Source organism: Salmo salar, chromosome 13 (assembly GCF_965601325.2).
Source record: "Salmo salar chromosome 13, fSalSal1, whole genome shotgun sequence".
NCBI classification, from domain to species: Eukaryota; Metazoa; Chordata; class Actinopteri; order Salmoniformes; family Salmonidae; genus Salmo; species Salmo salar.
The window spans coordinates 44,110,427-44,398,784 of record NC_138303.1 but is presented as its reverse complement, the minus strand read 5'-3'; the positions used below and the strand labels follow the sequence as shown (position 1 = coordinate 44,398,784).

At 43.5% G+C, this 288,358-nt stretch overlaps 5 protein-coding genes across 10 annotated transcripts; 2 read left to right on the top strand and 3 right to left on the bottom strand.

Moving 5' to 3' along the window:
- Nucleotides 1-45,961: 45,961 nt before the first annotated feature.
- Nucleotides 45,962-49,740, top strand: LOC106567040 (uncharacterized). Its single transcript, XM_014135859.3, has 7 exons — nucleotides 45,962-46,369; nucleotides 46,939-47,082; nucleotides 47,347-47,446; nucleotides 47,981-48,013; nucleotides 48,155-48,208; nucleotides 48,825-48,903; nucleotides 49,396-49,740. The coding sequence occupies exons 2-7, from the start codon at nucleotides 46,969-46,971 to the stop codon at nucleotides 49,412-49,414; spliced, it is 399 nt and encodes a 132-aa protein (XP_013991334.1). The 5' UTR covers nucleotides 45,962-46,369; nucleotides 46,939-46,968; the 3' UTR covers nucleotides 49,415-49,740.
- On the bottom strand, nucleotides 49,504-69,439 carry LOC106567039 (glycoprotein-N-acetylgalactosamine 3-beta-galactosyltransferase 1-B). 2 transcript variants are annotated; one of them, XM_014135857.3, is made up of 6 exons: nucleotides 69,219-69,439; nucleotides 54,791-54,967; nucleotides 54,206-54,341; nucleotides 53,214-53,375; nucleotides 52,416-52,918; nucleotides 49,504-51,063 (listed from the first exon to the last, which is right to left on the bottom strand). In XM_014135857.3, the coding sequence occupies exons 2-6, from the start codon at nucleotides 54,872-54,874 to the stop codon at nucleotides 50,728-50,730; spliced, it is 1,221 nt and encodes a 406-aa protein (XP_013991332.3). In that variant the 5' UTR covers nucleotides 54,875-54,967; nucleotides 69,219-69,439; the 3' UTR covers nucleotides 49,504-50,727. The 2 variants fall into 2 exon arrangements, with proteins under 2 accessions (XP_013991332.3, XP_013991333.1); XM_014135858.3 differs by lacking the exon at nucleotides 69,219-69,439 and adding an exon at nucleotides 56,908-62,874.
- A 15,092-nt stretch (nucleotides 69,440-84,531) lies between these two features.
- On the bottom strand, nucleotides 84,532-103,934 carry slc26a10 (solute carrier family 26 member 10). Its single transcript, XM_014135860.3, has 18 exons — nucleotides 103,379-103,934; nucleotides 102,347-102,457; nucleotides 96,164-96,321; nucleotides 95,722-95,886; nucleotides 95,198-95,350; nucleotides 94,990-95,072; nucleotides 94,711-94,858; nucleotides 94,283-94,396; nucleotides 94,036-94,113; nucleotides 93,756-93,851; nucleotides 93,388-93,494; nucleotides 89,002-89,071; nucleotides 87,854-88,033; nucleotides 87,700-87,754; nucleotides 86,141-86,229; nucleotides 85,956-86,010; nucleotides 85,503-85,609; nucleotides 84,532-85,347 (listed from the first exon to the last, which is right to left on the bottom strand). The coding sequence occupies exons 1-18, from the start codon at nucleotides 103,644-103,646 to the stop codon at nucleotides 85,309-85,311; spliced, it is 2,076 nt and encodes a 691-aa protein (XP_013991335.2). The 5' UTR covers nucleotides 103,647-103,934; the 3' UTR covers nucleotides 84,532-85,308.
- Nucleotides 103,935-141,161: 37,227 nt separating this feature from the next.
- Nucleotides 141,162-144,569, top strand: sp5l (Sp5 transcription factor-like). Its single transcript, XM_014135861.3, has 2 exons — nucleotides 141,162-141,737; nucleotides 142,288-144,569. The coding sequence occupies exons 1-2, from the start codon at nucleotides 141,684-141,686 to the stop codon at nucleotides 143,416-143,418; spliced, it is 1,185 nt and encodes a 394-aa protein (XP_013991336.1). The 5' UTR covers nucleotides 141,162-141,683; the 3' UTR covers nucleotides 143,419-144,569.
- Nucleotides 144,570-147,813: 3,244 nt separating this feature from the next.
- Nucleotides 147,814-287,139, bottom strand: arhgef25a (Rho guanine nucleotide exchange factor (GEF) 25a). Of its 5 annotated transcripts, none has more exons than XM_045693292.2 (17): nucleotides 285,737-287,139; nucleotides 271,303-271,465; nucleotides 191,475-191,842; nucleotides 190,371-190,481; nucleotides 179,641-179,762; nucleotides 179,341-179,407; nucleotides 177,271-177,374; nucleotides 177,125-177,194; nucleotides 161,370-161,459; nucleotides 158,423-158,515; nucleotides 158,078-158,128; nucleotides 157,780-157,857; nucleotides 157,230-157,421; nucleotides 153,690-153,870; nucleotides 152,848-153,098; nucleotides 152,229-152,378; nucleotides 147,814-150,399 (listed from the first exon to the last, which is right to left on the bottom strand). In XM_045693292.2, exons 1-17 carry the CDS (start codon nucleotides 285,830-285,832, stop codon nucleotides 150,268-150,270), a joined length of 2,319 nt encoding a protein of 772 aa, XP_045549248.1. In that variant the 5' UTR covers nucleotides 285,833-287,139; the 3' UTR covers nucleotides 147,814-150,267. The 5 variants fall into 5 exon arrangements, with proteins under 5 accessions (XP_045549248.1, XP_045549249.1, XP_045549252.1 ...); XM_045693293.2 differs by having other exon boundaries at nucleotides 147,814-150,396; XM_045693296.2 differs by having other exon boundaries at nucleotides 152,229-152,282.
- Nucleotides 287,140-288,358: the final 1,219 nt, after the last annotated feature.

Here is a 288,358-nt window from a genome sequence, read left to right as displayed (position 1 = left end):
TCCAGATATAACAGACTGACCCTATGATGACAGTTCCTCTATCTTTTATCAGACCAATAAAAGGGTATGAGTAATATCACATTTTCCATTCTTCCTCTAATCTAGTGCCAATCCATCTGGTGCATCCATTTATCTGACCTCTTCCATTTATCCGCCCCCTCTCAGCGTTGAATCCCCAAGCTGACAAGGCAAAAATCTGTCGTTCTGCCCCTGTGCAAGGCAGTTAACCCACTGTTCCCCGGGCGCCGTGGATGTCGATTAAGGAAGCCCCCCGCACCTCTCTGATTCAGAGGGGTTGGGTTAAATGCGGAAGACACATTTCAGTTGAATGCATTCAGTTATACAACTGACTAGGTATCTCCTTGTTCTCCTCTTTGTACTCCTCCTACTCCCTCCTCTCTCTCCTCCCTCTCTTTTTTTTCTCATGGCGTCAGGCAGTTCTCTCAGTATGCCCATTGCTGTCAATAACGGCCACGAGATGGGCACCTACTGTATGCCAGCTTCCAAGTCATGAGACTGTTTAATGTCCCCACTACTTGGAATTGTCCCAGAATAGCTCCATCCTTAGCACACCCATTGCTTGAGTACCCACATTGTGTACCAGGTGCCAGCCCGTTAAAATACATGTAACCATTGCCATCAGACCCAGCAGTATTAAACACTTCTCTTTATTTTGTATTTATTTATTTACATTTGGGAGGTAGATCAGCTTTAATATTGCAGATATATTGTAGCTTCCATCGATGTAATGTCTGAATCATTACCAATCCCCCATATTTATTTTTGTCAATATACTGTATATATTATATACACTAGCATTCAAAAGTTTGGGGTCACTATGAAATGTACTTTGTTGCTGGCCATTTTGAGAATGTAATCGAACACACAAATGCTGATGCTCCAGATACTCAACTAGTCTAAAGAAGGCCAGTTTGATTGTTTCTTTAATCAGGACAACAGTTTTCTGTGCTAACATAATTGCAAAAGGGATCAATTTACCTTTTAAAATTATAAACTTGGTTTAGCTAACACAACTTGCCATTGGAACACAGGAGTGATGGTTGCTGATAATTGGCCTATGTACGCCTATGTAGATATTCCATAACAAATCAGCCGTTTCCAGCTACAATAGTCATTTCCAACATTAACAATGTCGACACTGTATTTCTGATCAATTTGATGTTATTTTAATGGACAAAAAATGTGCCTATATTTCAAAAACAAGGACATTTCTAAGTGACCCCAAACTTTGGAACTGTAGTATATATATATATACATATCTTTGAAAAATATATTTTCCTTTAATATTTTCCGCTAACCCTACCACCCCTCCCCTAATTGTAGTAAACTAATGAACAACAACACTTAGGCTTCTACTTCCAACTTATACATACTATATACATTTTACGGACACAATCTAGTTTACAATAGTTATGTTTTGTTTGTTTTTAGTCCTGTCCTTCCACTGCCCTTAACCTCTCCCATCTATTTCTGATGTCCATCCAGTTTGATTTCTATTTACCATATATTTGTAACTGTGCTATTTCACAAAGTTCTGAACAGACACAGTATATTTTACATTTGTTAACTTGTTGTTATTAGTCCCATCCTTCAGCTCTTTTAACTCCTCCCATCTATCTCTTAACACCATCCATTTTGGATTTATTTTTGCCTGTGCTGTTATATTTTTCAACTGTGATGTCATGCTTCACAAAAGTTCTGAACCTTTCTATTCTCATACTTTCTACAGATTGTAAATTAAAGATAAACCATTTTTGCAAAAAGTATTATTATATTATTGATCGATTGACTATGACTTTTCAAATCACCCAGTATTGCTATCTGCAGCGTTAGCGCCAGGTAAATGTTGCAATTCTTCAGCCATTCCTGGACCTGTGACCAAAAACAAGCTACATATGGACAGTACCAAAATAAATTATCTAATGACTGTCTCTTCGCAGCAAAATCTGCAGAGCTGGGAAGGTTGTATCCCCCATATATATATAACATTCTATTGGTTGCAAGAATTTTGTATAATAATTTAAATAGAAAAGTTTTGAATCCAGCGCCGTTTTGCGTATTAGTTCATAAACCATGTGCCATGACATAGGTACATCGAAAATCTCTTCCCAACTATATTGCAAACTACATGGCACAGCTGTCAATATTTAAATTTAATTTTAAATTAAACTGGTAAAAAAAAAATATTTATCACAATTTTCTTTAACCCATTTTGGTCTTTAATGCAGTGCCGACAGACAAGTTCCTTACTTTTTCCCCCTTCCACTTGCCTCTTCCATTTATGCGGTAATGCTGCAATTAGTTGGTTGTAATTTTGGGCAGCGCACACATTTCCATATATTTTTGTAAGCTGCATGTGTGACATAACTCCACCAGTCCTATTCATCATATAATTTACAAAGATTATACCTTTTTTATACATTTTGTAAAAAAAATAATATTTTTATCGATTAGTATATTTGAGTTTAACCACAATATTTGTTGGAATATTTCTTATGTCTTTTCTGGTAGATTAAACTTAAATTGCAGCCAACTTTCTATTGCTTGTTTAAAAAATAATGCAATGTTAGAGATTATTTCATTTTCAAATGACCGAAAGTGAGAGGTAGTTAGTTATCTGAATAAATGAGTGAGACTTGAACATGGAGTGAACACTCTTACTAATTTGCTAGAGAAGCAGTTCGGATTTAAGTATAACTTTTGTATGAACGATGCCTTTAGTGAGAGGTCTAGTGATTTAATGCTTTTTATATAAATAGGCCCTTCTAATTTTGTCTGGCTTGCCATTCCAAATAAAATTGAATATTGTTTTACTAATACAATTTAAAAAACAGGTCGCTAGTTGTAGGCAAGACCATAATCAAATAGGTAAACTGGGATATAACTAAAGAGTTAATCAGGGTGATTTTTCCACAAATAGACATGTATTTTCCTTTCCGTGGTAGCAAGATCTTATCTACTGTATTTTTGCTAACTTTCTATTAAAATGTATTGGAGTGAGATCATTTATTTCTTTCCGGATATGTATACCGAGTATGTCCACTTCCCCTTCAGACCATTTTATTGGTAAACTACACAGTAATGTAAAAGGTTGCATTTTTTTGTGATTCAATACGTAATATAGTACATTTATCATAATTTGGTATTAACCCAGAGAGGTTAGAAAAAGTATCCAGATCCTCTATGAGGCTGTGGAGGGATTCAAATTGTGGATTTAAAAGAAAACATAAATCATAAGCGTACAATGACATCTTTGCTTTTAAGGCCTGGATTTCTAACCCCTTAAATATTATTGTTGGTTCAGATTTTAACAGACAATATTTCAATGGCAATAATAAACATATGCTGATAGTGGACAACTTTGTTTTCCTCCTCTTGACAGTTTAAAACTTTCTGAGAAGTAGCCATTATTTACTATTTCACACATAAGGTTAATATACATAACTTTAACCAATTTTATAAGAGGTTCTTCAAAATTGAAATATTCCAGGCACTTACATATAAACTCCAGTCTTACTTTATCAAAAGCCTTTTCAAAGTCAGATATGAATACCAGGCCTGGTTTCCTAGACTTTTCATAGTTTTCTATTGTTTCCAGTACTTGTCTTATATTATCTCCAATGTATCGTCCATGTAAAAAATTGGTCTGAATAGGATGAATAATATCCGACAATATCTTTTTAATTCCATGTGCTAAGCATTTTGCTAGAATTTCTGCATCAAATCACTGAAGTGTAAGAGGCCTCTAATTTTTTTTAAAGGACTGGATTTTTAGATATACCACAAATTCCCTGTCTTAGGTCAGTTAGGATCACCACAAGAATGTGAAATGTCAGAATAATAGTGGAGAGAATGATTTATTTCAGCTTTTATTTCTTTCATCACATTCCCAGTAGGTCAGAAGTTTACATATACTCAATTACCATTTGGTAGCATTGCCTTTAAATTGTTTAACTTTGGTCAAACATTTCGGGTAGCCTTCCACAAGCTTCCCACAATAAGTTGGGTGAATTTTGTTCCATTCCTCCTGACAGAGCTGGTGTAACTGAGTCAGGTTTGTAGGCCTCCTTGCTCGCTTTTTCAGTTCTGCCCATATATTTTCTATAGGTTTGAGGTCAGGGCTTTGTGATGGCCACTCCAATACCTTGACTTTGTTGTCCTTAATTAAAACTTCTTAGGGCTAGGCGTCCCGCCAGCGGGACACCTGTCGACAACTTCCGGTGAAATTGGAGGACGCACAATTCAAATAAATAATCATAAGAATTATGGATATTAAACATCTAGGTACATACAAGTGTCTTATATCAGTTTAAAGCTTACATTCTTGTTAATCTAACTGCATTGTCCAATTTACAATAGGCTTTACAGCGAAAGCATGCCATGCGATTGTTTGAGGACGGCGCCCCACATCAAAATATCTTTCAACCAGCACAGGCTTCGTAAAATCACAAATAGCAATTAAATATTCACTTTTTAAAAACAATCTTCCTCTGATTTGCAATCCCAAGGGTCCCAGCTACCACATGCATGGTCGTTTTGTTAGATAGAATCCTTCTTTATATCCCAAAAAGTCAGTTTAGTTGGCACCATCGATTTGAGTAATCCACTCGTTCAACATGCTGGGAAAGGAATCCAAAAAGCTATCGCTAAAGTTTGTTAAAACAAATCAAAATACGTTTTCATTTAATCCTGAGGTATCCTAAAATGTAATTAAACTATAATATTTCATAACGAAAGAATTATGTTCCATAGAAAAACAAAATTAGCCAGTGCGTGTCCTCCTCATCGCGCGTGCACAGTCTGATTTCCAACTCTGACTCCCAGTACTAAAACTCAAAATTCTTCCGCGTTTGGGAAGAAACAAGCCTGAAACCTTGAACAAAGACTGTTGACATCTAGTGGAAGCCATAGGAATTGCAATATGGGAGCTGGAATTGCATATGACCCATAGCTTTCCATTGTAAGAGCATGGGCTCTCTCCCCAAAAACATTCTACTTGGTTTTTCTTTGGATTTTCTCCTACAATATCAATTGTGTTATAGTCTCATACATTATTTTAACATTTCCACAAACTTCAAAGTGTTTTATATCCAATGGTACCAATTATATGCATATCCTGGCTTCTGGGCCTCAGTAACAGGCAGTTTACTTTGGGCACATCAGTCAGACAGGAAGTGGAGAAAAATAGACCCTACCCTGGAGAAGCCATTTTTCTTCTCCAGGCAAGTATGCTTTGGGGTCATTGTTCATTTGGAAAGACCCATTTTCAACCACTTTGGAAGTATCCTTGGGGTCATTATCCATTTGGAAGACCCGTTTTCAACCACTTTGGAAGTATGCTTGGGGTCATTGTCCATTTGGAAGAGTCCCCCCTGCAGCAAAGCACCCCTACAACATGTTCTTCGGCTTGCAAGCATCCCCTTTTTTCCTCCAAACATACTGATGGTCATTATGGCCAAACAGTTATTTTTTTGCAGACCAGAGGACATTTCTCCAAAAAGTATGATCTTTGTCCCCATGTACAGTTGCAAACCATAGTCTGTCTTTTTTATGGCGGTTTTGGAGCAGTGGCTTCTTCCTTGCTGAGCGTCTTTTCAGGTTATGTCAATAAAGGACTTGTTTTACTGTGGATATAGATACTTTTGTAGCTGTTTCCTCCAGCATCTTCACAAGGTCCATTGCTGTTGTTCTGGGATTGATTTCCACTTTTCGCACCAAAGTACGTTCATCTCTAGGAGACAGAACGCGACTCCTTCCTGAGTGGTACCTTCAGGCGTTTGGAAATTACTCCCAAATATGAACCAGACTTTTTTTTCTGAGGTCTTGGCTAATTTCTTTTGATTTTCCCATGATGTCAAGCAAAGAGGCACTGAGTTTGAAGGTAGACCTTGAAATACATCAGGTACACACTTCTAAAGCCATTACATAATTTTCGGGAATTTTCCAAGCTGTTTAAAGGCACAGTCAACTTAGTGTATGTAAACTTCTGACCCACTGTAATTGTGATACAATGAATTATAAGTGAAATAATCTGTCTGTAAACAATTGTTTGGAAAAATTACTTGTGTCATGCACAGAGTAAATGTCCTAACCGACTTGCCAAAACTATAGTTTGTTAACAAGAAATTTGTGGAGTGGTTGAAAAACGAGTTTTAATGACACCAACCTAAGTGTATGTAAACTTCCAACTTCAACTGTATATAGGAGTGGTTAAAACTTGATAATAACGGTCCTCTGAGTATATCAAAAAAGTTTTGGTATACCATCCAGCCGTAGAATTTTCCCGGACTTAAAGGAGTTCCTCCTCTGTAATTTATTTGACACTTCCCTTTACACCATGCCTCTTTCTTTTACCATAATAGAGTGAGGTGAGTGACATAGCACCTTGTAATGTATCAAGTGAAATACCGATGATTTTACACAGAATGCACAGAAGAAAAATGCACAAAGGAAAAATAAGTTAGATTCATGGATATAAATAAATTGTGCTGGTAGTGTAATGGAGGTGGTTCGGTGAACCACATTGCATGATGATTAATGTTGCCTGACATCTGAAGACTTACTTTATCTCCCATACCTAATGCCTAGGCTTTAGCTCATTGGGTCTCATTCGCAAATCAGACCGGGGTTGGAATCTGGTTAGTCAGTCACTCTTGTTGAGACAGGCTGTGGATGAGAGGAGAGAGTGACGGCACAATTAAATGATGCAGATTTCTCCTCAAAATAACGTCTAGACTTTAGCTCAGCGGACTAAGACAGTCTTGAGGCGAGCAGCTCCATGAGATGTGGGTTTAAAACCTGGTTGGCCACCACTATCCCAAAACATAGGCTAGATCAGAGTCGTGAGTGAGTGACAGCTCATTTGAATGATACAGATGGCTTGACGCACAGACTTCAAAGGAAGACAAACACCAGATAATTGGAGAGGGTGTAATTGCTCAAATCAAATAAATAATAGCACACATCACACATTTGATGTGCTTATTATATGAGAATCTATTCAGCTAAATACATGTAACCAACTCGAACTTGTGATTTGATACCTCGAGTGACTATTGTGTATTTGACGGAAACATAAAGAAGAACAGGAAGCTACCATGAGGCAGACAACCTCTTGTAGAACAGAGGAGTGTGATTAGGATGCTATATCCTGAGATCCCAGATGGTGATGTATTGCTGGCAGAGGAGGCTGGTGGGAGGAGCTATAGGAGGACGGGCTCATTCCAATGGCTGGAATGGAATTAATGGAAAGGTATCAAACACATCAAACATATGGAAACCACAGGTTTGACTCTGTTCCATTTAAGCCATTACAGCCATTACAATGAGCCCACCCTCCTATAGCTCCTCCCACCAGCATCCTCTGGTTGCTTGTGATCACAATAAAATGACACGAGGCGAAAAAAGACTTGGTGTTGTCTGGAAGGTTCCATATGACTAACACACACACTCACATGCAAGGACGCAGATACACAAGCACACGCAGGCACACACACAGGCACACACAGCCATACACCCGCACACACGGCACACCTCTCCTCCCAGACAATGGGTCTATGGAAGGTTCAGGTGTGTTCTCACTGAGAGGATGATTAGTCCAATCCCTGTAACCGCTCACTCTCCTACAAGCTGTTTAAAGGTCCAATGCAGCCGTTTTTTTTATCTAAATATTAAAGCATTTCTGGGTAACAATTACATTAACTTTGTATGATTGTTTTCAATCAAAATGGTCAAAACAAAAACAAAAAAAAGCTTCTTAGCAAAGAGCATTATCTCAAGCAAGAATTTTACTGGGACTGTCTGGGAGTGGTCTGAGTGGGGAGGGGAAAACTGAAAACTAGAGAGGCAGAGAGGTTTGGAACTCTCTTATTGGTCTATTAAAGACAGAACTTTGGCGATGACTAAGTCTTTTTTGAACTTCCTGCTTTGGAAGTGTCAATGTGTAGTTCATACATGCATAATCAATGAGCGGAATTACTGTCTTACCTCAAATAGCCAAAAAATACTTAGTTTGAAAGCAACTGTATTTCTGGAAAGTAGCGCTCACGAGCCAAAAGTGGTCACAGAAAATGGTGCACTACGTCATATATGTGCACCACATCATTGATCTCTCTCTCTCTCTCTCTCGCTCTGCTGTGTTTCCATGATGTGCCTCTTGCTAAATGTCACTCAAATGGCGAGAGGGTGAAGCTTATTGGCTTCAACTCAAATTGCCAGGGGGCTGGCCCACGTGGGCGAAAATGTAGGGAAAATGGTGAACAGCTGCAAAACAGGCTGAAAATGGTGCACAAATGGTGCACACCAAAACAGGCTGAAATGTCAGGCAGTCTTTTCAAACATCTCTTACACTAAAAGGGCATTATCATCATGTTCTCTATTTCACAGTATTATTGCAACCTTGTATTATATATAAATCATGTTATTGTCTGCACTGGGCCTTTAACAAACAGCTGCTCATCCTAACTCATTTTCTGAAACTAATGTACAGTAAATTGGTTTGTTACTGCCTGTTCAGTTTTCTCACAGGGCTTAAAGCACGTCTCTCTCTCTCTCTCTCTCTCACACACACACACACAACATTGTTATACATTCCCATATGTACCCAGCTGTGAATCTAACATTCGTTGACGCTTACAATTTCCACTAGCTTATGGTTGTACCTCTACTCAACAGGGTAGAATCAATCATCCTACTGATACCCTATGGGCTACATGGAAAACTGAACATAAAACCCACTCTGAGGAGTCTGTGCAATAACCATCTGTCGCCTACTCACAAATGGTCAGTGTAAGACATTCACAACACACAATGCGGTGTTCCTTCAGGTAGTCGGAGTGAACCATCCCGCTCATTGTTTGAGATGCTAAACAATGTGCAGTCAATTGCCAATATGTGTAGTACATGGCTGGTGTCTTTGGCAATCTCTTAAGTGACTTTCATCCATGGATACATTTCCTCATGGTAATAGTACAATATAAGTGTCCTGCGGGTCTTTCATCATGTGGAAAATGGAAAGATTGAATTGTGTCTTAATTTGAGCCAGTTTGTTACAACAGGAGTGGAAATTACAATCTTTGGAAGCCTTTTTAAACCTTGAACACACTACAAGTTTGCACGGGAACATTCTCAGCAACAAGAGCGATCAAATTAAGATCCTACACCCGCAGATCCACAGATGTGTATCATTAACCTGTCTAGATGGAGGGTCACCTTGACGTAGCTGGTAAATACCAACCCAACATACACGCCATGTCCTTGAAACACACAATTCTTTGATATCTCCCACATATCACTCATTCTTTTAGATCAATTGTTTTTTATCATTTAATCAAGCAAACAAGCATGAATAAACAATATAGGACAAATAATAGTTTCATTATCAGAGCACATCCAACACAAGGTATTCAATAAACACAGGAAATTCAATAAACACAACATCTCACATATAACTAAAGACTGCTCTCTGACTTGAATATAATGTTGAAACCAATATGTTGAGTGGTGATGGACCCCCAGTATACTACATTACAACCTCATCTCTACATTCTGTATGACCTTCTCATTGAAATCTTAATGAATCTGATATCAATCAACCTCTGATCATCTGTTAATCATAGTGACCCTTCCTCTGGGTTTGTCAACTCAGTTAGCCTACAGTATCACGTCATATTCAGATTTTCAGAAGCAGTAGACCCCACTCATCCTCCAACCACCGTGCCGAGTCGTGCTGGACCAGAGTAGATTACGCCTTAATCAATATAAAATGTTTATGAAACTCATATCTCTCATTCTGCGACGACCATCGGATCGTCATTGTGATCTTCCATCTTTTGGGTTTCCAAACTCAGTTAGCCTACAGTATCGTTAGATGTGTAGATACGTAGATAAGCAGTGGACCCTCATCATGCCCTGTGGACATGATTATCCCCCATGACAGTGACTCACAGTAGGTATCTCTCCTAGCTTCCTTGTTGACGTTCGGTGTTGAAGGAAACCCATGTATTCGTTTCTATTTAAATCTATCAATAAGTTAATAGGAGCCACAAAGCCCTGGGGATTACAGGAAGTGAGGTGACAGAATGGCTGCTGGTCTGGGCAGTCATACGTTAGTTAGACGTAATGCAACAGATAGGACGCCACATTTAATTATGCTGTGATGTTGATGATCTGACATCTTCAGGACGCACACAGAGACAAATGACGTTGCCATTCAACAGCGCTGGTGTCGTGACAACCTCTCTCTCATTATCGCCCTCTCCCTCACTCGCTTTTTCTCTAGCTCGCTCTAGGTCTCTCTCTCTCACTCTCATACAGACCTTCTCTCGTCAAATAGCATGTACAGTATCTCTTTCAAACCTCTTGTTTCTCCCTCGACCTACTTCAAGACCGTGTTGACTTTGATGTAAAATGTAATGACCTATAACGCTCATGTATTTTTAAGATCATAATTTGGCCAGACACGACGGTAAAGCCAAGAGATTCAGGTGCTTAAGGTTTTATTCTGTAAGAGGTAACCATAGCACCATGGGCACTGACATTCAGAGATAAAAGGTGCACACTCATTTGTGGTGATTAAGAAACCATAAGCATCTTATCAGCTCTTCAACCTCTTATCTACCTGTCTACTCTGTCTCTACCTAGACCTCTGGCACCTGGTACGCCTACTACAGGCGCGTGCACATAGAGATCCTATTTCTAATTCCTCATTCTATGCGTGTGCACCTGCTGGCCCAGACATGGCAACAGACCTGGGTTCAAATAGTATTCGTTGCCTTTAGTTTAGACATTTGATTGAGCCTCCCTGGAGTGGCAGATGGTCCAACAACTACAATTTGAACCCTGATCTGAACAGCAACTGTACTTCAGAAAGTGGATCTTACTATGGGTGTATTCACGTGAGACCCTCTTTCCTACATCTGAAACCGATGAGTAGTGTATTAAATTTGTCTTTCATATGTTAGAACCTTGTAAAAGATGAAACCATATGGAGAATGAGCAGTGTGTATTACATGAATCTTTGTGAGACCCCCCTACCTAAAATATAAAACCACATTTGTGGTGCTATCGCTTATGAAATACTATCTGCCATTTGTGTTTACTATGACATATCTGTTATGAACAATAATCAAATCACCAGAAGAAGGGTTGTCTTTCAGATGGCAGTTGTCATTTACAGAGGAGAGGCTTTGAGGAGAGCCCAGGGTCATCAATCTTATGTGTGTGTGTTTGTGATATGTGAGCAGCGTGACTGAGCCCATAGTTATCAATCTTGTGTGTGTGTGTGTGTGTGTGTGACGTGTACGCGTGCGTGCGTGCGTGTGTGTGTGTGTGTGTGTGTGTGTGTGTGTGTGTGTGTGTGTGTGTGTGTGTGTGTGTGTGTGTGTGTGTGTGTGTGTGTGTGTGTGTGTGTGTGTGTGTGTGTGGCATGTGCGTGTGCGTGTATGTGAGAAGTGGCTCTAAGGAGAGCGTTGGGTCATCAATCACAGTGTGGTGTAGTGTGTGTGGGTGTTTTATGTCCCGTCCCCTCTCTATCTACACTACACAAATATGATGGCATAATAATATGACAATCGACAGGATGTCATCTTCTCCTGGATAATCACACGCAGACAAAATAACTGTCCTGGAAATATGGATTGTAAACATAAATAAAGGGAAACACACGTAGGCAGACACGCATGCACAAAAGTAATACGCAAACAGGTGCACGCACACAGTTGATATCATGGGTGTACTGAACTAGGCAGTAGTAGTAGCTGGGTAGTAGCTCTAACTCAATCGTCTGCCACTGTCTGTATGTTGATCTTGACTTCATCGATCATTCTAACTCTTAGGAACACATTCAACAGCTCTGCTCTAGAGAATGGGGTTTATACTGTGGTCTGTCAGAATTCCTTATCCTTTGTGTCCTCACACCTGGAAAGCAATAAGCACAGCTCCTTCAACTAGATCTCATAGTTTCCTTTTGAAATTTGACGCGTTATGAATGAACGTCTGTCTATTTTTTTTTCCTCATTCATTCCATGTGGTTACAGGGTGAATTCCACATGGTTACAGGGTTAATTATGCGTGGTTGCAGGGTTAAAACAGAAACAACTCAAAGGTCGACAGTTTAGGCATTCATTCCGAGTGGTTAAGGTTAGGGCTATGGTTTGGGGAAGGCTTAAAAGAAAATTATTAAAAACGATTCTCTATTTAGATCAAGTATCATCAAGTTTTCTTGTGAACTGCGGTGGCGCAGTCTGAGCAGCCCAATTTGACATTTGAGAATCACGAGTTTGTGCCCAGTGCTGGGCAATCTTTTTTTAATTTTTACTGTGAGCACCAAGGAAGGCATATATCGATGTTCTCAGGACCTTGTCAAACGTCCAAAATCAAAGTCTATTTCTAATGATCAGATTGTGCTCCTTAGGCATCATTGCCTGAGCAATTAGCTGAACCACCGCATGAATAATCTGTTACATTAACCAGGTTTCCATCCAACCTTTTTATGCCAGTAAAGTGCTGTACATGTTGGATAAAAGGCCAGATTATTTTTAGGGTAAACTTTCCAAATGTTGACCAAAAAAATGTGTTAAACAAGAATTGGTATGTCCAGGTGTTGGTAAAATGTATTATGCGAGAAATGTCGGTGGACAAGCTTTATATGTGCAAATATTGATTTAATAACCATCATATGGAAGTAAACTTGGAGTCACGTGATGATATGTTGTGTGGTCCTCCCACCACGACTGGTCAGAAAGCATGCAGTTCATTAGGCTACAGATCAGTCCATGTGAACGGAGTTGAGCAGTCGGAAATCCTGCTCATTGCTCATGGAACAAAGCTTGCAGCTCCAAATTCGCTCTATTCATTAAAATCACAATTTAACCAAGACCCATCTATTTTTGTGACTACCTGGACCTACCAATTGTTTTTTTAAGTATTGAAATCAAACCATATGGATTTGAAATAAAAGTATTTGAAATTAAAATGAATAGATGAATGTAACAAGCAAACATCATTTCAAATAGGTCACGTCATATTAAACAGCACATTAACACTCTAAATATGTCAGGAACGAAAATGAGTTATTTAGACAATATTATTTAAATTATTCCAAGGCTATAGCCTACAAAGAAATAAAGCTGTTGTCTATTAGAGAGCACGTGCCAATACCAGAGGGGCACACTGGCTACATAACGCAATCATTTTTATGACAAAACCGTCAGTAGAGTTGAAAATGCAATTGAAACCCATTTAAAAATGTGTATTTTTTATTCGGTACATGGGACTTTAACTGCAAAAGGTATTTATGTGCATTATGTGATCATGCACAGGCTTTTATATGCAACAGGTCAATTTGATGGAAACACATCTCTGGTGGGAAAATAAGCATATTGTTTTTATGTGGATTTTTGAATGTTCGCATGAAAATCTGTCTCCGATTGGATGGAAACCTAGCGATTGACTTCCCTTTTCTTCTATTTTGTCTGCTTTGTACACACACAAACACAACACACACACACATACCATCACAACGTGTCAGCAAAAAGGGAACAAAGCCAAGAGATTTCCGGGTCCTGAGAAAGAGACAACCCTTATTGCCTCTGAAATTACTTTCACACTAAATTCACCATTGCTCCCCGCCATGCTAACATGTTGCCATGACGGATCCATACCATCAAAGGGGCTACTACAATGTCGGGTTGTTAAAGCAGTTTGTCCACCTATTTGTGTAAATGCAGTTTTTTTGCTTGTTTATGATGTTCGAGTGAATATCACACACACACACACACACACACACACACACACACACACACACACACACACACACACACACACACACACACACACACACACACACACACACACACACACACACACACACACACACGGTGAAAAAGACCAATCAATCAAATGTATTTATAAAGCCTTTTTTTTACATCAGCAGATGTCACAAAGGGCTGTACAGAAACCCAGCCTAAAACCCCAAACAGCAAGCAATGCAGATGGAGAAGCAGGAACCTAGGAAGAAACCTAGAGAGGAACCAGGCTATGAGGGGTGGCCAGTACTCTTCTGGCTGTGCCGGGTGGAGATTATACGAGTACATGGCCATTGAAGCCAGATTGTTTTTCAAGATGCTCAAACGTTCATAGATGACCAGCAGGGTCAAATAATAATCACAGTGGTTGTAGAGGGTGCAACAGGTCAGTACCTCAGGAGTAAATGTTAGTTGGCTTTTCACAGCTGTGCATTCAGAGGTTGAGACAGCAGGTGCAGTAGAGAGACAGCAGGTGCAGTAGAGAGACAGCAGGTGCAGTAGAGAGAGACAACAGGTGCAGTAGAGAGAGACAGCAGGTGCAGTAGAAAGAGACAGCAGGTGCAGATGAAAGAGACAGCAGGTGCAGTAGAGAGAGAGAGAGAGAGAGAGAGAGAGAGAGAGAGAGAGAGAGAGAGTTGAAAACAGCAGGAACGGGACAAGGTAGCACATCCGGTGAACAGGTTAGGGTTCCATAGCCGCAGACAGAACAGTTGAAACTGGAGCAGCAGCATGACCAGGTGAACTAGGGACAGCCAGGAGTCACCAGGACATGTAGTCCTGAGGCATGGTCCTAAGGCCCAGGTCCTCCGGGAGGGGAAGGAGAGAGAGAATTAGAGGGGGCATACTTAAATTCACACAGGACACCAGATAAGATAATTACACCAGATATAACAGACTGAACCTAGCCCCGCACATACAGTTGAAATCGGAAGTTTACATACACCTTAGCCAAATACGTTTATACTCAGTTTTTCACAATTCCTGACATTTAATCCTAGTAAAAATTCCCTGTCTTAGGTCAGTTAGGATCACCACTTTATTTTAAGAATGTGAAATGTCAGAATAATAGTAGAGAGAATGATTTATTTCAGCTTTTATTTCTTTCATCACATTCCCAGTGGGTCAGAAGTTTACATACACTCAATTAGTATTTGGTAGCATTGCCTTTAAATTGTTTAACTTTGGTCAAACGTTTCGGGTAGCCTTCCACAAGCTTCTCTTAATAAGTTGGGTGAATTTTGGCCAATTCCTCCAGACAGAGCTGGTGTAACCAAATCACATGTGTAGGCCTCCTTGCTCGCACACGCTTTTTCAGTTCTGCCCACAAATTTTCTATAGGTTTGAGGTCAGGGCTTTGTGATGGCCACTCCAATACCTTGACTTTGTTGTCCTTAAGCCATTTTGCTACAACTTTGGAAGTATGCTTGGGGTCATTGTCCATTTGGAAGACCCATTTTCGACAAGCTTTAACTTCCCGACTGATGTCTTGAGATGTTGCTTCAATATATCCACATAATTTTCCATCCTCATGATTCCATCTATTTTGTGAAGTGCACCAGTCCCTTCCGCAGCAAAGCACCCCCACAACATGATGCTTCCACCCCCGTGCTTCACGGTTGGGTTGGTGTTCTTCGGCTTGCAAGCCTCCCCCTTTTTCCTCCAAACATAACGATGGTCATTATGGCCAAACATTTCTATTTTTGTTTCATCAGACCAGAGGACATTTCTCCAAAAAGTACGATGTAGAGACTTTTATACCTGTTTCTTCCAGCATCGTCACAAGGTCCTTTGCTGTTGTTCTGGGATTGATTTGCACTTTTCACACCAAAGTAGGCCTTGAAATACATCCACAGGTTCACCTCCAATTGACTCAAATTAGGTCAATTAGCCTATCAGCAGCCTCTAAAACCATGACGTCATTTTCTGGAATTTTCCAAGCTGTTTAAAGGCACGGTGTCACAGGTGTAGCCATGTTGAATAGACCAAATCGCAGCGGGTATGTGGATACTCATATTCTTTTAATGAAAACACGCAAAGCATCCACAGGGAAAACAATAAACAGTACTCACGACAACAGGAACAGTTTTGCAGGCTCACAAAACGCAGTGCAAAAACAACTACCCACAACCCCAAAGAAAACACACACTACTATATCCTGTTAGGGCTAGGGGGCAGTATTGACACGGCTGGATAAAAAACATACCCGATTTAATCTGGTTACCACTCCTACCCAGTAACTAGAATATGCATATACTTATTACATATGGATAGAAAATACCCTAAAGTTTCTAAAACGGTTTGAATGGTGTCTGTGAGTATAACAGAACTCAAATGGCAGGTCAAAACCTGAGAGATTCCTTTACAGGAAGTGGCCTGTCTGACCATTTCTTGAACTTCTTTTCCATCTCTATCTTTTACTAAGGATCTCTGCTCTAACGTGACACTTCCCACGTCTTCCATAGGCGCTCAGAGCCCGGGAAAAAACAGAATGTCGTCATCCCAGCCCCAGGCTGAAACACATTATCCCCTTTCTCAAGTGGCCGATCAAGGGACTCTGGGCTTAGGCGCGTGACCCGACCGCCCCCGCCTTTGTGATTTTTTCCTCTGTTTGCCGAAAAGGAGATTCCCTGTCGGAATATTATCGCTTTTCTACGAGAAAAATTGCGTAAAAATGGATTTTAAACAGCGGTTGACATGCTTCGAAGTACGGTAATGGAATATTTAGAATTTTTTTGTCACGAATTCCGCCATGCGCGCGACCCTTCTTTACCATTTCGGATAGTGTCTGGGACGCACGAACAAAACGCCGCTATTCGGATATAACGATGGATTATTTTGGACCAAACCAACATTTGTTATTGAAGTAGCAGTCCTGGGAGTGCATTCTGACGAAGACAACAAAAGGTAATCAAACTTTTATAATAGTAAATATGATTATGGTGAGTGCTAAACTTGCCGGGTGTCTAAATAGCTAGCCCGTGATGCCTGGGCTATGTACTTAGAATATTGCAAAATGTGCTTTCACCAAAAAGCTATTTTAAAATCGGACATATCGAGTGCATAGAGGAGGTCTGTATCTATAATTCTTAAAATAATTGTTATGCTTTTTGTGAACGTTTATCGTGAGTAATTTAGTAAAATGTTAGCGAATTCCCCGGAAGTTTGCGGGGGGTATGCTACTTCTGAACGTCACATGCTAATGTAAAAAGCTGGTTTTTGATATAAATATGAACTTGATTGAACAAAACATGCATGTATTGTATAACATAATGTCCTAGGGTTGTCATCTGATGAAGATCATCAAAGGTGAGTGCTGCATTTAGCTGTCTTCTGGGTTTTGGTGACATTATATGCTGGCTTGAAAAATGGGTGTCTGATTATTTCTGGCTTGGTACTCTGCTGACATAATCTAATGTTTTGCTTTCGTTGTAAAGCCTTTTTGAAATCGGACAGTGTGGTTAGATTAACGAGAGTCTTGTCTTTAAATAGCTGTAAAATAGTCATATGTTTGAGAAATTGAAGTAATAGGATTTTGAAGGTTTTGAAAATCGCGCCACAGGCTTAAAGTGGCTGTTACGTAGGTGGGACGAATTCATCCCGCCTAGCCCAGAGAGGATATAGGACTCCCAATCAAAGGCAACTCAACACACCTGCCTTCAATTGGGAGTCCAATCACCAACACAACACTTAACACACAAAAACCCTGCCACGTCCTGACCAAAACTAATACAATTGCTCCCTCTGCTGGTCAGGACGTGACACACGGTCAACTTAGTGTATGTAAACTTCTGACCCACTGGAATTGTGATACAGTGAATTATAAGTTAAATAATCTGTCTGTAAACAATTGTTGGAAAATTAATTGTGTCATGCACAAAGTGGATGTCCTAACCGACTTGCCAAGACTATAATTTGTTAACAAGTCATTTGTGGAGTGGTTGAAAAACTTCAACTGTGTACTATTGCAGCATACAGGGGGGTCAGGGGACACTGAAACCCTCATATTAATAGAATACACTAGTATTATCAGCAAAGGGAGGGTATATTCCTTTCAAAGTTTACCGGTAAACTACCAGAATCTTTGGTAATCGATCACAAGACATCTAGTGGCCCTTTTGGGTACTTCATATTATCGCAGGTGTCTGTAATAGTCTCTGTCCCTCTTTGTGGCCTCAACACATGTTAATAAGATAATTTTTTAAATAAAAAATAAAGTGACAAAGCTGTAAAACATTATATTAAATATAAACCATCAACTTAGTAAATACCATTGGTGTTTAATATGAGGATTTCAGCATAAAATATCCTGAAATATTTTTTTTACAAACTTTTATTGATGTTACTATGTCAGTATGTATTTGTTGTCAAAGTTTTGGCGTCAAGCTGGTGGCAGTTGTATAAAAAGTCAATCGTTGGAAGAGTTCAATAGTTAATTGAAAATAATGCCATTGTTGATTAGATGCCTTTTTCATTAATTAGGCTATTTTCTCTTGAACCATATGGGCTTTTAGTAGAACTCATAACTGTATGGACACAAATATAATTTGTCGGGCTTCTACACCCCATCCGGCTTGTACCGCACCCATGACTGGGACGGCCCATCAGGCCCATGACTGGGGGTATAGGGGGTGTACTGTCAAGCCTGCTCCAGCTTTCCCTCCCTGGTGCTCGAGGGAGCCAGGCTGCCCAGCGCTACGCACTCCTGTTTCCCTCATCACGCACCTCAGCGATTCATTGAACTCACCTGGACTCAGTCACCTATGTTATTACCTCCCTATATCTGTCTGTTCCCCAGCTCTGTTCCCGACTTCAGCATTAATTGTCGAATGTCGTTGTGTTACCCGGTTCTGACGCTGCTCCTGTCTACTCCAGCGTCGGTTCTTGCAAGCAGCCTTCAACGTTGTTTTAGAGAATTCGGAGGTACATCCAACCAGCCTCACAACCGCAGAACACGTGTCACCATGCCAGCCAAAGATCTCCACATCTGGCTTCTTCACCTGCGGGATCGTCTGAGACCAGCCACCCAGACAGCTGATGAAACTGAGGAGTATTTCTGTCTGTATTAAAGGCATTTTGTGTGGAAAAACTAATTCTGATTGGCTGGGCCGGCTCCCCAGTGGGTGGGCCTGGCTCCCAAGTGGGTGGGCCTATGCCCTCACAGGCCCACCCATGGCTTCGCCCCTGCCCAGTCATGTGAAATTCCTAGATTAGGGCCTAATGAATTTATTTAAATTGACTGATTTCCTTACATTATATGAACAGTAACTCAGTAAAATCATTAAATTGTTGCATGTTGCATTTATATTTTTGTTCAGTACATACAGTATATGAATCTTCTTTTTTTACAGTTATTCAAGTATAAAAGACCAAAGTTACGATAGAATGCCATATAATTTCTGTTAATTACCTAAATTACTGAAAATGTATTGTAACTTTGGTAAATTACCGGTAGTTTTGCAACCCTGCACGTTACAGACCAATGGTGATTGCCTGATACTCATCATGTATTCAAGCTTATAATAACCTGTCTAACACAGTAGCTAACATCAGATGATTAATACATTACCTGATCAAGTCTCCAGATATTAGTCATATTCATTTATGCACAGTAGTAACATTTATATATACATATTACATTTTGGATAGATGTAATCAGACATCCATATAGTGTTTTCAGTAATAACTATTACCGATGATATTCTTCGACTATGCTGTGATGTCTTACATGACAGCATAGTTTGCACAGATCGTATGTTAAAGATGAACACTTTTCCTACAAGTAATATTCTATTATTGATTGATTGAATATGGCTTTCCAAATCTCCCAACACTGCTATTTGTACGGTTAATTTTAAATGAATGTTGTGATTTTTCAGCTATTCCTAAACCGTGGTAATTGCTTTGGAGAAGAGCCTGTCATGATGGACAGGTAAAGGATAAATTTGGCCTCCATACATCCTCTGTGTTGCTCTTCCTTTCTCTTATGGACATTGTATGGAGCATAGTGGTAGTCATCTTATGACGCCTGGCAACAAGGGCGCATCCGATGTATCTCGATTGTTTTCCTACTCCGAAACAAGCAAAGCATCGTACAATTTGTCTAAACTATGAAATAAGGTGCACATCATTTGAAAGATATGTTAATTATATGTTGAGGCAAAATTATGCTGATGCTTTCGAATGGCGGCTTCCTATACTACCGGAAAACAAGCGTTTCAATATGAGCGGTAGGGAGAGTGAATACAGATGAATTAATGTCTACAGTTATGCAACGATATCAATGAAAGCACAGATTTTGAGGCAATTGGATGTAACTGAGCTAATCGAGGGTCTCTGGAACGGAGGCATCTGTGTATGAGAGATGACTGTCGGTGTGTCTGTGTTCTCCTCAAAGCTAGAGGTATCTGTGTATGAGAGACGACTGCCGGTGTGTCTGTCCCATTGAATCCCCACAATGTCTCCATGAAGACTCCAAAACGTATTAGAACAGGTGTCCCTTCTCCCTGAGGTCATCTACTCGTCTACCTGCGGGCCATCCTGTCCTCCACTACCTCCCCTCCTCATATCTCTTCATTTTGCCTGTCTTGCTGCTAGCCTGGTCCATCAGGTGATATGAGACTTTAAATTAACCAATCCACTTGTCCAAGCTCCCTGTGCCATGGGCATGACGCCGTAACGACTCAGGAAGGCACGCACCTGAAGTTGGCGTCCACTTGAGACCCGGGAAATGGGTCTCTTGTTAATTGATGCTCCATCGCAAATGGGTTTGGTGAAAGGTTTCGAGGCAGCTGCGGTTGTTTCTACCTCTGGGTTTGAAACTGAGACTTCTGTAAGCTTTACTGCTCATTACCGCAGTAAGAGTTAAGAGTTGGTGATATGATATTGCTCAGCTCAGCTCAGCTCCCATCAACTTTCATTGGCATGATTTGTGTGTATCTCGTGGACTGGTACCCCACCCCACCCCATCCCTCTTCTGCTGCTTATTGCCTTCTCTCCTGCCTGCTCATCAGAAAGATTCAGGTGGAAATTGATGGGCATGACAGGGATCATGGTGGTTCAGGCAATAACAGAGACAGAGATTGGAAAATACAAAACACTTCCAGATTGCATTATGCACCTACTGATTGCATTGGAGTGGTTGTTATCGGGTCAGTCCGGTTGTTATGGGGTAATGTGCGTGTGTGCATGCTTGTATTCGTACATGCGTGCTTGTGTCTTTCATTGGAATGATTTGTGCCTCCTTACTCCATCCTTACTAGGCAAAGCAGTCCGTTAAAGAAGTTGGTGAAAATGATGCAATATCAGTATAATCACGACAATAAAAACAGATAGTTTATTTTCGTACCATCATGCATTGTGTTGTGTCCCCAAAAAAATCAAAAAGGAAACATTACAAGCTTGCAACACACGTCTGATTATTCATTATGAATAGGATTTATTACGTTTCTATTCTCAATTGTAACCGCAATGTCACAAATAACTGAACACATACATACAAACACACAAACACACAACATGAGCAGATTAACGTGGTCAAAACATTTCTTTATTAAAGACAATCAGAAATGTTGGTACTTTTGATCCAAAGCCACAATGAGTGAGTCACTCAGCTTTATGCTGACAAATACAGTTTTATGCTGCAAAATAGCCTACTAAATAGGCCACGCATAAACAAATATATTAAATTGCCAAAATAAACTAGTACATTTCCTAAATAAAAGTAATTCATGAAGTAGCTTAGGTCTTGACAATATGGGCAACCTTTTTTCCCTCCCTATCTTCGCTGGACTCTCTTCCATTCAGTTTCTACTTCACATCAGCAAAGAAGGACTCCGTGTTTCAGAAACTCACTTCATATAGAGGGGCCATCACTCTTTCACCCTGTGGTAAATGAAGCCAGTTTCTTATTTAGAATGATTTATGTCTGTTTTTAGAGGGAGAGAAACCAAAAGGCCACCGTGCCTTTTTTTCAAAAATCAGCAGTCCACATGTCAGGTGTAATTGCGCCATTGTATTTATCCAAGTTCTCTCTCAACTTTTTTTGTTGTTGCCTGATGCAGGACTCTAGTGCCAAAGGAGAGAGAATCTCAGACTGAAACATTCACACCTCCATTCATTTACAAAACGATAGTCTAATAGCTCAGCTAGTTGTGAAAAATCCCTAATTTGTGCCACAGTTCAGACTACCGATAGATCAGCGTTCCAACTCCCCCTTGTGATAGTGTAGTGCAATGATAGAATGACACAATTTACCACCATCTGCCACCATCTACCACAAACTGTTTTCGGCATAAGCTCAAAACTTTTAATTGAGGAACCACTCTACATACATTATGACAGGATTAACCTGGGTAGCGTTAGCATCATTAGCGTTAGCATCATTCGCATTTAGGTCTCATCCATGGCTCCAGAGGCTGAAGGCAGAACACCTGGCAGAGCAACACAGCTCTCAGTGGGCTCCTCTATCCTTGCCACAGCTGGCTAGCCCCCCCAAGCCACAGAGCCCAAACCCCTTTCCAGGAGCCACAGCGTGTAGCATGCACCTGCACATGTAGTTAATTTCTTGGTTAGTAAGACATCATATAATACCACTCATCTTGGTCATTGAGAGTAGGTCTAACAAACGTCACTGGGGAGAGATGTGCAACACATTAGCTTGGAGATGGCTTTCTGATCACACTCAAGTATGCTCACCAGATACATTTCAACTGTCCACAACACTCCACATATCCCTTCCTGAATGACATTATCTTTTTATGAATTTATGCTACCTTAACTGCTTTCTGAACATTGCCTATCTGCATCCTGACATCCTGTATTGGTCTGCAGAAGTGACCTGATCAGAACACATGTGGTCACGAGACAGAAAAGACTGGATTCAATCACAGATGTCCACCAGCATGTACAGTGGACAAATACATACAGACGCACGGCACCTACGCACGCGCACACACACACACATACCAGTGCATCAGTGGTTAGCTACAGATAAAAGCAACACTACAGATAGGGCCCCCTAACAGTTCACATTGCCATATGGGCACAAGCAAGGAAAATGGCATGCTGACAGGTTAACAGTCTGGGGACAGTCTACAAACACAGTCCATGTACAGAGCTGTGCTTTCTGTTAATTCAAATACTCTTAATCTAGAAAAAGGTTTGCCGTGTAGATTACTGTCAGAAAGTGACAGAATAAACATTGACACTTTATTTGTATAGTCCATCTGTAGATGCTCTACAGATTATCTCTACGTAACATTTCAATTCACCCTAACCCTAGTTCTAACCCTAACCTTAACCCTTATTCTAAACCTAACCCTAACCATGACCTTAGCAAATAGTTCCTTATCAACAGATAGTTTTTTGATAGTATCATCTGTAGAGCATCTACAGATGGACTATTCAGACTATCCATATAAATTGTGAGCGAATAAACATTTTAATATCTCACCGACATGCAGTATGAATGAGTACAAAACATCAGCCCATCACTTCCCAGTTACCAACGAAAAGAGGGCATAAAAATCTAAATTGTATACATGTACAGTGTAATGTGAGCATTTCATGTCTAAATCAAGACGACTACCTAAATAGGACTTAATAGAAAAGCATGTCAAAAGTGTGTTTTCATGGCAGATTTACAAATCCAATTTATCTGTAACAAATGTAAATAGTGTTTCTGACACTGTGCTCTGACATGTTGCATGTCTACTTAGAAAATCCAACACATCAACGTTCCTGATGTTCTCTTCTGGATAGAATGTAATCTTGTCCCAAGCCAGCTCTCTCTGTCGCATTTGAGCCTGAGTGCAAGGTTAGTTAGTTAGTTAGTTAAATGTAATATTGAATGTTTGGTTGGAAAGAGGGTCTGGAAACGAAATAATTTTCCAATGGTTTCGTTCTGAACAGAACCATATTTTTTGTTTTGTTCTGTTCCGCTGTTTCAACCAGGAAAATAAAGTTTTGAACCGGTTCGAACATTTCTGTTCCCTTTTAAACCTCAGATTTATTTATTTATTTTTTAACGTTAAATTACTTCACCAATCATGCAGTGCGGATAGAGCAGCTTGCTGTGGAGCGGGAAAGCTATAGTTCAGTGAGTTGTTTACATGTGCGATGGAAAGACAAGTGTAGGGTGAGAAATACAACTGAAATTTTGAAGGTGGGGAGAGAGCGCGAGAGGGTGGAGGAGGAGGATTGTGATGACATTAATTATCCGAATTAGGCCCACAGTATTATACCTATGGAGGAGTGGCTTCTGTGGAGGGTATTTTAATGTCTTTGAACTTCAGAGTTGGCTTAACATTGGACCAGAGAGGCTAGCTAGCTCACAAGCTTGTGTGTGCAGAGAGAAACCAGAATTAAAAACACGTCTTACCTTTTCGTAGTTAATAAATCCAAAGTGAAATTGGATAACCATAGTATCCCTAACTAGCATTGAAAAAGTTAATCCATTCTCTAATAAAAAATATTCTCTCTATCTTCTGAATCATGCTTGTGACTACAGTAGGCTACAACTATTCTTCGGGGGGAAGGGCAGGTAGCCTATACGCACACACACTCTGATTTTCAGCTGGCAGACAGACACTGGAAGAAGCTTCTCATTGACAGAGGGAGGGATTTGCATAGGCGCTTTGTTGCATTTTTGTAGGACTGGAAAAAAATGCCCGGAAGCATGGTTCCCATGCTTTTAAAATAATGGTTATGTTCTGGAAACAGTACAGATCACTTTCGTTCCTGGTTCTGATTCTGTTCCCTGAACATTTCTGTTCAGGTTTTCGATTCTGTTCACTAGTTGAAAACACATCTCAAGACTGCTGCAGTTGTAGACAATAATACAAATAACTGGATGTTTCCTGATGGAGCCAAACACACACACACGCACACACAAACACATACACACAGAAACACTGATTACCCCTGTGACAGGACACCAATGTCTTCTTCCTTGCTAAAACACTTTTCTTTCTTTATCAACTGAAAGACGAGCAGTAAATGGGCATCAACTCTACCAGAAGCACCAAAACTGTCCGCTGATTTCAAAAAAGTTTGAGGCTAAACAACATTGAAGTGTCTTGTTTTTTTCCGGTTTCTCTCGCATTCATCATCTGAATCCTATTCATTGTCATAAAGTGCAGGAACAGATTTTTGAAGAGAATACAAATCACTTTCAGGACCTAACTGGAGAACATTGAAACCAGACACACATGCACTCATACACTTACACACACACACACACCAGGCAGATCACTCAAGATTGACTTCGAAATTGGACGTCTGTCCATGTCCTGAGGATGTCGGGAAATGCCTTCAAAACCAGCAATTAGGGGCAACACTGAGCGCTATTACCATCAAGTATTCCCATGACTCCGGATCCGACGGTTGCGTGTTCAGTCCCAGTGGTACACACTAATTTAAAAATGTTTTAAGCCTATCCCAAACCTTAACTCTTAACTTAACCATTCGGCATTAACCATTTCAATTCATGTGAAATGTTACAAGTCCAGTTCGTGCAATATGTTACGAATTTGTTGTGCATAAGATCCCGGAGTGGATCTTTAATGTTTTAACCCTATCCAAAACCTCAACCCCTTAACTTCTACATTTTATGATTGGAGAAACATAACGATACTGAGCAGGAGTAAACCCAGGGTGTCATAATCACTTTGAAATTTGACGTTTGGAGGAACTTAGAAATTTGATGTTTAGAGAAACGTGGACAAACTTCAGAATCTAAAGTCAAATTGGTCAAACTGTGAGATCTTGTTGCACACACACCCCACAATGAAAGAGTATCTTGTTGCACACACACGTTTGAGATACACCACTAGACTTCCTCTGGTTGTGTTTATTTCTGGCGTTGCTGTGTCGCCGTTGGCCGTTTACGTATTTCCTGGTAGTGTGTTCACACCTTCTTCAAACACGCACACAGACAAGTACGCAAGCACGCACACACACACACGTATGCACGCACATACACACATACACACACAAACACACACCACATCGGTCCCTGAGATTCATTGACAATCGATCATCAGTTATGTCTCCTCTCATAGCCTGCAGATACAGCTGTTTTTACACCCACAAGCTCTACTCACAGCTCCATCCTCTGTCTCTCTCTCTCTCTCCCCCTTTTTCCGCTCTTCCATAACTCAGAACTCACATTATTCGTTACTGTTTTTATTGTGTTACTATTTCCTTTTTTATCTACTGTAGCAAATATTGGTCTTAATCTTTAATTCTGCATTGTTGGGAATGGGTTCGTAAGTAAGTGTTTCACTTTAAAGTCTACACCTGCTTTGTTTGATTTGATTTTCTAGTGACGTCACTCACACTCTCTACTCTTTTGACGAGTTGAAGACTTCAAAGCTAGAAGAAGTTGTATTTTTCCCTTTCAGTCCTTAAAAGCACAAATGGATGGTACATCAGCGAAGCAAAGTGGATGTTGATGTCCTCCACCAGAGACAAATTGAACTCGCTGTTACGGTGACTGTGTCTGGGCACAAGGAAAGTGAATGGCACTGAAGCCAGGGGGCATAGGGAAATGATTCATCGACGACCCGGCAGGCCTTTACCATTGACTGCAGTGTACAACATCTTAAACTAGCCACGGTGAAGGGCAGAGGAAAGTGCCCTACATGTTACCTACAACAGAAGAAATCGCTCTGAGTGGAGAGAGGTATAAAGATGGAGTTTGAATGGCTGAAAAGGACTTGGCCATAATAGAGTTTCATTTCCTGAGTTACACAAGGTCCACACTCTTCATAAACTGCTTCAGATTCCTTTCCTGCTGTATGATAGTACACTGCCAACTCCACGGTAAAGAGATTCCATTAACAAATGGGTAGTGCATAATTGGCCCGTAGAGTAATGCGACCCAATCAACAAACAAAAATACATTTTCGATGTCAACGGATTCAGTGCATCCCTAGGTTTTCAACTCTTCCAGAAGAGACCCACGCACACACTCACGTTGCACTCATCTCGTACGTCTGCTTTCTTGACATCTCAGTCAGCCAGACAGGTCCTACTGCCCAGTTGTGTGGTCAGGTGCGGCAAAGAAGGACATAGGCAAATTGCAGTTGGTGCAGAACAGAACAGCACGTAGCATGCATGTCAATCTCCCCTGGCTCAAAGTTGAGGAGAGATTGACAGCGTCACTACTGGTCACAATATGGTGATCACTGTATCCAATGGGTACGGATACAGCTTTAAAAACAAAGTTCTACAGTATTGTACTATGTAGTGTTATGTGACACGCGGTTGTCTCGCCTGGCTATCTTGAGATGAATGCACTAGCTGTGGGTCGCTCTGGATGGGAGCATCTACTAAATGACTCAATTGTAATGCAAATATATACCACATGTATTCCATTTGTTGTGTCTTGCTTCCTGTTTGGACCCCAGGAAGTGTAGTTGTTGCCTCGGCAGCAGCCTCACGTTTGTGTCGCCTGATTCAAATGGTTGTGAATCACAGCAGCCCCAGTGCTGTCTTTGTCTCTGTTTTTAATGGTGTTGTTTATTTACTGTATGATGCTGGTGTGGTCTAACCATGACGCCCTCCGCCTGCTGTGATTGAGTTGACCATGCGGAGCCCATGCAACCTGCTGTGTGTGTGTGTGATTCAGTGTGCTGTCAGACCCCATCATTTCATCATGTCATCTGTCACCTCTCAATCACTCACTATATTAACTCCGATTGGCAGTAGAGGGTGTGTCTGAAATGGCATCCTATTCCCTATATAGTGCACTACTTTTGACCAGGGCCCAATGGGCTCTGGTCAAAAGTGGTGCTCTCTGTTTGGTACAGGGTACGTTTTCGGATGCACTGTGGATGTGGTTGAGGTTTCAACCAATTGAGCAAGGTTCAGGGGGTCCCAAGCTCCAGACACGCAACTCTGATCCCCAGTGACTGTAGATGGCACCTCGCCACTCAAGGAAATCTAACTTAGGCTCTATTCAGTCTGTATCGCTGGAGCGTTACAGATTGGGGGATAGAAATGTAAAGGTAATTTCCGACTGAGCCGACATATGCAGAGTTTACCATGAATGCAGTTTCCGCTAACGTGGGAACATTGCTTCCGTGATAAAGATTGAACATAGCCCTTACTATCACGTTTCAGGGAAGACACAGATGCAGACGGTGTCGAAGTAACAAAAGTTTATTACTAGAGCAGGGGGCAGGCAAAACGACAGGTCAAGGGCAGGCAGAGGTTAGTAATCCAAATCAGAGTCCAAAGGGTACAGAACGGCAGGCAGTCTCAGGGTCAGGGCAGGCAGAGGTCAGTAATCCAGTGTGGTGTGACAAGGTACAGAACGGCAGACAGGCTCAGGGCAGGCAGAATGGTCAAAACTGGGAAAACAGGAACTAGAAACAGACAGGAGCAAGGGGGAAACCGCTGGTAGGCTTGATGAACAAAACAAACTGGCAACAGACAAACAGAGAGCACAGGTATAAATACACTGGGGATAATGGGGAAGATGGGCGACACCTGGAGGTGGGTGGAGACAAGCACAAAGACAGGTGAAACAGATCAGGGTGTGACACTTCATTCTCATCCCCATTGTTTTTGTTTATATTAATATCACATTTAGAGCTCTAAATGGGCAAGTTTTACATCAAATCAATGTGAATGTTTTGCCAAGTAGCACTTGCATGAGTTGCTTCCATCTTCAATTCAACTTTGAAAAGAACCAACTGTGAAACGTTCTTCATGACTCAGTGTAACTGGACCACAATGACAAATGCAAGAAGGCTCAAGGTAGATGTGATAACTGGCTAGCAGAATAAAATACACACATTTCCCTGTAGTACCCTGTCCTGAACCTTTACACTGTTACTACTGGTACTCTACCCTGCACCTTAGAGACTGTAGCCCTATGTAAATAGTCATTGAACACTGGCAGGTGTGTAAAGTACTTAAGTAAAAATACTTTAAAGTACTACTTAGGTCGTTTTATGGGTATCTGTACTTTACTTTTATTTCACTACATTCCTAAAGAAAATAATGTACTTTTTTAATCAATTTTTACTCCCTGACACTCAAAAGTACTCATTACATTTTGAATGTTTAGCAGGACAGGAAAATTGTCCAATTCACACATTTATCAAGAAAACATCCCTGATCATCCTTACTGACTCTGATCTGCCGGACTCACTAAACACACATGCTTCGCTTGTAAATTATGTCTGAGTGTTGGAGTGCGCCCCTGGCTATCCGTAAATTTCAAAACCAAGAAAATAGTGCCAACTGGTTTGCTTAATATAAGGAATTTTAAATTATGTATACTTTTACTTTTGATACTTAAGTATATTTTAGCAATCACATTTACTTTTGATACTTAAGTATATTTAAAACCAAATACTTTTAGACTTTTACTCAAGTAGTATTTTACTGGGTGACTTTCACTTTTACTTTTTTGTTATGCTTTTAAATTTTCTATGAATCTTTACTTTTACTCAAGTATGACAATTGACAAACTGATCACTTTAATAATGTATGAATACTGTTTAATCCACTTTATATGTATATACTGTATTTTAGTCATGCCTCATTCTATATAATTACTGCTGTACACACCATTTCCATTCATATACTGTCCATATTGTCTATACACACCAATCACATACATATATATTTATATTCTGGACTTTGGTCCGGGAAGCAAATTTCCTGCAACTTTATCCATGGTGTCATGGGGTTTTGTTCTGTGTCTTTAAATACTGTATTCTTGACATTGTCATATATTTACTAGAGTACATTACATTTTAATTACACTGTTTATACACACTGCATAATTATTTATATCCTGGATTCTTGACATAGCTCACTCTACTATATCTACTGCTGTATATATCATTCTTAGTATATCTGGTGCAAATTCATCTGGTGTATATACATATAGATTACTGTTACAGTGCTATTTGGGTTGTTAATCAGATTTGTTTCAAATTTGCTGATTTATATTTCTTAAATTATTATTATTTGTGTACTTTTTAAAAACATTTTACTGCATTGTCAGGAGCTAGTAACATAATAATTTCGCTGCACCCGCTATAACATCTGCTAAACCGTCGACACGACAATGTTCTTTTACTTGACATTCGCATGTATTATTTTGCTGCAGTATTGTTCCAAGAACAACAGACTGGTTTAAAACTATTGAATTAGAATGTGAGTGTTATTTCATTCCAATTCTATGTACACAGGGTAGCAAAACATTTCCCAAGAAAACGCCTCACCGGCAGCTAACTTCTATAGAAAAACCGTCATGTTTCTATGGAAACACCCACAGCCAAGTCACAACGGCCAAACTTATCCACCGCCTGTACAAGTGTTCCTCATGGTTATTACATGGTTCAACTTGAAATGATAGTCAACAATGAAATTGGGACAAGTAGTTCGGTACAAATTCCTTTTAAGTTTAAGTTTACGTCAATGTCATGAAAGTCAATATCATAAATGTCAACGTAACGAATCCCATCATTTTACAGGCGACTCAATATAGTTGAATCACCTGTAAAACAATAGCGTGTCATTATAAAGATCTGAGAATGATCCGCTGGTAACGAGTTCAAAATACAAACAGGTCCCTCTTTGAAAACATCTACACAGCTGTGCACCACTCCCACGAACTCACCGGACCTCACCCCACATCCCTGGTTCTCTAGGGCTGGGGAGGAGTGTGCTGGTTCATTTCTTTACTATCAAATGAGGAGAGACAAACTCATCACACAAGTCAGAGTTATACATAAACTAAATCTTTAATCACGTATTAATAATGGAGCAGGTCAATACAACGCACACATATAAAGTGAATCGATTCAGTTGCTCTAATGATGGCTGGTCATGGCTGGTCGACGATTCACGGTCAAATGATTCGTTGAGACCGCCGAGACAAAAGTACAAAGGTATTTTATAGTCAAGATACACCCCTTTCAACCTACATGACAAACAACAGATATATAGAATGGGTCACAAGGTTAAGATTTGAATGAAAGTACCTATAATACATAGAAGACAGTATCTGCTGTGTCAACAGTTTTCATTGTATAGACCAGTGTCTGGCCCTCCGACTCCAAACTGGAGCCATCTCTCCCTGGTACGGTATAGAACAGAAACATTAACTCATGCTCTGGAATGCTCTTTAGGTTTTATCACCCGAAAGGCATCGTAAATCTCCTCTGTCAGTGTTATCTCCCAGAGGTCCATCCTCAGTAGAACACACACACACAATAGTTAAGAATACTCTATTCTGTTGAATCAAACAACCATTTGATGCAATAAAAGTATTATAACATAATCTTGCAATTTTGCCACCATAGGAGAAAGGGAAGAGAGAGAGAAAGAGAGAGAGAGAGAGGGAGAGAGAGAGAGAGAGAGAGAGAGGGGGAGAGAGAGAGGGGTAAGGCAGGTGGAGCTGGAACAGGAGGTGAACACACTCCATCCAGTCAGCACAAAAAATTGTCCAGCTCAACAACACCCCCTCATCCAGACCCAGAGAGTTGGAGGTAGAGAGAGACATATCTGCACTCTGGACTCTGGTGAGACAACATCAACAGGAGAAAGCGCAGGAGCAGGAGAAGAACAGAGCACTAGAGGAGAGAATCAGACTGCTGGAGGAGAGGGTGAAGGGGATGGCGTGTGACAGAGAACAACCTACTAGAGAGGTGGCCAACCCCGAAGAGAAGCCAGCAGAACAGCCCACCTCAGCTCCCGACAAAAGTCTCGACACCACAGCAGAACAGTTCACCCCAGACCATAGCGTCGACATCACAACAGGACAGACAAATGAAGAACCCCAAGCCCAGGGGATCCCACCCCCTCTGAGCCCCCCCCATCAGCCACCCTGATAGTGACAACCCCACCACACCCACTGAGGACATACACAAGCCACAGATTGTACTACTTATGGACTCAAATGGGAAATATATAAACTTTTCCCAAACACAGTGTCTAAACTCTGGTGTCCAAACATCCAGCGCGCCCTAGACATTCTGTCTGAGGACCAACTAGGGACACCCAGCCACATAATAATACAGACAGGCACAAACAACCTGAGAGCACAGCAGGAAAGGGTGGCCACAGCACTCAAGGGAGAGATTGAAAAAGCTTCTTCTACTTTCCCCAACGCACAAGTGGTTATCTCCACCTTGCTACCACGAAAATACGTCCACCCTGCTACCATAAAGCAGGTAAACACAAGTATTTCCCGTAACTTTGCCTTAAAACCAAATGATTACCTGTCCCGCCACTCCACCCTGGACATGAACAGCCTTTACGACCAGGTCCACCTATACAAGGCAGCAATGCCCACCTTCACCTGGACCCTAAAGGACATCGCCCTTAAACGCAGTCCCAACACTTCACACAGAAGCAACAGATCAATAGACACCCCTACCAGTCCAGTAAGACACTCTCCCAGACCTGTGGGACTCCCCCTCGGACCTACACATAGAAGACACACGCCGAGAGGACCTACATTCAGACCACAGCACCACCAACCACATCCACACCCCCACCCCCTCCAAGCTAACCATGCCCACATCTCATTTAGGCTCCTCCGATTAGACCTATGCCCCTCCTGCCCACCCCATGTACCCCACTCCCGCAAGTAGGGCCTAAACATGGAAGTCACACATACGCCCAGGCCGTGAGCAGGAAAACAGGCCCAACCCCCACTCTCACACTAGCCCAAGCCAATGGCATGTACCTGATGCTCAGCAGGTACATGGCCAAACCACACAACCAACAACTTTGGACACTTTATGGAACACAATGGCTTCACTATCTCAACCTGGAATATCAAAGGCCTGAGGTCATCTGCCTTTGGCCTAAAGAGCAGGAACCTGGACTTCACCAAAGAAATAGGAAATACAGACATTGTCATCCTACAAGAAACATGGTATAGAGGAGATGGACCCACTAGTTGCCCTCTAGGTTACAGAGAGCTGGTAGTTCAATCCACTAAACTACCAGGTGTGAAACAGGGAAGGGACTCAGGGGGTCTGCTAATTTGCTGTAGAGCAGACCTAACTCAATCTATTAAATTAATCAAAACAAGAACATTTTACATTTGGCTAGAAATTCAAAAGGAAATGATCATAACAGAGAAAATGTCCTCCTGTGTACTACCTACAGTTGAAGTCGGAAGTTTACATACACTTAGGTTGGAGTCATTAAAACTCGTTTTTCAACCACTCCACAAATTTCTTGTTAACAAACTATAGTTTTGGCAAGTCGGTTAGGACATCTGCTGTGTGCATGACACAAGGAATTTTTCCAACAATTGTTATAATGCACTGTATCACAATTCCAGTGGGTCAGAGGTTTACATACACAAAGTTGACTGTGCCTTTAAACAGCTTGGAAAATTCCAGAAAATGATGTCATGGTTTTAGAAGCTTCTGATAGGCTAATTGAAATAATTTGAGTCAATTGGAGGTGTACCTATGTATGTATTTCAAGGCCCACCTTCAAACTCAGTGCCTCTTTGCTTGACATCATGGGAAAATCAAAAGATATCAGCCAAGACCTCAGAAAAAAAATTGTAGACCTCCACAAGTCTGGTTCATCCTTGGGAGCAATTTCCAAGTGCCTGAAGGTACCACGTTCATATGTACAAACAATAGTACGCAAGTATAAACACCATGGGACCACGCAGCCGTCATACTACTCAGGAAGGAGACACTTTCTGTCTCCTAGAGATGAATGTACTTTGGAGTGAAAAGTGCAAATCAATCTCAGAACAACAGCAAACGACCTTGTGAAGATGCTGGAGGAAACATGTACAAAAGTATCTATATCCACAGTAAAACAAGTCCTATATCGACATAACCTGAAAGGCCGCTCAGCAAGGGAGAAGCCACTGCTCCAAACCCGCCATAAAAAAGCCAGACTACGGTTTGCAGCTGCACATGGGGACAAAGATCGTACATTTTGGAGAAATGTCCTCTGGTCTGATGAAACAAAAATAGAACTGTTTGGCCATAATGACCATCAGTATGTTTGGAGGAAAAAGGGGGACACTTGCAAACCGAAGAACACCATCCCAACCGTGAAGCATGGGGGTGGTAGCATCATGTTGTGGGGGTGCTTTGCTGCAGGAGGGACTGGTGCACTTCACAAAATAGATGGCATCATGAGGATGGAAAATTATGTGAATATATTGAAGCAACATCTCAGGACATCAGTCAGGAAGTTAAAGCTTATTCGCAAATGGGTCTTCCAAATGGACAATGACCCCAAGCATACTTCCAAAGTTGTGGCAAAATGGCTTAAGGACAACAAAGTCAAGGTATTGGAATGGCCATCACAAAGCCCTGACCTCAATCCTATAGAACATTTGTGGGCAGAACTGAAAAAGCGTGTGCGAGAAAGGAGGCCTACAAACCTGACTCAGTTACACCAGCTCTGTCAGGAGGGCCAAAATTCACCCAACTTATTGTGGGAAGCTTATGGAAGGCTACCCGAAACGTTTGACCAAAGTTAAACAATTTAAAGACAATGCTACCAAATACTAATTGAGTGTATGCAAACTTCTGAGCCACGGGGAATGTGATGAAATAAATAAATCTGAAATAAATCATTCTCTCCACTATTATTCTGACATTTCACCTTCTTGTGGTGATCCTAACTGACCTAAGACAGGGAATTTTTACTAGGAATAAATGTCAGGAATTCTGAAAAACTGAGTATAAATGTATTTGGCTAAGGTGTATGTAAACTTCCGACTTCAACTGTATATCCCACCACTAGAATCCCCATACTTTAATGAAGCCAGCTTCTCCATCCTGGATGGGGAAATCATATAATTTCCAGGCCCAGGGACATGTACTAGTCTGTGGTGACCTAAATGCCAGAACTGGACAAGAACCTGACACCTTCAGCACACAGGGGGACAAACACCTGCCTGGAGGTGACAGCATTCCATCCCCTATATGCCCCACTAGGCACAACTACAACAACATAACCAACAAAAACGTGTCACAACTCCTGCAGCTCTGTCACACGCTGGGTATGTACATAGTCAATGGTAGGCTTCGAGGGGACTCCTATGGTAGGTACACCTATAGCTCATCTCTTGGCAGTAGTACTGTAGACTACTTTATTTCTGACCTCAACCGAGAATCTCTCAGAGCATTCACAGTAAGCCCACTGACACCCCTATCAGATCACAGCAAAATCACAGTCTACTTGAACAAAGCAATTCTCAATCATGAGGCATCAAAGCCAAAGGAACTGAATAATATTAAGAAATGTTAAAGATGGAAGGAACGTAGTGTGGAAACCTACCAAAAAACAATTAGGCGACAACAAATTCAATCCCTTTTAGACATCTTCCTGGACAAAACATTCCACTGTAATAGTGAAGGTGTAAACTTGGCAGTAGAAAACCTAAACAGTATATTTGACCTCTTAGCTTCCCTATCCAATCTAAAAATGTCAATCAGAAAGAAGAAAATGAACACCAAGACAATGGTTTGATGAAGATTGTATAAACCAAAGACAGAAATTGAGAAACCTATCCAACCAAAAACATAGAGACCCAGAAAACCTGAGTCTACGCCTTCACTATGGTGAATCACTAAAACAATGCAGAAATACACTACGGAAAAAGATGGAACAGCACATCAGAAATCAGCTCAATGTAATTGAAGAATCCATAGACTCTAACCACTTCTGGGAAAATTGGAAAACACTAAACCAACAACAACACGAAGAGTTATCTATCCAAAATGGAGATGTATGGATAAACCAATTATCCAATCTTTTAGGCCCTATAACAAAGAACAAACAGCAAAAACATATACATGATCAAAAACAAATCTTAGTCTACCAGAACCCACTGGATTCTCCAATTACATTGAATGAACTACAGGACAAAATACAAACCCTCCAACCCAAAAAGGCCTGTGGTGTTGATGGTATCGTCAATGAAATGATAAAATATACAGACAACAAATTCCAATTGGCTATACTTAAACTCTTTAACATCATCCTTAGCTCTGGCATCTTCCTAAGTATTTGGAACCAAGGCCTGATCACCCCAATCCACAAAAGTGGAGACAAATTTGTCCCCAATAACTACCGTGGGATATGCGTCAACAGCAACCTTGGGAAAATCCTCTCCATTATCATTAACAGCAGACTCTTACATTTCCTCAGTGAAAACAATGTACTGAGCAAATGTCAAATTGGCTTTTTACCAAATTACTGTACATGTCACAGGATCCAACGAAAGTGGCGCCCCTCCTCGGTCGGGCGGCGCTCGGCGGTCGTCGTCGCCGGCCTATTAGCTGCCACCGATCGTTGTTTCTGTGTCTTTTGGTTTTGTCTGTCTGTTCCGCACCTGTTTTGTGTCTGTCATTAGTGGGGGCTTATTTAGTGTGTGTTTTCAGTTGGGGTTTTGTGCGGGATTGTTTATTGTCCACTCAGGACGGTGGGACGTGATTTGTACATTTTCACTGACAGTTTTGTCAGAAGATTTACCGGGCTGCGCCCCTTGCTTTTTGTGCCGTGTGATAATATTTTTCGTGTTTTATGGGAATGTGTTTTTCCCAGGCAGACTGTATGTAGCGCCCTGTGCCTTACGGCCTTTTGTGTGTGTCGATTTATTAAAAGACACTCACCTCCAGCACCTCTGTCTCCTGCATCTGATTCCGCCTTTACACTAGTCCAAGTCAGTCGTGACAGAATCCCGCACCGTCACCTATGGAGTCAGCAGGAGCAGAAGCGCCATCCATGGCTGAGCAGGTCTCCCAACATGCCAGCCTCCTCCACCGCCTAGGCTCGGCCATGGATCAGGTGTTGGCCCGGTTGGAGAGCTGGGAGAGAGGTGCCTCCCCAGCCAGACCAGCTCCGGTCCCTCACCCTGCGCCCCTACCCACACCCACTGAAGCGGGTGCCGGCGCGATCCGGATTTCACCTCCCAGGGAGTTCGATGGGACGGCCGCTGGGTGCAAGGGGTTCCTGCTACAACTAGAACTGTACCTGGCGACCGTCCGCCCCCCTCCCTCCGACGAAGAGAGGGTGAGCGTCCTCGTCTCGTGTCTCACGGGTCGAGCCCTGGAATGGGCCAATGCGGTCTGGGATGGTCCAGACTCGGCCCGGGGTGACTACCCTGAGTTCACCCGCCGCTTCCTGGCGGTTTTCGATCATCCCCCGGAGGGCAGGGCGGCGGGTGAGCGACTATTCCATTTGAGACAGGAGACGAGGAGCGCTCAGGATTTCGCATTGGAATTCCGGACTCTCGCCGCTGGATCGGGGTGGAACGAGCGGGCCCTGATAGACCACTATAGGTGCAGCCTTCGCGAGGACGTCCGCCGGGAGCTGGCTTGTAGGGACAACACCTCCACTCTGGACCAACTGGTGGATTTGTCCATTAGATTGGACAACCTGCTGGCTGCCCGGGGACGTTCCAGTCGGGGCCTGTTCGTTCCGCCTCCCAGTCCTCCCGCTCCACAGCCCATGGAGAAAGGGGGGGGGCTGCATCGAGGAGGACCGGAGGGGGGGTCTCTCCTGCACCCGATGTGGGCGCAGAGGACACACTGTGGACCGGTGCTGGAGAGGTCCCTCCGGGAGTTCGGAGGGCAGGCAGAGCACTACTTCGACCCCCCAGGTGAGTCCGCACCAGCCACACCCAGAGCCCCCTGTCGACCACTTGTACACCTCCGTTTGTTTTCCTAATTTTTCCCCTCACTTCCAGTATAAGGCGCTAGTCGATTCAGGTGTAGCTGGGAGTTTTATGGACCGTGGGTTAGCTAAGAGGTTAGGGATTCCCCTGGTTCAGCTGGACCACCCCTTCCCCGTGCACGCCCTAGATAGTCGACCGCTAGGGTCAGGCCAAGTAGGGGAGGTCACCGTGCCACTGGTTATGCAGACGTGGGGGGGTCATGAGGAGCGTATCAGCCTGTTCCTCATTGACTCCCCAGCGTTTCCGGTGGTACTGGGAATCCCCTGGCTAGCCACACACAACCCCCAGATTTCGTGGGGGCAGAGGGCTCTGACGGGGTGGTCGAGGGAGTGCTCAGGTAGGTGCATAGGAGTTTCCATCGGTGCGACTACGGTGGAGAGTCCAGACCAAGTCTCCACCGTGCACATTCCCTCAGAGTATGCCGATTTGGCTATCGCTTTCAGTAAGACGAAGGCGACTCTATTACCCCCCCATCGACGAGGGGATTGTGCGATAAACCTCCAGGCCGACGCGGTTCTTCCTAGGAGTCACGTGTATCCTCTGTCTCAGGAGGAGACAGTGGCTATGGATACATACGTCACTGAGTCCTTGAGACAGGGATACATTCGGCCCTCTAAGTCCCCCGTCTCCTCAAGCTTCTTTTTTGTGAAGAAGAAGGAGGGAGGTCTGCGCCCGTGCATTGACTATAGAGGTCTAAATGCTATCACAGTGGGTTTCAGTTACCCGCTACCTCTCATTGCTACGGCAGTGGAGTCATTTCACGGGGCGCGCTTCTTCACGAAATTGGATCTCAGGAGTGCGTATAACCTGGTGCGTATCCGAGATGGAGACGAGTGGAAAACCGCATTTAGTACCACATCAGGCCATTATGAGTACCTCGTCATGCCGTATGGGTTAAAGAACGCTCCCGCTGTCTTCCAATCCTTTGTGGACGAGGTCCTTAGGGACATGCTCGGGCAGGGTGTGGTGGTGTACATCGATGACATCCTGATCTGCTCCGCCACACGCGCCGAGCATGTGTCCCTGGTGCGTAAAGTGCTTGGGCGGCTGCTGGAGCATAACCTATACGTCAAGGCTGAGAAATGTGAGTTCTTCAAACGAGCCGTCTCATTTCTAGGATATCGCATTTCCACCTCGGGGGTGGAGGTGGAGTGTGACCGCGTGACGGCTGTGCGTAATTGGCCAACCCCAACCACTGTGAAGGAGGTGCAGCGGTTCTTGGGGTTCGCTAATTATTATCGGAGGTTTATCCGGGGTTTTGGCCAGGTGGCAGCTCCCATTACCTCACTGATGAAGGGGGGGCCGGTGCGGCTACGATGGTCAGCAGAGGCAGACAGAGCCTTCCATCGTCTGAAGGTTCTGTTTACCAATGCACCTGTTCTGGCGCATCCGGACCCCTCTTTGCCATTCATAGTGGAGGTGGACGCGTCCAAGGCTGGGGTAGGAGCTGTGCTATCGCAGCGCTCGGGCGTTCCTCCGAAGCTCCGCCCATGTGCGTTCTTTTCTAAGAAGCTGAGCCCGGCGGAGCGCAACTATGATCTGGGGGACCGGGAGCTGTTAGCCGTGGTCAGGGCTTTGACGGTGTGGAGACATTGGCTTGAGGGGGCACGTCACCCTTTTCTCATCTGGACTGACCACCGTAACCTGGAGTATATTCGGGCAGCGAGGAGACTTAATCCCCGTCAGGCAAGGTGGGCCATGTTTTTTACGAGGTTTAACTTTACCCTCTCGTACATTCCAGGTTCCCGGAACCGGAAGGCTGACGCACTGTCGCGTCTCTACGACACCGAGGCGCGGACCATCGATCCTACTCCCATACTTCCCACCTCCTGTCTGGTGGCACCGGTGGTATGGGAGGTGGATGCGGACATCGAGAGGGCGGGTCGGTCAGAACCCACTCCACCGCAGTGTCCCGTGGGCCTGAAATACGTTCCGCTTGGTGTTCGCGATCGCCTGATCCGATGGTCCCATACTCTACCCTCCTCGGGTCATCCTGGGGTGGAACGGACACTGCGGGGCCTGAAGGGAAGGTACTGGTGGCCCACCTTGGCTGAGGATGTTCGGCGTTATGTCTCTTCCTGTTCGGTGTGCGCTCAGTGTAAGGCTCCTAGGCACCTACCTCGAGGGAAATTACAGCCCCTCCCCGTTCCACAACGGCCCTGGACTCACCTCTCGGTGGATTTCCTTACGGAAACACGGGGGAACACGGCGATCCTGGTCGTTGTGGACAGGTTCTCTAAGTCCTGCCGTCTGCTCCCTTTGCCCGGTCTTCCTACGGCCTTGCAGACCGCGGAGGCCCTGTTCACCCACGTCTTCCGGCACTATGGGGTGCCCGAGGACATCGTATCTGATCGGGGTCCCTAGTTTACGTCCAGGGTGTGGAAATCGTTTATGCAGAGGCTGGGGGTCTCGGTCAACCTGACCTCGGGGTTCCACCCCGAGAGTAATGGGCAGGTAGAGCGCATTAACCAGGATGTGGGCAGGTTCCTGCGGTCGTATTGCCGGGACCGGCCAGGGGAGTGGGCGCAGTTCGTGCCATGGGCCGAGATGGCCCAGAACTCTCAGCGCCACTCCTCCACTAACCTGTCACCCTTCCAGGTGGTGCTGGGGTATCAGCCAGTCCTGGTGCCATGGCAACAGAGCCAAACAGAGGCTCCTGTGGTGGAGGCATGGGTCAAGCGCTCTAAGGAGACCTGGAAGCGGTCCAGGAATGTTTAAGGAGGGCTAGCGAACGACACAAGGAAAGCGCTGACCGCCACCGCAGTGACGCCCCCGTGTTTAACCCGGGGGATAGAGTCTGGCTCTCGACCCGGAACCTGCCTCTCCGCCTGCCCTGCCAGAAGCTGGGTCCGCGGTTTGTGGGGCCGTTCAAAGTCCTGAGGAGGATAAACGAGGTGTGTTACAGGTTACAACTCCCTTCGTATTACCGCATTAACCCCTCGTTTCATGTCTCTCCTCAGGCCGGTGGTAGCTGGTCCGCTGTAGGACAATGAGGTGCTGGAGGTCCCCCCGCCCCCCCTGGACATCGGGGGGTCCCGGCGTACACAGTCCGAGCCATCCTGGACTCCCGACGTCGGGTAGGGGGCCTGCAGTACCTCGTGGACTGGGAGGGGTATGGTCCGGAGGAGAGGTGCTGGGTTCCGGCGGCGGACGTTCTGGACACCCCTATGCTGCTGGATTTCCACCGTCGCCGGCCCTCCCGGCCGTCCCCGAGGCCGGCGTCAGGGGAGGGGTACTGTCACAGGATCCAACGAAAGTGGCGCCCCTCCTCGGTCGGGCGGCGCTCGGCGGTCGTCGTCGCCGGCCTATTAGCTGCCACCGATCGTTGTTTCTGTGTCTTTTGGTTTTGTCTGTCTGTTCCGCACCTGTTTTGTGTCTGTCATTAGTGGGGGCTTATTTAGTGTGTGTTTTCAGTTGGGGTTTTGTGCGGGATTGTTTATTGTCCACTCAGGACGGTGGGACGTGATTTGTACATTTTCACTGACAGTTTTGTCAGAAGATTTACCGTGCTGCGCCCCTTGCTTTTTGTGCCGTGTGATAATATTTTTCGTGTTTTATGGGAATGTGTTTTTCCCAGGCAGACTGTATGTAGCGCCCTGTGCCTTACGGCCTTTTGTGTGTGTCGATTTATTAAAAGACACTCACCTCCAGCACCTCTGTCTCCTGCATCTGATTCCGCCTCTACACTAGTCCAAGTCAGTCGTGACAGTACAACAGACCACGTGTTCACCCTGCACACCCTAATTGACAAGCATACAAACAAAAACAAAGGAAAAGTCTTCTCATGCTTTGTTGATTTCAAAAAAGCCTTTGACTCAATTTGGCATGAGGGTCTGCTATAAAAACTGATGGAAAGGGGGGTTGGGGGAAAAACATATGACAATATAAAATCCATGTACACAAACATTGTCAAAAAACACACATTTCTTTCCACAGGGCCGTGGGGTGAGACAGGGATGCAGCTTAAGCCCCACCCTCTTTAACATATATCAACAAATTGGCAAGGGCACTAGAACAGTCTGTAGCACCCAGCCTCACCCTACTAGAATCTGAAGTCAAATGTCTACTGTTTGCTGATGATCTGGTGCTTCTGTCACCAACCAAGGAGGGCCTACAGCAGCACCTAGATCTTCTGCACAGATTCTGTCAGACCTGGGCCCTGACAGTAAATCTCAGTAAGACAAAAATAATATTGTTCCAAAAAAAGGTTGAGTCGCCAGGTCCACAAATACAAATTATACACCGTTGCCCTAGAGCACACAAAAAACTATACATACCTCGGCTTAAACATCAATGCCACAGGTAACTTCCACAAAGCTGTGAACGAGCTTATAGTCAAGGCAAGAAGGGCCTTCTATGCCATCAAAAGGAACATAACACTTGACATACCAATTAGGATCTGGCTAAAAATAGTTGAATCAGTTATAGAACCCATTGCTCTTTATGGTTGTGAGGTCTGTGGTCCGCTCACCAACCAAGAATTCATAAAATGGGACAAACACCAAATTGAGACTGCATGCAAAATTCTGCAAAAATATCCTCAGTGTACAATGTAAAACACAAAATAATGCGCACAGAGCAGAATTAGGCCAATACCAGCTAATTATCAAAATCCAGAAAAGAGCCGTTAAATTCTACAACCACCTAAAAGTAAGCGATTCCCAAACCTTCCATAACAAAGCCATCACCTACAGAGAGATGAACATGGAGAAGAGTCCCCTAAGCAAGCTGGTCCTGGGGCTCTGTTCATGAACACAAACAGACCCCGCTGTTAGGTTTTGATTATGAGGTACTGTAGGTGAAGGAGTCAAGCGCAGGAGAGCAGAGATGTCCAAGAAGCGTCTTTTAATAGGCAAGTCCACAACAAAAAGACAGGTACAATACCAATAACAACACTCACGACAAAAAGAGAATACAGTTACTCACGGAAGGAGGAAAAAGCAACACTGCGCAAACTTATACACCATCGGTATATACGTGAAATAAACTGATGCACAACCTCAACGAGCAACCTGAGACAAATAATCCCACACAAACCTAAGCAAGCAACAGGCGTAAAACATACACACAGAAATTAAAGCAAATGAAACCAGGTGTGAAAAAACCAAAGACAAAACAAACGGAAAAAGAAAAATGGATCGGTGACGGCTAGTAGGCCGGCGACGCCGACCGTAGGCTAGTAGGCTGGCGACGCCGACAGGGAGAGGAACCACCCTCGGTGGAAGTCGTGACACCCGCAGAGCCCCAGGACAGCAACACAATTAGATCCAACTAAATCATGAGAAAACTAAAATATAATTACTTGACACATTGGAAAGAATTAACAAAAAAACAAAGCAAATTAGAATGCTATTTGGCACTAAATAGAGAGTACATAGTGGCAGAATTCCTGACCACTGTGACTGACCCAAACTTAAGGAAAACTTTGACTATTGTTTGTACAGACTCAGTGAGCATAGCCTTGAGAAAGGCCGTCGTAGGCAGACTTGTCTCTCAAGAGAAGACAGGCTATGTGCACACTGTCCATAAAATGAGGTGAAAACTGAGCTGCACTTCTTAACCTCCTGTATGACCATATTAGAGACACATATTTCCCTCAGATTACACAGATCCACAAAGAATTTGAAAAGAAACCCAATTCTGAAAAACTCCCATATCTACTGGGTGAAATACCACAGCGTGACATCACAGCAGTAAGATGTGTGACCTGTTGCCACAACCAGTGAAGAACAAACCCCATTGTAAATACAACCCATATTTATGTTAATTTATTTTCCCTTTTGTACTTTAACTATTTGCACATCGTTACAACACTGAAGACAGACATACTATGACATTTGAAATGTCTTTATTCTTTTGGAACTTCTGTGAGTGTAATGTTTAGTGTTAATTTGCATTGTTTATTTCACTTTTGTTTATTACGTACTTCACTTGCTTTGGCAATGTTAACATATGTTTCCCATGGCAATAAAGCCCTTGAATTGAATTGAATTGAATTGAATTGAATTGAGAGAGAGAGAGCAAGAGCAATGGAGAGAGAGAGAGAGAGAGAGAGACATACAGAGATAGAGAGGGTTCCCTATCCCCAGCTAGGGACCAGTACCAGCAGGTAAACATCCCCTCTGGCACCCAGCCCCAGGGCTCACTTATAGCCCACTGTTAGTATTCAGAGTGAGGTCCTTTGATTAGAAGGAAGGGTAAAATCATCAATAAAAAATCATCAATTATGTAACAGATTAACGACTTCCTCGCCCCCACTTCTGTCAGATCTCTCCACCCCCGACCCCCGACCCCCGACCTGACACCTCCGCACACCAGCTTGGCCACCACACACACCAACACCCACTCTTTGGTCTACTTGTGTATCTAGAAAATACAGGAACAACCAAATATGGCCTGGAGTTCATTATTAAAGCGCTACACTGTTAACCTTTTGGAATATGCAACCATTGGAACATTTGCTTCCATGCCTGTCCTTTGTTGTTCTATGTATGTAGTCCCTCCTCTTTCTAATCACAGTACCTAGAGACTGAAGTCGTTCATATCTGTTATCTCCCAATGGTGTGTGTGTGTGTGTGTGTGTGTGTGTGTGTGTGTGTGTGTGTGTGTGTGTGTGTGTGTGTGTGTGTGTGTGTGTGTGTGTGTGTGTGTGTGTGTGTGTGTGTGTGTGGGAGGGGGGGGGGGGGGGGGGTGCTTGTGTGTGTGTGTGTGTGTGTGTGTGTGTGTGTGTGTGTGTTGTTCTCATCTGTTATATTCCCCACAGCCATCGTCCCCAGGCGCTACGATCTTTAAAGTTTATATAAATTTAAAATGAATGGCTTGTACAGATGTGGTATGCTGTGATTCACAAAACATCCATTGTAGTTTAATCTGATTGCCAGAATATGCTTTAATTGTGAGGCAAAATAGTTGCTGATTTATTTGCCTACTGCTGTTAAACACTGCTTTGAGTTGCGTTCAAGTGTTGGTAAGAGATTACTTTTTCATTTTTGAAAAATGAAGTGATAAAAATGTTTTATTTTGGTATAATAGTACATTTGCATATGAAGGAAACACCAAACTATCAAAAATCATTGTGGTTTTGACATTTCCCAGAAAACAGAGGCTTCAACAAATGACTGATACTATGCTTCACACACTTCAATCAATATTCTTCTTCCTGGTGAGGAAAAGAATTGTATCCTTTGGGTCTAATGTCATGCTTGAGGAAAGTTGCAGAATTGACATTTGTTGGCAATGGCTGTCAGAAGCGTTTAAGTAAAAATTTAGCAGCAGAGAAAGCAATTTAAAAAGACGTTTGGAAACACAGACACACAAACACACTCACACACACACACACACACACACACACACACACACACACACACACACACACACACACACACACACACACACACACACACACACACACACACACACACACAGAGAGAGAGAGAGAGACTGACTGCCAATCACTTTGGCATCTTTAGCCGATTGAATTGTGATGAAACAATACCAAATGTCTTCTTCTCTCTCGCTAGGCTGTGGACAACATGGCCTCCACAAATGGACACGGACACACACACTTATTTGAGTCATGGACTTATTTTATGGCTGCAGCAATCAACTCATGAGTCACGACAGACTCATTCACATTACTTTGCTGGGTTCAATTAGGTCAAACCTGCATATAAATCAGAAATTTACTTTGAATTTCAATTCCCTCACACAGTAAACAAATGTTCTAAAACTGGCCTCAGAGCAATTATGCTGGACATGCATTTACATTCGAATTTAGCGTTCATTTCATGTTTTTGTTTTTGAAGGGGGGGAGAGAATTTCAATTTCCTTAGGTATTATTTGAGTATACAAAAAGTGCAGGTATGTTCATCTGAATAATATAGTTTATTCATCTCCATACTTCTGTTCTTAGATCCATCCATCTCTCATCAGAGCGCATAGGCCACCGATGACTCCTCTCTCCCGCTCGCTCTTCCCTAATCAACTCCGCACGTAGGCAGGCGCTCAATTTGCTCTCTCCAAGACATCCATCCATGTAGTCTCATGTTGCTGTGGCAGCTCCTATCTCTGTCGCCTAATGACTTCCTAGATGGATTGGGCTCTCGTCAATGACCATTACAATTAAGCAATCAAGACGGCAGCGCACCACGAGGAGACAAACTATTTTGCAGTGAACTAGGGCAGAGCAAACAGTATTCAAGTCAGTCAACGAGAGAGATAATGAGCAATACAGTTCCACGTGGTACTGTCTTTGAAATGTTGGTCCCAACCTGTTGAAAAATGAAACCGTTGGGCCTAAATATGAATCAACTCCAACCGATGGATAGGCCTACAGTCCTTACCACAACCATTTGAAAATAAGAAAACCAACTGAAGTCATAAGACCAGCATCCGTTGAACTTCACAAGCCTACCAATCAGATTTGTGTAAATGTCGCCTATCAAAGAATAGGATCGTGGAACGTTTGGGGACACTGAATGGATCATGGTGTTCTTTTTTTCGGATGACAGCTAGGCGCCATTGGCTCCATTTTAACATCCTGATCATCATCATCATCATCAGTGGTATGACTATGAGGATACACGAGAATGTGATATAAGACGTCGAGACCCCTCCTACGTTTCTGAAGCTGATTGGACTCGCGCAGATACACAGCTATGATTTAATAAACAGATAAGTGTACACATCACTCTGTCCTCGTGGATCTCGTCGTTGCACTGCAGGAGCTTTCCGTATCATCGTTTCGCTCTCACCACTAAGCATCTGCACCCGGGCGCGCGCACGGTCTTCTCCAGCTGTCTCTAACATAATATTCCAATTCGAATATTACCACGTCGGAAAACAGGTAAATATATATATATTTTTTGATAGATGTGTACCGTATTTTTTTTTGTTATAGAGTCTATTTCAAGTTATTCAGAATGTATTTGTCCAGCAATTGGATGGCGGGCGTTTTGCAGGGACATTTGGAGACTCAACGAATCAACTTTGTCTGCAAGCTGAACAACAAAAACATTTCGGACTTTTTCTATAGGCCTATAGCCTACATGATAGCGTAATTGTTGTAGCCTATTCGGAAAACATATCTACAAATCAAATGACTGTCAAGGTTTAGTAATATAGCCTTTCATTTCATAATAAATGGCAAACATTCCGTGCGCATTACGCACAATTTAAAACCAGTTATCACTACATTTTAGAAGAGAAACGAATGTTTAGGCCTGCTGTTGCAGTCTTCTAGTCTATTATTCATTGTGGATTTTCAATGTGTCAAGTCCGTTTCATATTTGGTGCGCGTTTGCTGGTTTCAGCTGAGCTCTAATGAAGCATTTTGCAGTTTGGAAGTTGTTTATTGTAATGCGTCAAACAAATGTATCTCTAAATGTTGATATTATTGTCAACCCAACATCACAGCTTGTCTAGGCTACAGGTGGTGTTAAGAAGATGAAAAACGGATTGTTACTGGTGACTCTGTTCCTCGTCATGAAACTCCGCTCAAGCCAGTCCAGCTGCGAGGAGCCTGCTGCTGGGGCACACAGATCAACTGCTGACTCAGAGGTAAGGAAGTTTCTCATCCAACCGTATCTATTTAACCCTCATATGGTAACGTTAAAAAAAATGTTTTGAGTATAATGGTTTAAAACATAATTGTGAATTCAAAGCAAATTACTGTAGGGATCTGATCAAATTAAAGCCGCATCTGCGGAAAGATAACCTTGTTCACGTGTCATCCCTATTATTATTTTCTTGGGGACTGATTTCATGTCTACGAATGGAAGAAAAACGATGCTTATTAATGACATATCATCATTGTCTTTACAGGATACTCCAGGTCTTGAAAAGCTCAAGCGGTCCATTCTGAAGAGATATAACGACCTGGATTACGACAGCTTCGTTGGGCTGATGGGGAGAAGGGGCGCTGGTAAGCTTCAGCTCTGTCTCTGCATCTTACAATCAATCAATCAATCAATCAATCAATCAATCAATCAATCAATCAATCAAAGTTAAGACCCTCAGCAGACAACAGTTGTCTCGGTGCTTGACTTGGACTGAAATAGGTTCCTGTACTAATTTTGGGTGCCAGTACTGTTTATATTTAAGTGCAGGAGCGCCACTATAGTTTTGAGCTACTATTCTGTAAGAGGAATGGGAGATCAAGCCGTAGATAATTGGAGGTGCAGGTACTCAGCTCTGGTGAGCTCCTGCCCAATTCATGCACTGAGTAATCTGTGATGATGTATAGAGGGGGTTATACTGATACTGTGTCACTGAGACTTCTCTGTTTTGACTAAATTAACAATGTGTCCTAGTCTTTATCTACTCAAATATGTTCAGTGCTGAAGCAGGAGTTCACTGCAGGGAAATTACTTTATTCACAGGACTAATTTACTTTTTATTGAATAAACATTTTTATTGGGTTTTACGCATTTTTTACAATTGACTTGCTTTTTCACAGATATTTATGACCTACCTCCCTCTCCGCATAAAAGTAAGGAATAACCATTGATTTACTGTTTGTTTTACATATCAATAGAAATGTTATTAACTTTAATAGAACAATAACGACAAATTTAATTTCATATACTGCGAACACCGGCATTTGATAATGATTTAAACGTTTTTGTCACAGGAGAGATGGATGATGTCTTTGTTGGGCTTATGGGCAGAAGAAACTTGGAACAAGGTGAGTGTGGGTGGGTGGCTGGGCATGAGAATCTAATCTAATGGTCCTCTGCAGCTCAGCTTGTGTGGCTCAGTTGATAAGAGTGTGGTACTAGCAATAAACACCAAGGTCATGGGCTCATTCATACAGCGATCATATTTTAAGTTGCTTTGGATGAAAGCATCTGCTAAGTGGCATACATTACCTGCAGTCAAATGACCAAAACGCCCTCTAGTGGCCTCATGGTGGAATGTTATTCATATTTTTCATAATTTCATAATTAGTACCTGTTTTTTTACGCTGAAAATCCAGTGTTTCTATGTCAAGCGGTTTTGTTATAATTCAGTCTTCTGTGATGTATATAAAGAGTAGTATTGGGATGCAAACTCAAAATGTAATACATTTCAACTCTATATCTGACATGGTCCAGGTGTCTTCTTTTCTTAAGTCCATAACCATGTGTGTGAGGTGTATACTTTTGTTTTAATGTAGATGTGTTTAAGACTACCAAGAAACACTGTGTGACACTGATTTAGTCCACTGCAGTAAAAGGTTAATTCATCTATACCTCCATAATAATCCAATGTGCAGTGGAGATTTTTCAGCTCAGTGACTCAATGTGTGTTCTCTCTAACAGGTAACATGCGTCCTTTGAGAAAGGAGGCATACCCTGAGACAAGAAGAGGAGGCTTATTCTTCAATAAGTGCAGACTGAGGTGTGTGTGTGTGTGTGTGTGTGTGTGAGGCATTTTCTCTCCCATATCATTTAGTAGACTGCGTGCATTTTATGCTACGTAGGTTTCCATGTATGCCTTAAATACAGTAAATGTATCAGCGTTAGCTCATCTCTCTATGTAGTACGCTCTGAGACAAAAGGTGGTATCTCCAACTTTAAAGGGTTCTACGGCTGTCCCCATAGGAGAACCATTTGAAGAACTGTTTTTGGTTCCAGGTAGAACCCTTTCTACAGAAGGTTCTACATGGAACCCAAAAGGGTTCTCCTATTGGGACAGCAGAAGAACCATTTCGGAAGCCTTTTTTCCCCCTAAGAGTGTAGAATACATTGAATAACAATAAGTTATCAAGTGCTTCATATTTTCTCATGTTCTGCGATAATTAAACAATACTAGAAGCTTTAAAAACACATTCATGAAACTTTACTGATTGTAAATGTATAACTAAAAATCCACTGTTATTGTCTGATCCAGGTTTCGGCGTGGGCTGTAGACAAGACAGTCATCCAGAACCCATCCCTAACATCCAGCCAAGGCAAAACCCCTTTTCAGAAGATTGGAGTTATTATTATACAACACAGAAAAAGACAACTATTTATTTTACAAAACAAAAGTATTTTGCGAAAACATCTATGGAATTTAAACTGACCAAAATCAACCTGCTACTGTAACATGTGCCCTGATGGGTTGTCATAGTAACTAATTGCTATATAATGTATTATCTGAAAGATATCCGTAACAGTCCCATCTGATAAGATCTATTTCTTTACCATATGTTTGTGATTCAAATGAAATAAATAATAAAATGTGGCAACAATACTGACAATTAACTGAAAGATATTTGGTTACAACATTTTAAATCATAGCAACGAGAAAGATGCTTCCATCCGGCACTTTGAATATGTAACCAAAAATGAACATTAAGTAGTACTGTCCAAAAAATACTTTAGTACTGTAGTTATAGTAAGTGTAATCTACCCCACTTTAAGGCCATTCAACTGCTTAGCAGATTATCTAGAATATAGTGGATATTAAAAACATATGGGTATTACATTTGACATGAAACACACTCACACTTAGTTACACCACAGAGCAATGTAATACCATTCAAAAATGTGCTCTATCAGCTTGACCTGACGTCGAAAACCTCATATTCTGACGGAAATTCGACAACGTTAAGAAACGACCATTGTTCAGTGCACGCATATAAAGGTCCCTTCATATCTCTCGAAAAGTGCAATACCAATATAGAATTGAATAGTTATGGACGGTCAATAACGGAACGGAATACAGGAGCACTGTTAGTTGTGGAAATGATGATTTTTTCCGAATCAACTGTAAGACACAGAAATGCTTGATATCATGCTATCGGAAATGTCCAGGTCAGAATGTTTTTATGCAGCGTGGGCTACATGAAGTAAATGATCTAGAAGTTTATACAGATACATGGTCACTAACGGCATACCATTGGAATTCAAACAGAATCTCAGATAAAACAGCAATAGATATCGATAAAAAACAGTTAACACGTTCGAGTAAAAAGTTGTGCAGTATATGGATGAATAAATCCCCTCCAACCAATCAAACCTGAACTGTGGTGGAACTTGTGCACAATGTAGGAAATATCGAACCTGTTCCTGGCGTGACCATTTCACAAGTCCTGTTTCCACCACACACAACAACACACTCCCGTTACCACCTTAAAAACACATTCAAACGCTTCAAATCAAACAGACCCATTGACACCAACGCATGACCACGTTCACGTTCCACTTAAGTGGAAGTTAGGCTTCGGCCCAATGAGAATCACTGCTGTCTCTCCTGTGTGACTGCAGTCCTGTTGTTGTCCATGGGGATTTTACTTCCCCCCGCAGCCCCTTTATATGACACTGCCTCCATTTTGGACTGGTCTCCACCACCAACGACAAGAATACCAGCTGGGATTGTCCCTCTACCAGCTGCCCCCACAGTGGCCCTTTCCGGCTGGGCCAGCCGCTCCACCAGGCCCTGCGGTAGTGGAGGTCTGTAGCGGTATCTGTAGCCGTAGGCACGGAGGTGGTAGGTCCAGTACTCCAGCGTGTACATCAGCTCTGCGTCCACATAGTGGAAGGATACTGCCAGGTCTGAGCAGCACTGGGGACCCTGGGGGAAAATAGCAAACCGACCACTATAAAACATGCTATATGGCCTCCCACTGTATCTTTTGACAGAATCCCACCCGTAAAACATACACCTGTGACATATGCACACGCGTACACACACACACACACACACACACACACACACACACACACACACACACACACACACACACACACACACACACACACACACACACACACACACACACACACAGCAATACAGCTCAGAACACACACGCCTACTCCTCTGTAGCGTACATCAGATAGCTTAAACATCTGTTTAAAACGGACTTTTGGAGTGTTCACTGTCTATTTGACATGCCTGCAAGTATATTTGACTGGGAAAACCTAATAACACACTACCGACAGTCATTGTTAAGCAGAGGAAACACTGGTTATGTTTCCTCCACAAAGACTCCCAAATAACTTGTTTACCCCCAGGTGTATTGTCACGTGCCTTAGTGGTCCCTGCCTGATAGACTCATAATAAACTTGTCTCATTTGCATTGCAAAGCACAATGAATTAGCACAATTATCTGCAGAAAGAAAATGGCAAATGTTCCTACTGTGGACATTGCATTGTCTCCACTGCAATCATCCACTTTAGCAATCATCCACTTTAATGTAATTTCTTTCAATCTATGAAGGCTGTGGAAGGACAGACATCTAACGTTGTCATTTTCACTGTGATATATCCTTTACATAACATGTAGCCTATATTCAGGCTGCTCATCGAAAATAAATGTCAATATTCCATATATTATACCTAGTTTCAGAGACAGTGATGCCCTGGTCAAAAAATGCCCTAACTACACTTTAATAGACAAAAAACCCTTGAGCCACAAATATCCAATTGGTGCACAATAGTGTACAGATGGCCATTAATTGAATTAAAGGATTTTAAGAGAAAACATGTTCAAGCTCTTGGAAAACTGTCTTCCTGACCCAGTTTGACCACCAATTCAACGGTAATCTATTATCTGGGTTCATCTTAAACAGTCTTATACTAGTAAGATAGTGAGGTACTACAGAGAGACAGAGAGAGACTGGAAAGGAAGAAAGAGAGAGAGATGGCGAGAGAGAGAGAGAGAGAGAGAGAGAGAGAAAGAGAGAGAAAAAGAGAGAGAGACAGCAACAGAGAATGACAGAGACAATGACAGAGAGAAAGAGAGTGTGTGAGAGAGAGAGAGAGAGAGAGAGAGAGAGAGAGAGAGAGAGAGAGAGAGAGAGAGAGAGAGAGACTAAGAGCAAGGTGAGCTCTGGCTTGTATCTTATAAATCAGTGAAACTGAAAGCCAACAAAATGAAGGACAACAAGAGAAGGAGAAAGAGAGAGAGCTCAGCAGTGACTGACCTCTACGATGGGGTAGTAGCAGTAGTTCCAGTACCAGAAGCTCTTGGAAAACTTCCCAGTCAGGTGGTGTTCCGGCACGAATGGATGAAACGTCTCACGCTGCAACGTATCCCTCGAGTCCATGGCCAGAACCCCCATCTTCTCCAGACACTGTCCCAGAGCCAAGTCCTCCACAGAGGTGGTATGAGTACACACCTTGGTCTTGAATCCCTCCACGAACCTCCTGAGAGCCTCCTTACTCAACACATACCCCGCTCCGCCACTCATGTACCCCTGCTTGGCGTAGGGCTTGAAGCGCTTGCCGAAGTAGAGGGGCTCCTCGGGTGTGTGATTGGACAGTACCCAGCGGAGGTTGTCCACCACTACAAAGGTGTCGTCATCTGCCTTGAGGAACCAGTCGGCTTCGTTCCCATGATGCTCCAGGGCATAGTGGAAGGCCCGGATGGTCTTCCAGTAGAGCTGGTCGCGGCCCTCCCCTGTCCCCAGCCCTACGGTGGGGAAGTCTGGCGAAGAAGAAGAAGAAGAATGCGTTATTCTCCATTTTCCTACTGTCAGTCAGGCACAAAGCACAGTCAGTCAGGCACAAAGCACAGAGTCAGCCATTGTGCATCACAGCAGTTAGGGTTACGGGCCTTACTCAAGGGAAACAAGGCACGAGATAGCATCTATATAGGATACTTTCAACCAGGGAAACAAGGCACGAGATAGCATCTATATAGGACCAGATGTTTCCCGTTGGTCATGGGATTCAAAGCAGCCCGCCTCAATACTCTCTAGGCTACCTGGCTGGGTACCTACCTGGGTCATCGACAGAGCTCATGAAGACCACCACGTTGCAGTGGCGGCTCCAGGTGGCCTTGACATGGCGGGCCTTTGTCTGCAGGTTACTGGGACCTGTCATCACCCAGCACAGGATGCGCACCTTCTGGTACAACTCATCTGCCACGCGACTGTAGTCACCTGAAAATCATAGCCACACTAGAAACAACTTTAAAGCTGAAATCCTTAAAGCGGCAATCAGCAGTAGAAACAATAACAAAGCGTTGTCCCCACCACTGTTTCGGTAAAAAACTAAGGGTAAAGCTTAGCTAATTCATAGACAGAGCTATAGATGCGAGGAACATCCATGATATAAAAATTATAGTTTTAACCATGTTTTGAGGCTAGATATTGCTTTTTACATGTACTTTGTTTACAAACATTGGCGTAAAACAAGCTTATATTTCGTGTTCTGATGGGTTAACGACAGTTGAACTAAGCTCATAAGGCATTTACAATATATATTCTACAAGAATCAATGGGTACACATCATATAATTTCTAAGTCCAAAAATGAATGTAGGAACTGCTGTTTGCCCATCTAATTGGTAGAACCTCCATGATATTACAACAAACACTGTTTTTTTCCCCCACTGACATCATTGCACGAGCAATAGAAGAGCAGAATATGTACTGCAATTTGTTTTACCAAGCAGCCGGAGGCTCCACAAGTTGATTTTACCAACAAAACAATAACAAAGGCACTGGGTAAGAACAGTGGTGCAGTTTCCCCTTATGGAGGGACACTGTATATTATTCATATTTACATGGGTAGATGTATGTTTTGGAAAGAGTCTTTTTCATAATTAAGTGTCTTAATAATTGTGGCAGCCAAGAGGTTCATTTTCGATATTAAAATACAAAACGTTCACAACACACATCTTTCAAACTTCAACACAGATTTATGAGATCTTCAGAGGCACTCAATTTCCTTTCACTGGGATGGGTCCTGGCCTTATTGGGCCTGTGTACCTGTGTGGTGTGGGACGTTGAGGTTGATGAGGGCTGCTCTCGCCACACTGGCCTGCCTCTCCTCTGCCACCGCTGCTACTGAGCTGCCCTGGACCCCTCCCAGCACAGGGAGCTCCATGCTCCTCTCAAACCATAGCTGTATGTTCACATTATAAATATGGTGTGGTACAAGTTAAAAAAGTTTACTGACTGATAACATCATGACACCATAGCAGCAGTGGAGGCTGCCGAGGGGAAGACGGATCATAATAATGGCAGGAATAGAGTCAATAGAATGGCATCAACCATCAAACACGTGGTTTCCATGTGGTTGATATCATTCCATTGACTCCTATCCAGCCATTATTATGATCCGTCCTCCCCTCAGCAGCCTCTACTGCATAGCAAGCATCAAACATCAACACAGTCAACAGTAACGACAGATGCACTACGTAGGTGCACTAATGCAGGGAGAGAGTACCGTAATTACAGGTGTATACGGCTATCTGAATAATAATTACAGAAGTATATTATTGTAATAATATATGGCTACCTGAATAGTTGATATGGGTGTTTAAGGCCACTAGATTATAGATGGGTACACACCTGGCGCAGGAAGAGGTACAGGCTGAGGGTCCCCACTACAAAACCCAAGTAGAAGCAGAACCTGGAGGCACTCAGACCTTTCATGGTGATATCCTCCTCCTCCTCCCTCTCCTCCTCCTCCTCCTCCTCCTCCTCCTCTCGGTAGTTCCTGGTCCACTCCAATTACAGCATCTCTTTCTGAGATTGGAACGCAACAGGATTGAAAAGGCAGGAAACATATGTCGACCATTTGCTTCACCTATTGTTTTCGTCAGGCTCAAAATATTCAGAATATAGCTGATACTAATCCTCTACTTATCTTGCATGGAACATGATAGTTCTGTCCAACTGTCTGTATTATACACACTGAAGGCCGAGTCAGGGGCCTTGCTCTATTTCGTTTTATTTTCCCAGGTAAGTTGACTTGAGAACACATTCTCATTTACAGCAACTACCAGGGGAGTAGTTACAGGGGAGAGGAGGAGGGATGAATGAGCCAATTGAAAGGTGGCCATGATGTTATGAGGGCCAGATTGGGAATTTAACCAGGACACCGGGGTTAACGCCCCTACTCTTACGATAAGTGCCATGGGATCTTTAGTGACCACAGAGAATCAGGACACCCATTTAATGTCCCATCCAAAAGGCAACCGTCACAGGGCAATGTCCCCAATCACTGCCCTGGGGCATTTTTATTTAACCAGAGTATCTCTACGGATCAATATTTTTGGGGAACTCAGTCGGAGTTTCAACTTACTGTTGAGAGTTAGAATAGTAGAATACACAAGGTGCGATTTCAAAATTTGGTTGTGCATCAGCTAACCTTTTTGAGATTGGTAAATTAGTCTACAGGAATTCTATCTAAATTTGTAGTAATCATGGTGAAATTACCGACTGGGGGGCACCCATTAATTGTATTTGTGACTCTTCATATTAAAAACGACAAACATTTCTCTTCACCCTATGACAAAATGTGTAGAATTGCAGGAAATTAGCTGTAAAACTGCAAATTCTTCTCTCCGCCCCATGGAAAAATGAGTAGAATTGCATGAAATGAGATATAAAATAGCAAAATCAACTCTCTACCCCATTGCAAAATATGTAGATTTGCAGCTAAATGCTTTAAAAACTTAAATGTTTTCTATACGCCCCATGGCAAAATGTGTAGAGAATGTTTTGCTCTCAAGGTGTGGGAAACAAAATGTAGCTTAGGGCCCCCAAAATGGTAGAGCCAGCTCGGACTACATGTGTGGGTATGGATGTGTGTATGCAGACCCTTGAGCCAATGCAGCTTCCCATGATGAGTTCAGATTTTTTTGTGGCACCCATCCCCATCTAAATTGCCAATCTCTGTCCTAGTGAGATAAGGCTATCCTCTTGTTGTATAAATAACTTTTAAATGAGAGTGAAACTACTAGAGTGAAACAGCAAACAGGAGTGGCAAATGTCTCTGTAGTTCCATTGCACTTCTGAAATGTCTTTCTAAATGTCACTTCTGAAATTCTGCTGTAGCTCAATGGATTGCATTATAGCAAATTGGCCACTCCCGTTTGCTGTTTCACTCTAGTAGTGTTGAGGTTATATTGAGGTTAGAGACCGCTAATCGTGGACGAGGAAGTTAAAAATGTACACTAAGTAGGCCAAGCATATCCCCTTAACAGACAGACTGTGCTGCCTGCCTGCCTGCCTTAAAAGCACACAGGACGGAAAAACACGTCCAACACAGTGACAACACAATAATAACACAGGGGCAACATTGTATACAGTTTAGAGCTATCGTCATTTAACCACTATCTTCTGTCTATTATTGATGAGAGTTAAAAGCAGAGTTTAGATTCATTGCAGGATTCCTATTCTTCTGAATTTATATTCTTCAGAGATGAAATACAATTATATTCATAACATTGTCATTTGCCATTTTTACAACGGTAGCCAGTCTTGAATGGAGATTCATTGATACAATGTTACAGAGACCATCAAGACAACATAACCGTGACGCTAATTACGGCTATGATTTTATCACAGTCAATCATCACCGTCAATCATTTGGCTAAAACCATAGCTTTCCAATCAGACAAAAGACATTACATCTCTTTATCACCAGTTATTGTGTCCCAAAATATCAATATCATCATTACCTGTGTTTGTTGATCAGAGTCGCTTGTAGCCAACGTGAGAAGGAAAACCTCTACGTTGAGTGCATCTAGACTACAATGAATTCCAAAAGCCTATTGTTTTTCATACATTTCGAGACTAACCGACGGCATAGAACATTACACCATCAACAGAAAGAGTGGGTCAGTCCTATATTTAAGTTTGCAAAGGCCCCCCGTGTATTCAATCGCTCGGAAAATAAAAGACAACACGAGAAACCCTACTGTAAAATCCACATTCTTCAGCATCACGGGCTAATCTCTGAAACCGCAGCATTTGATTTGTTGAAATTGTACTGCGTGTGGCCTCCTTGCGGTTGAGAGGATCAGCCTGCGGGAGACGCTACACAGAATTAAAAGGATTTTTGAAGCCTGGGTAAAGATCACTTGAAAAAAAAGTGTAGGTTATTTCGCAATTCAAGATTATTTTTAGGTCAGTGAATCTGCGCATCACCTTGTTCAAACCAATAGTCAGAAAATGTACATAATCCATTGGATAATTTCTCAATGTTCACTTATTTTGGAGCTAGTCTGTATTAAATATATACATACAGCAATTAAATCACGAAATTATACCATTTATAAATGGTATAATTATGTGATATGATTGCGGTTGGCAACGCTGCTCTCTCCATCACCCCAAGATGAATTGTTTGACCACTATAGTCTTGCTTAATTAACTACACACTTTACTGCTTTGATTGGTGCAGCTAAACCACAAGTGTCTATCCTATAATGAACATGCACCTGCAAAAGAAAATTCAAGGAACAAAAATATAAATGCAACATGTAAAGTGTTGGTCCCAGGTTTCATGAGCTGAAATAAATGATCCCAGAAATGTTCCATACACACAAAAAGCTTATTTCTCTCAAATGTTGTGCACAAATTTGTTTACATTTCTGTTAGTGAGCATTCCCCCTGATCTCAGCTCGCTGGTCACCATTGCAGCACCCACCTGTAGCACGCGCTCCAGCAGGTGAATCTCTCTGGTCACCCCCAAAGCCAATTCCTCCTTCGGCCGCCTCTCCTTCCAGTTCTCTGCTGCCAGTGACTGGAACGAACTACAAAAATCTCTAAAACTGGAAACACTTATCTCCCTCTCCCAGCTATCAGAGCAGCTCACAGATTACTGCACCTGTACATAGCCCATCTATAATTTAGCCCAAACAGATACCTCTTCCCCTACTGCATTTATTTATTTATTTATTTTGGACCTTTGCACCCCATTATTTCTATTTCTACTTTGCACTTTCTTCCACTGCAAATCTACCATTCCAGTGTTTTACATGCTATATTGTATTTACTTCGCCACCATGGTGTCACATCCTGACCATAGTATGTTGTTATTTTCTATGGTAGAGTAGGTCAGGGCGTGACAGGGGGTGATGTCTATGTTTTGTATTTCTACATTCAGTTTCTAGTTTTGTATTTCTATGTTGGTCTTGTTTGGTATGATCTCCAATTAGAGGCAGCTGGACGTCGTTGTCTCTAATTGGAGGTCATATTTAAGCTGATGTTTGTCCCACCTGTTTTTGTGGGTGATTAGATTTTGTGAGTAGTGTTGGTTTCTCCTCTGCGTCACGGTTTGATGTTTTGTCCTTCAGTTTATTTTGTATTGCATAAAGTTTCACAGTCTAATAAATATTGGTCCGATCCTTTAGACAACTGTGACACATGGCCTTTTTTGTCTTTACCTCCCTTATCTGACCTCATTTGCTCACTTTGTATATAGACTTATTTTTCTACTATATTATTGACTGTATGTTTGTTTTACTCCATGTGTAACTCTGTGTTGTTGTATGTGTCAAACTGCTTTGCTTTATCTTGGCCAGGTCGCAATTGTAAATGAGAACTTGTTCTCAACTTGCCTACCTGGTTAAATAAAGGTGAAATAAAAAAAATACAATTTCTCATTTGCCAAGGTAATCCATTCACTTGACAGGTGTGGCATATCAAGAAGTGGATAAAACAGCATGATAATGACACAGGTGCACCTTGTGCTGGGGAAAATAAAAGGCCACTCTAAAATGTGCAGTTTTCTCACACAACACAATGCCACAGATGTCGCAAGTTTTGAGGGAGCATGCAATTGGCATGCTGACTGCAGTAATGTCCACCAGAGTTGATGGCAGATAATTTTATATTAATTTCTCTACCATAAGCCGCCTCCAACATTGTTTTAGAGAATTTGGCGGTATGTCCAACCAGCCTCACAACCGCAGACCACGTGTAAACATGCCAGCCCAAGACCTCTACATCCGTCTTCTTTAGCTGCGGGATTGTCTGAGATCAGCCACCTGGACAGCTGATGAAACTAAGGAGTATTTCTGTCTGTAATAAAGCCCCTTTGTGGGGAAAAACTGATCCTGATTGGCTGAGCCTGGCTCCACAGTGGGTGGGCCAATACCCTCCCAGGCCCACCAATGGCTGCAGTCCTGCCCAGTTATGTGAAATCCATAGCTCTGGGCCTAATGACTTTATTGCAATTGACTGATTTCCTTATATGATCTGTAACTAACTTACATTTTTGTTCACTATATATTGTTGTGCTGTTGTTGCATTTGTATTGGTGTTTCATGTCCGAATTTCTCAGGGTGTTGTTACATGTCATTTGTGACGTGCATCATGAGCAAAGTCATTGTAGCCTATCATTTCACTTCCCCTTTGAAAACCATGAGCACTGGCTGACTAGGCTTTGCTGTACCGCAGCCGAAGCCTGCCAGCAGCCTACCTACCGAAAGGTTGCATCGTGTCTATTACAATGTACCTGTAGAAAAAAACGCATGTTACTTATGGAAGATGCTAAAACTTTGGCGATAACAATAGATGGCGAAGTTAAATATACTGGTTTCCATCTGTAGCGAAGTTTTCCCTAAATGCTTATGACAAAACCAGCTCCAGAACCAGCCTAGCCAGCTGGCTAATCTTTTGAATACGGTGTAGTAAAAAAAACCCAGCAACAACAGAACATTAGCTAGCTCAATAAGGTTAGCAATATAGCTAGCTAAGGTTAGCATGTTAGCTAGCTAAACTGACAGCTGTCAATTCCTTATTTGTTGGTGTTTCTCCACTCCACATGGAAATCACCACAACATTCTTTCCCACCCCCAATTCGTAAACATGTGTAAGTATCTTGCGTCATTCTTCGGAGGTGAAATCGAAATAAGCATTTCTGCTCTAGAGTAGGAATTATGTTGAAATAGGGGCGGCTTTCTAGGCTAGCCTACTAATCTCAATCAAGTATTTAAAGGTCCATTTGATCACTCTGCCTGCCCTGAGCCTGCCCGCCGTTCTGTACCTTGTTACACCTCCCTGGATTACTGACCTCTGCCTGCCATGACCCTGAGTCTGCCTGCCGTTCTGTACCTTTCGGACTCTGCTCTGGATTAGTGAACTCTGCCTGTTGTTTGCCTGCCCTCCTGTTTTTGTAGTAAACTTTTGTTACGGTCTGCATCTGGGTCTTCTCCTGAGCCTTGACAACATCGTCATATTTAATCCAAGTTGCTATTTCCAAAGCACATCTCTGTTATTTCTTATTAAAAAAATGCAGCATAGCAAATCGAGAGATCCAATCCAACACGTTTTCTTTAAAGATGCAAACGTAGGCCTATCTTTGCTAAAAATGTATTTGACTTATTTAATAACCTCTACAGGATCAGTGTCCTCCCCACGGGACAGTCAAGCTAACGAAGGTTAATGTGGTTAGTATGAGGTTGTAAGTAACATGAACATTTCCCAGGACATAGACATATCTGATATGGGCAGAAAGCTTAAATTCTTGTTACTCTAACTGCACTGTCCAATTTACAGTAGCTATTACAGTGAAAGAATGCCCTGCTATTGTTTGAGGCGAGTGCACAATTATTAACTTGAAAATGTATTAATAAACCAATTAAGTACATTTGGGCAGTCTTGATACAACATTTTGAACAGATATGCAAGGGTTCATTGGATCAGTCTAAGCCTTTGCCCATACACTGCTGCCATCTAGTGGCCAAAATCTAAATGGCACCTGGGCTGGAATAATACATAATGTGTCACGGCTGTTTAAAGGATCGGACCAAGGCGCAGCGTGTTTGTAGTTCCACATCTTTATTAATCCGCGAAACGTAATGCAATACACCAAATACTTGAAATACCAAAACAACAAACCGTGACGCAGAGAGAAAACACACTACTCAAAATATTAACAACCCACAAAACCAAAAGGAAAAACCTCCTACATAAATATGATCTCCAATTAGAGACAACGAGAACCGGCTGCCTCTAATTGGAGATCATCCCAATAACCCCAACATAGAAATAGAAATCTAGAAAACCCACATAGAAACAGAAAACAAGAAAAACACCCCCTGTCACGCCTGACCACTCTACAATAGAAAATGACCTCTTACAAGGGTCAGGATGGGACATAATGGCCTTTCTCTTGCATTTCAAAGATGATGGTAAAAAAAGCATGTTTTTTTTCTTTGTATTATCTTTTACCAGATCTACTGTGTTATATTCTCCTACATTAATTTCACATTTCCAGAAACGTCAAAGTGTTTCATTTCAAATGATATCAAGAATATGCATCAGGGCTGAGGTCAGGGCTCTGTACAGTCCAATCAAGTTCTTCCACACCGATCTTGACAAACCATTTCTGTATGGGCCTCGCTTTGAGCATGGGGGCATTGTCATGCTGAAACAGGAAAGGGCTTCTCCAAACTGTTGCCACAAAGTTGAAAGCACAGAATTGTCTAGAATGTCCTTGTATGTTGTAGCATTAAGATTTCCCGTCACTGGAATTAAGGGGCTAGCCTGAACAATGGAAAACAGCCCCAGACCATTATTCCTCCTCCACCAAAGTGTACAGTTGTCACTATGCATTTGGGCTGGTAGCGTTCTCCTGCCAAGCCCAGATTTGTCCGTCGGACTGCCAGATGGTGAACCGTGATTCATCACACCAGAGAATGCGTTTCCACTGCTCCAGAGTCCAATGTTAGAGAGCTTTACACCACTCCAGCCAACGCTTGGCATTGCACATGGTGATCTTAAGCTTGTGTGCAGCTGCACCGTAATGGAAACCCATTTCATGAAGCTCCCGACGAACAATTCTTGTGCTGATGTTGCTTCCAGAGGCAGTTTGGAACTCGGTAGTGAGTGTTGCAACTGAGGACAGACGATTTTTACACGCTACGCGCTTCAGCACTCAGCGGTCCAGTTCTGTGAGCTTGTATGGTCTACCGGCTCAGTAGATAATTATCCTAGATAATTCCACTTCATTTCCTAGATAATCACGCAGTCTGCTCTGAACAGTGGATGTTGAGAAGTGTCTGCTACTTGAACTCTGTGAAGCATTTATTTGGGCTGCAATCTGAGGTGCAGTTAACTCTAATGAACTTATCCTCTGCAGCAGAGGTAACTCTGGGTCATCCTTTCCTGTGGAGGTCCTCATAAGAGAAAGTTTCATCATAGTGCTTGATGGTTTTAGCGACTGCACTTCAAGAAACTTTCAAAGTTCTTAAAGTAATGATGGACTGTCATTTCTCTTTGCTTATTTAAGCTGTTCTTGTCATAATATGGACTTGGTCTTTTACCAAATAGGGCTATCTTCTGTATACCACCCCTACCTTGTCACAACACAAGTAATTGGCTCAAACGCATTAAGAAGTAAAGAAATTCCACAAATTAACTTTTAAGAAGGCACACCTGTTAATTGAAATGCATTCCAGGTGACTATCTCATGAAGCTGGTTGAGAGAATGCCAAGAGTGTGCAAAGCTGTCATCAAGGCAAAGAGTGGCTACTTTGAAGAATATAAAATATATTTTGATTTGTTTAATGCTTTTTTTGGTTACTACATGATTCCATATGTGTTATATCATAGTTTTGATGTCTTCACTATTATTCTACAATGTAGAAAATAGTAAAAATTTAAAAAAAACCTTAGAATGAGTAGGTGTGTGCAAACTTTTAACTGGTACTGTACAGTAGCAAGAAAAAGTATGTGAACCCTTTGGAATTACCTGGATTTCTGCATAGATTTGTTCATAACATTTAGATCTGTTCTTCGTTTTAGTCACAACAATAGACAAACACAGTGTGTTTAAACTAATAACACACAAATTATTATATTTTTCTATATTGCATACATAATTTAAACATTCACAGTGTAGGTTGGTATGTGAACCCCAAGGCTAATAACTTTTCCAAAACCTAATTGGAGTCAGGAGTCAGCTAACCTGGAGTCCAATCAATGAGACGAGATTGGAGATGTTGGTTAGAGCTGCCCTGCCCCATAAAAAAACACTCACAAAATTAGAGTTTGCTATTCACAAGAACATTGCCTGATGTGAACCATGCATCGAACAAAAGAGATCTCAGAAGACATACGATTGAATTGTTGTTGACTTGCATAAAGCTGGAAAGGGTTACAAAAGTATGTCTAAAAGCCTTGATGTTCATCAGTCCATAGTAAGACAAATTGTCTATAAATGGAGAAAGTTCAGCACTGTTGCTACTCTCCCTAGGAGTGGCTGTCCTGCAAAGATGACTGCAAGAGCACAGTGCAAAATGCTCAATGAGGTTAAGAAGAATCCTAGAGTGTCAGCTAAAGACTATGATTTGTAAAACACTAAACAAGAATGGTGTTCATGGGAGGACACCACGGAAGAAGCCACTGCTGTCCAAAAACTTTATTGCTGCACGTCCGAAGTTCGCAAAAGAGCACCTGGATGTTCCACAGTGCTTCTGGCAAAATATTCTGTGGACAGATTAAACTAAAGTTGAGTTGTTTGGAAGGAACAGACAACACTATGTGTGGAGATAAAAAGGCACAGCACACCAATATCAAAACCTCATCCCAACTGTAAAGTATGGTGGAGGGAGCCTTATGGTTTGGGCTGCTTTGCTGCCTCAGGCCTGGATAGCTTGCTGTTATCAATGGAAAAATGAATTCCCAAGTTGATCAAGACATTTTGCAGGAGAATGTTAAGCTATCTGTCCATCAATTGAAGCTCAACAGAAGTTGGGTGATGCAGCAGGACAACGACCCAAAACACAGAAGTAAATCAACAACAGAATGGCTTCAACAGAAGAAAATACGCCTTCTGGGGTGGCCCAGTCAGTCCTGACCTCAACACGATTTAAAATGCTGTGGCATGACCTCGAGAGCGGTTCACACCAAACATCCCAAGAATATTGCTGAACTGAAACAGTTTTGTAAAGATGAATGGTCCAAAACTCCTCCTGACCATTGTGCAGGTCTGATCTGCAACTACAGAAAATGTTTGGTTGAGGTTATTGCTGCCAAAGGCGACCAGTTATTAAATCCAAGGGTTCACATACTTTTTCCACCCTACACTGTGAATGTTTACATGGTGTGTTCAATAAAGACATGAAAACGTATAATTGTTTGTGTGTTATTAGTTTAAGTAGACTGTGTTTGTCTATTTTGTTTTACTTAGATGAAGATCAGATCAAATTCTATGACCAATTTATGCAGAAATCCAGGTAATTCCAAAGGGTTCACATACTTTTTCTTGCCACTGTATATGTGTATAAATGGTTTGAATAGACTGTATGGACAGTATATATTGGATGAGCCTTGACTAGAATACAGTATATGCATATAAAATGGGTAAAACAATATGTAAACAGCAGTCTCAAAGGTGCAAGGTAGAGTACTGGGTGGCAGCCGGCTAGTGACAGTGTCTAAGATGCAGGGCAGGGTAACGGGCGGAGGCTGGCTAGTGTTGGCTGTTCAACAGTCTGATTGCCTGGAGATAGAATCTGTTTATCAGTCTCCTGATCCCAGATTTAATGTACCTATACTGTCTCCAACTTCTAGATGGTAGCAGGGTGAAAAGGTTATGGCTTGGGTGGCTGAGGTCCTTGATGATCTTCTTGGCCTTCCTATGGCACTGGGTGCTGTAGATGTCCTGGAGGAAAGGCAGTGTGCCCCCAATGATGCATTGGATTGACCGCACCACCCTCTGGAGAGCCCTGCGGTTGTGGGTGGTGCAGTTGCTGTACCAGGTGGCATTACAGCCCGACAGAATGCTCTCGATGGTACATCTGTACAAGTTTGTGACAATCTTGGGGGCCAAGCTGAATTTATTTAGCCTCCCCTGCAAACAATAATGAGTAGTTAGGACGTCCCCAGGATATCATGGTCGCTTAAAGTCGTCAGGACGTTGCGTCATGGTCCCCTGGAGGTTTTGTCTAGTTCCCGGTTGTTTTTAGGAAATTCTTGGCATGTTGTCTCATGGTCCCCTTGGAGTTGTTTGTCTAGTTCCCGGTTTGTCCCGGGGACGTCAGCTGATGGCTGCTAAGAAACGTTCTCCCCCCAATTTTTTTATTTTACCCAGGGCAAACACACCTTAGTTTCATCACACATCACCCCTTGTTACTGTTGCCAAGCCCATCAAGGCCCTGATTGGTGAACCACTGATCCAGGCACAGCTGTTTGTCTTTTGGCATTGCTAGGGACACCCACACACACAAACAGTGCTTTTAACATAGTGTTTTCAACTTACATATATTACACACTTTGACATACATGATTACAGTAACCAGGTTTCCATTCAACCTTTTTATGCGAGTAAAGTACATGTCAGATAAAAAATGTCACGACAGGGTTGATGCAAACAGGTAATATGTCAATAAACTTTCCAAATGTCAACAAAACTAAATACGCTAGACAAGGTGGGATCTTTTTGTGTCGGTAAAATTAATTATGCGCGAAATGGTGGTCGATACTCCTTTATGCGCAAATATTGACATAATAACAATCAAACTGGAAAAAAACTTGGAACCACGTGATGATATTGTGTCATCCTCCCACTGAGACTCGGGAAAGCATGCCATTTAATAGGCTACATATAAAATAAGTTGTGATGAATGTGCATGGTGATGAGGTTGATGCTCTTTTCCAATAAATATTATTCTTATTCTGATGACATGATCATCGATGCTTGGCTGCCGTTTGACAAATAATCTTGCTTTTTATCCCATAATAATCTCATCATGTAGGCTATACCCGCAATGTATCTGCAAGCTGTTGGCTAGAGCGCACGTGCCAAGGCCAGAGTTGGCACATTCGCTACATAACGCAACATGTTTTGTGACAAACCATCAGTAGAGTTGAAAATATGACGGAAACCCATTTAACTTGTATTTTTAATGGGAATTTCAACTGCAAAGGTTATTTTATGTGCACTACGTCATCACGCACAGCTCTTTAAGTCAATTTAATGAAGTAGCTTCTTTGGTGGGAAAATTAAGCTGTTTTGATGCACATTTTAGAATATTCACATGAAAATATGTTGCTAATTGGATTGAAACATTATTGAACATGTCCTCACCTGGGATTTGAACTCACAATTTCTTGGTTTATGATATTCCAATTTTCCTGCTAGGCCACCATGTCTGTATCAATGACTGATTTTACCTGTAGGCCTATTCTTACACTTTGCACTTCAAAGTAAATCTCATCTCTGTAAAAAAAATACTCTGAAGAAAAGGTATTATATTTATCATAGTGATTCAGGAGTAACATTAACGTTACACAAATAAAGCGAAGCCAGTTCAGAAAGGGAACTGGAGTGCCTGCCTCAGCTGACCCATCAGCTGATATTACACCAATTAGATGCTAGTAACAATCACGCCTACCTTATTTGGCGGTCCATTTAAGCTGACCACATCCTGCTACTGCTACAGTAGTATGCGTTTGCTTCTTTTGCTCCCACCACCACCCCAGTCTTCACCTGTTAGGTTCGGTTTTCCTTCTGGGGGATTGGCATAGCTTTGACAGCCTGTGAGAAGAGCCCTGTGGCTTCAGGCTATTCTGAGTAAATCTCAGCTCTGTTTAAAGTAGACTCAAGAAAAACTATTTTATTGATCATAGTGATTCGGGAGTAACATTAAAACAGGGTAAAATGCCCCACCAACATTAGACCACTATACAGAAATCCCCAAATTTGCTGAAATAAGTAAATCAAATCAATGACGATAGAATAGTCAGATTAATACCTCTAAATAAAAGCCTTTGGGGGGGTTCTACTAAGCTAACATATGGAGTTGTTTTAAGATGGTCATAGATTATCATTAAGCTAACTGATTTAGAATTGTAGGACCCCTTTATCCTGTTGGGGCTAGGGGGCAGTATTTGCATGGCCGGATAAAAAACGTACACGATTTAAACTGGTTACTACTCTTGCCCAGAAACGAGAATATGCATATAATTAGTCGATTTGGATAGAAAACACTCTAAAGTTTCTAAAACTGTTTGAATGGTGTCTGTGAGTATAACAGAACTCATATGGCAGGCCAAAACCTGAGAAGATTCCATACAGGAAGATCCCTGTCTGACAATTTGTTCTCCTTCTGTGGCATCTCTATCAAAAATACAGCATCTCTGCTGTAACGTGACATTTTCTAAGGCTTCCATTGGCTCTCAGAAGGCACCAGAAAGTGGAATGACGTCTCTGCAGTCTCTGGGCGAAAAACAGCAGGAGTTTTTGTGAGTGGTCAGGCAGGGAACAATGACACTGGAGATGCGCGTCCACGAGGCGACTCCATGTTTTTCTTTCAGTCTTTGAATGAATACAACGTCGCCCGGTTGGAATATTATCGCTATTTTATGAAAAAAATAGCATAAAAATTTATTTTAAACAGCGTTTGACATGCTTCGACGTACGGTAATGGAATATTTTGATTTTTTTTGTCACGAAATGCACTCGCGCATCACCCTTCGGATACTGACCTGAACGAACGAACAAAACGGAGCTATTTGAATATAACTATGGATTATTTGGAACCAAAACAACATTTGTTGTTGAAGTAGAAGTCCTGAGAGTGCATTCTGACGAAGAACAGCAAAGGTAATCCAATTTTTCTTATAGTAAATCTGAGTTTGGTGAGGGCCAAACTTGGTGGGTGTCAAATTAGCTAGCCGTGATGGCCGGGCTATCTACTCAGAATATTGCAAAATGTGCTTTCGCCGAAAAGCTATTTTAAAATCTGACACCGCGATTGCATAACGGAGTTCTGTATCTATAATTCTTTAAATAATTGTTATGTTTTTTGTGAACGTTTATCGTGAGTAATTTAGTAAATTCACCGGAAGTTTGCTAATTCTGAACATCACATGCTAATGTAAAATGCAGGTTTTTGATATAAATATGAACTTGATTGAACAAAACATGCATGTATTGTATAACATAATGTCCTAGGAGTGTCATCTGATGATCATCAAAGGTTAGTGCTGCATTTAGCTGTGGTTTTGGTTTTTGTGACATTATATGCTAGCTTGAAAAATGTGTGTCTTATTATTTTTGGCAGGGTACTCTCCTGACATAATCTAATGTTTTGCTGTCGTTGTAAAGCCTTTTTGAAATCGGACAATGTGGTTAGATAAAGGAGAGTCTTGTCTTTAAAATGGTGTAAAATAGTCATATGTTTGAAAAATGGACGTTTTTGGATTTTTGAGGAGTTTGTATTTCGCGCCACGCCCATCATTGGATATTGGAGCAGGTGTTCCGCTAGCGGAACGTCTAGATGTAAGAGGTTAACCTTTAATTCCTCCCTCTCGGAATAGTCAGACCTATTATTTTTTCCTCCCTTTGATCTCCACTATCCCTCTGTAACGTATTTTGATAGGCGATCTATATTCATACCATTACGTCTCTGACCTAGTTTAAACCTATCTATAGAGGTGATCTTTTATCGAATATTAGTCTCACACGTGAGCAAATTAATGTTTATGTGTCTGGATGATTAATATTTCTATCACTACTTATAGACAATAGAGTATTAGGTCTTACACACATACGATTTAACACTTCTTATGACTTTTGACTCAGTTAATATCTCATTTCACACACTCTATTTTTAGGTTACCCTCATATTTCCAATCGTTATTACTTTATATTTCGCCTTCTATATTACGTTTTCATAGTACTCCTTTGTCCCATAGGTTTTTGGTGTTAATACCTCTTTCTGAATCTCTTTCAACCCAGGGTAGTTTATTTTTAGTAATGGCCTCAACTAATACGAGTCATTACGGACCCGTCCGATTCCGTTACACTCCTTTCAATGATCTGCTACCCAATGCCGCCACCACTAACATATATACTTTTGTAATTAAACTTTCTCTATGTTAGATTCTATGGACAGTATACCAGATACCATTCACTCCAGTTTGGTTTAAGAATCAAGCATTTTCCCACTCTATTTTGACTAATGCAAAGTACATTTTTTAAGCGAGTTTGTTTTTAACTTAACCCCCAAACAAATGAATGAAGATTACTGACCTTTTCTTTGCATCTGAGGTATAATTTTGGTTAGCTCTCATCACCGTTTACTCTCATGTTCCAGTTCGCCACTGGCCTGAAATTAACCCTCAATATTAGAGGGTAGGACTTTGTTTTTTACGGATGTTTCATCCGCCTGTGCACAGTTTTCAGTGTCCCCTGGAACGACAGTCAACAGGTATATGAGATCCGCTCGAAGGACCAATTGTTACGGGGATTTCGAATCCCAATGCTAATAATTACCAATCAATAAGCCTTGACTAATCCCCAAGGTTTGTAAGACACTGGGTTAATAATAATTAGGCAAGGACTCAGCTTTCTGCAAAAGGTCTGTACAGTTTATTCAGAGAACGTTCTAAAGTCAAAAATTAGGACTCAGTCCTTTTATAATCCACACACATATTCCTATCTTTAGACCACTCCCTTCTCAAACAACCAGTACTTTTCCACTCACCACAAAGAACCATAAAGTTTACCACATTCTTCAAGGCTTTCACCTCCCCTCCCCCTTTATGACCCTCTTGGTTTGAAACCTCTCCAATGTTTCTCAAACCTATCACCCCCTATCCTACCATTTAAGAGTGGAACAATTTAGTCATTATTCTAACACATACAAATTATTCTAACAAGTGGGCAGATGCTCACGTTCGACGGCCACTGGCACTCTGGAGAAGTGTGCTCTTCAAGGATGAATCCCAGTTTCAACTGCACCAGGCAGATGGCAGACAGAGTGTATCGCATCATGTGGGCGGTTTGCTGATGTGAACATGGCCCCATGGTGGAGGTGATTTTGAGCTGAGAATGTTGTTAGCTCTCTAGACCAGGGTCATTCAAATCTTATTCTACAAGGTCCGGAGCCTGCTGGTTTTCTGTTGAGTGAATTGCACATACCTGGTGTCCCAGGTCTAAATCAGTCTGTGAAAAAATGCAGTGGAAAATGCAGTGGAGCTGGCATGAAATGGGAAATGCTTACTTAACCTACAGTGTAGTTCAAGAAATATAGATATTTACTAAATAACAATAAAAAGTAAGACAGTAGAATTACATTACAATCACGAGACTACAGAATATACAGGGGACCAGGTACAGAGTAAATGTGCAGGGGTACAGGTTAGTCGAGGTCATTTGTACATGTAGCTAGGGATAAAGTGACTATGCACAGATGATAAACAGCGAGTAGCATGGCCATTTGATTAATTGTTCAGCAGTCTTATAGCTTGGGGGTAGAAGCTGTTAAGGAGCCTTTTAGACCAACCTAGACTTGGCACTCCGGTACTGCTTGCCGTGTGGTAGCAGAGAGAACAGTCTATGACTTGGGTGACTGGAGTCTTTGCCAGTTTTTTGGGCCTTCCTCTGACACCGCCTGGTATATAGGTCCTGGATGGCAGGAAGCTTGGCCCCAGTGATGTATTGGGCCGTACGCACTACCCTCTGTAGCGACTTACGGTCAGATACCGAGCAGTTGCCATACCAGGAATGGGTCTAGGGTTTCTGGGAGGATGGTGTTGATGTGAGCCATGACCAGCCTTTCAAAGCACTTCATGGCTACCAACGTGAGTACTATGGGGAGGTAGTCATTTAGGCAGATTACCTTCGCATTCTTGGGCACAGGGACTATGGTGGTCTGCTTGAAACATGTGGTTATTACAGACTCGGTCAGGGAGAGGTTGAAAATGTCAGTGAAGACACTTGCCAGTTGGTCCGCGCATGTTCTGAGTACACGCCCTGGTAATCCGTCTGGCCCCACGGCCTTGTGAATGTTGACCTGTTTAAAGGTCTTGCTCACATTGGCTATTGAGAGCGTGATTACTCAGTCATCCAGAACAGCTGGTGCTCTCATGCATGCTACAGTGTTGCTTGCCTCGAAGTGAGCATAAAAGGCATGTAGCTCAACTGGTATGCTCGAGTCACCGGGCAGCTAGTGGCTGGGTTTCCCTTTGTAGTCCGTAACAGTTTGCAATTCATGCCACATCCGACAAATGTCAGAGTCAGTGTAGTAGGATTCAATTTTAGTCCTGTATTGACGCTTTGCCTGTTTGATGGTTCATCTGAGGGCATAGCGGGATTTCTTATAAGCGTCCGGATTAGTGTCCTGCTCCTTGAAAGCGGAAGCTCTAGCCTTTAGCTCAGTGTGGATGTTGCCTGGGATATGTATGTATGGTCACTGTGGGGACGACATCCTCAATGCACTTATTGATGATGCAGGTGACTGAGGTGGTATACTCCTCAATGCAATTGGATGAATCACGGAACATATTCCAGTCTGTGCTCGGAAAACAGTCCTGTAGCATAGCATCCGCGTCATCGGACCACTTACGTATTGAACGAGTCACTGGTACTTGCTCCTTTAGTTTTTGCTTGTAAGCAGGAATCAGGAGGATAGAGTTATGGTCAGATTTGCCAAATGGAGGGTGAGAGATAAAGCTTTGTATGCGTCTCTGTGTGTGGAGTAAAGGTGGTCTCAATTTTTTTTCCCGCTGGTTGCACATGTGACATGCTGGTAGAAATGAGGTAAAACGGATTTAAGTTTGCCTGCAGTCCTGCAGCCGCTTCTGGATGAGCATTTTCTTGTTTGCTTATGGCTTTATACAGCTCGTTGGGTGCGGTCTTAGTGCCAGCTTCGGTTTGTGATGGTATATAGATGGCTACGAATAATATAGATGAGAACCCTCTTGGTAGATTGTGTGGTCTACAGCTTTTCATGAGGTACTCTACCTCAGGCAGGCAATACCTCGAGACTTCTTTAATACATCTAGACGTTCCGCTAGCGGAACACCGCTCCAATATCCAATGATAGGGCGTGGCGCGAAATACAAACTCCTCGAAAATCCGAAAACTTCAATTTTTCAAACATATGACTATTTTACACCATTTTAAAGACAAGACTCTCCTTTATCTAACCACACTGTCCAATTTCAAAAAGGCTTTCCAACGAAAGCAAAACATTAGATTATGTCAGGAGAGTACCCTGCCAAAAATAATCAGACACCCATTTTTCAAGCTAGCATATAATGTCACAAAAACCAAAACCACAGCTAAATGCAGCACTAACCTTTGATGATCTTCATCAGATGACACTCCTAGGACATTATGTTATACAATACATGCATGTTTTGTTCAATCAAGTTCATATTTATATCAAAAACCAGCTTTTTACATTAGCATGTGATGTTCAGAACTAGCATTCCCACCGAACACTTCGGGTGAATTTACTAAATTACTCACGATAAACATGCACAAAAAACATAACAATTATTTTAAGAATTATAGATACAGAACTCCTTTATGCAATCGCGGTGTCCGATTTTAAAATAGCTTTTCGGTGAAAGCACATTTTGCAATATTCTGAGTAGATAGCCCGGCCATCACAGGCTAGCTATTTTGACACCCACCAAGTTTGGTCCTCACCAAACTCAGATTTACTATAAGAAAAATTGGATTACCTTTGCTGTTCTTCGTCAGAATGCACTCCCAGGACTTCTACTTCAACAACAAATGTTGGTTTGGTTCCAAATAATCCATAGTTATATCCAAATAGCGGCGTTTTGTTTGTGCGTTCAAGACACTATCCGAAGGGTAAAGAAGGGTGACGAGCGGACCCGTATTGTGACAAAAAAATTGAAAATATTCCATTACCGTACTTCGAAGCATGTCAAACGCTGTTTAAAATCAATTTTTATAAGATTTTTCTTGTAAAATAGCGTTCTGGCGTTGAATGATGTGCAGACTGCAGAGTCATCATTCAACGTTCTGGCGCCTTCTGAGAGCCTATTGGAGCCTTAGAAAGTGTCACGTTACAGCAGAGATCCTCTGTTTTGGATAGAGATGACAAAGAAGGCCAAGAAATGCTCAGACAGGGTACTTCCTGTACAGAATCTTCTCAGGTTTTGGCCTGCCATTTGAGTTCTGTTATACTCACAGACACCATTCAATCAGTTTTAGAAACTTTGGAGTGTTTTCTATTATATGCATATTCTAGTTTCTGGGCAGGAGTAATAACCAGATTAAATCGGGTACGTTTTTTATCCGGCCGTGAAAATACTGCCCCCTATCCATAACAAGTTAACATTAAACATCACGCACCAGCATTTATTGACAAATAGACCTACACCCCCCGCCCCTCGTCTTACCAGACGTCGCAACTCTGTCCTGGCAATACACAGAAAAACCAGCCAGCTCTATATTATCCGTGTTGTCGTTCAACCACGACTTGGTGAAACATAAGATATTACATTTTTTTATGTCCCGTTGGTAGGATAGTCTTGACCGTAGATCATCGAGTTTGTTTTCCAGTTATTGCACATTAGCCAATAGTACCGACGGCAATGGCGATTTACTCACTTGCCTACGAATCCTAAGAAGACATCCCAACCTTTTCCTGCGGTATCTCCACCTTTTCTTCAAGCAAATGACGGGGATTTGGACCTGTTCTCTGGAAAGCAGTATATCCTTTGTGTCGGACTCATTAAAGAAAACATCTTTGTCCAGTTCGAGGTGAGTAATCACTCTTTTCGGTCATAAGAGACGGTAGCAGCCACTTTATGTACATAATAAGATTCAAACAAAAAACAAAATAGCACAATTGGTTAGGAGCCCGTAAAACGGCAGCCTTGCCGTCAGGTGCCATTATTGATCGCGTGGGTGTCAATCTCATTCGATGGAGGGTCTAGTGTCTGTGGGTTTTTGGTTTTTCCTTCCACAGTCTGCCCTCTGTGGAATTAGTTTGACACATGACCTAGAGCAATAGTTGAGATGAAAGGAGAAAATAGAGAAGAGAGTTTTTAAACCTACTGAAACTGTCTTTACCTCTCCCCCTGCCCAGGGTGGTCGCCAAATAGAGCCTATATTATTTGTGCTTGTTGAAGGAAATTAGCTGAAGTATTAAAAAAACAAAAACATTTGGCCTGTAGCAGATGTAGGCAACTAGATTCAACTGCGAGACCTTTGTTGTCGGAGCGGATGGTTGGTGGGCCGGAAGATAAACAGTACATTACAAATTGACCACAACTAAAGACAAAAATTGATTATATTTTAAAATAACAATCATTTTATACCTTGATTACATTGAGACACAATCACATCTCTTTTGTTATTTGAAGGAATACTTGGGAACAGATTTCCTAAATAAAGAAAAAAATCCTGGTGATTTTACAGTCTTTGACCAAAAACCGTGGGCCTATAGACTATAGCATAGCCGTATATGTAAATATATTGCTCTGGGCTGAAATATTTCCTAGATTTTCTTATGATCTATTTTTAAAGATTAGAATTGTTCAGAGTAGAGTGACTTGGGTTTTGTTCCAACTTAAGTGACTTGTGTTTTGTCTGTTTTTGACAACTTGCCAGTTGTGGTTTTGTTTTCCACTGTGACATAGAAAGAGGGTTCGCTCTCAACTAATAGAGACAGTCACTGCACTTTTGAAATGCAAATCATCTGGATATTTTGGCGTTTTGAACTGGTTATACAAACCAAGAGTAGCGCTTGGTAAATCAGGTCAATGTTCAATAATGTGTACACAGACACCCTAAACTAGATGATTTTCCATTGTGAACTCTGAACTCTGGTCACTGAACATCAGCAGCGATAAAACAAGGCATTCATTTTGTGATCTAATTGAAAAGGCTTTTATTGCATCCTTCTAGAGTTCTTGATCGACGGGCTCGGGACCCTCCACATTGGTTCCTGTGATAACACCATCGTAAACCATGCGTCTAAGATCAAGTTGCCATGGGGCAAGTGTAATAGTGAGAAAGCTTACGCCAAGTTCCGCTACACCTCATCAGATGCTGTCCAAATTAAAAAGGGCTTTTTTTTACTTCAAGAACAGCTTCAAATGCATGTCTAGTAACTTGAACAGGTTCTACAAACTATCACTTGAGGTTTCTCAAATTAAGGATCCTCGCCCAGCTTGTGCTGTCAAAACATGGAGTGAAAAAACAAGCATGCTGTGGGAAAAAAATGGTGGCACAACAAGACTGTTTGTTGTGGAAACAAACAGTGAAAGTGAAGGAAGCCAATGAGTGAATTTCTACCTTTGTGTGAGCAGATCAGGGTTGGGTCAGGTTGTGTTTCTACAGACTGTGCCAAAGCTCGAGTCATGACTTATGCCATCATGCCAAATGTCACCTCCCACCTAATGACTTGACGTACCTGACTTAAACTCTTTTGCACCTTGAGGAGCATAGGGTATCCTCCCAATCATACTCAGGACAAACTAACTACTGTTCAATGTTTACCTGGCAAACCTGTCTATCATGGTCTGCATCTCAAATGACACCCTATTACCTATAAAGTGAACTATTGTTGACCAAGGAATAGGGTTACATTTGGGATGCACACATGGTCTGTGACCACAAACTGTATGGAGACTGACATTGTGAATGATATCCTATTCACGCCATTCAAACACAATTAATTTAGCTGAAACTCTTCCAACCAATCAAACACTTCCTTTGAAATGGTTTGTTTACCTATATGGAACCTGTTCTGGAGTATTTCTCCTGTCTTATCCTGTGTGAATTTAAGTATGCTCTCTCTAATTCTCTCTTTCTTTCTTTCTCTCTCTCGGAGGACCTGAGCCCTAGGACCATGCCTCAGGACTACCTGACACGATGACTCCTTGCTGTCCCCAGTCCACCTGGCCGTGCTGCTGCTCCAGTTTCAACTGTTCTGCCTGCGGCTATGGAACCCTGACCTGCTCACCGGATGTGCTACCTGTCCCAGACCTGCCGTTTTCAACTCTTTAGAGACAGCAGGAGCGGTAGAGATACTCTCAATGATTGGCTATGAAAAGCCAACTGACATATACTCTTGAGGTGCTGACTTGTTGCACCCTCGCCAACTACTGTGATTATTATTATTTGACCATGCTGGTCATTTATGAACATTTGAACATCTTGGCCATGTTCTGTTATAATCTCCACCCGGCACAACCAGAAGAGGACTGGCCACCCCTCATAGCCTGGTTCCTCTCTAGGTTTCTTCCTAGGTTTTGGCCTTTCATGGGAGTTTTTCCTAGCCACCGTGCTTCTACACCTGCATTGCTTGCTGTTTGGGGTTTTAGGCTGGGTTTCTGTACAGCACTTTGAGATATCAGCTGATGTAAGAAGGGCTATATAAATACGTTTGATTTGATTTGATTTGATGATATGTTTTTCTTTTTTTTACACTCTTCATGAAAAAGCATTTAGACTCTTTGCTTCTATCACCTGAGCTGCATGGCTCGATGGGTCAATTGAGAACAATGAGTTGGAGCTCCCGGGTTATAGCATTTATCTAAATGACAGCAACTGAAATGGTGGCAGTGGGTGTGCTTTTATTAGGAACAATGTGAATTTTAACCCTCGCTCAGATCTGCAGGTCGCATCATAGACATACTCCTCCCTGAATGTCGTCCTATACTTGTTGGTGTGTGCTATCGGCCTCCTGAGAAGGGTTAGGGTTAGGGATTTTTATGATTTACTCGAATCCACTTGCTGTGATCACAATGGATTTACTGACAGGCAATGTATTGTGCTTGGCGATTTCAATTCAAATGTGCAGTTACCACCCAGGAAAAGTGCACTTGCAATGCCCTGAACACCTTTAATCAGTTATTTGGCCTGAAACAACTGAAACAACTGATTGCTAAGCCAATCACAGTGTGTATTGACAGTAAATCAACTTTGGATTTGATTATGACTAAAATATAATTATTGTATCAGACCAAGAAAAAAAAACATGTCAGTCAGGATTCTTAAATATTTGTTTTAGTGATCATATGGAAACCTACTGTACCAGTAAGAAATAAAAAAATACCAGGTAATTGTCACGCTCTGACCTAAGAGAGCTGGTTTTTCTCTGTTTAGGTAGGTCAGGGTGTGATAGGGGGTGGGCATTCTATGTTGGTATTTCTATGTTTTGGCCGGGTATGGTTTCCAATCAGAGGCAGCTGTCTATCGTTGTCTCTGATTGGAAGCCATACTTAGGAGGCGCACTGGAGGGAGACTGTTGGCTGTCATTTTGTTTATTTTGTCTAGTGTTCGTTTTCATAAAAAAATAACGATGAGCAATCAACACGCTGCGCCTTGGTCTCCTCTATATGACGCCCGTTACAGAACTACCCACCACGACAGGATCAAGCGGCGTGCCCGGGCAGAGATGGACACCTGGTCGATGAAGGAGTGGACCAAAAGGAGAAACTGGACTTGGGGCCAGGTAATAGACAGGTATCGTAGCCTACTGGGGAAGAACGAGAGGCAGCCCCAAACATTTCTTTTTGGGGGGGGGGGGCACACGGGTAGTTTGGCTGGGCCAGGGGTGAGACCTGAGCCAACTCCCTGTGCTTATTGTGGTGAGCATGTGCCTGCCTCTCGCACTCTCCCTCCAGTGCGCCTCCATAGCCCAGTACGTCCTGTGCCTGCTCCTCACACTCTCCCTCCAGTGCGCCTCCATAGCCCAGTACGGCCGGTGCCTGCTCTGAGCACCTCAGTGCATCTCTCCATTCCGGTGAGACCTGTTCCAGCTCCACGAGAAAAGCCTCCAGTGATAATCTATGGTCCGAAGCCTGTAGAGATGATCCATGGCCCGGAGCCTGTAGAGATGATCCATGGCACGAAGCCTCCAGTGATGATCCATGGAGCGGAACCTGTATTGATGATCCATGGCATGGAGCTTGCAGCAATGGTCCCTAGTCCGGAACCTACAACGACGCTCTCCAGTTCGGAGCCTCCGGCGATGCTCCTCAGTCCGGAGCCTCCTGCGACGCTCCTCAGTCCGGAGCCTCCGGCGACGCTCCCCAGTCCGGAGCCTCCAGCGACGCTCCCCAGTCCGGAGCCTACAGAGACGGTCCGCAGCCCCGAGTCTTCGGCGACGGTCTACAGCCCAGAGTCTTCGGTGACGGTCTGCAGCCCAGAGTCTTCGGCGACGGTCTGCAGCCCAGAGTCTTCAGCAGCGGTTGGCGTTCCAAAGCCTCCGGCGATGATCCACGGTCTGGTTCCTCCGGACATACAGAAGCGGGGGGGATCAGCGGGCGGGGGGGGGGGGGGGGGGCATTCTATGTTGGTATTTCTATGTTTTGGCCGGGTATGGTTTCCAATCAGAGGCAGCTGTCTATTGTTGTCTCTGATTGGAAGCCATCCTTAGGGTGGTTTTCGTGGGTAGTTGCTTTCTGTTTAGTTTGTATAACCTGACGGAACTGTTGGCTGTCCTTTTGTTTATTTTGTCTAGTGTTCGTTTTCATAAAAAAATAACGATGAGCACTCAACACGCTGCGCCTTGGTCTCCTCTATTTGACGCCCGTTACAGTAATACCTACAGTAATACCTACAGTAATACAGTTGGTAGAGCATGGTGTTTGCAACACCAGGGTTGTGGGTTCGATTCACACGGGGGACCAGTATGGAAGAAAAAAAAATGTATGAAATGTATGCATTCACTACTGTAAGTCGCTCTGGATAAGAGCGTCTGCTAAATGACTAAAATGTAAAATGTAAATATAAATGTGAAGGTACGGTTTATGAAACAATACTGACAGGAACGTTTTTTTAGAAGTCCTTGGTCATTTTGATTGGTCTGATGTATTAAATTGTGACGATGTTGATCAAGCTTGGTATCTTTTTAAAGAGATGTTCCTTTCTGCCCTTGACTCTCTGGCCCCAATGAAACCAATTTTAATCAAACAGAGGTCAGGGAAATATTAGGATAATGGATTGCTACCTGTCTGAATTCAGAAGGACAAATCTACAACACGACTATGATGGTTATATTAAATGTATAATCTAGGCTACAAGATGGATAAGGGCAAATCCCAGTATTACATAGACACTGTAAATGACAACTTACATCAGCTCTGTGTGGAAAACTTTAAAGGATATTGGCTCAACAACTGCTCATAAGGTAAAATACTGTGTTATTGTCCTGGATATTGATGATTTTTTATTCTATGACAAAGCAAAGATTGCAATCATTTTAACACATTCTTTACCACTCATCTCTGGTTAGTAAGTTACTGACCTGCTCTGGAATCTATGGCCAGTCCTTTATTGAAAACTTTTACCATAGCAAAAATATCACAATGACTTGTTTGAGCTGTGTATGTTAACATAAGACAAAGTTTCCAATCTATTATGCTCAATGAGCACAATCAAAGTAACTCGTTTTGATAACCTTCCTGCAAGATTCATTAAGGATAGTGCCTGTGTCACTGCTAAAATAATAACGCATATTGTAAACCTTTCTATTAGTAGTGGTAAATGCAGTATGCCAAGTGCAAACTCCTGCTTTATGCTGATGACTCGGTCCTACTGGTATCAGGGAGCGATACAGCTCACATAGAGGAGACCTAGAGTAAAATATTACATTCTGTTAGTGATTGGTTGATTAACAACAAATTGTCACTACAATTGGTCAAAACTGATTAGAGTTCGTTTGGAGCAAAGCATAGATTGGCTGACAAGACAAAGGTGAACTGTGCAGGCAAGGACCTTTAATCAAAGATGAGTGTCACTTATCTTGGTGTATCCCTGGATCAATCTCAATCTGGCGATAAGATAGCTGCTAAAATCCTTTCTAAAACAGCAAGCAAACTGACATTTCTATATCGTAACACTAGATCCTTTAACATTAAAGTGAAGAAACTTGTTGTCTCACCCTTGATTCAATGTCACTTTGACTATGCCTGCTCCCCCTCGTATAGTGGGCTATCAAAAAATCCCAGGAAGAGAATGCAGGTCATGCAAATGAATGTTATCAGGTACATGCTGAATGTCCCTCCCAAGAGTAAACGGTACTGCAATGAACACGGTTTTTCTATACAGGCATTTATCTATGGAATAGCCTCCCCTTGGAGATCAAGCCAACAAATAATAAATATGGCTTTAACAAGCAGGCAAAGGTTAAGATCTGGATCAGGTTGTCTGTCTAACACTGCTACCTTGTGCCTCCTTTTGTTACTGCTACTGTTGGTCAGGTTGTATTTTACAGATAGGGATGATGTGCAATGAATTTGTATCTTTAAAGTTAGGTGATGTGCAATAATTGAGGTTGTATTTTTAAGGTTAGGGTGATGTGCAATGTTTAGATCCACTCTTTACGATGTCAATATGAATGAATGTAATGTGTTTGTTTGTGTCTTTCAATCAGTAGATGTTCTTTATGTTTTTACCATCGAGGACCACTTTGGAAACAAGTGTTTTAATTAATACTTTGAAGTGCTATGCTCTGAGAACATATTGTACATATTTATACATACAATATTGTACATATTGTTGTATATGTCTTTTGCCCAAATACAATTCAATAAAAAAAAATGCATTAACTTGCTGTCACTTTTTTACACAAGGAACTGACTAATGATCTGTTTGTATTAAATACTCAACTACACCTCCCTTAATCATTGTTTTCTCTTCATAATGAATTCAAGCAGTTTTATACTTTTTTGTATTATCCTGCATGAATGTTAGTGAGACTGTTTGGCCTCCCGTTAGATGCTGCCATTATACTATTTGACCACAAGGTGGAATCAAAGACCTGAACAATTATAGACTATAGCAATCTAATACTGTTTTATCCCTAATATAAAGTCAAGTTCAGTTTTTGACATTTTAATGACGAAATTGTATTTTTGCAATACAGTATATACAGAATGGTTGAGATTATGCATTTTGAGGAACTATGTTTGCAGTTTCCCGTTTTACAGTAGGCTGCAATCTGTATGAATGTCTAATTGACTGAGCAGAGTAATAACCAGAGCTGCATTGTTTCTGTTCACTGTTAGAAAACCAAACCATCACTCTGGCAGTCCATTGATCACACTCCAGTATCTACCGCTGAGTGGAGTAGTAGTACCTGTAGTGGGGTTATTTTGACCATGAGAAAAAAAGAGCTGGTGTGTAAACGCTGCAATACAAGATTGATTTAATTGAGTCCATTGTAGTTGTTGTGGTTGGTTATTGTATATCACGTCTCAAGTCTGTACTTCTACCATTGGCATAATCTAGTAATATCTCATGTGGTTAGTTGCCAAATAGATGCTCCTTGTACTGTTGATAGGGCCCATGTTTTGGTTAATCATGTCACATTACCTGGATTTTAACCTTTATTTAAAGCTTTTTCATCAAACTGTCCCCTTTTCTTTTGATATCAGATGGTCCAGCACCATCCTCAGACAATCACATTCATTTTTGGTCTAATTGTCTTTTCTGGAAAAGGCTTAAAATGAAGGTTAAAATCCAGGTCAGGTGGCATGATTAACCAAAACACAGGGGCCTAACTATTGAATATGATACTGTTGCAATAGGGCTACTGTTCTATTATTTGAGTTCCTGTCTTATTTCCATTGTACGGTTTATGATTTTATTAGAATCCCCATTAGCCGACGCCAATGGAGACAGCAGGTCTTCCCGGGGTCCGACACATAATGAAAAAAATACCTCACATACATTTATATATAAAAATGTAATAAAAAACTACAACTAAAGACAAAAATGTACACAAAAAAAGAAACAATACAACTAAAGATTAATAGTGTGTGTGTGTGTGTGTGTGTGTGTGTGTGTGTGTGTGTGTGTGTGTGTGTGTGTGTGTGTGTGTGTGTGTGTGTGTGTGTGTGTGTGTGCATCTGTCAGTTACGCATACAGTGTCAGTACATACACACAAACATTTGGTCACATGGGAGAGAGGTATTGTGCCGTGAGGTGTTGCTTTATTGTTTATTAAACCAGGTTTGCTGTTTACTAGCGCTATATGAGATGGAAGGGAGTTCCATGCAATCATGGCTTTACATAATACTGTACGTTTTCTTGAATTTCTGGACCTGGAGACTGTGAAGTGACCCCTGGTGGCATGTCTGGTGGGGTAAGTATGTCTGTCAGAGCTATATGTAAGTTGATTATACAGACAATTTTGAATTTCCAACACATTGATATTTCTCACAAAAACATGGTTTGATGCAGTCAATCTTTCCTCTACTTTGAGCCAAGAGAGACTGACATGCGTACTGTTGAGATTAGCCCTCTGTGTACATTGAAGGGCTATACGTGCTGCATAGTTCTGAGCCAGCTGCAGATTCTCTAGCTCCTTCTTTGCAGCCCTTGACCATATCACTGGGCAATAGTCAAGATAAGATAAAACTGGAGCCTGCAGGACTTGTTGGGTCGACTGTGGTGTTAAAAATGATGAGCATATCTTTATCTCAGACAGACCTCTCCCCATCTTTACAACAATTGAATCAATATGCCATGACAATTTGCAGTCTAAGGTGACACCAAGAAGTTTAGTCTTCTCAACTTGCTCAACAGCCACATAATTCATTACCAGATTCAGCTGAGATCTAGAATTTAAGGAATGATTTGTACTAAATACAATGCTTTTAATTGTAGATACGTTCAGAACTAGTTTATTACTAGCCACCCATTCCAAAATTGACTGCAACTCTTTGTTTAGGGTTGCAGTGATTTCACTAGCTGTGGTTGCTGATGTGTATAATGTTGAATCATCAGCATACATAGACACACAGGCTTTGTTTAAAGCTAGTACTAGATCATTAGTAAAAATAGAACAGCAAAGGGCCAAGAAAGCTGCCTTGCGGGATACCACACTTTACATGTTTTACATTAGAGAAGCTTACATTAAAGAAAGCCCTCTATGAATGTTTTTGTATTTGTAGATGGTCAAACACCTGTACAATGTATGTGTGTGTGCATGTGTGCATGCATGTGTGTGCATACATGTGCTCTTGGCGTGTGTCCAAAACCTTTAGATTAGTTTGATGTTTCAGTTAGTGTTGGCATGAGCGGAAGGGAATTGAGGTCTGCTAGAGGTATAGCAGCCTTTGTAAACACTTGGCCAGAGTGAGTCTTGTGTTGTGTTCCACCACGGACGCCTTAATTGAAGTGGGCTACTTCCTTCCTGCCTGCCAATTAGTAAAACACTCCTTGAGCTTTAAAGGGAGAAAACCCGAAGGGTGCAACTGTCTAGAGGGTTCTTTGAAATATGCACTGGATAAAAATTAATAACTTCCATCCATGGGCATCCAACATCAAGGAAGCAAATAATTAATTAGTTAGGATTTTTTTTGCCCTGTTTTTGAACTCGTACCACATACGGTTTTATCAGGTCAAGGTAATGTGATTATGATGAAGCACTAAGAAGGGCTCGGCTCAACGCTGGAAGGCCCTAGAAAGGCCTATGGGCAGTGTGTATGCTACACAGTTCTACTCAAGCCTAATCGCATATCAGGTACAGTATGTCATTGTTTGAAAAATATAAATTATTTCAAAATATGTACTGTATTAATACTTTACCACTGATTTATTTTGAGAATTATGATTCAACAACAACAAAAAGCCAGGACTATCTACATGTAATTAAATAGCCTTCAAATTGTTATTGGTTTTTCTAATATAGAATATATTTGATATGCATTTCAGGTTGCTTTTGTAAAATTGTATGTAAAATTGCAAACATAAAGTGTCTTAATAGGAAGTTGGGTCACCACGAGCCAGATCAACTTCAATGCACTTTGGCATAGATTCTACAAGTGTCTGGAACTCTATTGCAAGCGACACCACTCTTCCACAAGAAATTCCATCACTTGTTTTGTTGATGGTGGTGTAAAACACTGTCTCAGGCGCCGCTCCAGAATCTTCCATAAGTGTTCAGTTGGGATGAGATCTGGTGACTGAGACCGCCATGGCATACGGTTTACATCGTTTTCATGCTCATAAAACCATTCAGTTACCACACTTGCTGAGGACTATTTCTGTCTGTAATAAAGCCTTTTTGTGGAGAAAAACTCATTCTGATTGACTGGGCCTGGCTCCCAAGTGGGTGGGCCTATGCCCTCCAAGGCCCACCTACTGTATGGCTGCACCCCTGCCCAGTCATTTGAAATCCATAGATTAGGGCCTAATTTATGTCTTTTGATTGACTGATTTCATTGTTGTTGGCTGTCCTTTGTATTGCTGTACATTTCAGAGGGGCTAACAGTATGCTCCATTTCTTCACTGTCTGACACACTGACCCACTGAACAAAACCAAAGACTCTTTTGTCTTCTTCCCAATCTGTCAATCAGACAGGCATGCCTAACATTCCACCTTCAGTCTCTCTGGGTTAAATTGGGACTTCAGTGAAATAATTAGAAATGTAAACTGGTCTGTTTGTGTGTACAGTATTAGATTTAAAAAATATATATAATAAAATATTTTGTCAAAATCTGGTTGTTTGTACTTAGAATATGTATTTCATGAATTTAACTTGTCTAGTTGGCAGGGACAATGCACCATAATCAGCATTGCTAAATCCCACAAATGTAAAAGTGACCAGGTAAGCTGTACATTTTGAGCATGTTTATTGTAAAAGAACTCAATAAAAGTATTACAAAAACTGCAGGAGGATATCACAGTTGCAGACAATACAGCTATCTGTACGTAACTTCATTCATTTTCTGCAGTGCATTTCATTATAAACACAATGTACAGTACACAGAAATATACATTTACAACACATAAGGCATTATTTCATGTGAATATACATATCTCCCTTTTAAGAAAGCATTCAGTGCATTTTATTCATTGGAATAATACTCACTTTTGTATTACAGAATTACAAAATAAATACCAGTAATGGTAGGCCACTATTTTTCCAGCATTCAGATATAATAAGCAATGTTTTAACAGATAATAATCAAATAATGTATATATTTGTGTTTACTAGGGTTATTGTAGTAGATAAACATCTCTCATTGGTCTCTTCTCCTGGATCCCAGTAAGTAGCAGGAGTACCAGGAGTGCTTTATGCGTCATACGTGCTCTGCCACTGTTGTGATCATTTGTGCAATTCTCTTCAGTATTGGTCCTTCAAATACTTATTTAAAATACTGGGATTGACCCTTAATTTCATACTGAAATGCTACAATACGCTGCTCCCTTCTTGAAGCCCAATCATGGCATACTAGTATAAACATTAACACAGCATTGCACCTGTCTTAGACCAGGAACAAACCTTGATGTACAGTCCTTGTAGAGGGAGAGATGTTTTTCCCTGGTCTGTATCGTGCATGTTACTGTATATCAGTTCATCTTGACGTGTAAAATGGCCGACCAACCATCTCACACCCAAACGGTAGTAGTGTTTTCTGGAGTTTGCTCCTGTCATGAACAAAAACAAGCACGTTCACAGGTTTTGGTTACTATATTACCGTAGATATTGAAACTGTATTACTGTATAATTACTCTATTACAGTATTACTGTAAATGCATTCTTCATCAAGCCTTTACGTTGTGTCATTGCTTGTGTTTTGTACCTTCTGTTGTTGAATGTACATCACAGCATCGTGGACCGTAACAAAGATGTGTTGTGGGTTCATGTAGTTCATCAGTCCACTGGAGGTTAGGATCTTCAGAACACTCTCTGTCGGGAAGAGTACCTTCTGTCAATGTTCTAGATCCCTCAAACTCAAATCTGGACCTCGAAGCCAGTTCCACTGCTTTTAAAAATTATTCCCCTCTAATCAGGGACTGATTTAGACCTTGGACACTAATTGGGTTCATTAAATGATCAGGTAAAACAGAAAACCAGCAGTGACCTCGTAGGTAAGGTTTTACATTCTAGAACTTCAGTCAGTGCTGTAGATCTAGAGTCTGAACATTCTCCGTTCAACATTACATCACACATCAGACTCCTGCTAAACATACTTTTGGATTATTTAACTTATTGCTATTGAAATTATCGTTATACATTCAATTGTTGAACTTACCATTGCAATTGGCCAAATATATGCAAACCCCAACTTTCTGGCATTCAATACATATCTGGAAAAAGAGGCATCATTAATTCCACTGATACTAGAAGTAAAGATACAGTACTGTAGAACAAGGTACTGTATGTTCGTCTAGCAGAAGGTACTGCACAACAAAATACTATATCATTTACTTTTCTCACCTGTATGAAGAGTCTGGCTCCAGCAACATCGACAAAAATCACACTGCTGCAATCTATTAGTACTGCCTGGACCTCACTTTCAGCAGTTTCTGCAGAGACAACATTAGGGAAGGGAAAGGGGATACCTAGTCAGTTGTACAACTGAATGCATTCAACTGAAATGTGTCTTCTGCATTTAACCCCTCTGAATCAGAGAGGTGCGGGGGGCTGCCTTAATCGACATCTACGTCTACGGCGCCTGAAGAACAGTGGGTTAACTGCCTTGCTCAGGGGCAGAACAACAGATGTTTACCTTGTCAGCTCAGGGATTCGATCCAGCAACCTTTCGGTTACTGGCCCAATGCTCTAACCACTAGTTCAGTGTATTACTGGTAGAGAGTTAAAGGCCCAATGCAGCCAGTTTTATATCAATATCAAATTATTTCTGGGTAACAATTAAATACCTTACTGTAATAGTTTTCTATAAAAATTTACTAAAATAACTTGGGAGTAGTCTGAGTGGGGAGGGGAGAAACTTAAAACTGTTATTGGTAGTTCTGGTAGTCTATTTGTTATTGGTCTATTAACCAATGTACCACCTGGTGATGTCACCATAGAAAGCTGAAACTCTCGGCCCCTCAAACAGGCTGATTAGAAGGTCCTGTATAGATCACACTGATCAGATTTTGGAACACTTTTACATTGTTCGTTTCATCGGCTATTGTTCGTTTCATCGGCTATTGTTCAATATGATACAATACACAAGGAAAAACTGGGCCTTTACAGTGCATTTGGAAAGTATTCAGACCCCTTGACTTTTTCCACATTTTGTTACGTTACAGCCTTATTTAAAAATGTATTAAATTATTAAACTATACACAATACCCCATAATGACAAAGCAAAAACAGGGTTTTACATTTTTTTTTGCAAATGTATTAAAAATAAAAAACAAATATACCTTATTTACATAAGTATTCAGACCCTTTGCTATGAGAATTGAAATTCAGCTCAGGTGCCTAGTGTTTCCATTGATCATCCTTGAGATGTTTCTACAACTTCATTGGAGTCCACCTGTGGTAAATTCAATGGATTGGACATGTTTTGGAAAGGCACACACCTGTCTATATAAGGTCCCACAGTTAACAATGCATGTCAGAGCAAAAACCAAGCCATGCGGTCGAAGGAAATATCCGTAGAGCTCCGAGGCAGGATTGTGTCGGGGCACAGATCTAAATACTTATTTCCCTCATTAAAATGCAAATCAATTTATAAACTTTTTGACATGCGTTTTTCTGGATTTTTTTGTTGTTATTCTGTCTCTCACTGTTCAAATAAACCTACCATTAAAATTATAGACTGATCATTTATTTGTCAGTGGGCAAATGTACAAAATCAGCAGGGGATCAAATACTTTTTTCCCCCACTGTATTGAATACATTTTTAGAATGAAGCTGTAATGTAACAAAATGTGAAAAAAAGTCAAGGGGTCTGAATACTTTCCGAATGCACCGTAAGTAGCCCTGTACCCAGATTACATTACTGCAAACTATATAGAGTACTTTTATGTATTATCACTCACCAGATTTAAAGAACTCATTCTCAGATGAAAATGATGTGTTTGCGACACCTCTCTCCTGAAAAAAAATACATTACCAGTAAGTTATAGAACTAATGTTTTTATATTTTCTAATGTACAAGATGTGATCTAGCCCAGATATAATGTACAGTCTTACCACAGTGTTGACAGCCTCTCTTTCCCTCTTCTCCAGGGCCTTCCTGGCCTTCTCTCTACTGCGGATCCTCTCTGGGGTGAGGCCCAGCAGACGACTCATGTCCTCTCTGAAGAAGCTGCGGTTGCCGTAGTAGATGGGCCCGTTGTATGTCAGGATCTTTACACCCGGAACTTCATAGCACTGAGGAGAGGGGACAGAGAGAGGAAGGTTAACAGAGCACTCATCCCAAACATCACTTGTTGTAAGGTGTATTTTTTTTTAAAAAGAGTGCAGACAGAATTTTCTTTTCTTGCTTCCCACCCTCCTCTTTTTTAAAACATAGTCATTTAGAAGACGCTGTAATCCAGTGCGGTTTACAATAACTAAAATAAGTTATAAGGTGTGTTTTCAAAGGGACAAGGTGACACATCTACAGACATTGATCTAGAGCTCTGCTACCCGACACGTGCTCGACGGGCCCTGACATTATAAATTGGGTTAGGGCCGGGTAGGGCCAATTTTTTTTAATCCTTACTAGGGTACGGGCAGGGCTCGAGGATCACTAAAGTTGATCGCTAACATTTTGAAGCTGAGCCATTTGCGCGTGCTCTGCTGCGCAGGAGAGTCATACCTGACTGACATCCTAACAACATGTCAGAAGTGCTTCAACCTCGTCAAAGATACGACAGGAGAGATTATGTCCCAGAAAATAATAATGCTCCTTGAGTTTTGTCAGAGTTTAGAGGGACGGAAAGTAGCTAACAGATAACTGCTCTCTCGTGTCTTTTCATTGACTCCATGAGCAGAGGGCACGTAGAGCGAGCGGCGCACGAGTGACCGAGAGGAGCAGTTCATGGATTTATTAAAGGAGGAAGTTATTCCTGATTTCGGGTTTCGGGCAGAAGCAATTGATCCTCGGTAGGGTAGGACCTGAACTTTCACGGGCATTGGTAGTGCTCGGTTTTAAAAATCATGCCCGTGCAGGGCTCTACATTGATCACTGTCTGAAACTATGATACTAATGAAGGTTTCTCACGATTGCGTCACATTAGCAGTTTTTACTTCACATCTACAAAAAGAATCACTGGAAGTATTTGTATTGTGATTAATATGATATCTTTACAGCCAGAAAAATATCTCTCCAGTGTGTACAGGAGAATTCCTCTCACCTTGTTGTGGTTCTCTAAAGGTCTGTAGATCTCTGTGTTGCTCGCTCTGCCCAGCACTGAACACCCAGCCCTGAGGAAAACAATGTTATTATTGTGGGAGTGTATACATACACTGAGTATACCAAACGTTAGGAACAACTTCCTAATATTTACTTGCACCTAGGGCTGTGGCGGTCACGAAATTTCGTCAGCCGGTGATTGTCAAGCAAATAACTGTCGGTCTCACGGTAATTGACCGTTAATTAACATTAACACATTTAGCATCTCCTGGCTTCCACACAGCCTACAAGCCACTGACGCAGACCTTTGGAACATCTACATTTTAAAAAGTCTAATAAATCCATGTAATATAGCCTACACCTTCACAATAAATCCATTATTTATTTTAGACAGGTCTAAAGAAGCATGATATGAAGAAAATGTAGTCTATTTCAGAAGAACAGAGTAGCATACTCTGAGTTGTCCTTATTTTAGGTCCTGATCTGGCCATGCCAAATGGCTGTGGGCTGCACTAGTTAATTTAGTAGACAAGATTTGCTTATATTTCGGTGGCCTTATTTTATAGTAGGACGAATACAATTGAACAAAGCTGAATAAAATAGAAAATATATTTTCTCCAAACGAATTGAGGGACATGCGCACCTATTCTGTGTTGAGCGGTTAACAAAGAAATAGGTACGCCTATATACTTAATTTAGAGTTATTTATGTAACTTTAGTTGTTCTACAAACGTTGGGCTATATGTTTAGATTTTTAATACATTCTAAGGCTGCATGATGCAACTCTAATGATGATTTGAAAAAAGTTGTTTGAAAGGCATGAGCTCTGCTTTTTTTTTGGCGCAGGCTGTACACACTACATCAGTCTCTCATTCACAATTTGACAAGCACTCGATAATGCCTAGATTTTCACAACGGCATCTCCTTTTTGTGGCTGTAATTTTCCCTAATAAAATCCATGCCTTTTTCGGCCAATTGTCCATTGTGTCCTTCTCCCTGAGTGCTGCCTGCTCCGAAGCACCTCTCACTCACATGGCTCATGTCATCGGCTCTTCTCACAGGCTACAAGTGAAGACAGACACATCGGGGACGCAACTGCACGCGTCCTTTTCCAATTCCGAGGTGCATATTAGATCAGAACGTTTAGCTTAACCTGTTGGGGGTAGGGGGCAGTATTTACACCGCCGGATAAAAAACGTACCCGATTTAATCTGGTTATTACTACTGCCCAGAATATGCATATAATTATTGCCTTTGGATAGAAAATACCATAAAGTTTCTAAAACTGTTTGAATGGTGTCTGTGAGTATAACAGAACTCATATGGCAGGCAAAAACCTGAGAAGATTCCTTACAGGAAGTGCCCTCTCTGACCATTCCTTGAAAATCTTGTCTCTGTTTATTGAAGACTGAGGATCTTTGCTGTAACGTGACACTTCCTACGGCTCCCATAGGCTCTCAGAGCCCGGGAAAAAGCTGAATGATATCGAGGCAGCCCCAGGCTGAAACACATTTGTGCTTTTGGCAAGTGGCCGATCAGAGGACAATGGGCTTAGGCGCGTGCACGAGTCGACCCCATGCTTTATTTTCTTTCGTCTTTTTACCTAAACGCAGATTCCCGGTCGGAATATTATCGCTTTTTTACGAGAAAAATGGCATAAACATTTATTTTAAACAGCGGTTGACATGCTTCGAAGTACGGTAATGGAATATTTAGATTTTTTTTGTCACGAAATGCGTCGTGCTCGTGACCCTTCTTTACCATTCGGATAGTGTCTTGAACGCACGAACAAAACGCCACTATTTGGATATAACTATGGATTATTTTGAACCAAACCAACATTTGTTATTGAAGTAGAAGTCCTGGGAGTGCATTCTGACGAAGAACACCAAAGGTAATAACATTTGTCTTATAGTAAATCGGACTTTGGTGAGTGCTAAACTTGCTGGGTGTCTAAATAGCTAGCCCTGTGATGCCGGGCTATCTACTGACAATATTGCAAAATGTGCTTTCACCGAAAAGCTATTTTAAAATCGGACATATCGAGTGCATAGAGGAGTTCTGTATCTATAATTCTTAAAATAATTGTTATGCTTTTTGTGAACGTTTATCGTGAGTAATTTAGTAAATTTTTTGTAAATTCACCGGAAGTTTGCGGGGGGTATGCTAGTTCTGAACGTCACATGCTAATGTAAAAAGCTGGTTTTTGATATAAATATGAACTTGATTGAACAAAACATGCATGTATTGTATAACATAATGTCCTAAGATTGTCATCTGATGAAGATCATCAAAGGTTAGTGCTGCATTTAGCTGTCTTCTGGGTGTATGTGACATTATATGCTAGCTTGAAAAATGGGTGTCTGATTATTTCTGGCTGGGTACTCTGCTGACATAATCTAATGTTTTGCTTTCGTTGTAAAGCCTTTTTGAAATCGGACAGTGTGGTTAGATTAACGAGAGTCTTGTCTTTAAAATTGTGTAAAATAGTCATATGTTTGAGAAATTGAAGTAATAGCATTTCTAAGGTATTTGAATAACGCGCCACAGGATTCCACTGGCTGTTACGTAGGTGGGACGATTTCGTCCCGCTGACCCTAGAGAGGTTAAAATGTTGATAAACTATTGGGCTATTTCTTCACATTATAAACGCAGCAATTATAAGCACAAATGTTCCATTAGCGGAAAACCATTATCAATAGTGACCGCAAATGCAATTATGCATGTAATGCTTTTATTATAAAGATGCATTTTTATGGTGAAAATTATCTTCCCCAAACTTGAAACTGACGTGCTGCTTAAGTATGCCAGTTAGGCTCTATACCCCTTGTAAAGCAGATTAATGTGCTTAATTTTAAGAAGTTATCTGGCCACTTTAGTTGTGATACAAACCTTATTAAAACATATAGGCTTATGGGCTAGGCTACATGAGGTGTGCGATTATGATTAGAAAAAGTCGAGAAAAAAAAGGCATTGTTTCTTATACTGGGCATCATTCACAAGTGATATTATATAATCCACAAGTAATAGGCTAATATTGTCACCCATCAGACTATTCTTAATTTAATCTTGTCTTTACATATACTAAATAATATATGTGTGAATTTTTATTTATTTAGAATGGACCATTATCATGCACATGTATCGAAAAAGGGGCAATGGTATAGCCTACACCTATAGAAAGCTGATCCTCCTCTTTTTAATAGAGGCCATCACACTGTTTTCTCACGCAATTACATAGCCTATAGAAATGTTGCGCAACATGAGCTCATGGGCTGTCATGAAGTGTTTGATTAGATTTTCAAATACATTTGCATTGATGTCAAAGTGATTAGAGGGACAGTAGAGTGCTGAGTAGCAGGCAGTTAGCAAGTTTGGTAGGCTACTAATGACCATCAGCAGCATCAGAGCTTGGAGAAGCCTAATTACTATGACTAAACGGTCACGTGGAATTTGACTGCCTTCATGACTTGTGACCGCTGGTGTGGCGGTAATACGGTCACAGCAACAGCTTTAGTTGTACCCCACCCTTTTGCCCTCAGAACAGCCTCAATTTGTCGGGGCATGGACTCTACAAGGTGTCCAAAGCATTCCATAGGGATGCTGGCCCACGTTGACTCCAAAGCTTCTCACAGTTGTGTCAAGTTGGCTGGATGTCCCTTGGGTAGTGGAGCATTCTTGATACATACCGGAAACTGTTGAGCATGAAAAACCCAGCAGTGTTGTAGTTCTTGACACAAACCAGTGCACCTGGCAACTACTACCATACTGTTTTGTATAGTCAGTGTATACTGTTAGTCGACCAACAATATAATGCTAAAATCTTGAAAGTTAACTCTGGTTTGACATTACATTTATTTAGCAGACACTCTTATCCAGAGCCAATTAAAGGAGAGAGAGCATACATAGATTTTCATACTGGTTCCCCGTGGGAATCGAACGCACAACCCTGGTACTGCAAGTACCATGCTCTACCAACTGAGCCACTGTATCAATCCTACCTTTGGTGAGTGTATCAAGTTCATATCACAGGTTTATGACGGATATTAATTCGTCCCTATGAGAGACAGTAATCCACGGTGCTCTACTCTAGAGACTTCATTTCCGGCACACAGCGGTCTCTAGAGAATTGCATCACATTATTAGAAGGCATAATTATAGTTTCGCTGACGATTATTGTTGCTGATGAATGCAGAAATCGAATTAATACAGATTTAATAAAAAATAGACGCATATACTGTAGAAGTACACAGGCAGTTACGTAGGCTAGACATTGCTTACATTTAGCGATAGTAACCTGTACAGTTCCAACGGCTGTAGCTCTACGGAACCATTGATACACTGTGTCTGTGTTGTCTGTGTTGAGAGGGGTGAAGGCATAGCATACCTCTGTGTGCGACAGATGACTGTCATCATTGAGAAGACCACTCCAATAGCCAGACCCATATCGACATTCAGGACCACAACAGACAGCCAAGTCACCAGCCACACTACCTGCAAAAAACATACAGTACAGTCCATATAAGGTCACAAATATGCAGTCCATATAAGGTCACAAATATACAGGCCATATAAGGTCACAACTATACAGGCCATATAAGGTCACAAATATACAGGCCATATAAGGTCACACATATACAGGCCATATAAGGTCACAAATATACAGGCCACATTGGTTCACAGGGGTTGAACACAAAACCACTTGCCCAAAAGTGGTACATTTATACAAATCAATGGTAACACGGACAGACTTACGAAGTCAATCTTGCTGACTCGCCAGAGGTCTGGCAGGTCCTGGAACTGTAGAAACATCTGTCTGAGGCTGGTGACATTGATACAGGCCAGCACTGCCTAGGGAGAGAGGTAAAGCAGGGTGGATCAGGACATTACGAGTAAATGACACAGACGACGAGTGCACTTCGTTTAGTTTTATGTCCTTTTGTTTGCACAAACTAGCTAAAGTCTGTTGTCGCAGTAAGTAGTGTATGCCTCCACCTTTACAGTGCCAGCATTTAGTAGACACACACTGACTCACCTTGGGCAGGAAGTAGAAGAGAGGTCCAATCAGCAGTAGAACTATCAGAACCACCAGACTGGTGAACAAGCCAGAGAGCTGAACGGACAGAGAGACAGGGAACATTAAATGACTTTAAATGAATTAATGTATCATCATGCCAGAAGCAAATGGCGAGGCAGACAAATAGGGCATCTAGAAAGTCATCTGTATAGATTCAAGTAAAGACAAAGCCTGGAAAGTAGGCTCGATATAAAGTAGTGTGTACCTGTGTGAATCCCCCAGAACTCTCCAGGATGTTGGTGGTGGCCAGAGTGGCTGAGCTGGGGAAACAGGTGAAGAGAGACGACACTGTGTTGGAGATACCATGGGCCAGGAGCTCCTGGAGAAACAAGACAAACATGATGACGATGATGATGATGCTGCTGATAATGGTGATGATGATAACGGTGACAATGATGGTGATGATGACAATGATGGGGATGACGACGATGATGATGACGATGATGGTAGTGATAATGATGATGATGATGACAACACTTGTCCTTAAAGGTGGACTTCTTGTCACAGCTCACAGATTACACACACAGAAGTCACATTAAATGTGTAATGACTTGTACAAGGTGACAAGATTTGAGTGAGAGTCGATTTTCCAGCACTACTGAATCATATTAGTCGAGGACCACTGTAGCCTACCTGGTTGGGTTGGATGGAGTAGCCGTGCTTGTCTGCGTAGATCATTGCCAGTGAGACAGACACAGCATAACCCACGAACGTAATGGCGACCGTGTCTCCAGCGACCTCAGGCAACTTGTGCAAGGCAGGCATCCGTGGACTAGGGAAGCTACACAGTCAAAACACGGTCAAAACTTTACACTCACTCTCTGTTTATAATGTTTCATTTCTCTTTTAAAAGAAGCTAAATGATGATGATGATATCAGTAGATGGAGATGCTCAATTAGTGGATAGCTTACCCTGCAGGAATGTGTCCTACTATCTGAACGTCATAGTTAGAGTCCAGAGAGGAAGCATAAGCCACTCCTGTAGCTATTATCACCTGAGAGAAAGAGAGACATCAAATTGAGTTATAACACATCAATAAGCACATCATAAACATTACAGCGACACAGAGCTACATCGAGCATGATCAGTATTATAATAACTGTTCTCTTTGTGACTGACCGTGAGGATCTCTACGGGGATGGGTGTGCGTAGGTGCTGTCGGAACCTCATGTTGACTTCTTTGACCGGTACCAGGATGGCCAGACACACCAGGGAGGTCAGTAGCTCAGCCATGTTGGTGTGGGGAAGGTTCTCTATGACAGACGCAAGGGTCTGGAGGACACAGACAGGGGGGAATGAGTTAACACACATGGGGGGTGATGTATTTCATCAGGCCATGTTGGTGTAGGGCGGGTTCAGTGGGGAACGCGTTATAGTGAAGAGAGGAGCAACTATTTGAATTGTCTCTTCCCGCACCCCAGTGTTTATGATTGTCAAGTGTCTCTTACAAGGTTAAATGTAACCTAGTGAGGTTTTGAGAGCTCCCTCAGTTCTCTTTTATTTGAGACTTCTTCTCTCCTTCAGAGAACCTGGGTTATGATAGTAAACCGTTTTTATTATAATTCCACAACGTACTGGAGCTCCAAACCACTGTAAACTGAACACTGTTTATCCTGATCATTGTCACTTCTCTGACTGCTGACCTTGAAGAGTGAGAAGGGGCCGGTGTGGCGGGGGAGCCGCAGTCCCAGCATGCTTTGCAGCTGTGAGATGGTGACGTGGAAGGCTGCAGCGCTGGTGAATGCCTTGACGATGGGCTCTGACAGGTATGTAGAGAGGAAACCCAGCTGTAGCCCAAACATACAGAGCTGGGAAACAAACAACATTTAGTCAGGACTACAACATCTAAACACTATAGAAATACCATTCCATCTACTGGGCCATGCCATCTCAAACTTGTCCTTTACCTTGCTTCCTGCTTAAAACATCATAGGGAAGTGAGGAGAGCAGCTCTTCTGATCTTGTCCTCCAATACTCTCCTCGCTTCCCTCTGAAGTTTTGAGACGGAGACGAGGAGAGAGGACACAGGGAATCGAGGGAAATACTTTTGAGATTCAACCAGAGAGAACCCTATGTATCACTCACCATCATGATCCCTGAGAGTAGGGCTACAGCGGAGGCAACCCCAATCCTCTGGGCCTCAAAGTCTGCAGCCTCTGGACCGGAGGAGTTGAGCTGTAGAGGGCTGGGCACCAGCTGTTCCACCACTGAGCCTGTCATCAGGCTCACCACTGCAAAGGTACCTGGGAAACAGACACAGCCAGTTTGTGATTCAACCGCTCAGCACCACTACCAAAACAGCCACACGGGCAGCTCAACAACACAGCAATGAAGCAACTCGGCATCAGTGTGAGCACAGATGCAACGGAAGTGGTTTGGTGAACTAGGCTCTGTTCATATACAATGCATTTGGAAAGTAATCAGACCACTTCAGTTTTCCACATTTTGTTACGTTATATCCTTATTCTGAAATTGATCTAAAAAATGTTTTCCTCATCAATCTGCACACAATACCCCACAATGACAAAGCAAAACAGGTTTTTTGAAATGTTAGCAAATGTATTTGAAAAAAACAAACAGAATTACCTTATTTACATAAGTATTCAGACCCTTTTCTATGAGACTCGAAATTGAGCTCAGGTGCATCCTGTTTCCATTGATCATCCTTGAGATGTTTCTACAACTTGATTGGAGTCCACCTGTGGTAAATTCAATTGATTGGACATGATTTGGAAAGGCACACACCTGTCTAGATAAGGTCCCACAGTTAACAGCGCATGTCAGAGCAAAAACCAATCCATGAGGTCGAAGGAATTGTCCGTAGAGCGCTGAGACAGGATTGTGTGGAGGCATAGATCTGGAGAAGGGTACCAAAACATTTCTGCAGCATTGAAGGTCCCCAAGAACACAGTGGCCTCCCTCATTCTTAAATGGAAGAAATTTGAAACCGCTAAGACTCTTCCTAGAGCTGGCTGCCCGGCCAAATTGAGCAATTGGAGGAGAAGGGCCTTGGTCAGGGAGGTAGACCAAAAACCTGATGGTCCCTCTGACAGCGCTCCAGAGTTCCTCTGTGGAGATAGGAGAACCTTCCAGAAGGACAACCATCTCTGTAGCACCAGACGGAAGACACTCCTCAGTAAAGTTTCAAGGTTCATTTACGGTTGTGCGCCAGTGCACTGAGCAAAACAATCTAGTTGCCACTCCTGAACGGAGGAAAAATCACCAACTGTGCCATGTACATCTGCTAAAACCCTATTACGCACATTCCTCTGGGGCCGAAGAGTGGGAGTCCGCAGAGGACGGTAAACCTGTTCTTTTGGCCAGTACGGTTACACCGCTGGGTTCTTCTTTTTTGTCATGCTATGTCCATGCTTGGTGAGGAGGATGTCCCTGGTCCCGACGATTGAGTACTGCAGGCTAGATTGAAAGATTCAGAGTCACTGGATGTTTTGGATAGCCTTCTCGCTCATCTACCGGCTGATAGGCGAGACGAGTCAGTTGGTCTGACTCTGAGTTTCGCAGTTTTGTTTTCTGATACACCTACACGTACAAACTTGATGGAACACGATATTGACGCTGGGGATGCTGACCCCATCCGTCAGCGGTTCTATAGAGTTTCTTCAGAGAAACGGCGTTGTCTGGATGCTGAGATCAGGTACATGCTGGAGAGTGATATTGCAGAGCCTTCTTTCTCCAGCTGGGCTTCTCCCTGTATCTTTGTCAGTAAACCGGATGGGACAAACATATTTTGTATGGACTACCGTAAGGTAAACAGTGTCACTAAGCCAGATTAATTTCCTCTTCCTCGGATAGAGGACTGCATTAATCAGGTCGGAGCAGCGAAGTTTGTGAGCAAGTTTGACCTATTAAAGGGCTATTGGCAGGTGTCACTGATGTGTAGGGCACATGAAATCTATGCCTTTATTACACCTTCAGGTCTGTACTCGGATTTGGTTATGAGTTTCGGCCTGCGTAATGCACTTGCAGTCCTGCTGCAAGCAGATGTGTCTGATGTTGAGAGGCCTGTTAGTTGATTTTCCAAGAAGTTTAACCATTATCAGTTGAACTACTCCGTGGTGTAAAAAGAAGCACTAGCACTCATATGGGTGCTACAACACTACGAGGTGTATGTTGGGTCGGATGTAGTTGGCTGGGGCAGTGGGGTAGCCTTTACTAGGACAGTATTTCGTTTGTGTTCATGTATGCTTGGTTGGTGTGGTGTTCCGGGGTCCTTGGTGGTCCCCAGTTTTATGGATAGGAATGCGACGACCCTGCCACTCTGTCTGCCGAATTCTTTCTCTTTGCTCTTGTTTTCCTTAATAGGATGTTGGTGGGCGGAACTGGGAGGGTCGTCTGCGAAATGGAACACACATGGGCTCAGGTGTGTCCTGGGGATAAATACAGTCGTGGCCAAAAGTTTTGAGAATGACACAAATATTAATTTCCACAACGTTTGCTGCTTCAGTGTCTTTAGATATTTTTGTCAGATGTTACTATGGAATACTGAAGTATAATTACAAACCTTTCATAAGTGTCAAAGGCTTTTATTGACAATTACATGAAGTTGATGCAAAGAGTCAATATTTGCAGTGTTGACCCTTCTTTTTCAAGATCTCTGCAATCCACCCTGGCATGCTGTCAATTAACTTCTGGGCCACATCCTGACTGATGGCAGCCCATTCTTGCATAATCAATGCTTGGAGTTTGTCAGAATTTGTGGGTTTTTGTTTGTCCACCCGCCTCTTGAGGGTTGACCACAAGTTCTCAATGGGATTAAGGTCTGGGGAGTTTCCTGGCCATGGACCCAAAATAGCGATGTTTTGTTCCCCGAGCCACTTAGTTATCACTTTTGCCTTATGGCAAGGCGCTCCATCATGCTGGAAAAGGCATTGGTCGTCACCAAACTGTTCCTGGATGGTTGGGAGAAGTTGCTCTCGGAGGATGCGTTGGTACCATTCTTTATTCATGGCTGTGTTCTTAGGCAAAATTGTGAGTGAGCCCACTCCCTTGGCTGAGAAGCAACGGCATGACACAGGACTGATGGTAGTGCTCACCTTGTCTTATCCGGACAAGCTTTTTTCCGGATGCCCCAAACAATTGGAAAGGGAACTCATCAGAGAAAATGACTTTACCCCAGTCCTCAGCAGTCCAATCCCTGTACCTTTTGCAGAATATCAGTCTGTCCCTGATGTTTTTCCTGGAGAGAAGTGGCTTCTTTGCTGCCCTTCTTGACACCAGGCCATCCTCCAAAAGTCTTCGCCTCACTGTGCATGCAGATGCACTCACACCTGCCTGCTGCCATTCCTGAGCAAGCTCTGTACTGTTGGTGCCCCGATTCCGCAGCTGAATCAACTTTAGGAGACGGTCCTGGCACTTGCTGGACTTTCTTGGGCGCCCTGAAGCCTTCTTCACAACAATTGAACTGCTCTCCATGAAGTTCTTGATGATCCGATAAATGGTTGATTTAGGTGCAATCTTACTGGCAGCAATATCCTTGCCTGTGAAGCCCTTTTTGTGCAAAGCAATGATGACGGCACGTGTTTCCTTGCAGGTAACTATGGTTGACAGAGGAAGAACAATGATTCCCAGCACCACCCTCCTTTTGAAGCTTCCAGTCTGTTATTTGAACTCAGTCAGCATGACAGAGTGATCTCCAGCCTTGTCCTTGTCAACACTCACACCTGTGTTAATGAGAGAATCACTGACATGATGTCAGCTGGTCCTTTTGTGGCAGGGCTGAAATGCAGTGGAAATGTTCTTTTGGGATTCAGTTCATTTGCATGGCAAAGAGGGACTTTGCAATTAATTGCAATTCATCTGATCACTCTTCATAACATTCTGGAGTATATGCAAATTGCCATCATACAAACTGAGGCAGCAGACTTTGTGAAAATGTATATTTGTGTCGTCAAAACTTTTGACCACGACTGTACACCTTTCCCCCATATATCCAGAAGACACACTGTTGTTTTTGGTTGTGGCATTTTAGGGCTTCTTTGTGTTTGTTTATTTTGGCACCTCTCAACCCCCGTCATTATCACCATCTATGCACGCATCCACTAACTAACGCTACTGACTACACACACCATTGTTACTTGGATATAGTTCACTTTATTTAATAAATATGTTTGTTATTTCTTTATCTCTGTGTTGTCTCCATCTTTGTTACCGGCTACAAGCCGGTTCGTAACAAAAGGCACTTGACAGCCCGCTTGGAGTTTGCCGAAAGGCACCTAAGGACTCTGAGACCATGAGAAACAAGATTCTTTGGTCTGATGAAACCAATGCCAAGAGTCACGTCTGGAGGAAACTTGCCAACATCCCTACGGTGAAGCATAGTGGTGGCAAATTCATGCTGTGGGGATGTTTTTCAGCGCAGGGACTGGGAGACTAGTCGAGGGATCAAGGGAAAAATGAACGGAGCAATGTACAGAGAGATCCTTGATCAAAACCTGCTCCAGAGCGCTCAGGACCTCAGACTGGGGTGAAGGTTCACCTTCCAACAGGACAACGACCCTAAGCACACAGCCAAGACAACGCAGGAGTGGCTTCAAGATAAGTCTCTGAATGTCCTTGAGTGGCCCAGCCAGAACCCGGATTTGAACCCGATCGAACATCTCTGGAAATAGCTGTGCAGCGACGCTCCCGATCCAACCTGACAGAGCTTGAGAGGATCTATAGAGGAGAATGGGAGAAACTCCCCAAATCCAGGTGTGCCAAGCTTGTAGCGTCCCACCCAAGAAGACTTAAGGCTGTAATCGCTGCCAAAGGTGCTTCAACAAAGTACTAAGTAAAGGGTGTCAATACTTACGTAAATGCTTTTTCATTATGGGGTATTGTATGTAGATTGATGATGAAAAAAACCCAGATTTAATCCATTTTTGAATAAGGCTGTAAAGTAACAAAATGTGGAAAAAGTCAAGGGGTCTGAATACTTTCCGAATTCCCTGAATACAGTCCGTAGTATAATGGGAATAAATGTGGGTTTTTTTTGCTACCGATATACACAATCTACTCCACATTGAAATTAAAAAACAACTACGCTGTTTTGATTGCTTAATTCTTCACTCCCCAGAGTTAATCCATGCCTACATACAAAGATTGAAATCATTGGCCACTTTAATAAATGGAACACTAGTCACTTTAATAATGGAATTTTAATGATGTCTACATATCTTGCATTACTCATCTCATATGTATATACTCTATTCTATACTATCTACTGTATCTTAGTCTATGCCGCTCTGACATTGCTCATCCATATATTTATATATTCTTAATTCCATTTGTGTGTATTAGGTATTCCATTTGTGTGTATTAGGTATTTGTTGTGAAATTGTTAGATATTACTTGTCAGATATTGCTGCACTGTTGGAACTAGAAGCACAATCATAACATCTGCAAAAACGTGTATGTGACCAATACAATTTGGTTTGATTTGATGGTGGAAGCGCCTTCGGCAGCCATTACAGCAGGTAATCATTTTGAATAAGATTCTACTAACTTTGCACAACTTAGGGCAACATTTATCTATTGTTTTTGTCAAAATTTCTCAAGCTCAGTAAATGTGGTTGTGATTCATTGATGGACAGCAATATTCACACCTTGTCTCTGTACTAAGGACTAAGACTGGACCACTCAGGAACACTCCACACTTCTTGGAAAGCCATTCTAGTGTGTCTTTGGCATTAAAATGTGTGTAATTGTCCCGCTGAAAAATAAAACTCTATCCCAAGGTTTTCAAAAGACTGATATCTGGTTTTCCTCTCATTTTCTACATGGGCTTTGCTCCTTTCATATTTATTTTTCTCCTGACAAACTCCCCAGTCCCTGACGGTGGCAAGCATACCCATAACATGAAGCTGACACCAATTTAATCATGTTTAAATTCATTTTATGGCAGCAAAATGTGAAGAAAGTTCAAGGGTTGTATAGGCTTTCACTAGGCACTGTTTATACTGCTCTTTTTTGGGTGTGTGTGTGTGTGTGGGGGGGGGGGGGGTCGTTTAAGCCCTCTTGGGTTTACAACCTTACCTGCACACCTATTTACCTTGTTTTTATCTGTACTTCGTCTTTCACTTGTCTTTTGTGTGTGAATAAATCTACTTTAGCTCAGGGGGCTAACACAGTCTTATGGGGCAGTGGAGACCCTGGTTCAAACCCAGTAGCTGTCACACGCAGAGGATTTATCACAGGCACATTGTGCGTCCTATCCATAGACATTTGTCAGGCTCCAGTCCTAAATGTATAATATCAGTGTGTGTATACCAGTGGACACATGCCGCCCTGTGCCAAACAGCATGTAGAGGACCACAGGGAAGAAGGAGGTGTAGAGGCCATAGATGGGCGCCACTGACGTCAGTAAGGCAAAGGCCATACCTGTTTTCAGGAAGAGAAACAAGATATTAGGCTCCAATCGGTTGCCATCACATACACCTGTGGCTACATGAGTAATTGGTGTCATTTTCAGATAAAAAGGCTTTGATATCGTGGTAAATAATGTTGCCAATAAATGCTATGAAATAACACCTGTTATTACTGTATTACTACTTTCAATGCTGGTAATTTCTTGACTCCTTTATCTGAATAAACCATGTTGTGCAAAGTTAGTAACATCCATTGAGATTACATTTTTGAGGTTCCATTTTTCCTGTCAAACTCAGATGATAATACATTGAATACGTTTTACATTTTGTAACAATATTATTTTGTACATTGTGTGTGTGTGTGTGTGTGTGTGTGTGTGTGTGTGTGTGTGTGTGTGTGTGTGTGTGTGTGTGTGTGTGTGTGTGTGTGTGTGTGTGTGTGTGTGTGTGTGAATGGCATATTGTAAAATATACATTCAAATGTATAAATAAACTGGACTTTGTGCTATCCGGGATCCTTAGGAGGTCCATACTCCATTGAAGTTGACATTTGAAATTATTAATGTAAGGGTTAGGGTTAGGCTTATGGTTAGGGTAAGAGTATGGGTTAAGGTTGTGGTTTATTGTAGGGACGTCCCCAAGGAACCGGATAGCATTGACCAATTATCTGGAGTTAACAAAAAGTCCATATTTGAAGGTGTTTATTTCGTTTACATTAGCAATTTGACAAAATCTTCTTAAAATCAATCAAACACACGATTGATTAGTAATTACTGCCAAAACAGTGACACGTGAGAAATAAAACGTCATCACAGAATTGGGGAAAAGGTTAGTTGTAACAAAATAGTTTGTAAAGATGGTAAGTCGACATCAAACGACATCAATTTACTACAATAAACATTTGCTCACAATATTCACTTAAAAATGTACTCACCTTGTGGAATGTGAAGTATACCAACTGTTAGTCCCGCTATTGTATCTCCTAATATCCATTTTTTCAGCCTGTACTTCGGCAGCCAGTTAAAAATGGGAACTCGTTCCCTCAACAGGTGAAGGCATGCTTCACGGGAACACCTGCACCGTTCCGCGATCTTCTCCCGAAACCGTTGACCACCTCCACGGGGCTTGTCCTCGGTACCGTACGACTGTCTGAACCGGTCCTCGGTGTAAATATTTCGGTATACAGCCACTGAAGCGCTCATCTTGTCCTCCAGGTGAGTGTTTACGTTGTCTTGTTGAAACTAGTAGTAATCTGAGAAGATGAGGCAGAAAATATGCGGTCGATACTGCTTGTCATATATAGTAGGAATCTGTCTCTAGTTTGACATCAGAAACCATCGAATTTTCCTGTCTGGTGTTTGGCAGCCAATGCTGAAACTTTTTGTTATTGTGTTGAACTTTCTTTGGGGTTTCTTTCTTAGCCTACATCCTTGTCCCTGGCAGAGACCCCATAAAGGTGTGCTTGTGTCCAACGTTTGTGTTGATGCATGTCTGGTCCATAACAATCTGCAGGGTCCTACTGCTACCAACTTTATACTTCAGAAATAAAAAAAAATGTGACCAATACTCTTATTCCTCCTTTCCTGCTATTACACAAACCACCCCCACCAATTGACTTCACCAGACACACACCCACAGTATACTTAACTACTCCAAGAGCCTAGCTTCCTCTTAAAAGTCATACACTGTACAGCTCTGTGTAAAACTCCACTGAGATCAAAGTGGTATTGTTGCTAAAGTGGAGGTATAGTGTAACCTCTAACCATATCTATTAGCAATTATAAGTGGTGGTCATTTCCGAGAAGGATTGATTTCTGTATAATAGCTCTTGTCTCTGGGGTGTTTAAATCACCATAGCCCATAGGGAATAGGCCTGGGAAACCCTGTGATTGCCACTGCCCATACATAATTAGTCTGAACGGGAAAGAGAGACAAGAGAACCCTGTTCTGTGAAATGTAATCAGACACGTTGAGCTGCTTGCGGTCCACTGATCAAAACACACCTTGACTCGAATGATGAGTGAGCGTTTTGTGTGCGATGAAGTTCTCCTCTGATTTTCAGAGAGAGATGAGAGGGGAGTCAAACGTGTCTTTCTTTGTCAGATTTGAGACTTTTCAGACCTTTACCAAAATTATTATTATTATCTCCAGTTTGGAAGTAGTGTAGCGAGCTTTGCTGTTGCAATTCGGTAAAAAAAAAAAAAAAGAAAAGTTGTTAGCAGTTGTGGGTAAAAAAAGTTGTTCGAAGTTCGCATCCAGATAATTCGTGGATGTGTTTTTCTAGCACGTCCAGATTGAAGCAGTCGTATACAAAATATCCTCCGTCATCAGAAATGGATGGCAGTTTCCCCTGTCCATTGAGTCCGGAGAGTGAAACGTGTCTGTTGAGCAGCAGAGTGAGTGAACGTGGTGCAGGTCACTAAGCTTGGCTAACACCACCAAATCCCACTGCATTATAGGCTAGCGTATTCAATGAGGGAGTGGTAGATTGCAATCTAATAAGCGGTTGTTCAGTAAGAGCCTAGTGAAAAATAAACAATGATACAATGTAAAACGAAGGGAGGATTTATTTTTGGTTAAAGCCCAGTGTTGGGTCCGATGAATGAATGAGCTCCACCCTACCAAAGTGGAAAGTGGTGCTGGACTCCAAATCCGTGCAGAGTCACACACATCCAGGGCACCAGGCACAGGCCACGTCCTTTCACTGTCGTACGTGCGCACAGACCAGGCCAACACACTGTAATGATGCCAGTGGCGGGAAAGTTTGGGCCTGAACCTGGACAGATGTTCATTAATGTGACCTCGCATATAAAAACCCGAAAAATTCAAGTTTGACCTGTGACTAACGGCCTATGCTAATGAGATTTTTGGGCACCCTCACCCTAACTCATTTCAGAGAGATATTTGAGAGAATCTCTAAGAGGTCAAATGTGGTGGCCCCCATCAATGTCCACATTTTCTTGCAATGATGTTATTAACGTGGATGTTACATAAAGTGAGCAAAAGATCATGTTATGAAAAACTTTTTTTTACCACATTGTTATTTCATGGGTGAAAGCAAATTGCTCAATAAGCTGAGTGAAGCTTTGGAGCCAAGGAGGGTTTGGGGCCAGGCGTGGGGTCTCACAGTACGATGCATAAAGAGTGTAGACTGGATACATTCCAAATTGTGTCTCCACTTTAAATTAACAAAATAAACAGCAAAGTGGTGCCCGTGGAGGGATGTTTTTCTTCAGAAAATCCTACATTACTTTAATTTGTGTGTGTGTGTGAGGAATGTGTCCATTGTGTTGATCAGCTCTAGAGAATGTCTGAACACATTGACGGCGTGGTGTTGTCTTGTGGCTGTTTAAACAAGATATTAATCAGCAGTGAAAAGGAACAATGTGTTGAATGGAATAGGATATGAAGCATGGCCTGGTTAACCCCCAAAGCTAGACTGCTTTCCAAGACATAGACTTGTAGACAGGTCACAATAAAGCTTAAACAATGACAATGTAAATACCAGAGTGACAGACTGATCCATAAAGGCGAGCTCATATTTACAATTGAATCACGATGGACATCCAAATGAGTTTCCAGTACATTCAGTTACTAAGTCACAGCTTACGTTGTAGTACTTAAAAAGTATTTGTGAAGCATCTAGCCTATGGTAGTGTTCAGTGTTTCCCCTAGTATTTTTTTTCAGCAGCTGTGGCTAAGGGGGTGGGTGCCCTTCGCAGCGGGGGGGTTCCAGAATCATGCCCCAGGGGATATTTTTTTTGTACAACCACATTGAGAAGGTCCCTTCTGCTGACTTTTAAAAAATACATTCTACTCCAAAATGCATGAAAATGTAATTATGTTGACAACATCTGAAATATAATCAATGCACGCCACTGCACGGTAGGGAGATGATGAGGAGTCACAGGTGTCTGTGTGCTCGTGGCTCTCATTCGCACCACTGCTTGCTCTGTTTGCTACAAATATATGTTGTGACTTGTCACTCTGATCTTAAAGGAATAGTGCAACATTTGTATGTCTCTGTGTGCAGTTTGAAGGAAGATGAAGGTAGTTTCGTGAACCATTGCTAACTATGACTGGAAGTCTACAGGAACAGCTAGCATGCTAGCTGGCTAACGCTAGTTAGAACCTTCCTTCAAACTGCATGCGGAGACATAAACATTGTACCCATGAATTCATTAGCCTCCGGGTAAGAAGAAAAGGGGCTTAATTCGCAAAATATATTTTTTTGTTTTTTTGGGGGAGTGGCGGCAACGATTTAGCAGGGGAAACAGTGTTTATGAAGATTTTATGAATGCTCTATAAAGCTTTTATAAGTTGTGGTTTGTTTAAAGTGGGACCCATTATTTCAATAGAGGGGGATTTTTTTCATTTTGAAGATGCGTAATCATTATTTGTATGAAACAAAGTCTTGGAACAGCAACAGAAAAGACTGGTGTGGGGAGTTCTAAGGGTCGTACCAAAATAGCCTTAGATGGCTTGGCAAGAGTTATGCTTGGCAGAGTCTTCCTATGATCCCACTTTCCTTGTTGCGTAAACATTAATTACATTATTAAAATAAAACCCGTGCTGTCTCCCCCATCTCCTCCTTAGTGAGTGTGTGTGTGCCTGCCTGCATGTGTGTCCTCAGTGTGTGTCCTCCTCCGTCTTGCTCCCCCTGGGTTAAGCAGGACTGTTATGCGCAGGGTTTTTCCATTCTTCTCTGCCTGGGAGGGGTCGTGACTCTCCAGTGATTTTGTGTGCTATAGTTCCTCCTATTGTTGCTTATCTCCTTTATGGTGACCCCCTCCCCGCAGTGGCTCTGTCCTTTGGATCTGACCTTGTCTATGAGGATGGCGGGCCTGGCGGGAGGCGGGGATGGCGGCTCACCTCTCCTGCCTAGGCCTCATGTCCCTGTCTCGTCCAGGTCTCGTCTCTTTGCTGTACCTCTCCCATCCCTTTCCTCTCACTTACTCCCCATGCGCCTCTCTCCTCTCCATCCCATTTGGGCCCACCACACCACTCTGTTTGGTTTTATCTACTCCTTTATCAGTCCTTGTCCGTCATGTATCTGCTGATTGTGCATGCTCAGACAGTTGGGATTGAAGGTTCTTGCTCTCTGTCATAACTCTTTATGTAACTTCCACACCAGGACACCATCCGAAGATGCTGTGGGGAAGAGCCAGTCCAAAGCAAAAATATCTCATGATGTTTATCTAAATCCAATATAGCTACAAATAACCAGGTTCTGCGTAAATTCTGTTCCCAGTACTTTGCCAAGGCATGTTGTGTAAAATGTTGGACCACATACAATGTATCATTTCAACATTAGAAACATTTCATAGAGCATGTGTAATGAGGTAGATCTTCTTTGTTGCCTCTCCAACAAATATCAATGAGTATTAGAATAAGTATTGCCATTCTAACTGTGTGTGTGTGTGTGTGTGTGTGTGTGTGTGTGTGTGTGTGTGTGTGTGTGTGTGTGTGTGTGTGTGTGTGTGTGTGTGTGTGTGTGTGTGTGTGTGTGTGTGTGTGTGTGTGTGTGTGTGTGTGTGTGTGTGTGTGTGTGTGTGTGTGGTTAATTAAGCTTGTCTTTATTTCCCCAGATTACTCCTATGATCTAATTACTGCTTGTCGGATTTCATTGGAAGTGTTCCTCCCTTCCAGTTATGAGTTACAAGTAAGACATTGATGTTTTCAGTGCTCTCTTTTGCATAGACTTCTGGTAGACATCCTTTTTATGGTTAGAACGTTACATCACTTCCACAATGAATTGTTGCATTTTGTTCCCAGACGTAAAAATAATAAAATGATGATTAATTTACAGGATATGAATAATTTTATGTTCATGACCTGAGAGTCAATTGTAGACCTGCGTGACCCGTGCTTCACCTTCACGAACCTTGAGGCGTGAATACGATACTAGGAAGTATGACTATGTACATTAGGCCAACGCTGTCCACTCATCAGACATCTGTGGGATCCATCTCCGAGGCGAATGGGTAGCACCCTGTTACCCTTCCCCTCATCCATCATTCACTTTCCCAATAACTGTAAAGGGACCGTTTCCCTGTCTCTGGATGACGTCCTCTTGGCTCCCGCAGGATGGGAATGTGTACTGTAGGTGTGGGTGTAGGTTGGCTATTTTAGATCCTGGTTCCAGAAGGACCATGTCATGCCAAATGGGGAAACAGATGCTTGAGTAATCAACCTTTTCTGTTATGGGCATCCAAACTGGTAGTGTGAATTACGAATGATGTAAATAGTTGTGTCTGCCGTGGCTGAAGGTGAAGAAGGAAGTGTGCTCTGATGACGTGTCACTGCACCCTGAAGCGCTGATGATGGGTGAGGTTCTTTGCGCCTCCATGTTGGGGATTGTACTGAGTCAGTGACTGCTGAGAGGTCAAGGTGTTGTCGAACGAGGATAAAACAGTGACCTCTTGATTGTTGTGTCTATGTTGTATAAGCACCCATTTGGTTTATCCTCTCTGCGAGGAGAACAAAAGGTCAACCCTGGTTCCTCCTCTGGCCTTCCTTTCCTCTCCTTGATGATGCTGACCCTCCAGTCACTTACTGTCTCCTCAACCCTGACCGCTGGGCGCCACTGTTACAATATGGGGCCTTGGATGGGAAACAAAACCCTTGTCGTCTGCCTTGTGTTTAGTCTCATCGGTGTGTTTTTTTCTGCCTGTCTGTCATGGCACTTGCAGTGCCTTCATAAAGTAGTCACATCCCTTGACTTTTTCCACATTTTGTTGTGTTACTGCCTGAATTTAAAATTGATTAAATATAGATGTTTTGGTCATTGGCCTACACACAATACCCCATAATATAATATAAAATTGAAATTATGTTTGTTAAAATGATTCAACCACAAAGACCAGGGATGTTTTCCAATTCCTTGCAAAGAAGGGCACCTATTGGTAGAGGGGTACAATTTTAAAAAAGCAGACATTGAATATCCATTTGAGCATGGTGAAGTTATTAATTACACTTTGGATAGTGTTTCAATACACCCAGTCACTACAACGATTCAGGCATCCTTCTTAACTCAGTTGATGGAGAGGAAGGGATTTCACCATGAGGCCAATGGTGACTTTAAAATGGTTACAGAGTTTATTGGCTGTGATAGAAAACTGAGGATGGATCAACAATATTGTAGTTACTCCAAAATACTAACCTGATTAACAGAGTGAAAATAATGAAGCATGTACACAATTTAAAAAAAAATACAAAACATGTATTCTGTTTGCAACAAGGCATTAAAGTAATACTGCAAAAAATGTGGCAAAGCAATTCACTTTTTGTCTTGACTATAAAGTGTTGTGTTTGGGGCAAATCCAATACAACACATTACTGAGTACCAATCTCCATATTTTCAAGCATAGTGGTGGCGGCATCATGTTATGGGTATGCTTGTAATTGTTAAGGACTGGGGAGTTTTTCAGAATAAAAAAGGAACGGAATGGAGCTTAGCTCATGGTAAAATCCTAGAGGAAAACCTGTTTCAATCTACTTTCCACCAGCCACTGGGAGATGAATTCACCTTTTAGCAGAACAATAACCTAAACACAAGGCCAAATCTACACTGGAGTTGCTTACCAAGAAGACAGTGAATGTTCCTGAGTGGCCGAGTTACCGTTTTGACTTAAATCTACTTGAAAATGGTTGTCTAGCATTGATAAACAACCAATGTTACAGAGCTGGAACATTTTTGAAAAGAATAATGGACAAATGTTGCACAATCCAGGTGTGGAAAGCTCTTACAGACCTACCCAGAAAGACCCACAGCTGTAATTGCTGCCAAAGGTAATTCTACAAGGTATTGACACAGTGGCGTAAATCCTTATGTAAATTAAATATTTCTGTATTTCATTTTTAATACATTTGCAAAAATGTCTGAAAACATGTTTTCACTTTGTCAGTATGGGGTATTGTGTGTAGATGGGTGATACTTTTTTAAAATCCATTTTGTAACACACCAAAGTGTGGAATAAGTCAAGGGGTATGAATACTTTCTGAATGCACTGTATGCTAAGGTCAGACCTGGGCTCAAATAGTATTTGTTTTCTTTCAAATACTTAAGCTGTGCTTGATTGAGCAAAGGTAACTGAGCTTGCCTAGCGCAATGGATCCAATGGAATAGATGGATCATCTGCAACATTGCCAACCTTTTGCTGTTTTCTTGCTGGTTGTGTGTTTTATATTATTTTTGTGTGTGTGTATGTGTGTGCACGCGCACGTGTTTGACATCCTGGCCCGTGCCGGAGCATTGTGCAGCTCAAGTGCTCAGCGGCGACACAGCCTTGAGCCTCATTGTGAGGGCTGCTGCTGCCATTGTATTCTTCGCTACCCTACCGTGCCTCCACTCCTAACCCACAACACACACAAATACACACACATAGTTACTTTCCAGATAAAGCCAAAGAATTCAAAAGAGGGAAGTACAGTATTAATATATTAGAAAAAGCCAGAGACCACATATACAGTAGAGTGAGGTCTCCTACAGCCTTGGGTATCTAAACTGTACCACAGGAACCAGCTACTGCACTAAAGTTGAATGGCTCTTGGCTATTGGATGAAGTGACACCAATTGTATTTTGTATTTTATTACACTATAGTTATTGTCCAAACTGACATTCTTCCCAAACTATATTCTTGATGTGAAATAAGGTGTGGAGGGTATAGATTCTACAGAGCTGGTAGGGTAGGACATGCGTTTGCGTTGAACCACTTCAGTACTTTCTGCTGTCTTGTGCGTGAGGCTTTTGTGGAGTAGGCCCTTGAGATGCATCAGTGCAGCCAACAGGCTCACCTCACCTAAAGTTTAAGGCAGGTCAAGAAATATGAGCTCACTAGCTGCTGGAACTTCGGTTAAAGTTGTTTCTGTTCTGGGAAGTCCGTTCAAGCCAACTATATACAGTTGAAGTCGGAAGTTTACATACACCTTAGCCAAATACATTTAAACTCAGTTTTTCACAATTCCGGACATTTAATCCTAGTAAAAATTCCATGTCTTAGGTCAGTTAGGATCACCACTTTATTTTAAGAATGTGAAATGTCAAAGCAGTAGTAGAGTGAATGATTTATTTCAGCTTTTATTTATTTCATCACATTCCCAGTGGGTCAGAAGTTTACAAACACTCAATTAGTATTTGGTAGAATTGCCTTTAAATTGTTTAACTTGGGTCAAACGTTTCGGGTAGCCTTCCACAAGCTTCCCACAATAAGTTTGGTGAATGTTGGCCCATTCCTCCTGACAGAGCTAGTGTAACTGAGTCAGGTTTGTAGGCCTCCTTGCTCGCACACGCTTTTTCAGTTCTGCCCACACATTTTCTATGGGATTGAGGTCTTGGGGTCATTGTCCATTTGGAAGACCCATTTGCGACCAAGCTTTAACTTCCTGACTGGTGTCTTGAGATGTTGCTTCAATATATCCACATAATTTTCCTCCCTCATGATGCCATCTATTTTGTGAAGAGTGCCAGTCCCTCCTGCAGCAAAGCACCCCCACAACATGATGCTGTCACCCCCGTGCTTCACGGTTGGGATGGTGTTCTTCAGCTTGCAAGCGTCCCCCTTTTTCCTCCAAACATAACGATGGTCATTATGGCCAAACAGTTCTATTTTTGTTTCATCAGTCCAGAGGACATTTCTCCAAACAGTACGATCTTTTTCCCCATGTGCAGTTGCAAACCATAGTCTGGCTTTTTTTATGGTGGTTTTGGAGCAGTGGCTGGTTTTACTGTGGATATAGATACTTTTGTACCTGTTTCCTCCAGCATCTTCACAAGGATCTTTGCTGTTGTTCTGGGATTGATTTGCAATTTTCGCACCGACGTATGTTCATCTCTAGGAGACAGAACGTGTCTCCTTCCTGAGTGGTATGCCGGCTGCATGGTCCCATGGTGTTTATACTTGCGTACTATTGTTTGTACAGATGAACGTGGTTCCTTCAGGCGTTTGGAAATTGCCCCAAGGATGAACCAGACCTGTGGAGGTCCAACCTAAGTGGAGGTCCAACCAAAGTGTCATGTTCACTGTCTTCGAACTCCCTATCATAAATAAGTCAAGGCGCAGCGTGCATGTAATTCCACATCCTTTAATCGAAGTGAAACCTTACACAGACAAACAGGTAAACAGAATCAGAACGTGACGCAACCGTGGCGCACACGAACACTCACAGAAATAAATAATTACCCACAAACACAGTTGGGGAAAAGGCTGCCTAAGTATGATCCCCAATCAGAGACAACGATAGACAGCTGCCTCTGATTGGGAACCATACCAGGCCAAACAAAGAAATAAGAAAACTAGATTGCCCACCCAAATCACACCCTGACCTAACAAAATAGAGAAATAGAAAGGCTCTCCAAGGTCAAGTGTATGTAAACTCCTGATTTCAACTGTATATAGCCCAGCCCACAAGCTATATTCTGGTAAACGATACAGTTTCATATCGCAATATTGTTTTGGACGATATTATATCAATACTTTGTAAAATATATACATTTTATGAAAATATACAGTACCAGTCAAAAGTTTGGACACACCTACTCATTCCAGGGTTTTTCTTTATTGTTTTACATTGTAGAATAATAGTGAAGACATCAAAACTATGAAATAACACATATGGAGTAATGTAGTAACCAAAAAAGTGTTTAAACAAATCTAAATCTAAATCTATTTTATATTTGATTCTTCAAAGTACCCACCCTTTGCCTTGATGACAGCTTTGCTCACTCTTGGCATTCTCTCAATCAGCTTCTTGAAGGAGTTCCCACTTATGCTGAGCACTTGTTGGCTGCTTTGCTGTTACTACATGATTCCATGTGTTATTTCATAGTGTTGATGTCTTCACTATTACTCTACAATGTAAAAATAAAGAAAAATAAAGAAAAAATAAAGAAAAACCCTTGAATGAGTTGGTGTGTCCAAACTTTTGACTAGTACTGTATATTCTTTTTATATACCTGAGACAAAACTCCGGTATTTTTCATCCTATAGTTCCTATATGTTCTTTTTAAATAGTGAGCCAAGATGTTTTCAGCCATTTTATTTCCATGACTGATGAAAACAAATGTTCTCATGCTCATTACACACTGTACATATACTTTTTTTCTACTGTATTATTGTCTGTATGTTTGTTTATTCCATGTGTAACTCTGTGTTGTTGTATGTGTCGAACTGCTTTGCTTTATCTTGCCAGGTCGCAGTCGTAAATGAGAACTTGTTCTCAACTAGCCTACATGGTTAAATAAAGGTAAAATGCTCTCTCTTGTCTCTCTGCAGAATTAATATATAGTGAGCAATGTTTGGAACATCAATTCACAATAAAATCGCAGTATCTAATCGCAATTTATATAGAATTGGGAGTCTTGTGAGTGGCACATAAGTATCGTGGTAATATCATATTGTGAGGTCCCTGGCAATTCTCAGCCCTACAAGGAGCTGCTGAGGGCTGCAGAGCCCTTCTCCAGGGCGTAGACAGGCTGATGTCAGCAGGGCCAGGCCAGTGGGTAGGGAGAAGTGAACTCAACGGGTCCCTACTGGCTCCCTAGCACCACAGATTCAAAGCCAGACTGGAAAACTCAAAATAGAAGTACAATAGTGTTATTGATATTGGTAAGGGTATTGGACATATTGCTTGACTTCACTTCCTGGCCTCTATCCTCTCTCTCTCCTCATCTCTCGTCTTCCGTCACCTTTCCTCTGCTCTCAGCTTTAACCCCCAGACCCCATGGGCATTAGCCATTTCTGCAACATCATCAAAGGGCGTCCGTTCCGTGGCTCCAACTGGGTGGTCAGGCACAGGGTTTCTCATTTCCTCTTTCTCCCTGGCAGCGCTCTCGTCTCCAGCCATTCAGCAGGCAGGCGGCGTGCTCCATCAGGTCAGGGCTGAGCAAACCCAGGGGATCCTGACCCTGCTCGCTCGACGCTCACCACCGGTCAGCCACTTCCTGGCTAATTTCAGAGCCGACCTCAGCTCAGAATGGAGCACCATTGTCTTGCCCGTTATCTGATGGCCGCGCTCAGCAGGCAGACAAAGCCAAGGGCCGGGGGTCTCCAACCTCCTCCTCCCCCGCCCCACCGCCCTGCCTGGCTACTGGGCTGACTGGGTTAAGTCTCTCTCGCTCTTTCTACCTCTCCCTCCTTTTTTGTTAGATGCCAATGGCCTTGCTGAAGGAGTTATGATAGCTGCATAAAGGGGTCGACTTTTTTTCTGATCATTTACATGGTAGTTATAGCAGACCACACAGACTTAGAGGGAGGAACCTGATATATATGTATTAAATACATTATGGTAGGCCCTGTTGACTGACTGATGTTTCACAGATAGACAGAGAATGTAGTGATTATAACAGTGATGCTGATGTTGTCGTACGTGCTTGTGTGAAGGAGGTGGTTTGGATTCATAACCACGCTGGCTTGAGCCTTGCTAGAGACCTAAAGAATTAGGTTGGCTCCACAAACAAATGCCTTGGCTTTATCTCAGCAGGTTAACACAGTCTTGGGACACGCAAGAGACCTGGGTTCAATCCTCAGTTAAAAGATACTTCATTCTGCTTGGACTCACAGCTTTGAAAATGTTCTCTGAGAGGGCCCCCTTGTGGAGAAGAAGAGGAACCTCAGCAAGGCATCAAACACTTTCCAAGTCCTCCTCTCAATACCTTTGTCTCAGTTTCACACCAGTCTTTGGTTTTGGGGTTGTATTTTATTTTCTTCTGCCCTAGAGGCTTGCCCTAGTGTACCCCACATACAGCCAGGCAATGCGGTCAGTTTACATGTTTATTTGGATCCCCAGTAGCTTTTGCAGAAGCAGCAGCTACTCTTCCCGGGGTCCGCGGTGCTGTATAGAGACAGCATTGTACGGGCTGCATCAAAGGAAGACTTGTTAAGGAAGCTTTGGGTGTGCTGCTGCAGTATCAGTCACATCAGTCAGAAGCTGGCCGTGCAGGTGCCTCCTCTGGGTCTGGGTGGGGGTTGTTAAGCCTGCTCCTATTTCACAGGGCTTTCTGAGACTAGGTTGATTTAGCCACATAGCTTTTTTTCCTGCGTGTCCCAATGGGAGAATGAGCTGCAGTAGTTGGAATGGAATGGAAGTTAGAAACGGCTGAAGTAGGTGACCAACTACATGGATTTTTTTTCTGTCCAGTTGTACTGTAAAATAAAAGTACATGTTAAGTTTAACTAGTGTTAACCAGGCCTGGGCTATGGTCCATTATTTGCCCTGTACCATTCACAGACCTCTACTGCTGTCCTACTAACCCTACTGCTGTCTCAAGAGCTCTCCCTAGTGGGGTGGTACAGGAATGTGTTATGAACATCTCCCACAAGGAGTTTAAAAAAAACAATGTTTTATCTACATAAACATAATTAAATGTACTCTTTTGAATACTGTTCAGTGTGTTTCAGTGGGTTAAAAAAGATGCCAAGAGGATTTTATTTCAGTCATGTCTAAGTAACATGTGCTACTCAGTACCCAAGCCCATACTGTGTACAAAACATTAAGAACACCTGCTCTTTCCATGGCAGACTGACCAGGTGAATCCAGGTGAAAGCTATGATCCCTTATTGATGTCACTTGTTAAATCCATTTCAATCAGTGTAGATGAAGGAGAGGAGACAGGTTAAAGAAGGATTTTGAAGCCTTGAGACAATTGAGACATGGATTGTCGGTGTGTACCATTCAGAGGGTAAATTGGGCAATACAAAATATTGAAGTGCCTTTGAACGGGGTATGGTAATACACTACCGGTCAAAAGTATTAGAACACCTACTCATTCAAGGGTTTTTCTTTATTCTTACTATTTTCTATTTTGTAGAATCATAGTGAAGACATCAAAACTATACAGAAGATAGCCCTACATGGCAAAAGACCAAGTCCATATTATGGCAAGAACAGCTCAAATAATCGAAGAGAATCAAAGGTCCATGATTACTTTAAGACATGAAGGTCAGTCAATACGGAACATTTCAAGAACTTTGAAAGTTTCTTCAAGTGCAGTTGCAAAAACCGTCAAGCGCTATGATGAAACTGGCTCTCATGAGGACCGCCACAAGAATGGAAGACCCAGAGTTACCTCTGCTGCAGAGGACAAGTTCAATAGAGTTACCAGCCTCAGAAATTGCGGGCCAAATAAATGCTTCACAGAGTTCAAGTAACATACACATCTCAACATCAACTGTTCAGAGGAGACTGTGTGAATCAGGCCTTCATGGTCGAGTCAAATTGCTGCAAAGAAAACACTACTTTAAAAAAAAAATCACCTTTATTTAACCAGGTAGGCCAGTTGAGAACAAGTTCTCATTTACAACTTCGACCTGGCCAAGATAAAGCAAAGCAGTACGACAAAAACAACAACACAGAGTTACACATGGAATAAACAAACGTACAGTCAATAACACATTAGAACAATCTGTATACAGTGTGTGCAAATGAAGTAAGGAGGTAAGGCAATATATAGGCCATAGTTGCGAAGTAATTACAATTTAGCAATTAACACTGGAGTGATAGATATGCAGATGAGGATGTGCAAGTAGAAATACTGGTGTGCAAAAGAGCAGAAAATCAAAAATAAATATGGGATGAGGTAGGTAGTTGGTTGGATGGGCTATTTACAGATGGGCTGTGTACAGCTGCAGCGATCGGTAAGCTGCTCTGACAGCTGATGCTTAAAGTTAGTGAGGGAGATTTATGTCTCCAACTTCAGTGATTTTTGCAATTCGTTCCAGTCATTGGCAGCAGAGAACTGGAAGGAAAGGTGGCCAAAGGACATGTTGGCTTTGGGGATGACCAGTGGAATATACCTGCTGGAGCGCGTGCTACGGGTGGGTGCTGCTATGGTGACCAGTGAGCTGAGATAAGGCGGGCTTTACCTAGCAAAGACTTGTAGATGACCTGGAGCCAGTGGGTTTGGTGACGAATATGTAGCGAGGACCAGCCAACGAGAGCATACAGGTCGTAGTTGTGGATAGTATATGGGGCTTTGGTGACAAAACAGATGGCACTGTGATAGACTGCATCCACTTTGCTGAGTAGAGTGTTGGAGGCTATTTTGTAAATGGCATCGCCGAAGTCCAGGATCGGTAGGATAGTCAGTTTTACGAGGGTATGTTTGGCAGCATGAGTGAAGGATGCTTTGTTGCGAAATAGGAAGCCGATTCTAGATTTAATTTTGGATTGGAGCTGCTTAATATGAGTCTGGAAGGGGAGTTTACAGTCTAACCAGACACCTAGGTATTTGTAGTTGTCCACATATTCTAAGTCAGAACCGTAAACAGGCCATAGTGGCGAAATAATTACAATTTACAATTAAACACTGGAGTGATAGATGTGCAGAAGATGAATGTGCAAGTAGAGATAATAGGGTGCAAATGAGCAAATAAAATACAAATAACAATATGGGCATGAGGTAGTTGGGTGGGCTATTTACAGATGGGCTATGTACAGGTGCAATGATCTGTAAGCTGCTCTGACAGCTGATGCTTAAAGTTAGTGAGGGAGATATGAGTCTCCAGCTTCACTGATTTTTGCAATTTGTTCCAGTCATTGGCAGCAGGACGACCCAACACACCTCCAGGCTGTGTAAGGGATATTTTACCAAGAAGGAGAGTGATGGAGTGCTACATCAGATAACCTGTTCTCCACAATCCCCCGATTGTAAGCCAAGTTCAGATGGTTTGTGATGAGTTGGACGGCAGAGTGAAGGAAAAGCAGCCAACAATTGCTCAGCATATGTGGGAACTCCTTCAAGACTGTTGGAAAAGCATTCCAGGTGAAGCTGGTTAAGAGAATGCCAAGAATGTGCAAAGCTGTCATCAAGGCAAAGGGTGACTATTTGAAGAATCTCAAATATAAAATAATTTTTTGGTTACTACATAATTCCATATGTGTTATTTCATAGTTTTGATGTATTCACTATTATTCTACAATGTAGAAAATAGTAAAAATAAAGAAAAACCCTTGAATGAGTACGTGTTCTAAAACTTTTGACCGGTAGTGTAGGTGCCAGGCGCACCAGTTTGTGTCAAGAACTGCAACGCTACTGGATTTTTCACACTCAATATTTTCCTGTGTGTGTGGTCTGAATGGTCCACCACCCAAAGGACATCCAGCCAACTTGACACAACTGTGGGAAGCATTAAAGACATGGGCCAGCATCCCTGTGGAACACTTTCGACACCTTGTAGTGTCCATGCCTCGACGAATTGAGGCTGTTCTGAGGTGTAAAGGGGGGTGCAACTCAACATTAGGAAGGTGTTCATAATGTTTGGTATACTCAGTGTAAATTGAGATAGAAAGGGCTGAACAAGAATGAATTCATTGTAACTTTTCCTGTTGGAATGCTTTTAATGAGTCCCGTACAATCAAGTAGTCATGCATTCAAACCTAGAAAAAATAGATAGAACTAACAATAGCCTGGGTACCGGTCTGTTTAGCTATCATTCCACTCTTTACTAATCCTTATTGTGCTAACCATGACCTCTTTGGCATATGACACGGAGTACAAGGAGTGGAATGTTGGGTAAAAAGACTGGTACCAGGCTGGATAGATCATGGATCAGTTTTGTAAATACCCCAGAAGAATAAAATGGGACCCTCGTGAAACAACCAGAGAACCCATCTAACTTAAACTGATTCCTCCATCTAACTCAAACGGATTCCTCCATCTAACTCAACCTGATTCATCCATCTAACTCAAAAGGATACATCCATCTAACTCAGACAGATTCGTCCATCCGGATTCATCGATCCAGATTCATCCCCTACTTTTTCCTTCTTCTTTTTTTAAGATCAAGCAATGGCAAAAAGTTGAATAATTCTGCTTCTTTGATCTACACGCACAAGTGAGGGTTCATTTCCATTTTTGAAAATGTTTCCTCTCTCTCTTCTTTCTTTCTGTAATAGTGCCAGCATCAAGATTTACCTTGGTATGCAAATGTGTTGGAATAGGTTAAAAGGAAAGTGCACTGCCTCTCTCAAAGGCAGAACAAGTGCAGATGTTATGAAGTTAATTAAAAATGTAGCTATTCATTTCTCCCTGTCCCAATTTAGCTTGCATCAAATGAAAGAAAACAGAAGGAAAAATGACTTAAGAGTGAAGTCCGTAATAAGAATATACAGCCTGTCTTTTGATATATAGGGGAGTCAAATCAAGATGGGAAAAATACTTCTGTAGTGTAGAAGCTGGTATGAAACAAGCTCCTTCCACACTTCTGTAGAAAAACAATTTATTTTTACTCAGAGTTAGCTTTGTTCTTATTAGATTTCAATACAGAATTTACTTACAAATCTGTAGTATATTGATCCATCGCATTATGATTTATTTTCTTGCCTGTTTTGCCCTTTTTAATCAATATTGAATATTCCACTGAGATAGGAATCTCGTTTTTCAAGTGAGCCCTGGAAAGAGAAGTGTCTGTTAGATCTCATTCTGTCAGAGATCCATAAGAGATGAGTAGCAAACTACTGTGACAGTCCAGTTTGAGATCAGATGGTCTGTAATTATTATAACACACCTTTTACACCTTTAGGTGACTCATCTGGAAGACAACAGAGATTAACACATTTAACTAAGACCCCCTCCTCCTCCTCCTTCCACCAAATAACCCAGCTTTATTTAATACAGTAATATGTTTACTGAAATTGCATCAGTATGTTGATTGTTGACACATGCCTTGTGTATCTCTTTACTGCCTCTTCGATCTCCTCCCAAATAATGGTGCCAGCCGCAGAAAGGGTGTCAAGTCTCAAGGTGCTGCCCACCCCTTCTCTTCCTCTCCTCCTCCACTACCCCTCCTATCAAGCTGACGAATCGAGAGGGGGTTTATATTTGCTGCTGCACAGGTGTTGCAGCTGTGTTCGACGTTTCAACACTATTCCCGTCTCTGCTGCCTACCGCTGCTCAGCGCTAGCCTCTCTGCGCTGCCTTTACCCCCAGCGGGACCGCTCCTCTGGTGAGCGATATTACAAGCGGCAGCCGCGCGCCTCTGATCTGCATGCGCCAGGCTCTCACGCGGTCCTGGGTGAATAGTGCTTGACTTGTTCAATTTGTTTAGAAGCCTCATTCGGCGCTTTGAAGCCACATGTTTTAGCATAAATCATAACCTGTCTCCTTGCTCAGAACTGCTTTGAAATGCAACATCTGCTTTTGGAGTCCCTGCTTTACAATTAGTTAGGCAACATCAATAGATTGAAGTGTTTGTTCGGCAGCACGCGTGAGTGAGGGTATTAATTGTAACCCTGGTCTTCATTTTTATCGAAGAAAATGTCCTACAATATTATCAATCTTGACCTACCAAGGTGGTGAACTTTGCAAAGTTCCTCCTAACCTGTTTAGGTGAGATAACTGAGATCAGAGAGGAGTGGTAAATTGGGGTAACCTACTTAGGAGGAGGAAGGAGGAAGTGTCATGGCTAGGGGGCATGTTTGTTACCAGGCCATGTTGTTTAGTCTTTCATCTGATCTGTTCATCTTTTCAGTTTATTTGTTGGTTTGTTTTGCAAAGCACATGCCTTCTGTTCGGTTCAGCTGTGGGAATGAGAGAACCAGGGAATGGAGGTTGGTTAGTTAGTTAGATACACAGAGCAGCCTAATGTTGACAGTGAGAAGAGAGACTGTCACTACCACTTTCTCTGAGTGACACTGAGGCTCAGGTTAGACCTCAGGAGGACAGAGTACATGATACAACACAGAATAGGTGGGTAGCTTACTGTACTAAGCTACTGGAGCTATAAGAAAATCTTATTAACAATTACAACGGGGAAATAATATGACGCTGAGTCTATACAGTATCTATAGACGTTCGTCTATTGAATAATTTGCCATGTGTAGGTTGTTTTCTACCTCGTTGCATAAATCATTTTCAGAACATAACACAGTTTTAAATTGCCTAACAAAAGTTGTTGTTTACACTGATTATTGTGATATAGGAACATTTTATAGTTTTATGTTTTATTTGTTTGTCCGTTATAATTGGTTTTATCATAATGGACATTGTCTAATACCAGTCTCATTGGAGTTGGCATTCTTGGCTCAAGGTTTTGGGTAATTTCCCATAAAATAAAGACAAAGAAATGATTGTAGATTTTTATTTTAGTAGATTGGTTCTGTTATTGTCCTCTTTCCATGACTTTAAAGATCAAAACTCCCCCCCAAACTGATCCACCAACACCACCTCATCAGTAGCATTAAGAATTCTTTTTACAAAAAAAAATAAATCATTTATTTTTTTCAAAGGAGCGCATTTGATCAGTAGTCATCAATTAAACTTTACTGAGGTGCAAATTACACCACACAGATTAGATGAAAGAGTCTCTCTGTCATTTCTCCCCTGCCTCCTCAAAACTGAGATAGGTTCATAGTACACAAACACACAGCGGGTTGATCCCTGGTATGGTGGTGACAGGGTGACACTTCCCTCGACATTACAGGGGGCTGAGCTGTAGACGGAGACTGAGAGGGCTAACAGCTAGTGGCATCAGAAGTGTAGGGCGTAACTTTACAAATACATCTACGGCTCTGGGTGTGAAGCGCGCTGCTGCAGGTGTTGATGGAGACTCTCTGCCATTGTGTTTCGGCTTCTTGCTTTTGCCCCACTGGTTTAGGTTGGACACATGCCACTGCTACCGCTCACTTTATCTAGCATCAGAGTACCCTGGCTAAGCAGACAACCAAGTCAGAGGCAGTCCTGTTTATGCATCTGAGGCCTTTTGAGGATTCCTCCATTTCGTCTTATTGTTGTGGCGCCATCTGAATTTCTGTGGCCTCGTCGTGGCAAGGATACTGTTGCTCAGGTACAGTTTGGGTACAGCCTAATATGAATATGAGACAACAGTCAATCCCATAAGAGTACATTAGCTAAGATCAGACACCACTGTCAATGTAACACATGCTCACGTCATCCACTGTCACTCTTACAACACTGTAAGATAAACTGGCAGGGGTCCAAGCTTCAGCACAATACAATACCCACATTAACTTGATGCCTGTGAAATCACATTGTCAAGTGTTTGAACTTGTTTTTTACCTCTGTTGTGTGTTGGTGCCGCTTCTTGATTGATCAGTCCCGTTGTTCTTTCCTTTTGTTTCAGCCCTTGCTTTTTCTATTATTCATATTCTGTGGTAGAATATGACAATAGACAGCTATTGTATTGTGGGGAATTAGTATTTTTAGTCTAGTTTACACAGCAATGAATAAACAATTTATTTTTCCTCAGTAAATTCATCAATTTTGAATGTTGTAATGGGGAGATGAATTAACATAGAAGTACTGTGTAGGAAACCATCCACTATTCTCAGACTGTGGGTACTGGGTAGTACTACTTGCTTCCAGGGCAACTACAAAAAAAACGTCATAAAATGGGCCTAGGCCTGTTAGGAGGAGGATAATGGATGAAAAATCAGGCTACTTTTAATTTAATTTAATTCAACTTGTTACTTAACTCGGCAAATCAGTTAAGAACAAATTCTTATTAACAATGACGGCCTACCAAAAGACAAAAGGCCTCTTGCGGGGACGGGGTCTGGGATAAAAATATATAAATATAGGACAAAACACACATCACGACAAGAGAGACCTAAGACAACAACATAGCAAGGCAGCAACACATGGCAACACAGCATGGTAGCAACACAACATAACAAAAACATGGTAGCAACACAACATGGTAGCAGCACAAAACATGGTACAAACATTATTGGGCACAGACAACAGCACAAAGGGCAAGAGTGTCCATGATTGAGTGTTTGAATGAAGAGATGGAGATAAAACTGTCCAGTTTGAGTGTTTGTTGCAGCTCGTTCCAGTCGTTAGCTGCAGCGAACTGAAAAGACGAGCGACCCAGGGATGTGTGTGCTTTCGATACCTTTAACAGAATGTGACTGGCAGAACGGGTGTTTTATGTAGAGGATGAGGGCTGCAGTAGATATCTCGGATAGGGGGGAGAGAGGCCTAAGAGGGTTTTATAAATAAGCATCAACCAGTGGGTCTTGCGACAGGTATACAGAGATGACCAGTTTACAGAGTATAGAGTGCAGTGATGTGTCCTATAAGGAGCATTGGTGGCAAATCTGATGGCCGAGTGGTAAAGAATATCTAGCCGCACGAGAGCACCCTTACCTGCCGATCTATAAATGATGTCTCCGTAATCTAGCATGGGTAGGATGGTCATCAGAATCAGGTTTAGTTTGGCAGCTGGGGTGAAAGAGGAGCGATTACGATAGAGGAAACCAAGTCTAGGTTTAACTTTAGCCTGCAGCTTTGATATGGGCTGAGAGAAGGACAGTGTACCATCTAGCATAACTCCCAAGTACTTGAGGTGACTACCTCAAACTCTAAACCCTGACAGGTAGTAATCACACCTGTGGGGAGAGGGGCATTCTTCTTACCAAACCACACAAACTTTGTTTTGGAGGTGTTCAGAACAAGGTTAATGGTAGAGAAGCTTGATGGACACTAAGAAAGCTTTGTTGTAGAGCATTTAACACAAATCCAGGGATTTGTGGGTTCGATTACAGGCTCAAAATGGCCAGAAACGAAAAACTTTCTTCTGAAACTCATCAGTCTATTCTTGTTCTGAGAAATGGAGACTATTCCATGCGAGAAATTGCCAAGAAGCTGAAGATCTCATACAACACTGTGTACTACTCCCTTCACAGAACAGCACAAACTGGCACTGACCAGAATAGAAAGAGGAGTGGGAGGCCCCGGTGCACAACTGAGCAAGAGGACAAGTACAGTAGAGTGTCTAGTTTGAGAAACAGACGCCTCACAAGTCCTCAACTGGCAGCTTCATTAAATAGTACAAGAAAAACACCCGTTTCAACGTCAACATTGAAGAGGTGACTCCGGGATGCTGGCCTTCTAGGCAGAGTTGCAAAGAAAAAGACATATCTCAGACTGGCCAATAAAAAGAAAAGATTAAGATGAGCAAAAGAACACAGACACTGGACAGAGGAACTCTGCCTAGAAGGCCAGCATCCCGGAGTCGCCTCTTCACTGTTGACGTTGAGACTGGTGTTTTGTGGGTACTATGTCTACACTGTATTTCTGATCAATTTGATGTTATTTTAATGGACAAAAAAATTCGCTTTTCTTTAAAAAAACAAGGACATTTCTAAGTGACCCCAAAGTTTTGAACAGGAGTGTAAGTATCAGAGTTTGATGAGTCTGACACAGTGGCTTCTGCTGTAACCATGGCTCTTTTGACTTGTGAACGGTATATTTTCTGTAACACACCTTATAGTCACTAGTGATGCACCGATATTACATTTTTTGCCAATACCGATATCCGATATTTTCCTTGCCAAAAAAAAAATTTGCAGCCTTTTAAGCATTCTAGTACAGTTAAATAGTTAACACACACACATGGACACAGAAGTCTAAGGCACTGCATTTCAGTGCAAGAGGCGTCACTACGGTCCCTGGTTTGGAATCAAGGCTGTATTACGTGTGATTGCGAGTCCTATAGGGCGGCACACAATTGGCCCAGGGCGGCGCACAATTGGCTCAGCATTGCCCGGGTTTGGCCGGGGTAGGCCGTCATTGTAAATAAGAATTTATTCTTAACTGACTTGCCTATTTAAATAAAGGTTACACACACACTCACACCACACTGACCAAAACCTATTTCTTTCACTTACTTGCTGTGCTGTTTCGTTTTTCATTTGTTCAGTCATTTCATTCTCAACCAGGATTTCATCATACTTGTCAAGTAGTGAAGTTTCAGCTCTGTCTGTCCGTTGCCTCTCTTCCTCGGTGCGCACTGTCACTGTGTCCATTTCCATCTTGTCCAGCTGTGTTTGTAACATTTCATGTAAACCCTGTTTCTTGTCTGCATTGAAGTAGCGGCCCTTGTATGTGGCATGGTGGCAACACAGTAAAGAGACAATGCCACCGAATCAATTGTTCACTGCCTGTGTCGGCAGTTTTGTTGAGCAGGCGTTTCAATGCCATGACAGAGGGTATCACGTCTGCTGCAGGCGCAGTTGATGAGCTTATTTCTCCAGTCAGTTGTTCGATTGGAGATAGCTAGTGTGTTCATGTTTCCAAGTTTCAAACACGTTCTCAAATGCCATTGAAATGGCAGCAGCGGTATGACAACCAGCACATTAATGAGCATGCAAGTTTTTCAAATTACCTGCAAGATGGTGCCAACAGAAATGGTCGCCTCGCTTCAAGTCCTTAGGAAACTATGCAGTATTGCTTTTTTATGTATTATTTCTTACATTGTTAGCCCAGAAAATCTTAAGTGTTATCGTATACAGCCGGGAAGAACTATTGGATATAAGAACGATGTCAACTTACCAACATTATGACCAGGAATACGACTTTCCCGAAGCGGATCCTCTGTTTGGACCACCACACAGGACAATGGATCTAATCCCAGAAGACGACCCAAAACAACGTCGCCACAGAAGAGGCAGACGGAGCGGCCTCCTGGTCAGGTTCCGTAGGTGTGCACACCGCCCACCACTTCCGAGTATACTATTCGCCAATGTCCATTCTCTTGAAAACAAGGTAGACCAAATTAGAGCCAGGATTGCCTTCCAGAGAGACATCAGAGATTGTAAAATTCTCAGTTTCACAGAAACATGGCTCTCTCGGGATACATTGTCGGAGTCGGTTCAGCCACCGGGCTTCTTAATTCGTCGCGCCGACAGAGATAAACACCTCTCTGGGCGGGAAAAAGGCCACCTTTTTATGATTCATGATTAACGACTCATGGTGTAATCATAACAATATACAGGAACTCAAATCCTTCTGCTCACCCGATCTAGAATTCCTTACAATCAAATGCTGGCAATATTATCTCGTCAGTTATCGTCACAGCTGTGTATATACCCCCTAAAGTAGACACCACGACGGCACTCAAGGAACTTCACTGGACTCTATGTAAACTGGAAACCCTATATGCATTTATTGTAGCTGGGGATTTTAACAAAGCAAATTTGAGTACAAGGCTACTTATATTTTAGCAGCATATTGATTGCAGCACTTGAGCAGGAAATACACTCGATCACTGCTACTCTAACTTCCGCGATGCATACAAGGCCCTCCCTCGCCCTCCCTTCGGCAAATCCGACCACGACTCCATCTTGCTCCTACCATCTTATAGGCAGAAACTCAAACAGGATGTACCTGTGACTAGAACCATTCAACGCTGGTCTGACCAATCGGAATCCACGCATCAAGATTGTTTTGATCACGCGGACTGGGAAAATCTTCCACTGACTCGGTGAGTGAGTTTATAAGGAAGTGCATTGGAGATGTTGTACCCATTGTGACTATTAAAATCTACCCTATCCAGAAATCGTGGATGGATGGTGGCATTCGCGCAAAACTGAAAGCGAGAACCACCACATTTAACCATGGAAAGAGGACTGAGAATATGGCCGAATATAAACAGTGTAGTTATTCCCTCCGTAAGGCAATCAAAAATGCGAAATGTCGGTATAGAGACAAAGTGGAGTCGCAATTCAATGGCTCAGACACAAGACGTATGTGGCAGGGTCTACAGGAAATCATGGACTACAAAAAGAAAACCAGCCACGTTACAGACACCGACATCTCGCTTCCAGACAAACTAAACACCTTCTTTGCCACCGTTGAGGCCCACTAACAAGGACTGCACCCCCCTCTCCTTCTCCGTGGCCGACATGAGTAAGACATTTAAACGTGTTAACCCTCGCAAGGCTGCTGGCCCAGACGGCATCCCTAGCCGCGTCCTCAGAGCATGCGCGGACCAGCTGGCTGGTGTGTTTACGGACGTATCCAGTCGCTCCCTAACCCAGTCTGCTGTCCCTAAATGCTTAAAGATGGCCAACATTGTTCCTGTACCCAAGAAGGCAAAGATAACTGAACTAAATGACTACTGCCCCATAGCACTCACTTCTGTCATCATGAAGTGCTTTAAGAGACTAGTCAAGGATCATATCACCTCCACCTTACCTGCCACCCTAGACCCACTTCAGTTTGCATACAGCGCCAACAGGTCCACAGATGATGCAATCGCCATCACACTGCACACTGCCCTATCCCATCTGGACAAGAGGAATACCTATGTAAGAAAGCTGTTCATTGACTACAGCTCAGCATTTAACACCATAGTACCCTCCAAGCTCATCATTAAGCTGGAGGCCCTGGGTCTCAACCCCACCCTGTGCAATTGGGTCCTGGACTTTCTGAAGGGCCGCCCCCAGGTGGTGAAGGTAGGAAACAACATCTCCACTTTGCTGACCCTCGACACTGGGGCCCCACAAGGGTGCCTGCTCAGCCCCCTCTTGTACTCCCTGTTCACCCATGACTGTGTGGACATGCACGCCTCTAACTCAATCATCAAGTTTGCAGATGAAACAACAGTAGTGGGCTTGATTACCAACAACGACGAGACAGCCTACAGAGAGGAGGTGAGGGCACTCGGGGTGTGTGTCAGGAAAACAACCTCTCACTCAACGTCAATAAAACAAAGGAGATGATCGTGGACTTCAGGAAACAGCAGAGGGAGCACCCCCCTATCCACATCGAAGGGACAGTAGTGGAGAAGGTGGAAAGTTTTAAGTTCCTTACACATCACAGACAAACTGAAATGGTCCACCCACACAGACAGTGTGGTGAAGAAGGTGCAACAGCGCCTCTTCAACCTCAGAAGGCTGAATGAATTTGGCTTGTCACCTAAAACCCTGACAAACTTTTACAGATGCACAATCGAGAGCATCCTGTATCACCGCCTGGTATGGCAACTGCACCGCCCTCAACCGCAAGGCTTTCCAGAGGGTGGTGTGGTCTGCACAACGCATCACTGGGGGCAAACTGCCTGCCCTACAGCACCCAATGTCACAGGAAGGCCAAAAAGATCATCAAGGACAACAACCACCCAAGCCACTGCCTGTTCACCCCGCTATCATCCAGAAGGCGAGGTCAGTACAGGTTCATCAAAGCTGAGACCGAGAGACTGAAAAACAGCTTTTATCTCAAGGCCATCAGACTGCTAAACAAAAATCACTAACTCAGAGAGGCTGCTGCCTACATAGACTCATATCACTGGGCACTTTAATAAATTAATCATTAGTCACTTTAAACAATGCCACTTTAATAATGTTAACATATCTTACATTACTCATCTCATATGTATATACAGTACCTTATACCATCTATTGCACCTTGTCTATGCCGCTCGGCCATCGCTCATCCATATATTTATACAGTTGAAGTCGGAAGGAAAATTATATTTTCATATTCTTATTCCATCCCTTTAGAGTTGTGTGTATTAGGTAGTTGTTGGGGAATTTTTAGATTACTTGTTAGATATTACTGCTGGAACTAGAAGCACAAGCATTTCACTCACATTAACATCTGCTAACCATGTGTATGAGACCAATAACATGTGATTTGATTTGATGATGGGGGTGGGTATTATTTCATCTTCCATCTCCTTTTGTCTCTCCACTATCATCAAGCTGTACTGATTGACATTTTAGAAATCTCAACATCTACTCTGTCTGCACAGCTTCCCAGGCAACCATCACAGCAGGAATGCTGTGATACGAAACCAGCTTTCCCAAGGCAAAGAAGGGGATGTATGTTGTAAAGACAGACCCAACATTCTGTAAGTAATAGTTATTCATTTCAAATCAATTGAGCATTTCAGGCACACAAAAATTCCAAATACAAACATAGAAAAATTTCACAACAAAGGGCACGACCAAATATTGCACATTTCTAAAACAGTACTTCAAAAACACCAGAAAACATATTGTAGAATGATTAGATCACTATATCAACAAATTGACGCGTCATAAATAAAAGGAAATTCAATGAATTACCCATTTACAAACATTTCCCATTTACATCTTCTCTTCAACGAGGTCACGCTTGATCCAGCGCCGTATGTAAGGAAGCTGTGCAAGCAGTCCATCCCAAGACCCATGTTTGCACAGTGTGAGGCCTGACAAGGAGGATGTCATAACTGGATTTGTATCCTGCTTCAATCGTGGGGGTGACTGAAGCCAAGTGGGTGACTTAAGCCTGCTTGATTGAATCGGGGAACATGGGTCCCCCTCTTCTCCCACTCCCCTCCATTCCCCATCAATCTAAGTAATTCACTTTTACGTGATATGACATCACATTTTGTTACTTTGAATTGTTTTTTCGAGCATTCAGACGGGAGATATAGGCTCATGGCTCTAATATATTGTATATACAGTACCAGTCAAAAGTTTGGACACACCTACTCATTCAAAGGTTTTTCTTTATTTTGTAGAATACATTGTATAATAATAGTGAAGACATCACAACTATGAAATAACACATATGGAATCATGTAATAACCAAAAAAGTGTAAAACAAATCAAAATATATCTTAGATTCTTCACAGTAGCCACCCTTTGCCTTGATGACAGCTTTGCACACTCTTGGCATTCTCTCAACCAGTCTTGAAGGAGTTCCCACATATGCTGAGCACTGCTTTTCCTTCACTCTTTTCCTTCACAACTCATCCCAAACCATCTCAATTGGGTTGAGGTCGGGTGATTGTGGAGGCCAGGTCATCTGATGCAGCAGTCCACTTTCCTTCTTGGTCAAATAGCCCTTACACAGCCTGGAGGTGTTGGGTCATTGTCCTGTTGAAAAACAAATGATAGTGACACTAAGCGCAAACCAGATGAGATGGCGTATCGCTCCAGAATGTTGTGGTAGCCATGCTGGTTAAGTGTCCCTTGGATTCTAAATAAATCACTGACAGTGTCACCAGCAAAGCACCCCCACACCATCACACCTCCTCCTCCATGCTTCACGGTGCAAGCCACACATGCAGAGATCATCTGTTCACTTACTCTATGTCTCATAAAGACTCGGCGGTTGTAAACAAAAATCTCAACTTTGGACTCATCAGAACAAAGGACATATTCCCACCGATCTAATGTCCATTACTCGTGTTTCTTGGCCCAAGCAAGTCTCTTCTTCTTATTGGTGTCCTTCAGTACTGGTTTCTTTGCAGCAATTTGACCATGAAGGCCTGATTCACGCAGTGTCCTCTGAACATTTGATGTTGAGATGTGTCTGTTACTTGAACTCTGTGAAGCATTTATTTGGGCTGCAATATTTGGGGCTGGTAACTCTAATGACCTTATCCTCTGCAGCAGAGGTAACTCTGGGTCTTCCGTCCTCATGAGAGCCAGTTTCATCATAGCGATTGGCTCAAACGCATTAAGAAGGAAAGAAATTCCACAAATTAACTTTTAACAAGGCAGACCTGTTAATTGAAATGCATTCCAGGAGACTACCTCATGAAGCTGGTTGAGAGTATACCAAGAGTGTGCAAAGCTGTCATCAAGGCAAAGGGTGGCTACTTTGAAGAATCTCAAATATAAAATATATTTTGATTTCTTTAACACTTGTTTGGTTATTACATGATTCCATATGTGTTATTTCATAGTTTTGATGTCTTCACTATTATTTTACAATGTAAAAAAAAAAAATCTAATGATTTTATAAATGTCAAATGATGTCTCACCATTATTTCTCAAAGGGAGGAGGTCAGAGACCTGGCAGTGTGGTGCCAGGACAACAACCTCTCCCTCAACGTGAGCAAGACAAAGGAGATGATCGTGGACTACAGGAAAAGGAGGGCCGAAAACGCCCCCATTCACATCGACGAGGCTGCTGTGGAGCGGGTTGAGAGTTTCAAGTTCCTTGGTATCCACATCACAAACAAACTATCATGGTCCAAACACACCAAGAAAGTTGTGAAGAGCGCACAACAACGCATTTTCCCCCACAGGAGACTAAAATGATTTGGAATGGGTCCCCTGATCCTCAAAAAGTTCTACAGCTGCACCATCGAGAGCATCTTGACCGGTTGCATCACCGCCTGGTATGGCAACTACTTGGCATCAGACCGTAAGGCGCTAGAGAGAGTAGTGTGTACAACCCAGTACATCACTGGGGCCAAGCTTCCTGCCATCCAGGACCTATATGCCAGGCAGTGCCAGAGGAAGGCCCAAAAAATGGTCAAAGACTCCAGTCACCCAAGTCATTGACTGTTCTCTCTGCTACCACACGGCAAGCAGTACCGGGGCGCCAAGTCTAGGTCTAAAAGGCTCCTTAACAGCTTCTACCTTGAAACCATAATACTGCTGAACAATGAATCAAATGGCCACCCAGACTATTTACATTGACGCCCACACACCCCGCCACCCCTTTGTTTTTACACTGCTGCTACTTGCTGTTTATTATCTATGCATAGTCACTTTACCCCTACCTACATGTACAAATTACTTCAGCTAACCTGTAACCGCGCACATTGACTCAGTACCGGTACCCCCTGTATATAGCCTCATTATTGTTATTTTATTTTGTTACTTTTTATTTCGACTTTATTTAGTTTATTTAGTAAATATTTTCATAACTGTATTTTCTTAAAACTGCATTGTTGGTTAAGGGCGTGTAAGTAAGCATTTCACTGTAAGGTCTACCTGTTCAGCACATGTGACAAATAAAATTGATTTGATTTAATACAGAGGCACCAATAAATTGTCCAGTACACTTATTGTATGTTGTGTCCATGTACATTCCCTTATGTCTAAACTTCTAAGGCACTGGATCTCAGTGACAGAGGTGTCACTACAGACTCCCTGGTTTGAATCCAGGCTGTATCACAACTGGCTGTGATTGGCAGTCCCATAGGGCAGTGCACAATTGGCCCAGTGTCGTTTGGGTTTGGCCAGTGTAGGCCGTCATTGTAAATAAGAATTTGTTCTTAACTGACTTGCCTCGTTAAATAAAATATCAGGAAGACTGAAAGAACACGCTGAGTGGGTGGGGACCTTATATTCATGAGCTTCCCTTGACTGACAGCTCTTTGAAACTCTTTGAAACACCCTCTTTGAAACCCCATGTGGTTTTTTGCCAGGTAACAATGGGCCACATGTCATTGATGACCAGGTAACAATAGATGTGGTAAAGGAGTCAATGGACCACAGATGTTTTATTGACCAGATTGGCGCACATTCAACAGAAACCTAACAAAGTGTATTTTAATCAAATCTGTCATGATCTATATAGTGTAACAGGCCCACAATGTGGTTACTGAAGTTAGATTTGGGTATATCTGGGTGTTTTCGCTGCATAACATGTAGAAGTTGTCCCTTTTAAGGTTAAGAAGAAGTGACTGCTAAATGCTAACGCCTGTTCATATAACTGGTTAGCATAGCTAGCATACAACAATCACTGGTAGTAGTCAGTCTTTTTAAACTGCAATGCAGTTGATTGGTGATGATGACATGAACATGTATTGGGGTTGACATCCATATAGTATTATACCCAGATTTTTACCTCAACATAGTGTGGAATACACAAACAATAGCCTAAATGTAGGATCATTTTGCTGGGGGGCAATGAGGAGACTCGGGATCTTTCTCCCACGCGTTTCCATGGCAATTCCATTGTTTTAGTCGAGTTCGATTAACCTCTTTACTGCTTCTATGGGCCACATGTCATTCCAAGCCTAGATAGTATGCCTCAACCCATGTTATCTGCAAAATGCTCTCATGGTCAACAGATCTGATCATGGACTGTTGGATATCAGCAGCAATAAAGAATTGCATTTCAATTCGCAGACGACACCATTCTGTATACTTCTGGCCCTTCTTTGGACACTGTGTTAACAACCCTCCAGACGAGCTTCAATGCCATTCAACTCTCCTTCCGTGGTCTCTAACTGCTCCTAAACACAAGTAAAACTAAATGCATGCTTTTCAACCGATCGCTGCCTGCACCTGCCCGCCTGTCCAGCATCACTTCTCTGGACGGTTCTAACTTAGAATTTGTGGACAACTACAAATACCTAGGTGTCTGGTTAGACTGTAAACTCTCCTTCCAGACTCACATCAATCATCTCCAATCCAAAGTTAAATCTAGAATTGGCTTCCTATTTCGCAACAAAGCATCCTTCACTCATGCTGCCAAACATACCCTCGTAAAACTGACCATCCTACCAATCCTCGACTTCGGCGATGTCATTTACAAAATAGCCTCCAATACCCTACTCAACAAGCTGGATGCAGTCTATCACAGTGCCATCCGTTTTGTCACCAAAGCCCCATATACTACCCACCACTGTGACCTGTACGCTCTCGTTGGCTGGCCTTCGCTTCATAATCGTCGCCAAACACATTGGCTCCAGGTCATCTACAAGACCCTGCTAGGTAAAGTCCCCCCTTATCTCCGCTCACTGGTCACCATAGCAGCACCCACCTGTGGCACGCGCTCCAGCAGGTATATCTCTCTGGTCACCCCTAAAGCCAACTCCTCCTTTGGTCGTCTCTCCTTCCAGTTCTCTGCTGCCAATGACTGGAACGAACTACAAAAATCTCTGAAACTGGAAACACTTATCTCCCTCACTAGCTTTAAGCACCAGCTATCAGAGCAGCTCCCAGATCACTGCACCTGTACATAGCCCATCTATAATTTAGCCCAAACTACTACCTCTTCCCCTACTGTATTTATTTATTTTATTTGTTTTGCTCCTTTGCACCATATTATTTATATTTTAACTTTGAACTTTCTTCAAACTACAAATCTACCACTCCAGTGTTTTACTTGCTATACTTTATTTACTTTGCCTCCATGGCCTTTTTGCCTTTACCTCCCTTATCTTACATCATTTGCTCACATTGTATATAGCATTATTTTTTTTCTTCTACTGCATCATTGATTGTATGTTGTTTTACTCCATGTGTAACTCTGTGTTTTTGTGTGTTGTCGAACTGCTTTGCTTTATCTTGGCCAGGTCGCAATTGCAAATGAGAACTTGTTCTCAACTTGCCTACCTGGTTAAATAAAGGTGAAATAAATAAAATTAAATAAATAAATAAAAATTGTTTTGTAACTAATTACACAATACAGTTCACTGATACACTTCTTCACAATACATTTTTTTTAATTGAACCTTTATTTAACTAGGCAAGCCAGTTAAGAATACATTTGTATTTACATTGACAGCCTACTCCAGCCAAACCCTAACCCAGATGACGCTGGGCCAATAGTGCGCCGCCCTATGGGACTGCCAATCACAGCAGGTTGTGATACAGCCTGGAATCAAACCAGGGTCTGTAGTGATGCCTCTAGCACTGAGATGCTGTGCCTTAGACCGCTGCACCACTCGGGATAGTTGGAGATGAGAGAAAATGTAACACTTCTTCAATTCAGAGCATTTTAATAGTGTAAAAATATTATGGGTGATAATTATATTATATTTACTTGGGAAATAAGATGACTGTGTGGGACCTTTAATCACCTGCAACCTGCATTAGAATAACTGACAAAGTAGGGAAAAAGACTAACTAAACCATCTAAATGGGAACAACGATTACAGTAACGGTTGCAATAAGTCCAACTACTAACAGATTGGATTAGTTTATAAAAAAATGTATTTGTCTTTATTTAGCATAAATCAATCATTGTGCATGCAAAAACACATGTTGAAACAAACAGTAAAAATTAACCTGCATTAGAGCATGCTGGAAAATATGAAAATGATGGCCGTGGTTTTTGAGAGTGTGTGATGTGATGATCGTACCTTTTTATATTCAAAATATTGGGTACAAAAATGTACCATTTATACTAGATTATCCGCGCATGTACCCTAAAAGGTACCGAACAGTACCATGTGAGATTACATGTGTACCTCTGAAGGTACAGCATTACTTGCTGTTTGGGGTTTTAGGCTAGGTTTATGTACAGCACTTTGATATATCAGCTGATGTAAGAAGGGCTATATAAATACATTTGATTTGATTTGTATTTTCATCTTTTTGTACCCCAGGGAACAATACTGTACCCTAACCATACCCTTTTTTCTGAGAGTGTATGCCCCTTTGATAAAAACCTGTAAAACAAATTCTGCTGACCTTTTCGTACCACGTTTTGCTACAAACAGAAGGGCCTATGATAGTTCTATGTTGTTGAAAAGGCATTATTGTCTTTTCTAGCCTATCACACAGTGTGAAGAAAAAATGTGAAACAAAAATCACAAAGGTAACAGCTATAAAGAAGATCAGTTGCCTTTGTGCAACATTGCTATGAAAGGAAAAGACGTGTTAACAATTCCATCAATCCAGCTCTCTTAGTTCCTCCATATAGCGCCCCTTCTACCTTCCCTAGATCTCGATCTCTCTCTCTCTCTACTCCTTCCTTTCGTCTTTCGTCTCTGGGAGTACGGGTGCATGTCAAGCGATTGTTGAATTGAAATATTGATGTGGAGTATCAAAGCCGTGCGTAGCACTCCTGTGTTTCCAGAACTAACCGCAAGGCGCTTTGATCACACACTCCTGTGATCTGACTTCTGAAGTTGTTAAGAGTGCCGGAAAACAAAATGCAAACAAACTTCAAGTGCACCTGGTATTGATAAAAGTTTTCTTTGACAAGTGGAGATGTGTGCTGTCTGTCTGCGTCTGCCCAGATGACTGAAGGCTGGAGCTTGTATACATGCTAATAGACAGGTGTAGGGCCTTGTTGCACAGGTGTGGGAATTCTGGACTCCCTGATATATATATATATATATATATATATATATATATATATATATATATATATATATATATATATTTTTTTTTTTTTTTTTTTCTCTCTCATTTCTACATATGGATTCTGGAATTTACTCTGTCTATACCATTTCAATACTGTTTGTTTAGTATTTGGAGACCTATATTTCACAGTATTTACATAGAAATCACTTCTAAAGATCATAATAAAGATCATCATTTATTAAGCACTCTTTTGGGAAGTTGTTGTTTTCAGAGTGACAAGTTTAATTCCCCTGCAATATATAGTGAAATCCCCCCGACTCTCCTCCCCACCACACCATTTGAGTCAGGAAACAATGTCCCGTTTGAACTTTAAAATGGTCATAATATTGCCTACTGTAAACTTCAGCTGTTGAAGTTAGTCCTCCTTCCAATAATACAGTACTGTCATGGTAATTACACACCATATTGTCCCCTTTTTCTCCTTCTGAATGCTTCTAAAGGAAAGCAGTGCAGCCAAGCTGCAGGCTTTAAACCTTCTGTCTGTCTCCTGTCTCTTCCATTAGCCCACTGTTTGTCACATGAGGGTCATTTAGTCAGCTTGGTGCTGTAAAACAGGAGCTTCTGACACAGGCTGCGTTCCAAAATGGAACCCTATTCCTATGTGGTGCACTACTTTTGACCAGGGCCCATGATCTGGTCAAAAGTGGTGCACTATGTAGGGAATAGGCTGCCATTTGGGATGTACCCATGGGCCACCAGTACAAAGGCAGTTCCTCTCCTCTGTCCTCTGTTATGTGGCTGTATGGCCTTTTAGGGTGCAGATGGTCATGACAGCTGGGACATTTTAGTGATCTGAGGGCTTTTAAACTGCCCCCCAGGCAAGATGATGAAATGGAAGAAAAAAAACAGCAGGACTAGCTACTAGAATATTCTTCATGCATTGTTTTGGGTGCCTTAAAGAGGGAATTGATCGGTGACAAAAACAGCATGGCTAGTGGTTTGTCATCTGTAATGGGTGAAAATTGATATTTTTGTTTCCTTATCAACGGAACAGACTGAAATTGAAATGTCCATCCAGATTATTTACATTGACCCCCCCCCCCCCCCCCCTTTGTGTTTTTACTCTGCTGCTACTCACTGTTTATTATCTATGCATAGTCACTTTAGCCCTACCTACATGTACAGTACATTACTTCAACTAACCTGTACCCCCGCACTTTTTATTACATTTTTTACTAGTTTATTTAGTGAATATTTTCTTAACTCTATTTCTTGAACTGCATTGTTGGTTAAATTCTTGTAAGTAAGCATTTCACGGTAAGGTTGTATTCGGCGCATGTGACAAATAAAATGTCATTTAACATTACAATATAGAAATGACCCTCAGCAAAAAAACGATATGCCTCAGGTAGTGTGTCTAATATATCTCATAAATGTAGTTTTCATCAATTATAATTTCAGTTCAAATTCTTGAAATGGCTTTAAGAAAATATATTCGATAGGCCAGCCAAGACATTCTCAGTGTTGAAGTTGGTGGCCAGCTGCCTAGTGGTTAGAGCATTGGACTTGTAACCGAAAGGTTGCAAGATCAAATCCCCAAGTTGACAAGGTAAAATATATATTTAAATATAATTAAATAATAGTCTGTTGTTCTGCCCCTGAACAAGGCAGTTAGCCCACTGTTCCTAGGCTGTCATTGAAAATAAGAATATGATCTTAACTGACTTTCCTAGTTAAATGAAGGTAAAATAAAATAACTAAAAATCCAGCACAGCCCTGAATGTTTACAGTTGTGAGGCCTGATTGCCTGCTATCACAACAGCTGTTTACTGAACACTGGGACCGCTCACTCTCTGGAAAACACTCTCTCGTTGTCCCATGAAATAGTGTGGAAGGAAGCCTGCTTGCTGTATGTATCCAGGTCTATTTAAATTAGCTAACATGGGGAAGGGAAGGTAAGCAGTAAGCAGAGCACCACATGAGCATTGTTTTCACAGTTCAAAGTGAGGAGAGAGTACTTTGCACTTCAAAGCACCTCATCTGGGAGGGAGGGAGGGAGTCGGTACAGTGGGGAAGGGGGAAGGGGGAGGCGGGGGGAGTGGGGACAGGAAATAGGAATCAGGGTAATTAACAACTTGTGCTGGGTAATAAAGCAAGAGGAGACACAGAGCAGCAGCAGCCTGGGTACCTTAGAGCTTTGAAGATGGGACGGCACTAATATTTGATGTCTTCCTTCTTGGAAGAGCTCTTGCTCTCTTTGATTTGTTTGCAACTGCTTTTCCTTAAATCTTAAAAATCATTTTTATACCTTTAAAAATCATGAATGATACTATTAGAGTTTTGAAAGTTTGCACAGGGAATTTTCACTGAGTGTACAAAACATTAAGAACATATTCCTAATGTTGAGTTGCACCCCCCCACACACACCTTTTGTCCTCAGAACAGCCTCAATTCATCAGGACATGAACTCTACAAGGTGCCGGAAGTGTTTTACAGGGATCCTGGCCCATGTTGACTCCAATGCTTCCCAGAGTTGTGTCAGGTTGTCTAGATGTCCTTTTGGGCGGTGGACCATTCTTGATACACACGGGAAGCTGTTGAGCATGAGAAACCCAGCAGCTTTTCAGTTCTTGACTCAAACTGGTGCGTCTGGTGCACATACCATACCCCGTTCAAAGGCACTTAAATCTTTTGTCTCGCTCATTCACCCTCTGAATGGCACACATACACAATCCATGTCTCAATTGTCTCAGGGCTTCAAAATCATTCTTGAACCTGTCTCCTCCCCTTCATAAAATCAAATGAAATTGTATTGGTCACATTCACATAGTTAGCAGATGTTAATGCCAGTGGATTTACATGGTCAGTCTATGTCATGGAAAGAGCAGGTGTTCCTAATGTTTTGTATACTCAGTGCATATCGAAAGATGGCAGATCATTTTCTTAGAGACCTTGGAAACATAACCGTTTTAAAAGGAATGGATTTCAAAGTGAAAATACTCTGTTACAAAATGTTTATTACAAATGCTGTTTACCAGGCAAACATAATTGAGTGCAACATTTCTGAGGAAAGCTATATTATCTTTTGTTTTCAGGTGGCAAGCTAAGGTTACAGCAAATCTAATGGATATCTCGTACTGCTCAGAAAGGGTGGGTGGAACAAAACATTTGAAAATGGAGCTGAATTGTTCTCCAAAGGCTCCCTCAGTCGAGGTCATTCAGAGATAAGAGCCAACCACATACTAGATGCATCATTTGCATGATATTTGTCGAGGCTGAATATTCATGCACCAATTAATAGATAATTTCTGTCAAACCAATATAAAATGACCATGAAAAAAACTGAAACTCAAAATGATTGACATCCGTCATTGCACTAATCATTGCATTAGTATTACATGAAGGCATGAGCTATAATTCATGAAAAGCTGTTTAAAAACAACGTTTTTATATATTTCCTGTCACCTGATGTCACTTTCTTTAGGGTGTTTGCTTTCTATGTTAGCCATTACCCTTTTTTATTAGACCAATTGTAACACACTATATGTATTAGAGGCAACACTGCCCCACACTTCTCCCTGCAAGCCCCTTTATATACAAATGGTAAGGTAAAAATATCCTTCTCAAATGGCCATAGGGCAAACTCAATCAGTCATGTTTACAATCCATATGCTTATGTATCTAACCCCTCAAATGAAATTTCTTTTAGAAAAATAAAGTTATTTTGTAAATAAGTAATATTACATACTGTGTTGGTGGGGTAATAACTAGTTAGTAGAACCCTCGTTTTTCATTCATCAAAATACCAATGGTCAGATTGAAATGACATTTGCCTATTAATCTTTAATCTACATTTTGTTTGCCTGTAATATTTTTCATATGATGCAAACTTTTAAATCATACAGTAACTGTTTGGAAATGATTGCTTACAGTACAGGTATATGACTCATGTATACATTTTGCTAAAGTGGTGTTAGGTATTAACACAGAACAAAGTCTGATCCTTTTCTGCAAAGTTCTCTGCATTTTCTTTCATTGAGAACTGCCGAACTGTGAGAATAATGTGGTTCACAGCAAATGAGAAGAGAGGCTCAGGCTTTGCTCTCCTATTTACATGAGAAATGAGCAGAGCTGCCAATTTGAATTTAAGCTCTTAACTTTGTAATGGTTAACAGATCTACAGAATTAGATTAACTCTCCCAATCTGCATGTATTAATGCAGTAGATCTGTAATGGCCTTTCCTTGACCCTGAAGTGTGAGGGAGTCACGCAGGGCAGGACCTATTTGACGTGTCACCTAGCAGTGAGTACTGGGCAGGCTTTGATTAGGTTTTATCAATTAGCTTTGTGAGGGAAAACATTTAATGTTATGGTCATGAGGGTGATGTGACATTCTTTACAGTCTGATCCCAAGTGAAGCCTGGGAAGGTGTAACCGTGAGAAAAAAGGAGAGAGAACTGAACGGACGACGTTTAAAAGCGTTGTATTTGTTTCTGTGATGAAACATATTTGATTTGATCATGTATTGCCCATCTCCACCCTGGTATGATATATCACCTATGTATTTGACTCTGAATGCTCTGTAATGGGTGATTATTCTCATCTCTAAATAGCTTTGCATGTTGGTGCATTGAATAGAGTTTAAGCCATGTATTTTCGCGTGTAACTGCTCATGAACTGCTTATCATAAAGATCAAATAACAAGTAAAGACCCCACTTAATTTCAAGCGATGTTGCAAGCACTGTAGACATTGCTGATAGAGTTCAGTAATTTAAGAATATTATATTTAGAATTCACAATAATTATTATTATTCCATTCATGCAAATTGTGTTGTTCCAAGCACTGTAGGCAATGAGCAATGGAGTGATCTTGGTTTAGATTTTTCTGTCTTCTAAACTATATTGATAATGTTATGTGCAGTAATGCCAAATGATGATGCTTATTATTACGGTCAGGCGTATTATTAATAATAGTAATGGCCTACACGTGTAATAAAGTTGCCCATTTATTTAACAAAATACGCGTTGATATGCAGTTTATATGCAGAGAAAATCGAGAGCACATCCCTCCCTCAAATTGTAGGATATTACTGAATACCTTTTTCACGCCTCAAAGTTTTTCAGAACAATTGAGGGAGGAGTTGTTTTGCACGGTCAGCATTTGGTAGAAATTGAGTGCAAATTATGAGCAACCCTTCTCCCCGTCAACCAACTAACAATCAATGTAACCCCCTCCTCCAATCAACCCCCCTCCCTTACTCCCCTCCTCACATCTCCTCTCCATACTGGTTCTCATGGAGACCCCGTTGAGAGGACCTTTCCTCTTTATAAAGACAAGATACAGCTCATGCAACTGCCTTTGAAATAATCCACAGGATTTCTTGCGGTAGTCTCTTCTTCACTTGCACTTCAAAGAAGCGCTCTGCTCCGTGGCTGTATGAGACTGCTTGTGACTGAAAAGAGGACCCACGTGAACTGGAATTAGTTCGGTCTTTCATTCAGAGTCAGTTCATTTTAAGCGTTGTAACCAAGCGGACTGAGGACCGGACACTTGCCTTGCATGACACAGGATTACTTTGTTTCTGGATAGGATTGTTTTTAGTTTCAGGGTGCTTGCTGCTCTTCTCTCCATCGACACCGCGCACCTCTCCTGGTAAACTCGTTCATCGCTGCCTTTCCGCGCAGCTCGTGTTGCAGGTGCGGAGACACAGAGCGCGTGGACAGATGGCTGCGCTGACGATACAACGGAATGACAACTTTCTACACACCTTTTTACAGGTTTGTAATCGTTTTGATGCGAATCAATATAGGCACTTCTATACAGTTTATTGCGTCGGCATAAATGTCTGGCAATAATTTGTTCAACGTTAATACGTCTGTAGAGTTATAAAATGTGACGTTCAGTAGGCTATATTCGCTGTCCCGTTTATAGCTATGTAAACGTTTATTATTTTAAAATCTTACAGAATGAAAGAATGTTAGGAAGTTTTAAGTTGCACAGATGCTGTATCATGATATAGTTGTAATCAATAAATATTTGTGAATATTGTAGTTGACATTTGTATATGTAAAACTTCTGGTATCTGATATTCAAGAACAAATAAAAGTACCTCATGAGAAATGACTGTTATTTGCACACGATACATTTTTTTAATACACAATATTCACTTGAATTGCTAAGATTCCTGAAGTTTCACCAGACTTATTGTAAAAGCATTCTGTGACAACTTGTGATGTTAAAAGTACTTTATGAAAAAATGTGATAGATTGATTAGCCTGTGTCATTAGTGTGAGTTAGTGAATTATGTTCTTTTCCATCTTCCACCAGGACCGGACCCCCAGCTCTTCCCCAGAGGGAGCCCCCAACGCCCTGTCCTTCCTGGCCACCACCTGTAGCCAGGCCTGGCAGGTGGGTGGCACGGTGGGCTCTGAGAGCTCCCAGTTCCCCTATGAGGGGGCGGTAGGGGTGAGCTCAGCCTCCGGGATGTTCCAGCTCTGGAGCAACGAGGTGGCGGTGGCCCCGAGTTCTAGTCTCAGCGCCTCCAGCCTCACTGCAGCCGCACATCAGATGACATTCGCCGTGCCCAAGGTCCAGTTCCCTGTTGGCCCTGGACAGAGTCTGCCTTCTGGCCTGGGTCCTCACCCCCACGCGCTCTACCATCACCACCACCATCACCACCACCACCACGAGCTGCCCCTGACTCCGCCGGCCGAGCCTCCCTCCGCCTACTCTTTCGAACTCTCCCCCGTCAAGGTCCTCTCATCCCAGAGCCAGGGTCCCAATGGGCCGCAGTACTACCCCCAGCATAACGGCGTCTCTGTGGGACAAAACTTCCCTGGCTTCTTTCAGAACTCTGTATCCTCCGCCAGGCACCATCTATCCGGAGGACAACACCATGTCGGGGAGGAGGGCCAGCAGGGCTGGTGGAGCCTCCCCCAGACCACTGGCCACGGAAGCCCCACCAACCACCACCCCTTCTCCCTGGGCCGGCAGCTGGTCCTGGGCCACCAGCCCCAAATCGCAGCCCTCCTACAGGGCACCTCCAAGGGCCTGTTATCCTCCACACGCCGCTGCCGTCGCTGCAAGTGCCCCAACTGCCAGGCCAATGGCGGGGGACTCGAGTTTGGCAAGAAACGACTGCACATCTGTCATATCCCAGAGTGCGGCAAGGTGTACAAGAAGACGTCTCACCTGAAGGCCCACCTGCGCTGGCATGCCGGGGAGAGGCCGTTCATCTGCAACTGGCTGTTCTGCGGGAAGAGCTTCACGCGCTCCGACGAGCTACAGCGCCACCTCAGAACACACACCGGGGAGAAGAGGTTCGGATGCCAGCAGTGTGGGAAGAGGTTCATGAGGAGCGACCACCTCTCCAAACATGTCAAGACTCACCAGAGCAGGAAGAGCCGGTCCGGAGGGAACACGTCAGACTCTCTGTTGGCCAATATCAAGAGAGAGTAGAACGGACTAGAGGGCGGGTTCAATAGACTCTATATAGAGCCAAGAGACTGCAATATGTGATTGTACTGTAACTGCCACAGACCCTCTGAGAGAGAGTGGAGGACAAGGACACCCTATAGACTATTAACCTCTGTAGTCGTGACCCTTTTCAGCCCGTCAACAAAAAGCTTTTGAGAGGTATTTCACAACAAGGGAAGCAAAGCGAGCGGCGAGGTTTAGGATTGTGATATGGATACAGAGCGTTCACTGGGCATTTCTAGGTGTCGCACAAAAAATGATCTCCCATAGCAAGATGGTAGCCACTCTTAACCCTTGATGGCGACATTATAACCTGGTTCCCACATTAATCAGCTATCAATGTCCAAGGTCAAATCAAATCAAAAGTTTATTGGTCACGTGCACACGGTACAGTGAAATGCTTGCTTGCTAACTCAACAACGCAGAACAATAATATCAAGCAAGAATCAAATGCCAAATACAAAAGTCCAAAAATAACAAGTAGTAATTAAAAGTTAAAAAATAAAATAAAATAAAAACTAGTACGAGAAGTATGTACATAATAGAATATACAGTATGATAGATTTTTTTCAAAATGAAGACTGTTTTTAAGTAGTAAAGTGACTTGGTGTAGCAGCTTGAGTAGATAGTCATAATAAATAAGAATTCCAAGGTCTTCATTTTATTTGGATTTAATTTGTAATATTGAAATATAAATAATTCAGCAAATTTATGTAACATGCAAATAATCCACTTTCTGCATGTTTCATCTTTTAGAATCTGGAATTCAGAAAGGTTTTTGATAATGGAATGTGAATTACATGAGGAAGAGAATGTATCTGAAGTAAGTATACCACATATCAGTTGATTTAAGAAATTTGCTGTTTGGCCAAATGTATATATTGATCTGACGGTTGATTGTGGGATCAGTGTTATAATGTTTTATTAATGGATATATAAACCCCTATCTCAGTTTCATCTGTTGTTGAAATTGATTCCTGTTATTTAATCAGAATGTGAATTACCATTCCTATGTGTACAAACCAACATTTGTTGGAAGACTTTGTAAATAATGTATCAATTTCACAGACAACTTAATTGAAGTTAAGACTGCATGTACATTTTAATAAACGGAAATTCTTTGCTAAAGCAAATCCACATTCAATGTTATATGTTATTTTCTCCTATTTTCTCAGAGCGATAGTGTGAGACTCAAATGTTTTTTATGCCTTCTTCCAACCTAATACAATGAATGGCATTCTAGTCAACCAAAATATCTAACGTTTCATTCAATTGTAATTTGATTGTATTCATTCAGAATACAAATGGTGGGTCATTGTATCATTGAAGTGTGAAGGAAACACCTCTTAAAAATGGGGAGTGGAGGGGATGTTCAAAGATTTCACACCTCAAAGTAAACACGGAGAGACCACCATTGACTGGGGACGCAGGCTGTTTGTGGGAGACGGGGGCAATTTGGGGTGGGCCTTCTGCAATCAAGTTCACAGTCATGTGGCTTTAATGGCTGTTTTCTTTCTCTGAATGGAGGAGATTGAGACAACAGATGCAATGGCCCTCCACTCGACGGGACCCTCCCGTGAATAGGACCCCTGTTGCTCAGACCCTTCCCCCCAGTGGTGACAGGAAAGCCCTTTGATTTTGGAAGTTAATACCTCTCTCACTCCTCTCTCTTCCAGGTTCCCTCTCTCTGCCCCCCCCCCCCCCCCCCCCCCCCCCTCCCCTTCAGTTCCTATATATCACAGTTGTGTTACGTTCAGCCCTGCTTTACTGCCTAGGGTGACCTTTTATTCTGAGGGGAACTAACCAACTAACAATCCCTCTTGGTGATAGGAACTCCCTTTGATTTAACCCCCTGAAAGTTAATACTCTTTATACCCCTCCTCTGGCCCCCAGCCTCACCCCCTCTCCCCCCTTGCACCCATATATCCCAGGCATCTTACAATCAAGACCTGCTCTACTTTACAGCTCAGGACCAGGACGAGTGTTTATTCTGATGAACAGATTTCTGGTGTCCCTGCTTATCCAGGGGTTATCTCTTTTGTGCATTTTCACACACAGTTTTACCCAAAAGGCTCTACGTGGGCCAGCACCCGTGTCTCATTTGACCATGGCTCCGGAGGACCTGTTTTTAATTGGGGCCAAAGCCAGACCAATTGGTACTTTTCAGCTGTCCTTTACATTAAAAGCAACTGTTTTGATCATGCAAATGGTTGTTGATTATGCTTTTCACAAGTCCTCACTGTCAGCCCTAGATATGGAAACACAATTTCCCTAGTATAACATACTAGTGAAGGGTATTTCTTTAGTTTAGGCTGGGGTATGTGGCACTACAATTAAAAAGGTGGGACTTTCCTCCTTGCTATTTCTGTATGTATGAGCAGGGTTAGGTCCTTTTTATTTTAGGGTTCATTTTCAGATTAGAATATAAACCCCGTTGTCCTGGCTAAAAGCCCAATCTGGTTCTCATACAGTTGAAGTCCGAAGTTTACATACACTTAGGTTAGAGTTATTATAACTCGTTTTCAACCAGTCCACAAATTTCTTGTTAACAAACTATAGTTTTGGCAAGTCGGCTAGGACATCTACTTTATGCATGACACAATTAATTTTTTCAACAATTGTTTACAGACAGATTATTTCACTTATAATTCACTGTATCACAATTCCATTGGGTCAGAAGTTTACATACACTAAGTTGACTGTGCCTTTAAACAGCTTGGGAAATTCCAGAAAAGGATGTCATGGCTTTAGAAGTTTCTGATAGGCTAATTAACATAATTTGAGTCAATTGGAGGTGTACCTGTGGATGTATTTCATGGCCTACCTTCAAACTCAGTGCCTCTTTGCTTGACATCATGGGAAAATCAAAAGAAATCAGCCAAGACCTCAGAAAAAAAACATTGTAGACCTCCCCAAGTCTGGTTCATCCTTGGGAGCAATTTCCAAATGCCTGAAGGTACCACGTTCATCGTTACAAACAATAGTACGCAAATATAAACGCCATGGGACCACACAGCTGTCATACCACTCAGGAAGGAGATGCGTTCTGTCTCATAGAGATCAACGTACTTTGGTACGAAAAGTGCAAATCTATCCCAGAACAACAACAAAGGACCTTGTGAAGATGCTGGAGGAAACAGGTACAAAAGTATCTATATCCACAGTAAAACTAGTCCTATATCGACATAACCTGAAAGGCCGCTCAGCAAGGGAGAAGCCACTGCTCCAAAACCTCCATAAAAAAGCCAGACTACGGTTTGCAACTGCACATGGGGACAAAGATCGTACTGTTTGGAGAAATGTCCTCTGGTCTGATGAAACATAAATAGAACTGTGTGGCCATAATGACCATCGTTATGTTTGGAGGAAAAAGGGGGAGGCTTGCAAGCTGAAGAACACCATCCCAACCGTGAAGCACGGGAGTGGCAGCATCATGTTGTGGGGGTGCTTTGCTGCAGGAGGGACTGGTGCACTTCACAAAATAGATGGCTTCATGAGGAAGGAAATTATGTGGATATATTGAAGCAACATCTCAAGACATCAGTCAGGAAGTTAATGCTTGGTCGCAAATGGGTCTTCCAAATGGACAATGACCCCAAGCATACTTCCAAAGTTGTGGCAAAATGGCTTAAGGACAACAAAGTCAAGGTATTGGAGTGGACATCACAAAGCCCTGACCTCAAACTTATAGAACATTTGTGGGCAGAACTGAAAAAGTGTGTGCGAGCAAGGAGGCCTACAAACCTGATTCCGTCACACCAGCTCTGTCAGGAGGAATGGGCCAAAATTCACCCAACTTATTGTGGGAAGCTGTTGGAAGGCACCCCAAAACATTTGACCCAAGTTAAACAATTTAAAGGCAATGCTACCAAATACTAATTGAGTATATGTAAACTTCTGACCCACTGGGAATGTGATCAAAGAAATAAAAGCTGAAATAAATCATTCTCTAAACTATTATTCTGACATTTCACATTCTTAAAATAAAGTGGTGATCCTAACTGACCTAAGACAGGGCCTTTTTACTAGGATTAAATGTCAGGAATTGTGAAAAACTGAGTTTAAATGTATTTGGCTAAGGTGCATGTAAATTTCTGACTTCAACTGTACCATCATGGCCACCTAATCATCCCCAGATTACAATTGGCTCATTCATCCTCCCTCCTCTCCCCTGTAAATATTCCCCAGGTCATTGCTGTAAATGAGAACATGTTTTCAGTCAACTTACCTGGTAAAATAATGGTAAAATAAATTAAATAATATAAATCTGATTTGGTTATTATTTCCATGTATTAAAACTCATGTATATTTCGATATATATTCAGATCATCTCAATGTTAGAGGGATATACCTTCAGAAATGACATGAAATAGACAATTCCTAATTCAAAAGACTTTTTATTTGATATAATACAACCGATTCTATTCAGTCAAACATGGCATCATTATAGCCCTTGTCCTGCTCTTTTCTTTAGTGTATCTTAATTTCTGTAGTGGTATTCCTTCATATTTAAGTAACATGCACAAAATGCCAGAGCAATAATCGCCACTGTGACTTCAACTTTACAAACAGCTCCCCTTAGTCCATGAGCACTGGGGAGTTGAGATGGAGTTTTTGACCAAACTTTTATGTTCTGAATTTAAACAGTCATTGTAATTTAGATATTCTAAACAGATTTAGCTAGAGGGGGCATTGTAACTTGAAGACATTGATCTTCGATGCAGCTGTCTGATCTCCAATGACTGCTATCTGTATTTGAAAGCCTTACACTGACCTCTACTGGTAACAGAGAAGGATTCACCAAGAGCTGAAATCATCTCTTCTATCTCTTCTCGTTTTACAGTCATTTGTTTCTATTCAGAAGACGAAAGGTCGGGCATTGAAGTAAACAAATCACAACTACATGTATTTGATTTGATGTGTAAAAAAACAACAGTTGGCAATATATTAGAGTAGCAGAATGAACTGAAGTACATGAGGTTCTAAAAGCACCTGCCTTTGGCAAAAGTCTCACTTTGATGAGCACAGAGCATGCAGATGCAGCACTTGATATCCACAGTGTCAACTGATACAACAACCCAAGTAGTTAACTGTCTCTAAACCGCTGTCCTTTATCTAAGAACCAGAGATGTAAGCCTGAGCCAGGTGTATTGCGTGTACCAATGTGCTGGAGTAGCAAAAGCCAGCAGAGATCATTGAACACAGCAGAAGGCTGTGGCATGTCATCATTGGACTTCATTGACAGACTGTGTGACACCTTACCACATTTCAAAACCACCCCTTCATGTCTCCTGTCGTCAAGAAAACATATGTTTGAAATTTCAGTCGGTCTCCGTCCCCTAGCGTTCCCGTCAGACTGGCTATGGCATGGCCACCACTCTGGCCACATCTCAATAGTCTTTCCTCGATTCCTTGTGTCCTCTACACCCGTCCTCTCCCCGTCTCTTCTCTCCCAACATAATCATGTCCTCAATTCCCTCTGACTTTTAGAGAAAGAGACAGAGAAAGGATGGGAGCAGAGAACACAAGGAATCAAGGAAAGACCATTAGGTCTGAAGTGACATTAGAGGGACGTCACGCCCGCAGAGTGCCTCCAGGGGGCTCCCTCACCCCTTTTTAGTCTGGAATCTCCAGATCAAACATGAGCCAACTTGGGGTCAAACAGAATAAGAGAACATGGGAGAGCTCTCTCGTTCTCATCCATTGGAAACACTGCGGTAAGAGCAGAACAATTCTGTTCCGTGAGAGATGAATCCAATGTTCTACATATTTACAGATCAAATGCATTTGCTGTTATCCCGTCCTCTCTCCTCAGTGTCTACAGAAAGTAACGCACTGTATACGCTCAGTGGAGGAATGACTTCATGTTTTAAACAGCCTGAGAATAGAAGTAGTTGTCGGAAGAATCCAGCAGTGTGAGAGAAAAGTAGAACGAAAGTCGAAAGAAAAGTAGAGCTCCTCAGATCCATGTTTGTTTACAAGAAGAGAAGCCGCCAATCCTGTACACACACACACACACACACACAAACACACACACAATTTACTCACATATTTACACACACACACACACACACACACACACACACACACACACACACACACACACACACACACACACACACACACACACACACACACACACACACACACACACACACACACACACACACACACACACACACACACACACACACACGGACGCATTTCACTCACATATGCACACACAGACGCATGTTGCGCACATATGCACACACACATGCATGCAGCGTGCACACTCACACACAGACACGTCTCCAGTGACCTCCCCAATCAGGAATGGACATGTTTTTTCTTCCTTTGAACAAATCCCACAGCCCTCTGATAGACAGTACAATATATACTGTCTAGAAATTCTCCAAAATGAAAAATAAAACAAGCAAAGTCGTCATAATAAAACAAGCAAAGTCACCATAATACCTGATGTCCGTTTGGTGTTCTTCATAACCTCAGCCATTGCAACATCTAGCTGGGTGCTACCCATTAGTGGTGCCACGCAGAGGCACGTCTTCAACCTCAAATCACATCGCTCAACAACAAAAAAATCAGATGAAAGGCGCATACTGTATATTCCGTTAGAATCATGGTTTATATTTCTCAGAGTGTCGGTGAACCGCCCGGTAACAGTCTGAAAAAGCACTAGCAACAGTCCAGAAGAGCAGTCTGCATCCAGTCCTTACTCCTTACAGAAGCACCCCATCCACCTTCAAAATATGGTAAGCCTAGATGAGGTCCTCCTTCTTCTCTCTGTAGCTGTGGCGGTCCGTGAACCTCCTTCCTCCTAGGGGTCAGGGTTCATAGGTCATCTTCATTGAGCTGGGCCAGGTTGCTGGAGCGCTTGCCGGCCAATGGACCAGAGACAGATACAGGAGGAGGTACAGCCTCACCAGGCAGGCCCCTGGTACTGCAGCCCTCTCCTGCGCTCTGCTGGGGGAGAGGAGGAGACACAGATTCAAATATGTTTACAACTTCATAGATAGATTTCATGAAATGTAGCCTAAATAGCTGTTTTTCCCCAAAGAGAGGCATATGCCTCACTTTAGCCATTGTGTATAACTCTGGGGAGAAATCTTATATGTCAGAAGATATATTTTTTAGGGGAATGTAGGTCGAAACGTTAACGAATAAAGATGTTTTGCAAATGAGCTACTACGCTGAACAAAAATATCCTTGCGACATGGGGCCTTGCATTGTCGGTGAGGACGGCGGAGCAATGGCACGTCAACGAGCCTCAGGATCTCATTCAAATTGCCATCGGTAAAATGCAATTGTGTCCGTTGTCCGTAGCTTATGCCGGCGCACACCATAACCCCACCGCCACCACGGGGTACTGTTTACAACATTAACATCAGCAAACCACTCGCCCACATGACGCCATACACGCTGTCTGACATCTGCCGGTACAGTTGAAGCCGGGATTCATCCGTGAAGAGCACACTTCTCCAGCATGTCAGTGTGCATCGAAGGTGAGCATTTGCCCACTGATGTTGGTTACGATGCCGAACTGCAGTCAGGTCAAGACCCTGGTGAGGATGACGAGAAGGCAGATGAGCCTCCCTGAGAAGGTTCCTGACAGTTTGTGGAGAAATTGTTTTGTGCAAACCCACAGTTTTATTCGCTGGCTGGGTGGCTGGTCTTAGACGATCCCGCAGGTGAAGAAGCTGGATGTGGAGGTCCTCGGCTGGCATGGTTAAACATGGTCTGCGGTTGTGAGGCCCGGTTGGACGTACTAACAAATTCTCTAAAACAATGTTGGAGGTGGCTTATGGTAGAGAAATTAACATGAAATGATCTGGCAACAGTTGTGGTGGACATTCCTGCAGCCAGCATGCCAATTGCACGCTCCCTCAACTTGAGACAGCTGTGGCATTGTGTTGTGTGACAAAACTGCACATTTTAGAGTGGCCTTTTATTGTCCCCAGCAATAAGGTGCACCTGTGTAATGATCATGCCGTTTAATCAGCTTCTTGATATGCCACACCTGTCAGGTGGATAGATTATCTTGGCAAAGGAGAAATGCTCACTAACAGGGATTTAAACATATTTGTGCACACAATTTAAGAGAAATAAGCTTTTTGTGAGTATGGAACATTTCTGGGATCTTTTATTTCAGCTCATGAAACATGGGATCAACACTACATGTTGCGTTTATATTCTTGTTCAGTATATGTCAGTGACAGCCATAATGTGGTTTGTTTTTCTGTTTACAATATATCAGTCACAACAACACAATGTGCAAATTCCACCATGAGAGGGAGAGGGAGAGAAAGAACAATTAGGCCAACGATCGGCATCTCTGACTTCCGTGTCTGGGTCAGGCTATTTCCTGTTTATGTACCCATAGGCCCCATCCAGCCTGAGTAATTACATAGAACAACTGCCTATAGTCAGAACAAATAGGTATGTTGGCTCCACTCACTAAGTGGACCAGAGATGGTCTATACTTGATACAAGTGCATAGTAATAACAGAGGGTTGTGTAGTGAATGGTTGGTCTAAGGTTAAGACACTCAACAACGGCCAACAACAGGATACGATTTCTGGTTCTACATCTTGTTTCAGACAAAACTCCTCTACAATATTCCTCTTCTGTTTCTGGCCAACAGAGGAAGTAGTAGCCCAACTATCATGTGTTTATTGTGTTTATTTCTGTGCCGTGTGCTGTGTGCGTGCGCATGCTTGCGTGCATGCGTCAGTGCATGTGCACGTGTGTGTGTGTGTGTGTGTCTGTGTGTTTGTGCGTGTACATGTGTATACCTGTGTGCTATGCAGCCCGTTGGACCCCGCTTGGCACTGCAGGGAGGTCTGGGTCTGAGAGTAGTGAGACAGACAAGACTGGTCAGTGAAAGCCAGCTGGACGTGAGAAGGCGAGACTGTTGTCTGGGAGTTCATACTGACCAGAGGAGACTGCGAACACACACACACACACACACACACAACACAACTAAATATTAAATACTAGAGCTGATAGACAGCAGATTATTGTTTATTCTTTATTGTGGCAGGAAAACATTTTTCTCATGAGATCTCAGATTATTTCAGATTAGGATTTAATTGAAGGATTCCTGATCCAGACATGTAGTCTGTAGTGGAGATGTGGTCTAACGTAGCCTAAGGGGTGGATGTGTACACTCGGTCAGGCTTGGCTGGAGCACATTCCAGTCCGGCGAGCTAAACGGGGATGGCAGTGTCTCGTTGTTTGTGGTCAAACAGAAGCACAGTGTTTGGCCCCTGACTGCTGTAGGTCACTGAGGTGTATGTGTGTGTGACTGGGCCCTTTACCTCTGGCAGTATGTGTGTGTGTGTGTGTGTGTGTGTGTGTGTGTGTGTGTGTGTGTGTGTGTGTTGTCTATGTGTATATACAGTATGACCTTACCTCCCGGGGTGTGTGTGTCTCAGCGGGGCCCTGGAGACCTGTTCCCTGACCCCCCTGGCTGGGCAGGTAGAGGGTGGGGAGGGAGGTGTTGTAGGACCGCAGCCAGGGCAGGCGCTGGCGGTCGATGGAGGCTGAGGAGTGGGGGCGCAGGGGACTGCTGGCCGAAGACAGGGGGGCTCTCATGCTCCGGCCCAGGCTGTTAGACTTGTTGGTACCCTCTCTGCGCTGGTACTCGATGGGAGACTGGAGGGCTGGATGAATTCATGGTACAAGACAGAGAGAGAGGATTTAGACCAGGCAACACTTCATTTTGGGCCACAATGTTTGTCAAAATATTAGCGTTGGTCTTTGTAGTTTTATTGTTTGTGTAAGTCGACTTGGTACTGAACTACTTTTGGATAGCATTACTGCTCAGTGCTCACATTGCATCAGGCTAAACGTAAGACGTGTGACTAGTAAAGATTCCTGGATGTTGTGTTTTGCCATCAGTATGTCTCCAATTGTACCGTTGAGGAAGTTGAAAGGGAAAGGAAAGGGAAAGGGGGATACTTAGTTAGTTGTGCAACTGAATGTATTCAACTGAAATGTGTCTTCCGCATTTAACACAACCCCTCTGAATCAGAGAGGTGCGGGGGGCTGCCTTCATCGACATCCACGTCTTAGGCGCCCGGGGAACAGTGGGAAAGGCCAGACATGAGTAAAAGTAAGTGGGTGTTTACTGTGTAGATCTTGTCTGTCTGTGTCTCCTGTCCTCACATTGAGGAAGTTGGCAGCATGGGGTTAGATATGAATCCTGAAAGTAAAGCTGTTGTGTTTTTCTATCAGTATTTCTCCGATCCTACCATTGAGGAAGTTCCTCTGGGTCTCCAGGATCTGTCCCACATCGTTGACCCAGGCCCTGCAGACCTCTGGGGAGGCGGCCTGGAGCACGTATCTCACCACACTCCCGTCAGCCCCCCGTGAGGTCAGCACCAATCGGCCCGCCTCGCCCTCCACCGGAGCCTCCACCCCCAGACAGCTCACCTGGAACACAGCACAGGTGTATTCAGTAGGGTTGCTTTCCCAAAATGTCCACATTTGCCGGTTGTAAGATTCCCAGAATGAGGACGGAATAAGCAGGGAATTCTGAATTCTCGAACTAGGACTTCTGGGAAACCTACACATTTTGGAAAAGCAACCCTGGATTGTAAAAAAAAAAAGAAGAAGATGTTGATTCAATATACAATTGTAAGGCAACCAGCTGCAATACGATTGTGAGTTTGCAAAAAATGGGGGCATATACACTCTTGGAAAAAAGGGTTCCAAAAGGGTTCTGCGGCTGTCCCAATAGAAGAACCCTTTTTGGTTTCAGGTAGAACCATTTTTGGTTACAGGTAGAACTCTTGGGTTCCATCTAGAACTCTCTGTGGAAATGGTTCTACATGGAACCCAAAAGGGTTCTATCTGGAACCAAAAGGGATTATTCAAAGGGTTCTTATATGGGGACAGCCGAGGAACCCTTTTTAGTTCTGGATAGCACCTTTTTTCTAAGAGTGTAGCTGAACCAACATACATTATCAAGTTGAATCGAATGTTCACTCAACTTTGAATTTATTCTACTTTATTTGCATATTTCCCAGAGTTCCTTGCCTTTCGAGTGAATTGTAGTTACCACCCATGACTTTAATGCTTTTCATTACTGTAGCCTTGAAGTTAGTTTCTAAATAAATATATTATCTTTCAAATTAAACTCTTTATGAAAATACATGACATATATTATAAGGAATTTCTTTGAGGGCCTAGTTATACCCTAACACAGTGGTCTGAAACTCCTGGTTTACAGGCCACATCAAGCCTGCAAGTCACATTATGCTGGCATGCCATGTGTAGTTACTATTGGAATCCAGTCAGAGTGAGGATATTCAACAATTGGAACTTTTAATCGACCTCAACCTGCATTCACAATAACTGGCGGGGTAGGGATAGGGAAGATTGATATTGAAACAACCCAAATCAATTAAACTGGAACAGCCATCTCAGTAACGGGTGCAATAAATCGAACTACTAACAGATTGGATTACCGTAAAACTTAAATTAAACATAGTCTCTTTTTAATGTTCCTTTTTAATAACCGGCAATGACACAAATTTCAACAAATAAACGCCTGTTTCAAATAAATGCCAGGTCTAAATTAATTATTTACGAAGTTACCATGAGGTTTAATGTTTGATTTGTTACATTAAATAATTCAGTAATGAGTAGAAAATGACGGAAATCAAACATTTTGGGGGGCAAGTAAGAAACTGCTAGCTATTGGCTACTAACAGCTGAGAACTGCTAGCCAACTGGCAAGCACAAAACCAGTCAACAACTTCGGGAGTACAAACCCCTAGAAATCAGCCGATTGCCCTCTGGTGGCGAAAGGAAGAACTGCCAAAAATGCACAGTCAAAGACGAGAATGCTTATTCTGTCAATGAAATTATTTATTTAAAAAAATGTATAGAGGCATACTAAGACAAAAAGAAACGTGGCACAGTGTGTAACTGATAACACATTAGTGCTGGAAATTAAGAAAAATTCAGTTAAATTTTTTTTACCAGGTAAGTTGACTGAGAAAACGTTCTCATTTACAGCAACGATCTGGGGAATAGTTACAGGGGAGAGGAGGGGGATGAATGAGCCAATTGTAAACTGGGGATGATTAGGTGACCATGATGGTATGAGGGACAGCTTGGAAATTTAGCCAGGACACCGGGGATAACACCCTTACTCTTACGATAAGTGCCATAGTATGCTGCTGTAAGTGATTGCTAGAATTAAACAATGAACTATGCAAATGAGCAAAATCTGTGTGCATTAAGGAAATAGACGCCTGGCTCAAATAGAAGTCTGTCTCTGATAAGCGCCTGTTTTGTGTGATTAAAAGGTCGAATGCAGCCGTTTTTATCTCATTATCAAATCCTTTCTGGGTAACAATTAAGTACCTTACTGTGATAGTTTTCAATTAAAATGGTCAAAAAGAAACAAAAATAGTTTAGAAAAGGGCAATTTCTCAAGCAAGAATTTAGCTAGGACTGTCTTGGTGTCGTCTGAGTGAGGACGGGAATACTGAAAATGAGCTACTTTAGCAGAGAGTTTGGATCGCTCTATCTTATTGGTCTATTAACAAATATGCCACATGGTGATGTCACCATGGAAGGCCAACACTCCATCCCACCAAACAGGAAGAAAATTCAGGCGGTCTTTTCAAACAGCTCTTACACTAAACAGGCACTGTTATCATTTTCACAATTTCACAGTATTATTCGAACCTCATTGTGTGGAAATATAAAACACAGGAAAACTCGTTTTTAACTCCATTGGGCCTTTAAGCAAATAAACACTCAGGCTATGTCACGCCCTGGCCATAGAGAGACGTTTATTCTCTATGTTGGTTAGGTCAGGGTGTGACTAGGGCGGGTTATCTAGGTTGTTTTATATCTATGTTGGCCTGGTATGGTTCCCAATCAGAGGCAGCTGTTTATTGTTGTCTCTGATTGGGGATCATATTTAGGCAGCCATTTCCCCACTGGGTTTTGTGGAATCTTGTTTTGAGTTAGTGCATGTAGCACCTCTGTCACGGTTCGTTGTTTGTTTCTTTTTGTTGTTGGGAAGTTTCACTAAATAAATTAAGTGGAACTCAGAACACGCTGCGCCTTGGTCCGTCTCTACACACAGTCGTGACAGGCTATTAATTTAGGTTTACGTTACTTTAGAAAAATGTATGTTACTTATGTTTGTGTATCATAAGATTAATCAACCAATCAAAGTACATGCAAAAACACAGGTATTGAAACAAACAATTCTGAAAATCAACCTGCAAGACAGCATGCTGGGAAATACAATAATGATGGTTATGGTTTTGAGTTGTTTTGAGGAAACATGAATTTGAAATTGTACTCAACATACTTGTCCAAATTCAGCTTACTTCGAGTAGAGTTTGTTGAGTAAACATACTTTAACACAAATGCATGCATTTCAAACAGAATGTTCCAGTAATGTTACATCCACCATTTTTATTTCAACGTTCCATCCACCGGGAACAAATCACATCTGACTACCATCTGGTGGAAGGAGGAAGACATCCTGGAGTGTGGGTCATTAAATACCTCACCAACAGAACAAACACAGATGCTTTTAAGGCTTCCAAGAACACTCAAGAACTTGTACACAATGTTAGATTTGGAGAAACATTGTGTTTGTTTACATCAGTTATGCAATTCATTATCTGGGACTGAAAGAAGTTATGTAACAGTCAAATTTGTATAGATTCCTTATGGTAAAAAGCCTATGCAGTTAATGCATTCAATCTAATCTGAAGTTAGAGAGGAGAAAAAAAAATCTGAATAGAAGAGAGACCTACCTTGATGCTGCTCTTGAAGGTGTAACCAGGAAGTGAGAATCCTTTCTTCCTGTCGATTGGCTCGCTGAAGATGACCAGCTGTTCAAACAGGAAGACCCGCCTCTCCTTGGCTCTGGACAGGAAGCTACTGTCCTGTTCCACCACCGTGAAAGTGTCTTGCTGGAGCAGCTTCCCCTGCGCCGTGATCTTACCCTGGAGATGAAAGAGAAGGATGGAGGGAAGAGACACAGGGTGAGAAGTGAATAGGGGATTATTACATGGCTTACTTATGGCTTGCAGCAGTATTTTGCAAACATCTCCTTGAGCCCCCAGCCAGTCCACTTAGTTGATGTTTTCCAGAACAAGCTGACCTGATTCAAATGGTCACCTAATCACTAAGCCCATTCATTAGTTGAATCAACAGTGCCAGTTCTGGAATACATCAAATACATTGACTGGCTGGGCCTGGGGTTACTCGAGAAGAGGTTTGGGAAACACTGGCTTACAGTACAATATTTGGCTTGTGTGAGAGCTGTATTTGAAAGCGAGAGACCTAAGTGCAGTGCCTTACCTCGAAGCCCTGCAGCCGTCCCACGTTCATCATGTCATTACAGCGTTTGGGCACAAAGCACATCACCTCTACCGCTTTCTGTGATGGTGAAGGAGAGAGAGAGAGAGTGAGAAAGTTATTTAAATCATGCAACTACTGAATACAGGTTGTTTGACTAGAGAGAACCCTTAATAACACAGAGACAGTGTACAGCCTCACACTTGCCTCTCGTAGTCACCTATTCCTAGATAGTTTATATAGTAGATGAATGGTAGATACAGTGTAATAACAGCATGAGTTGTATCAGAAGAACACCTACCTCGAGCTCTTCTGTGTCCATCCCGGCTTTGGTGTAATACTTGAGGAAGTCCTGTTCACATAAACACAGCATGGAGTCAGGAGCGTTCAAGGTTTACTAGTCAATGTTATGTAAGGTGAAGACATCTGGAAGAGGTTTTATTAGTTTGAATACCAGAGAGAGGTACAGCAGGCACAAGGTTGGCACTAGGTAGATGTGCCAACCTTGTGCCTGTTGTACCTCTATGACTTGTTCAAATAGCCACTCATCTTTTATGTGCATTCCCACAATGAATTCGACCTTATCGTCGTGCAGGTTTACATGCCCGTCTGTGTGTGCGCGTGCGCATGTGTCTGTGTGTGTCACCTTGAGCAGCAGCTGGTACTTCATGATCCTCTGGACTGGTTTGATCAGCAGGTCGTTCAGCTGTAGCCTGTGACCCAGATGTTGCCTCAGCTCCTGATAGGGCCAAACACACACAGTCATTCTCTTGAACATATACACTCAGGTCCAAATTTATTGGTACCCTTGATAAAGATGAGCAAAAAAGACTGTATAATATTAATTATACAAATATTGAGCTATAGTATATTCTTTTGTACTAATACAATTGTAAAAAAACAAGGAGATTTTGTGGTTGGGCTGGCAGGTAGCCTAGTGGTTAGAGTGTTGGGCCAGTAACTGAAAGGTTGCAGGATCGAATACCAGAGCTGACAAGGATAAAATCTGTCGTTCTGCCCCTGAGCAAGGCAGTTAACCCACTGTTCCCCGGGCGCCATGGAATGTGGATTAAGGCAGCCCCCCGCACCTCTCTGATTCAGAGGGGTTAAATGCGGAAGACACATTTCATTTGAAGGCAGTTGTACAAGTAATACATTTTTTGCTCAAAAAGATAGTGGTCAAAAGTATTGGCACCCCTGTTTCCAATACCTTCAATCATGTTTATGAGATTGGAGAACACATTGGGAGAGACCTTAGATCATTCCTCCATCCAGAATCTTTCCTGATCCTTGATATCCTTCGTCTGCTCTTATGGACCACAAGTTTTCAATGGGGCTCAAACCCAGAGACTGAGATGACCATTGCAAAATGTTGATTTTGTGGCCAAATGACCATTTCTTTGTGGATTTTGATGTGTGCTTGGGGGTTATTGTCTTGTTGGAAGCTCCACTTGTGGCCGAGTTTCAATCTCCTGGCAAAGGCAACCAGGTATTTGGCTAAAAGGTCCATGTTCATGATGCCGTTGACCAGGACCAGTGGAAGCAAAATAGCCCCAAAACATCACCACCATGTTTTACAGTAGATATGTGGTTCTTTTATGCATATGATTCTTCTTTTCAATGCCAAAGAGCTCTATGTTTCTATTTTCTGACCATAGCACGGGTTGCAATCCAAGACATGGAAATAGAGACACAAGTTTGGGATACACACAGGGGCATTACTTCAACCATATACTGTGTCCTCAATATGACTTAATGTGGCCTACAGACACGTTACCAATACCACACATCCGTATGACATAATATTACCTTCACCTAACCATACAGTTGAAGTCAGAAGTATACATACACTTAGGTTGGAGTCATTAAAACTCGTTTTTCAACCACTCCAGAAATTTCTTCTTAACAAACTATAGTTTTGGCAAGTCGGCTAGGACATCTACTTTGTGCATGACACAAGTCATTTTCCAACAATTGTTTACAGACAGATTATTTCACTTATAATTCACTGTATCACACTTCCAGTGGGTCAGAAGTTTACATATACTAAGTTGATTGTGCCTTTAAACAGCTTGGAAAATTCCAGAAAATAATGTCATGGCTTTAGAAGCTTCTGATAGGCTAATTGACATCATTTGAGCCAATTGGAGGTGTACCTGTGGATGTATTTCAAGGCCTACCTTCAAACTCAGTGCCTCTTTGTTTTGACATCATTTGAAAATCTAAAGAAATCAGCCAAGACCTCAGAAGAAAAAAAATTGGAGACCTCCACAAGTCTGGTTCATCCTTGGGAGCAATTTCCAAACGCCTGAAGGTACCACGTTCATCTGTACAAACAATAGTACGCAAGTATAAATACCATGGGACCACGCAGCCGTCATACCGCTCAGGAAGGAGACGCCTTCTGTCTCATTGAGATCAACGTACTTCGGTGTGAAAAGTGCAAATCAATCGCAGAACAACAGCAAAGGACCTTGGGAAGATGCTGGAGGAAACAGGTACAAAGTATCTATATCCACAGTAAAACGAGTCCTACATCGACATAACCTGAAAGGCCACTCAGCAAGGGAGAAGCCACTGCTCCAAAACCGCCATAAAAAAGCCAGACTACGGTTTGCAACTGCACATGGGGACAAAGATCGTACTTTTTGGAGAAATGTCCTCTGGTCTGATGAAACAAAAATAGAACTGTTTGGCCATAATGACCATCGTTATGTTTGGAGGAAAAAGGGGGAGGCTTGCAAGCCGAAGAACACCATCCCAACCGTGAAGCACGGGGGTGGTAGCATCATGTTGTGGGGGTGCTTTGCTGCAGGAGGGACTGGTGCACTTCACAAAATAGATGGCGTCATGAGAAAGGAAAATTATGTGGATATATTGAAGCAACATCTCAAGACATCAGTCAGGAAGTTAAAGCTTGGTCGCAAATGGGTCTTCCAAATGGACAATGACCCCAAGCATACTTCCAAAGTTGTGGCAAAATGGCTTAAGGACAACAAGGTCAAGGTATTGGAGTGGCCATCACAAAGCCCTGACCTCAATCCCATAGAAAATTTGTGGGCAGAACTGAAAAAGCGCATGCGAGCAAGGAGGCCTACAAACCTGACTAAGTTACGCCAGCTCTGTCAGGAGGAATGGAACAAAATTCACCCAACTTATTGTGGGAAGCTTGTGGAAGGCTACCCGAAATGTTTGATCCAAGTTAAACAATTTAAAGGCAATTCTACCAAATAGTAATTGAGTGTATGTAAACTTCTGACCCACTGGGAATGTGATGAAATAAATAAAAGCTGAAATAAATCGTTCTCTCTACTATTATTTCACATTCTTAAAATAAAGTGGTGATCCTAACTGACCTAAGACAGGGAACAAGGCATAGCATTATTCCCATAGCCTATCAATGTGACAAAATATTACATTCCTACAACCACTAATCAATGTGACCAAACTTGACATTCCCACAATCGCATCAATGGGAAATAGCATTACCACAAGGGAGTCTGCAGAAATGTAATTGCTTTTTCAAACGAGAGTTACAGTTAGATAACAGGGATTGAGGATGGACTTAGCTGTGTTTGCTAAGAGATACTCACCTCAAAGTAAGTCTCGATGTACTCAGAGACGATGTGCTCTGACTTGGGTTTGTTCTGACAGTACACCACATACATATGGAGACGCCGCTCCTGTAATACAAACAGTGAAATCACCCTGTATCAATTTACCATGTCATAAAATATACAACACTATCCATAATTGCTTTAGATTCAAAATAGGAGTACATGGCTACTGAAAACATCTCCTGCAATTGAAAATTAAACAGACACATTCACCTCGTAGCAATTTATCATGTCAGAAAATGCTGTACATAACACTATCCTCAACTGTTATGAACAGATGGAATTTACCATTCAAACTATTGAACATATTGTGTTGTAAGAGGTGCATGACTCAATCCATGAGAGGAAGGAAGCTACAAAACTTAAACAGAATGGAAATCATCCTCATTAGAGAAAACAAACACACTCTCTCCCTCTCTTTATTTCTCTCTCGCTCTCTATCTTTCTCTATCTCTCATTCGCTCTCTCTATCTCTCTCGCTCTCTATCTCTCTCGCTCTATCTATCTCTCTCTCTCTCTCTTTCTCCCTATGGTCAGTTTAGTGTGACTAATTGTCAGACAGCAGAGAGCAGCAGAACTAGGAGTGGTAATAGGTGTGCTGTGTGCATGTGTGTGTGTGTGTGTGTGAGAGGGGTAATGGAGCAGCAGGTTATGTATAATTTACCCACAATGCGGTCCTGTTATCATCCATGTAACCAGAGCGTTTTACAGCAAAGCAGTTTGGCTCTACCTTCGACCTAGCAGCTAATCTGGAGCTCTGTAGACTGGAGACCAGACCAGCACCTGAGTAGGATGTCTATGGGCCCAGGGCCTGTCATGAATAACCACCGCAGTGGATGTGTTGTTGTGTATAGATCATTACTCTATGGGGAGGGAAAGCTCTGGTAGTGCCAGCGAGAGAAATCAGCTGTTTTGTTTTTGTGTGATGGGGAGGAGGGAGGGGTTGTTGTTTGTGTACGTGTGTGTGCGAATGCATGTGTGTTTGCGCATGCATACGTGTGTGTGTGTGTACATGGTGGTGGGTTTGTGCGTGCATATGTGTGTATGCGTGTGTATAAGGTACGTTGTTGCCATGGCACCGAGATGGCGGCCTTGGAATTTACTGCTGCTAATTTAATCGGTAAGTAATCATTGAGGGTTTTTCATGTTTATTTTTTGCACAAATGGTTTTGTTTTTGAAAGTGTTCTGAGAGTAGACCACGAATATTGAACAACTCTGGTTCATAATAATAAACTGGATGATAAGCACGACTGCTTCTGCATCAATCAACACATCTGAGATCCTACGTTGATCTCAGACATTTCTAAGAAAGATGCTCTCATTCAAATGAGGACAGCTATTACCACAGACTTCAAGGCTTCCCTAAGGACAGAGGGCTTGTTTTGTAGGAGCAGTGCTGTACGGTGAGGTCGGTGGCTGGGTAGGCACTAGCTATTATCAAAGCCAGATTTACTCTCAAATAAACCTTGATGAAGCCCAAGTTCACCATACAACAGATATCTCCAACCACCAGAGTGACATAGGCTATTAACCGAAATTGGCAAACACACAGATAATATTATTATGTGAAATATTATTACAAACACCTATATAGAAATACAGTCCTAAAGACATTTCCATATATTTTGTCCCTCGACTCCTTTTCAGTGTCGTGTTCTGGATTTTTCTTTCCTTGGGTTGGATAGTGATGACATTATGGTCACTTATGGCTAGTTGGTTCCAGATGGCAGGAACACAGTAGAAATGTGACGGATTGGTGTTGACCAGGTCAAGCATTGCTTCTCATCTTGTTGGTTGATTAACCTTCTGCTTTAATCTGTGACTTTTACATAGCCTCCCCACATCCTGCCTGTTGAAATCTCCTCCGATGAAAAAAACCAATGTCAGGGTGTTTCACTTGTAGTGCATCAATAGTCTCCACTAAGTGATCAATGAGGATATCACCCTGTGGTGAGTCAGGTAGGAAATACACTGCACATATTGCAATTCTGGAAAGGAAGGCGAGGGAGGCAATATGGTCTGACCTTAACCACTATGCACTAGTTTGTGATGTCAAGCATGTCAGGGGAAACTTTGTTTTGGAACCATGTTTCAGATACAATTGCTATGTCTGATTTAGTGTCCTTGAGACGCCATTCAAACTCGTCTAGCTTGTTGAGTGGGCATTACAGAGAAAGTCTGCTGGTAAGTGCTTATTGTTCTTAGCAGGGGTTTGCACGGAGGCGTGATGTGAATTCAGTTTTGAGCATTCACTTGCTGCCGTAGTGCATTGTTTAAAGTTTGTGGGTGATCGACTGAGTTTTGCGATGAGTCTACTATTTTTATCAACAGTTGGAGATGTCGAGAGGAGTTACGACCTGCAGTGGCGTGCGGTGGTTGCGTTGAGGTCGCTGGCTGGGTAGGCACTATGTCACGACTTCCGCCGAAGTCTGTCCCTCTCCTTGTTCGGGTGGCGTTCGGCGATTGACGTCACCGGCCTTCTAGCCATCGCCGATACACTTTTCATTTTCCATTTGTTTTGTCTTTGTTTTACACACCTGGTTTCACTTCCCCAATTACTTGTTCATTATTTAACCCTCTGTTCCCCCATGTTTTTTTGGTGAGTGATTGTTTGTATGTTCTACGGTCCATTATGTGGGCTTGCTTTATTGTATTGTATTTGCCTATTTTGAGTAAATTACGTTTATTTACTCATATCTGCTGTCCTGCGCCTGACTCCTCTACACAAGCTACACACAGACCTCATTGCACACTAGCTGTTCTCAAAGCCAGATTTTCTCTCAAATCAACCTTGATGAATCTCAAGTTCACCATACAACAGATAGATCCAACAACCAGAGTGACATAGACTATTAAACAAAATTGGCAAAAACAAACATTCACACACATAATATTATTATGTGAAATATTATTACACACAGCTACAGCTGAAGTCAGAAGTTTACATACACCTTAGCCAAATACATTCCTGACATTTAATCCTAGTAAGAATTTCCTGTCTTAGGTCAGTTAGGATCACCACTTTATTTTAAGAATGTGAAATGTCAGAATAATAGTAGAGAGAACGATTTATTTCAGCTTTTATTTCTTTCATCACATTCCCAGTGGGTCAGAAGTTTACATACACTCAATTACTATTTGGTAGCAGTGTCTTTGAATTGTTAACTTGGGTCAAACGTTTCGGGTAGCCTTCCACAAGCTTCCCACAATAAGTTGGGTGAATTTTGGGCCATTCCTCCTGACAGAGTCAGGTTTGTAGGCCTCCATGCTCGCACATGCTTTTTCAGTTCTGCCCACAAATTTTCTATGGGATTGAGGTCGAGGCTTTGTGATGGCCACTCCAATACCTTGACTTTGTTGTCATTAAGCTATTTTGCCACAACTTTGGAAGTATGCTTGGGGTCATTGTTCATTTGGAAGAGCCATTTGCGACCAAGCTTTAACTTCCTGACTGATGTCTTGAGATGTTGCTTCAATATATCCACATAATTTTCCTTTCTCATGATGCCATCTATTTTGTGAAGTGCACCAGTCCCTCCTGCTGCAGAGCACCCCCACAACATGATGCTACCACCCCCGTGCTTCACAGTTGGGATGGTGTTCTTCGGCTTGCAAGCCTCCCCCTTTTTCCTCCAAACATAACGATGGTCATTATGGCCAAACAGTTCTATTTTTGTTTCATCAGACCAGAGGACATTTCTCCAAAAAGTACGATCTCTGTCTCCATGTGCAGTTGCAAACCGTAGTCTGGCTTTTTTATGGCGGTTTTGGAGCAGTGGCTTCTCCCTTGCTGAGCGGCCTTTCAGGTTATGTCGATAAAGGACTTGTTTTACTGTGGATATAGATACTTTTGTACCCATTTCCTCCATTATCGTAACAAGGTACCTTTGCGATTATTCTGAGATTGATTTGCACCAAAGTACATTGATCTCTATGAGACAGAAGGCGTCTCCTTCCTGAGCGGTATGACGGCTGCGTGGTCCCATGGTATTAATACTTGCGTAGTATTGTTTGTACAGATGAACGTGGTACCTTCAGGCATTTGGAAATTGCTCCCAAGGATGAACCAGACTTGTGGAGGTTTACAATTTGTTTTCTGAGGTCTTGGCTGATTTCTTTTTGAGTTTCACATGATGTCAAGCAAAGAGGCACTGAGTTTGAAGGTACGCCTTGAAATACATCCACAGGTACACCTCCAATTGACTCAAATTATGTCAATAAGCCTATCAGAAGCTTCTAAAGCCTTGACATTTTCTGGAATTTTCCAAGATGTTTAAAGGCACAGTCAACTTAGTGTATGTAAACTTCTGACCCACTGGAATTGTGATTAAGTGAAATAATCTGTCTGTCAACAATTGTTGGAAAATTACTTGTGTCTTGCACAAAGTAGATGTCCTAACCAACTTGCCAAAACTATAGTTTGTTAACAAGAAATTTGTGGAGTGGTTGAAAAACGAGTTTTAATGACTCCAACGTAAGTGTATGTAAACTTCCCACTTCGACTGTATATAATAAATAAGGTTCAAATGAAATGTCCATATCATCAATCAAAATGACTGAAAAATGCATTTCAAAATGTCAAATTGTCTCATCAAAACGAAATTCTAGTTTGACAAGTCAAATGCTTTAGGAAATGAAATACATATTAAAGCCACTAAAGAATGGGCAATGCTGAAAATGAGGAAGTATGCTACAAACTAAAAGCTTTTATAAATATTTGTATTTATTATGGATCCCCATTCGCTGCTGCCAAAATTAAGGCAGTTATACAATTTGAAAAACATTACAATACATTCATAACAGATTTCACAACACACTAAGTGTGTGCCCTCAGGCCCCTACTCCACTACCACATGTCTACAACACAAAATCCTGTGTCTGTGTCTGTGCCTATGTCTGTGTCTGTGCATGTGTCTGTGCCTATGTTTGTGTTGCTTCAGTCCCCGCTGTTCCATAAGGTGTTTTTTATGTTTTGTTTTTTAAAATCTGATTCTATTGCTTGCGTCAGTTACCTAATGTGGAATATAGTTCCATGTAGTCATGGCTCTATGTAGTACTGTGCTCCTCCCATAGTCTGTTCTGGACTTGGGGACTGTGAAGAGACCTCTGGTGGAATATCTTATGGGTGTCTGAGATGTGTGCTAGTTGTTTAAACAGACAGATCTGTGCTTTCAACATGTCAATACCTCTCACAAATACAAGATACCTCTCACAAATACAAAGATATCTGAGGCCGCAGCCAGGATTCAGCACTGCTGAATAGATAGCGCCACGGGGGCTACTCAAACTGTATGAAAACCTACAGGTTAACTCCGTGGTGCTGAATGGACAGCAACCCTATTTTCATGTTCATTCAACAGTAGCCTAACCCGCCCCCAAAAAATGCATTTAGGCCTACCTTTACTTGTAAATGAAGTCCATTTAAATGAAATCCAATGAAGTCTGAGGGATTTACAGTTATCCCGTACCAATTTCAAACTGTACAGTCTGACAAGATCAGCCTATAGTCTAATGAAGTCAAAATGCTTTGCATATGTTGACAGGCTCTCTAACTTGCTATCATCAAAACATCTTGACAAAGATTTGACACACTGGGATGCATTTCGCTGACTGTGAGAGCACGAAGTTTAACTTTTGAGCATGACAGTGAATAAATGTAGCTTCAAGCACTTTTTAATCTTATTTTGGCCAGCACCCAATTAAGCTGTAATGCCAACACTGAGGCCCCATCATATCTTTGAGCTACCAGCTTTTCAACGCAGCTGTACTCCCCCAACACTCACAATTCATAATCCACCAAGACCACAGCTTGTTTGGCATCGCTCACATCATCAAATCCCCAAAACGCCTCATTGACTTCGCATTTAGCCACATAACACAAAATCACAGAGATCTGGCCTTTGTTTGTAACATCTGTGGTCTCATCTTCTTCTACTGCAACAAATGGGGCTGCATTAATCTCATCTTCAATGTCCTTTCGAATCACATCACTGACTGTTTCAAACAAATCATTCTGTGTTCTGTTTGATGGACCCGAAAACACAGTGGAAGTCTCCAATTGTCTAGTTAACCTTACGTCTTTTTCAGCAAAGGTATACAATAACTCCACATACTGTAGTTGCCACGATTACATGAGCAACGGTTGCATCACCGCCTGGTAAGGCAACTGCTCGGCATCTGACCGTAAGGCGCTACAGAGGGTAGTGCGTACGGCCCAGTACATCACTGGGGCCAAGCTTCCTGACATCCAGGACCTATATACCAGGCGGTGTCAGAGGAAAGCCCAAATAATTGTCAAAGACTCCATTCACCCAAGTCGTAGACTGTTCTCTCTGCCACCGCACTGCAAGCGGTACCAGAGCGCCAAGTCTAGGACCAAAAGGCTTCTTAACAGCTTCTACCCCCAAGCCATAAGACTACTGAACAATGAATCAAATGGCCACCCGGACTATTTACATTGACCCCTTCAGGTTGTTGAGGTTGCAGCCGCCTTCTACCCAAAAGTTGTCCTCGGTTGAGAAAAGCAGGTAGGGGAAACAGTATTGGCGGCTTACTGGTAGAGCAGTAGCCATTATTTTATTTTTTATTTAACCAGGCAAGTCAGTTAAGAACAAATTCTTATTTATAATGACGGCCTACCCGGCCAAACTCGGACGACGCTGGTCCAATTGTGCGCCGTCCTATGGGACTCCCAATCATGGCCGGATGTGATACAGCCACGATTCAAACCAGGGACTGTAGTGACGCCTCTTGCACTGAGATGTAGTGCCTTAGACCGCTGCGCAACTCGGGAGTTCATACTGTACCCCTGTTGTTTAAACGATAAGATGATTTTCTGTCCCTTCCTGTGATGTAGGGTCAAGCTCAGGTTTTTGCCTCCCTTTCTGGATCCTTGGAAATCCAACTATAGTGTTCATTTTGTTAGGGATGCATGCGCGAAATTATGTAGACATGCCCAAATGTGCAGAGTTTGTCCACACAACATGTTTATGCAATACCCATGTGGAAAATATGAAATCCGCTCAATTCAACGAATGTCAGCTAGGAAAAGCAGCTAGACCTGACCCTGTCCATTAACAATGACTGGTGGCTATGCACGTCAACAATGTTCATGGATTTGAATGGATGGGGAGGCAGGCATGCATACCCTGGTGCCTTTCCTAAGGTTTTGATATAGTATTAGCAAATGTTTTGATTATGAGCATAAAAAAACACCTGAATCATTGAGGAAAAATATGAAATAACAGAAAATAAGCATTTCGTAACACCTTTTTTTATATTAAATGATCCCAGGGTAAGCATTGCCTACGCTGCTTGAGCTGACTGCACGTCACTGCGTAGGACGCCCAAGAGGAAAGAGAGCCAGTTGTAACTCCCAACAAACTCCCAACAAACTATTGTAGAAAAAATAAGGAAGGGAAGCGCTGCTAAGGTACACAATATTAGGTAGACAGAAGGTGCTCTTTGGTAAAAGGGGTTCATTCGTCATCAAAAAAGAAAGGAGAACCAAGGCACTCTTCATATAATTCATTTAAATGCCTTTATTTCTATGGCTTGTTCAATAGAAACAAAGATTTTGAAAAACTCTGACACGTTTCGGCTGCATGGCCTTCGTCAGGGAGTATAAAGATGTGATAATGCAATGTCCTCTTTAAAACAGCATCTTCTGACCCTGACTGAATTGAAAGGGATCCTCACAGAAGCTCAGTAGAATGGTTACATTTCAGACAATAAGTCAAATTTATTTTCAATGTCAGCCCGCGTATAGCTTCTTATTATCTTCTTCCAAAAGTCCACAAGAATCTTGAGCACCTCCCCAGCCAGACCAGTCATTAGGGGGTAATGAAAGTCTGACAAAACCCATCTCAAAGTAAACTGATTACTTTATTAAGCCTTTTCTGGCATCACTCCCAGCCTATCTTCAAGACACCACAGATGTGTTAAGGAATTGAACAGTATAGGTACGGCTTCCTTTTTAGTCTCCGTGGATGTGGAGTCTCTGTACACCACCATTGAACATGAACAAGGATTGGCAGCTATGCACCATTTCTTGAGTACCCGGCCTGAGACTGAGATGCCTCCTACAGAATTTATTGTCTTACTGACTGAATGGACTCTTAATAATAACATTTGTCTTTCAGCAGCGTATTTTTGAACAAGTCAAAGGCGGTGCCATGGGAGCTTGCTACAGCCCTTCCTACATTGGTTTGTACTTAGGTAAATGGGAAAATTACTTCATTTTGGATCCTTCTTAAAACCACTTCTTTAATGTTATATGTTAGGGATGCTATATTGATGATGTTTGCCTGTTCTGGTCTAAGATGAACTTATTTCCTTCCACCAATACCTTAATAGCATTAACCCTAACAGAAAAATCTGTAAAAAATTACAAAAGGTTGTTTGCACACATCAATCTTTAGGAAGCCTACAGATGGGAATACCATTCTGAGGGCAGACAGCTTTCACCCCAAAAGGCTAAAAGACCATATTCCATATGGCCAATTCCAAAGAGTAGGCAGAATGTGCGATCATGAAACCGACTACAGTGTCAAATCTGCCGAATTGGAGAATCGATTCTCTGCAACAAGCTAGATGGGTTTGAATGGCGTCTCAAGGACACTAAATCAGACATAGCAATTGTATCTGAAACATGGTTCCAAAACAAAGTTTCCCCTGACATGCTTGACATCACAAACTAGTGCATAGTGGTTAAGGTCAGACCATATTGCCTCCCTCGCCTTCCTTTCCAGAATTGCAATATGTGCAGTGTATTTCCTACCTGACTCACCACAGGGTGATATCCTCATTGATCACTTAGTGGAGACTATTGATGCACTACAAGTGAAACACCCTGACATTGGTTTTTTTCATCGGAGGAGATTTCAACAGGCAGGATGTGGGGAGGCTATGTAAAAGTCACAGTTTAAAGCAGATGGTTAATCAACCAACAAGATGAGAAGCAATGCTTGACCTGGTCAACACCAATCTGTCACATTTCTACTGTGTTCCTGCCATCTCGAACCCACTAGCCATAAGTGACCATAATGTCATCACTATCCAACCCAAGGAAAGAAAAATCCAGAACACGACAGTGAAAAGGGTTTTCCAGCCACTGCCTGACTCAAACATCTGTTCCTTCGGACAATGGATTACCTTCCATGATTATACTCTAGTCTGAGGTTGGTGACAAATCACATGCATCTCTCTAATCCAAGATGGACGAGTACTTCCCCACCAAAACATTGAGGCTGCAAAACCACGACAAAACATGGATGACAGTGGAGATCAAGGCCGTAATCCAAGAGCATCAGAAAGCCTTCTCCCAGAAGAACACTGTTCTATGGAACAAGTTGAGGAACAAAATACAACGCAAGATCAGAACAACTAGGCAGGCTTTCTATTGTGATAAAATCAAAGCACTGAAAAACTAAATCCAGAGAAATGGCACAAGGAAGTCAAGGCTTTAGCCAACATCTTCAAGTTTGAGCCCACCTTCCACATCGAGGGGCTTAGCCCAGGTGATGGCAGAGGAATAGCCAATGAAATGAACAAAGCACTAGCCTCTGTGATCCAGTTCATACCCCCCATTGACCATTACTGCTTCCCTGCTACGTACCATCAAGACCAGCTCCAACCATTCAGCATGGGATATGTATGAGAAGTTGGTTAAGGTGAAAACACAAAAATCAGACTGAATACCTGGCAGCTTCAAGTTTGCTTACGAGCTAATTGGACCCATGGCCGATGTCCTAATCGCAGACTCATATACATGGGCTTCAACCATCACTAGTCAGGTGAATTGCTGACTTCCTATCTAACAGGCACCAGGCACTTAAGTACCATGGCTCCATGTCGGACAGTGTCAGAGTGTCATATGGCGTCCCTCAGGGAACATTGCTCGGACCGCTGATATTCGTTACATATATAAACACCACAGTAAGCGATGCAGCAGTAGAACACTGGAAGTTTGTGAATGAGCTTAACCTACTAGAGGACAGACCCCAGACAGCACCCTCTTCAAGCCAACAAGACCTGTCTGACCTGGAGTCATGGTCCAGACTGTAGCAATGTGGCTGGCATGAAATTTTGTCAGACGGTTATTGTAATGCGGTATTGACTGTTACTTAACATAAACATGTTTAGCATCTCCAGGCCTCCATGCATACAAGCTGCATACAAGCCGCTGATGTGCGCCTTTGGAACATCTACATTTAATAATCGAATAAATAAATGTAAAATACACCATCACAATAAATCCATGATTTATTTTAGTCAGGTCTAAAGAAGCATTTTATTTTAATTTTATTTTACCTTTATTTAACTAGGCAAGTCAGTTAAGAACAAATTCTTATTTTCAATGACGACCTAGGAACAGTGGGCCTTGTTCAGGGGCAGAACGACAGATTTGTACCTTGTCAGCTTGTCAAGCATTAGGATATGAAGAACATGGATTTCAGAAGAACAGAATATGAGTTGGCCGACTGTATGTTATTGGCTATGCTCCATTCCATAGACTGTAGTCTTGCTTATTTAGCAGACAAGATATGCTTATAAGTCCCGTGCCATTATATTATATCATTTTATAAGAAGAAGAATATAATTGAACTTAGCTGAATAAAATAGAAAGGATATGCTTCCCATTCCGGAGTGAGTGCGCATATGAAGTGGCTATATTGAGCGTAAAAGTGATCATTCGAAGCAGTGCGGCTTGTCAGGATCGTGTTTTGGAGGACGCATGGCTCTCGACCTTCGGCTCTCCCAAGTCTCTACAGGAATTGCAGTGATGATACAAAACTGTAACTACCAATTGTATATCACGAAATTGGGGAGAAAAAGGGGTAATAAGTACAAAAATAATACATTTTTTTATAAAAAATTGTTATCATTCGAAACAGGACCTATATGCTAGATTTAGAATTATTTGCAACTTTAGTTGTGAATGATACAAACCTTAGAATGTCTTAGAAATCAAAACATATATGGGCTGCATGATGCGACTATAGACTATTGAGCAGTTGAGAAAGTCGCAAAAAAGTTTGTGCTCTGTTCCTTGCATCAAGATGCACAGCTGTTCACTCATCAAGTGATCATATTTTCACCCATTCAGACTATTTTCTATTTAATCTTGTCTTTACTAATATGTCAAATTAGTTTAGATTTAGAATGACCAATTATTAAATGGGCAGGAACAGGGGCAGGGGGAAAAAGACATGTAATCTGTAGGCCCTCGAAAAACAAATGAAGGCTGCACGCTTTCCCGCCAGTCCGTTTTTCAATGATACTTGGTAAGCTACTTCAGTTTTAAAGCAGAGCTGTGCATCATTTTTTAATGATGCCTGGTAACCTACTTTGGTTTTATAGCGGAGCTGTGCTTAATATGAGCAGCTGCGAAGTAAATATATGAAAACGTGTTTCTCTCCACGCATCAACCACTGTTTGAGGAGCATGCTCTCGCTGCGTGACAGGTGATATTCCGCTCAAACGCTGTATGCCATGGGCTCTCCAACCATGTTCCTGCACCTACCCAGTCCTTCATTTGGGAAACCAAGTGAAATATGTTTGGGAACATTGATCGTAACATGTTTTCGCAAACAAAACAGATTTCACTTAACTGTTGACACCCCCTCTGCACACTATAGAAAGGAATAAAGGAGAGAGAGGAGGAAATGGAGACGCATGGTGGAGAGATATTCTGCTTAGCTAACTGTCCTCTGCCACCCACTTAATTATTCAAATATAAAAAAAATCCCCTATTACCAGGCTATTCCAAATCAAATACAAATTCACTGTAATTGTAGGCTACCTGTAAGCCGCTCTGCACAATCAATGAACCAACAGCATCGCGTAGGGCTATACGTTCTCTCCCAGACTCATGGATACACATTTTAGAGCGTAGCATAAGGTAACCAGTCCATCCAGTATGCATAATAATACAGTCCACACTCAAAGGCGATTACTCTAATTTATAGGCTAGACCAATTATGTTCCAAAGACATCATAAATCACTTTAGTTTGATGTTTTTCTGCCATGCATAAGATGCTGTAGGCTATGTATTGTATAAGGCACAATCATAATTTTTATTATTTTGTTTTCCCCAAGCTCATAAGCCTTTGCGTATGCATAAACTCCAATATGTATAGGGGTGTTTGAACTCATCATCACCTTAGAAAGCGCTGTCCATTTGTGTTAGGCTTTGAAACAACATCCACAATGACCGTGTTTTCCACTCAGTTTCAACCTGCTGTTGTACTTCTTCAAAATGATCATCACAGTGAGGTGAGTTTTAAAAGCATGATCCTGTTTTGATGATGATAAGTGTTTGAAGTGATTTTTTGATTGTATTCGCATTGATGTCAGAGTGGTTGGAGGAACACTAGAGACCTGAGTACCAGGCCATTAGGACCGGATGGTCGTTAGCAAGTTCGCTACTACCAAATCATGTCCAGAGTGCGTAAGAGGAGATTACCGTGCCTCAACGGTCACGTGGAATTTTACTGCGGTCAGGGCTGCCGGTGTGGCGATGATATGGTCACCGCAACAGCACTTAGTCCAGAGACAGTCACATGATTCTCCACCCGCAGGAATGCAAAGTACTTCACACCTTCATCTCCAGAACATCACCGGATCTACCACCACTGCACATCAATAACTCAGAGCTCCTGAGAGTTGAAACCATAAAAATCCTAGGCATTCTCATCCAGGAAGATCTCCATTGGACAGCACAGGTGGACGCGATCTCCAAGAGGGCCAGTAGACCCCTGTTCCTCCATTAGGAAGCTGAAATATAGCTCCGTCCCACAGCTCCGTCCCACCATGGTGACGGTGTAAACCACATACAAACAGGGCCTCTACCGACATATGCTGCCCCCGGAACGCTCCTCCATCTCTGGTCGTGTTACCCGGTCCTCAACAATGTTGGAATCCATCAGGTGCAGAACCAAGCGCTACCATAGAAGCGTGATACCATACATGACTAGGCTGCTCAACCAGTACCATACATGACTCGGCTGCTCAACCAGTACCATACATCAATAGGCTGCTCAACCAGTACCATACATCACTAGGCTGCTCAACCAGTACCATACATCGGTAGGCTGCTCAACCAGTACCATACATCGGTAGGCTGCTCAACCAGTACCATACATCACTAGGCTGCTCAACCAGTACCATACATGACTAGGCTGCTCAACCAGTACCATACATGACTAGGCTGCTCAACCAGTACCATACATGACTAGGCTGCTCAACCAGTACCATACATGACTAGGCTGCTCAACCAGTACCATACATGACCAGGCTGCTCAACCAGTACCATACATCACTAGGCTGCTCAACCAGTACCATACATGACTAGGCTGCTCAACCAGTACCATACATGACCAGGCTGCTCAACCAGTACCATACATCACTAGGCTGCTCAACCAGTACCATACATCACTAGGCTGCTCAACCAGTACCATACATCACTAGGCTGCTCAACCAGTACCATACATGACTAGGCTGCTCAACCAGTGTAACGTCTGCTTCCAACTCACACCCTCAAACACGTAGATCCCATGAACGCAGCTCACTTTCCATCCCACTTTCCAGCTCACACTCAAACACGTAGATCCCCTGAACGCAGCTCACTTTCCATCCCACTTTCCAGCTCACACTCAAACACCTAGATCCCCTGAACGCAGCTCACTTTCCATCCCACTTTCCAGCTCACACTCAAACACCTAGATCCCCTGAACGCAGCTCACTTTCCATCCCACTTTCCAGCTCACACTCAAACACCTAGATCCCCTGAACGCAGCTCACTTTCCATCCCACTTTCCAGCTCACTCTCAAACACCTAGATCCCCTGAACGCAGCTCACTCTCCAGATCCCAATCACCTGCATTCTGATTACCTGTTCACACACCTGTATGTCATTATCACACACTATTTAGTTCTTTTCTTTGCACCCCATCATTGTGAGGTATTGTTTGTTTTGTGACACACGTCTTTCAGAGCTCTGTTTTTCCCCGTGATTTGCTCCTCCCGTGTATGATAGTTTTTGCCTGCCTCACTAACGACGCCTATTCCCTGCCTGTACTTTAGCCTATCGGATTTCCTGTTATCTGCCTGATCTCCTGGACTATGTTACTAGCCTTTTCCCTGCCTGTACTGTTGCCCTTTTGGACCCCCTGTGTATGACCTTCTGCCTGCCCCTGGACCCATCTACCTGCCTCCTCCTGTGGTCCTTTGCCAAAAACACCTGCTGCGCCCTGCGCTTGAAGCCAGCTCTCTGTCTCCCCTCGTGTTCATTACAACCAGTCCCATACATCACTAGGCTGCTCAACCAGTGGCCTATGGACAGCCACATCTGTCTTACCTTTAGCACTGACAGTTTTCCAAAAATATATGTATTTTAAAGTTGTAGTTTTTGTGATGATGATTATTGAATTGTGTCAAATAATGAATTGACGACTTTGAAATGAAGCATTCTATATGAAAGTTCTCCTGGACTTTTTCTACAGGCCATGTTCCCAGTGTGCTTGTTGTCACAGTTTGACACCATTAGATGTAGTTACGAGCTGCTTCCTTCCCCCATAGCCCTTTTAACTTCATCACGTCTTCAAGTCATTTTGAATTGATTTAAAGGCCAGGGAGAGAGGAAAGGAGAGTTCTAGAGGGAGAGGGAGAGAGAGAGAGAGAGAGAGAGAGAGAGAGAGAGAGTGAGAGAGAGAGAGAGAGAGAGAGAGAGAACTCATTAACTCAATCTATTTTACTCCAAGTTTGTCGAATTAACCCAACATGACCACTCTGTCTTCATTAACATACATGTAATTCTCTGCACGGAATACATCATGTAGCACTTCTAAAGCTCTACTCGTTAAGTTATTTTCTATTCTAAGAACAATAAACTCTGCAGTATATCTGTACACTATATCTTTCTTCTTCTGTTCATTTTTCTCCATAGCAGACCACAGATACAGGGGCAGAAATAGGTCGTCTTTGGGGTTGGAGGAAAATGGCCTCCACATAAAATAGTCTAGTGTTTATTATTTCGGACACTTTTTAATGTGGCTTTTTTCTGCCTGTTTCTTCAGACTGTTATTCTCCACTTGCTTCCTGACCGCTCAGTCCAGCCACGCACGCACACACACACACACACACACACACACACACACACACACACACACACACACACACACACACACACACACACACACACACACACACACACACACACACACACACACACACACACACACAGGGCATGCACGTACACACACACACACACTTCCTGACTGACTGGTCAAGTCGTGTCTGGTCTGGAGGCTAGTCAGCCTGTCTGTGGCTAGAAAAACACAGGCAGGTCTAATACCCTAGCTATCAATAACAAGGAAGTGGTGGGGGAAACGCTGGTGTGTGTGTGTGTGTGTGTGTGTGTGTGTGTGTGTGTGTGTGTGTGTGTGTGTGTGTGTGTGTGTGTGTGTGTGTGTGTGTGTGTGTGTGTGTGTGTGTGTGTGTGTGTGTGTGCGCTCTTCTGAGACCTATCTATAACAGGGAAGTGTAGGAGCGAATGCTAGCAGCTGACAGAAATCTAGACAGGGGCACGGCACGTTGGAGGGTTAACAGGAGCTCTTTATGTGTATTTACAGCTATTTACCTCAACTCACACCAAACAGACACAGGAAACAGCTACTCGCCCGCTGCCTGTGGTCCACTGTCTCTGAGTGATGGTGTAAGTAGACTTACATGCTTTATGAAAAGTTGGGCCAGTCTCTCTGGTTCTGCTATACACTTCTCCAGTTCCCCCAGGAAGTAGCTAGACAGAGAGAGACAGGTTACACACACACTATCACACACAATCATACTCTGCACAGTACATCTTCGACACTCACTCTTTATGCCAGTCGAACATTTGGTGAATGTTTCCAAATATGATCTTGTCTTTCCCCTTCATGTCCTCAGGTATGCCCTTGGTATTCATAGTGGCCATGTAGCCCTGTAGTGGAGACACACACACACACACACACACACACACACACACACACACACACACACACACACACACACACACACACACACACACACACACACACACACACACACACACACACACACACACACACACACACACACACACACACCTGTATGTGACTGACCGGGATTCAAACCCTGGTTTCCCACGCACAACAAGACAGGGTTAACCCTCTGAGCTAAAAGCCTACGTATTACCGTAATATACAGTACCAGTCAAACGTTTGGACACACCTACTCATTCCAGGGTTTTTCTTTATTTTTGCCATTTCATACATTGTAGAATAGTAGTGAAGACATCAAAACTATGAAATAACACACATGGAATCATGTAGTAATCAAACAAGTGTTAAACAAATCAAAATAGATTTTATATTCTTCAAAGTAGCCACCTTTTGCCTTAATGACAGCTTTGCACACTCTTGGCATTCTCTCAACCAGCTGGAATGCATTTCAATTAACAAGTGTGCCTTGTTAAAAGGGAATTTGTGGAATTTCTTTCTTTCTTAATGCGTTTGAGCCAATCAGTTGTGTTGTGACAAGGTAGGGGTGGTATACAGAAGATAACCCTATTTGGTAAAAGACTAAGTCATATTATGGTAAGAACAGCTCAAATAAGCAAAGAGAAATGACAGTCCATCATTACTTTAAGACATGAAGGTCAGTCAATAAGGAACATTTCAAGAACATTCAAAGTTTCTTCATTGTGCAGTCACAAAAACCATCAAGCGCCATGAGGAAACTGGCTCTGATGAGGACCGCCACAGGAAAGGAAGACCCAGAGTTACCTCTGCTGCAGAGAATAAGTTCATTAGCGTTAACTGCACCTCAGATTGCAGCCCAAATAAATGCTTCACAGAGTTCAAGTAACAGACACAACTCAACATCAACTGTTCAGAGGAGACTGCGTGAATCAGGCCTTCATGGTCGAATTGCTGCAAAGAAACCCCTACTAAAGGACACCAATAAGAAGAAGAGACTTGCTTGGGCCAGTCCTTTAGTCTGATGAGTCCAAATTTGAGATTTTTGGTTCCAACCGCCTAGTCTTTGTGAGACGCAGAGTATGTGAATGGATGATCTCTGCATGTGTAGTTCCACCTTGAAGCATGGAGGAGGAGGTGTGGTGGTGCTTTGCTGGTGACACTGTCAGTGATTTATTTAGAATTCAAGGCACACTTAACCTGCATAGCAACCACAGAATTCTGCAGCGATACGCCATTCCATCTGGTTTGCACTTAGTCTTACTATCATTGGTTTTTCAACAGGACAATGACCCAACACACTTCCAGGCTGTGTAAGGGCTATTTTACCAAGAAGGAGAATGATGGAGTGCTGCATCAGATGGCCTGGCCTCCACAATCACCCGACCTCAACCCAACTGAGATGGTTTGGGATGAGTTGGACGGCAGAGTGAAGGAAAAGCAGCCAACAAGTTCTCAGCATATGTGGGAACTCCTTCGAGACTGTTGGAAAAGCATTCCAGGTGAAGCTGGTTGAGAGATTTCCAAGAGTGTGCAAAGCTGTCATCAGGGCAAAGGGTGGCTACTTTGAAGAATCTAAAATCTGAAATATATTTTGATTTGTTTAAAAGAAAATTGGGTTACTACATGATTCCATATGTGTTATTTCATAGTTTTGATGTCTTCACTATTATTATACAATGTAGAAAATAGTACAAATAAAGAAAAACCCTTGAATGAGTAGGTGTGTCCAAACTTTTGACTGGTACTGTATGTACGTTCATCAAATCAACCCAATAACAGAAATGCCCGTTTTTGGAGTCAGACCAAGCTGTGTTTTAAGAAACTGAAGGTATTGTGATGACAATGTTTTCAAGGCCAGGTAATATAATACCTGGGTGGGTGGGATTTCACACTTCATAAGCCGCTGTTTTTAATACTGTACTCTCGCTTATAATACTGTACACTCACCTCTACTATGTACCTCAGGTCTTCCACATACAGTTTCTCTGTCTCTATGAGTTCCTTCAGTACGTACCTGGACAGAGAGACAGAGGATGACAAATATTGCAGACTTTTGGTGCCCCCTGTCATCCCCACCAAAACAAAGTATTTGCAAACATTCTTGACACAGTGACACTCTCATGTAACTGTTGGCAGTGTGTTGATACTTATGGCAATGCTGTGTTGTACATCAAACTTTGGATCAGTTTTAGAGCAAAGGGTTGTGAGGGCAGTGTTGTGTTGTGTAAGTAAAGGTGAACCACTTGCATGCTCTTCTCTAAGGCACTCCTCCTCTCCTCATTGTCAGCTGCGGCTGATGATTGGCTGGAGGTGTCGTCCATCAACACTGAGCCACTGTCATCTGGATAGACATCGGTGGGCTGACTATCCTGATGTAACAGAGGGGACAGGGCATATGGTTATGATATACTCTGTAGTCCGTTGGCATTTTTAATATAGCAGGAGAGAAAAAGGGCAAGGGAAAGATCAAACTGAGGGATAGAGAGGCAATGTAAGGGGGGGGTGAGAAAGTGAGGCAAAGAGAGAGAAAGGCAAAGTGAGAGCGGGAGAGAGAGGGAGGGATGCAAAGAAGCAGAGGGAGAGAGAGAGAGAGAGAGAGAGAGAGAGAGAGAGAGGCAAGGTGAGAGACTGAGGGAGAGAGGATAATGATGCAGGTTGCCAAGGTGACCAGGGAGGGAGAGCAGCCAGACACTAGGGACAGTGACAGAATGATAAGGGGATCTGATTGTCACCAATAATAGTGTATGGTGTGGTAAAGTCACCATGAAAGAGAAAGACAGAGGGAGAGAAAGAAAGAGAACAGGGTCGGTAGAGACAATTATTGGGCTTGTAAAGGAGTGTGGTGTACAGAATGCCTTGGGCATAGAATTACATATAATTTCATTGGATCTCTGTGGTGTTAGCATAGCAACCAATTAGGGCTGGGCGACATGGCCAAGATATCATATCACTGTATGTTTACGTTTTTTATCATTCTGAATAATAAGGTTCTAAATATGCTTTATGGGTTGTGTGTGACACTAGCGTGGCAACAAATGAATTGTCAGTGGTTTTAATGGGCTTTCTCCATTCTGATTGATTTAAACTATTCAGCCAAACTTCAACCAAACATAGTAGGAACACAAAACTGACAGTGAAGTCCTATTGTACATGGGAATCAAAATCCTCTTCTGTAGCCTCTAACTCTAGTACTATACCAATGGTTCCTATTTCCAGAATGATTTGATCAATTCCAGCGTTTACTTCCATCATTTTATCAAGTTATTCAAATCCTGCCCTCATTTGAATTATCATGGGACATGCTGTCGGAGTCAGTACAGCCAACGGGATTTTCAGTGCATCGCGCCGACAGGAATAAACATCTCTCTGGTAAGAAGAAGGGTGGCGATGCATGTTTTATGATTAACGACCCATGGTGTAATTGTAACAACATGCAGACGACACAACAGTGGTAGGCTCCTTTTGTTCACCTGACCAAGAATTCCTCACAATCAAATGCCGACTGTATTATCTCCCAAGAGAACTTTCCTCGTTTATTGTCACAGCCATGTATATCCCCCGGCAAGTGGATACCAAGACGGCCATCAAGGAACTTCACTGGACTTTATGCAAACTGGAAACCATATATCCTGAGGCTACATTTATTGTATCTGGGGATTTTAACAAAGCTAATTTGAGAAGAAGGCTACCTAAATTCTATCAGCATATCAATTGCATTACACGAGCGAGTAACATAGTTTCTCGAACTTCCACATTGCATACAAGGCCCTCCCCCGTCCTCCTAATGGCAAATCTGACCATGACTCCATCTTGTTGCTCCCCTCCTATAGGCAGAAACTAAAACAGGAAGCACCCATACTTAGGTCTATCCAACGCTGGTCTGACCAATTGGATTCCACGCGTTAAGATTGCTTCGATCACTTGTACTGGGATATGTTCCGGGTAGCCTCAGAGAACAAAATTGACGCATACGCTGACTCGGTGAGCGAGTTTATAAGGTAGTATATAGGAGATGTTGTACCCACTGTGACTATTAAAACCTTCCCTAACCAGAAACTGTGGATTGATGGCAGAATTTGCGTTAAAACTGAAAGCACGTACCACTGCATTTAATCATGGCAAGGCAACTAGGAATATGGCTGAATACAAACAGTGTAGTTATTCCCTCCGTAAGGTAATCAAATAAGCAAAGTGTCAGTATAGAGAGAAACTGGAGTCACAATTCAACGGCTCAAACACGAGACATATGTGGCAGGGTCTACAGACAATCATGGATTACAAAAAGAAAACCAGCCCCATCGCAGACATCAACGTCTTGCTTCCAGACAAATTAAACAACTTCTTTGCATGCTTTGAGGACAATAGAGAGCCACCGACGCTGCCAGCTACCAAAGACTGTGGGCTCTTCTTCTCCAAGGCTGACGTGAGTAAAAAATGTAAACGTGTTAACCCTCGTGAGGCTGCTGGCTCAGACGGCATGCACAGACCAACTGGACATATTGAATCAATCCCTATCCCAGTCTGCTGTCCCCACATGCTTCAAGATGGCCCCCATTGTTCCTCTTCCCAAGAAAGCTAAGGTAACTGAACTAAATGACTATCGCCCCGTAGCACTCACTTCTGTCATCATGAAGTGCTTTGAGAGACTAGTCAATGATCATATCACCTCCACCCTACCTGTCACCCTAAACACATTTTAATTTGCTTACCGCCCCAATAGGTCCACAGACAATGCAATCACCATCACACTGCACACTGCCCTATCCCATCTGGACAAGAGGAATACCTATGTAAGAATGCTGTTCATTGACTACAGCTCAGCATTCAACACCATAGTACCCTCGAAACTCATCATTAAGCTTGAGTCCCTGGCTTGACCCCGCCCTGTGCAACTGGTTCCTAGACTTCCTGACGGGCCGACCCCAGGTGGTGAAGGTAGGAAACAACATCTCCACTCCGCTGATCCTCAACACAGGGGCTCCACAATGGTGCGTTCTCAGCCCTCTCCTGTACTCTCTGTTCACCCACGACTGTGTGGCCATACATGCCTCCAACTCAATCATCAAGTTTGCAGACGACACAACAGTGGTAGGCTTGATTACCAACAATGACGAGACGGCCTACAGGGAGGAGGTGAGGTCAGGAAAATAACCTCTCACTCAATGTTAGCAAAACAAATGAGATGATCGTGAACTTCAGGAAACAGCAAAGGGAGCACCCCCCATCCACATCGACGGGACAGCACTGGAGAAGGTGGAAAGTTTTAAGTTCCTCTGTGTACATATCACTGACAAACTGAAATGGTCCACGCACACAGACAGTGTGGTGAAGAAGGTGCAGCAGCGCCTCTTCAACCTCAGGAGGCTGAACAAATTTGGCTTGTCACCGGAAAAACCTCACTAACTTTTACAGGTGCACAATCGAGAGCATCCTGTCGGGCTGTATCACCGCCTGGTACGGCAACTGTACAGCCCACAACCGCAGGGCTCTCCAGAGGGTGGTTCGGTCTGCACAATGCATCACCGTGGGAAAACTACCTGCCCTCCAGGACACCTACAACCCCCAATGTCACAGGAAGGCAAAAAAGATCATCAAGGACAACAACCACCCGAGTCATTGCCTGTTCATCCGCTTCCATCCAGAAGGCGAGCTCAGTACAGGTGCATCAAAGCTGGGACAGAGAGATTTAAAAACAGCTTCTATCTCAAGGCCATCAGATTGTTAAACAGCCATCACTAGCACAGAGAGGCGGCTGCCTACCTGCAGACTTGATATCATTGGCCACTTTATTAAATGGAACACTAGTCACTTTAATAATGCCACTTTAAGAATGTTTACATATCTCGCATTACTTATCTCATATGTATATACTGTATACTGTATCCTACACTATCTACTCTATACTATCTATTGCATCTTAGCCGCTCTGTCACTGCTCATCCATATATTTTATATTTATATATTATCATCCCATTCCTTTCTAGATTGTGTGTATTAGGTTTTGTTGTGGAATTCGTTAGATATTACCTGTTAGATACTGATGCGCTGTCTAATCTAGAAGCATTTCACTACACTCGCAATAACATCTGCTAACCATGTGTATGTGACCAATACAATTTGATTTGATTTGATTTTGATTTGATCACTTGGGGTGACGATGTCTCAAATAAAATAAAAAGTCAGGTTTATGTCCCTAGATTTCAAAATGTATCAGGTTTTCCTTCTTAAAGCAATTTATACAGGTAATTCTGATATGTACCCTAGAGGTCAAAGCTCAAAGTTCTGTTGACCTTCCCATTCCTGAAAATGTGTCTGATGGATAGCTGTGAATCTAAGCTTTCCAATGAGTTATGATTAAAGGGTATAAGTGTGCAACAACTTGTTGTATGCTGACATTGTTTGTCATAGGGTGAAATCCCTTTGGGAAAAAGGAATGGGATGGAGGGATGAAAGAAAGAGTGATAACACAGAGATAGGGGTGGAAAAAGTACCCAATTGTCAAACTTGAGTATAAGTAAAGATACCTTAATATAAAATGACTCAAGTAATAGTGAAAGTCACCCAGGAAAATCCGACTTGGGTAGAAGTGTAAAAGTGATATGGTTTTAAATACATTTAAGTATCAAAAGTAAATGTAATTTCTAAAATGTAACGTAAAAGAGTAAATCATTTCAACTTCCTTATATTAGGCAAACCAGACGGCACGATTTTCTTGTTTTTTAACTTACAGATATCTAGGGGCACACTCCAGCACTCAGATATTATTTACAAACAAAGCATTTGTGTTTACTGAGTCCGCCAGAACAGATGAAGTAGGGATAACCAGGGATCTTCTCTTGAAGTGCGTGAATTAGACCAGTACGGGACCTTGTGTCATCATCCACTTCAACATCCACACCCAATCAATTCAGGAAGAGTGGGACATAGTAAACAAACATGTCGCAGCGATCTAATCAACTGAGTTGATGAGGTACGTATGAGTGCCTTTTCACAGGCTACTTTCCTGGAACTTAGATACATTCCCATGGAGATCCCTGAACATTGAAGCATTCTCTCTACACTACAGAAATGCTTGTGTGAGCAGTAAAATACACGGTCATGCTTGTGTGAGAAATAAGCATCTCTTGTTCATTGGCCACGGTCTTCTGCTTACAATAGAACTGAATGTGTGTTTGTCAACCTTCTGAAGATTTACACACACTGACTCCCCTCAGCGAACCACTCCTTTTCTTGTGAAAGTCTCTCTTCTTTGTTGAGCAACGCCGTTCAGCTTCATCAGCGTTCATTCTGCCTTATTCATTCACTCGTGACTGAGTAAACCTTCTGTCTGACCTCACTTCTAGGCCTCCATGTTCCGGCCGTGCACATCTTCCCTTGACTTAGACCCACAGTACACAACTAATCAAACACCCGCATCCTAAACGCACTCTACACACGCATACACATGGATTTTGTATTGTAGATACACTATACAGTGCCTTCGGAAAGTATTCAGACCCCTTGAATTTTTCCACATTTTGTTGCGTTACAGCCTTATTCTAAAATGGATTCAATTGTTTTTTCCCCTTTATCACTCTACACACCGAGCCCCATAATGACAAAGCAAAAACAGGTTTTTAGACATTTTTGCTCATTTATAATTTAAAAATACCACATTTATATAAGTATTCAGACACTTTACTCAGTACTTTGTTGAAGCACCTTTGGCACCGATTACAGCATTGAGTCTTCTCAGATATGACGCTACACGCTTGGCACACCTGTATTTGTGGAGTTTGTTCCATTCTTCTCTGCAGATCCTCTCAATCTCTGTCAGGTTGGATGGGGAGCATTGCTGCACAGCTATTTTCAGGTCGCTCCAGAAATGTTAGAGCAGGCTGTGGCTGGGCCACTAAAGGACATTCAGAGACTTGTCCCGAAGCCACTCCTGCATTGTCTTGGCTGTGTGCTTAGGGTCGTTGTCCTGTTAGAAAGTGAACCTTCGCCCCTGTCTGAGGTCCTGAATGCTCTGGAGCAGGTTTTCATCAAGGATCTCTCTGTACTTTGCTCCGTTCATCTTTGCCTCGATCCTGACTACTCTCCCAGTCCCTGCCGCTGAAGAACATCCCCACAGCATGATGCTGCCACCACCATGCTTCACCGTAGGGATGGTGCCAGGTTTCCACCAGACGTGAGGCTTGGCATCAAGGCCATAGAGTTCAATCTTGGTTTCATCAGACCAGAGAATCTTGTTTCTCATGGTCTGAGAGTCCTTTAGGTGCCTTTTGGCAAACTCCAAGCGGGCTGTCATGTGCCTTTTACTGAGGAGTGGCTTCCGTCTGGCCCCTCTGCCATAAAGGCCTGATTGAGCGTAGCCGTAGCGCTTAAAAATCGTCTATCCTCGGTTGCAACACTCACTACCGAGCTCCAAACAGTCTCTGGAAGCAATCCCAGCACAAGAATTGTCTGTCGGGAGCCTCATGAAATGGGCTTCCATGGCCGAGCAGCCATACACAAGCCTAAGATCACCATGCACCATATTAAGTGTCAGCTTGAGTGGTGTAAAGCTCGCCGCCATTGGACTCTGGAGCAGTGGAAACACATTCTCTGGAATGATTTTTCACGCTTAATCATCTGGCAGTCCGACGGACAAATCTGTGTTTGGCGGATGCCACGAGAACGCTACCTGCCCGAATGCATAGTGCCAACTGTAAAGTTTGGTGGAGGAGGAATAATGGTTTGGGGCTGTTTTTCATGGCTTGGTTTAGGCCCCTTAGTTCCAGTGAAGGGAAATCTTAACGCTACAGAAAACAATGAAATTCTATTCGATTCAGTGCTTCCAACTTTGTGGCAACAGTTTGGGGAAGGCCCTTTCCTGTTTCAGCATAAAAATGACCCGGTGCACAAAGCGAGGTCCGTACAGAAATGGTTTGTTGAGATCAGTTTTGAAGAACTTGACTCGCCTGCATAGAGCCCTGCCGTCAACCCCATTGAACAACTTTGGGATGAATTGGAACACTGACTGCGAGCTAGTCCCCACAGCAATGTTCCAACATCTAGTGGAAAGCCGTCTAGTGAAAAGCCGTCTAGTGGAAGCTGTAATAGCAGCAAAGGTTTTTATAATGCCCATGATTTTGGAATGAGACGTTCGATGAGCAGGTGTCCACATACTTTTGTTCATGTAGTTTATGTGGTAGTAGAGTAGTGGCCTGAGGGCACACAGTTAATGTGTTGTGAAAAGTGTTATGAAATGTAATGTCATGTAATATTTTAAATTGTATATACATGCCTTAATGTTGCTGGACACTGGGAAGAGTAATGGGGATCCTTAATAAATACAAATACAAAAACTAATCACTGTGACTCCTCTGCCAGTCTCCCTGATGGATGGAGGCTACTTTCTCTAGTTCACCACCGCCCCTGCCCTCTGGCCTGGTTCAACCTGTTCAGACACTATTTGTTCAAATGTTTACTCCCGGCCAGACTCCTCGGCATAGCTACAGTCTATATTCACTTGTGGCTTTTTATTTCACATCAACTTCTGGAAATGTAACCTTTTACTAAAGATGTAGTGTACACAGTTGTTTTGTGTGTCGGCCTGGCCGCCCGTGTGTGTCCTAGGTTTCCTGCCCTGTTAGGAATCCTCCAGCCCTAGCTCTACCCTGGCTGACAGGTCTCTCCCTGACTGCCCGATCCTAATCCTTACCAGATGTCCTCTGCTCTGGTGGAAGCCCACAGGGAAGAACACTCTCTCTTTCTCGCATCCTCTATTTTCACTCCTCTATTTTTGCTTTCAAAAGTTTAACGGAAGCTGATATCACGGCTGATGTTGTTCCTACAGGAAACAATGCCTTGGTGAGGTGGAGGTAGTGTGTGTGCGTTAGTGTGCGGTGCATGCGTGCCGGCGTGTGTGCATGTGGGCGTGCACGGTGCTAAAATTCTATTCTAAGAACTATCCAAACTCTTTTATTTTTCTTCCTTTTCCTACTTGAAGGAGAAACTCTAAATCTCTCAAAGTGCATCCAGACAGTACAGTCCAGACAAAAGTTGATCTCTCCTGAAGAGAGGAAGGAAAGACCATTTGATGGATAGAGCAAGAGGAGCTATAACTCTTGGTACATTTTAGTCATTTTACTACAGTTCCTTGGGTAACAGTACTACATTGTTTGACTGTTTGACTGAAGTCAGTCTAGGAATTTTCCGTTGACCAACAAATAATAAACAATTGATCAAACTGGGCCTCTGTGGGAATGTTAGGTCAGATTAGCAGTATCCTGAATGAAGAGGGAGAGGGAGAGCGGGAAATAGGGTAAGCACTAAGCAGAATGTACTGTATGTGAGCTAAAGAGAAAGGGAAGTTACTAGAATGTGTATAAGAGTGAATGAGAATAATAAGTTGGCAGAATGAAAGTCTAATCTTTTATCTCCTGTGGGTGGTCAGAAGACAAAAACAGAGAGAGAGAGAGAGAGAGAGAGAGAGAGAGAGAGAGAGAGAGAGAGAGAACGCAGAATGACAGAAGCCGTGACCCTGGGATGACTGACCTACATACTTTAATCCCCCTCTTTCTTTTTCTCTATTTTTCTTATTCTCTCTCACACTCTCTCCTGTTCCATTTTGACCATTTACAAAACTGTTTCACTTGAGCAATATTCTTGTGATGTCTGGTGTGAACCGCTCTCTTGAGGTCATGCCACAGCATCTCAATTGGGTTGAGGTCAGGACTGGGCCACTCCAGAAGGCATATTTTTGCTTCTGTAGAAGCCATTCTGTTGTTGATTTACTTCTGTGTTTTGGGTCATTGTCCTGTTGCATCACCCAACTTCTGGTGACCTTCAATTGGCGTACAGATGTTTATTTTACATTTTTATTTAACCTTTATTTAACTAGGCAAGTCAGTCAAGAACAAATTCTTATTTACAATGACGGTCTACCCCGGCCAAACCCAGACAAAGCTGGGCCAATTGTGCGCCGCCCTATGGGACTTCCAATCACGGCCAGGTGTGATACAGCCTGGATTCAAACCAGGGACTGCAGTGATGCCTCTAGCACTGAGATACAGTGCCTTAGACCGCTGCGCCACTCAGGAGCCTTACATTCTCCTGCAAAAAGTATTGATAAACTTGGGAATTCATTTTTCCATCGATGGTAGCAAGCTGTCCATGCCCTGAGGCAGCAAAGCAGACCCAAACCATGATGCTCCCTCCACCATACTTTACAGTTGGGATGAGGTTTTGATGTTGGTGTGCTGTGCCTTTTTTTCTCCACACATAGTATTGTGTGTTCATTCCAAACAACACAACTTTAGTTTCATTAGTCCACAGAATATTTTGCCAGAAGCACTGTGGAACATCCAGGTGCTCTTTTGCAAACTTCAGACGTGCAGCAATGTTTTTTTTGGACAGCAGTGGCTTCTTCCGTGGTGTCCTCCCATGAACACCATTCTTATTTAGTGATTTACGTATCGTAGACTCGTCAACAGAGATATTAGCATGTTCCAGAGATTTCTGTAAGTCTTTAGCTGACACTAGGATTCTTCTTAATCTCATTGAGCATTCTGCACTGTGCTCTTGCAGTTATCTTTGTAGGACGGCCACTCCTAGGGAGAGTAGCAACAGTGCTGAACTTTCTCCATTTATAGACAATTTGTCTTACCTTGGACTGACTTTTCCAGCTTTATGCAAGGCAACAATTCTTAATCGTAGGTCTTCTGAGATCTCTGTTCAAGGCATGGTTCGCATCAGGCAATGCTTCTTGTGAATAGCAAATTCACATTTTGTGAGTGTTTTTTAAAGGGCAGGGCAGCTCTAACCAACATCTCCAATCTCGTCTCATTGATTGGACTTCAGGTTAGCTGACTCCTGACTCCAATTAGCTTTTGGAAAAGTCATTAGCCTAGTGCTTCACATACTTTTTCCAACCTACACTGTGAATGTTTAAATGATGTATTCAATATAGACAAGAAAAATACAATCATTTGTGTGTTATTATTTTAAGCACACTGTTTTTGTCTGTTGTTGTGACTTAGATGAAGGTCAGATCAAATGTTATGATCAATTTATTCAGAAATCCAGGTCATTCCTGGTAATTCACAGAGTTTAAAAGCTTTGTCAAAACTTTGTAAGATTCCAGTTAGTCCTGTCTCTCTGACCCAGTATCTATTATCTTTATCTAGGCCCCCTTACAACCTACTCTGTTTCAAATACCATCTATCCCATTCACTGTTGCCGTTCACACATCATTCCCAATGTTTGATGTGTAAATGAAAGAGCACAGCCATCGTCGAGACCCTGTCGTTCCCAGGAACACGGCGTCTTCCGTTCCGTTTCTCCTCCGTGCCGTTTCCTCTTTATCTGGAGGCATGTTCTTTGCGGTTGAATGCGAATGCGTCCATCACACAGAACCCTAACAAGGGTGTGCGTCCCAAATGGCACCCTATTCCCTACATATCAGTGCACTACTTTTGACCAGAGACCTATGGGCCCGTTTGGGACGCACACCACTGGACGGCCTCCTCCTCTGAGAGGCCCTTGGGGGCCGGGGGGGGGGGGCTTACTTTCATATCCAGGTCTGTCTCGGGGGCCATCACCTCCCTGTCTGATTTTTCCTCTGAAAAAATCCTGGCTATCTCCCCTAGCCCTACACACTGAGCAGCAACAGCCAATACCATCAATGGATGACCAATTCATTTCTTCATCAGTTCAGTACGATTTATTGTGTATTTTTTAGGTTGGATAAGTTGACTGAGTATGTGCTCTCTGACCCTGTTGATAAGATAGATTGCATGACCATATCTACCTTCTTTGGCCTCCTTAGACCTAGGCATTTGCTCAGGTGGGCTAAGACAAGTTGTCATGTCTCAGGTAAAGATTCCCCAAAAGGTGTGATCTCAGAGTGTGTGTGTGTGTGTGTGTGTGTGTGTGTGTGTGTGTGTGTGTGTGTGTGTGTGTGTGTGTGTGTGTGTGTGTGTGTGTGTGTGTGTGTGTGTGTGTTGACTCACATGTGTGTAGGCCAGTGAAGTACAGCCTTGTAGTGAGTCAGACAGGTAGCTGGGAGAGTTTAGGGTTGCCGGGGAGAGATCCTCAGGACTGGCCAAATTATATCTGCACTCCTACAACACACACACACACACACACACACACACACACACACACACACACACACACACACACACACACACACACACACACACACACACACACACACACACACACACACACACACACACACACACACACACACACACCACATGAGACATCGTTACTCAACATAACACAGCACACCGTAAGAGACATCGTTACTCAACATAACACAGCAAAATCACTCAACACATCGACGTGAGTCAGTGTTACTCTGTGACTGGGGTCAGAAACGTCCCCAGAGGTGAGAGGGCAGCATGCTGTTGTTGTGTAACGAGCAGCATCACCCCTGCCATAGCTATCCCACTGTCCAGTGTGTGTTTACAACGCAGCAATCATTCATAGTATTCATAGGCGAGGCATTGTACTGTCAATAGGCTGTGGTCAGAGAAGCTAAGTAGAGATAAAACATACTGTTTATCTATGGGGAAGCTGGCATCGCTATATATTTACACGGGAAGAGTTGTAGATCTGTGTTTGACAGGCAGCTGTACTAAACAATCATTTGTCCATTTGCTCTTGAGCCTGTTCATAAGCCTATGCTATCTTGTGATATGATATATGTATATTTAGCTATTGTATATAGAGCACTGTGGCAATTATACAGAGTATACGGATGAGTTTACTCTTGAGGAGGCACATTTCAAATCTGTCACTTGCCATTGTCCCAGTGTACAGCAGCTGCTCCTCACTGTGATATATGTACATACCTGTATGTAGATCACAGGAGGTTGGTGGCACCTTAATTGGGGAGGACAGGCTCGTGGTAACGGCTGGAGCGGAATTGGTGGAATGGTGTCAAATACATCGAACACATGGTTTGATGCCATTCCATTTCCTCCGTTCCAGACATTATTATGAGCCGCCCTCCACTCAGCAGCCTCCACCGGTATGTAGGTAGGTCTATGTACCCTAGAGTACACTGTATCCTGAATACTGGTGCTTAGCAACGCCTCTCCACTCACCATCTCTTTGTGTGTGATGGGTTGTACAGTGGTGAGGTGGTCCTCTGATCCCAGGGGGCTGGCCAGCCCCAGCCCTCCCAGGCCCAGGCCCAGGTCATGACTGTGGCGTGGGGGTGGAATAGGAGGAGGGGGCTTGCTTCCCCCATCCAACTTCCTGTCCTGCCGCTCCCCCTTGGCGCTGGTGGAGATGTTGACGGCCCCGGCGCTCAGCTTGCGGACGGGATTGGTCAGCCACCTCTTCAGGGTGCTGACGGAACGCCGCGAGCCCGGGGAGTTGGGGGCGGAGCTAATGGACGCCGTCAGGGTCGGGGGCAGGGACGCCACGGAGGTGGAGATGCTACCCTCGCTGCCCGCCGCTGAGTATGAGTCTGGAGAGAGACAGAGAGGAGGGAAAGAGAGAGAGAGATTTAAAGGACAGTGGGAGGAAGAATCAAATAGATACTTAATTGTAAAAAAATAAATAACGGAAACTGAATGATTTGCTATCACAATATCCAACTTCATACTCAAACAACCACACACAAGTCTAGGTCCAAGAGGCTTCTGAACAACTTCTACCCCCAAGCCATAAGACTGAACAGCTAATCAAATGGCTACCCAGACTATTTGCATTGCCCCCCCCCCCCCTCCCTCTTTTACACTGCTGCTACTCTCTGTTTATTATCTATGCATAGTCACTTTAACTCTACCTACATGTACATATTACCTCAATTACCTCGACTAACCTGTACCCCCGCACATTGACTCTGTACCGGTAACCCCTGTATATAGCCTCACTACTGTTATTTTACTGCTGCTCTTAAATTAATTTGTATTTACATTTTTTACTTATCTATCTATTTTTTACTTAACTGCATTGTTGGTTAGGGGCTTGTAAGTAATCATTTCACTGTAAATCAAATCAAATCAAATGTATTTATATAGCCCTTCTTACATCAGCTGATATCTCAAAGTGCTGTACAGAAACCCAGCCTAAAACCCCAAACAGCAAGCAATGCAGGTGTAGAAGCATGGTGGCTAGGAAAAACTCCCTAGAAAAGCCAAAACCTAGAAAGAAACCTAGAGAGGAACCAGGCTATGAGGGGTGGCCAGTCCTCTTCTGGCTGTGCTTTGATTTGATTTTGACACGGTTGGTAGCAGCACAGGATCCGCTGGAGAGCAGTGGCATCAGAGCAGTTGGAGGGAGAGAGAAAGACAGAGATGGAGGGGGGCAAAGGTTACATAACCGGTCAAGAGAAGTCGGGGCTCGTGAATGAATGATAAACTCTCTAAGTCAACCACTGGGATTTCTCAGGTCTCCTTATTGATGGAGGGGAGTTTCACTAAGGCAAAGGGCAGCAGCAGACACACACCTAAATGGACAAATGTTGAACCACCGCTAACCACAACAACATCAATAGAAGACAGAGACGGGGGTCAATGTTTGGAGGGATAAATCCAGCTAGCTAAATACTGGACAACCATAGAGCTGGATGACCATAGAGCTGGATGACCATAGAGCTGGATAACCATAGAGCTGGACAACCATAGAGCTGGACGACCATAGAGCTGGATGACCATAGAGCTGGATAACCATAGAGCTGGATGACCATAGAGCTGGATGACCATAGAGCTGGATAACCATAGAGCTGGATAACCATAGAGCTGGATGACCATAGAGCTGGATGACCATAGAGCTGGATAACCATAGAGCTGGACAACCATAGAGCTGGACGACCATAGAGCTGGATGACCATAGAGCTGGATAACCATAGAGCTGGATGACCATAGAGCTGGATGACCATAGAGCTGGATAACCATAGAGCTGGACAACCATAGAGCTGGACGACCATAGAGCTGGATGACCATAGAGCTGGAAAACCATAGAGCTATATGACCATAGAGCTGGATAACCATAGAGCTGGATAACCATAGAGCTGGACAACCATAGAGCTGGATAACCATAGAGCTGGATAACCATAGAGCTGGACAACCATAGAGCTGGATAACCATAGCTGGAGAACCATAGAGCTGGACAACCATAGAGCTGGACAACCATAGAGCTGGATGACCATAGAGCTGGACAACCATAGAGCTATATGACCATAGAGCTGGATAACCATAGAGCTGGATAACCATAGAGCTGGACAACCATAGAGCTGGATGACCATAGAGCTGGACAACCATAGAGCTGGATGACCATAGAGCTGGACAACCATAGAGCCATATGACCATAGAGCTGGACAACCATAGAGATGGATAACCATAGAGCTGGATGACCATAGAGCTGGATAACCATAGAGCTGGATAACCATAGAGCTGGATAACCATAGAGCTATATGACCATAGAGCTGGACAACCATAGAGCTGGATAACTACAGAGCTGGATAACCTTAGAGCTGGACAACCATAGAGCTGGACAACCATAGAGCTGGACAACCATAGAGCTGGATAACCACAGAGCTGGATAACCATAGAGCTGGATAACCATAGAGCTGGATAACCATAGAGCTGGATAACCATAGAGCTGGACAACCATAGAGCTGGATGACCATAGAGCTGGATAACCATAGAGCTAGATAACCATAGAGCTATATGACCATAGAGCTGGACAACCATAGAGCTGGATGACCATAGAGCTGGACAACCATAGAGCTGGATAACCATAGAGCTGGATAACCATAGAGCTGGATAACCATAGAGCTGGAAAACCATAGAGCTGGATAACCATAGACCTGGATAACCATAGAGCTGGACAACCATAGAGCTGGATGACCATAGAGCTGGATAACCATAGAGCTAGATAACCATAGAGCTATATGACCATAGAGCAGGACAACCATAGAGCTGGATAACCATAGAGCTGGATGACCAAAGAGCTGGATGACCATAGAGCTAGATAACCATAGAGCTATATGACCATAGAGCTGGACAACCATAGAGCTAGATACCCATAGGACTGGATGACCATAGAGCTGGATGACCATAGAGCTAGATAACCATAGAGCTGGATGACCATAGAGCTGGATGACCATAGAGCTGGATAACCATAGAGCTGGACGACAATAGAGCTGGACAACCATAGAGCTGGATGACCATAGAGCTGGACAACCATAGAGCTATATGACCATAGAGCTGGATAACCATAGAGCTGGATAACCATAGAGCTGGACAACCATAGAGCTGGATGACCATAGAGCTGGACAACCATAGAGCTGGATGACCATAGAGCTGGACAACCATAGAGCCATATGACCATAGAGCTGGACAACCATAGAGATGGATAACCATAGAGCTGGATGACCATAGAGCTGGATAACCATAGAGCTGGATAACCATAGAGCTGGATAACCATAGAGCTGGACAACCATAGAGCTGGATAACCACAGAGCTGGATAACCTTAGAGCTGGACAACCATAGAGCTGGACAACCATAGAGCTGGACAACCATAGAGCTGGATAACCACAGAGCTGGATAACCATAGAGCTGGATAACCATAGAGCTGGATAACCATAGAGCTGGATAACCATAGAGCTGGACAACCATAGAGCTGGATGACCATAGAGCTGGATAACCATAGAGCTAGATAACCATAGAGCTATATGACCATAGAGCTGGACAACCATAGAGCTGGATGACCATAGAGCTGGACAACCATAGAGCTGGATAACCATAGAGCTGGATAACCATAGAGCTGGATAACCATAGAGCTGGAAAACCATAGAGCTGGATAACCATAGACCTGGATAACCATAGAGCTGGACAACCATAGAGCTGGATGACCATAGAGCTGGATAACCATAGAGCTAGATAACCATAGAGCTATATGACCATAGAGCAGGACAACCATAGAGCTGGATAACCATAGAGCTGGATGACCAAAGAGCTGGATGACCATAGAGCTAGATAACCATAGAGCTATATGACCATAGAGCTGGACAACCATAGAGCTGGATACCCATAGGACTGGATGACCATAGAGCTGGATGACCATAGAGCTAGATAACCATAGAGCTGGATGACCATAGAGCTGGATGACCATAGAGCTGGATAACCATAGAGCTGGACGACAATAGAGCTGGATGACAACACAGAGCTGGATGACCATAGAGCTGGATGACCATAGAGCTGGATGACCATAGAGCTGGATGACCATAGAGCTGGATAACCATAGAGCTGGACGACCATAGAGCTGGATGACCACAGAGCTGGATAACCGCAGAGCTGGATAACAATAGAGCTGGATAACCACAGAGCTGGATAGAGATAGACTAAGGGATAGAGATAGACTAAGTTATTCTGAGGAGAACGCTCCTGGTTTAGCCCAGTAAGGAGGGATGGAAAGGAGATAGTGTGTCAACAGTAACCGTCCCCTCTCTCCTCCTCCCTCAACAGTAACCTTCCCCTCTCTCCCCCTCCCTCAACAGTAACCGTCCCCTCTCTCCCCATCCCTCAACAGTAACCTCCCCCTCTCTCCTCCTCCCTCAACAGTAACCTTCCCCTCTCTCCCCCTCCCTCAACAGTAACCGTCCCCTCTCTCCCCCTCCCTCAACAGTAACCGTCCCCTCCTTCCCCTCTCTCCCCCTCCCTCAACAGTAACGGTCCCCTCTCTCCCCTCCCTCAACAGTAACCTTCCCCTCTCTCCCCCTCCCTCAACAGTAACCGTCCCCTCTCTCCCCCTCCCTCAACAGTAACCTTCCCCTCTCCCCCCTCCCTCAACAGTAACCCCCTCTTTCCCCCTCCCTCAACAGTAACCTCCCCTCTCCCCCTCCCTCAACAGTAACCTTCCCCTCTCTCCCCCTCCCTCAACAGTAACCGTCCCCTCTCTCCCCCTCCCTCAACAGTAACCTCCCCTCTCCCCCTCCCTCAACAGTAACCGTCCCCTCTCTCCCCTCCCTCAACAGTAACCGTCCCCTCTCTCCCCCTCCCTCAACAGTAACCTCCCCTCTCTCCCCCTCCCTCAACAGTAACCTTCCCCTCTCTCCCCCTCCCTCAACAGTAACGGTCCCCTCTCTCCCCCTCCCTCAACAGTAACCTTCCCCTCTCTCCCCCTCCCTCAACAGTAACGGTCCCCTCTCTCCCTTCCCTCAACAGTAACCTCCCCTCTCTCCCACTCCCTCAACAGTAACCTCCCCCTCTCTCCCCCTCCCTCAACAGTAACCTTCCCCTCTCTCCCCTTCCCTCAACACTAACCTCCCCTCTCCCCCTCCCTCAACAGTAACCTCCCCTCTCTCCCCCTCCCTCAACAGTAACCTTCCCCTCTCCCCCTCCCTCAACAGTAACCTCCCCTCTCCCCCTCCCTCAACAGTAACCTCCCCTCTCCCCCTCGCTCATCAGTAACCTTCCCCTCTCTCCCCCTCCCTCAACAGTAACCTCCCCTCTCTCCCCCTCCCTCAACAGTAACCTCCCCTCTCCCCCTCCCTCAACAGTAACCTCCCCTCTCCCCCTCGCTCATCAGTAACCTTCCCCTCTCTCCCCCTCCCTCAACAGTAACCTTCCCCTCTCTCCCCCTCCCTCAACAGTAACCTCCCCTCTCTCCCCTCGCTCATCAGTAACCTTCCCCTCTCTCCCCCTCCCTCAACAGTAACCTTCCCCTCTCTCCCCTCCCTCAACAGTAACCTCCCCTCTCTCCCCCTCCCTCAACAGTAACCGTCCCCTCTCTCCCCCTCCCTCAACAGTAACCTCCCCTCTCCCCCCTCCCTCAACAGTAACCTTCCCCTCTCTCCCCCTCCCTCAACAGTAACCTCCCCTCTCTCCCCCTCCCTCAACAGTAACCTCCCCTCTCCCCCCTCCCTCAACAGTAACCGTCCCCTCTCTCCCCCTCCCTCAACAGTAACCTTCCCCTCTCTCCCCCTCCCTCAACAGTAACCTTCCCCTCTCTCCCCCTCCCTCAACAGTAACCTCCCCTCTCCCCCTCGCTCAACAGTAACCTTCCCTTCTCTCCCCCTCCCTCAACAGTAACCTTCCCCTCTCTCCCCCTCCCTCAACAGTAACCTCCCCTCTCTCCCCCTCCCTCAACAGTAACCTCCCCTCTCCCCCTCCCTCAACAGTAACCTTCCCTCTCTCCCCCTCCCTCAACAGTAACCTTCCCCTCTCTCCCCCTCCCTCAACAGTAACCTTCCCTCTCTCCCCCTCCCTCAACAGTAACCTTCCCCTCTCTCCCCCTCCCTCAACAGTAACCTTCCCCTCTCTCCCCCTCCCTCAACAGTAACCTTCCCCTCTCTCCCCCTCCCTCAACAGTAACCTTCCCTTCTCTCCCCCTCCCTCAACAGTAACCTTCCCCTCTCTCCCCCTCCCTCAACAGTAACCTTCCCCTCTCTCCCCCTCCCTCAACAGTAACCTTCCCCTCTCTCCCCCTCCCTCAACAGTAACCTTCCCCTCTCTCCCCCTCCCTCAACAGTAACCTTCCCCTCTCTCCCCCTCCCTCAACAGTAACCTTCCCCTCTCTCCCCCTCCCTCAACAGTAACCTTCCCCTCTCTCCCCCTCCCTCAACAGTAACCTTCCCCTCTCTCCCCCTCCCTCAACAGTAACCTTCCCCTCTCTCCCCCTCCCTCAACAGTAACCTTCCCCTCTCTCCCCCTCCCTCAACAGTAACCTTCCCCTCTCTCCCCCTCCCTCAACAGTAACCTTCCCCTCTCTCCCCCTCCCTCAACAGTAACCTTCCCCTCTCTCCCCCTCCCTCAACAGTAACCTTCCCCTCTCTCCCCCTCCCTCAACAGTAACCTTCCCCTCTCTCCCCCTCCCTCAACAGTAACCTTCCCCTCTCTCCCCCTCCCTCAACAGTAACCTTCCCCTCTCTCCCCCTCCCTCAACAGTAACCTTCCCCTCTCTCCCCCTCCCTCAACAGTAACCTTCCCCTCTCTCCCCCTCCCTCAACAGTAACCTTCCCCTCTCTCCCCCTCCCTCAACAGTAACCTTCCCCTCTCTCCCCCTCCCTCAACAGTAACCTTCCCCTCTCTCCCCTCCCTCAACAGTAACCGTCCCCTCTCTCCCCCTCCCTCAACAGTAACCTTCCCCTCTCTCCCCCTCCCTCAACAGTAACCTTCCCCTCTCTCCCCCTCCCTCAACAGTAACCTTCCCCTCTCTCCCCCTCCCTCAACAGTAACCTCCCCTCTCCCCCTCCCTCAACAGTAACCTCCCCTCTCCCCCTCCCTCAACAGTAACCTCCCCTCTCCCCCTCCCTCAACAGTAACCTTCCCCTCTCTCCCCTCCCTCAACAGTAACCTCCCCTCTCCCCCTCCCTCAACAGTAACCTCCCCTCTCCCCCTCCCTCAACAGTAACCTTCCCCTCTCTCCCCCTCCCTCAACAGTAACCGTCCCCTCTCTCCCCCTCCCTCAACAGTAACCTCCCCTCTCTCCCCCTCCCTCAACAGTAACCTTCCCCTCTCTCCCCCTCCCTCAACAGTAACCTTCCCCTCTCTCCCCCTCCCTCAACAGTAACCTTCCCCTCTCTCCCCCTCCCTCAACAGCTCCCTCAACAGTAACCGTCCCCTCTCTCCCCCGTCCCTCAACAGTAACCTCCCCTCTCTCCCCCTCCCTCAACAGTAACCTTCCCCTCTCTCCCCCTCCCTCAACAGTAACCTCCCCTCTCTCCCCCTCCCTCAACAGTAACCGTCCCCTCTCTCCCCCTCCCTCAACAGTAACCGTCCCCTCTCTCCCCCTCCCTCAACAGTAACCTTCCCCTCTCTCCCCCTCCCTCAACAGTAACCGTCCCCTCTCTCCCCCCTCCCCTCAACAGTAACCTTCCCCTCTCTCCCCCTCCCTCAACAGTAACCTCCCCCTCTCTCCCCCTCCCAACAGTAACCTCCCCCTCTCTCCCCCTCCCTCAACAGTAACCTTCCCCTCTCTCCCCCTCCCTCAACAGTAACCTTCCCCTCTCTCCCCCTCCCTCAACAGTAACCGTCCCCCTCTCTCCCCCTCCCTCAACAGTAACCTTCCCCTCTCTCCCCCTCCCTCAACAGTAACCTTCCCCTCTCTCCCCCTCCCTCAACAGTAACCGTCCCCTCTCTCCCCCTCCCTCAACAGTAACCTTCCCCTCTCTCCCCCTCCCTCAACAGTAACCTTCCCCTCTCTCCCCCTCCCTCAACAGTAACCTTCCCCTCTCTCCCCCTCCCTCAACAGTAACCTCCCCTCTCCCCCTCCCTCAACAGTAACCTCCCCTCTCTCCCCTCCCTCAACAGTAACCGTCCCCTCTCTCCCCCTCCCTCAACAGTAACCTTCCCCTCTCTCCCCCTCCCTCAACAGTAACCGTCCCCTCTCTCCCCCTCCCTCAACAGTAACCGTCCCCTCTCTCCCCCTCCCTCAACAGTAACCTTCCCCTCTCTCCCCCTCCCTCAACAGTAACCTTCCCCTCTCTCCCCCTCCCTCAACAGTAACCTCCCCCTCTCTCCCCCTCCCTCAACAGTAACCTTCCCCTCTCTCCCCCCTCTCTCAACAGTAACCTTCCCCTCTCTCCCCCTCCCTCAACAGTAACCGTCCCCTCTCTCCCCCTCCCTCAACAGTAACCTTCCCCTCTCCCCCTCCCTCAACAGTAACCTTCCCCTCTCTCCCCCTCCCTCAACAGTAACCTTCCCCTCTCTCCCCCTCCCTCAACAGTAACCTCCCCCTCTCTCCCCCTCCCTCAACAGTAACCTTCCCCTCTCTCCCCCTCCCTCAACAGTAACCTTCCCCTCTCCCCCCTCCCTCAACAGTAACCGTCCCCTCTCTCCCCCTCCCTCAACAGTAACCTTCCCCTCTCCCCCCTCCCTCAACAGTAACCTTCCCCTCTCCCCCCTCCCTCAACAGTAACCTTCCCCTCTCTCCCCCTCCCTCAACAGTAACCTTCCCCTCTCTCCCCCTCCCTCAACAGTAACCTTCCCCTCTCTCCCCCTCCCTCAACAGTAACCTTCCCCTCTCTCCCCCTCCCTCAACAGTAACCTTCCCCTCTCCCCCTCCCTCAACAGTAACCTTCCCCTCTCTCCCCCTCCCTCAACAGTAACCTTCCCCTCTCTCCCCCTCCCTCAACAGTAACCTTCCCCTCTCTCCCCCTCCCTCAACAGTAACCTTCCCCTCTCTCCCCCTCCCTCAACAGTAACCTTCCCTCTCTCTCCCCCTCCCTCAACAGTAACCTTCCCCTCTCTCCCCCTCCCTCAACAGTAACCTTCCCCTCTCTCCCCCTCCCTCAACAGTAACCGTCCCCTCTCTCCCCCTCCCTCAACAGTAACCTCCCCTCTCTCCCCCTCCCTCAACAGTAACCTTCCCCTCTCTCCCCCTCCCTCAACAGTAACCTTCCCCTCTCTCCCCCTCCCTCAACAGTAACCGTCCCCTCTCTCCCCCTCCCTCAACAGTAACCTTCCCCTCTCTCCCCCTCCCTCAACAGTAACCTTCCCCTCTCTCCCCCTCCCTCAACAGTAACCTTCCCCTCTCTCCCCCTCCCTCAACAGTAACCTTCCCCTCTCTCCCCCTCCCTCAACAGTAACCTTCCCCTCTCTCCCCCTCCCTCAACAGTAACCGTCCCCTCCTCTCCCCCCTCCCTCAACAGTAACCTTCCCCTCTCCCCCCTCCCTCAACAGTAACCTTCCCCTCTCTCCCCCTCCCTCAACAGTAACCTTCCCCTCTCTCCCCCTCCCTCAACAGTAACCTTCCCCTCTCTCCCCCTCCCTCAACAGTAACCTTCCCCTCTCTCCCCCTCCCTCAACAGTAACCGTCCCCTCTCTCCCCCTCCCTCAACAGTAACCTTCCCCTCTCTCCCCCTCCCTCAACAGTAACCTTCCCCTCTCTCCCCCTCCCTCAACAGTAACCTTCCCCTCTCTCCCCCTCCCTCAACAGTAACCGTCCCCTCTCCCTCTCTCCCCCTCCCTCAACAGTAACCTTCCCCTCTCCCCCCTCCCTCAACAGTAACCTTCCCCTCTCTCCCCCTCCCTCAACAGTAACCTTCCCCTCTCTCCCCCTCCCTCAACAGTAACCTTCCCCTCTCCCCCCTCCCTCAACAGTAACCTTCCCCTCTCTCCCCTCCCTCAACAGTAACGGTCCCCTCTCCCCGTCCCTCAACAGTAACCTCCCCTCTCCCCCTCCCTCAACAGTAACCGTCCCCTCTCTCCCCTCCCTCAACAGTAACCTCCCCTCTCTCCCCCTCCCTCAACAGTAACCTTCCCCTCTCTCCCCCTCCCTCAACAGTAACCTCCCCTCTCTCCCCCTCCCTCAACAGTAACCTTCCCCTCTCTCCCCCTCCCTCAACAGTAACCTTCCCCTCTCTCCCCCTCCCTCAACAGTAACCGTCCCCTCTCTCCCCCTCCCTCAACAGTAACCTTCCCCTCTCTCCCCCTCCCTCAACAGTAACCTTCCCCTCTCTCCCCCTCCCTCAACAGTAACCTCCCTCTCTCCTCCTCCCTCAACAGTAACCTCCCCTCTCTCCCCCTCCCTCAACAGTAACCTTCCCCTCTCTCCCCCTCCCTCAACAGTAACCGTCCCCTCTCTCCCCCTCCCTCAACAGTAACCTTCCCCTCTCTCCCCCTCCCTCAACAGTAACCTTCCCCTCTCTCCCCCTCCCTCAACAGTAACCTTCCCCTCTCTCCCCCTCCCTCAACAGTAACCTTCCCCTCTCTCCCCCTCCCTCAACAGTAACCTTCCCCTCTCCCCCTCCCTCAACAGTAACCTTCCCCTCTCTCCCCCTCCCTCAACAGTAACCTTCCCCTCTCTCCCCCTCCCTCAACAGTAACCTTCCCCTCTCTCCCCCTCCCTCAACAGTAACCTTCCCCTCTCTCCCCCTCCCTCAACAGTAACCTTCCCCTCTCTCCCCCTCCCTCAACAGTAACCTTCCCCTCTCTCCCCCTCCCTCAACAGTAACCTTCCCCTCTCTCCCCCTCCCTCAACAGTAACCTTCCCTCTCTCCCCTCCCTCAACAGTAACCTTCCCCTCTCTCCCCCTCCCTCAACAGTAACCTTCCCCTCTCTCCCCCTCCTTCAACAGTAACCTTCCCTCTCTCCCCCTCCCTCAACAGTAACCTTCCCCTCTCTCCCCCTCCCTCAACAGTAACCTCCCCTCTCTCCCCTCCCTCAACAGTAACCTTCCCTCTCTCCCCTCTCCCCCTCCCTCAACAGTAACCTTCCCCTCTCTCCCCCTCCCTCAACAGTAACCTTCCCCTCTCTCCCCCTCCCTCAACAGTAACCTTCCCCTCTCTCCCCCTCCCTCAACAGTAACCTTCCCCTCTCTCCCCCTCCCTCAACAGTAACCTTCCCCTCTCTCCCCCTCCCTCAACAGTAACCTTCCCCTCTCTCCCCCTCCCTCAACAGTAACCGTCCCCTCTCTCCCCCTCCCTCAACAGTAACCTCCCCTCTCCCCCTCCCTCAACAGTAACCTTCCCCTCTCTCCCCCTCCCTCAACAGTAACCGTCCCCTCTCTCCCCCTCCCTCAACAGTAACCTTCCCCTCTCTCCCCCTCCCTCAACAGTAACCTTCCCCTCTCCCCCCTCCCTCAACAGTAACCTTCCCCTCTCTCCCCCTCCCTCAACAGTAACCTTCCCCTCTCTCCCCCTCCCTCAACAGTAACCTTCCCCTCTCTCCCCCTCCCTCAACAGTAACCGTCCCCTCTCTCCCCCTCCCTCAACAGTAACCTTCCCCTCTCTCCCCCTCCCTCAACAGTAACCTTCCCCTCTCTCCCCCTCCCTCAACAGTAACCTTCCCCTCTCTCCCCCTCCCTCAACAGTAACCTTCCCCTCTCTCCCCCTCCCTCAACAGTAACCTTCCCCTCTCTCCCCCTCCCTCAACAGTAACCTTCCCCTCTCTCCCCCGTCCCTCAACAGTAACCTTCCCCTCTCTCCCCCTCCCTCAACAGTAACCTTCCCCTCTCTCCCCCTCCCTCAACAGTAACCTCCCCTCTCCCCCTCCCTCAACAGTAACCTTCCCCTCTCTCCCCCTCCCTCAACAGTAACCGTCCCCTCTCTCCCCCTCCCTCAACAGTAACCTTCCCCTCTCTCCCCCTCCCTCAACAGTAACCTTCCCCTCTCTCCCCCTCCCTCAACAGTAACCGTCCCCTCTCTCCCCCTCCCTCAACAGTAACCTTCCCCTCTCTCCCCCTCCCTCAACAGTAACCTTCCCCTCTCTCCCCCTCCCTCAACAGTAACCTTCCCCTCTCTCCCCCTCCCTCAACAGTAACCTTCCCCTCTCTCCCCCTCCCTCAACAGTAACCGTCCCCTCTCTCCCCCTCCCTCAACAGTAACCGTCCCCTCTCTCCCCCTCCCTCAACAGTAACCTTCCCCTCTCTCCCCCGTCCCTCAACAGTAACCTCCCCTCTCCCCCTCCCTCAACAGTAACCGTCCCCTCTCTCCTCCTCCCTCAACAGTAACCTCCCCTCTCTCCCCCTCCCTCAACAGTAACCTTCCCCTCTCTCCCCCTCCCTCAACAGTAACCTCCCCTCTCTCCCCCTCCCTCAACAGTAACCTTCCCCTCTCTCCCCCTCCCTCAACAGTAACCTTCCCCTCTCTCCCCCTCCCTCAACAGTAACCGTCCCCTCTCTCCCCCTCCCTCAACAGTAACCTTCCCCTCTCTCCCCCTCCCTCAACAGTAACCGTCCCCTCTCTCCCCCTCCCTCAACAGTAACCTTCCCCTCTCTCCCCCTCCCTCAACAGTAACCTTCCCCTCTCTCCCCCTCCCTCAACAGTAACCTTCCCCTCTCTCCCCCTCCCTCAACAGTAACGGTCCCCTCTCTCCCCCGTCCCTCAACAGTAACCTCCCCTCTCCCCCTCCCTCAACAGTAACCGTCCCCTCTCTCCCCCGTCCCTCAACAGTAACCTCCCCTCTCCCCCTCCCTCAACAGTAACCTTCCCCTCTCTCCCCCTCCCTCAACAGTAACCTTCCCCTCTCTCCCCCTCCCTCAACAGTAACCTCCCCTCTCCCCCTCCCTCAACAGTAACCTTCCCCTCTCTCCCCCTCCCTCAACAGTAACCTCCCCTCTCCCCCTCCCTCAACAGTAACCTCCCCTCTCCCCCTCCCTCAACAGTAACCTTCCCCTCTCTCCCCCTCTCTCCTCCTCCCTCAACAGTAACCTTCCCCTCTCTCCCCTTCCCTCAACAGTAACCTTCCCCTCTCTCCCCCTCCCTCAACAGTAACCGTCCCCTCTCTCCCCCTCCCTCAACAGTAACCGTCCCCTCTCTCCCCCTCCCTCAACAGTAACCTTCCCCTCTCTCCCCCTCCCTCAACAGTAACCTTCCCCTCTCTCCCCCTCCCTCAACAGTAACCTTCCCCTCTCTCCCCCTCCCTCAACAGTAACCTTCCCCTCTCTCCCCCTCCCTCAACAGTAACCTTCCCCTCTCTCCCCCTCCCTCAACAGTAACCGTCCCCTCTCTCCCCCTCCCTCAACAGTAACCTTCCCCTCTCTCCCCCGTCCCTCAACAGTAACCTCCCCTCTCCCCCTCCCTCAACAGTAACCTTCCCCTCTCTCCCCCTCCCTCAACAGTAACCTTCCCCTCTCTCCCCCTCCCTCAACAGTAACCTTCCCCTCTCTCCCCCTCCCTCAACAGTAACTTTCCCCTCTCTCCCCCTCCCTCAACAGTAACCTTCCCCTCTCTCCCCCTCCCTCAACAGTAACCTTCCCCTCTCTCCCCCTCCCTCAACAGTAATCTTCCCCTCTCTCCCCCTCCCTCAACTGTAACCTTCCCCTCTCTCCCCCTCTCTCCCCCTCCCTCAACAGTAACCTTCCCCTCTCTCCCCCTCCCTCAACAGTAACCTTCCCCTCTCTCCCCCTCCCTCAACAGTAACCTCCCCTCTCCCCCTCCCTCAACAGTAACCTTCCCCTCTCTCCCCCTCCCTCAACAGTAACCTTCCCCTCTCTCCCCCTCCCTCAACAGTAACCTTCCCCTCTCTCCCCCTCCCTCAACAGTAACCTCCCCTCTCCCCCTCCCTCAACAGTAACCTTCCCCTCTCTCCCCCGTCCCTCAACAGTAACCTTCCCCTCTCTCCCCCTCCCTCAACAGTAACCGTCCCCTCTCTCCCCCTCCCTCAACAGTAACCTTCCCCTCTCTCCCCCTCCCTCAACAGTAACCTTCCCCTCTCTCCCCCTCCCTCAACAGTAACCTTCCCCTCTCCCCCCTCCCTCAACAGTAACCTTCCCCTCTCCCCCTCCCTCAACAGTAACCTCCCCTCTCCCCCTCCCTCAACAGTAACCTTCCCCTCTCTCCCCCTCCCTCAACTGTAACCTTCCCCTCTCTCCCCCTCTCTCCCCCTCCCTCAACAGTAACCTTCCCCTCTCCCTCCCCTCCCTCAACAGTAACCTTCCCCTCTCTCCCCCTCCCTCAACAGTAACCTTCCCCTCTCTCCCCCTCCCTCAACTGTAACCTTCCCCTCTCTCCCCCTCCCTCAACAGTAACCTCCCCTCTCCCCCTCCCTCAACAGTAACCTTCCCCTCTCTCCCACTCCCTCAACAGTAACCTTCCCCTCTCCCCCCTCCCTCAACAGTAACCTCCCCTCTCCCCCTCCCTCAACAGTAACCTTCCCCTCTCTCCCACTCCCTCAACAGTAACCTTCCCCTCTCTCCCCCTCCCTCAACAGTAACCTTCCCCTCTCTCCCCCTCCCTCAACAGTACTTCAACGATTGACTTCAACGATTCTAAAAGAAAACACTCTTGTCCATCCTGGACAGGGTTTTCTGTTCTTCAGTGATGTGGGACATGGGAAGCGAGTGGGGGGGTTCTAGAATGGACAGGGACAGGACGTTCTCTTTAATCCTATGGACCGGAAGATCTTTGTCTGGTTATAGCTTTGCTTTTTGTCTTATCCCCTTCCCCTTTTCCTATCCTTCCTCCATTCCTTAGGCCTGAGCCTGGGATAGTCTTTCCTTTAAGTTGTAAGTCTGTCATCTTTTGGTTATAGCATCGTTTTTTGATCTCTTATCTCCTTCCCCCGTCCCTCCATCCCCCAGTCTTCCTTCCCGGTAAGATGTGTTGATGTGTGGCTGTGGTCTTTTATCTATGGTGAGGACCTAAATGACCCTCTCTTCCCATCTTTCTCCCTGATCCCTGACCTCTAACCGCTGACCTCTAACCCCTGACCCTCTACTGTCACGTTGACTACAGATGGGGAATGACAATGGCCCTGGAAATGTGTGAACCTGTTGTTATGTGACGGTGGAAGTGGTTTGACCTTTTCTGCCTGATTCTTCATGACAGAGAGAGAGAGAGAGAGAGAGAGAAATTATCTCACTATCATAGTCTGGTTTTGCATACATTAGTTTTCTGTAAAGCTTTTTCAGTGCGGCTCAATTTGTAAGTGTTTCTACATCAAAGCTAGTTGCCTCTGTAAATCCACAATTCTCAGTGTGTGTGAAATTATTATAATTTTTCACTCTTCATTCAGGCTAAATTAAATATCTCGGTCCAAACACAAAGAACCCAGTATGCCAGTTTCAGTACAATGAGCCATGTGACATGTTCTCTTCACTTCTCTTTTCTCCGTCGTAAAAATAATCTTTTGAGATCAAAATAAAAGAACATTGTTTATAAATCATATTCTCCATGTTAATTTTTCCTGTTAGATAACCATAGAAAAATTATGTCAATTTTGCAATTATCTTCCTCCTCCTCCTCCCGACAGGGCTATTGCCTTGCTGATAGTTACCGTAATACATTAAAAACAAGAGATACTTCAGCACATTCAATGGTCCCCTGCTGTGTGGCCATCTATCTACTGACTGTCTCTTCTCTTCGATCTAACATTGTTTGTTGTCTTCCTCACAGTTTGACTGAGGAGAACAGATTTGGTCCTCTGTCTCTGTCTCATATTGGGGCCCTAGAATAGATGCTTTATAGATGGCAAGTGTGTGAGCTTTTTCATTACACACACGCACACGCAAGCGCACACACACACACACACACACACACACACACACACACACACACACACACACACACACACACACACACACACACACACACACACACACACACGCGCGCACACACGCACACACGCGCACACACATATTGGGGCCCTAGAATAGATGCTTTATAGATGGCAAGTGTGTGAGCTTTTTCATTACACACACACACGCACACGCACGCGCGCACACACACACACACACACACACACACACGCACACACACACACACACACACACACACACACACACACACACACACACACACACACACACACACACACACACACACACACACACACACACACAGCACATACACACACACACACACACACATACACACACACACGAGCACATACACGCACGCACACACGCGCACACACACACACACATGAAAGAGTGGGGGGATGAATGGAGGGAAGAAAGAAGGGAAGAGAGGAAGAGAGAAACAGAGGGGCTACAAAGAAGGGCGAGTTTTAGTCCGGAGGGAGTGGAAGGAAACTGGGAACAAACACTGGTTAGGTCAGGAGAAGATAGAGGTCACAGAAGGAGAGAGAAACCAGAGTGAACGATACCGTGTTACGTGAAATATCAGACATATGAAAGAATGTGGCATCAGAAGCGTTTATAAATGAATAAGCCCAAAGCACATGTCTATGCAATAACTACAGCTAGTCTAAGGAGAATGGTAGCTCATGGACAAGTGGAGCATGGATGATGGTACACCAAACACACACTCACACGCTCTCTTTTACACACACATAAACACACACACACACATATATACACAGGCAAGGGTTCTCAATTGGTTTAGCTCGCCTCCTTGGGCAGAAAGGAAACGTGGAAACCAAATTTTGACTCTCCTCCACTCTCCTCCATCAGACAAATGACTTCTAGACAGGTGGAATCCCAACATAAATGTGTAAAGTGATAAGACGAAAAGTAGCCAGATAAAACGATAAGCTGCGTATCGTTTTTTTAATGTGTGCACTACTTTTCTCCTCTGACTAATATTCAAGGGGGGGGGGGGTTCAAGGGGGGAGGGGGTTTGGAAACACTTCCGTGCTAGCCACCCCACTGCGAGAATACTTCTGCATCCTCTGCTGAAGCAGAAAACATCAGTCCACCTAGTAACAAATTGACACTTTCCTCCACAACTCGACCACGCAATGGTTTCCAGGTCACGGAGGAGAGGAGGACAGAGGAGTCGAGGAGAGGACAGACTTTTACCCAATTGAGAATCTCCCTATGTCTGCAGCCAGCTGCTCCTCCTCCAGTTCAGCTACTGTCTTGTCAAGGGTCATGAGTCAAAAGCATGGACACAGCCAGTAACACCACCCTCAAACCCTAACCATCTCCAGATGACCTAGTACCCCAGCAGGGCATGCTAATGCTAATCAAGTAGTGTGCAGTGGGAAAGCTACAACTGAACCAGTCCTTATGGCATCCAGTAGGAAGAGACGTCATCAAGCTGCCATCAAGTAACCAGTGCCTGGAACCTGTTTCAGGTTGTCAGTCAACCTACCAGGGTATTTACCAACAGCACAGGAATGAAATTATCAACACGTACAGTATTGATCACATCTTTACTAATGCTGCAGAAATTTGCTTTAAAGCAGTATCCAAATCCATAGCATGTAGTGATCACAATATAGTAGCCATATCTAGGAAAACCAAATTTCCAAAGGCTGGGCCTAATATAGTGTATAAGAGGTCATACAAGAAGTTTTGTAGTGATTCATATGTTGATGATGTAAAGAATATTTTGCTGGTCTGTGGTGTGTAATGAGGAGCAACCAGACGCTGCACTTGACACATTTAAACATAAGCATGCACCCATTAAGAAAATTACTTTAAAAATGTGTAAATCTCCTTGGATTGATGAGGAATTGAAAAATGGTATGGTTGAGGGGGATGAGGCAAAAGGAATGGCAATAAGTCTGGCAGCCCAGCTGATTGGCAAACGTACTGCAAATTAAAGAAACGTGACTAAACTAAATAAAAATAAACTATACTATGAAACAAAGATAAATGATATAAAGAATGACAGTAAAAAGTTTTGGAGCACCTTAAATGACATTTTTGGAAAAAAAGCCAACTCGGCTCCATCATTCGTTGAATCAGATGGCTCATTCATCACAAAACCCACTGATATTGCTAACTACTTGAATTACTTTATCAATGGCAAGATAAGCAAACTTAGGGATGACATGCCAGCAACAAAACGTTGACACTACACATTCAAGTATATCTGACCGTATTATGAAAGACAAGAATTGTACTTTTGAATTCCGTAAAGTCAGTGTGGAAGAAGTGAAAAGATTATTGTTGTCTATCAACAATGACAAGCCACCGGGGTCTGACAGTCAGGATGGAAAATGACTGAGGACAATAGCGGACGATATTGCCACTCCTATTTGCCACATCTTCAATTTAAGCCTACTAGAAAGTGTGTGCCCTCAGGCCTGGAGTGAAGTTAAAGCCTTTACTGGCTCAAATAGCCGACCAATCAGCCTGTTACCAACCCTTAGTAAACTTCTGGAAAAAATGGTGTTCGACCAGATACAATGCTATTTCACAGTAAACAAATTGACAACAGACTTTCAGCACGCTTATAGGGAAGGACACTCAACAAGCACAGCACTTACACAAATGACTGATGATTGGCTGAGAGAAATTCATGATAAAATGATTGTGGAGGCTGTCTTGTTAGACTTCAGTGCAGCTTTTGATATTATCGATCATAGTCTGCTGCCGGAAAAACATATGTGCTATGGCTTTACACCCCCTGCTATAATGTGGATAAAGAGTTACTTGTCTAACAGAACACAGAGGGTTTTCTTTAATGGAAGCCTCTCCAACATACAGTAATCCAGGTAGAATCAGGAATTCCCCAGGGTAGCTGTTTAGGCCCCTTGCTCTTTTCAATCTTTACTAACAACATGCCACTGGCTTTGAGTAAGGCCACTACAGTGACTGAAATGACTGCAACACTTAACAAAGAGATGGAGTTAGTTTTGGAATGGATAGCAAGGAATTAGCTAGTCCTAAATATTTCCAAAACTAAAAGCATTGTATTTGGGACAAATCATTCACTAAACCCTAAACCTCAACTACGTCTCGTAATGAATAGTGTGGAAATTGAGCAAGTTGAGGTGACTAAACTGCTTGGAGTAACCCTGGAATGTAAACTGTCATGGTCAAAACATATTGATACAACAGAAGCTAAGATGGGGAGAAGTCTGTCCATAATAAAGCGCTTCTCTGCCTTCTTAACAGCATTATCAACAAGGCAGGTCCTACAGGCCCTAGTTTTGTCGCACCTAGACTACTGTTCAGTAGTGTGGTCAGGTGCCACAAACATTTCAGTTGGCTCAGAACAGGGCAGCACGGCTGGCCCTTAAAAGTACACGGAGAGCTAACATTAATGACATGCATGTCAATCTCTCATGGCTCAAAGTGGAAGAGAGATTGACTGTTTTTTGTAAGAGGTGTTGCTGAATGTACCTAGCTGTCTGTTTAAAATACTGGCACAGAGGTCGGACACTCACGCATACCCCACACGACATGCCACTAGAGGTCTCCTCACAGTCCCCAAGTCCAGAACAGACTATGGAAGGCGCAGAGTACTACATAGAGCCATGGCTACATAGAACTCTATTCCACATCAGGTAACTGATGCAAGCAGTAGAATCAGATTTTTAAAAAACAGGTAAAAATACACCTTATGGAACAACAGGGACTGTGAAGAGACACACACAAAGGTACAGACATGCATACCCACACATTGTAATTGTTGTATGGGGGTATTGAACATGTTGTGTTGTGGATATGTGGTGGTGTAGGGACGTTATACGATTTACTGTTTCATCTTTAGCTCATTCAGTACAAACATAGTTCACTGTTTTATCTGTTGTTTTATACGTAATGTTGGTGCTTTGCTTTGTTTGGACCCCAGGAAGAGTAGCTAATGAATAAATATAAATACAAATGGCTGGAGCATTTCCAACATGGAACTGACGACACCAGTAATCTCACACCCGTACACAAACACACACAGGTCAGCCTTCCCATTGACCCTCACTGGTGTCATAGATTGAGATCCGTCTCTCTATTGGTTTCTGCATTGTGTCTCTCAATCTTTTATGTAGGAGATATAGCTATAGAGCCATTCCATAATTGGTTCTCTCTTCTCTCTGTGTGTGTGAACAACAACATCGATGGGGAGACGTACGTGAAAAAGCACTTACACACACACACACACACACACACACATACACACACACACACACACACACACACACACACACACACACACACACACACACACACACACACACACACACACACACACACACACTACAATACAAGGGAGCTCCGGATAGTGAGGGAAGCTGATAGCGTTGTGTTTCTATATACACTTTGGAGATGGAGAAACGTCCCCTGCTGCGATTCCTCTCACTGCATCCATCTCCCTCACCGCAGGCCACACACTTAGATAAACCCACTTAGACATACACACTCAGACACACAGTCACGCACACAAACTCAAGTGTGTGTTAGAGGTCTGTCTCACACACACACGTGCACACACACACACACACACACACACACACACACACACACACACACACACACACACACACACACACACACACACACACACACACACACACACACACACACACACACACACACACACACACACACACACACACTGCAGGCCCTCTCTTCATCATCTCTAATGGTGTTTTCTAGGAACAGATTACACTGAAAGCCGGGTCGTTTAGTTAATGCAGGTTCACCATTGTTTACACATGAAAGCTGACATCAGACACACACACACACACACACACACACACACACACACACACACACACACACACACACACACACACACACACACACACACACACACACACACACACACACACACACACACAGAGATCAGACAGACTGGGGTGATCAGTTAATGTTGCTGGGCTTACAGCAAGACTCCCACACATTGTTCCTACTGTCTGAGTCTAGCTGATGAGACAAACTGTCTGCTTTCTGATGAGACAAACTGTCTGTCTGACTCACGGAGCTGACTGTCTGTCTATCTCTGTGCGCCTCCTTTCTAATGGGTCTGTGTGTCTGCTGGAATAAGAGTCTAGCCCAATGCTAAATGGACATCACATGTGGGTTATATTTCTGACAGAAAGACAGCCCTAATGGACAATATCTAGCTTCTGATCATCCATGTATTGTAGCCAACTGTGATGTTTAGTAAAGTTCAGAATCTGAATTCAGAATGAGCTATTCTTAAAATGTTATGGCAAGGTACAAACAATGATAATCCGAATTAATGGGACGTTTTCCAAACCAGTTATTATGCAACTGTAGCCCATTCTGAAACAGCTGCTCTGACACCATTATACTGGGCACTGTGACTGGCATACAGCAAATGGTTTTCCTTGGACTGCAAATAAGGACAAATCTCTTTGGAAATTTCTGAAAAGCAGACTTTCATACCATACTGCTTCTGTATGGCCAGGAGGTGCATATGTGAGTGTGTGATTGACATGTGTGTGTGTGTGTGTGTGTGTGTGTGTGTGTGTGTGTGTGTGTGTGTGTGTGTGTGTGTGTGTGTGTGTGTGTGTGTGTGTGTGTGTGTGTGTGTGTGTGTGTGTGTGTGTGTGTGTGTGTGTGGGGGGGGGGAATGCACAGAGGCAGAAAGTGAATGTTAGCTGTACAGTAAGTATGAGTCCTGTCCTGAAGAGAAGTTTGGTCCTATTCCCCTTTATTGATTAGTTAGTAGGTGAGTGGTGCTGAGCCAACAGAACAGATCAGGCTAAAAGCCTTGGCTGACTTGGTGCACAGCACTGACAGCACTGACTTGTTCACAGCACTGACTTTCAGGGCTCTCTGCAGCCTCACGGGACCACAGGTTCTTTAGGCTTCACAGACACTCACATACATTCTCACGGGCATGCATGCTAGTGGTGCGCGGGTCAGCTGTTTGTTCACCCGCAATTGCTAGTAAACCATCCGCCTGACTATATGTGATGAAGTGAAAATCTGACCGCATGCGCTGTAGGCTACAGTCAGAGACAGCGGAACAATTTTTTGACAGGTGGTGCAAGATTTCTTTTTGCCTGATTTATACTAAACTACACTGAACACATATAAGCAACATGCAACAATTTCAACGATTTTACGGAGTTACAGTTCTAATAAGGAAATCTGCCAATTGAAATAAGTTCATTAGGCCCTAATCTATGTATTTCACATGACTGGGCAAGGGCATAGCCATGGGTGGGCCTGGGAGGGCATAGGCCCACCCACTTGGGAGCAAGGCCCAGCCATTCAGAATGAGTTTTTCCACACAAAAGGGCTTTATTACAGACAGAAATACTCCTCAGTTTCATAAGCTGTTTGAGTGGCTGGTCTCAGACGATCCCGCAGGTGAAGAAGCCGGATGTGGAGGTCCTGGGCTGGCGTGGTTACACATGGTCTGCGGTTGTGAGGCCAGTTGGGCGTACTGCCAAATTCTTTAAAACGATGTTGGAGGCGGCTTATGGTAGAGAATTGAACATTAAATATTCTGGCAACAGCTCTGGTGGACATTCCTGCAGTCAGCATGCCAATTGCACACTCCCTAAAAACTTAAATAAGCTTTTTGTGCGTATAGAACATTTCTATAATCTTTTATTTCAGCTCATGAAACATGGGACCGGAGTTGGTTGTAGCCCTTCTACCACCCTAGGCAAGACCAAAAAATGCTGCCCCACAAAATTAGAATTGTCCCAATAAGCAAAATGACGTTGAAAAGGCATATTTTCTGGATGTTGAAAAAACATTTTTTTTCCAGACTTAGAAATCAGGTTTGTTTTCAGTTCTGAATGAAAAGTTGAAAAGACAAAATGTATGGACATCTTTGTTTTCCAGACTTAGAAATCAGGTTCATTTTAGATATAGACGTCTATGATTGGTTAAGATTTGGACTGGACCAAAACATCATTGTCCGTGGACCTTGAAATCAAGGCCAGTCTGGACTGCACCAAACAAAAAAAGACCAAAAGATGTAGGCGTCGGTCTGTGCTTACTACAGTGTTGCCTGGAATTGACGTTTATGTATGACCATCTATGTGATAAGCCTACCGTTTGTAAAACACCAAAAAAAGATGTCGGGACAGGACAAAAAAAAGACCAAAAGACGTCGGCTCATGCTTATTGGTGTGTAGCCTATCATGTCGGCCACAATGGAATTTTATGAATGCCCATCCATGTGGTAGGTCTACCATTTGTAAAACAGGCAGTTGCATTGTCTTTATTAGTCCTGATTCCTGTGACTAATCAATTTGTCAATTTAACCTCTGAGTATCAAATACCCAACTCTATCAGGAGTTATCGTGAGCCTATTTGCAATGTGTTTACACAGCGGGAAATGCAGAAGTATTTGATTTTTCGCTATGATCAGCTTGTCAATAATGTAGTGATAAAAACTTGAAACCACTGATCAAGATAATGGGGTGAAACTCCTGGACAACAGTTGTGATTGTCCATTCCGTATTGTCCATTTTACTTTGACCTGTCCTTTTTTTAGGATATGTTGTTTGTTAACATGACAGCCATTTAGGTTAGGCTATTTGATTGGAGAAACCTGCATGATGTTAAAAGTGTCTGTCTCATTACATTGTAGGCTACAGAAAAGGCCACATACACTTTCTACCATATCCTGCATCTGCTACATGATTTATGTTTGATTATTTTTCTGATGGAACGTTGGTGGTGTCGCCGCAGCGATCAAATCAAATCAAATCAAATTTGATTTGTCACATACACATGGTTAGCAGATGTTAATGAGAGTGTAGCGAAATGCTTGTGCTTCTAGTTCCGACAATACAGTAATATCCAATGAGTAATCTAACCTAACAATTTCACAACAATTACCTTGTGAAATTGTCAGGTTAGATTACTCGTTGGATATTATGCGTTGCGTCTCTCCAACAGCACCCTGGAGAGGCGCGCTGGGAATGGACAAGCAAAATATTTTGCGCCCTTGCATTTGGCAAAGTGGACACTGCTAATCCCGAGGCGGCATCAGCGCTCACCTAAAAAGCCCATATGCCACTGGTTAAGAGAAATTGTCATTGTTTTTGGGCAGAAAATGCCGCCCTTGTCAATCTATTCAATCGTTTTCCCTCCCCTCATCAATCTACACACAATACCCCATAATGACAAAGCAAAAACAGGTTTTTAGAAATGTTGGCAAATTGATACAAATAAAGTAACTGAAATATCACATTCACATAAGTATTCAGACCCTTTACTCAGTACTTTGTTGAAACACCTTTGGCAGTGATTACAGCCTTAATTAAGTCATCTTGGGTATGATGCTACAAGCTTGGTACACCAGTATTTGGGGAGTATCACCCATTATTTTCTGCAGATCCTCTCAAGCTATGTCAGGTTGGAAGGGGAGCGTCGCTGCACAGCTATTTTCAGGTCCAGAGATGTTCAATCGGGTTCAAGTCCGGGCTCTGGCTGGGACACTCAAGGACATTCAGAGACTTGTCCTGAAGCCACTCCTGCATTGTCTTGGCTGTGTGCTTAAGGTCGTTGTCCTGTTGGAAGGTGAACCTCCGCCCCAGTCTGAGGTCCTGAGCGCTCTGGAGCAGGTTTTCATCAAGGATCTCTCTGTACTTTGCTCTGTTCATCTTTCCCTTGATCCTGACTAGTCTCCCAGTCCCTGCCGCTGAAAAACATCTCCACAGCATGATGCTACCACCACCATGCTTCACCGTAGGGATGGTATGGACCAAGTGATGAACGGTGCCTGGTTTCCTCCAGACATGACACTTAGCATTCAGGCCAAAGAGTTCAATCTTGGTTTCATAAGACCAGACAATCTTGTTTCTCATGATCTGAGAGTCCTTTTGGTGCTTTTTGGCAAACTCCAAGTGGGCTGTCATGTGCCTTTTACTGAGGAGTGGCTTCCGTCTGGCCACTCTACCATAAAGGCCTGATTGGTTGAGTGCTGCAGAGATGGTTGTCCTTCTGGAAGTTTCTCCCATCTCCACAGAGGAACTCTGGAGCTCTGTCAGAGTGACCATTGGGTTCTTGGTCACCTCTCTGACCAAGGCCCTTCTCCTCCGATTGCTCAGTTTGGCCGGACGGCCAGCTGTAGGAAGAGTCTTGGTGGTGCACAAATTCTTCCATTTAAGAATGATGGAGGCCACTGTGTTCTTGGGGACCTTCAATGCTGCAGAAATGTTTTGATAGCAAACATTTCTAAAAACCTGTCTTTGCTTTGTCCTTATGCGGTATTGTGTGTAGATTGATGAGGAAAAAATATATTTAATCCATTTTAGAATAAGGCTGCAGCGTAACAAAATGTGGAAAAAGTCAAGGGGTCTGAAAATTTTCCGAATGCACTGGATGTTTCGGCTTATCATTTCCGACATTTTGGTAGGCTATTTATTAGTCAACTATATAATTAGATACATGAAGCTTATCTTCTGTTATTATGTTGTCCAAGAAAACTAAATAAACCCTTGCTCACCAGAATGTCTTAAATCGATTGAATTAATGTTTCAATTTAGTTGACATCGGTAAAGTTTTCTCTGTCATCTCTGCTTCTTCTGCGGAGCAAAGACATTTAGGGAACGGGGAGAAAATGCAATAAAATAAAAAAAATACGGGAACGATTTTCTGTGCAAAATTTGCAAATGACATCAGTTTGACCGATTGTAAGGAAATAGAAAGCTGTGAAAACAACACAACATGTTTCTGATAAGATTTCAGTTCGACTTGGATGCATATTTTATGAGGTTGAAATACTATCAGCTTTTGTGGTGCTGATAAAGACAGCACCTCTACAGACGGTCCCTAACTGTGCATTCACATTCTCTCAAGATGCTGAATGAAATAAATCATATTTCTCCACTCCTGTTCCCTACGTTTGGTGTACCATTTTACTGCAAGAAATGCTTAACTCTGCAGGAGTGAATATTAAGGCTATGTGAGAGGTCATAGAGCTTCAGTCAATGTCCAGATTTCAGTGTCCATTTAACCCATCTGTTCAGTACAGTTCCCTTGACGTGTCATAGGCCTATTTGAAGTCCCTGTCTTGTGACTGTCGAATTTGTATAGTGCCTCACAATCATCACACATAACACTGCTATCATCCTCTTTAACCACTTCAACAAATCTTTCCCAAACATTACGTTTCTGGACCCCCCTTGTCATTATTTTAAACTCTCCATTTCAAAGCTTTCCTCTTAAATTCCGCCATTGTCCTTTTTGCCTGTGTTAACTTTTTCTGCCCATTCCCAAAAGCGTTTGGTAATTGGCGTGTTGGCTATTTGGCGCGCGTACAGATAGGCCCTAAAGTAGGCTTATGCGCTAATGCCAGACAGCCTAAAATAATGAATAAAAAACTTCAATGAAGCCAATAGATATGAACTGCACAAGTTCATATCTATTTTATGGATTTTATTAAGGTATTGCTCTCTCCCTATGGCTATTTCATATAGAGGATAACCTAATGATCACAGCATGTTTGTGTTAGAGACTCCTACTGTGGCCTTGGACTGATTCATGTAAATGTCCCAAGCAATTTGAATGTCTAGTCTTAAATGTGGGCCTTGGTAATAATGCCCAACTAACGTTAATAAGAGTTTGTCACCTTCCCTCTGTTTCCTTTATGTGCTTTTAGCAAACTGTCTGACCTGCTGTCTGACTATACTAAATCCAAATTATTATTAGCGGAGATCTTAATCTGGATTGGTTGATGCCGGATAGGCATCTGATAGGCTGGAAGATATTTGTACAGAGCTAAATCTAACTCAGCTGAATAACACCCTGTCAAATCAACTCTCTTGGATATTATTCAAACAAATGCCTTCATAAGTTTACAGTCAATGGAATATTTGCTAATGAGTTCAGTGACCGTTGTCCCATTGCCTGCATAAGAGATGTTAAGTGACCTAAATCTTGCTCACACATTATTACAAAAACAAATTATAGTCATTTTAATGAGCTGTTTTTTTTTTATGTCTGAGCTGGTGTTGAGCGACTGGCAGGTTGTGTAAACTATCACTGACTCGGATCAGGCCCTTAACTGCTTTATTTCCCTGTTTAACTGCAGATAAACGTGCGATGAAAGGCAAATCTAATGCTTGGTTCATGTATGAACTGACTGAGAAATTACGGGAAAGAAATGTATCTGACTGATTCTATGTCTGATTGGCAGACATTTGAGAAAATAGATTTCTATCTCTGGTTAAAAAAGCAAAATCAACATATTTATTGAATTGTGCATCGGAGAGTGGTGGTAATCCAGCTAATTTCTGGAAAATGGTCAAATCTTTGAAACAAAACTAGTTGCCCCAGCACCTTTTAACAGCCTCTGGTCCCATACTAGACAAAATTGACATTTGTAAGAACCATTTTGCTTCAGCTGGCCGGCTGCCTGTTTGAAAGGATAGTCTCTGAAAGTAATCTCATTCCATTAGAGGGAATCCTTTAGTCACGTTAGAACAGATTGTAGACAATGATGCTCTAACAGACTCGCATACTTGACTTTCATTTCAACCTTTTGATGTCTGTGATGCATTTAAGTGCCTTGCTAAAGATCGATGTAAAAAGAAATCCACGGGGCCTGATCCACTTGACCCCTTCTTACTGCAGCTCTCTATCCCCACTCATTGTTGAACCTTTAACCTATATTTTTAACCTGACAATTGCTACTGGTGTTATCTCTAAGATTTGGAAAGTGGCACAAGTCCTCCCCGTACATAAAGGCGGAGATCCTTCTTACTTACGTAATTACTGCCCAATCTCCAAGTGATCTTACCTAGCCAAGGTCTTAGAACCCCTGACCAACTCTCAGCTAAGAACTTTTTGAACTTCTCACTCAATCTAGAAATAGCACTGTTTCAGCCACTATGCCTGTTTTAGAGGACGTGTTAAATTTGCCTAAACATTGTGCAGCCCCGTTTATAGTCCTTTCCAAGGCATTCAACACCGTTGAGTACTCCCTACCCATTCTGTCTGAAATGGGCCTGCACAAGGAGTCTTGCAAATGGTTTACGAGCTATCTGACAGACAGTGCACAATGTGTGCTTTCTGATGATGTAAAGTCTAGTTTCCTCAATATTAGGAAAGGTGTACTTCAGGGGTCCGTATTAGGACCTGTTCTCTTTACTATTTCTGTAAATAATATTGGTCTATGTATTAAATCCTGTAATGTTCATCTGTATGTAGATGATACGGTTATGTATGGCATTGCAGCCACTGTTGACCAAGCTGTTAGAGCTGCAATATGATTTTGTTGCATTACAGAAAGCCCTTGTTGATTTTAAACTTGTACTTAATGCGGGCAAAAACGAAATATATGTAATTGTCTCAATTTCTCAGATGACCTACATATACACTCATTGGATGGCTCTCTCATCGAGCAGGTTCTCACCTAATACAATTATCTTGTCACGACTTCTACCGAAGTCAATGCCTCTCCTTGTTCGGGCAGTGTTCGGCGGTCGACGTCACCGGTCTTCTAGCCATCGCTGATCCATTTTTCATTTTCCATTTGTTTTGTCTTGTTTTCCCACACACCTGGTTCTCATTTCCCTCATTATGTGTTGTGTATTTAACCCTCTGTTCCCTCCATGTCTTTGTGTGGTATTGTTTATTGTAAGTGCATGTGCACATATGTTTTAGTGGTGCGCGTCGGGTTATTGTTCCCATATTTTGTATTTTCTTATGCCGTTCGTTTTTACTATTAAACTGCTCCAGCTATTCACCAAGTTCTGCTCTCCTGCGTCTGACTTCCCTGCCACCAGTTACGCACCCCTTACATATCTGGGCATTTGGATTGATAGATCTAATGTTTAAAAAACATACAGATGAGCTACTTAAAAAGCTAAGTGAGCTTCTTTTTTTAGAAATACTGTATATCTTGCCTCTCTATGAACATCAGGAAGCAGATTATGCTGTCAACTTTCCTGACAGTTCTTGACTATGGCGACACCATTTAACCGAATGCAGCAGCCACTACTCTTAAACCATTGGATGCCGTCTACCATAGCACCCTTCACTTCCTTACATGTGACAGTTTTTTACTGCTCGTCACTGCATCCTGTATCAGAAGGTCGGCTAGACCTCACAAAAGCCTAGTAGATCACATGACTCCCTTCTTGTTTAGAAAACTCTGCTCCACAAGCTTCCACTTTCCTGTCGAAATAGAAAAACATGAGATACCAAACCCATTCACAGGGTTGGTTAACTCTTGAGGTCCCGCTTGTCTCCACGAAGTTAGGTAAATCTGCCTTTAGTTTTAACACACCACAGTTATGGAATACTTAACAAAACTAATTACACCTGGATTCCCTGGTGCCGACAAGGTAGTTTAAAACTCTGTTGTTAAATGAGTTTACTGAAGTGTGCAATTGTTTCAATTGACTATTATATCTTGTTGCAATAACCTGATGTCATATATTTATAGCTGTCTTTGTAGTTTTTGTATTGTTGTTGTGTTGATGGAATTTTTGACCTCAGGGCACCATTGCAAATTAGATACTGGTATCAATTTAGCTCCCCTGAATAAATAAAAGTAAATAAATATATCTCTCTCTAACCCTCTCTCTCTGCTCGCTCTCTCCCTCTTTTCCCCTCTCAGCTTCTCCTCTACCTCTCCAGCGTTGCCCCCTAGATTGCAGATTACATTTCACACACTTAGAGGAAAAGAGGAAATGGACACTCTTCCCATCAGGCAGAGGGGTAGGGCTGGGGCCGCTCTCAGACCGACAGACGTACTGACAGATGAATGGACAGACAGAGAGGCATAGGGAGACATCCTGAAAGCACTGGCCTGAGTCTCAAAGGAGTCAGACAACCCTGGGGTCACAGACACATGGAGCTAACTATCTCACAGGTTTCTTTTTTGTGACATGTTTTGGGGAGTAAAAATGTTTGACCATTAAAAATCCTATTTTCCCTAACCCCTAAACCTAACCCTAACCCTAACCCTAATGTCAAAAACCATCAACCTAACCCTGACCTTAACCCTAAATCCCTAAACATAACCCTTAAGTTTAAAACAGCATTTGAACAATTTCAGGACATGAAAAAAAAAAGACTTTTCAAAAGAACTTTCTCGTTTTCCTACCTTGTCAGGACATTCGGTACACACATACACACACACTGAATGAACGCTTGATGAATCCAAGATGGCGTAGCAGTCAGACGTCTTTGTCTTTGTCCTGTCGTGTCCCTTGTATATATCTTTTTACATCTTTTTCTTCGCATATCTTTTTTAAATATTTTCCTAAACCTCAACTTCTAAATACTCTCCTGCAACCCCGCCTCACCCAATGTGGCGTGGATCTGTTTTTCTTTCTAAAGTATTTCTATTTACTTCGGATCTGGAATCCCTCAACTGAAGCTAGCCAGCTAACTACCTACCAGCTATCAGTCAGCAAACCATTGCTAGCGGTCATCAGCTAACCTTTAGCTCGGAAAGCTCTCGCCAGTTCAAACAACGTGACACAAACCAGAGCATAACGGACCTATTATTATTATTTTTTTTGATTTCCCCCATATCCCCGGATTCCTACCACAAACTCTGAACATTTTCATCTGGATCTTCACAACTAGCTAACCGCAATCCCGGGTGATTACTCCTGGCTAGCTTTTCCATCCCGGAGAAAGCACCAATTAGCCTGAAGCTAGCCCGGCCAGGGCTCCTGTGCTACCACCGAAGCCCACTCCTGGGCTACAATATCCGGACCCCTTCTACTGCCGGTATGGGGCACGGAACCCCGCCGATCCTCTACGACTGGAATACCGACATAATCTGCCCGAGGATTCCAATAGGCCCCTCAGGTGCGACATCTGCTATCTTTCTAAGGTCTTTGAAAGCCAAGTTAACAAACAGATTACCGACCATTTTGAATCACACCGTACCTTCTCCGCTATGCAATCTGGTTTCAGAGCTGGTCATGGGTGCACCTCAGCCACGCTCAAGGTCCTAAACGACATCATAACTGCCATCAATAAGAGACATTACTATGCAGCCGCATTCATCGACCTGACCAAGGCTTTCGACTCTGTCAATCATCACATTCTTATTGGCAAACTCGACAGCCTTGGTTTCGCAAATGATTACCTCGCCTGGTTTACCAACTACTTCTCTGATAGAGTTCAGTGTGTCAAATCGGAGGGCCTGTTGTCCAGACCTCTGGCAGTCTCTATGGGTGTGCCACAGGGTTCAATTCTCGGGCCGACTCTCTTCTCTGTATACATCAATGATGTTGCTCTTGCTGCTGGTGATTCTCTGATCCACCTCTACGCAGACGACACCATTCTGTATACTTCTGACCCCTCTTTGGACACTGTGTTAACCTGTTATGGCTAGGGGGCAGTATTTTCACGGCCGGATAAAAAACGTACCCGATTTAATCTGATTATTACTCCTGCCCAGAAACTAGAATATGCATAGAATTATTGGCTTTGGATAGAAAACAACCTAAAGTTTCTAAAACTGTTTGAATGGTGTCTGTGAGTATAACAGAACTCATATGGCAGGCAAAAACCTGAGAAGATTCCTTACAGGAAGTGGCCTGTCTGACAAGTTCTTGTTCTTCTTGACTCTCTTTATTGAAAACTGAGGATCTTTGCTGTAACGTGACACTTCCTACGGCTCCCATAGGCTCTCAGAACCCGGGAAAAAGCTGAATGATGTAATTCCAGCCCCTGGCTGAAAAACATTAGCGCCTTTGGTAAGTGGTCTATCAGAGGACAATGACACTGAGGCGCGTGCACGAGGCGACCCCATGTTTTTATTTTCTCTCTCTTTGTACTAAAACACAGATTCCCGGTCGGAATATTATCGCTTTTTTACGAGAAAAATGGCATAAAAATTGATTTTAAACAGCGGTTGACATGCTTCGAAGTACGGTAATGGAATATTTAGAATTTTTTTGTCACGAAACGTGTCGGGCGCGTCACCCTTCTTTACCCTTTCGGATAGTGTCTTGAACGCACGAACAAAACGCCGCTATTTGGATATAACTATGGATTATTTTGAACCAAACCAACATTTGTTATTGAAGTAGAAGTCCTGGGAGTGCATTCTGACGAAGAACAGCAAAGGTAATAACATTTTTCTTATAGTAAATCTGACTTTGGTGAGGGCTAAACTTGGTGGGTGTCTAAATAGCTAGCCCTGTGATGCCAGGCTATCTACTTAGAATATTGCAAAATGTGCTTTCACCGAAAAGCTATTTTAAAATCGGACATAGCGAGTGCATAGAGGAGTTCTGTATCTATAATTCTTAAAATAATTGTTATGTTTTTTGTGAACGTTTATCGTGAGTAATTTAGTAAATTCACCGGAAGTTTGCTAGTTCTGAACGTCACATGCTAATGTAAAAAGCTGGTTTTTGATATAAATATGAACTTGATTGAACAAAACATGCATGTATTGTATAACATAATGTCCTAAGATTGTCATCTGATGAAGATCATCAAAGGTTAGTGCTGCATTTAGCTGTGGTTTGGGTTTATGTGACATTATATGCTAGCTTGAAAAATGGGTGTCTGATTATTTCAGGCTGGGTACTCTGCTGACATAATCGAATGTTTTGCTTTCGTTGTAAAGCCTTTTTGAAATCGGACAGTGTGGTTAGATTAACGAGAGTCTTGTCTTTAAAATGGTGTAAAATAGTCATATGTTTGAGAAATTGAAGTAACAGCATTTCTAAGGTATTTGAATAACGCGCCACGGGATTCCACTGGCTGTTACGTAGGTGTTACGAAATCGTCCCACTGGCCCTAGAGAAGTTAAACTGTAAACTCTCCTTCCAGGCTCACATTAAGCATCTCCAATCCAAAATTGAATCTAGAATCGGCTTCCTATATCGCAACAAAGCATCCTTCACTCATGCTGCCAAACATACCCTCGTAAAACTGACCATCCTACCGATCCTCGACTTCGGTGATGTCATCTATAAAATAGCCTCCAACACTCTACTCAACAAACTGGATGCAGTCTATCACAGTGCCATCTGTTTTGTCACCAAAGCCCCATACACTACCCACCATTGCAACCAGTACGCTCTCGTTGGTTGGCCCTCACTTCATACTCGCCGATAAACCCACTGGCTACAGGTTATCTACAAGTCTCTGCTAGGTAAAGCCCCGCCATATCTCAGCTCACTGGTCACCATAGCAGCACCCACCTGTAGCACGCGCTCCAGCAGGTATATCGCACTGGTCACCCCCAAAGCCAATTCCTCCTTTGGTCGTCTTTCCTTCCAGTTCTCTGCTGCCAATGACTGGAACGAACTGCAAAAATATCTGAAGTTGGAGACTCATATCTCCCTCACTAGCTTTAAGCACCAGCTGTCAGAGCAGCTCACCTGTACATAGCCCATCTGTAAACAGCCCATCTATCTACCTACCCCATACTGTATTTATTTATTTATCTTGCTCCTTTGCACCCCAGTATCTCTACCTGCACATTCATCTCTGTACATCTACCATTCCAGTGTTTAATTGCTATATTGTAATTACTTCGCCACCATGGCCTATTTATTGCCTTAACTTACCTCATTTGCACTCACTGTATATAGACTTTTTGTTTTCTTTTGTTCTACTGTATTATTGACTGTATGTTTTGTTTATTCCATGTGTAACTCTGTGTTGTTGTATGTGTCGAATTGCTATGCTTTATCTTGGCCAGGTCGCAGTTGCAAATGAGAACTTGTTCTCAACTAGCCTACCTGGTTACATAAAGGTGAAATTAAAAAAATTGAAAATAAAAAAACACTCTTGGTGTCTGTTTATGCCCTTGGCCCAGAGTCGTTGATTATTTTTGTGCTCCTTTTCTTAATGAGGGCTGGCACTTGGCTGTTCTCCCTCCTACCCATCTCACTCTTCCTACCTCCTCCTCCTCCCTTCTCCACTCTGCCCCACCTCTCTCTTCCTCTCTCCTTTACACCCTCCTCCGCACTGCACCCTCGCCAACAGTGCCGCTGCCCTCAGCCTCCCTCCTCGGCCCCTCTCCCTCTCTCTCTCCCTTCCTCCATCCACCCAGTCTCCCTTTTCCCTCTCCCTCCCTCCTCTCCCCTTGGCTAGGTAACCCCTCGCCACTGTAGCGTGGTCAAGCTGGCTGGACGTGCCCTGAGAGACCTCTGAACCACCTCGACAGCCCACGCCAGCTCTGCCCTGTTCAGCCAGGCCTAAAGACGCTGAGACCAGCACTATAACCCCAACACACACATACTGTTCTCACCCCACTGCGCCTGGCACACCCACAGGCTGAGAGAGGGAGGGAGGAAACACATAGACCAAGCCTGTTGCGCTATCGCCCCGTTTCACTCCATTTTAGAGTGATTTTCATCCATTTTCGAACCAACTGAACATGACCCAGGAAGTGTCTGTGATTTACTGAGACCTGTCTTGGCCTGTGTTTCAGTGGTTTGGAAATAGCTGTGGCTAACCACCTACAGAGTTCTCTATTCATAGTTAGTGGCTCTCCTGATGCTCTCTCTTTCTCTCTCGTACATATATATACACACACACACAACACACACTAACACACACAAACACAGACATACACACGCGCCAGAGATATCCCTGCATCCCCTCGTTCTGTTAGTAGTGCGCTTGGAGGATCCGAGGACAAACGGGTTCCTGAATGTGTCTGAATGGACAGGAGGAGAGAGGGAGGAGAGAGAGACGGATGGGGAAGAGGAGAGTGAGGAAATGATTCATGCGAGCAGTAAATAAAGGAGATTAGAGTAGGGCTGGGGGAAACAGGGGAGGGAAGGGGTAAGGGGTGAAGGGGAGGTCAGCAATACCAGGCAGGGTGAAATTGAAACATTGTGTGGTTGACTAGGAGGGGAGGAGGAGGGGAGGAGGAGAGGGAAGGAGGGGAGAGAAAAAATGAGGAGGCGAGAAGAAATGAGGAGGCGAGTGGGAGAGGAGGGTGGAGGGAGTGAGGGAAGAGGAGGAAGAGGTCATGTAGGAGGAAGATGTGGTAGAGGGGGAGGAGAAGATTAGGGGAGAGGAGAAGAGGGGGATGAGGAATAGGAAAATAGGAGGAGGAGGAGGGGAAGGGAAGAGAGGAAGGAAAAGAGGGGGATGAGGAGGAGGGGGAAGACCTAGAGGGCTATCTCTGCAGATCCATCTGGAGCTCAGGCTGGCCATGGCAAGGACATCCCACAGGGCAGTGGGGGCAGGAGAACACACACCTATGGCATGTCCACAACCATACCCATGTGTACATTCAGACTGGTGCGCAAACATCAAGCCAACCCCGCTGTGCACTGAGTTCCACTTTGATTGCAGTATAGTGTGTTCCTTTCAGCCTTTGTCTAGTGTGTCGGCATGTGATTGAATGTGGACGCATGCGTGTGTGCATGAGAGCTGTTGAGAGGGCTTGAGAGGCTGCGTGCAGCCAGCCAGCTGGCCAGCCGAGCCAGCCAGCCAGCTAAGGGGGTGAACAGTGATTTCCTGTCCCCAGCCGACTCAGTCAGATAGGTCTCTCATTGACTGGGTTGGCCCTCTTCTCCTCCTCTCTTCCTCTCCTCTTCTCCTGACCCTGGCGTGCTGGGATCTCTCTCATAATCACACTGTAAAACGTCTCTGCCTGTCAGAAAGAGAGCTAAAGGACATACACAACAACGAAATCACACAGCTCAGCGTTATTTCTGAACGGTTAAGTTAAGAGGTAAGGTTTGGGATAGGGTTCAAACATTACATTTTTTTAACAAGTTTCTATGTCTGGGATCGAACACGCAACCCTCGGAGCTGGAGCTCGGGCCTTACACCCATCCGCAACCCCCATCCAAATCGCCCTAGCAAAACTTAAGCCTAGCAAAACCCGAGACTAGCAAAACCCAAGCCTAGCAAAACCCAAGCCTAGCAAAACCCAAGCCTACATGATGGTAATAGGGCTCACCATTGCCCCTCGTGGCTGGTTTTGAAGGCATCTCCTGACGCACTGGGTACCTGGACAGATGTTAGATTTCAAAGTAGTTATTGAGTGACCTGGCCGACACACGGACCCTTAATGGCTGGAATGGAAACGCGCAAATGTCCAAAAGTAGTGCACTGCGCGGAAAAGTATGCCATTTCAAATGCACCCATCGCCCGTCATCATCATAGACTCTCTCCCATCATCTCTCCTATCATAGCTCTCATAATGAAGAGAGCGCTCATGCTATCTACAGTACTGTCATCAGACAGACGTGGCTTGTCATCACTCATATATTGAAAAGAGAGTACCAAGGCCTATTGCTAATCAGAGACAACATCGAAGGGAGGTTAGTCAAACAGAGAGGGTCACAGAGAGGATCTAATTATATAATGCATGATTCATCCCATTGATGACAACATGTACATCTACGAGTCCCCGCGCGCACGCACACACACTCATCACATCATCTTGAACCATGATTCACCCAAACCCAACCACTTGTCTTGACAAGGTACTCTCATCTCAGACAGGGACAGGTTGTGTGTGATGTAGACTTCAACTGCCGTTGATCCCGATTTTCAAAAACCGATTTTGCTGAATGGATGCAGCAAGAGTAGGCCTGTGAGTAGGTGGAATGTATCTTTGGGCGCTACTGCTGTGGATGTCTGGAAATGTGATAATAAACTGTAGCCACTGTAAAGCACGGTAGCTAGTCTAGTCTTTAGTTTGCGTAGAAACCACATCATTCCATTTTTAAGAAGAGATCTGTCTGAGCTGCTGGGTTGGCTATTGAAGACTAGCTGCTGGCCTATGAGCTGCTGGGTTGGCTATTAAAGACTAGCTGCTGGCCTATAAGCTGCTGCATTGGCTATTGAGACTGGCTGCTGGCCTATCTGCTGCTGGGTTGGCTATTGAAGACTAGCTGCTGGCCTATCTGCTGCTGGGTAGGCTATTAAAGACTAGCTGCTGGCCTATGAGCTGCTGGGTTGGCTATTAAAGACTAGCTGCTGGCCTATGAGCTGCTGGGTTGGCTATTGAGACTAGCTGCTGGCCTATGAGCTGCTGGGTTGGCTATTAAAGACTAGCTGCTGGCCTATGAGCTGCTGGGTTGGCACCATAAACCTTCATTTCCGCTGCCATGCCACTGCAGATGTTACCACACAGGCGTTTCACACACACACTGAGACATTAGCAACTGACCTATTGGAGTCAACAGCAGGAGCTGAAAACCCTACTCAGTGTTCATTCGTTTTCCATGACCGGCTTCATTTGGTCACGTTTTTTGTGTTACGGTAGACAGGCTGCATACAAGCTGATGTTCATCATCGTAGCCATGCTATCGACATCCCCAACTTAACCTTTGTTTTCTCTATGCTGTGCCCCTGGAGTAAGCATTATTGATCAGTATCGAACGTATACAAATCAGTCAACAGCTCAGACAGTAGATAAATCAAATCACTTGCTTCTGTGTTAATGGGAGACCTGCAGGGTGCAATCACTCATTGTGTGAGTGTGTGTGTGTGTGTATTGTAAAGATGAGAGTATATACACATGCTGTATCGTTGCTCTACTCCAGGCTCTCAGTCCTGTGGGTGGTGGTGGTGATTGGGCCCAGACACCTAGATGGTAGTGGAGCAACAAGATCTCAACAGGAGGGATATATCGCATGTCACATTTTCTACTGGGGGGATAAACGTCAAGTTTAGGCATTCATTGTGAATGGTTAATGTAAGGGTTAAGGTTTGGTATAGGGTTAAACCCCCTTAGCACCTGGATTGAACACGGGACCCTCGGAGCCGGGGTCCGTCCATCCGCCATCCCCATCCACAACGCCGATCCCCATCCACAACGCCGATCCCCATCCACAACGCCGATCCCCATCCACAACGCCGATCCCCATCCACAATGTCGATCCCCATCCCCATCCACAACGCCGATCCCCATCCACAACGCCGATCCCCATCCACAACGCCGATCCCCATCCACAACGCCGATCCCCATCCACAACGCCGATCCCCATCCACAATGTCGATCCCCATCCCCATCCACAACGCCGATCCCCATCCACAACGCCGATCCCCATCCACAACGCCGATCCCCATCCACAACGCCGATCCCCATCCACAACGCCGATCCCCATCCACAATGTCGATCCCCATCCCCATCCACAACGCCAATCCCCATCCATAACGCCAATCCCCATCCACAATGCCGATCCCCATCCACAACGCCGATCTCCATCCACAACGCCGATCCCCATCCACAATGTCTATCCCCATCCACAATGCCAATCCCCATCCACAACGCCAATCCCCATCCACAACGCCAATCCCCATCCACAACGCCCAAGAAACTACAAGCCAACTTGATGGTAATAGCATTCACCGCTGCCCCTAGTGGCAGGTTTCCCGATGTCCTGGGGCGAACATTGAATATCGCCTTGGATGTGATGCCCCTGATGAGGAGATGACTGGAGCTCCTGATGGAGAGATGACTGGAGCTCCTGATGAGAGATGACTGGAGCTCCTGATGAGAGATGACTGGAGCTCCTGATGAGAGATGACGAGCTCCTGATGAGAGATGACTGGAGCTCCTGATGGAGAGATGACTGGAGCTCCTGATGAGAGATGACTGGAGCTCCTGATGAGAGATGACGAGCTCCTGATGAGAGATGACTGGAGCTGCTGATGGGGAAATGACTGGAGCTGCTGATGGGGAAATGACTGGAGCTCCTGATGGGGAGATGACTGGAGCTCCTGATGAGAGATGACTGGAGCTCCTGATGAGAGATGACTGGAGCTCCTGATGAGAGATGACTGGAGCTCCTGATGGAGAGATGACTGGAGCTCCTGATGTGGAGATGACTGGAGCTCCTGATGGGGAGATGACTGGAGCTCCTGATGAGAGATGACTAGAGCTCCTGATGAGAGATGACTGGAGCTCCTGATGGGGAGATGACTGGAGCTCCTGATGGGGAGATGACTGGAGCTCCTGATGGGGAGATGACTGGAGCTCCTGATGTGGAGATGACTGGAGCTCCTGATGGGGAGATGACTGGAGCTCCTGATGGGGAGATGACTGGAGCTCCTGATGGGGAGATGACTAGAGCTCCTAAAGGGGAGATGACTGGAGCTCCTGATGAGAGATGACTGGAGCTCCTGATGAGAGATGACTGGAGCTCCTAAAGGGGAGATGACTGGAGCTCCTGATGGAGAGATGACTGGAGCTCCTAAAGGGGAGATGACTGGAGCTCCTGATGGAGAGATGACTGGAGCTCCTGATGGAGAGATGACTGGAGCTCCTAAAGGGGAGATGACTGGAGCTCCTGATGGAGAGATGACTGGAGCTCCTGATGGGGAGATGAATGGAGCTCCTGATGAGAGATGACTGGAACTCCTGATGAGAGATGACTGGAGCTCCTGATGGGGAGATGACTGGAGCTCCTGATGGGGAGATGACTGGAGCTCCTGATGAGAGATGACTGGAGCTTCTGATGAGAGATGACTGGAGCTCCTGATGAGAGATGACTGGAGCTTCTGATGAGAGATGACTGGAGCTCTTGATGGGGAGATGACTGGAGCTCCTGATGAGAGATGACTGGAGCTCCTGATGAGAGATGACTGGAGCTCCTGATGGGGAGATGACTGGAGCTCCTGATGGAGAGATGACTGGAGCTCCTGATGGGGAGATGACTGGAGCTCCTGATGAGAGATGACTGGAGCTCCTGATGAGAGATGACTGGAGCTCCTGATGGGGAGATGACTGGAGCTCCTGATGGAGAGATGACTGGAGCTCCTGATGGGGAGATGACTGGAGCTCCTGATGGAGAGATGACTGGAGCTCCTGATGCAGAGATGACTGGAGCTCCTGATGAGAGATGACTGGAGCTCCTGATGGAGAGATGACTGGAGCTCCTGATGGGGAGATGACTGGAGCTCCTGATGAGAGATGACTGGAGCTCCTGATGGAGAGATGACTGGAGCTCCTGATGGAGAGATGACTGGAGCTCCTGATGAGAGATATTACTACGGTACACTGGCTCTGCTCTACTCTGCCTGCTTTCCTACCCTACTCTGTGTGTTTGTGTGTGCGTGTGATGAGCGGTTGTGTGTGATTTGTGGCCCTGTGCTAACCCAGCTGTAGCATAGAGCTCGAGCAGACAGCCTGCCTGATATACACACACACACACACACACACACACACACACACACACACACACACACACACACACACACACACACACACACACACACACACACACACTGCTGTTTAGGGCTAAACAGGACTGCCATTAAGTATGAAGTGTCTGAGAATACAGAGCAAATAAAAATTAGAGTGTGATTTCATATGGCAGCTGGCTGTGGGCTCAGGGCCAGACCTGGTAGGTAGAAGCCTGGGCCCTGGTGCCTGCTGTGAGGCCCTGACCCTCGGCTGTGAGAAGATGAATACTCCCCTCCTGTCATCTACCTGTATGGCAGAAGGACCAGAAGCTTGGAGCCCTGTTATTGTCTCAAAGGTTAGGCCATGGGTAATATATAAGCACACCATTCTCCCCACTTCATCCTCAGTCATTGGTACAGGCAGCAGCCTTTTGCACAAGGCCTCATGACCTTCTCTAGACGATTTAGTTCTGTTTAAACTGATGAGGTTTACATTCTATTTGAAGTCTATGCTGATCCATTTTTTTTTTTAAAGGTGGACAATAGTGTAGAATGAACCAAGAGACAGAAGTCTTGGTAGTACAGTGTGTTTGGTATTGGCTCCATGCCCTCTGTACAGGGGGTGATATATACGATGAAAGCGCGTACGGTTCGTAAGTCTCTCTTGTTACTGTGAATGATTGTCTCCGAGCGCATATTCTCATTCCTACCCATGGCTGTCGCACCCACACGCACACACACGCACACACACACACACACACTCCTTCCTACTAACACCCGTTGCCATAGCAACTAAACCCAGGCGCACTAAGGTACATGCACACAGTATAAGTTGTCATAAAGACATGGAATGAGTCTTCTCGTACACACAAAGAGATAGAGAGATAGAGAGAGAGAGAGATAGAGAGAGATATATTCTATATATATATATATAGAGAGAGAGAGAGAGAGAGAGAGAGAGAGAGAGAGAGAGAGCCGTGCACCACTAACAGTCGTTCAGTACTCATGTATTTACAGTATACACCAGATATCCCATAAGCCACAGAACAAACGCTTCTAAGACTGCTTGTATTCTGTGACAACGGCTTGACATAGTGTTCCTTCTGTAGTCTCAGCGTACCTGCCAGCATTTATCTTCTATCTCTCTTCAGTCAGATTCTCAATTCAAGGTAAGGCCTTGAACTCGTCGTATTTTACAGATACTCTTACAGCCGTTGCCATACACGATGAAACGAGTTCTGAATAGAGAGATCTATTCAAACAGAGCCGATCATAGCTACAAGTGAGCAATACAAAAACACTGAGGAGGGTTTATTAATCCGCGGTGTCACTGTTCTCAGAGTCTCGGCTCTTATTGTCTCGGTCGACGAGGAGGTGCTGTAGTATGCAGACCGTTGGTTTACCAAGCCCGCTGTGACCTTTTCTCGGGCGTTTTTGTAACCAACTACTGTGCCGAACTGCAAAAGCAAGGTCTGACTGTCTTACTCTTCCAGACACAGCCAAGACAGAGGTCTCATGGTCAATCAGTCAGGGACGGGCAACAGCTTTATCTTGGGGACAGTAAAGTCCATTTACCGTAGACTAAATAACACACACACACACACATACTCACGGAGCTGTTGGGTAATTTCGGTGCTATCTGTGTTTGCTCTCTGTTCTTATGGAAAGTTCCTCTGCCAGTCTGCTAGCACATGATTCTCCAGGGGAAACGGTCTGGAACATCACCCAGAGTCCGTGAGAGTGTTACTTTGCACTCAATCCAATGGTGTTTCCCCTACGGGGTGCCGGCAGTTTAAAAATATATTTCACTACTGAACACAACTCAGTCTGAAGTAGCTCTGGCATACGTTCAATTTCTGCTATTCGGCGGCTTTTTCCAAAATGTCCTGTGGAACGAGACCTTATAAGCTGATGACCAGGGATGGTAGTTCAACTAATAATTGAATAACATTTTGCTGTAACTTGGTGGTAGTTGGACTAAATTAAAATCTTAGTAGTGTCGTCAGTAGTTAATTCCATACTATAGCCATGTAGTGATGTAGCTAACTACTGGTACACACTACGTATACACTAACAGAACATCGTTGTTGTGTTTAATAGGCTAAATGGCACATTACGTTATTTGACTCCAGCGCGATCTGTTGCCATGTGTATTCTTTAACAGTTCAGATTTACATATGATAACTTTTCACAAAGTAGTTTGGATGTATAGGGAAGTACTTTCCAACACGTCTCTTAAGTTCAGTGAACTATATGTTTCTTAAAGGTAGCTTTGTGTGTAGCTTAACTTCTTCCAGTGTGAAGTAATTGGTAGCTTGGTAAACTGTATTTTCAGAGTAGCTTCCGTAATACACACTGGGCAAAAACTGGTTGAATCAACGTTGTGCCCAAAATTTCTACGCGACGATATTGAATCAACGTCGAAAACTGGTTGGATTTGCAAAATCTCATCAACTTATGGAAATGTTGCATTTTTTCCCCCACATAACTTTTAAAGTAAATCCAAGGACAAAGTGAAATGTTTGGTTGAATTCACATTGGGTTCTCATTAGCTGACAAGAATTACATTTAAATCAAAACTGGATGTTGAACTGACGTCTGTGCCCAGTGGGAAGGCAAACGGACTAAGAGACCAACAGGGTTGAAGAGTATATATTAGTGTAGAGACAGTATATGGTAGTGTAGAGAGACAGTATATAGTAGTGTAGAGACAGTCTATAGTAGTGTAGAGACAGTGTGTAGTAGTGTAGAGACAGTGTATAGTAGTGTAGAGACAGTATATAGTAGTGTAGAGACAGTATATGGTAGTGTAGAGACAGTATATGGTAGTGTAGAGACAGTATATAGTAGTGTAGAGACAGTAGTGTAGAGATAGTGTATAGTAGTGTAGAGACAGTATATAGTAGTGTAGAGACAGTATATAGTAGTGTAGAGACAGTATATAGTAGTGTAGAGACAGTATATGGTAGTGTAGAGACAGTATATAGTAGTTTAGAGACAGTATATGGTAGTTTAGAGACAGTGTATAGTAGTGTAGAGAGACAGTATATAGTAGTGTAGAGACAGTATATAGTAGTGTAGAGACAGTATATAGTAGTGTAGAGACAGTATATAGTATATAGTATATAGTGTAGAGACAGTATATAGTAGTGTAGAGACAGTATATAGTAGTGTAGAGACAGTATATAGTAGTGTAGAGACAGTGTATAGTAGTGTAGAGACAGTATATAGTAGTGTAGAGAGACAGTATATAGTAGTGTAGAGACAGTATATAGTAGTGTAGAGACAGTATATAGTAGTGTAGAGACAGTATATAGATAGTGTAGAGAGACAGTATATAGTAGTGTAGAGACAGTATATAGTAGTGTAGAGACAGTATATAGTAGTGTAGAGAGACAGTGTATAGTAGTGTAGAGACAGTATATAGTAGTGTAGAGACAGTATATGGTAGTGTAGAGACAGTATATGGTAGTGTAGAGACAGTATATAGTATTGTACAGAGACAGTATATAGTAGTGTAGAGACAGTATATAGTAGTGTAGAGACAGTATATAGTAGTGTAGAGACAGTCTATAGTAGTGTAGAAAGACAGTCTATAGTAGTGTAGAGACAGTCTATAGTAGTGTAGAGACAGTCTATTTGTCACGTCCTGACCAATATTTAGGTATTAGTTGTATTATATTTGGTCAGCACGTGGCAGAGGTATATTTGTTTTGTATTATGGGGTTTTGTGTGTGGTGTAGTGGGGTGTGTTAGTTGTTGGTATAGGTTCTAGGTTTGTTTTTCTATGTATAGTTAATTGGGGTTGGACTCCCAATTGAAGGCAGGTGTGTTGAGTTGCCTTTGATTGGGAGTCCTATATAATAGGGTGTGTTTGTCTTTGTGTTTCGTGGGTAGTTGTATTTTGCACTGCGTTATTTATGCCTGTAAAAATGTCACTAGTCTTATTTCGGTTTCTTGTTTTTCCTCCGTGTTCACATTCGTTTAATAAACTAAGATGATGAGCACTAACTCCTCTGCGTATTGGTCCACGTTCTCCGACGATGATTTCGCTATATCGTCTAGCGATGAAGAAATCTGTGACACTATTGTAGTGTAGAGACAGTATATAGTAGTGTAGAGAAAGTATATAGTAGTGTAGAGAAACAGTATATAGTAGTGTAGAGAGATAGTATATAGTAGTGTAGAGACAGTATATAGTAGTTTAGAGACAGTATTTAGTAGTATAGAGACAGTATATAGTAGTGTAGAGACAGTATGTAGTAGTGTAGAAACAGTATATTGTAATGTAGAGACAGTATATAGTAGTGTAGAGACAGTATATAGTAGTGTAGAGACACTATATAGTAGTGTAGAGATAGTATATAGTAGTGTAGAGACAGTATATAGTAGTGTAGAGACAGTATATGGTAGTGTAGAGACAGTATATAGTAGTGTAGAGACACTATAGTAGTGTAGAGATAGTGTATAGTAGTGTAGAGACAGTGTATAGTAGTGTAGAGACAGTATATAGTAGTGTAGAGACAGTATATGGTAGTGTAGAGACAGTATATAGTAGTGTAGAGACAGTATATAGTAGTGTAGAGACAGTATATAGTAGTGTAGAGACAGTATATGGTAGTGTAGAGACAGTATATAGTAGTTTAGAGACAGTATATGGTAGTTTAGAGATAGTGTATAGTAGTGTAGAGAGACAGTATATAGTAGTGTAGAGACAGTATATAGAAGTGTAGAGACAGTATATAGTATATAGTGTAGAGACAGTATATAGTAGTGTAGAGACAGTATATGGTAGTGTAGAGACAGTATATAGTAGTTTAGAGACAGTATATAGTAGTTTAGAGACAGTGTATAGTAGTGTAGAGAGACAGTATATAGTAGTGTAGAGACAGTATATAGTAGTGTAGAGACAGTATATAGTAGTGTAGAGACAGTATATAGTATATAGTATATAGTGTAGAGACAGTATATAGTAGTGTAGAGACAGTATATAGTAGTTTAGAGACAGTATATAGTAGTGTAGAGAGACAGTGTATAGTAGTGTAGAGACAGTATATAGTAGTGTAGAGACAGTATATAGTAGTGTAGAGACAGTATATAGTAGTGTAGAGACAGTATATAGTAGTGTAGAGACAGTATATAGTAGTGTAGAGAGACAGTATATAGTAGTGTAGAGACAGTATATAGTAGTGTAGAGACAGTATGTAGTAGTGTAGAAACAGTATATAGTAGTGTAGAGATAGTATATAGTAGTGTAGAGACAGTATATGGTAGTGTAGAGACAGTATATGGTAGTGTAGAGACAGTATATAGTAGTGTAGAGACACTATAGTAGTGTAGAGATAGTGTATAGTAGTGTAGAGACAGTGTATAGTAGTGTAGAGACAGTATATAGTAGTGTAGAGACAGTATATAGTAGTGTAGAGACAGTATATGGTAGTGTAGAGACAGTATATAGTAGTGTAGAGACAGTATATGGTAGTGTAGAGACAGTATATAGTAGTTTAGAGACAGTATATGGTAGTTTAGAGATAGTGTATAGTAGTGTAGAGAGACAGTATATAGTAGTGTAGAGACAGTATATAGAAGTGTAGAGACAGTATATAGTATATAGTATATAGTGTAGAGACAGTATATAGTAGTGTAGAGACAGTATATAGTAGTTTAGAGACAGTATATGGTAGTGTAGAGACAGTATATAGTAGTTTAGAGACAGTATATAGTAGTTTAGAGACAGTGTATAGTAGTGTAGAGAGACAGTATATAGTAGTGTAGAGACAGTATATAGTAGTGTAGGAGACAGTATATAGTAGTGTAGGAGACAGTATATAGTATATAGTATATAGTGTAGAGACAGTATATAGTAGTGTAGAGACAGTATATAGTAGTTTAGAGACAGTATATAGTAGTGTAGAGAGACAGTGTATAGTAGTGTAGAGACAGTATATAGTAGTGTAGAGACAGTATAGTAGTGTAGAGACAGTATATAGTAGTGTAGAGACAGTATATAGTATATAGTATATAGTGTAGAGACAGTATATAGTAGTGTAGAGACAGTATATAGTAGTTTAGAGACAGTATATAGTAGTGTAGAGAGACAGTGTATAGTAGTGTAGAGACAGTATATAGTAGTGTAGAGACAGTATATAGTAGTGTAGAGACAGTATATAGTAGTGTAGAGACAGTATATAGTATTGTAGAGACAGTATATAGTAGTGTAGAGAGACAGTATATAGTAGTGTAGAGACAGTATATAGTAGTGTAGAGACAGTATGTAGTAGTGTTGAAACAGTATATAGTAGTGTAGAGATAGTATATAGTAGTGTAGAGACAGTATATGGTAGTGTAGAGACAGTATATGGTAGTGTAGAGACAGTATATAGTAGTGTAGAGACACTATAGTAGTGTAGAGATAGTGTATAGTAGTTTAGAGACAGTATATAGTAGTGTAGAGAGACAGTGTATAGTAGTGTAGAGACAGTATATAGTAGTGTAGAGACAGTATATAGTAGTGTAGAGACAGTATATAGTAGTGTAGAGACAGTATATAGTAGTGTAGAGACAGTATATGGTAGTGTAGAGACAGTATATAGTAGTTTAGAGACAGTATATGGTAGTTTAGAGATAGTGTATAGTAGTGTAGAGAGACAGTATATAGTAGTGTAGAGACAGTATATAGAAGTGTAGAGACAGTATATAGTATATAGTATATAGTGTAGAGACAGTATATAGTAGTGTAGAGACAGTATATAGTAGTTTAGAGACAGTATATGGTAGTGTAGAGACAGTATATAGTAGTTTAGAGACAGTATATAGTAGTTTAGAGACAGTGTATAGTAGTGTAGAGAGACAGTATATAGTAGTGTAGAGACAGTATATAGTAGTGTAGAGACAGTATATAGTAGTGTAGAGACAGTATATAGTATATAGTATATAGTGTAGAGACAGTATATAGTAGTGTAGAGACAGTATATAGTAGTTTAGAGACAGTATATAGTAGTGTAGAGAGACAGTGTATAGTAGTGTAGAGACAGTATATAGTAGTGTAGAGACAGTATATAGTAGTGTAGAGACAGTATATAGTAGTGTAGAGACAGTATATAGTAGTGTAGAGACAGTATACAGTAGTGTAGAGACAGTATATAGTAGTGTAGAGAGACAGTATATAGTAGTGTAGAGACAGTATATAGTAGTGTAGAGACAGTATATAGTAGTGTAGAGACAGTATATAGTAGTGTAGAGACAGTGGAGCTCCAGGGCTGTCTTGTCCTCAGAGGGAACACAGCAGGCTAGCTGGGTCATTGTGTTACAGTGTGTACCCAGAGCAGATGGAGGGGCTGTGGAGTGTGAGACAGGGGTGATTATTGTTGCTCTAGTTATTGTTTCCTTCATAATTACCGGACTGATTACCGTTGTACTATCTTGTAGCGAACATCCATGTAAGCTTGCTACATCAGGCGGCTTGCACAGCTAGTAACTCTGTCTGTCTGTCTGTCTGTCTGTCTGTCTGTCTGTCTGTCTGTCTGTCTGTCTGTCTGTCTGTCTGTCTGTCTGTCTGTCTGTCTGTCTGTCTGTCTGTCTGTCTGTCTGTCTGTCTGTGTCTCTGTCTCTGTCTCTGTCTCTGTCTCTGTCTCTCTCTGTCTCTCTCTCTCTCTCTGTCTCTCTATGTCTCTCTCTGTCTCTCTGTCTCTCTGTCTCTCTGTCTCTCTCTCTCTCGCTCTCTCTCTCAATTAAATTAGAATTTAAGGACTCTATTGGCATTGGAAATGTATGTTTACATTGCAAAAGCAAAAGAAATAGATAAACAAAAGTTAAATAAACAATTCAAAAAAGAACAGTAAACATTACACTCACAAAAGTTCCAAATGAATAAAGACATTTAAAATGTTATATTGTGTATATATACAGTACAGTGTTGTAATGATGTGCAAATAGTTAAAGTACAAAAGGGAAAATAAAGAAACGTAAATATAGGTTGTATTTACAATGGTGTTCGTTCTTCACTGGTTGCCCTTTTCTTGTGGCAACAGGTCACAAATCTTGCTGCTGTGATGTCACACTGTGGTATTTCACCCAATAGATATGGGAGTTTAATCAGCAAGGCCAAAAAGATCATCAAGGACATCAACCACCCGAGCCACGACCTGTTCACCCCGTTATCATCCAGAAGGCGAGGTCAGTGCAGGTGCATCAAAGCGGGGACCGAGAGACTGAAAAACAGCTTCTATCTCAAGGCCATCAGACTGTTAAACAGCCATCACTAGCACAGAGAGGCTGCTGCCTATAGACATAGACTAGGAATCACTGGCCGCTTTAAGGAATGGAACACTAGTCACTTTAATAAAGTTTTACCTATCTGGCATTACTCATCTCATTTGTATATACTGTTTTGTATAATATTCTACTGTATCTTAGTCACTTAATAATGTTTACATATCTGGCATTACTCATCTCATATGTATATACTGTATTCTATTCTATTCTACTGTATCTTAGTCCGTTCCGCTCTGACATCGCTCGTCAATATGTATGTAGTTTTAATTCATTCCTACTTAGATGTGTGTGTATTGGGTATATGTTGTGTAATTTGTTAGATATTACTTGTTAGATACTACTGCACTGTCGGAGCTAGAAGCACAAGCATTTCGCTACACCCGCAATAACATCTGCTAATCACATGTATGTGACCAATAACATCTGCTAATCACGTGTATGTGACCAATAACATCTGCTAATCACATGTATGTGACCAATAACATCTGCTAATCACGTGTATGTGACCAATAACATCTGCTAATCACGTGTATGTGACCAATACCATCTGCTAATCACATGTATGTGACCAATAACATCTGCTAATCATATGTATGTGACCAATAACATCTGCTAATCACGTGTATGTGACCAATAACATCTGCTAATCACATGTATGTGACCAATAACATCTGCTAATCACGTGTATGTGACCAATAACATCTGCTAATCACATGTATGTGACCAATAACATCTGCTAATCACGTGTATGTGACCAATAACATCTGCTAATCACATGTATGTGACCAATAACATCTGCTAATCACGTGTATGTGACCAATAACATCTGCTAATCACGTGTATGTGACCAATAACATCTGCTAATCACGTGTATGTGACCAATAACATCTGCTAATCACGTGTATGTGACCAATAACATCTGCTAATCACGTGTATGTGACCAATAACATCTGCTAATCACGTGTATGTGACCAATAACATCTGATTTGATCAGCAAACAGTAGACATTTGACTTCAGACTCTAGTAGGGTGAGGCCGGGTGATATCTCTCTCTCTCTCTCTCTCTCTGCATGCTGGGAGTGTTTGGTGCATGCTGGGAATTGTTTGAGCAAGATAGTGCGTGTGTGGTGTAGAGTTAGATATTCAGAACTTTCTTTAGGTTTTCTCTTTCTTGGTGGCATTCTTTGTTTTCTTCTGTGCATGATTAAGGTTATTATTTTTATTTGTTTGTTGTGGTAGAATTAAGTATTTTGTTTTCGTATCGAAATTACCCTGTTTTTGGCGGGGATGGCAGCCCGAATGGGGATGCCGTCCCTGTCACTTCGGCACGGCTTTAGGTGTGTTACTGAAGCTACTGTCACGGTGGAGGAGTTTCTGGTCGCCGTAGGAGAGAAGGTAGGATATGAGAATGTTGCTTATGCGTCACGGATGAATAAAGCGGTGGTGGTTTTTCTTAAAGAAGAGTGTCTTGTTAATCGTATGGTTGAGCAAGGCGTACTTCTTAAAGGAATGTTTATTCAAGTTACGCCGCTTTTTTCTCCGTCAACAAGGGTAACGATTTCAAATGTACCGCCGTTTATTCCAAATGAGCTATTGGAGCGCGAGTTATTGCGCTTTGGGAAGTTTGCAAGTTCCTTTAAGGTTGTCCCGTTGGGTTGCAAACACCCGGCGTTGAAACAGGTTATGTCTTTTCGGCGACAGGTGTTTATGTTTTTGGACTCACCGGAGCAGACTTTGGAGTTAGCGTTTAAAGTCAAGTATGACAATAAATTATATATGGCTTATGCTAGTACGGGTAGTCAACGGTGTTTTGAGTGTGGGGATGTTGGTCATAAGCGACATGCTTGCCCGAAAAGGGAGAAGGCAGAGGGAGGGGCGCAGGTGGTCCTCGTAACGCCTGGGCCCACTAATGTAGGGAGAGGTGGGCCGACAGCGGTAGAGCAGCCACAAGCACCTGCTGCTGAGGAACAAGTTATCCATGTTGAGGACAAGGAGTTGCAACTTGTGTTAGAGGGAAATGTTATGCAGCAGAAACATTTTGTTGTAGAAAGCAAGGATAGATCTGAAGAGCCAGTTCCTCAGACTGGTGATGAGGTGCCCAGTACGAGTGCTGGGGTACAGGAGGGGGTTCATATGGAGCTAGTCTCCCAGGTAGTGGAGGAAATGCCCACTATGAGTAACGGGGGTACAGGAGGGGATTCATGTGGAGCTAGACTCCCAGGTAGTGGAGGAGATGCCCACTACTAGTAATAGGGTACAGGTGGGGCTAGTCTCCCAGGTAGTGGAGGAGATGCCCACTACTAGTAATAGGGTTCAGGTGGGGCTAGTCTCCCAGGTAGTGGAGGAGATGCCCACTACTAGTAATAGGGTTCAGGTGGGGCTAGTCTCTCAGGTAGTGGAGGAGATGCCCACTACGACTAATAGGGTTCAGGTGGGGCTAGTCTCCCAGGTAGTGGAGGAGATGCCCACTACTAGTAATAGGGTTCAGGTGGGGCTAGTCTCCCAGGTAGTGGAGGAGATGCCCACTATTAGTAATGGGGTTCAGGTAGAGCTAGTCTCCCAGGTAGTAGAGGAGATGCCCACTACTAGTAATAGGGTTCAGGTGGGGCTAGTCTCTCAGGTAGTGGAGGAGATGCCTGGTACGAGTGATGGGCTGCAAGTGGGGAGTGATGAAAGGGATGTGTTAGAAGTGAGTCAGGGGTCTGTGGCCTCAGTTGAGGAGGAGCAGGATATGGATATCTCTATTGGTATGATAGCAGCTGGTGACGACTCAATTTATGATCTAGAGGAGGTAAATAGGTTTTTGGATCAGACTTTTGGGAAATCTGTCAAATTGGCAGAATATTTTGATGTTGATAAGTTTGTGAGGTCAGCTGTGATGTTACAGAAGACGGTGGGGTTAGACCAGTTAAGTGAGAAGAAGCGGTTTCGCTTGAGGAAATTTGTTACTGCTGTTACAGCAGCAAAAGGTGCTGGGAAACGTGGTCAGGGTAAGAGAAAATTTAAACAATGATGTTGATCATGCTTCATAGGGTGTCTTCTTTTTTCTCTTTGGTTTCTCTGTGGTTTCTTCTGCTTTTCCTTTCTCTTTTCTATATGGAGGTACTAAGGGTAGGTTCTCTCAATATTAATGGTGGAAGGGACAGGAATAAGAGGGCTTGGGTATTAGAAATAATAAAACAGAAAAGGCTTAATGTAGTTTTTCTACAGGAGACACATAGTGATGAGGCTAATGAGGTTGACTGGGGTATGTGGTGGGAGGGGCAGCATATACTCAGTCATGGTACTAATTTCAGTGCTGGGGTGGCAATCTTGTTTTCTTCAGGCTTAGGGGTGACTGTGGTATCTACAACAGAGATTGTCAAGGGACGGGTTTTATTGGTCAAGGCGGAGGTTATGGGGTTTTTGTTTGTTTTTTTGAATGTTTATGCTCCTAATGAGGGTACAGAGCGTATTGCTGTATTTGATCAAATAAAGGAAACTTTAAGACAGTGTGACCAAGAGGGTTGTATGGTTTTAGGGGGGGACTGGAACTGTACAGTGGATTTTACTGTTGATCGCACCGCTGAAGAACCTCACCTGCGGTCAGCCACTTGCCTGTCTGGTCTACTAACTGAGTTTGAGCTTTCTGATGTGTGGAGAGTCAGGAATGCAAAAGTTAGGCAGTACACATGGCTAAAAATCAATGAAGGTCGTGTCAGTGCTGCAAGGTTAGACAGGTTGTATATATCTGATCACTACTGTAGTAGGGTTGGAAGATGTGACATTACTCCTGTGGGTTTCTCTGATCACCATATTGTTACTGTTGATATTCATTTGTCCTGTCCACGAAGGTCATCACCTTACTGGTATTTTAATGTTAAATTGTTACATGATGTCATGTTTTGTGAAAGGTTTTTGTTGTTTTGGGAAAAATGGAGGGTTACAAAAGGAAATTTTGAGTCCTTGAGACAATGGTGGGAGGTTGGGAAGGCCCAAATACGATTATTTTGTCAACAGTATACTGCTCTGTCTCGAATTGAAGTCAAAGAGACTATCAAGGCCCTTGAACAGGACATCAAATTTATTGAATTGAAGCTGCTCACTCAGAATGACCCTGGATTAGTCATGAATTTACAGGACAAGAGACATGAACTGAGATTGTTTCTGCATGAAAGAGTGAAGGGTGCCTTGATTAGGTCTCGTTTCGCTTCCCTCAAGGATATGGATGCTCCTAGCGCTTTCTTTTTTAACCTAGGACAGTCGACACTGCAACGTAAACAGATGGTCTGCCTTCGTCTCCCTGATGGGAAGGTGACCACAGATGACAGTGAAATGCGTCAACATGCAGTGGATTTCTACTCTGCCCTCTATAAGGCGGAGGATTGTGACTCTCTGTGTACTGAACAGTTGCTACAACGGTCTTCCTCAATTGGGACCTGAGCAGAGAGTCGCATTGGACTCTGACATTACACTGCAAGAGCTGTCCACAGCAGTTATGCAGCTCTCAACAGGCCGAGCCCCTGGCATTGATGGTTTACCATCTGAGTTTTATAAGCACTTTTGGGGGTCTATTGGGGAGGATTTTTATGAAGTGGTGTGTGAATCTTTTAATGAGGGTTCTCTTCCTGTATCCTGTCAACGTGCGGTGCTTTCATTATTGCCAAAAAAGGGGGATTTGGCTCTCATAAAAAATTGGAGACCTGTTGCGTTGCTGTGCGCAGAATATAAAATTGTTTCTAAATGTCTCTCAAACAGGTTGAAAGAGTATTTGGGATTGTTGGTCCACAAGGACCAGTCTTACTGTGTACCTGATCGCTCTATTGTTGACAATTTGTTTCTGATAAGAGATGTTTTAGACATTTGTAAACTGTCTGATGTAAATGTGGGTTTACTTTCGTTGGATCAGGAGAAGGCTTTTGACCGTGTGGACCACCAGTACTTGTTCAAGACAATGAAAGCCTTTGGGTTTGGGGATGTTTTTTTGTCGTGGATGAATTTACTGTATGCTGGGGCCTCGTGTATGGTGAAGGTGGGGGGTGGTTTGAGCTGCCCAATCCCTGTCCAAAGGGGCATCAGGCAGGGATGCCCAATTTCAGGGCAGTTATACAGTCTGGCGATTGAACCAATGCTTTGTTTTTTAAGAGCGAGGCTTACTGGTTTCTCTGTGCCAGGTGTAATGAAGGGTCCCACGATAGCACTGTCTGCGTATGCAGATGACGTGACAGTTTTTATTACAGGGGCTGAGGATGTTAAAGTTCTCTCAAATGCTCTAAAGGTGTATGAGGAGGCCTCCTCAGCTAGAGTCAATTGGGGAAAGAGTGAAGCGCTGTGGGCAGGTCAGCTTCAGATAGGGTCCACTCCACGGTTACCAGGGGGGCTTCAGTGGGGCAGAGATGGGATGAAGACTTTGGGGGTTTTTCTAGGCTCTGATGTCTTTCAGAAAAAGAACTGGGAGGGTGTAGTGGAGAAAGTGTGTGCCAGACTGTCAAGATGGAAATGGGTGCTGCCTCAGCTGTCTTATAGGGGAAGGGTACTGGTAGCTAATAATCTTGCTGCCTCTACCCTGTGGCACAGACTAATGACTTTACAGCCACCAAAGGGTCTGATTCAAGAGCTTCAGAGGACCCTTGTCAATTTCTTCTGGTCTGGACAACACTGGATTAAAGCTGCAGCCCTGTACCTACCACTACACGAGGGTGGGCAAGGTTTGGTGGATATTTCCTCTAGGATCATGGCTTTCCGGCTTCATGCAGCCCAGAGGCTGTTGTACAGAGACGGTTCTAGCTGGGTCGACACAGCCTATATATTGATGAGGAGAGCGGGCTGTTTGGGCTTAGATAAGCACCTTTTCCTCTTAAAACTGGAGGGGGGTGATTTGCCTGGCCTGACTCCATTTTATGAGTCTGTTATGCAGGCTTGGAGAGTTTTTGTGAAGTCTCGTAAGGCCTGCACGCCACCAGGGATGTGGCTTTTTGAAGAGCCTCTTTTTCACAACACTGCCATCCAGTCCCGTGTTCTGGGTTCAGCTAGCCTACGTTCATGCCTGTTAGGCGTGGGGTGTACTAAACTGGGTCATCTGATGCGGAACAGGAATAGATCGTTGGAGGAGCTGGGAGAAAGAGCGGGGATCAGATCATCTCGCCTACTGAGGAAGGTCGTCGCTGAAGTCTGTGACTCCCTGCCAGTGCTTCATTTGCAGTATGTGACTGACATTTCCAATTGTGATCGGTGGAAGGAGGGTCTGGATTATGTGTTCCCTGCACTGATTGTTAGTGCTGCAGCGGGGGCATTCGTGGAGGACGTGGGGATGCTGCTTTCCTTCGATACCCCGGAGCTTGGGGAGTTCAAGGAGGTGGGAAAGAAGGCCATGTACAGAGTATGTGTAAAGGTGTCCCATGCATCTTCCCTGGAAGGGGTCAAATCGACGAGGTGGGCGGATGTGCTTGGTCCAGGTGCCTCTTCAAAAGGCTGTTGGCGATCACTGTACAAACTGCCTATTGATAAGAGGACAGCTGACCTCCAATGGAGGATAATACATGGAGCTATAGCCACTAACATGCATCTGGTACACCTGGACCCTACTGTTGGGGAGGGGTGTCCATTTTGTGCTGAGTCTGAAACTCTGGCACATCTGTTTTTACAGTGTCCCAGGTTGGTCGGGATGATTGACCTGATCACAAATTGGTTCTCAACGTTGGGAGAGGTTTTTTCTTCTCAACTGTATATATTTGGGCCAAAGTACAGGTTCAGTCGAAAGGGTGTAGTTGTGCTGCTTAATTTTGTGTTAGGGGCAGCAAAATTAGCGATATGGAAGACCCGAAAAGAACAGTATTCGGGGACAGGGGTCTGTTGATGTGGTGGGAATGCTGGGAGGGAATGTTGGCAGCGAGACTGAGGGTTGAGTTTGCATATTATAAACTGGTCAACAATATTGATCTGTTTATGAGTATATGGGGTATTCAGAGGCTGTTGTGTATAGTTACTGTGGAGGGAGGAATTGGAGTTGTGTTTTTAATTGATGTGTAACTGTGTTTCTTTTTGTATGAGTATTTATTGTATGGTGGGCTCCCAGACCCAATAAAGATTATTTTAAAACTCAAACTCTGTCTCTCTCTCTCTCTCTCTCGCTCTCTCCTCTCTCTCTCTCACTCGTTCTCTCGCTCTCTCTCTGTGTGTAGGGCAATGCTGCAGGGGACTCATTGCCAACTCATTGCACACAGACCCAAACCCTCACAGATGCAAACGTGCAGTCACATGACTTATACATGGAGAGAGAGAGAGAGAGAAAGAGAGAGAGAGAGAGAAGAGAGAGAGAGAGAGAGAGAGAGAGAGAGAGAGTATAGCCCTCTGATGGAGCGCTTGCTGTGCTAATAAATAGTCCTTAATCATGCCTCCCTTTCAGGCATAGACTCTCTCTCTTTCTCTTCCTCTCTTTCTCTTTCTCTCCCTCTCTCCCCTTTCCCTCTCCTTCACTTCATAACTCTCCCCCTCTCCTCCCTCTCTCTTTCCCTCTCTCTCCCTCTCTCTCCCTCTCCCTCTCTCTCCTCTCCCTCTCTCTCCCTCTCTCTCCCTCTCCCTCTTCCTCTCTCCCTTGCTCTCCTCCACTTCATATCTCTCTCTCTCTCCCTCTCTCTCCCTCTCTCTCCCTCTCCCTCTTCCTCTCTCCCTTGCTCTCCTCCACTTCATATCTCTCTCCCTCTCCCTCTCTCTCCCTCTCCCTCTCCTCCACTTCATATCTCTCTCCCCCTGGCAGCAGTGTCTGTTCAGCTGAGATTACCTGTGGCCCTTCTCAAACACAATCCGGTGTGTAGGAGGCTACGCCACAGCCCCAGATGTGGAGGCTTAGTACAGACTGGTACATTCTGTCCTAATCTCTCTCTCTCTCTCTCTCTCATCTCTCTCTCTCTCTCTCTCTCTCCTCATCTCTCTCTCTCTCTCTCTCTCTCTCTCTCTCTCTCTCTCCTCTCTCTCTCTCTCTCTCTCTCTCTCTCTCTCTCTCTCTCTCTCTGGGGTAACAAACAAAGCAGCATGATGAAAGCAGACGCATATCTCTCTCCCTCTCCTCCACTTCATATCTCTCTCTCTCCCTCTCCCCCTCTCCCTGTCTCTCCCTCTCCTCCACTTCATATCTCTCTCCCTCTGTCTCTCCCTCTCCCTCTCTCTCTCTCCCCCTGGCAGCAGTGTCTGTTCAGCTGAGATTACCTGTGGGCCTTCTCAAGCACAATCCGATGTGTAGGAGGCTACGCCACAGTCACAATCATTACCATGGTATGAGGAGGACGCGTTTTATGTGGGAGTTTTCATACTGTAAATAACCAATATGTCAGAAAAAGGCTCGCTCAGTGACAGAGCTAGATACTGTACTGGCTTGAGCATAGATGTACTGTATCTCTCTCTCTCTCTCACACACACACACACAAACACACACACACACACACACACACACACACAGTTGTGCGAGGCAGTCCTCTTACTTCTGGGGCGAAAGTAAGAGTAGGGAGAAGGTTCCAGGGGTTGAATTAGGGAGGAGAAGGCCATTGTTGGGGTCAGGGGGAGGTTAGGAGTAGCAGGGAGCAGAGCAGAGCTGCAGTTGCTCAATGACTCCATGACTTCTGTCTCCTCAGAGGCCAAGATGAGCTATCCAGGCACAGATCCACACACCAGTCAGTCAAACAACAAAACACCTTAGCAATGCTACAGGGCTGCCCGGTTTCTACCAACCAGTAAAGAATCCTCAGGTTGGATGTTCTTATCAGGTTACGTATGGCAGTAATCGTCCTTCATCCAAACTATAACAGCCCCAAGGACTTATGGTTTGTCATGCCATTCAAAATAAGTTCATTCTGCTGGTTGAGAGCCCCCCCGACCCCCCCCCCCCCCCGCGCAGCAGCCTTCAGCAGCCAATGTTGCCAGCTGCTGTAGAAATCACAAATGAAACTCAACATCGCAAAAATGTAAGTCTTGTGTATATACACTCTCTTTCGTTAGGCCCATCTCTCTCTCTCTCTCTGTCTGTCTCCTTTTCTCTCACAGAGGTCCTCCTCTCGTACCGAATACTTTTTTTAATATGTGGTAAATACTCATTTTTAATATGTGGTAAATACTCATTTTTAATATGTGGTAAATACTCATTTTTAATATGTGGTAAATACTCATTTTTAATATGTGGTAAATACTCATCTTTAATATGTGGTAAATACTCATCTTTAATATGTGGTAAATACTCATCTTTAATATGTGGTAAATACTCATTTTTAATATGTGGTAAATACTCATTTTTAATATGTGGTAAATACTCATTTTTATGCACGTTGTTAGTACACGTTATTTCCCGGTAGCTTTACTATGCCTCCCGGTCGTCTCAGACAATGGCTGTAACACACACACACACACACACACACACACACACACACACACACACACACACACACACACACACACAGTATGCAAAGACACGATGACACAAGCACACATTTTCACATATCAGCAAGCACTCCTAAGGAGCACACACTCACGCAAGCAAGCACACACACAAGACACACATTTACACACACACAGACACACACACACACACACACACACACACACACACACACACACACACACACACACACACAGCACATTCACGTAATAGCGCCAAGCTCTGCTAAAGGAACCCATTGATTTTATATATTCATTATTAAGCATTGATTAGGAAGCGGCGAGTTGGTCATGTCTCGGCTGGGTGGCTGCATAGGAGGTTAAAGGAGGTCCAGATTGCTCCATCGATTTTAATGTTTTGACTTCCGCATTGCAGTTACCTCCCTCGATGGGGGGGGGGGGGGGGGAATGGAAGGGGGGGGAGAGGGAGGAGAGGAGGGAGTGGAGGGAGGAAGCTTAGGTTCTATTGACATACAGTACTGATGAACATCTCAGCCCGTCGCCTCAGCCTACACCTCTAGAACATGTGTGACACTAAGAGGTAATTATATATTTTTTCTGGGTCGCGTCCCAAATAGCACTGTTTTCCCTATATAGAATTCAGACTCCTTGACTTTTTACACATTTTGTAACGTTATAGCTCCGAGACAGGATTGTGTGGAGGCACAGATCTGGGGAAGGGTACTAAAACATTCCTGCGGTATTGAAGGTCCCCAAGAACACAGCAGCCTCCATCATTCTTAAATGGAAGAAGTTTGGAACCATCAAGACTCTTCCTAGAGCTGGGCACCTTGGCCAAACTGAGCCATCGGGGGAGAAGGGCCTTGGTCAGGGAGGTGACCAAGAACCTGATGGTCACTCTGACAGAGCTTCAGAGTTCCTCTGTGGAGATGGGAGATCCTTCCAGAAGGACAACCATCTCTGCAGCACTCCACCAATCAGGCCTTTATGGTAGAGGGGCCAGACGGAAGCCACTCCTCAGTAAAAAGCACATGACAGCCCGCTTGGATTTTGCCAAAAGGCACCTAAAGGCACCTCCCCATCCATCTGGGAGAAACTCCCCAAATACAGGTGTGCCAAGCTTGTAGCGTCATACCCAAGAAGACTCAAGGCTGTAATCGCTGCCAAAGGTGCTTCAACAAAGTTTGATACTGTGAAATACTGTGATATTTCAGTTTTTTATTTGATTTTTGTATTTATTTGCTTCGTCATTATGGGGCATTGTTTGTAGATTGATGACGGGAAAAAAACAGTTTAATCAATTTTAGAATAAGGCTGTAACATAACAAAATGTGGAAAAAGTCAAGGGATCTGAATACTAATTCAACTGATTTTTTCATATTTTTTATAAAGTATAAAAATCCTACTTATTCAGTCCTAAAGGAAATATGTGCACGATGGATAGTTTGATAACAAAGTCAATGGGCTGTCCTGCCCCTTGCTGCTCAGCTCTATGGGGCAGGAGTGTATCCATTACATAAGGCTCAGAGATTAAACTGAAGGCATGTGAGGTATTTGAGTGTCCTTCTGAGAATGTCCAGGCAATAAGAAGAAAGAAAGCCCGCTGATTTACAAGCTCCCAATGACTCCCTGAGATTGAGCCTCAGTGGGTAGTTGTTCCGCTGCATTCACTGCATAACCCTTTGATATACAGCAGACCTGGATTCAAATAGTAATTGAAATCATTTCAAAATACTGTATCTGTACTTGATTGAGCTTGCCTGGCTTCATGGACCAATAGAATAGTCCCAAAACGTCAAACCCCATCCATCTGACACTCCAGGCAGGCAATTTTCTTAGTGCAAAACTCAAAACAGATCATCAAAAAGACAATGGTTTCAAAACTCTAAGCACGTTTTCAGTTGACTATGTGCAACACACGACATCATAGTCACTTTTTCACCAAACTTAATCAGTGTTTCATCTAGAAATACATTTTTTTTCCCAATGCAATGCTCAAATTACTTTTGATTTGATTCCCTTCTCTTTTGTTAAAAGAAATGGTACTATTCCTTCATCCTTAATTGACGATCACTTAACCGTTTGGTAAACCTATAGATTTGACTTCCGAGAACTACAAAATAAAACTGCCTGTCTGTAAAGTAGAAACACAAAAAAGTAAGATATATATATATATATATATATATATATATATATATACATATACCCCCCCAATGTACTGTGATCATGGTGACTATTGTGATTATACTTCACAGTAAGTAACAAACAAATCCGATATTGACGAGATCAGAGATGTGCCGCAACAGATCAAATCAAATCAAAGTGCATTGCTCACGTACACAGATTAGCGCAAGTTACAGCAGGTGCAGCGAAATCCTTGTGTTTCAAGCTCCTACAGTGCAGTAATACAATATCCATGCAATACCAATACGCAAATAATCCAGAAAGTCCAAAACAAGAAAGAAATGCGTCCCTTATGCTGTAAACATGTATCCAACATGAAGTTGATGGGGTCTTTTAGGGTGGGGGGGGTTCACACTGCTTTACTAAAATTGCATTGGCCAATTCAGCACTGTAATACTGTAAAAATATGCCATTTACGTGGCAGACCCTTTAATCCAAAGTGACAACAGTCCACACATTTGATTCCCACAACTCTGGTGTTGCTAGTGCCATGCTCTTACCTACTGAGCCACGTACGGGACCACCACAATACATAAGTACAATGCAATACTATAAAAAAAAAAATATATATATATACACAATTACAATACAGGAGAAAATATGTATGATTGCCATCCCGATGAGCGCACCCTGTTTCAGGCCATGGATGACTCTTTCAAAGATTTCAATCCAGATCTATTTCAGGTTTGGATTCGCCATGCCGAATGTTTTTTCCCCAGGTGCATGAACAATGAGGATATTTCCAGCGATTTCGATGAGAACCTATGGCCAAATGCGCACGACAGGCTTGATGCTATCTAGTGCCTGCTAAACGTTACGCTTCTTTCATTTGATTACATTGAGAAAGACGTCTTCAATGATCACACCTTTGATCACATGTGGAAATGTGATGTTCAGTCAATTTGAATGGGTAGTGTATTGCCTAATGTGAAAACAGTGTAATGAACTGTAATTGACAGTACATTCAAAGGGCAATTTTATCTTTTGGATTAACTGGTAGTTAACGTGACTCAAATGAGAAGAAATCATTATGTTGTGTTTTGGTGATTAAACCAATGTTCTCATTATATTTCACAGTAAACTTCTATTTTGGATCAACGGTTGTGTGGTGAAACAAGTCCACAAAACAAAATGAATGCACGATGAAAGGTTTTGAACGTCAGACTGGCTGCGTTACTAGTGTTACCAGTTTGGATTTCTGTACTAAGAGTTTAGAAAACTCACCACATACCAAACACCATTAAAACCAGTAGACCCAGCTTCAGAAGTGTTTGAACCCAGGTCTTATATATAGTGTAAAGGGAGGTATGCAGAAATTGCCTGGCACCATGATCAGGTCAACCTGTTCTCTACATACATCTATACCCTGTGTGTGTGTGTGTGTGTGTGTGTGTGCGCGCGTGCGTGTGCGTGTGCGTGCGTGTGCGTGTGCGTGTGTGTGTGCGTGTGTGTGTGTACGTGTGCATACGCGTGTGTATAAGTAAGCAACCGGACAGTTTGTGCCTGACTGTGTGGACTATCTGGTAAACGTTACAGCAGTAGACTGTGTTCTGGCTCTGGTGGATTCTTTGGATTTCATGAGTCTATAAGATCTTTCTTCTTATTACGTATCCACCACTTTTACTCAACCTCACTATTCTAATAGACTGCTGCTCTTCCTGCTGAACTTCATTATGAGAAACCTTTCAAAAGTGTATAAGGGAGGGAGGGAGTTAAAAAAGAGAGAAAGGGGAGAGGTGGGGAGGAGAGGAAGAGAGAGAGGAGGGAATGGGAAGAGAGAGAGAGAGAGAGAGAGAGAGACGCAGAGAGCTGTGTGTTGGCAGCGCACTACATTGCTGCCTGCCATAAGTTGAGGGACAGTGTCTGACAGACCAATCAACCTGCACATGTCCTCTACTGTATGCTTATTGTTATTGTTGAATGTATGGTTATTTTGACCCTTGGTTATTGTTGTTAATGTTGTCCCGTTGACAATTTTGATTCTCATTTTTATTTATTTTTATATTGTAAATATCCAAAATAAGCTTTGGCAATATGTATATTGTTGCGTCATGCCAATAAAGCGAATTGAATTGAATTGAATTGAATTGAATTGAAAATTGAGAGAGGTTGAGAGAGAGGTTGAGAGAGGTTGAGAGAGAGAGTGAGAGAGAGAGAGGTTGAGAGAGAGGTTGAGAGACAGAGAGAGAGAGAGAGAGTGGTTGAGAGACAGAGGAGAGAGAGAGAGAGAGAGAGAGAGAGTGGTTGAGAGAGAGGGAGAGGGAGGGAGAGTGATTGAGAGAGGGAGGGAGAGAGAGAGAGAAAGAGAGAGAGAGAGAGTGGTTGAGAGAGAGGTTGAAAGAGGGAGGGAGAGAGAGGGAGAGAGCTTGAGAGAGAGAGAGAGAACAAAAGAAGAGGAAGAGAGGGAGGAAGTGAGAGAGCGATAAAGAGAAAGAAAGAGAGATTCCTGACTAAATCAGCTTGCGTTTCCGGGGTAGAGGAGTTGACGAGAGTAGCTCAGTCCCCAAATCCATCCGTGTGCTGCATGCACCTAACCAACATAGACAGCCAGATGGGCGCATACCTCGCTCAAGAACCTTAACACACCCGCAGGCACACACACGCGCACACACACCGGGACACACACAAACACATCCTATTTTCCTAGAAGAGTGTACGACAGTCCCTGTCCCTCCCTTCCTCTTTCCAATGTGTATTATATGTACACACACCATAGCAATGTCCTCCTCCCTGTGTTTACTGTAATAGTGTAACTGTGTGACTTCCCCTGTCCATATCGCTCTGCGTGTGGTACTTTAACAGTCTGTGAGAGGCAAGACACCAATCTGTTGCTTCAGCTGGAGGCAGGAGAGAGGAGAAGAGGAAGGATCTGCTCCGCACCCTTAACCCATTACTACACTACACCTACTCCTTGCGGAACGGAGGCAGGGAGAAGGCGGAGGAGGAGGAGGTGGGTGGACGTCTGAGCAAATGTGGCAGAGAGGAGAGGGTGAAGGCTGAACAGGCAGTGGTATGACAGGGAAGGACAGGCAGGGAGATGAGACCGTGTTGATTTGCTACAGCTCACTATAAATCGACACACACATACACCTACTCCTGTATCAGCGAGCTTGTATACAAATTACACACACACACACACACACACACACACACACACACACACACACACACACACACACAGAAGTAAACACACACACAGTTTATCACACACAAGCACACAGAGTACACAAACAGACACGACAGCTGGCGTGAATGAGTGTGTATACGCGGTGTACACTAACCTCTGACCCGGGCATAGCAGCAGCCACACTTGGCCAGGACTTTACGGAACAAATGTTGGCAGGCGCAGCCTCGGTGGTGGTGGCCCCCTTTCATGGTGTACACCTCACGCTGGATGACCCGCTACCAGGGGTGGGCATGGCCCAGCGAGCACACACGCAGGGACACACTAGACCCTCGCGGTGCAGAGTAAATCCCACACAGCAGTGTCGGGAGAGCGTCCACAGAGGAAACACAAAGTCCAGTTCAAGAGCTCCAGTCAGATCGGGTCCACAGCCAAACTAGAGAGATCTGGCTTAGAGAAAAACACAGCCATTGGGGATGGACTGCATGGCTGTCGTGAGAATAATTATCCCTCTCTTTCTCTTTTCCTTTCTCCCTCGTTCTTCCCAGTTGCTGAGCTCTCGCCGGGTCAAATGACAGAGTAACAGACTGCCTCAGAGAGAGAGAGAGAGAGAGAGAGACAGACGGGGAAAGAGAGAGAGGGGAGGGGGTGAGGGGGAGGAGTCTTCTACAGCTCTAGTTGCTGCCTGGCTATTCCAGGGTAGTGTTCCCACTCCCCTTCTTCTCTTCCTTCACTTCTCTCCTCTCTTCCTGTCAAGTCTGTCTTCCGTCTCTCTTAGCGACCCTCCTCTCCTTTCTCTCTCATTTCTCTTCTTCCTTTCCTCTCTCTGTTCCTCTCCTCTGCTTTTTCTCTCTCCTTCCCGCTCCTCTCCTCTGCTCTTTCTCTCTCCTTCTCTCTCCTGTCCTGCTCTCTCACTCACTCGTTCCCTCACCTCCTCCACTTGTCTGTCTGTCTGTCTGTCTGTCTGTCTGTCTGTCTGTCTGTCTGTCTGTCTGTCTGTCTGTCTGTCTGTCTGTCTGTCTGTCTGTCTGTCTGTCTGTCTGTCTGTCTGTCTGTTTTCCTGTCTGTCTGTTTTCCTGTCTGTCTGTTTTCCTGTCTGTGTTATTTGTTATGCTCTTTCTACATGGCTGGCTGCTGGATGTGAGTTTGGCAGACTAACGTAACACACTTAAGGACTCCTACTGGAAACCCAACACCTCCCACAGGCCAGCTGAAATGCCATGCTCTGTATCTCTCTCTCTCTCTCTCTCTCTCTCTCTCTCTCTCTCTCTCTCTCTCTCTCTCTCTCTCTCACTCTCTCTCATCAATTCAGAGTAAAATAAAAACAAAAACATGCTTGTCATAAGTGTAATAATCCAGAATTACACTGAGTGTATAAAACATTAAGTACACCTTCTCTTTCCATGACAGACTGACCAGGTGAATCCAGGTGAAAGCTATGATCTCTTATTGATGTCACTTGTTAAATCCACTTCAGTCAGTGTAGATGAAGGGGAGGAGACAGGTTAAAGAAGAACTGCAACGCTGCTGGGTTTTTCGCACTCAACCATTTTCTGTGTGTATCAAGAACGGTCCACTACCCAGAGGACATCCAGCCAACTTGTCACAACTGTGGGAAGCATTGGATTCAACATGGGCCAGCATCCCTGTGGAACACTTTCAACTACCTTGTAGAGTCCACCCCTCGACAAACTGAGGATGTTCTGAGGGCAGAAGTGGAGGGAGTGCAACTCAATATTAGGAAGTTGTTCCTAATGGTAGGTATAGTCAGTGTATACGGAGTGCTATGTTAAAGAGTTTGTACTTGTTAGTAGGAAGGACTATCAACCTGACTCTCAGAACAATATTTCAGAACAGCATTGGGTAATGGTGGTTTTATGAGAGGCACACACACAACCCACCACACACACACACGCGCACATACACACACACACACGCACGCACGCACACACATACGCACGCACGCACGCACGCACGCACGCACGCACGCACGCACGCACGCACACACACACACACACACACACACACACACACACACACACACACACACACACACACACACACACACACACACACACACACACACACACACACACACACACAGGCTTGTTTTCTGGATATTGACTGGATCCTGTTGTTAGTTTATGATAGAGGGGCCAACAGGGAGACAGAGCTCTCCCTCTTCCATGGCGCTCCAAGCTCCAATTTCACAATGTTGGCATTGTTCTCTTAGTGTGTGTGTGTGCGTGTGTGTCTACAGCCCACTCACTTAACTAGATCTGGGACTCATACCACGTATTACACTGGAACAGACCCATTCCTTTAGCTGGAGGAGAGATCCTATTGGACCATTGTCGCTTACCAATTTTAGTTTTGTTCTGCGTTGATTAGAGTCCACCTCATGATCTTTACCAAACTCATCATTTTACCGTACATGGATGGGGGTGAGAGGACTTGTTTAACCAGCCTCTGACTTATAAATCTTTGTTCCTTGTCAATGAAATCATCATGTGAGATTCTATTAAAACCGGCTACCTACTGTAGGGAAACAACCCATTAGGAAACGCTAGTTGTTAAACCTAAGCTTGAAGGAATGAGTATTCGTCTTGGCATTTACCTCAGACTGCACATGTCCATATGTCTTTGTGTGAAACCGTAGCGGCCATCGATATAGCAGCATATGACTTGGTACTTGGTGACAAGGAATACTGTACGGCTCCAAAGGTGCTGACTCACTGTCACGCTCGTTGCTCCAACGAAATATAGCAGGCCATCTCTACTCCGTGCTCTCCATGACTCAGCAGATTTAGTATGAGCTCATCCCAATGTCATCCTGCTCCCAGTACGTTTTGGATACCAATCTCAGCAGCGTCACAGAACCAGCTCAGGTTCCTCTCCCAGGGAATCGGGCAGGGGGGGAACCAGGGATACCAGAGAAGCCTGGTTACCGACTGGCACACAACAACCCTCGTCACAGAATATCCCCGGACCAGTCATCAAACAACAGGAGTTCCCAGGTCTCTTCTCTCCTCTTTGGCTTTTCCTCTTTGATCTTCTCTGTGTTGGCATGGTTCCAACATCCTATCCCTATCCGCTTAAACATGCGTTAGTCTGATGCCACACACACCATAGCCTCGCTCGCTCTCTCTCTCTTTCTCTCTCTCTTTCTCTCTCTCACTCTCATTCAGTACGGGTTCGTGCCGTGGGGGAGGTCTTCGTGGGCTATACTCGGCCTTGTCTCAGGGTAGTATGTTGGTGGTCTGGTGAAGATCTCCCTCTAGTGGTGTGGGGGCTGTGCTTTGGCAAAGTGGGTCGGGTTATATCCTGCCTGTTTGGCCCTGTCCGGGGGTATCGTCGGACGGGGCCACTGTGTCTCCCGACCCCTCCTGTCTCAGCCTCCAGTATTTATGCTGCAATAGTTTATGTGTCGTGGGGCTAGGGTTAGTCTGTTATATCTGGTGGATTTCTCCGGTCTTATCCGGTGTCCTGTGTGAATTTAAGTATGCTCCCTCTACTTCTCTCTCTCTCTGTTTCTCTCTCTCTTTCCCTCTCTCTTCTCTCAGGGGGACCTGAGCCCTAGGACCATGCCTCAGGACTACCTGGCCTGATGACTCCTTGCTGTCCCCAGTTCACCTGGTCATGCTGCTGCTCCAGTTTCAACTCTTCTGCCTGCGTCTATGGAACACTGACCTCTTCACTGGACGTGCTACCTTGTCCCGGACCTGCTGTTTTGGACTCTCTCTCTACCGCACCCGCTGTCTCTAACTCTGAATGATCGGCTATGAAAAGCCAACAGACATTTACTCCTGAGGTGCTGACCTGTTGCACCCTCTACAACCACTATGATTATTATTATTTGACCATGCTGGTCATCTATGAACGTTTGAACATCTTGGCCATGTTCTGTTATAATCTCCACCCGGCACAGCCAGAAGAGGACTGGCCACCCCTCATAGCCTGGTTCCTCTCTAGGTTTCTTCGTAGGTTCCAGCCTTTCTAGGGAGTTTTTCCTAGCCACCGTGCTTCTCCATCTGCATTGCTTGCTGTTTGGGGTTTTAGGCTGGGTTTCTGTACAGCACTTTGTGACATCGGCTGATGTAAAAAAGGATTTATAAATACATTTGATTGATTCACTCACTGTCACTCACTCTCTCACTCTCTCACTCACTCACTCACTCACTCTCACTCACTCTCACTCACTCTTTCACTCACTCTTTCACTCACTCACTCTCTCTCTCACTCACTCACTCACTCACTCACTCACTCTCACTCTCCCTCTCTAACTCACTCTCTCACTCACTCTCGCTCTCTCTCTAGCTCTCACTCTCTCTCTCTCACTCTCTCTCTCTCACTCTCCCTCTCTCACTCTCCCTCTCTCACTCTCTCTCTCTCTCTCACACACACACACTTTGCAATGTGTCTGTGTGAACATCAAAGCATCAGCAGACAACATCCAAGCAGATCCCATGTAATAGCAAAGAGCCATCCAGCTACAGTCCCAGTAAAGTCCACATATCATCTCCCAGCTACAACTACAATACATATCTCTCAGTACATATCATCTCCCAGCTACAACTACAATACATATCTCTCAGTACATATCATCTCCCAGCTACAACTACAATACATATCTCTTAGTACATATCATCTCCCAGCTACAACTACAATACATATCTCTCAGTACATATCATCTCCCAGCTACAACTACAATACATATCTCTCAGTACATATCATCTCCCAGCTACAACTACAGTACATATCTCTCAGTACATATCATCTCCCAGCTACAACTACAATACATATCTCTCAGTACATATCATCTCCCAGCTACAACTACAATACATATCTCTCAGTACATATCATCTCCCAGCTACAACTACAATACATATCTCTCAGTACATATCATCTCCCAGCTACAACTACAGTACATATCTCTCAGTACATATCATCTCCCAGCTACAACTACAATACATATCTCTCAGTACATATCATCTCCCAGCTACAACTACAATACATATCTCTCAGTACATATCATCTCCCAGCTACAACTACAATACATATCTCTCAGTACATATCATCTCCCAGCTACAACTACAATACATATCTCTCAGTACATATCATCTCCAGCTACAACTACAATACATATCTCTCAGTACATATCATCTCCCAGCTACAACTACAATACATATCTCTCAGTACATATCATCTCCCAGCTACAACTACAATACATATCTCTCAGTACATATCATCTCCCAGCTACAACTACAATACATATCTCTCAGTACATATCATCTCCCAGCTACAACTACAATACATATCTCTCAGTACATATCATCTCCCAGCTACAACTACAATACATATCTCTCAGTACATGTCATCTCCCAGCTACAACTACAATACATATCTCTCAGTACATATCATCTACCAGCTACAACTACAATACATATCTCTCAGTACATATCATCTCCCAGCTACAACTACAATACATATCTCTCAGTACATATCATCTCCCAGCTACAACTACAGTACATATCTCTCAGTACATATCATCTCCCAGCTACAACTACAATACATATCTCTCAGTACATATCATCTCCCAGCTACAACTACAATACATATCTCTCAGTACATATCATCTCCCAGCTACAACTACAATACATATCTCTCAGTACATATCATCTCCCAGCTACAACTACAGTACATATCTCTCAGTACATATCATCTCCCAGCTACAACTACAATACATATCTCTCAGTACATATCATCTCCCAGCTACAACTACAATACATATCTCTCAGTACATATCATCTCCCAGCTACAACTACAATACATATCTCTCAGTACATATCATCTCCCAGCTACAATTACAGTACATATCTCTCAGTATATATCATCTCCCAGCTACAATTACAATATATATCTCCCAGATACAACTACAATGCATATCTCTCAGTACATATCATCTCCCAGCTACAACTACAGTACATATCAGCTCTCAGCCAGGTTACACAAAGCCCTGGCCAACCACTGTGAGATCACAGACTGCCGCTCTCCCTCTCTTTCTCCTCGTCTCCGTCTTTCGGTGTTTGTGCACGCTTTAAAAAAAAGCTCTCTGCCTTTGTCTCTGTCTCTGCAACGAGATTCATCTGAAAAGCAAATGTGTTGAAAAGAGCATTGCTCAACTATTGTACTTTTACCAGTGGACCAGAAGGGGGAGTTTATACCAGGGCAATGAGGCAGCCTCCATGTCGCCTCACCAGATCCCAGTTCAGTTTAGCCTCCTATCGTTCTCTCCACAGTTACTAAACACACTTCTGGACCTGGTGAACTTTGACTTTGGCCTGAGAGCCGTGTGTGAAGAGTCGTGAATGTCAGTGGAAGAATGGAAGACTAGCTCTCCACCACCGGGCCATGCGTTTCCAGGAAATAGAGGGATGGAAGAAGGGAATGGTGAGGGAGGGAAAGGAGGGGGATGGAAGAAGGGAATGGTGAGGGAGGGAAAGGAGGGGGAGGTGAGGTGAACACCTAGACATCTTCTCTCTCCTTTCCTCCTTCCTCTATATCACCCTCCCCTCCCCCAACACACACACACTAAACATGATTAATCCTCACACACAATCCTCACTCACACAAGCATAAACACAGATGTCCAGAAGAAGCCGGCCCAGCACCCCGTGCATGGTCATGGAAAATGGGAAAATCTATAAATGCACATACTGGAATGTACAGCTACATACTGTATATATTGTACACACCTACAGCACTCAGATGGAATGTCTGGTTGTCTGTCTTTTCTATAGAAGCTGAGTCTGAGAGAGAGAAGGCATCCTTTCCGCCCGTGGACGCAGATTCCAGTTAGAAGGTAGTGAGTCAGTGATAGGTTTCCCCCCTCCAGAGAAATGTCAAGTGGTGCTCTATATGTTCCATGTCAGTATGTTGCATGTTTTTAACATGTATCACGTGTACAGCTGTAGGATCTTAATTTGAGCCAGTTCACTAGAGCAGGAAAATAATCCTACAGCAACAGGAAATTATAATTCATGGACATTTTTTGTAGGGGTTGATATATTTTCTGGTAGGGCAAATCAAGTCTGATATTTTAAAGTGAAAATTACAAACCTTAGAAGCCTTTTTAAACGTCGAATATTGTACAGGTTTGCATTTCCAGCCGTGCAGGAAAATTCTCACCAACAAAAGAATGATCAAATTAAGATTCTACATCTGTACTGCAATCTCACATAGGCAAAGGCATACATGCATACATTAATTTCTCACTAATCACTGGAGAGTAGGGTTGAATGGCGGGAACCCTGTTACCGAGATTTACCGGGATTTACGGCACAAAACCACTCCCTTTTCCCGGGATAAATAACTACGAGAAACGGGTAAATTATAATCAATTATATATATGAACAGCATGGCGTGAAATGGAGCTGTTAAATTATAAGCGGTGTCTAAATGTGGCTTCTCTACGGCCTCCGCATGATGAATCATCAACACTCAGGGTGGGGACAGACAGCCCATCTCAGTATGAAGCGCAGTTCACAACGCATGTAGACCTATCATCTATCACATCATGGTAACTTTTTGTCTTGTGACAGGCAGGCCTATATTTACCCTAATATAAAGACCGAATGGACGTCTAATTTACCCATCCCCATCGGGGGTCTCCTTGTTTTTTAATTGTAAAGATTCAATTTTTTTCAATTGCAGCTGCAGAGTTTTTAAACAGCCTATCACTCGAATATCGTTGCTTTAAATCAGTGCACTCAGTCTTTCTCCCTCTCCATCAACTCCATTCAAATTGCATCCAAAATAGATAATCCTGTTCTAGATGAATATACTGGACCATATATAGATGTCCTAGCCTACCTCTTTCAGGTAATCCATTCAATGTAATATTAGCTAATTAATGATGGGTTAGGCATAATAAGGTTCCAGCTTATAGCCCCTGTCTCTTGCGCAATACCCAAGCACCTGTGCTCCTCTGGCCTCCTTAAAAAAACGCTCCTTAGCTCTTGGAGTCCCATGCAGGAAAAGCTAGACTAGAATAGCTTGCTGGACCAATTTTTTTTAGCATTTCTTATACCAATAGACTATTCGAAGAGGGACGCAAGCTCTTTTTTTGCTGAATGTAAATACAGCAGTCAATAAAACTCACAGGTAGTACGAAGGAAGACCGAACGCACGATGGCAGTAGGCCTCAGCAGTTATTTATTCAGACCCATAACCTGTCAATCCTCGCGAAGAGAAGTCAAAGCCTGCACCGAATTCTAGTCCTATATTATTCAAGATGTCATTAGAATGATGATGCACAGGAGGTTGGTGGCACCTTAATTGGGGAGGACAAGCTCATGGTAACGGCTGGAGCGGAATGAGTAGAATGGTATCAAATACATCAAACACATGGTTTCCATATATTTGATGCCATTCCATTCGCTCCATTCCAGCCATTATTATGAGCTGTCCTCCCCTCAGCAGCCTCCACTGTGATGAAGATAAGGACAACAAAACGTATATCATTTAACTGTTGAAAGCGGGGGAGAAATGAAGCAACAATAGAGAGAGAAAGAGGAGGTAGGCTAATAACAACATTAGGGGAAATATTATGAAAGGTATATATTCATCAGCCTACTAATTATACAAATAGTCCCTATTATATTTCAAAATTAAAATCAGCCTATACTTGTAACTTTGTAGGCTGCATGTGCTCCACCAAAATTGCATGTTATCTCCCTGCTTTATCATGGTTTAAACGATATGCGTAATTCCAGTCCATATCATACAGTATAATACAATACAGTATAATACAATACAGTATAATACAGTACAGTAATACAGTTTACTCTGTATAAAAGATTAGCCTACTGGAGTTAATTTCATTTATTTGACCAAGAGAGGATATAGCTAAATACATCTATGGGTTTTTATGTTTTTCTGTCGTGCGTAATGTGCAGTAGCCTATATCATATTGGATAACGGCACAATCATTTGAGCTTTTTTGGGCTTGGGCTCATTAAATGTCGTTAATGTAGGGCTCATTAAATGTATTGAATGCTTTTGAATGGCACTTCCGGTTTTTGGCAGGAAATACCGGGTTACCCGGGAGAAAAGTGATTTATTCCTAGGATGGAACATTTGTAAAATACGGGGGAAATATTCAACCCTACTGGATGTTGAAATCAGGCAGAATGCAGTTGGTTATATTCAGATCACGTCCCCTCTCCCCCACCCTCACCCCCCGCACATTAAAGTCTCTCTCTCTCTCTCTCTCTCTCTCTCTCTCTCTCTCTCTCTCTCTCTCTCTCTCTCTCTCTCTCTCTCTCTCTCTCTCTCTCTCTCTCTCTCGTTCTCACACATCACTCTCTCTTTCCCACTCATTCCCCTGTTGAATGCCATCCAAGAAATGTGCCTTATTATTCATAGGTTTCATATTTTACTCTCGCTCTACACTTCCCTCTCTTCCTGCTCCCACCCCCTGTCCCTCTACATCTATTTCTGTCACTCTCTCCCTCCCTATCCCAGTTTCTCTCACTACCCTATCTCCCCCTTCCCTCTCTCCATCCCCCCCTCTCTCTCTCTCTTTGTCTCTCTCTCTCTCTTTCTCTTCTCCCACACCAATTAAGGCAAACTCAAGCACTCAGGGCATGTGTCCCTGCATTTTCTCTTAGCCTCATGGCAAAATGTGTAGAATAGCAGGAAATTATCTTTAAAAAGGCCAAAAAAGTATCTCATCCTCATGGCAAATAATGAAGAATAGCATGAGATGAGAAGCACATTTTTCTCTCTGCCCTATGGCAAAATGTATAGCATTGCAGGAAGGTAGGTGCCCCGGAGCCCGAAATTCATTAGTCCAGCCCTGGGCAAGTTGGCACTAGGCAGTAGTCTCTAGTCTGAGTGTCTCAGGGGGAGGTTATTTCTGTGTTCTGGCCTGCGTCTCCCTGTTGGCCCTTCTATCATAAACTAACAACAGGATCCAGTCAATATCCAGAAAACAAGCCTGTGTGTGTGTGTGTGTGTGTGTGTGTGTGTGTGTGTGTGTGTGTGTGTGTGTGTGTGTGTGTGTGTGTGTGTGTGTGTGTGTGTGTGTGTGTGTGTGTGTGTGTGTGTGTGTGTGTGTGTGTGTGTGTGTGTGTGTGCGCGCGCGCGCGCGTGGCCCATACGTGGCTATGTTGTCTGTAGGGGTGCTGCTCTGTTTACCGACCTGTCTGCCTGTCCTGTTCTTCACCGCTGTGTGTGTGTCTGTGTGTATCCTGTGCAACACCGCTGCAGTATGGAGCGGCTCCAGAGAGAAGGGAACAGAGCGCAGAGCAGAAACAGGAACACAGCAGCACACTCTCTCTCTCTCACACACACACACACACTGAGAGCACACAGAACACACACACAGAGCACACCCACCTGCAGACGGAGTGCATGTCCATGGTTTTGTGTTGGGAGGAGTGTGTGTGTGTCCTTTGCCATCCCGTGCCTCCCTCACTGTACAGCTACAACATAAACACCACCACATTACAATCAGATTGCCCTATCTATCCCTCCCTGGCAGTATCCATCCACCTCCCACCTCTCAACAGTATCCATCCACCTCCCACCTCTCAACAGTATCCATCCACCTCCCACCTCTCAACAGTATCCATCCACCTCCCACCTCTCAACAGTATCCATCCACCTCTCAACAGTATCTCTCCAACTCCCACCGCTCATCATGCTGCTTTTTTCCATGGAACCTGCTGTTTGGACCTGGAAACTATCAACAGTCAGATTTTCCCCCTATTCCCTGACCCTGCCTGAATCAAAGGCTTATTTAAGTTGTAATGCCCAAGAAGTCGGTATTTGGAAGATATATTGGCACAGGTGTTGTTAGGCCCGAGACTTCGGCAAACTGTGCCAATATATCCTCCAAACACCGGCTTCGAGGGCATTATAACTTAAATAAGCCTTAAATAATCAAATAATGAATATGTCAGAGAGAAAGCCAGCAAAGTTTATACAAATCTCCGCTGTTGAAAACTAAATGTTAGTTTAAAAGAAATGTGAGATCATGTCTAGATGCTTTTATAGTGGAGATCAAGTTTATAAATTGCCTGGCTGGGCTGACGAGACAGTGGATTGCGCAGTCAGATGGAACAGAGTGAACACTCCCTGTCTGTGTGTATGTGTAGCTTGGCTGTGTAGTGTACATACATCCCAGCTGTGTGTGAGTCTGATGAATGTGGCAAGGGCTTAAATCGGAACTAAAACATCTCAAAGAAGGAGTCAGCACTAGCTTAACAAACGTTCAGCCGCATAACGTTGGCCACACATGAAGTGTGAAGCACAGGTTATAAATATTAGACCTAGGCAGCCTTATAGTCGTTTACATTACCCGCCACTTTTACTGTAAAGTGTGTAAAATGTTTGAAAAGTGAAATTAGTCGATATAGCTAGGTGTTTTTACTCCATTCTCTGCCACCAGTAATGTGTTCGCTCCAAATCCTGCTGTGGTGTATCTGCTTAAATTAATGGGTGGACAGTCTGTCTGTCTGTCTGTCTGTCTGTCTGTCTGTCTGTCTGTCTGTCTGTCTGTCTGTCTGTCTGTCTGTCTGTCTGTCTGTCTGTCTGTCTGTCTGTCTGTCTGTCTGTCTGTCTGTCTGTCTGTCTGTCTGTCTGTCTGTCTGTCTTGCAGCATCAGCCGTGCTCTGTAGCTCTGGAGCAGTGACCTGTAAGCATGTATTTTCTCCTGCATGCCCCAGACAACCCAACCACCTACTCATTCCAGGGTTTTTCTTTATTTTAAAAATGTTTTACTTTGTAGAATAATAGTGGAGACATCAAAACTATGAAATAACACATATGGAATCATGTAGTAACCAAACTACATGATTCCAACAGGTCATCATGTAGTAAACAAATCAAAATATATTTAATATTTGAGATTCTTCAAAGTAGCCAAACCTTGCCTTGATGACAGCTTTGCACACTCTTGGCATTCTCTCAACCAGCTTCATGAGGTAGTCACCTGGAATGCATTTCAATTAACAGGTGTGCCATGTTAAAAGGTCATTTGTGGAATTTCTTTCCTTCTTAATGCGTTTGAGCCAATCAGTTGTGTTGTGACAAGGTAGGGGTGGTATTCAGAAGATGGCCCTATTTGGTAAAAGACCAAGTCCATAGTATGGCAAGAACAGCTCAAATAAGCAAAGAGAAATGACAGTCCATCATTACTTTAAGACATGAAGGTCAGTCAATCTGGAAAATTTCAAGAACTTTCAAAGTTTCTTCAAGTCGCAAAAACCATCAAGCGCTATGATTGTGAGGACTGGAGCTGGGAGATGAGAAGCAAGTACAGGGAGTGAACATTGAATAAATAACCGACATGAAACAAACATGGACAGTGTCTGGACAGGGATAACATAACGACAATAATGCTGACACTAGGAACAAACTGAGTAACAGACAGATATAGAGGGGGCAGTCAACAAAGTGAAGGAGTCCAAGTGAGTCCAATGAAGTGCTGATGCAGGTAATGATGGTGACAGGTGTGCGTAATGATGGGTCACCTGGTGCCCTCGAGCACCAGAGACAAGGCGTGACAATGATAAAACTGGCTCTCATGAAGACCGCCACAGGAAAGGAAGACCCAGAGTTCATTAGAGTTACCAGCCTCAGAAATTGCAACCCAAATAAATGCTTCATGGAGATCAAGTAACAGCCACATCTCAACATCAGCTGTTCAGAGGAGATTGCGTGAATCAGGCCTTCATGGTCGAATTGTTGCAAAGAAACCACTACTAAAGGATCAGAATCGGAAGAAGAGACTTGCTTGGGCAAAGAAACAGGAGCAATGGACATTAGACCGGAGGAAATCTATCCTTTAGTCTGATGAGTCCAAATTTGCGATTTTTGGTTCCAACCGCCGTGTCTTTGTGAGACGCAGAGTATGTGAACGGATGATCTCCGCATGTGTAGTTCCCACAGTGAAACATGGAGAAGGAGGTGTGATGGTGTAGGAGTGCTTTGCTGGTGACACTGTCAGTGATTTATTTAGAATTCAAGGAACACTTAACCAGCATGGCTACCACAGCATTCTGTAGCGATCCGCTATCCCACTGGTTTGCGCTTAGTGGGAATGTCATTTGTTTTTCAACAGGACAATGACTCAACACACCTCCAGGCTCTGTAAGGGCTATTTGACCAAGAAGGAGAGTGATGGACTGCTGCATCAGATAACCTGGCCTCCACAATCATCCTACCTCAACCCATTTGAGATGGTTTGGGATGAGTTGAACTGCGGAGTGAAGGAAAAGCAGCCAACATGTGCTCAGCATATTTGGGAACTCCTTCAAGACTGTTGGAAAAGCATTCCAGGTGAAGCTGGTTGAGAGAATGGCACGAGTGTGTAAAGTTTTCATCAGGGCAAAGGGTCGCTACTTTGAAGAATCTCAAATATAAAATATATTTTGATTTGTTTAACACTTTTACTACATGATTCCATATGTGTATTTCAATGTAGAATGTATAAAATTGATACCAAGAGATACCAAGAGATGACAAGAATACTATTTACACACTAGAAAAGCGAGAACAATAACAATTACCTGTTGTGACCTGGACTGTCAGATTACCCCCCCCCCCCCCACTCCGTGTACCGTTCCGGATTGGCTGAGGACCCGAGTGTGAGGAGTACCCCTGGAAAACGGAACGGACAAGGAGAACTGCTTGAGGACTGTGAGGTGATTGGTGCATTACCCCCTCTTCCCCAGTGTACCAAAACCCCTAATAAACTCCCCATTTGCTTTCTATTTGTGCTACCGGTGCCTGTTTTGTTACAGAACTTAACAGAAAAGTCATACACAATGAGTAACAACAACTTCTGTGTATACACTGTACTGCCAGGGAATACGGCAAATGAATGTTTCACTTTCACTTTGTCCTCAGAAGAAGCGTGACCGTGCAGGGCCTTGTGAGGCCTCTCGTCGATGTAATCACGTAACACAGAACCAAATATTGCATGCGCTAGCTAGCAAAGTCTGCCATGAGAGACGACTGAGAGAAGAACAAACTATTCTCAAAGTAGGTAAAAGGTGTTTGCTGATGTGTACCGTCACGGCATAACAGCCATCATTTTATGTCTACATCCACCGGCTATTCTAGCTGTCTTACTTTGATCTGTTCTGTTCCTTCTGACTCATCATTATTATGATATTCCATCCAGGGGCATGTTGAAATGTAATGTACTGTAATGTAATGCAGGGCAACTGAGACTATTACCATAGTATTTTATCATCGACCATATTAAAACCAGAGAGGACCACTGAGATGAAAGACAACACAGGGCCCAGATGTTTTAAGTACTTTCTGGCCGGAGGCATTGCACAGCATTTTACTGTTCCACTCTTACAGCAAAGCCTCCGTACTACCGTTGACAAAATGTCTATTGGTACTGTGGCATGGTAATGTGGCTTGATGCTACTCGGTACATATTCAATGGCTCTGTAGCCTACATGTTTATGACAAATCTGGGAAGCTGGACTTGAGATTATGGAGCTGTGTGTGTGTGTGTGTGTGTGTGTGTGTGTGTGTGTGTGTGTGTGTGTGTGTGTGTGTGTGTGTGTGTGTGTGTGTGTGTGTGTGTGTGTGTGTGTGTGTGTGTGTGTGTGTGTGTGTGTGTGTGCATGCGTGCACTTTACCATGGTTACAGGTCAACTTTGAGCACTTTGCCATGATTACCGGTTCACTTCCTCTTCCTGTTGTTGTGGGTTTTAAGCATTTGTCCCTGACAAAGACAACATCATAAAACAGGAGAGAGGGGTATCCCCTAGCCACACATAAGGACATCCATCAGTCAGCTGCTGTTACCAAACACTGGAACTGGACTACTACAGTCTGGGTAGGATGTTGGGGGGGGGGGGGGGGGGGGGGGGGGGTCACGTTGGGTTCACTTTACTTCTCGTGGCCCCTTGAGACATGGGGGGGAAATATTACCAAGGGTTCTGGCCTGTGGTAAGAGACTGGAGATGAATTAGACCTTCGAGGAAGTGAGATACCACAGAGTGGATAGAGAGGAATACGAAAGTTTGGAAAAAGAGGAAGAAAAGGTAGGAGGAAGTGGAGCACAGGAGATCAGAGACGAATGAGACCAGGAAGTGAAATAAGAGGAAGCAGGGAAGAAGAAGAGAAGAAGGAGAGAGAGTCTCTCTGTCTACATGTGATTTAGCTGTCCTGTGATTCCTGTGAAGCCACTAGAAGGCATCTTGTTTCTAATGTCTACCAGACGCCCGCTTGGTGATCTCCTCTCCTATCCTCCTGCTTCTCCTGTGCCTCTGTCTGAACCCCACAAAACTAGAGCACACACACATTCAGGGCCAATGAGAGCAGGGGCTTCCTCTCTTCCTCCTCCTCCCCCTCTCCATCCCCACCACAGTCACAGCAAGGGATGGAAACGTGACACTGACCCCTACCAACCAACCAGACACAACCAGACCATCAGTGTTTGACATCTTTCAAATGCTGTGTTTGATTGAGTTTGCCTGGGGCAAAGGAACCAATGGAATAATCCCAAAAATGCATATCGTCCCACCCATCTGTCCCACTCCAGACAGGCTCAGGCAAACACTCAAATTTGAACGCAGGCTTGCAATGGACCTGAAAAATAACATAGGAGTGGCACGAACAACAACCACCCAGCTCGACCACCACTCCATTCATGGATTATGAACGATGCATTTCAGCACTCTGGCTCTCCTGTGGGAGGCCTGGGCTAAGATAATACTTGGCTGCATTTGGCCATTACAGATAAACATTGCTGACAGCTTCCTCTTCTGTCTGTCTCACACGCACGCACACACACGGTACGCACGCACACACACCGAACGAACATCATGCTCTGCTCTGCACACCAGTTAGCGGTTTGGTTTGATTTGCTTTCAGCCACATGGTAACACGGTACACACTATACTCTACCACTAACCCACACCCTCCGATCCCCCATCCAGCTACAAAGCTCCTTTTGTTTGGTTGCACTCAAGAAAAATGGGAACTCACGCAAACTTTTTCAGAGCTAAATCAACCAAGAATGGCTGTCTGTAACCAATAGTGGGGTTTTCCCTCAACATTTTGCATCCATTTTTCCCATCTGGAAACGGTTGGCCACGCAGCCTCCCTACTCTGACACACAAACACACTCACACGTACGCAAGCATGCACACAAATTGATCTCAGTTTTCCTATACGGTACATTAACAGGGATAACTGGTCCCTGATCCTACCATTGGTCAGATAAGGTCTTATATCATCCTATCAGTGCTAACAGTGCAGATACGGGGAGGTGGTTCATTACCTGCTAACCACCAAGCTTCAGGAAGCTTCCGGTGACTCCCATCTGATAACACACCTGCTCATATTATCTCACATGACTGATCAGATAAGTGTCTATTTTAGGTACAGCTGAACACATACGGCTACAAGCAGGGACGTAATGGAGGGTAAACACACATGAACGCAGTACAAGATGTGCATTCAAGACAAGTGGGTGGTAGAAATGAAGTCCTAAGAATATTCTAGTATTTGTCAACAGTCCAGGCGTCATGTATGAGGTGATTGAGCGGTTGACCAAGTTATTTTTTAATGACTGAAAGGACACCTGAAACCCTGCCATCATGGGTACTGGAACAAGCAGCAGACCAGAACATGGTTATTTATATTCCAGGTGGGACAAACAAGACAGGTTAGGTGAGGCCCTGTTTAGACTGGCAGGCGAGGGTTTGTGGACACACACACACACTCTGTGTGTGGATACAGACTGACAGTCGTAGACAATGGACAGATTAAGTGTTTCAGGTCGTCAAGGCAAAAGGTGGTAATGGAGTAGAGTTAGGTACCCAAACAATTATTTACAGAAACATTTCAACAAAACGAGGACAGAAAGGTGTGATGTTTCAGGTCTCACCTGCTCTGTTTCTTCCTCCTCTCCTCTCCAGGTGGTCTTGTGTGGGGGAACCCTGCTCCCAGTCCTCTAGCCCAGATGGGTCCAAGTGTCGTGGGCCTCCTGCACCTTTCTTCTCCTCCTGGCTCACCGGGGGCTCTGTTGCTGCGTCGTTGTTCTCTGCGGGCTGGACAGAGAGAAACACGGTCAGGAGGATCCCTCCTAAAGGAGAGTCAACAACTAGGCATCTCCTACGATCCTCGTCACGTCAAAATGTAACAACCATCATAGGAGTTGGCTATACAGCACAAACAGATCTGGGACCAGGCTGGAAAATAATCATGAGAAAAAACATGAAATCACATATCCTCCGCATTCCATCCTGAACTGTAATGCTCTTTGCAAGATGTACATAAAAAGTTTATCACTTGATGATCAACAATGGTAAGACTGTACATAGGGCATTAAAACACATAGCCTTAGTATTCAACCCTTGAACCTGGGGAAAGTATTTTCTAAGCCAGGAGGCTCATTCTTATTGTTCCCGGCAAAGTAGATTGAAGGTCAATAATGGAGAGGAAAGCAGGGAATTATCACTCCTCTTCAGAGAGAGAGAGAGAGAGGAGGAGAGAGGAGGAGAGGGAAGAGGGGTAGAGAGCGAGGGGGTGAGAGACAGAGAAGGAGAAAAAGAGAGAAAAAGAGAGAGAGATCATAATCAGTCAGTCACTACACCCGAGAGAATAGAACAAGAGAAGAGAGGCAAGAGAAGAGAGAGAGAGAGAGAGAGAGATCATAATCACTGATGTTCTAGGTTTTAGTACTATCTCCAGGGGAGGAAATAATTGATCTAAATAGATAGATAGTCACTTTGCTTTCAGACAGGAAGCAACTGGTCTCTGCAGTCCCTGCTTACAATATGATGAAGGTAGCCTGCTGTCTGAACCTTGGTTGTAATTAAATGTATGGCATTGGAGTCACAATGTGCTCCTATCTCCTTTTCATTTCAGCCTGCTAAATGTCAATCTTGTTAGCATCACAAGACTACAGGACTTCAGGACTTCCACCCTCATAAAACAGTACTTGATAAAACTGTTGGAAAAAGCTAGCTCTTTAAAGAAGTGTCCACTCCATTCAGCGTGTTAATATATCTGGAATTACTTCATCAAGAAGAGATCTAGTTCAAATGTAGCTAATTGGAGTAAATGACATCAACTGCAAACAGTGGCTTTTAAAGGTATTCGGTTAACATAATCTTAGGTGGTCTTTGAGGGCGTATGCAGGTGGATAATGATTGTGGTTTTCAAAATAAAGTTGAAACCTTCAACAAATCTTTTTCCTTCCCAGCTAACAATAAACGTTCCCACAACTTTAGAGAATGTTCTCTTGAGAGTCTCATTAGGTCATTTACTAATGTTTTCATAGGAATGTTCCCGTGATGTGTAATGAATGTTTCCAAGAGGCCATTTTCATAATGTCAAATAGAACATACCCAGAACGTGGTTAGCATGTTCTCAGAACCTAAGATATTAATGTTCTAGACCAGGTATTGCGCATACCCCCAGGGGTACGCGCAATGCCGTCGGAGGTATGGCGAATAACAATGTGATAAAAAAATATATATCTTCACATTTTCAAACAGTCCATTTATTTTTCCCAACGGGGCTATACATTTGGGTGAGGTATTTTTCTTGCCTGAGCAGCCTTAAACCATATAGTGTTCAGCGAAATAACAACACAATGTCAAATACAGGTGGCCTAGTCAAATAATTAACATCCAATCACATTAACCGTTACTCTCTCGCGGGAATTCCACTAACGGTCCGTATGTAGCCAAACGTAGCTGCTGCTCATTCTGTTTGCTTGAAAATTGATAAATGGTTAAAAAAAAGTAAGGCCCACGTCCATAGAGACACATACCAGCTCTACTGGTAGTACTGCTACTACCAGCAGTACTACACCTTCACCTGTCGACAACACAAGTTGTTCTGCTTCCACGAGCACATCCAATGCTAGCATCAGTAATTCTACATTTGTTATTAACACAGCTAGCATGGACACTGACAGTTGTGAATCTGATGCAGCCGAAGAGCTACTGCCCACTTACCCGGGAAAACACAGAACTACAGAAAACTACATTGATTTGGGGTTCACTTATATATTGGGAGTAGTGTCTTTCCTCAGCCACAGTGTGTCATATGTGCAAAAGTACTATCTCACAACTCGATGAAACCTTGCACAGACATTTAGAAACCAATTTGAAAAATAAGAGAATTAAGATGACCTTCGAGTAGGAAGATATATATAAAAGCAATAGATACCATTAATAAGAAGGAGCTAGAAGCGTCTTATATGGTGAGCTACCGAGTGGCTAGGACAGGCAAGCCCCATACTATTGTGGAGGACTTAATTCTTCCTGCTGCCGCGGATATGGCTGGGACAATGCCTTCATCAAACAACACTGTTTCACGACGCATCAGTGACATGGCAGGAGATGTTTTGAAACAATTACTGCTTTGCATACAAGCCGGTGAATTATATGCGTTACAGCTGGATGTGTCAACAGACGTGGTGGGCCTGGCACAGCTCCTGGTATATGTCCGTTAAGTTTATGGGGAGTCAATTAAGGAAGACATCCTCTTCTGAAAACCAGGACAACATGAGGGGATATTTTTAAAGTACTGGACAGCTTTGTGACATCAAATGGACTTTGGTGGTCAAGATGTGTTGGTATCTGTACTGATGGAGCAAAAGCCATGACCGGGAGACATAGTGGAGTGGTAACAAGTGTGCAAGCAGTTGCTCCCGACGCCACTTGGGTACACTGCAGCATCCACCGAGAGGCTCTTGCTGCCAAGAGAATGCCTGACAGCCTGAAAGACGTTTTGGACACTACAATGAAAATGGTTAACTTTGTTAAAGCAAGGCCCCTGAACTCTTGTGTATTTTCCACACTATGCAATGACATGGGCAGCGACCATGTAACACTTTTACAACATACAGAAGTGCGCTGGTTGTCAAGGGGCAAAGTATTGACACGTTTTTTTGAATTGAGAGATGAGCTTAAAGTTTTCTTTACTGACCATCATTTTCACTTGTCTGACCGTTTGCATGATAATGAGTTTTTCACACGACTGACCTATCTGGGTGAGGTTTTTTCTCACCTGAATGATCTGAATCTAGGATAACAGGGACTCTCCGCAACTATATTCAATGTGCTGGACAGAATTGAGGCTATGATTAAAAAGTTGGAGCTCTTCTCTGTCTGCATTAACAAGGACAACACACAAGTCTTTCCATCATTGTATGATTTTTTGTGTGCAAATGAACTCAAGCTTGCGGACAATGTTAAATGTGATATAGCAAAGCACCTGAGTAAGTTGGGAGCGCAATTACGCAGGTACTTTCCCGAATCGGATGACACAAACAACTGGATTTGTTATCCCTTTCATGCCCTGCCTCCAGTCCACTTACTGATATCTGAACAAGAGAGCCTCATCGAAATTGCAACAAGCAGTTCTGTGAAAATGTAATTTAATCAGAAGCCACTGCCAGATTTCTGGATTTGGCTGTGCTCAGAGTAGCCTGCCTTGGTAAGTCGTGCTGTTAAGACACTGATGCCCTTTGCAACCACGTACCTATGTAAGAGTGAATTCTCGGCCCTCACTAGCATGAAAACTAAATACCAGCACAGACTGTGTGTGGAAGATTATTTAAGACTGAGACTCTCTCCAATACAAGTCAACATTGCAGAGTTATGTGCATCCTTTCAAGCACACCCTTCTCATTAACCTGTGGTGAGTTATTCACAATTTTCGATGAACAAATAAGGTTTTATATGTAAGATGGTTAAATAAGGAGCAAAATTATTGATTATTATTATATTATTATTTGTGCCCTGGTCCTATAAGAGCTCTTTGTCACTTGCCACGAGCCGGGTTGTGACAATAACTCACTCATTCTTATGTTTAATAAATGTTTCATATAGTGTGTGTGTGGCAGGCTTACAATGATGGCAAAAAACAACATCTGAGATTGCGATGACCCTGGTGCTAGAGGGGGTACACAGCTGGAGGTTGAATGTTTGAAGGGGTACGGGACTGTAGAAAGTTTGGGAACCACTGTTCTAGAAAAGTATCATGGAACGTTGCAAGAACATTCATGTCTCCTGGTTTCTGTGGGTTAGGAGAAAATCATATTAACGTCCCACCAGACATACGCAGAACATAGTTGCCATGTTCTCAAAACATATGTATTTAATGTTCTAGACAAGTGTCATGGGAACATGCCAAAAACATTAATGTGTCCAGTTTTCTGTGCCTTAGGAGCATATTCCATCAACGTCCCACCAAACATATACAGAATATGGTTGCCATGTTCTCAGAATATACATAATTAACATTCTTAGAAACATTCAATGAGAAAGTTGCAAGGACATTCATGTGTCCAGTGTTCTGTGGGTTGGGAGAATAATCCATCAAAATCAAATCAAATTTTATTTGTCACATGCGCCAAATAGAACAGGTGTAGACCTTAAAGTGAAATGCTTACTTACAAGCCCTTAACCAACAATGCAGTTCAAGAAATAGAGTTAAGAAAATATTTACGAAATAAACTAAAGTGTGTGTGGGGGGGGGGGGGCGGTACGCACTACTCTCTGTAGCGCCTTCTGGTCAGATGCCAAGCAGTTGCCATACCAGGCGGTGATGCAACCGGTCAGGATGCTCTCGATGGTGCAGGTGTAGAACTTTTTGAGGATCTAGCGACCCATGCCAAATCTTTTCAGTCACCTGAGTGGGAAAACGTGTTGTCGTACCCTCTTCACAACTGTCTTGGTGTGTTTGGATCATGATAGTTTGTTGGTGATGTGGACACCAAGGAACTTGAAACTCTCGGCCCGCTCCACTTCAGTCCCGTCGATGTTAATGGGGGAGTGTTCAGCCCTCCTTCTCCTATAGTCCACGATCAGGTCCTTTGTCTTGCTTAGATTGAGGGAGAGGTTGTTGTCCTCAACTATAAAATATATTTTGATTCGTTTTTTTGGTTACTACATGATTCCGTATGTGTTATTTCATAGTTTTAATGTCTTCACTATTATTCTACAATGTAGAAAATAGTTTAAAAAAAAGACAAACCTTGAAATGAGTAGGCGTGTCCAAACTTTTGACTGGTATTGTATATATAACATGCCAGTAGAGATATGCTTCTGAAAGTAATATATGGGTTACTTGAAAAAGTAACTGTAATAATATTACAATATTATGTTCATATATTTACTCATAAAAGTACTGTAAGTAATTATTACCCCAACACTGGTCCCAAGTGATTCTGTTGCAATTTGTCTATTTTGTCCACATTAAAACTTGGAGTTGAAACTCTTTGTTGTGTATGGTTTTGGTATAACTGGCATAATCATTGCTTAAATGGCAAATGTGAGACAGTTCAGACATGCTACTGTAAATATACACATTTCTGATATTCTGAGAATATGGCAACCATGTTCTGGGTAGATTTCCATCAGAAGCAACACTTCCGCCTGGGCCATGTTTCCGCAACAAATGAGGAATGTAAAAGACAGAAATGCTCCAGAGCTGATGTGATTCCTTATCAGAGACACGTTTGTTCCACATGGCAATATGTGCTGTGGATTTCAAAAAGATTCTCAGCTATCTCGAATTCTTTCTACCGATTCCCATCTTTCAATGAGAAAATCGGACAAAAATCAAACAAGTTGGGAACTTTAAAAAATAAGATATGTTTCAATATTGTCACGTCCTGACCATAGAGAGCTCTTATTTTCTATGGTAGAGTAGGTCAGGGCGTGACTGGGGGGGTTTATTCTAGTTTTATTATTGTATGTTGTTTGTCTTGCATAGTTTCACGTTAAAATAAAATATGTGGAACGATATTCACGCTGCACCTTGGTCCGTTCCTACACACAAACGTGACAAATATGAACATCGCCACATGGCCTATCTTTCATTGTAGTACTACATTAAAATGCAATTAAAATGCAAACAATACAGTTGTATCTGTTGCCAAGTAATGACATTAACACATATTGCTGAGAATCTGAGAATAGTGCCCTTGCACATCTTGGACTCAGAGCACCAGCATCAATGATGAACACCCTAACCACAGTCCCGATAAGAGATATTTCTAGGGCATGTGCTTATCGGGCCAGTATAGTTAGGCCCTGGCCAGAAGAAAGCCTAACCCCTCCTCCCTAGGCACTTATGTAGATCTGAAACTACTTGATATGTGTAATCAATAGGGTGAATTGCCTTTCAAGGGAATCTCAGCTCTGTTAAAAGTACAATTAAAAAAACTTTTATTGATCATAGTGATTCAGGAGTAAAATTAAAACAGGTTAATTTCCCCCACCAACATTAGACAACTATAAAGAAAGACCGTAAACTGTTGAATTAAGTAAATAAAATCAATGATGAGAGAATATTCAAATTCCCTGATAACTGACACATACGTGGTGGCATAGCAGGAAGATCTGAATGCTGTGAACCAGAAGGTTGTGAGTTCAAATCCTAGTTGAGTAAATGCTCCTGAGTGGTGCAGCGGTCTAAGGTACTGCATCTCAGTGCAAGAGGCGTCACTACAGTCCCTGGTTTGAATCCAGGCTGAATCACATATGGCTGTGATTGGTCCCATAGGGCGGCGCACAATTGGCCCAGCGTCGTCTGGGTTTGGCCAGGGTAGGCCATCATTGTACATTTTTATAATTTTTTTTTGAATAATAATCACTGTATAAATGAACATGAACAATGTAATCACGTGTGTTAAATATGTAAGTTGAAGACACTGTATGTTAAAAGCACACTGTGTGTGTGTGTATATCCCTTGCCAACAGACAATATTCTCCAAAAACTGGACACAGGAATGTTCTCACTACGTTCCCATGAAACGTGTCTAGAACCTTAATATCTTACATTCTGACAACATGGCAACCGTTTTCTGTGTATGTTCGATATGACGTTGATGGAATATTGTCCTAACCCTCAGAAAACTGGACACATAAATGTTCTTCCAACGAAAACACTAGAATGGCAATGCAATGGAAAGCTGCCATTTTACGCGCTCCTGACGAATTCGGATACTTTTGTGTGTTTTTTTGCGCTGATCTGTTTCCACCATCGTTTCCTATGACCGAAAAGGTCTTTTGGACATCAGAACAGCAATCATCAACCTCAATTTGGATGAAGATTCCTACTCCAACGAGTCGACGGCGCAGGACATACTGCTGACCCCGGACCAGGTCCCAATCCCGAAAGTCGGAAAAGGAGGAGATGGCGTAAGAGAGGCCGACGTGCAAGCATCCTGACAAAACTACATCGGTGAGTAAATAGCTGGTTTTCTAGCTGGTTTTTCTATACATCGGCAGGATCGATCTGCAGCCTCGGGTAAGCTCAATGGGGGAGGTGTGTGTCTCTTTGATAACAACTATCAAGGCACAAGGCGAGACCCAGATGCAGACACAGGAGGCAGATGGTTGGAGTCTTACAATGTTTAATAATCCAAAAGGAGTAGGCAAGAGAATGGTTGTGGACAGGCAAAAAGGTCAAAACCAGATCAGAGTCCAGGAGGTACAGAGTGGCAGACAGGCTCGTGGTCAAGGCAGGCAGGATGGTCAGGCAGGCGGGTACAGAGTCCAGAAACAAAGGTCAAAACCGGAAGGACTAGAAAAAGGAGAATAGCAAAAGGAGTACGGGAAAAACACACTGGTTGACTTGATTAAACATACAAGATGAACTGACACAGAGAGACAGGAAACACAGGGATAAATACACTTGGAAAATAAGCAACACCTGGAGGGGGTGGAGACAATCACAGGAACAGGTGAAACAGATCAGGGCATGACAACAACAGCTGGTGCGTGATCCCTAATATTAAGGAAGTCTCGAGGTTCTGCTCGCCTGAGTTAGAATACCTGATAAGCTGTAGACCATACTATTTACCAAGAGAGTTTTCATCTATATTTTTCATAGCTGTCTATTTACCACCACAAACTGATGCTGGCACTAAGACCGCACTCAATGAGCTGTATAGGGCCATAAGCAAACAAGAAAATGCTAATTCAGAGGCGGGGCTCCTGGTGACCGGTGATCATGTCACCTGTCACACAGGAAGTACCAGTGACGCGATCAATACGGAAGTGGTCCGATGAAGAGGATGCTAAACTACAGGACTGTTTCACTAGCACAGACTGGAATATATTCCAGGATTCATCCGATGGCATTGAGGAGTTTACCACATCAGTCACCGGCTTCATTAATAGGGAAAGGGGGATATCTAGTCAGTTGTACAACTGAATGCCTTCAACTGAAATATGTCTTCCGCATTTAACCTAACCCCTCTGAATCAGAGCGGTGCGGGGGGCTGCCTTAATCGACATCCATGTCTCGGCGCCCGGGGAACAGTGGGTTAACTGCCTTGCTCAGTGGCAGAACAACAGATTTTTACCTTGTCAGCTCGGGGATTCAATTCAGCAACCTTTCGGTTACTGGTCCAACACTCTAACCACTAGGCTACCTGCCGCCCCTCCATAAGTTCATCGACGACGTTGCCACCACAGTGACTGTACGTACATATCCCAACCAGAAGCCATGGATTACAGGCAACATCCACACTGAGCTAAAGGTTAGAGCATTGAGAGCATCTTGACTGGCTTCACCACTGCTTGGTATGGCAACTGCTTAACATCGGACCGCAAGGCACTACAGAGGGTAGTGCGTATGGCCCAGTACATCACTGGGGCCAAGCTCCCTGCCATCCAGGACCTCTATACCAGCTCGGATTCAACTCAAATGGGCAACGTTGCTGACAGTGTGTTTGCGAGATGCGGGACAAAGGCAATTTTAAAACCATCCCACAGCTCCGGATGTGTTTACAGACATCCCCAATCAAACAAAAACATACTCTCTGAGAATGAGTGCACAGCTACTATAAACATCAGTCCATCAGGTGGCTAGCTGCCAGCAGAGACTTCTATTGCAGTAACATTGGCTAGTATTACTTAGCCAGCTAGAAGGAGGAAGTAAGAAGCTAACGTTAAATGGAGCCTACCTCAGCCAGAGCAAAAAAAATTGGCTCATAATAACTTTGCTTTACATTTACATTTACGTCATTTAGCAGACGCTCTTATCCAGAGCGACTTACAAATTGGTGCATTCACCTTATGATATCCAGTGGAACAACCACTTTACAATAGTACATCTATATCTTTTTTGGGGGGGGGGGTTAGAAGGATTACTTTATCCTATCCCAGGTATTCCTTAAAGAGGTGGGGTTTCAGGTGTCTCCGGGAAGGTGGTGATTGACTCCGCTGTCCTGGCATCGTGAGGGAGCTTGTTCCACCATTGGGGTGCCAGAGCAGCGAACAGTTTTGACTGGGCTGAGCGGGAACTGTGTTTCCGCAGAGGTAGGGGGGCCAGCAGGCCAGAGGTGGATGAATGCAGTGCCCTTGTTTGGGTGTAGGGACTGATCAGAGCCTGAAGGTACGGAGGTGCCGTTCCCCTCACAGCTCCGTAGGCAAGCACCATGGTCTTGTAGCAGATGCGAGCTTCAACAGAGAGCTTTACACAGAGTAGGCTACTGAGACAGACAGTGATATGGTGCTCAGTGGTGAGACGGAGGTAGGCTCCAATGCATGCTGTACGAAGCAGAGTAGACAGGGAGAGAGAATGGAAGCAAGCAGAGAGAGAGGTTAGTACAGGGGTTACCAAACTTGGTGTCGAGGCCCCATGTGGGGTCCCCTGAGAAAATCTGTACTAATCTTATCAAACAACTTAATAAGATGTGTTTCAATATGAGCATCTCCACATGGCCTATCTTTCCTTATAGTCCTACATTAAAATGGAATCAAAATGGAAACAATACACTTCTAAAAATGTAATAGGTTACATCGGTGGTTGTTCATCTGTAACGGCTGTCTTCTGTAAAAATGGACCAAGGCGCAGCAGGTATGTGAATACTCATCTTTAATTAAAATAAAGGAGTAGAGCATCCACTTAACAATTCAAACAATATATAAGACAGGAACAGTTTTGCAGGCACACAACACGCAGTGCAAAAACAACTACCCACAAAACCAAGTGATAAACATACTCCTACATATATGACTCCCAATCAGGAACAACGATCCCCAGCTGTTCCTGATCAGGAGTCACAAGACCAACACAGAACAATCACACACACGGTACTGTCACGTCCTGACCAGCAGATGGAGCTGTTGTTGTAGTTTTGGGGTCAGGACGTGGCAGTCTTGTGTGTGTGATTGTTCTGTGTTGGTCTTGTGACTCCTGATCAGGAACAGCTGGGGATCGTTGTTCCTGATTGGGAGTCATATATGTAGGAGTATGTTTGTCACTTGGTTTTGTGGGTAGTTGTTTTTGCACTGCGTGTTGTGTGCTTGCAAAACTGTTCCTGTCTTATATATTGTTTGAATTGTTAAGTGGATGCTCTACTCCTTTATTTTAATTAAAGATGAGTATTCACATACCTGCTGCGCCTTGGTCCATTTTTACAGAAGACAGCCGTTACAGAACTACCCACCAAAACCAAACAAACACACACCTACTTATGGGACTCCCAATCAGAGGCAACTAGAAACACCTGCCTCCAATTGAGAGTCCAGCACCCAAAACTACACATAGAAAAACAAACCTAGAACCTATACCAAACTAATACACCCCACTACACCACACACAAAACCCCATAATACAAAACAAATATACCTCTGCCACGTCCTGACCAAATATAATAGAAATAATACCTAAATATTGGTCAGGACGTGACATTATCTTATCTGGAGTTTAGTTTACTCATTACCCTCTTCTTTTTTTTACCAAAACATCACTGATATTCATACAGAATGGTGAGTAATATTCTAACAATGAATGTGAATGTGATATGACCCTCTGTGTGCTCCATTGATGTCTGTTTGTGTGGATCTTGATTAGTAATGCCTAGGAATACAAATGTGAACGCTATGTCATTTGAGAAAACGAGATCTATGCAAAGAGCCGATGACTTTATGCAACTCGTCATTAGAACTGACTGCACAGTCACTGATGCTACGTGTCAGTGTGAATCATTTCTCATATTTCCCCCCTTTCAGGGGTATAACATTACAACTGTATAGCTAATAGGCCATGTACTTGTAGATCGACTGAGGTGAATTAACCTGCAGCAGCCAAGGTGATAATGGCTGGGGTCATTTTTGCTTTGTATAGAAATGCAGTAAATGAGTTTCAACTTTTCAAAAATCCATCAATTAAATGTTTTCCCAAAGAGAATTAACAGCATTCTCCAGGAACTGTAATTTATACATTGATAAGAGCTAGATAAATAAGTAATCCGTTTGGAGAAGGGGATTGTAAATACACATAGCAATTGTTGAAGTTGATTTTTCCTTCCACAGTGAAATAGGATATAAAGTTATCATAATCTGCGTGGATGAAATGTGGAGACCCAAACTATTGGCTTCAGTAGGGCTCGCCCTGACGAGTTGATGCGTGCGATTTATAATGTTTTGATTATATGCCTGGGCTTATCTACGTTTTATTTTCTAATCTGTATCATGTTAAATATTAGCCACTATCCAGATCCACGTCAGTAATGCCGACATAGATTTATTTTAGCTTCATTCCATTCCGTTGATCTTTCTTTCCTCTGTCACATTCATGTAAATTGTTCCTGAGGGTCGGTAGCAATAGTGGATCACATTAGGCTAAGGTTGTGTAATAATTTGGGGCATGTAGCCTATCATTATGGAACTCAGACCGCACGTAGCAGGTTAAAACTGGAGCCTGGAGCACGGTTCACGACGACTGGATCATTGTCATACAGTTCCATGATTAGTGAGAAATAGAGTAGATTTCTAGGACTATAGTTCAACCCCTATTGAACACTTTTTTTCCACCTTCCAATGTTTTATGGATTGAACTTGAATATGACAACTTTCAGGATGAATCAAACCAGTGTATTTTATATTCATCAATATTTAGTGTGTAAAGGCTCTCCAAACTGTTTTTTTGCATTTTTTATTCATTCCTACTTTTCTAACCCTAAAAATCAGATTATTTTTCAATCTACCAGTTGGTGCTGAAATGGAAACTAATATGCATAGATGGCATTCTGTCATTGATCGCTATATTCTGACCCCGTTCTCTCAATGTAATCTATTGAGTCTGTCAACAAACTTCAAATTAAAGGTACACCTTATTTAAAGGGATGGGTTAAGATAAATGTACTGAATTACATTTATTCAGAGCGCGCAAAGTAGCCACACCTGCAGAGCGCGTTATGCGGCTGAAAAAGGTATGTCTGAATGCCGAGTACTGAGAAGTGCATATAACGGCATTTGTAAGAAGGGCATAAATTCTTAAGTGGGGATCGGGCCCATACAGTATATCTAGGCTACCTCAATTACCTCATACCTCTGCACATCAACTTGGTACTGGTACCCCATGTATATAGCCAAGTTATTAGTACTCATTAAGTATTCAATATTACTTTTATTATTACGTGTTATTAGTTTTCAATTATTTCTCTATTATATATCTCTGCATTGTTGGGAAGGGCACATAAGAACGCATTTCACTGTTTACATAGCATGTGACGAATAAGATTTGATTTGATTTCTTGCAACGTCCCATAAAACGCATCTAGAACATTAATGTTGTTTATTCTGAGAACATTGTAGCCACTTTCTTGATAAGTTCCGCTTGACATTAAGGGAATGTTCTGCTAACACTAACGACAAAACATGCAAAAAAGGTTATAAGGATTTTGCTAGCATAGATAGAATCTTCCCATAACTAACGGAGAACTGGACACTCAAACATTAGGAGAACATTATGGGAAACATTACAAAAACGTTCTCTCTCCCTAGAATTGTTAGCTGGGTTAGTTGATTCTCAATGCTGGGAACTCTGAACTTCTAATGAGCTCCTGAGCTTGGAATCTTCTAGCGTGTCTGATACTGCACTGTAACACACCGTTTTTGATTTCATTTAGCATCTGAGTGGTTTCTATGTAAAGACCTACAGCAGATGTGTGTTTATAAAACAATCATCTTGGTAGATGGTGTCAGAGAGAGAGGGGGAGAGAGGGGGAGGGAGGTAGAGTGGGAGAGAGAAATATAGAGGGGGAGAGAGAGAGGGAGGGGGAGAGAGAAGGAGTGAGGAAGGGAGGGTGAGACAGCGAGGGAGGGTAAGAGAGAGAGAGACAGAGAGAGAGATGAAGGGAAGCGTTAGTTAGGCTCTCATGAGTTTATTTAAGGGGAGATGTCTTAATCAGTACTACTCCAATTCCTGTGTCTGAGACACATCCAAGATTCCTCCCAACCACCGAAGAGAGACCACCAGGCACACACACACACTCTCACGTATCCCATTTGCTCTCTCTCTCTCTCTCTCTCTCTCTATATATATTAATATATATATATATATTACCATGTCTATCTCTGTTAGTCTTTCTTTCTCTCTTTCCATCGCTCTTTCTCTCGCTGTCTCTCACTTTTGAACTCTCTCTCCCACTCTTTATTTATCACTCCCTCCCTCTCTGTCTTTCTCTGTCCCTTTTATATTCCTTTCGGTACTTATTTCCCGTCTGTTTGTGTGACTTGCCTTAAGCAAGAGTTATCCTTAAGAGTCAAGCTATCAAGACATGTGTTTAAAGTCCTGTTGAGAATGTTATTGATGTCACTGACTGATCGGATTAGAATGGGTTACACAAACACACACACACACACTCACTCACACAAACGCTCTCTCTCATCTGTGGAACGTGTTTGTTAACAGTCCATCTGAAGAGTGTCTGACCTATTGTCTATAATAGATGAGGGTTAAGGGTCATGCTAATATGCGCACACACACACACACACACGCGCGCACACACACACACACATACACACACACAATCTCATCTGTGGAATGTGTTTGCATTGTAAACAGTCCATCTGATGTTGTCTGACCTAATCTCTATAACAGACGAGGGTTAAGGGTCATGCCAATAGGGTACTGGAAACTCTGGACACTTCAAAGGCTCTAGTATTGCTAAAAATAAAGCCTGCACTATTGTCTCCTTTCACACATATGAACAGGGTTTTATGTTCCTGATATGAAATCAGTTAGGTCATTAACTTTACTGTCTTTGATTAACTTGAATGACCTATTTAGTCATTTTAATCTACAACAACAGACATTTCCAAAATCATAAGAAACAAATAACCTGTTATAATTGCACTGGCCTACAACACACATTTCTGGACTACAACACACATTTCTGGACTACAATACACATTTCTGGACTACAATCCATTTCTATTCTAGCCTATCTCTACGATGCACCAAAGAAGTGCTGAATGTGAAGAGAATATCGCAACCCAATAAAACAACACCAATTAACAACACTGCCACCAACCAAAACGTGACGTTTAACTCACCCACTGTTGATTGGGCAATGCCAAGGAAGTCAGCATGTCAGCCATAGCACCCAGCATCTGGTCTGTCCGCCCCTGGTTCTTCTGAAGTGCCTTCATTCTTCCCTCAAAAACCTATCCTTTTCTACTTCGCTCTCTCTCCTTCTTCCTTTCTCACTTTCTCCTCCTGTAAGTCCTCCCTCTGTTTGTGGTTGCCGTTCTTCCTTTCCTCAGTTCACCACAGTTTTTCCTCCTCCTCCTTTCCTCCACAGTGTGTCACTCCTTCTCTCCCTGTTTCTCTCCCCCTCCTCTACACTGTTCCTTCTCTCTTTCTGTTCTCTCCTTCACCTCTCCTCCTACAAAGCACGGTGCCAGAGTTTAGAGCCGCTGCCTTGTCTCGTCCTGGCCTGGTCTGAGCCACAGGAACTCACACACACACACAATCACACACTATGAACACACACAGTACACACACACAGACACCCACAAACAATAATCACACTCACTCAGACACACATACCACACACTCACCTCCACACACTGAGCGTGAGTCACAGGAACTCTCATACACATAAACAATTACATTTTGAATAGGAGAACATGTTGTTGTCTGGAGCGTGCCTGGCTGGAACACTCACACACACACACACAAAAACACACGCTGCCTGGGACTAAGAGTGTGCCCAGGCTTGCTGGGATGAGCGCAGTCCTGTCCTCACACACACAAACACACATACACACACAGTACACAAGCGCACACACACCCACAAAGTACACACACACAGGTGGTGGCTCACAGTGTCTCTTCTTCAGGTCACCTAGTCCCCTCTATACAGGGTTCCCTCTGGATGAAAATACCATCCTTCCCTTTTTTTCCTCTGTTCAGTAGATCCCTCTCACTCTCTCTCTGTCTCTCTCTCTCTCTCTCTTTTCCTTTGCCAAATGGATCCCTTCCTCTTTTCCTCTCCCAAGTGGCTTTCTCCTCTGTTCAGTAGATCCCTCTCTCTTCTTCTCTGACCACCGGATCCCCCTTTCTTTTATTCTGTCCAGTAAATCTCTCTTTCCCTCTTCCTCCTCTGGTTCATTCAGTAGACAGGGAGTGTTCTGTTAGATCCACGCTGAGATGTACTGCCCTGAGGCATTCTCTCTTTATCTTCTCTTCCCTTTTCCTTCTTTTCTTCTTTTACCTCAACGTTCTCCTGCCTTGTTGTCATTGGCTATCCATGATCACCTCCCCATCCCCAAACCTCTCCTCCCTCTTTCCATCTATCTCTCTTCTCTCATCATTGCCTTCGTCCACCCCACTTCCTAGAGTTCCCCACTTCCCCTAACTACTTCAATCCCTCGTTTCCTCAAGCTTTCTCCCCTTCCTCTCTTCTCTCAGTTTCTCTACTGCTCCTGACAGTCTAACAGCCCTTCTCTTCGTCCCTCTGTCCCTCTCTCTCTTTATCTCTCCCCTTGTCTGAGGGTGTGACACATGGTTTGGGTGAACTGTAAAGGGTCAGGACAGGCCCAAATAAGGACTGCAGCACACTGCCCCTCAGTGCAGGGCGCCTCCATTTAGATTACGCAGTCACTGATTATACAGTAACAGTGGACTCACTCTGCAGACTGCACGCACACACACACACGCGCACACACGCACACGCGCACACGCACACACGCACACACACACACTCAAGTACTTACTCAACCCCAGATGTGTTCTCAGATAAGTGATTCACAGGCAGGGAGAAGCAGTAGCCTAGTGTTGTTGCTATTCTGCAGTGAGAGATTGGCTGATAAGTGCTTGGTGACGGTGTATTTACGGTAGATTGAGACCCACTGGGTGTGATGGAAATGGCCCAGTTTCAAGTTTTATTAGTCGTATGTGCAGGATACACACGGAACACACCGTCCAACAAAATGCTTACTTGCAGGTTCCTTTTGGACAATGCAACAACAACAAGCTCTTGTCCATGTGCCAGAGCATTAGTACGCATTTCTCTAGTCCTGCACACAGGGACTTCATGTCCCCCAAACATCTGAGGGAGCACAAATATATGAGGATAGCGTCTTGGTAGACAGTTATGAGGTTGGGAGATTGGGAACTTCATAACATTATCAAGTGGCTAGTAGCATTACAGAGAAAATAAATGAATAATGTTATTTAAAAAATCTGGCCCCCTATGGGCATGGTGCCTCTGCCTGTTAATTGAAATGCATTCCAGGTGACTACCTCACGAAGCTGGTTGAGAGAATGCCAAGAGTGTGCAAAGCCATCATCAAGGCAAAGAGTGGCTATTTTGAAGAATCTGAAATATAACTTGTAATTTGATTTGTTTAACACTTTTCTGGTTACTACATGATTCCATATGTGTTATTTCGTAGTGTTGATGCATTCACTATTATTCTACAATGTAGAAAATAGTAAAAATAAAGAAAAACTCTGAAATGAGTAGGTGTGTCCAAACTGTAAGTCAACATCTATGTATTAAGTATTAAGTATTTTTCTATAAATTGTTATGGCTGTATTGTTTTAAAAACCCAATAATGTTGTGGGTTCATCAGACCAGCGAACATTGGGTGAATAACAAAAACATGAACACCACACAAGGGTTAATGTGTGTCTTATTGTCTATATACAGTATATCACAAAAGTCAGTA

Coding starts and splice junctions, on each gene's coding strand:
- arhgef25a (XM_045693292.2), bottom strand. CDS start 285,832: ATGAAGGCACTTCAGAAGAACCAGGGGCGGACAGACCAGATGCTGGGT. Junction 158,516..161,369: donor ACATCGAGACTTACTTTGAG/GTGAGTATCTCT, acceptor TGGCCCTATCAG/GAGCTGAGGCAACATCTGGG. Junction 150,400..152,228: donor ACGGGCTGCATAGCACACAG/GTATACACATGT, acceptor CCTCTCCCCCAG/CAGAGCGCAGGAGAGGGCTG.
- LOC106567039 (XM_014135857.3), bottom strand. CDS start 54,874: ATGAAAGGTCTGAGTGCCTCCAGGTTCTGCTTCTACTTGGGTTTTGTA. Junction 54,342..54,790: donor TGTACCTCTTCCTGCGCCAG/GTGTGTACCCAT, acceptor GTGAACATACAG/CTATGGTTTGAGAGGAGCAT. Junction 53,376..54,205: donor CAACGTCCCACACCACACAG/GTACACAGGCCC, acceptor TATGATTTTCAG/GTGACTACAGTCGCGTGGCA.
- slc26a10 (XM_014135860.3), bottom strand. CDS start 103,646: ATGAGCGCTTCAGTGGCTGTATACCGAAATATTTACACCGAGGACCGG. Junction 94,114..94,282: donor GTTCTGGGGGATTCACACAG/GTACACACTACT, acceptor CTGTCCGTTCAG/CTCTCTGGCTTGTTCACCAG. Junction 86,230..87,699: donor GAATGAGTTCTTTAAATCTG/GTGAGTGATAAT, acceptor TTGTCTCTGCAG/AAACTGCTGAAAGTGAGGTC.
- LOC106567040 (XM_014135859.3), top strand. CDS start 46,969: ATGAAAAACGGATTGTTACTGGTGACTCTGTTCCTCGTCATGAAACTC. Junction 48,014..48,154: donor ACCTCCCTCTCCGCATAAAA/GTAAGGAATAAC, acceptor TTTTTGTCACAG/GAGAGATGGATGATGTCTTT. Junction 48,209..48,824: donor CAGAAGAAACTTGGAACAAG/GTGAGTGTGGGT, acceptor TCTCTCTAACAG/GTAACATGCGTCCTTTGAGA.
- sp5l (XM_014135861.3), top strand. CDS start 141,684: ATGGCTGCGCTGACGATACAACGGAATGACAACTTTCTACACACCTTT. Junction 141,738..142,287: donor TTCTACACACCTTTTTACAG/GTTTGTAATCGT, acceptor ATCTTCCACCAG/GACCGGACCCCCAGCTCTTC.